This window comes from Passer domesticus, chromosome 4, assembly GCF_036417665.1.
Source record: "Passer domesticus isolate bPasDom1 chromosome 4, bPasDom1.hap1, whole genome shotgun sequence".
Taxonomy (NCBI): domain Eukaryota; kingdom Metazoa; phylum Chordata; class Aves; order Passeriformes; family Passeridae; genus Passer; species Passer domesticus.
Window position 1 is genome coordinate 78127141 of NC_087477.1, and position 225067 is coordinate 78352207.

Here is a 225067-nt window from a genome sequence, read left to right on the forward strand (position 1 = left end):
TTTTTATCAGACAAAAATTTAAAACAATGCTGTCTGCATGATCTGCACTTCATTTGGTAAAATCTGTCTCCTCAGAAAATGAGAACTTATTACTGAACCCTATTTGTGTGGACATAATTGGTAAAAAGTGAAACAAGGAGCAAACGAGAAAGAGCAGTTGACAAAAACTCTCAAAGGCACCAACAGGATGACAGGTGAAAATTATTTTTCCTGGAGCCAGAATATCACAAAACAACCTTAGTGTCCTAGAGGCATGAAGATTTTTCTGTCCTTGCCTTGTGACACTCTACTTGTGTTTTCTTCTCATTGTTTGATGGGTCACTCCTACATCCTTTTTGCAACATCAACCAGCAACTCCTAAAGTCATTAACAACTTTACATAATTGTGTCTACTTGAGCACTCCTTTCCTTTAGGAAGGATAACATAGTCAGGCTACAATTTGCTGTTAACCTTGGGTCATCCAGACAGAACATCAAAAGAAACGGTTTCAGCTCAAATACAGTCCAATTATCAGCTTAACCACAGATACTCAGAGTGTAACACCATCACTTCCTCTCAGCATCATTCACAGGAAGCTTTTTGGAGATTAGCAGTCCAAAATAATCAAAACAGTCCTGCTAAAATAATAATATAGGGAAAGAACTCCTACTGAGGTTCTAAATGACAGCTCAATGTTGAAAACAGGGATGTTCTCTTAATTTCACACCTTAGCATCCCCTTCTCTAGTCAAACTTTGGAGGCTTTTCTCTGAAACCTCTTTCAGGTGCTCTCAAGTGAGTAACAGAAAAAAACCCCATAAATAAAACATGAACACAACAAACATCAAGATGTGCTTCAACACTTAAGAGTGCTGCTGATGCTTTGTGACAGACAAAAGCAGCATCTGAATATGGATTTTTTCTGATTCACAAATGAACCACAGAAAGTCAGTGTCCCAGCCAAGCAGGAAGAAATGGGTAACTCAAAGTATTGCTGTTGTGAACAGCGTGCTATTAAAAATTTAAGTTCATTTCTTACAAGGGAGTTCATTTCTTACAAGGGAAGCTTTTAGACCTTCCCGTCCCTTTTCCTTTTGGAGCAAATCCCAGTTTTCCCTCCCATGCTACTGGTGTAAGAAACAGTGGCCTGCCTGCTGTGGATGTTCAGAGCCTGATGTCAGCCACCCCTCAGCATGTGCTGAAGCCCACAGGCACACACTGAATGAAAATCTCCTCTCTGCACATCTCCCCTCTCTCATCCTCCTCCCCAGGCCCACTTGAGGAAGAACTGCAGAGGAAGAGCCACAGCAGCCAGGAAGGGAGGAAGAAAGCACAGTGCACCAGGACAGACATCACCTGCTGTGAGCTCATCCTGCACAAGTGGAAGAGATTTCTGAGCCCCTGCAAGGAAGCCCAAACAAATTAGGTCTTTCCCCTTACATGGGAAGTTTGAGGGGAAAAAAAATCTTTCCTAAAAGAAATGGTCTGAAAAGGCAGGGCATAGCATTAATCTTTACTGGGCTAAGGAAAAAGCAGACTTAACATCTTAACATAGCCAAGATGTTTCATATGACATCTGAATTATGCAGCAGAATAGCACCCAAAAAATGCTGATTATGAAACAATGTCAACAGTACAGCAGCATTTTTACCACACTATCATCTAACACTCCAAGACATGATAGTGAAATCACACCTGAGCTTACAGAAGCTAGAGAGGAGATGCCAAAAGCCTCCCATAAAGAAAAAGCAAAAAATAAAATTGCAATAGAGCAAAAAACATTGCTGTAAACAATTTCAATGCTTAAGTTCTGAACCTGAGACTTCAGGACCTAACAGGCTGCAGAGAGTGCTGGTGGGATGGGAAAAGGAAGAGCCTCTCCCAAGGAGAACAGAGAGCTGGGCTTGTCCAGCTTTCCACAACAAGAACTGAGAGTTTGTCATTAGATACATCAAACATGTAAACACCAAAGCCAAAACCAAACCTTTCAAACAAAAGCATGATTTTAGCACACAGGAAAAGGTGGACTTAAACAAAGAGGGACCATGGGCAAAAGATTCCCAGGCATAAAAAGGAATAGTCTTGCCATAGGAGTAATGGAAAATAACCGACTACAAATATTTTAAGGAAGTCTTTAATAATTTATGAATGACATTATCAGTGAGAGCTGCTTGTGACAGGCAAGACTCCTCCATGATCCTGAAGTCCTGTGTCCAGTTGGTTTTGAAGCACTGGATGTGCCTGCTGGGGATGCTTTAACTTGTTCTGTTACAGCAAGTTTCATTCAGACTCACGTGGAATTTGAAAATTCCACCATGACAAGTTTGAATCATTGCCTGAGTCTTTTTCAGTTATTTAGCCTTTACTATACCTCAGGAACTACTGAAGTCTTCCAGGGCCTCTTATTCTAAACAAACAACCTGCCCACCAAATGCTCCAACTGTGCAGCAGTCTTGGCATGTTTCACAACTGATGTGTGCAAAGCAAACAAAATTGAACATTTTTAACCCATTCTCCTCAGTAAAAGGAAGTTTCTGCTACCACACTTTGTCATCCTACATCCTGCTCCTAACTGCCCGTCAACCATTTGGCCAATCTGCTGGAACTCTACGGAAGGAAGGATGCTAAACCTCAAAAAGTTGCAGGAAACCAGAGGAGGGATGAGCTCATTTCTCATCATCCCCACGGAAGCAGCCAGTGCGCCAAAACGCTTTTGTGCCCTAACTCTCCAGCTGCATTTTGACCTCTTAAAAGAAATTCCCCGAGTTGGCTCGCAGAGCGCCTGGGAGACAGCTCAAGGTTTCCTGCTGCATGATCCAAAAGGGAGATAGCAACCTCACTGCAGCAAAACAGATGGAATAACACGGTCTGCATGGAAAACACCCCTTCTAAACTGAGTCTGCATAGTCCCACTGTAAGCTGCAGTTTAAAAAGATGTAGCCACTCCAGAAGCATAAAAGAGCACTTATGTCAATGAGTTTTCTTTAGAGAAATGATGAATATACGTCTTTATCGCCCCTTTTCCCCCAGAATGACACAAAGCCAGTCATTTTCCACCGCAAAGCTGTTTGCATCCAGTAGTTTAAGGAACATTTCCTAATCATTTCCCTAACTAGAGAGAGCTGCAAAATAAACATCCCTCCTCCAGCACCCTTATAGTTTGATCTTACCTACTGAAACAGATAAAATAGATACAAAACAAATCTCAGCACAACGGGGGGGAAAAGGGAAACTCTTTTCAGCGAGTAGCGCCGAAGCAAACAGAAAGGTTTTGGCAGTAACAGCAGAAGCCGTGTCTGGTTTGCATTCACATCACTCCAAGCATGAAAAGACAGAATCCCTCACAAAACCCGCAGAGAAGCAGAAGCCTATAAATCTCGTTCCAGAAGAACAACTCCAGACAGCCGCAGCTAACACACCCTCTCCCCTCGGCAGACACGACCTCCGCCGCCCATCTCCTCCGCAGCCCGCACCTCCCCATCCCCGCCTGGAAGGGAAGGAGAGACCTGGAAGCTCCGGCGCTGGCGGTGGGGCACATCCTGCCGGCTGCTCCAGCCCGAGCCCGCAGGCCCCGCGCCGCCGCATGGGCCCGGGCGGGCGCTGTGGCCGCTGCGGAGCCCGCGGAGCCGCGGGCGGTGCGGGCGGTGCAGGCGGCCCCGGCGCTCTGAGGCGCGGCGCGGCCCCGCCGCAGGTAGCGGAGCCGGCGCGCGGCGGGGGCGGCACGTGGCGGCGCGCAGCCAATGGGGGGCCGAGCGCGGCGGCGCGCGGGGCGGGGGCGGCGCCGGCCGCGCTGAGGGGATGCGGGAGGGCCGCGGCCCCCGCCCCGCCCCGCGGCTGCGGGGACAGCCGTGCGGTCCGCCGCTGCGGTGGCGGTGTCACGGATAAGCGCTTTCTTCACCGTTTTTCCTCTCCCCCGCAATAAATCGTGGGCTTGGGGGTTTTCCCAGCCCACCAGAGGAGACCCGTGTCTGCCGTCCCCTCCTTGTGTCTACCGCCCCCTCCTTTTGTCCGCCGCCTCATCCCGCTGCCGGTGCCTTCACTCGCCCTCTGTGGAAAAACGAGGTCGAGCCCCTCAAGTCACAGCGTTTGAGCTGGTTTTAATTGTGTTTTGCACTCCCAGGAGCTTTGGAGCGTTGGGGCTTTCAGGCCTCCCCGCAGCTGTTTTAGGGAATCATCACTTTTTACACAGAATGTGTAAAAAACCCCAAAAAGTCTGGTTTAGTTGCAGACTTGTGTAAGCGGCCGCTTGACTTGCAAGGGAGGGGAAACGACCTTGCAAACCCATCTGACCATGGCCTCAGGAGTCACAAGTTGCACGCCAAATAAAGAACTGGAGCGGGGAATCGTGGGCACCGGATGAGGGAAAGCTGATGAAGCAGGAAAATGGATTGAGTCATTACAGTCTGTGTGATGCTAGGAATTTAATTTTTTTTTTTTTTTAATATCTGACTTATTGCTGTGGTATCTACAAATGGTTCCCTAACCTAGATGATTGATGCAAAACAATGATTCCAGGCACAGCAGCTGCTGATTATTAGTGCTGGTAGTACAGTGCATAACACACTGCAGAGGCCGTGTCAGGAGAGACAGGGGGAAAGCTTGCCCTTAAAGAAGGTGGCACAAAACTGTCTCTGAGGTGCCATTCTCAATTAAAAAGGAGTGATATGGTTCAGTGAGAAGAACTGCTGCACAAGGAGATCTGAGAACAAGCACCATTTTCTGACTGGTGTATAAATGTTGTCTCACTCTAAGGGATAGATGAGCGCATGTCCTGAAGCAGGATAGTTTAGATGCTTTCAAATTTTATACAAGATAAACACAGATATGTTTTCTATCCTTATAATGGTCATTTCTTCACAGTTCCTGTAAAACTGCACCTCTTGTTTTCTACAGTGGATTGAGATATTGCTTCTCTGTTTTGTCAGCTGTTTGAGTTGTAGTCATGGCAGATCCTTGATCATTTTTGGTATGATTCAAGAGAAAACATATACAAGTCAGAAACAAAATATTCCCTCCTCTGTTATTTCAGCTGTTGACACAATTGAGGATTAGCTCTTATCTTTAGTCCTCCTCCATAATTGCAAGCAACTGTTCATTAGTTGGGATGCTCAGGTGAAGCCAGATGTAAATAAAGACCCTGAGTGCACAGCCAGGCATGAACAAGGGTGTCACAGGGCCTGTCACATTGGGCTTTGGCCAGGAGACAATCAGGCTCTGCAAGCAGCTGCAGCAAAAATGCAGCAAAGATGCACTGTGTTCATATTTTGAAATCTGATGGGAAAGGTGAACGATCAGTTTTGATACATGCCGTATTTTTGAGGCAGGATGAAGCATGACGGTGGATGAGTGATGCTGTATTTTAAAGAAAGCTTAGAGGATTCTCCAATTAGCAGTTAATTCTGTCAATAAATGAGGTCTCCGTGGATTGAAGTCCCAGAAATAAATAGGAAAAATGCGGTACTAGGAGTTCATCACTGGTTCAGCTAACAAGGCAGGGAGATCAGAGCCTGAGAGGCAGAAAACACAATCATAAGTGCCTTCAATAATTTAAATTAAGTTGGATAAATGTCACAGGAGGGAGTAGGGCTGGAGCTAACATTTCAGGAAGTATCTGTGTCTGCTCATTGGGAAGTCAGAAGAGGAAGAGCAATCCCTGGTCTTAAAGAGTGCCACATTATTGACAAAGACCCACGCTGTAGCATCCTTGGTTTCGACACCCTTATAGCACCATGACAAAGAAAATCAGCAGTGTTCTGCTTTCTTTTCAAAAACAGAGCAGCAATATAGAACAAGACACACCTTTCATTAAAAGAAAGTACTTGTAACCTCTGATGGGTTAAGTACAAAATTATGAGAAGGATACAGAAGGAAGTTTCAGGATCAGCTTGCAAAAGTTATAAGAAATAATAACAAGTCTTTCTAGAAAAAATCAGGGAGCCTGCTGGAGTTTGGCAGCTCTGTAAGGCAAATACATTGTTTCATACACAGAAGAAACATCTGGAGAAGATACAGCCAGGAAAAAAAGGTGAATTTATTTTTGCACTTGTGAACAGGATAGAGGAGCATGGGTAAGCTCCAATAATGGGAAGCTTCTTTAAGGGGAATAATTAGGAAAACATGTCTTGGATTACAGTGCAAGTATAAAAGATGAAAGAACACATTAACAAGTGAGCAGCAGCCAACTGCTGAGACCAGATGGTGTTCAACCACGAGTTGTCAAGCAGCTCAAAGTGGTTCAGGTACTAACTGCTGTCTCTGACTTCTCTCTTAAAGTTACCTCGGTGTCAGAGGGGTCTGGAGAGTTGCTCATGTGACACCAGATTTTTTAAAGGATTTTGGAGAAGATTGTAGAAGCTGTAGATGTTGAAGCCCAATCTCCTTGACAGACAAATAAGTAGAAATTATGTCGAAGAACAGAAAAAACTTAGTGGCCACACAGAAAAGATGACACATTAGGGAAAGCCATTATGGCATTTTTAAAGCAAATTAGTGTCTCAGAAAAGCTTTATTTGAAGAAGTCAAGAAGCTCATGGACCATGAAGATTCAATTAACTGTCTATGATGGTTTCCAAAAGCAATCAGTAAGATTCCCTCGCAAGGAAAGTGAAAAACAAGGCTGCTAATGGGTATGAAACTTGGACAAATAACTGATGGAAATGGAGGCCGGTAGTGATTTACAAAATGTGTTGCTGATAATGAGCTATTCAGGGTAGGGCTAACTGAGAAAAACAGAATGACTTTATGCTACTGACAGAATTGGTGGCAAAATGGCAGATGAAATAAAATCTGATAAATATGAAAGGCTGACATATGAGAAAAAAAAAAATCCTGATTTTCACATATATACTGAGAAACTTTGAGTTGATTTTTACCAGTGAGAAAAAAGGCCTTGAGGTTGTGAAAGCTGGTTCTGTCAGAGCATCAACTCAGGGCTCAGCAGTGAACAAAATGGAAACTGAGAACTGTTAAGATTAGTGTTAAAATTTATTAAGAGAGAAATAAAGATAAAAAGTGCCATTGTATCAGTCCCTGTTTGCGCCTGCATCTTTAATTGCCTGTGCAGGTGTAGTTCAAAAACAGTATGGTGGAACAGGAATAGATTAAATAAAAATCAATACAATTATCAGAAATAGTAGGAGGGCTTTGAAAGGGATCATGATTGACTCAGCTGGGCTTCTTCAGTCTGCAGGAAAGGAGAGATAATATCAAAGTCTATGTAAAATCTTCAGAGATCCAAATAAGGACCAGGAATCCAGACTGCTCACTGGCTTATCAGACACGAGAACTGAGCTACAGCAAATGAAAGGAGAACTTGGAAGGTTCAAAACAAACAAGAAGAGATAGTGCTTCATTCAGTCCGTAGTTAAGCCAGAAGTCTTTGCTTTAGGATACAGTGGGCACCAAAAGTTTGCATGGGCTTAAAAAGCAACTGGAAAATCATCAAAGACTCTTGATCTAACTCAGCAAGTTCTTGACTTGCAAGTTGCTGGAGCTGGAAATACATTTTGGGGAAGTACAGAACGTGTTTTCCCAGCTCTTTCTGTCTTCCTACTCACATCTGTCTGAAACTGCTGGGCTGGCTAGAGCTTTCAGCCAACCCAATATCAGTTTTTATAGATTTAGGATTATTTTTACCTCCCAAGCCCAGGTCATCCAGCTGCCAACATCTCCCCAGACTATTTCTAGTCATTAAGTAACTGAATAAGGTTTTTGCACTGCCTTCTTGTTTTGCCTTTCCCTGTATTCACTGCTTCTAGCACTTTATTTAAGCCCACATGGATTTTTGGCACTGCCTACTATTTTGAGAAAAAAAAAATCTCATTAAAATCTTTAATGTGTTCTTCCCAGAAGCATTAAAAACAAATTATCACTTGTAGGTGTAGTGCCTCCTCATTTCTGGGATAATGCAAGTTGTCAGCACAATCCTAAATACAACCACATGGGAGGAGTGATGTTATAGGTAGTGTGGTGCTCTGGAGAAAAACAATACATGGTGGGGTGGAGAAGTCAGTGGTCCAAAGGGGTGGATGCAAAGCAGGTTGTTATTCTTCAACCATCTAAGTTGCCTTTGTGAACTAATGGGAAACAGAATAGAAATATTCATACTTCCTATTTCAACTGGTGCAGACAGTGGCTTAGGATATAAATATTAATATTTAATTTATAATTATCATAGACCAGGTATGATTCGTGTCCTTTTGAGTTTCTTTTTCCTAGCAGAAAATATTTTCATGCAGTTCAGTGTTTTAAGTCTATTAATAATTGTACAAAGCCTTAACAGCAAAGATTGTAATGTATATATTAATAATGCATTTACAGAGAAAAATATATGAATGCTTTTCTAAATGCTCAATTAAGCAATTACCTAATGCTACAAAGCATTAGTAACAGAGAGCAAGTAAAATTTTAAAATGTTTTATGATACTGTCTAAGAATTTTTCTAAGAAACCTAAGAGAGGAGCGCATGGAGTGAAGCAGGCTTTGAGGAGAGAAGCATCCAGCCCACCGTGACAAACACCTCTGGGAGGTTGTCACAGCTCCTCCTCTGTGGCTTGGCTGGCCAAGGAGTGAACCATGGCCACAAGACTATCTGTGGTCTGCCACTTCCAGAAATATTAAATATGATCATAGCCACCTGACCCAAAAAGATTTTTCTAGCTCCTTTCTTCTCCTTCTTTCTCCATTGCCCCAGCCCTTCCTGGAAATTTCCACATTAAAACAGAAAACTGAATCAATCTAAAACATCAAGGAAAAAGAACTGTAGATTTGTTTAGCAAGCTTTCTTTGGTATTTAAGAGAATTTTATATTTCTTTTTCTAGAACATTACTAATTCCTGTGCAGTTTCTGCAGCAGTTATCTTTAAAATGCAATAAAAATCACTAATATAGTTTGTCAGTTTGTTCCCAAATTTGGTTTAGGCAAATTAGTAGATTTCTTCAGAGTGAAGTGTAAGCACTTATCGCCTGCTGGTTTAAATTTCAGCACTGTGATTTTGATCATCCTGTTTGCTTAGTACATCCTCTGTAACCTTTGGTATATATGAAGCAGGGACCTAAAAAAAGAATTGTTGAATAGGAAGTATGTACACACCACAGACCACACTCTGTTTTTTGCCATTCTTTATCAGTTAAGCAAACTTTCAAGGCATGTTGGTTACCTTTTAGTAGATAAGCTGCTCTGCAGAGAAATGAGGCACATTAGAAGCATAAGGTAATTTGGGTTAGAATGGATTTCAGGAGGTCTCTTCTCCAATCTCCTTAAAGCAGGGCTGGCTCTGAGGTCAGACCAAGTTACTCAAGATCTTATCCAGCTGGGATTTGAAAATATCCAAGGATGGAGTTTGCACAACCTCCTGGGGCAAGCTGCCCCACTGCTTGACTGTTGTCACAGTAAAAAAGCTTTTCCTTATATCTGGTCACAGTCTCTTGTGTTTCAACTGATGCCAATTGTTTCTTCATCTTCCCACCATGGACCCCAAGAACAGCCTCCTTCTTTTCAATGACCTCCTCACAGGAGAGCTGCAATCAGATCTCCCAAGCAATCCCTTACTCTCACCTTCATCCTCTCCATTCCTGTGTACATTTAAATGTCATAGGTTAGTATCTTCAGCTAAGTCATGGCAAGCATGTGTTCATCCATGCCCATGCTCAGACACACAAAACACAGCCAGTCTGGGGTACCAACTTCACAGGGCAGGACCATTGTTTTCACTGATTCAGGCTGCTGTGAACTGAAAAGCACTGGTGTGAAAACCATCACTCTAATCTTGACAGCAGTTTTGCTTGCGGTGAACCAGATCTGCAGTGATTGGAGCAGTGAAGAGTCTAACGAGTCTGGGACTGAAGGAAACCTCCTGTCCCTTCCTCTTGGCAGCCTCCAAGAGCATTGCTGCTGACTGAGCTGTGTTCCAGATGAGCCAAAGGCAAAAGACACTTCCTTAGTGTGAGGAGCAGAATGGCAACTTGCTGTGAGTACAGCTGAGCTGCCTCAGACAGTGAATGGATAAAAGAGAGAACTGCACTGGGGCCACAGCTGCCCTGCACAAACACTGGCACGCTGAGGTGGACTTACAGCTGTTGTACAAGAGGAAAGTGCTGTATTAGCTCTGCTTCAGGGCTGGAAGGGTTTCTTTTCAGGCAGTGGTAAGATCTGGAAAACTGAGCAGATGTGCAAGCTGTTGATTGTGTTAATGTATGCTCTCTCAAAAGTGTTTTTACATAATATAAAGTCTCAGTTAACTCTGGGCATAACATATATCGTGGATAACTAGGCAGCAATGCTACAACTGCTGAACTGCAGGTACATCTGCAGGGCAGGTCCCAGGAGATGTCCTGAGATCGAAGTCTGTGTCTCTGCTTTGGGAAGAAGGGAACTTTTGCTTATGTGAGGCACTGAAGGGTGACCATTGACCTCCAACCAACCGAACACACTCAAACATGTCTGGTTTTGTTGACGTGTTGCATTTTCTCTGCTTTCTGTAAGCCCAAAGGAGTAATGAGGAGGAGGAAATAGCTGATTTAGCATTGCCTGACAAATGCAAGAGCAATTACCAGAACCCATCAAGGCTTTTCTCAACTGCAGAAAGCGTGAAGAGCGTATTTTGACAATGTGCCACAGGCAGACAGGGTCCTGCTTTGTGTTACGTTGAATAAATAGTGCCTGGCCGTGTCAAGAGTTTATGCAGGGTTTTCAGGATCTGCTGAGGATCTGTTATTGAAGAGTTTCTTTTATTTCTCTGAACTTTATAACAAATTAAATATAGCATGCTCTGCACAGCACACAGTTTTACTGTGCCATAATAGGAATCAGAGCAGGACAAAACAATTAAAAGACTTGAAAAAGAACAAGCAAAATGGAGACAGTGTAAAGAACAACTCAGAACAAACACTGTGGAGACGTGAGGCTGCTCTCTGGTGTCCAGAGGGGAAGGACACAAGCTGTGAGAGCACGGGGTTATTGGTGCAGCACTGGGCACTTCTCATATACCTGCCATAGAAATGCCATAAGTGATCCCTCTTCTTCAGAAACAAGGCTGTTATCTCAAAGACTTTCCCCAGCAAAAGTCTCCATTCCCCCACCTGTGCCAAGCCCAGCAAAGGCAGCATGGTCTGGGACCTACCTGTCTGCCATCATATGGTCAGATGTGTGGATCATGCATGATGAGACCATCTTCTGCTCCAGTCCAAACCATCTTTTTTGTCTTTCCCCCAATTCTTAGGCTCAGGTTTGCTTTTAAGCAGTATTTATAAAGACAGGCCACTCCAAGGCATTGTTAAATCAAATTATTTTGGCTCAGCAGGTCTGGGGAAAAGAATGTCCACTCACTTCTCTGTAAATCTGGGGAGATGTTACAACAAGGACCAGTGGGTGCCCATGTCTTGCCCTAAAAATAGAGGTAGCAGGCAAGGTGTGCATTTACAGCTGGGGGCTCAGCTGTGCTTCCAGGATCCCCCTTCAGAGGCTGGACTCACCCGCCATCCTCTCCACTGCAGCAAGACCACCAACACTTCCTGCATGTGGAAGATATCTTATCCTGAGAGCAGAAATGAAACTGCTCTTCCTAGAGATGTACAAATGTTCAATCATGCTCGCTCGCAAAAAACACTGCAGTTGTGCCAGAGTTGTGCCTGTGCCAGGACAAATCAGCACTGAAAGATGAGAGGAGCGTTGTCTGCCAGCTGGGCTGGTGAGCCAGTTCAAAACCAAGTGCCTTGAGCCAACACCTGCCAGTTTTACCCTTTCCACTGCTGCCAAATGACTTGCTTAAGATGTGGCATTTCAGATGGAGAGGCAGACTTCTGTGGTTTTGATGCTGTAATAGATTTATAAAGAATTCTTCCTGCAAAAAGCCTGTAACCTGAAAACCCAGTTGCAGGATTGCTTGAAGGCATCTTTGGACCTTCTCCTTGCTTTGGATTTTCCATCTGTTTGTTTTTACTTTGACTTAAATTTGCATTGTCTATTCTGTCTATTTTTGTTTCCCTTTTGTTTTTTTTTTTTTTTTTTAAGCATCTTTGGAATGTGTGTTGTTGTTCTTGAACACTCTCTGCTGCAAGGTTTTTGCTGAGAGATTGTGGCTAAAGGCTGTGAGGTCCTGGGTGTTTAGATGCTGCCTCAGTGAAGCAGCAATGCAAATACAGCTCTGTGGCCAGACCAAGAGAAAATATTGCAGGTTTAGTCTTTGCTTTCAAGGGTGAACTGAGTGAGAAACCATCAAAATAATTTGTGGGAAGCATGCTGTGTTTTAAAACACAAGCAGAAATTCATTTTGTTGTTTTCCATTGTTTGAGATCAGAAAAAAGTTGTCATTCACCTCTCTTTAATATTATTTTTAAGCCTTGCATAGTAGCACATGTGATCTCCATGAGCTGACAACTACAGGACACCAGTGCTACAGGAACATGGGGAATACTTAGGATGGACTGACGTACTCTGGAGCAGGTGAATGTGGCAGCAGTTCACACTGCCTTGCTTTGCTGAGAGCTCTCTTGTTGCAGATGCAGAAGGATGTCACAGAGTCTCTTGTAACGTACCCCGAGGGCTGCCCATCCCTGCCCTGCATCGCAGCACTAAGTGTGACAGAGGGACCAGGGCTTTTCCTGGCTTTTCCTTTCCCCCCAGCAGTGCTGCAGTATCATCCCCTCCACCAGCATTGCTGTTTCCCTGCTATATTCCTTTTTAGCCCATTATCCCTTCTATCCAAACAGCAATTCCCATCTCTCTGACAGTGCTTGCAGCGCTTCCTTCCGTAGCACTCTGAGTTGGGCCAAGAAATTTCCTTCTCTGGGATGCAACCTGAGGTCAACCCAAGCCCTTTTTATTTTGAGCTGAGACTTTAACTGGCCAGGAATCTGTTTGCTGAGAAGGGTAGCAGGAAGAGAAGTATTTCCAAAATGTATGGGAAATATTAATGCAAAATAGATACTGGTTGCTGAAAGCCTTTTTACAGACTTCTTTCATTCATCTGATTAGAGACCACTGAGCCCTTTGTTAGCCCTAAAGTTAGTTTTTATAAAGAATTCCTTTTGTAGGCCTAGGGTGGTGTTTAACACTTGGAGCAGAGCAGAGCTAAGGCATGGCAGCGTTGCTAGCGCAGCACAAGAGGCACCAGAGCAGCTCAGTGACACTGCGGCCGTGCCTCTCAAACTGCTCCCAGTTCACTTGTCAGGAGGTTTTCTGGCACAGCTGAAAGCAAGGCAACAGGCAGCAAGCTTTATCAGTAGGACTTTAGCGAAGTCAGCCTGGCCTTTGGTGTTATAATCCCTTGTAAAGATTATTACTGTTTTAATTAGGGGTATGAACTTTTCTGTTTGCATGAGGTTTTCTTTTGCAGAGGCATCTTACCAGGAAAGCCACAAATATTTTAGTATAAACATCCTGACATCGTTATAGTTTATTTCTCTCCCCAAATGGAAATGCACTAATGTCGCTATTAAAAACTTACTGTCCTGAAGTTTATTAGTTTAAAAGCATTAGAGAGAAAGAATGCATTAACAAGCACAAGGGTCAAGTGGCTTTAGGGGAAATCCAGAATTGCTTTTTATCCTAATTTTCTGTTCCCTAATGAACAGCAGGCACTGAAGACATTTACCACCACGGTGGCCATAGGGGCCAGGCTCAGTCTTTAAATGAAAGGATGTTTTCTATGAATTACTTTGAGTGAAATATTGGTGGGACACACTCCCAGAGCATTTGCTGTCCCTCGACAGGCTGCCCTCACTGTGGTTATGTTGACAAACATGTCTACCACAGCCAGTAATGAACAGACATTATAAAATCCATTGCAAATGTCTCCCTTGATTTTAGGAGATGTTTGATGCAACACATATGATCCTAATAATAGTGTGGGGTCTTATCACCCTGCTGCAGACCTTGCTACATGAAGGAGAATCAACCCCACCTTAAACATGCCTTTTTCTCTTGGCTGCTGCCAAAGGAAGCCCAGAACGCCTGGCTCAAATATCCACATCACTGTGAGAGGCCTGGAGGGTAGGTTGGATAAACCTCAAGAGAAAGCAGCATCAAATTTCAGATAAACAAGGTCAGGCAAGCAGATACACAGACCTTGTCTTAAGCCTTGAGCAAGGTTGAGCAGTATTAAAATACTAGAATGGAAAACTGGGGGGAAAAAAAAAAAAGCTCATTTAACTAGTCATTACAGGAACAGGGATCTGCAGAACTGGAGATGAAAAATGTGATGTTTCAGATGGCACATGCATGAGTCGGCAGTGAGTCACCTCATCACAGCTTTTCTTCAGCAGCAGCAGCAAGCAGAGATGTAAAAATTAATCTGAGTTCACAGGGAGTCACCAGTTTGCAAACCACACAGAAGAGCCATAGAATATGGCTATTTAAATCAGATTAGATTTATAAAGGTCACTGATAAAGTAGTTGTATTCTCTAGTAATTATATTCATATCTATATACTGCTGATGACTTACCCTGTGTTGGGGAAGTTGTTCCTTGCTTCTGGTGAAAGATATGAAGAGTGAGGTGGATAACTCTCTTGGAAAATGAGGTATTTGGCTTTCTTTCAATCAATATTGCTACTATTTAATTAGTGGTAAGAAGACAGAGCTCAGTTTACTTACCAGCAACAATTACTTATCCCTAATTAAAAAAAAGTGGAGTTTTAATACAGCAGAAAAATTATCTCTCTTACAAAAGATCTGGTGAAGATATCATCTAATTCAGTGTAAGCCCCCTTTGTGCTTCCTGTCTTTGCAAATAACACAGTTTCATATTGCTTGTGTCATCCCATGCTTCACTGGGGATGAAGCAGAGACAAAGAGAATTTCTATTGAAGTCCCAGAAGTCTCAAACCATGAAAACTTCTCAGCACCAGCTTCATAACCCCCCAAGAAGGGCTGGGTAAAGATGATGCTGTTGGTATAGGTCTTGTTTTAGCACTGAGAGCAGCAACTCCATTTTCTTTTAAACTTCTAATGACTACAGTTTGTTTTGCACTAAATCTGCCATTGGTTTTCATTAAACAAAGGTCATCTAAGGAAAAAAAAAAAACAAAAAACAAAGCTTAAAAAATTAATGACCCATTATCATCATTAACACACTACAAATGGTATTGCACATGTCCCTTTAAGTGACATTTCTCCAGCCATCCTGTAGCAAATTGAGACAAACCAGTGCCTTGCTCCTCTGGCTGTCTGCTTAAAATGACACCACCAAAAATTCCTACAACAACAAGACTTAGCTGGGAGACCAGTTTGTCATCTAATACCAACAATCATGTCATTGTTTTACACTTGCTTTTATGCTCTGCATACAGGTAGCCACATCCTTCTTTGTTCCCCATTTTGAGGGCAAGTTATGGCATCCCTAGGCATCAGTGGTGATCCTTGTGAAACACAGTTGTTCCCCAACAGTTATTGTGGCTTCTATGGTAATAAAAATAATTCAGAAATAAGCCTTATCTTTAAGGATAGAGTTTACTTTGTTCAGACCTGCCAGGCAGGGCACATGCAGTTCTCTGATGTTCAATTTTGACTCATCTACAGCTACTTTTTGTCTCTGTGGGCACTGGAAGAATGAATGAGGAGCTTTCAGTATACAACTGCAACAAAGAATCTCACCTTCCTGACATGATTTACTTTCTCCTCACAGCTTGGCAGCATCCCTTTGGTTTGAGTGCTGTGTGTCCTCTGCATTAATCTTGCTGCTTGCCAGCCTGCAGAGTGTACCCAGCTCTGCTCTGCTCAGACCACCCTGCACGCCTGGCCCTGCTTCCAGCAGCTTTCTGGACGTGCCTTCTGTTGGCCTTCAGCCTGCCTGGTGTGTCACACTGTACAGTGGATGCAGCACACAGGTGAAGCAGAAAGTGTTTATTTTCTCTTTCCAGCTTTGGCTGCCAGCCAGGTGTACTGAGCAACCAGACTTGCAGTGAACACCTTGCTCCTTAAATCCCCCTTTTCCCAGGCACCATTTCTGGGACTATCACAGCAGCAGTGACTCACTGCCACCTTCTTGTCCCTCAGTTCTCTTTGTTCATGGAAAAAAAATCTCTACTAGAACCTGTTTTCTCTGTAGCAGGCCCTTGTTCAGCTGACTGCACAGTGACCTGGCACTGCTTCTGATAACAGCACAAACTGACATATAACCTCATCTCCCTAACACTGCTGGGTCTGTAAAAGGCTCTGCTGACTCCTATCCTCTCTCAATGGTGTCTCCCAGGTGACCTTTTCCCAAGTGGTTTCACAAGGCTGAGGTTTCCTCTCTGCACTTGGAGATGCTCTGCCTGCCATACCACTGGTTCATCACCACAGGCATGGTCTGCAGCTTGTGCTGGCTGTGGTTTCTGCCCAGCTGCTTTCCTGCCCAGAGCAGCAGCAGACACTTGTCTGGCATCTGTATGGAGTGGCCCAGTGGCTGTTCCCATCTCCTGCTCATTGCCTGTTTCTCTTTCTCCTGGGGCTTTATCTCCACATGCTTGGCTTCTTCTTGCTTGCTTTTCTGCATCTCCCTCTAATTTGGGTTTATGTTTAGCTTCCTGATTTCTGGAAGAGAGAGTTGATACTTGGCTGGACAAAGGTCAGGAGGGAGCTGGAGGTGGTGCCTTTATGGACCAGTTGGAAAAGAATTCAGTTCATCAAAGGAACAAGGAGGTGATGAGTGATGGAGTTGCCACTTCCAGAGGATCAAGCAACACAACAAGGATTTCCCCATCCTTCAATCTAATCTTCTGCAAGTCACATGCATCTCTCAGCAAATGTACTTATTAAACCCTAATTAACGACGTCTTGGTGGTTTGGAAGGCACTCTCCCATCCAGCCCACTCACTGCCATGTAATGATAACTTTGACTTCACTGATTAACATCACCAACTACTAGTCAGGGATGGCAGCATTGCTTAAAATGATAAAAAAGTTGATAAACCTTCACTCCTTCTCTCGTTTCAGGGAGAAAAGCAAGCCCTTCATTAAAGTGCTAAGACCACTTTAGTGATAAAGAAAGAGCAGCAGAAGAAATGGGGTGAGCTGAATCTGGACTAACTGAGATGGGAAGCTCAGGTGATATTTGCAGCTATAGCCATGGGTGGTTTGCACCAGTGTGTTCCTCATTCCTCTGAGGTGTTCAATGTACCTGCACTACAAGGCTTCTTAACCTGTTCCAAATCTTTCTAAAATTGTTTTAGCTTCTGCCTGCAAATTACTGAATTCTAGTGTAATTGATTTAAGGAAGGGTTAAATTGGGTTAAGTACATCTCCATTATGTACTCTTACTACTTTAATTAGGTCCATTTAAAAATAATTTAGAAAAGTTGCACTGACTGGTTTAGTTAATGTAGATCAGAGTCCAGATAGGATGAAAGAGCAAAATAATTCATTTAGTCATCAATTCATCATTTTTTATGGCCAGATATCAGATGGTCTAAATTCATGGTTTTGTTAAGCCCAGCTGTGCTGGAGCATACATATGTGCTGGGAATTTAATGAGCTGAATTTGAAACCAGCTTTTTCCACCATGCTGCCTTAGACTCCAGCCTGGCTGGGTTTGGTCTCCTCCTTTCTGAGGAGAAGCTTGCTAGAGGTGTTGCCAACAGCCACAGAGTCAGCAGCCTTAGCACCAGCCTGTAACTCTGTAGCCCTCACCTGGCTCCACCAGGACACTTGCTGAAGCAAGAACCACCCTGCTTTGTACACTGCCAACACCCTGATGGCACAGTCACCTGGTGAGGGTCAGACCTGAAGCCTAAAGCAGCCTTATGGTCTTTGAGAAGGGGATGGAGAGGAAAGCACTTCCAGAATCACCTGCACTGCGCTGGATGCTGGTGGATCCAGAGGCAGGGAGGACCATCACATGGTGCTTACTCTAAATTCAGCTTTCCACTGCAAGGATAACCCAGCACCCCAACCATTAAACCTAAATAGGAAGGATAATAGTGAAGACTGAAGGAAAGGGAGAGACCATTTGTTCCACCACCTGCCTCAAGCCAGGACTAACTACGGCAATGGCATTTCTGAGTAGCTAAACCTGCCAGAAAGGAGATGAAGGTGATGGAAAAGAGAAGCTGTGAGGACCACTGGGCAGAAACTCTGGGGTTCTTATCTCCCAACCCAGCAGTCTGGACAAAGAAGTCAGTGAAATAGAAGGCTGCATTGAACCCTGGGGGAAGGCAAAATCAGAGGGGCAGGCTCAGAAAACCAGGAAAACCCCATGGCTGGCTACAAGGGTCTGTAGCATGGTCATGTTCCCCAGAAACAGCAAGGGAGACCAAGGCAGTGCATAACAGCACAGAGACATCCTTCTGAAAGCTCATCTTCCCCCAGAGCTGTAGCAGTTTGGGAGGCAAAACCACTGAGCAAAGATACAGTTCCTTGTGTTTCAACACTGTCAGTGTCAATGGCCAAAGACTGAGAAAATATAAAGAAAATATTGAAGCAACCTCATGACTTAAAAGATTTGGGGTTTTTGTGGTGGTGCAAAGCACAGGGACTGCATTTGGCTTGGTTAAGTTGTGGCAGGAGCTGCTCTCTGACACCATTGGTGTGCAGATGATGGTGTGCAGTGTTATAAAAGGAAACTCTTGTTGGTGTGTATTGGGTGAAATTATATTGCCCTGAACCAGCATCAAACAATTTTAAAGTGCCACCATAAAATCAGCCTGATGTCTCCTTGCCACAGCTTCAAACAGCCACACACAACCAGCTCAGGCACAGGGTTTCATCTGGCAACCCCAGAAAAATACCTACCCTGGGTCCATAACTTTCCAACAGCACCACTAAAAAACAGGGCAGGCAGAGGGTGATCCTTTCTCTGTTATTTCCCAGACCTTGGCCATAAGTGATGGAAGGATTTCCTGAAGCAGAGGCTGAGGTGACCAGGCCTGTGGGCCCCAGAGCTCCTGAGGGCCCTGCCCTCTATGAACTGGCCTAATCTCTTCTTAAACCCCTTCAGAATTTTCATCACTGACAGATCTTGTGGCAAGGATTTCCTTGGTTTAATGGTGGCTGGGTGTGAAATGGTTTCCTTTTATATGAGTAAAGCTGTTTCTTGCCAACATCCTCCAAAGGCAAAGCCTGCAGTGTCTGGGTGAGAGCCCTGGTGCTGCTGCTGGGATGGAGGATGTTCAAACAGCAAGGGTCGAGTTCCATGTGCTCAGCAGCTGTTAAAAAAATCTGTGTGGGTAAGGAATGGGAATTTGGGAAATCGTTCACCTGACACTTGGGCCAAAGTATGAATGAGCTGCAGGGGAAGTGAGAGGTTGTTGCCATGGTGCACCCATCTGCCTCGGGCTGGGCGTTTCATATCAAACCTGGAATTAGGGAGGAAAGCCAGAATATCCCAGGTCAAATTTTGCATGATTTTTCAGGTGTGTGTTTCTCCATTGAATGCAGATACACCAGAGAACGAGCCTTTCCTTATCGATAGTCAATAATTAAACATTACCCCAGAACTGGTGATTTTGAATTCTCAGCCAAATAAGTGTTTGGGAAAAATACTCCAGGTGATTTTTGTCTCTCCTCTCTGGGTGGTTGGATCAACTTGTTCTCCACACTCAGCCAAACTTTCCAGCTGCAATGTGTAACCTCATCATGAATCACATTTTCCATAGCTTTCCATCACTCAGATGTGTCTTTTCCAATGAAAAGCTCTGGTTTTCCATCCTTAGCAGAGCCAGAAAAGACACAGCATTAGATTATCCCAGGAAATTCCTCCTTTGCCCCATAGTCAAACTGGATTTAAAGGCATCCACATGTGCAGTGCCATGAGGAAATCAGTCTCAGGTGCTTCACAACTGCTCATTCCCAGACTTGCAAAGGCACCATGACTAAACTGTCCTGTTGCACACAGTGTCAAAGCAATTGAGCTGACAGGTGTTCAGGCAAATTTCAAGATTGTTTGCATAGAGTTATTGCTCTGCAAAGAAATCACTGTGATTAACTTCTTCATTTCTGGGAAGTCATTTATTTGTATTTGTATGCATGCTCAGAGCTGCACAGTTTGTTTAAAGCTGGATTGCTGGGTCCAACACTTCTATTCTGATTTCCTCAGGAATATTATTTGCATCTCAGTCTTTCATGAAAAGTTAAAGTGATGCATTAAAAAATATGTATATTGACATACATATATAAGCACACATACATACCATAGTTTGGAGATAATCTGTTGTGCTTTTGCTAACAAAAAGGGACCACATTGAGAATTTTTAAATAATTAATTTTAAAAAGAGGAAGGATCCATGAGAACACAGTGTCTCTTCTGAGAGCCATAACAAAGGGTTTGTGTCTCAACTTAGGAGCAGGATTTTTAAAAATAGCATGGTGCACTACAAATAGCCCATCATTGTCCTCACTGTATTCCTAAGCCTGAGTGCAAACTGCCTGATGTTTCAGAGCTGGGACCTGACAGAACCCAACCATAAAGTGTCCCTGGAGAAGTTCTCATCTGCCTCCTATCTCTCCCACCTGCTGCCTGGAGCAAAACATGGGAGCACAGCATGATGGAGCAAGTAAACAGGTTGGAATAGGAAGAGAAAGCAAAGTGCTTGCAAAGCTCTGTGCAATTAGGGACTGGTCCTGAGAAGTGAGAAGAGCTTCAAAATCTGCCTGCTCATTTGTAAATTGTTGTCAGCTTTGCATGCAATATTTAATTGAATATCAGCTACTGGCAGTGTCCCCATTGATAGGGTTAATGGTAATTGTTTTAAACTAAAAGAGGGTCAATTTGCATTAGGTATAAGGAAGAAGTTTTTTACAATGAAGGTGGTAAAACCCTGGCACAGGTTGCCAATAAAGGGGGTGGATGCCCTATCCTCAGAAACATGCAACATTCAGGTGGGACAGGGCTCTGAACAACCTGGCCTAGCTGAGAATGTCCCTGATTATTGTGGGGTTTGAACTAGGTAATCTTTAATGGGCTCTTCCAACCCAAATCTTCCCATGATTCTGGGATTCTTTTTCATGAGCTCTGCTGGCAAGGAGTAGTTTTTATTTAAAACTGTGGAGTCCCTCTCCAAGGCAGCCTGCCACACATGGGGACATCTCACAGCCACTGTGAGGGTGTGAGCAGCACTGGGGCACTGCTGTCCTGCACACACCTCCACAGAGGGGAAGAGAAGAAGCAGCTCTGCTCTGCTCTGCCCTTTGCTCTGCTCAGTTGGCACACACTGCTTGCAGAGCAAGGTGGTGGGTTTGGGCTGGCTCTGATCAACCCCCTGCTCACTGCAACTGGGATTAGCAGGGTGAAATCCTGCCTAAGGCACAACTGAAAGAATATTTTTGAACAATGTACAAATATACATATAAATAACTAATATATATATTTATATTATAAGCATAAAGATTAACACAGCTGCTTGTGTCAGGATCCACACCAGCAGTGAGGAAATGGGAGCAGAAAGCCCTTTCTGCACTTCTGCTGAGAAAGGTACTCTCCTGCCCTTCTGCTTTCCCTTCCTCCTCCCTGCTGAGCACCACCCATGCTGGGCTCTAACTCAGCATTGAAATGCCCTAACTGGCATTTAAGCTCTGGATTAAGTCAGTACCAAATCCTCATCCCATGTTTCCTTTTTTTTTGCCTCTGCAAGCCCTGTCCTGTCCCCTGTCCTGGCATGTTTTAGGCCTAGGAGGTGATTTCAAACAGCTCTGACAAAGGAGTGGAGGTTTGGGGGTTTAATTAATGAAAAGCAGCAAGGGCCAGATCAGCAGCAGGACAATCAGCTGCACATCATATCCTCAGCATGTGTTGACTCACAGCCCAGAAATGGGAGACAGGCACCATTGGAGGTGATGCCTGAGTCATGGCTAACCCGCTGAGAGGCGGTGGGAAGGATGGGGATGTAGCCAGAAATGTTTCAAGAGGGACACTAAAGAAGGTGCAGAGGCAGAGGACTGAAGGTCATTGGGAATTCAGGACATCTCAGCCTTTGCTGACCCCTCTCTGGTGCTGTGGAGAGCTGTGCTGGCTATCAGCCCTCTCTGATGTTACCAAGGTAAATTCCATGTATTGATTTATCCCAGACAGTAAAACTTCACCTCTGGGTCTCACGTTTTGTTCTAGAAAGTAATAATTAACTCTCTCATCTCACACTGGGTACAAAGGCCTGGCCACTTTTTGAGGGCTCCAGACTCACCCAGAAGTGCGGGGGAGTTTGGAGAGGGTGGACATTGACCTTCTTCACCACAATGAGCCAGCATTTGCTATTCACATCTTTAGCAGCAGATTTTCCAAGCAGGAAAAGGTAATCCTTACCTGGGAAAGGCACTGCCTGGCAGTTCCCACCAAGCCAGAAGAGTGGTGACAGGGTGGGGTGGCTTAGGAAGGCAATGGGTGACAAAACCTCTTTGTCAGAGCTGTCAGCAGGAGGTTGTTGGACACAAAAGTGGCTCAGAGCACAGTCTACCTCATACACCCATGGCTACAAACCCACTTGATGGTTTGAGCTTTTGTTTTTGAAAGCCTGTAGTATCTGGACTTCCATCTTTCCATTGAAAAGAGGATTTCTGATTTGCCTATCAGAAACTCAGATCATGAGTTCTTCTGTTCATTCACCTGTCCCTTTCAATCTACCAAGGTCTTAAGTACTAATTAAATGAGGTATTTTCTTCTTTTTATTGTTAATGATGTCAGATATTCATATTCTGAGCCTACTTGATACCATAATATTTATTAAAGGTAACATATTTGAGTTTACTTTGTTTTCTGCCTTTAATGATCAGGGTTCTTGTGGTGATGTCCTTAATGGTAACCATCACAGTACAAAACTTCTTTAAAAAAAAAACAATCCCAAATGTTTTCAAGGAATTAAAACTCTGAGAGAATTCCCCCAACACCACATGACATAAAAGACTGTTACCACCACAGGCGTCATCTAAGCTGAGAAAAAATAGAAAAGGTCAAGGGTTGCACTCAATGAACTTGGAGGTCTTGTCCAACCTAAATGATTCTATGAATCATTTTGAACATTTCCTTTAAAAGAATACCCATGAATCCCAGGAGGATAAAATATTTGCCTCACATGGCTTTGTTGGACTGTGTGGAATTAAACCCAGCCACCAACTTAGAGTCCCAGTCAGAGGGGTCCTGGGAAACACAGACCCCAGGGCTGTAATGTTGGGATTAGCTGCAATGGACAAATCCCAGCCTGGCTTTACACTCCATGGCCTGACCAGGTGCATGTGCCATCAGTCATTCACTCTCCATGCAGGTCTCCCATTTCATCCCCAAAATGAATGAGAGGACTCATTCTCATAAATAGCTTAGTGTGGAAACAGCTTGGTATGACAGATGTTGGCAGGAAACAGAAAAAAAGTAAAAACAAATTTCAGTTCCTTAAATTTGACACAAAGGAAGGGAGGGACAGGTTTCTGTGCTGATAAGAGAGGGGGAAGCTTTTGGGCAGCACAAGGGGAAGGCAGCAGTGACCTGTGCCCTCCCTGGCAGCAGCACAGGGCACCACGCTCCCCCTGCCCAGAGCAGCAGCCCCAGCAGCAGCTTGGACAGGCCAGCATGAATCACAGGAGTGGCAACCCTGTCATGGCCTTCTGGAAAGGATTATCACCACCAAGCAAGGGCGAGGCTTTTGGGAAACTGGGGTGCCAGGAACACAGCAGGGAAATGCAGTTGAGCTGGACATGGTTAAGTTTGACCTGGCTGGAGATTGAGCTGCAAGAGCTGTTTGTCCAAGCCAAAGCCACACCTATGAAACCTCTGCAAGTGGAAGGTAATGCTGAGAGAGAGACTCTAAAAGCACTGCCAGGGGAGGACTTGGCTTCCAGGGGCCAACAGAGAGACCTGAAGCCACTTGGTGACAGAGTTGGGTCAGTGAGAGCCCTGTGGTGAAGGTAGAAGGGTAGATCCTCTCTGTGCTCCCACCACATGCTTTGTGCCACCCAGTTGCTGCTGGCCTGTTCAGCTGAAGCACATCCATGGGCATGATCTGTCTCTGCTGGAGGAAGATGAGTTTGTCCTGATTTGGGTGTACCAGAGATAACTGAGCAGATCTGCAGCATGGTGGGTGGAGGTGTGGAAGCATCAGCACCTTAAAAGAGCTGTTTCAGCAGCTCTTTCCTCCTCAGAGCTCTGGACCAGCCCCAAAACATGAGGCAAAGCCAAAAGTTTCTTCCTGAGCTTTGGTGTGGAAACCCAGAGCACTGGGAAGGTTTCTCTCTCTGCTCTGGGATACCCTGACCCCCAAAGGAGCACTGACTTTCACCCTCATTCTTGGAGAAAGTTTCCTACACTTCAAGATAGACTGGAATCCACAAAAGTGTGAAATAGATTATAGAGAGTAGTGTGGCTGTATCACTTGGTGACAAATTTAGATTTTGGGATTTTTGCTATGTTGTGGATGGAAGCAAGATGGAGGCACAGGGTGTGATCCTAAATTTCTTCTTCCTTCTTCTTCATGGGTTTGGGTGGCATTTTGCAATTGGGTGGAAAAGTCTGCATTGCAGGCTCTTTGGGATCAGTTATTGGGTTAAAAGGGAAAATAATCTAGGTGTCAGTTCTTAATTGGACAGTTTAGCCTTAAAAGACCTTGTAACAAGAGATTGTTGGCCATTTTGTGCCTTGCTTATGAAAGGCTGCAGAACTGATAAGAAATAATAAACACCTGAGTCCGAATATTAACTACTGTCTCAATGCCTTCTGTCTCAGTGCCTTCAATCCAGACCCAGAGAAACTGATACTTCAGCTAGTATAAAATTACATAAATTTGTCCCCAGTGCTGGTGTTTATGCAAAGAGGGGATGAAACTGCTCCTGCCCATCTTGGTACCAGTCTGGGTCCAGCCTCAAACTCCTGCCTGAGCTTTTAAAAAGCAGTAATTCGGACTCTGCTGTCTTTCCACTCTTGTAAAATCCAGTTCTGTAGCTTAACCCAAAATTAAAGATCCATTAAGTTACAGCTGATTTCCATGGCAGGCTGAGGGCACTGCTCTGGTTTGTAGCCTTATTTACACTCAGGAGGCTACTGGGGCTAAAATGCTTCTCAAATTCTGCATCTTCCACAAGTAACCTTGGCTGCCAGGCAGAACAAATACAGTATAACAGAAAGCAGAAAAACCCTGTATCAAAATGTTGCACAGGGCATTGATTTCTTTTTTTTTTTTTTCAAGGGACAGCCCTGGGATTTTTCTGCAGAGCTGTTGTGCTGCCAGCATACAATTTGCTCTACTTGCCCTTTTGGTTTTAATGTCCCATTAATAATGCATCTCTGTATTTATTGCAGTTTGCATTACTGTTCCACTGTTATTTCTTGATCACTCATTATTCTGTCTGTAGTGCCAGGCAGGGCTCCAAAACCCAAACAACAGCAGGAGTGTTACTACAGACCAAGCCACGGGCCCCACCAGACCCAAAGCAGCTCCACGGAGGGGGATCATTTATCTTCCCAAAGCTGGCAGGGCACACTGCACTTAGGAAAATAGGAACAGCTCTACATCCTCTCCATCTCTGTGATCAGACCTAGAACTTTTCCAGGGCAGTTTGGATAGTCAGCTCTGTCGAGGGACCTCAGCCAGGAAACTGTAAAACATCATTAATGAGCAGCTTGCTTAACCCTGGCTGTGTGGCATCCAGTGTAACAGGAGCAGGAGCAGACTGGGGATGGCTCTGGCTGACAGCTCAGCTCAGCACTGCAGCCCTCTGTGGAGGATGCTCTAATGATGCCTCCCTGATCAATTTTGCATTCTGAAAAATGCTGCTCAGCTGCCCTTTGGCCTTGCAGCCAGCAGGGCTCTGTGGGTACCTTCATTTCCCACCCTACAGCCCTCTGAGCACCCCTGTGGAGCTCAGCATCCAGGACTGGGTATCACAGTACTGGTGTTCAATTCCCACTGGGAGCACCTTCAGGCCTCCTCAAACCTGTACTGCTCAGTAAATCAGAATTAATACAGAAAGGCAGTGCTGAAGGAGCTGGGGGGTTGCCTCACAGGGGAGTGACAGTGCTCACAGGGCTTCCTAACTCTATTCCTGAGGACTTACCACCTCTGTCTTTCTCGTCACAGGAAAATGCCTTAAATCCTGGAAAAGACCTAACTGCAATACTGTTTTGAGGATTTCTCTTTGCCCTTCTGCATGAGGCTGCACAAAGAGAAGGAGAAAGGTTTCTCTGGTCTTCCAAGAAAGCCCTAGCTTCCCCTCTCTTCCTCTGGGAATGGAGCTGACCTCCTTCTGCCCTTGTCCCTGTGAACAGCGTGTTCTTTCCAGCAGCAGCAAGGAGCTTTGGAGCAAGAAAATAGAAATTTTACTGTAGTGGTGGTTAGTGCACTCTGGAGGGGGGTTTGAAGCCCCCCAGGGCACTGCAGGGAGCCCAGAGCAGGGCTCCTGTGTCCTCAGTGACTGCCCGGGCTCACAGGCATGACAGGCACAGGTCATTGTCTCTTCCCTGGCTGCTCTGTCAAAGAACTCACCTTTGCTCTCTTTTAATTGTATTATCCACAAAACAAAGCAAAGCTCAGGGGTCTTTAGGTTGAAGCATCATCCATGCAAAGCAAAGCAGGGACTGATGAGGCACGAAGTTCCTGCTGTTCCCCTCTGGCTGAGGGAGTTGGTTGCCATGCAGGAAGCTGTGGGAGGCAGAGCTCATTCTCCCCCACCCCTTCACATCCACCCCAAAGATCAAGACTGCCACTTTCAGCTCCAAAACCTTCAAAACACTTTTTGGATCTCAGCCCTCAAAGGCAGTCCTCACAAGTTCTCCCATCTGACCTAATCCCAGAGAAAGATTTTTGTTCTGGCTTCATCCGCCTGCTGCCAGCCACGTCCTGGAGCACGGCCTGGTCACCACAGTCTGACCTTGTGGGAAGTGTCCCTGAGCTGCCACATGCTCTCCCACTTGCCAAATTCCTCAGCAGAGGAGGTTGCTTCCAGATTTCAGCACTTCCTGGCAAGCATCGAGTGGTTTGTCCAGGAAGGCTCCGGGTGATTAAAGATCTCTGGGAGCTGTGTTGTGGCCACTGCCTGGTTACTGACCTACACAAGCACAGCAACATGGGAACCAGTGACCTGGGAAAACAAACTTTTCTGCTCCCTGGCTTCTAATATTTAGCTTTGCTTTTTGAGATGAAAGAAGAACTAATTCCTATTTGTATCCATTCTCATTGCCCAATTTAGGAGTTTTTAATCATTTACTGAGAAAAACAAGCCTTCTATTATGATTAATTGGACTTGAAGATAGCTTGCATTCCAACTCCTGAGCAAATAGAAGCTGATTCACTGTTACCAAGACACTGAAAACATTTGTTATCTCTGTCTTGAAGGTAACAAATCTGCATCAGCAAGTGGGTGTGAACCACAGAATGGTTTGGGTTGGGAGGAACCCTAAAGCTCATGTCACTCCAGCCCTTTGCCATGGGCAGGGACACCTTCCCCTAAACCAGGTGGCTCAGAGCCCCATCCAGCCTGGCCTTGAGCATTTCCAGGGATGGGGCAGCCACAGCTTCTCTGGACCAGTGTCTGGTCCAGTGTCTCACTACCTTCATGGGGAATTTCTCCCTTACATTTGATGAAAATCTCTTTTAGTTTAAAACTGTGCCCTTATCCCATCTCTATTTGCTCAAACATCCCTCTCCCTTATTTATATCCTCTGTCAAGTACTGGAAAGCTGCTATAAGGTCTCCCAAAGCTACCTCCTCTACAGACTAACAGTCCCAGCTCTCTCAGCCTCTCTTCATAGGACACACATCTGTACAAGCAGGATAGAACCCACAGCTCATGCCTTGCTTGCCAAAGCACATGGGACCAGGTAAGGATCACTGCCTCCTCTTTCTGGCTGAGTAACTGCGAGTTCTCCTAATTATAGCTTTCAGAAATCCTCTTCCCCAGCTTCCATATCTCCATACACTCAGCAGCCCATCCCTGGAGTGCACATTCAGTCAAGCTCATACCCATTAGTTTTCAGACAGATTGACCACTATTATTAATGGACAAAAAGAAAGGGAGAAAATTTGCAAGTTGCTTTTTCTTCCCTCGTTCCTCCTGTATTTTCACAGCATTGGGAATCCTGGCACCCTGAAGTGCAGCAGACAGCCAAGAGAAGGGATGGTTCCCTTCTTCCAGCCTTTCAATCATGATCTCCTCCCCTCTACAAAAATCACATCTACTGCTCACTCTTTGGGGTCCTTTATGCCAAAAGTGACTCTCATTTGTCTGTTGCAAATAATCACAAAAAGCAGGAAGAGCCCCAGCCATTACTGCAGCCTTTTTCCACACTGTGTTTGGGGGTAGGCAGTTCACACTTCCTCAAAAAGCACTGTACAGTGAGAGCAATGAGTGCCAGGAGGAAAACAGACACTTTAAAATAAAGGATCTAGATGCAACAGATGTTCATGGGAAGTGAAAAGAAAGTAAAGTTTCCTAACCACACGAAGCAGAACTTTTTTATAGCTGTTTTCTGCACATAGATGAATTCTAAACAAACCCAAATTCCTTTCTCAGAAAGGGCAGTTGAGATGATCCCCAAGCCAATCTGCTCACACCAGGGATTAAGAGCAATTGCTACCTCAGCTGCTTCTCCTTCACAGTATAAAATAAGCCCATTTATATGCCAAAATATCTACCTTATCCAGCCTTGGAAATATGGTCTGTCATCTGAGGTCATGTTTCTCCCCTATCACTTTTGTCCATGAAGAAGGACAGCCACCCACTTCCTTTTTCTAGCTAACATGTTGTGTTTGAGACTTTCCTACAGTGCCAATTCTTTCAGTACAATCAAAATCAGGTTTTGGATCCTGGTCTATGCCAATATTTTAAAGGCAACTCAGCACTGAAAGGGAAAGTTGGATCATCCTGCCATAGCCTGAGCCCATTTTCCAAATGGATCTAGCTAAAGAATCATCAGTGTTACTGGGAGCAGCACTGAGTAACCACTTCACTTGAATGAATGATTTAGATCAAACTGTTTGGAGCACCAAGGGATGCCACATCTCCAGATAGGAAATGTGGCAAGGATGCTCTTCACTGCAGGACTGTGAACATGTTTTGTGGATCCCTCAACAAACAGTCAGTAGCAGTACAGATGTAACCTGGAAGTAAAGGCCTTTTTGTACAATGTTGTTCTTTCCCAGCTGTTTGCTGAACTGTACCCAACTCAGTCTCTCATGATTCTCTGCTGAATGATGTTTTTGACAAGTACAAAGCAGGTGCTAAGACTGGAGAAAGACACAAGGAAATCTTTCACAGGGATTTCCGAAGTGAAACCGGACACCTGCTGAGTTAACGCATTTGTTAAGCTCCAGTGGAATTGGCACGACATGTGACACAGCTCTGAGGGGCTGAGGCAGAACAGAGTCAGCCGAGAGACTCCACAGAGGCTCTTTCACAATCCCAAATCAACATGTCCCACTGTGATCTGATCCCCTTCAGTGCACCCCATGGGAGTGGCCTTCCTCTGCTCCGGCACTCCCACTGCTGCAGAGGTACCTGTGAGAATAATCAGGCACTGAGATCTGTTAGAAAACTTGTCTAGATGGCAGTGAGCAAACTCCAAAGAGCTTTAGCTACTTCTGTGCAGTGCATCCTAATTAAAATAGAATATATAAATGAGTCTGATTTCTGAGGAGTGGCAAACAGCTCTGGGTCACATGATTTTAACAGCCAGCAGAGTCAAAAGTGAACTCCCCTTGGTAACACAACCACGTAATACAGCATTCAGAATATTTCTTCACGATTTCTTTTATTAAATATCCTCTTTGATACAGACTATTTAAGCAAAAATAGTTTAAAATTTCTGTTTTGGTAATTCTTACAGGAGTCTTTCGCATAGTCACTCCTACAGCAGCTCATGTTGGCATTGAAGGAATAAATCTTTAGCAAAAAATCAAATCTCTCACTGTGTGAGATCTAGTCTACCCAAAGAAGTTAAAAGAGCATTGGAAAATGCCTATAGAAACTGTGAAAACTCTGAATTCCACTCTTCAGCTAAAAGAAATTTAAGAACTGTGTCATAGACACATTCTTCTTAATAAATGAAGCAGCAGAATAGGAAAATGCATCCTCTGAAGTTTATACAAGTTCATGTCAGTGCACCCAAGGGCAGCAAAAGGAGAGGAAATACCTCGAGCACAATGCAGTGTTGAGGTTCAGCACAGCAGTGCCCAGCTCCACCTGCCAGTCTGGAATGCTATTTCCAGTACTGGAAATCTGTCATGTTAATGACCACGTGGCAACTGGCACTACCCACCCTGATGGGATTCTGCCCCACAGAAGTCAGACAGCATAAACAGATTCTGCTTTCACTTCTGCCTGCCAGAACAGCTGCACAGCCTGATACCCAGACTAACTCCTGCGTTTTATTCTTTTCTATATAAACAACCTCATTTTTACATTGATGAACTGTAAATAACTGTTTCTTTGAATCAAAAGATAGCTCCTGTACTCATTAAATAGATAAGGCTCATTGGGTATTCCAGATAAGGAAACCTATTGGCACAGGAAAGGCATCTGGAGACACAGCACGTGCCCTCACTGCGTAGCTGTGGAGCACGTGCAGCCCTCATGATGAACATTTCAACCAGATCCTTGAGCTCCCAGCAGAACTCTATGTCAGGGGCTGCTTGAGGTCAAACAAGCCAGTCCCTCCTTTGACAACCTTTCCAACCACCAGGCAGGCTGAAGGGGATCGCAGCTCGTCGTGGGCACCTGCAACAGAATTCAAACAAATCCTGTCAGGAGGTTCCCAAAGGTTTCTCCAAGGTCAGTGCTGGAAAGAAACCATTCTGGTTCATGTGCAAGAAGCCATCTGGTTCAGCACCCCCAGGTTCAGAAAGGTTCTGCCACCTGCTGTTCACACTGAATTGGGATTTCTGGGAGTTTAGAGGCCAGAACTCTTTCTAACCCTCCTACAACAACTATTATCTCATCCCCATCTTTGGTCCAAGCAAATAATTAGGCCACACATTACTAAAATCTCCCAATTCCACATGGAAAGACAAAACAGTCTGGATTCTAAGAGAACACAGATTTGACCTTCCAGTGGACACATCCTGGTGACTAAATAGGTCACTAAAAAATACATGTGAGGCAAAACCAGAAAGATTCCTTTGTCATTGCTGCCTTTTTCCTTTGTTAGCATGAATCCCTTTGATGTGTATTTTAAATCCCTCTGGCTAGATATGAAGAGAACTTTTCACTGGAGAGACATTCCCTGAATTCCTCTGATTTTGTGGTTACTCACTGTAGCGAAATAGCATCACAGAAATTTGGAAGCACTCCAGATGTCATGTCTGGCTGGGATTGTTTTACTTCCACTGTTTTTATAAGCATTCAGGCTGTTTTTCATTCATCCTAACTACAGGAAGCTGAAATTTTATCATTAGAGCAGTAGGAAATCGGAAATAAAATTGTTAAACTTCTGCTAAGTCTGGTTATCTTTCTTCCACTGAGCAAAATGTACTCAACTTTGCATCATGCAGAGGGTGGGGGCAGGAGCATACACAGCACTGTGTATGCCATGTGCTCACTGCTCTGATCTCAGCCACAGCTGGATAATTAAATAGCTGCTCCTAAATGTGTGTCAGCTGAAGGAAAAAAAAAGCCCCTTTGTTAGATGGTTAAACAGGACAGTCGTGCTGCCCTGTTTGCTCATGTGATGTGAACAAAGAGTCATTCTCTGAGCAAACAGCCCAGGGGATCTCTCTGCTGATGCAGTCTGCTCCCTGCACAAGGAGCTCCAACAGCCCTGCTCACCTCAGCTGTGCACGTCCTCACAAACCTCCTCCTCCTCTCTTTCCTACTGCTCAGGGCTCCTTTCCTTCCCCTGCCTCCTGCTGCTCAGGGCACCAGCCCCAGGCCCCCTCACAGTGTCTCTTGAACTGCACAGTCAAGTTATCAGTTACACTAAAGCAAATGAGATCCAGGCTGCTGCAATCCCCATCATGACTGATTTCCAGCGTGGTGAAATCATTAACTCCCTCTGCTTGTAATCGGTGCAGTTGCTGCCAAGCCACCCTGCCCTTCTGTCAGCATGCACTGAATGTCTTCATTCATAGTGTTATCCATACATTACATTTCACTTGGCAAAAACCTCCTCTGATTTAATTTCTAAGTCACTATGTGATACAACAAAAATCCGGAGGGTGAAATTGAGTGAGAAACATCCTCTTCTCTTTAATTTCACCCTGGATTTACACTTTTCCTTTACAATTTTCAGATTAATTAAGTCAATTGTAACCAATGCTATTAATTAAAACCCAATTTTTCTTCCCAGAAAAAGTATAAAACAGCATTAGCAAAAAGGAATTCAGTGACAGAAGTATTTCTGATGTCAGTGCAAGGCAGTTTAAGACACGAGCTGAAGAGATCATGTTGAGAGCTCTCCCCATTTGTAACTGGAAGGGCACAGCACAACAGCATCTGACTGGCATTTGACAGAAACCAAGTCTGTTTGCAAAAGGGAGATGTAATTAGTATCCAAAGGCTGAGATCATAGAAGCTTTCAAATGACAGACTTAAAGCATGAGGTTTTTTGGTAGAAGGCCTTAAATGCAGATGGCTAGTGCTGCTCCAAATGTCCTAAATGATCCACACAGCCCTGTGACTCTACACCTTCCAGAGAGGCAAATGAGGGCAGGAGGACACCCTTGGGAATCTCAAATGGCACCAGAAATCTACCATTAGACAAATGAGTCTGACTCTTTGTCTGTGTTTGAGGGGAAAAAAAGCAAAGATAAAGTGCTAAATCAGAGTAACAGCCAGGTCTGTTCTCAAAATAAAATGCTGAATAGTAAAGCTGGAAAAGATATGGAAGTTATAACATGGGCACAAAAACAAAGCAGAGAAGACAATTTTAAGAGCAGAGACAGAAAAAGGCAGATTTAGTAGTCTGTTATAAAGCTTAGTTATAACATATCTTAAAAACTTTAAGGTTTGTTGTAAAAATGCCCATCTACTTCTTGAAGAAAGGAGTCACAGACCCCACAGATTACTTGTGGGAGCTGGCTCTATTTAAGCTGACAGAATTTTACTAAAAACATCTGGAACATTTTCTAAGGCAAGGGCTTATTTAAAATTTCTAGCTCTGGCATTTTTTCTAATGCAATTATGCATTATTCAAAATACTGGGAAGTTATGACAGAAACCAAGCATACGTGAAATGCTGCAGCAAGAGATCTCAAACTAAACCATTTACCCATTATTGTTGCATCCTTCAAGAATTTGTAGCTGGTTTCAAACGTCATCTGTTGCAGAGGGGAGGAGTTGGACTGAATTCCAATGCGATTCAGTGGTTTATAAAATCCTTCAAAACACATGTAATCTGCCACAAGTGAAAGGTGTCGAGGGTCTACCGCAATTCCTTAAAAGACAAGGAAGACCAATCATCAGAGCATTCAAGGGCTAAGTCTGTGGGGCTTTTTAAACAAATCAGGTCTAAAATAAACCCTTTGAATCCAAGCAGCTTGGAGAACATCTCTATTAACATTCTTCTGGCAGTGTGTCTCTGGTTTAACTGCTCCCCTCAAATATCCAAGAGAGGCAGACCTCACTCTAATACAAAACAGTATCTCTCCAAACTGAAATGAAAATGGGAAACTGCAATGTCAAGAATGCTGTGAGGCAGCAGAGTTTTTTCTACAGAAAATCAGCAAATGTCTGCACCATCCTTGTTTGAACAGGAGGGGATGACATCCATCCCTCTGGGAGGGACAGAGCTCCTGCCTCTCACCTGGTGGCCTGGATTAGCTGAATCAGAGTCAGAAAGGCTCTGATGTCCTCTGTACATGATATTAGACATTCACAGAAAACCCTGTTTAGGCTAAAAAAAAAGTGCACTTATTCCTAAATAACACTTGTGGACTCAGTGTAATGGGGGTCATTAACAGCTCTGTCAACATTTACTGAGCAGCTCTTGAACAACTTGAAGGTCAGACCATTCTGGGCTGCCAGCTGGCAAATCTGTTTGCTATAACTGCTTGCTAAAATTCCCACTGTATCAATCTTCCCTATTTTCAATAGTTTATTCCACAGCAGGACTCCACTCCAGTGAGTGCCTGTGAAGTCATGCAGCCTCCCCAGGCTGGGCTCTCTGAATCATCTGTCTGAGAGAAGAACATTCAGACAAGGCAGTGCAGCTGTTTTAGGAAAGATATAAAAACTCAGGAGCCTAGGTTCCCAGCATTAAAAAGGCAAAGTGAGGCAAGGCTGATCCTCTTCTCAGGGCCACTGCACAAGTCTAACACTTGGCTTCCTCACACATTAATAATTAATTGGTGTGAAACTTGCAGCTTGTAAATAATATACCAGAATGGAAGAACTCTGTGAAGGGGGAATAAATTCAACCTTACCTATTTCCTACTGATTAAAAGAAAACTAATAATTAACTAGCAAGGTCTTCACAGAAGACTCTAAAATAATTAAAAGAATGAAAACCTGCAACCTAAAAATAGGCACATAAATGAAAAGATCATGCAAACCATAACTGAAAGCATGTGGTTGCATTTTCCTATCTTAATGGTATTAAAGACTATAAAAATACAAATCCTACCATATACAGCAAATACATCTTTTATTTCCTTTATAATCACCCTCAGGGCTGATTCAATTCCATAATTCTTAGCCATGGCATGGATATCATTGCAATAAAGTCTGTTCAGGTCCAAAATCTGAAAGCAGAAAAAAACAGAGATACAAGTTAGGACAACAGTTTCCCTGCATTTCTAAATAACTTAAGCTAAGCTAAGACTGATTTTTCTCCTCCATTTTTCATGAGCTTAAGCAGCACCAACAGTTACAGAACAACTAGGCAGCAGCCTAGTTGTCAAACACAAAGAAAAATGATTCTGAGAATTTGTGTTAAGCAGCATTAAACAGATGAATAGGAGCACTGGAGTCAAAATTCACCACAGGAGAAAATGAACTGAAATCACAAAAAGCAAGCTAACAAAATAGACCAGAGAACAAATTAAAGCCTTTCAAACAACACAATGCAATGCCCAGTGTCTCAGACAGCCAGAACTTTTAGCAGAAGAGAAGATGCAGATTAAAACAATCCTGTATTTGGAGAGCTATGGGCTAGATGGGATAACAGAACTATTCATCTCCAAGCACTGCAATCCATTGAGATGGAAGAATCCCTCAAGTAACATTTAGAGAGACATGAGAGAGAAGAATGGTGTGAAATCATCTGTCATTAGGCCCTGGCTGCTGCACAAACACTGATTTGCAAGCTGCCCTTCAGAAAAGGCTCCACTGAATACATCTGGGGATAAAAAGGAGGAGGAAGACAGTCCAAGAGCTGAAAAGGCTACACATCACCCCTGAGAAACTGAAATGACATCCATCATCCACCATCTCCCCCAGAACACAAACCAGCATTGAAGTCTGGGATTAGAAACAGATTACACACATCAGAGTACTTGAAGAGCTCTGCCAGGTTTATCCCTTCTGTCTGGAGCACAGATTCCCTCTGTCCCTCCTTGCTGGTACTCTCGTTCAGCAGGCAGCGCGTGATGCCCTTCACCTCGTGGATCACCGTGCTGCGCGCCAGGGATGCCAGCAGGGAGGACAGGTCAAAGTACACCTTGGTCAGTGGCAGTGCCAAGGAAACCTGATGGGGAAAAAACCAACACTGTAAGGAGGCTTGGACACCAGGCTCAATAACCAGCATACTTCTCTTCGGGCAAAAAGCTGACAATTACCCTCGTTGTGTGTTAAGGGACATAAATGTCTGACTGGAATTAGAGGTGAATGACGGAAATGTGAACTTCCCATCCCAGGATTGTTCATCCACACTGCTTTTGAGGTCTCTGAACTTACAAGGACAGCTTTTTTTTCTTTTTTCTTTTCTTGGGTGGAAGAGGTATATGCTTGTTGATGTTTTTATTTTTTTTTATAAGATGTTTACATTTTTTTCAACATTTCAGCCATCACTTTTATTCATCAAGGGCTACACAGCAGACCATCACATACTAAAAGGTTAAAACACAGTAAACCTGTCCAAAAATTGTTTTTAGAAAAAGTTACATGAGGTGTTCTGAAAATGAAAAATTACTAAAAATGCTATCAAAATATACATTTGTAATGCCACTTTCTGTATTCAAATGGGATTGCTGAGACAGAACAGCAGCACTGCACTGAAAAAAACCATTAGTTATGGGAGCTACATGCAACCACGCAGAGATGCTCCACCTTACCTCACACCACAGCTCATTCTCAGTGTCAAAGGTGTAATCCTGGATGGATGGGTGGCTCTCCACAACAGCGCTCACTCGCACCTCTGCTGACTGAAGCAATCTATCTTTCCCTTTTTTAGTCTGAGACACAATGGAAAGATGCTGAGAATCTTCACCCTCTGCTCTGTTCTGATCCTCTTCAGCACCAGGAGTGCCTTCTTCTTTTTCAGATTCAGCCTCTTCATCTTCTGGATTCTCATTAACGTTTTCCTCCCCATTCTCTTCTTCGCTCTCATAATCAACCTGCAAAGAAATAACTTTGTCTTTATCTGAGCCAGATCCTGTACAGAGACACAGCACAGCAGGAACAGTTCAATTCTGGAATGTTCTCACTGCTGAGTTGCAAGGATCTTGCCCCTACAGCACAAACAAAATGCAATTTTGTTGTAAAGAAAAGAATACAACAGATTCAGTTCAGTCTTTATTTCTTTACAATCTTACCATTATTTCTCAGCACAGTCCAGGATGCTACAGGATGTTGAGACTGTAGCAGAATTTAGTTTGCTCTTCCTGGGACAGTCCAATTTCTTCCCATAATCCAACTCTGATATGGGATTCCCTCAAGATTTTCAGTTACCCCACCCTCTGAAATTACAGCACTCCATCTTTTAAGAGCTAATTATGAAGTACTGAACACAGAGAAACATGCAGGGAGACTGTTTTTTAAGAATCACAGTAAAGTTTTAAAAACAATTAATAGCATAAAATTAGCAAAATGTAAAGTTAAGATGAACTTCAGCACAGCCTGACTGCCAGACACATCCCCCCAAATACCTGAAGAACAAAGCTTCAGAAAAGAGCCAAATGAAATCTTTTCAGCCCAAAGCTGACACTTTCCTCTCTCCTTTCAAGTGGGGTTTTGTTTTTTTCAGCATTTTGTTTCAGTGGAAGTTTTCCTTCCCAAGTCAAACATAGAAGAAATCGGGAATTAAAGAGCAGAGCTGAGCACCTATAAAGTCATTACCTCTTCTTCCTGGTTCTTCCTCCGTTTTGTTTCTGTAGCATCACCATCCCCTTCATCAGCTTCTGCATCAACAATGTTCTCTTCTTCCTCTGCTACAGCTTCCAGAGTATTCAGTGTCTAAAATTCCAGGACAGACAGATCATCAGGCTGACTGCTAGTCAGTACCAACAGCATCAAAAGGCTTCAGCCAACATCTGGAATTTAACAATCTCATGTTCAGTGTTCTATCTTTACAGAAAAAGTAATTTCTGTATATCCACTACTATAAAGAAATGAACTCATACTCCTGACAACTTCAACATTTAACAAGATGAATGTCTACAAGATGGATAAGCTGTCACTCTGCTTTGACAGTCCTTGATGGGAGAGGAGTGAAGGAACATGCAAAAGCATTTCAATGAACAAAGGACCTTCCCCAAAGTTTTGACAACCACTGCTCCAACAGGACTGACCTGGGAGCAAGCAGAGCGATATGCTTTTGTCCCAAAGAAACTAAAATGAACAGGCATTTTCAGAGCAGTCTTAAGCAAATCAGGATTTAATACACAAAAGTTAATTTCCTTGTTAATTTTATGAGAATGCAAAGACAGTTTATGTACAAAGTGTTTAAGTAGTAATTTAGTATTCACACATTTTGTGTGCACTGAAACATGCTACACTTTTCCAATTCTGGTTCTCAACAACAGTGAAAGGAAGTGAGGTGTTTTTCAGGTGATTTTTTTGTACCTTGTCTTGGTCATCATCTAAATCCTTCCGAGTTGTCTTCCGAGCACTGACTTCATTAAAAGATGCCATCTTTGCAGTCTTCCTTTTAATTGCTTCCAGAAGAACTTTAAAGAACCTGACAGAAGAAGCAACTCAGAATGTCAAAGCTCAGCAGTGCCACAGAAAATGTGAAGTTGTCAAAACATTCATCTATTTTGGATAACAAGCCAGTCAATTCAGAACAGGACATTATTCCCTGCTGGATGCATAAGTACTTCTAGGATAATGCAAATAATTTTTCTCAGCCCTTTCTCATTCATTTCAGAATCAAAAGGTTGGTATGATCTCTGTTACTGTCACAGATGTAGCTGTGCATCCAAAGCATAAAGTTATACACTCACCTGGATATAAAATCTGCACATCAAACTGACCTTCAGAAGAAATGGTTCATTACTGGACTTGAATAATAAATTTGCCAATTTTATTCAAGATATAAAAGCAACTGTGTAAATATTTCTGCACATCAGCTGGAACTGTTGCTCTAAAAGCCACACTAGCTGTAATCAACCACATGCAAAGCCCATAAAAAGGCAAAAGAAGAACAAATATTAATTTCTCTGAAAACAAACTCACCTTGTTTCCATGAAGTGCAAGATCTGCCTGGGCTTTACACACTTCTCCTCCCGGTAACATTCGTGGGGCAAGAAATGGAATTTGATTTTGTAGAGGCGATGCTTGTTCAGCTTGTGCTTCACATGCAGGGATTCCTCAATGTCCACTTTCTCCAAGACCTACAGAACATTCCCAAGTAGGAATGTTACTCCTTTGATGAAGACATTTCATTTGATTCCTGCAGTTCCAGTGCTTTCCACAGGAAACAAAATTACACAAGGCTAACTGGCAAACTTTTATGGAGGCTTTTGTGCTGCTTTCAACTCACAAGGGATGAAAAAATAGAAGGGGGAGGGCATGTAGGAGAGCACAAGGGTGCACAGCCAGGAAGAGAGGGAACACAGAACACATCCTGGTGTAGTGAATCTCCACAGAGACACGTGTTCTGCTTCTATTGATCACAGCTATTTGTGTGAGATTAGGAAGGGGTGGGGCACAGACAGAAAGGTATCTGTCTGAGCTCTATGTCAATCACAGCCAGATTAGCTTGTCTGAAACACAAAACAGAATCCCTCCAATTCTACAGAGAGAGAAAAAGGTGCTTGAGAAAAAGGCAAAGACTATGGCATAGCAAACTACTGATGAGCTCAAAGAGGAGAATTTGTTTTGCTGACTCTCAAAGGATGCACTGAAAAGGAGGCTCACCTCAGCCAAGCACACTCTTGTGAGCAGTTTCTTCAGCTGTTTCACCTTTTTGAGAGCTTTCTTGGTATTGAGCACAGGAACACTCATCATCGGTGTTTTAATGTTTGAGCTGGCCACCATCAGTATTTCCCTCAACCTTTACACAAAGAAAAATCATTCCAATTAAGCCACAAAAGCACTATGCAAATCAAATAATTATCTGGGTTATTTCATTAGGCAGAATGCAGTAACTGGCAGCTCCACCAAAGCCATGTGCACCCAGAGCTGTGGCTACACAGCACTGCTCCTTTTCTCTGTTCTGACTCCCCATCAGGCACAGCACAACAGCAGCCCCACTGCCTCAACTGGATTATTTCCCAGTTATGAGGAGAGATGATAATAAATTGTTCCAAGAACAGAAGGATTAATGAGGTCATGCTTCCTTGTATGTTCTTCTGCTCCTGTGCTTCCCTGAAGCAACACAATCCCCTCCTACCTAAGGCATCCCACCCTCCCACATGAGGCCAGGTCAGGACCCACATTACTCCAAACAAACTGATGATTTGCTGTAGGGGCCTTCCCAGATATTTAGTATCTGGAAAACAAACCAAAATAACTGAAAAATTACAAAACATTAAAATATTCTGAACAGGAAAAATTTACAAATACACTGAGGGACTGTTCACCCTCAATATTCACACATATACCTGCTAGTGAACCTAGCACAATTCTATACATAAGTGCCTAAAATAAAGGGCCCATTGAGGACATGGCTTTCTCACCTTGGAATACCCAATGTGACATTCATTTCACCTCTGCCAGCAAAGTGAAAGGTGTTCAGAGTCATCTGTGTTGAAGGCTCCCCAATGCTCTGAGCAGCAAGAAGCCCCACAGCTTCTCCTGGGTCACAGAGAGAACGCTGCCACTTTAAATACAACAGATCCTTCAATCTGGAGACAGGAAATGAGAGGTTTAGCTCAACATACAAAATAAAAAACTCAGAAAAGAATGAATCATTGCTCAGTTCAATGAAGTTACATCTCTGAGACAATTTCTCCTGGTAGCTCACAGATAAATACGCTCCAGAAACTGTAAAATTGTCTATCTCCATCTGATCTGACAAACACAGCCCATTAGCACAGAACTTGGGCTTTGCCCAAACTGAATTTTAGTTCTGCTGCCAATTCCCAGAATGTCAAAAGACAGTCTATTTACTCCCACTTGCACTTCCTAACAGCCTTTCTAACTCCAAGGTGCATCAAGAGCATACTTTGTTTTTCAAGACCCCTAGAAAAGTATTATTTTATATGTATGGGGACAGCAATACATTGCTGCTGTTCCAGAGAGGCTTGAAAAATTCAGGTTTGGAAGGAACAGATAACCAGTGCCTCTCCATTGCACACCAAAATTGTTTGGCTTTCAAGAACCATTTTGAAACCCACTGCTTAGCTTCACGATGGCCACAACAGAAACAAGGCTTGGTGAAGACTTTTTTCAGTTTTAACAAACTTGCTCCAAAAGGTATTTTAGGTTTTGGCACAGTGCAAAGAAGACACTCAGAGGTTTTTACCTATCAGAAGAAAGTGCTGGGTGCATGTAACTCCGGCTGTTCTCAGATTCCCATTTATTGATATAGCCTTCAACTCCCTTTTCAAATGTTTCTGAAACAGATGCAAAATAAGTATCTGGACGCCAAACCCCAAGGCTTGGGTCAGGACACTTATTTGTCTTCTTTAGATACTTCCTTTGTTTCTTCTCATCAAGTTCATACCACATCTTCAACAACTGAAAATAAAAGGAGGTTTTTAGGCTGGGTGGTTTACCCACAGTAAGACCACAAGCAGTCAAGCAGCAGTGAAGGAAGAAAGGACAACCTGTGCAGAATGTAAGGGTGCACACACACAGCAAACAGCTCAGCTACAAATATGGTGTTCTCCTCTTCCTGATATTTAACACTTTTGAAGTCAAATTATTTCAAGATTCTTTAAATGCCTAAAAATACCCAACTTATGTAACTACTCCATAGTAACTACTCCAGAAAACAGTGAAATAAGGCCTCAAAGAATGATTTTAACTGGGAGTGAAATCAAAAACTAGGAGTTATTATCAAAAAGTGTCAAGAGCAACACAAATTCAGCACAGCTCAATAAATGAACCTCTGATTAGTAAAAACAGGTTTTGCAGACAAGCTCACAGAGTCATCTCTGAACACCTTCAACCTGGAGTTTCATGCTAACTGCCCAAGTTCCACCAGGATCAATTCCTGGTGACAGCAAGGCTGTGAAGCAGGGCCTGTCTGCATTTTGTGTCCATACATACCATCTTCAAGAGGCTTAAGAAAGAGTATTTTTTTGGAAAAAATAGGCAGGGCTGGCTCAGATCTCCGATCTTTGGTATTCAAACAGGCTCTCATCCAGCTAGCAGACAGGTGTCCAAGCAAGAATTTATTTTGTGTACATTAAAGAAACCAAATAACACACCCATAAACAGAAACAACCCCCCCAAACCATTCACAAACTTGATCTTACAACACATTGATCTCAGTTTTTAACCCCTTCCCTAGCATTAGGGCCCTCAGACTTTAATACATGTCAGCTTATCACCCACATAGTTGACATGATTCCTTTAAAAAGCAACTTGTTTAGTTAGACTGTGAAACACTTTGGGATTCACAGAGCAATTAAACAAAAGATACTGAATTCTGTAACTTCTTCTGAAGGGTTTAATCAGTTCAATTGCCTCTGTGTTACCTGTAAAGTAGCAGGATCTCTCCCATTCTTTACTTCACCTCCTGGAAGCTGTGCTTTCAAACTTGCCAATTTCTTTTGGGAAAACAACAGAAAGCCTCCTTCTCTTTGCACAGAGTTTTGGTGTCTGGCTCGCCACTTTTTGATGGCTTTGAACTGCTGGTTAGCTTGGTGAGACTCCATCCTTGCTAGAGCTTCATCCAGATGGTTTGTCTTCTGGATTACCTGTAAGAAAGTAATTTGTATGATTATTCTTCTCTCTATCCTCACTGTGCCAGAAAAGGCAAAGCAAACTGAGAAGGTCATCTACTGTCACTGCTGTAAAGCAATTTTCAAATTTGGTTTTCAACCCAACTGAGACAAAATCCTTACAACTTTATGTTATTATCACCACTCTGTAATCAGCAGTGGTGATACTGGTAAAAGTTAATCAAACTTGACAGACTGAAAAGTGAAGTCATCTTTGTTGAATTCAAGTGCAGAGTTAGAACTGACAGTGCTTGGTGCTCTGCTGAAATTGAGACTGCTTAAATCAAGCTGCAGACTTCAGATTGCTTCCATATTTTGAATACAATGGCAAATAAAATTGTACATTAGTCTGAAAGTAACTGAGACAAAGAAGTGCTGCCACTGGATCCCTGACAGATATGCCAGATGTTAACCATGTGTTTCAGTCTCCCCTTCACCCCTCATAAATATTTAAGGTTTAGGCATTCTACCTCATAGTTTTGTGCAATGAAAGGAAACTGCTCAGGTTGCAAGAACTGAGTTTTAGGGATATCAAGCCCATCTTCTCCATACAGAAACTGCACCACGCTGCCATCGCTGTCTCGTACAGTCAGGTCATACTGAACCACCAGCCCTTCCAAATGTTTTATGATACACCTATTCCAGAGGGAAAAAATAACAAAAGAGAAGAAAAATGCTGTTAAGAAGCTACAAAGCAATGAGAATGATACAACTCTAACACAAAAACCACCGTTTTCATCAACATCTTAAGTGCACTTAAAGGCTGATCAGGAATTCTGGAAGCCAAAATCCTACAGACACAACACTCATGTGAAATGCTTAATTAGTAAAGCTTTCAGCATGCTGCTCACGCCAGCTTCCTTGGACTCATCTGACTTGAAACAGTAAATTATTCTCCATTTCTGCTGTCCTGCTTTAGCAGTTTTCTGAAAGAAAGGGGCATCCCTCCTTTATAAGTTGTCACTACCCTCTGACACAATTCAAAAGTTCTAATTTTTTCTATATATATTGGAGGTGTTGCTTGACTAAAGACAAAAGCCACTCAATGTGGCCAAGAAAAACCAGAGCTGCCTGAACTTGTACACCTATCTGTATTTGTACCAGAAGAAAAGATTTCTGCAAAAGGAGAAGCTGTTGCTGCTATGTGCCAGAGGTAACTTTGAAATTATAATGTTCCAGTTGATCTAGATCTCTAGAAATTTTTACTTACAACAAACAGCATTCAGACTATTGTGTAAAAATCAAATACAGTGAAGTTAATCTAAGCAATACAGGCATTTAGAGTCTACAGAACTTTCTCAGAAAAAAGAGAAAAATCAATCAATCAATAAAAGGACTTTTCAAAGGCTCCAATTCTAAAGCAGGCCTCTTACCTTTGCAGGTACCCAGAACGGCTGGTTTTGACAGCTGTGTCCACAAGACCTTCCCTGCCAGCCATGCAGTGAAAGAAGAATTCCTAAACACAAGCACAACACCATCAGCATCCTGCTAATAAGTGCATCAACACTGGCAATTTATGTTCTTCCTCAAAAGCTTCATATGAAACTAGGGTGAAAAAAGTCTATTTATCTATAATTGCAGATACTCTTTATTAAAATACCAAGACTTAAATAAACTTCAGTATCAACACAAGCAGTCTTTAACTTACAGAGGGTCTGATTCCAGTGAGAAATCTGCCAGTCACAAACCCTCCTGAGCTAGGGGAGAAGTCATAAGGCTGGAAACATGGCAGTGATTTGCCAGATGCCATCAGTGGGGGTCTTCGGCCTTCCAGCTCAATCTGGCCCAGCAAACAAGAAATCTAAAAGTGGGCAGGAAAAAAGGGAACATCACTTTTCCATCCAACTTTTTGTTCACATTAGCTTAGTGATTTTTCTTGAAAAATACAGTAAAAAAAAGTCAAATGTTCAGTAAGTGCTCTGTAGCTCCATGTTGACTTGTTCATAAAATGTTCCAGCTACTGAGGGGCAGAAAAGGCATGGAGATCTCACCTGGTTTTAAGTTATTCCAGTACCCTGACTCATCCTCAACATTACCTCAATACCTCATTCTGTATACTTATTTTAACACAGAAATGTGAAACTAAAAATACTGTAGATATTTTTTAGGTCCCTACATTACCCTCACCACCTCTCAGCACTGTACTAAGGACAAAACCTCAGCCCAAAATGCTCTCCCTTTTGAGCTGTGGTCATTCTCTCCATTTTAGATGGCATTTTTATAGCGTCTCTTGCTTGATGTCTGTGTTGCAAATGGTAAAATGAAAATGTATCCTTGCACTTCTACCAAAACCAAAGATTATGTTGTTCCTATTCAGAAGTTGAAGAAGGAGAGGGTCAGTCTCCAACAGAGCCCAGGAGAAGTTATTTCTCCTACAGTAGGTTTGTTTGTATAAACTGCAGCATTCCTTCTCAAAAGCAGTTCTGCTATTTCAATAAACCCTCATGTACTGAGGAGTGATTCAAAAATAGGTTATAATAAACACTGACTCTCTTCCATCACCCACTGAGGTCTTTATTACATTCTTCTTGCATTTTTCCATGCCAAAGTCCAGACTGAAAACGTTGCTCTGGTATCAGATATCCCCACAAGAGCTTCCCAACAGTTTATATTCTAGGACACACCACATCAGCACACATAGCTGCTAAGCATTTTCTGGTGTCATTACCTGCATCGTGTTTACAGTGGATCCTTTGGCTCCTGACTGCACCATCAGCTGCAAATTGTTCTCTGGAAAGCTCCTGTGGAGACCAAGGGGCATGCAAACCTACAGAGTTGTGGGGGAGTCAAGGGAACAAAACCAAACGTTATTCCTAAAATAGTAAACCCAAGAAATTCCTGTGGAAGGCTTTAAGAAAGTGAAACAATGAATAACCACAAACATTCCTATTTATAATTTCAAAAGCATCTTGAATATTAAACCATCTTCTCACTCAGGGAGGACAAGGCTGAGGAGGAGAGGCAGCATGTGGAGCCCCAAGCTGGGGACAGATGGAAAGCTTCAACCTCCAGGAGAGTCAGGCACTGCTCATCCACATTAATTAACTTAATAAGAAAGTTAAATGAGATTAGCATGCATAGATGCCTCAATGCCAACCTTGTTGACTTCATTGTTGTAATTGTTTACTTCCTCCTTGAATTTCATATCAACCATGTTGAAATCCCTCTGGTCTTTGCAGAGATGGGCATCCTGCCACTTCCCTTGCACCTCCTCACATGATGCTGTTTCTGGCAAATTAAGAGCAGCTCTAACAGCCTGAAAGTAAAATATAGGAATTTTTAGGTGTTAAGCAGGCATGACTGAACAAGGCAGTATTTCAAAAATTTTGCATTATGGAAGAAAAGATAAATCTGCAAAACAGACTTACTTCAATACCACTCTGCCTTGACCTTTCAATGATTTTTTTTCTTTTGTGGTCTGCTTCACGTTTAACCAAAATATCTTCGATCCCTGTTAAAGAGGAGAGACAAAACACAGTGGTCTAAACTGAAACAAATCAGGGAAGGAACAACACTTGGTGTCAGGGATTTTAAGTGAAGAGCTGGGAAAGAAAGTCATGATGATGGTTAGACTCAAGGCCTGCAGTTTGACAAGAAGAGAAAAATCTGAGTAGTTCCTGGCTCTTTAGAGAGCCAGAGAAGTTGTAAGCAGTATTTAAAAAAAAAAATCAACTAAGCAGTAAGAGTGCAAAATCAACTCCCTAATTTAAGGAGTCTTAACTTCAACAGCCTCTAAAAAATCTAAAATTAATGCTTTATGGACCAGCCACATCAAACTGCTTTTTTCCTTCCATCCACATCAAACTTATTGTTGAACTATTAGTTGAACTTCTAATTGAACTTTTCACAATCTGGCATTTCTTAGCTTTTTAAAAAAAGATAAATTAAAAATACAGATCCTTGAGATGACAGGACCAGGGAACAGATTAAACACTGGAACCTGATTCCTGTGAGCTGTTTATAAGGATTCCTGCCACAAACACTAAAAAAAAGTCACAAAAATGGCTGTGTCAAAACACCAAATCCAAAACTCCTGCTCCAGTCTCACTTTTCTTCTGCTGTTTTAACTGCCCAGTGGTCCCAGGCTTGTTATCTTTTCCTATCTAGCTTTTGCACCCTGGATCTCAGGAGCTCTGTGAGTTAATCAGTCACCTTCCTCACCCCAAAAGATGCCCTCCCTTTTCCCTGGCTCAGAGCACTCTGTTGGTCCCTTACTACTGCTGACTGTTGACTGTGTCTCATAACTCTTATATAAGTTTGTAAACCTGTAATGAAAGCTTTTCAAACTCATTTACCAAAAGTTTTACAGCAAAATGTGATGTGCGTGGCTTGATCACCAAGCCCTTGAAGTTTTTTCATCTGGTTTAGTCAGCTCTTCTGCTTTCTATGCAATAACTACTTTTCAGAGAAGCAAAACATGAGGTTTTGATCTAAACAAAATTTCAACACAGGACATATTAACTGTGTACATTTTGGCTAGGCAGGACAGAAAAGAGAAATTGCTGGACATACTCAAGACTGTTTATGCTCTCTTTATGCTTAGAAGGCCAGATATGCAGCAATAAAAAAAGAAACAAGATTTAAAAAAAAAAGCCTGGCAGGCAGCTATCCCACCCAAGGACAGTCTTGCAGAATTTCATTCACAGAATTAGCATGTATTATGCCCAACCATGTCTGGTTTAGACCTCAGGAGGTGCTGCAGGTACTCACCCATGGTGAATCCCCTGTACAGCTGCAGGTAAGCAGTGAAGAGGCGCCCCAGACACGTCAGCACCTTCCCACTGGTTTCACCCCCATAGATCTCATAGCAGCAGTGGACCAGCCCATAGGCAGAGCTGCCAAAGTGAGCTTTGTCCAGCACTCCACACAGTAATTCCCCATCTTTGATAATAACCTGAAAAATAAAACACAGTTTTGAATCAGGAAAACAGAAATTTTAATCACACTACGACCTCTACAGGTTTTTCCATGTAATCTATGTGAAAATTGGTTTAGGTTTAAAAAGCTTCTGTTTTGGTGAATGGTTAAATGTGGTCAGATTATCTGTAGCAGAAATGAAATTTCTAACACCACCTGCATTTTTCCACCTATAAAGTGTGACAATGAAGACACATTATCTAACAAAACCAGGTGGAATCTACCTAAGTCAGGACCACAGAGAATTCTTCCTGATTCCCAGGCCTATCCTTCCATCACCCACTTCTGGCAGTAACTATTGCCAAATACCTGCTTCTAACTTTGTCATGTGCCTTGTTCCCTTCCCATTCCTTTCCTGTACACACAATTTTAATACAACACAGCCCAGCCCAACCCCCAGAGCTGTTGCATACCTGAGATTCACACATTGAATCAAGATTCAGACATCCTTTTGCAGGTCCCTTCACCCAGGCTCTCCCACCAATTTTTGCTTTCCCAGTCAAATTCAGTGGAGCATGGTTGTCTGGAATGATGTTTATTAACAATGTGGAAACAACCTATAAAGAAGCAGGATGAGGAGCAGGAATTATTTTGTTTGTATTATCGCTTCTCAACATTAAAAAATCTGGCGTGAATGAGAAAAGCAATGTCCTGCATGTATTCCTTCCACTGACAGCAAAGTTTGAAAGCTTGGAAGTCTCACAAGGCAGAAATATCCTTCTGCTACTCTACCCTCTGAAGGATCAGAGAGCTGAGACACATAATTATTAAGAAATATAAAACAGCAAAGATTTTTCCAATACTTGGATATATTAAAATTAAAAAAAAAAAAAAAAAAAAGAAAAGAGCTGTCTGTTGGGTTTTACAGCTCAGAAACACACACCAAAACCTACATGGTGTTAATGGGATCTGGCCTTTCAAACACCCTTAGCAACACTGATTTACTATTAGCATTCTGCTTACTTTAAAACCACCTGCATTCCTTAACCCAGTAAATGATAAACTACCTGCTTTCCTGTCCATAATCGCTGTGGCTTCATAATGGCTGGAGGAAAGGTTTTAATTCTTCCTTTTTTGTCTGTCAGCCCTCGGTACACGAGCTCCATGTACTGCTCTCTGGTGAAAAAGCAGCCCCGGAGTGTCATGCTGACTCCAGAAATCATGTGGTCCTGGATCAAGCCAGGAAGGGGCTTCCCATCCTAAAGAGAGAACAAGAAAAAGGTGGTGGGGGGGTTAATAAGATGTTGCCCTCTTCTTCTAAGTTCTTCTAAGCCTTCTCATGTTTACATTCTTGTAACGAACTTTCTCATACATGTTTCTGTAAATAATTATTGTTCACCATTATTTTCTGGAGGAGGAGAAATTTCATGGATTGTTGGTTTTTCCAGTGTCATTGGAGAGGTGGCACTGTCATCTTCCAATCCACTGTCACTTTTGAAAATCTAAAAATGTTGGAGTCAGAAATCAAACTTCCCTCCTTTTACCTTGGAGGTTCCAGTGTGCATGGTTTTATTTCGTGTCCTAGATTGACAATAAGTTGTGTGCTTCCAGCTCCCAAAGTTATTCCCCCTGGATAAAACACTTAAGTAATTTATAAAGAACTCATTACAGTATAGCTCTCTATTGAATCTCTTGTGATACTCAACGGAACAAGATTGTTTGGATGTGCTGGGCCTTCTTTAGAGGAACAGAACCACAAGCGGAGAAAGAACACAGAAATAAACAGCCTTAAAAAAATTATCCCATTTATCATGAGACAAAATAAACGAAAGTAACTTCTAGATGCATCTAGAAATAAACTTCTCTGGCAGTTCTACTTGCCTTTGGCACCAGGTACTGTTTATCAGTGATGGCTAAGGTGTAGGCCTCGGCCCTGCCCAGCTCGCTCTGTGGGAAATGGGCGTTCATCTCATCCCCGTCGAAGTCGGCGTTGTACGCCTTGCAGTTGGCGTAGTGCAGCCTCAGCACCTTCTCCCCGGGCAGGATGCGCGCGCGGTGAGCTTGGATGGAGGGTCTGTGCAGCGTGGGCTGGCGGTTCAGCAGCAGCACGTCCCCGTTCCTGATGTGCCTGCACACCTGCCACAGAGATTTGGGAGCTGCCACAGCTGCCTCTTTAAACACGCTGATCTTTAAACACACACAGATTCAAAATATCTTCCTTCTGGTATTCATGCGCTGTGTAAAACTCAGAGAGGATCAAGATGGTTTGACCTGAATGCCCTCTGCTCGCCACCAAACAACCATTCCCCATTAACCCCCCAAAGCACAGTGATCAAATCAATCAGCTCTTCATCCAAAACCCACTGGGCTGAACTGACACCTCCCACAATATACCCAGCCCTGGACACCCTAGACTAACGTAGTAATATAACCCAGTAGCTGAAGTAGAGACCAGGAGTCTCTTAATTTCAGCTCTGAGAACAACACAACACATCCTTACCTAAAACAGGATCTCTCAGAAGTCTCATTTTAATTTTTCTTTTACTAACATCCAAATATCCACTTAAGTAATTATCAACAAGAGTATGGTAAGTTGTTTGTACAATCTAAATACTGTTATGTTTAACTCTGCGACAGGTTCTGAAAGAACTGACATCACAGAAATACTCAGAATTAAATTTCAAATCTCTGCTAAGCCTTTATGAAAGACAAGGTAATACAACAATGTAAAAACACTATTAAATACCAAAACTTTTGCCCTAGTAGCTAAATAGTGCTTTTTCAACTCTGGCAAGGGACAGAGATACAGTTAAGAAGTTGCAAGGGTTGATTAAACTGTAGCACAGAGGAGAAACAACTGACATAGAATTAGGTTGGAAAAAGACCTCAAAGATCATGGGGCCCAACTAAGCCGGCACTGCCAAGGCCACCACTGAGACTGCTCTGCATCTTGCCATGATGAATGCCACACACTGTGTATTAGAAGAACGCAAAGGAAGGAAAAACGGGGTTTAGAATTTGAGAAACCACCATGTTTTTGTTCCTGCCCCCTGACCCAGAGACGGAGGAGGGCTGAGCCCATACTCACAATCTTCAGGCCTGTCTGGGGTGCCCCTGAGGAGGGGGTGAGGAGCTGCTTGGCGATGGCCTCGCGCTGGGTCGGGCTGGTGGCGCTCAGCACCGTGCGCGACCCGTCCTCGTTGATGACCATGGAGGCCCCGGGGTGCACCTTGGGGCCATTGATGACAGCCTGCCTCAGCTCTTTGACATTCCAGGGAGTGACTGGCTGGGGGTAAGTCAGTTTGGTGGCAAATACCTAGACAGGAAGGAACACAGGACAGAAATAATGTTGTTCAATTTTGGCTTGAAAATCCAAAACAGCATGAAAAACTAAGTAGTAAATGCAAGAATAAATTACTTTAAGCTCTTGAATGCATCTCCTCCTCAGTCTATTATAGTGCCAAATAAATAAATTTCTGCTTTAAAATCCTCTATCATAAGAATAGAAACAATATTCCTTTTACAATTTTCTACTGTGGCATGAAACTCAATTAGCAATTAAAAAAAGCAATCATGGATTTAGATTCTCTAAGTAAGCCAACAAATACAGAGAAAACGCACATAATCATCAGGTTCACTACTTTCTGCAAAGACGAGATAACGAAAAACTCAGTTTCAAGCTTGTTGTCATCTCTATGTAGCCAAAAATCCTTAAGAATAGATGAAGTTGGTGACATTATCAGAGCCTTCTCTTAAGACTGCAATACCTCAAAAATACCTTGTACAAAGACCATAGGAGAAACAGGATCTACTTTTGAAGTTTGCATCAATTCCTAATCCCACAAAGCAAGTACAGCTTTTATTTTTTTTAAACTCCTTTTTCTCAGATGTGGTATTCTTGTAACAGTAAAAATCTCCCGCTCTTCAGTGCTCCCTCCTTATTAACACTGGGCACGAAAGAGTTCAGATGAGTCAGAAACCCTCTAGATTTTAAACTGCTCCCAAACTGCCAGCAGTGCAGCTCAGCCCTGAGCTGCACCAGGAGGACACAGTCCTTCATTCATGCTCACCATGGGGATGCCAATCTCGTTGGTCCCAATGTACATGTCGGGGCAAATGACGGACCGAGCAGCGAAATCCACGCGCTTCCCCATCATGTGCTTGCGGAACAGCCCCTCCTTCTTCTCCAACAGCTTGGAAAACAGAAGGTGACAATTAAAACCTGCAAGTGCGTGTCACCCTGTTCTTCTAAGTTCTTCTAAGCCTTCTGATGTTTGCATTTTTGTCATGAAGTTTCTCACGCATTTTTCATGTAAATAATGATTGTTTTGCATTCCTTTCTGAAGGAGGAGAGAATTGGTTTGACCAGTGTGGTTGGAGAGGTGGCAATTTCATCCTCCAATCCATGGTCACTTTTGAAAATCTATAAATATTGGAGTTCAGAAATAAACTACCCTCTTTTTACCTTGGACATCTCAGCTTGTGTGTGTCACTCATTTCGTGTCCTATTGCGACAAGTGTGGAAAACCAGATGGATTCTTGCCATGATGAGTGGCATGAAAATGCCCATGTACTAACCACAAATAGTTCACTTTTTTCTTACTCCATCAGCTTCTCTTTTTTCATTAAGACTGCTGCTACCCACCTGACGAATACCAGGGTATTTTTCTGTTATCAGCTTGTCCATGTCACTGTCAAACACAATGTTGACATGGCTCTGGAGACGTATCCAGGCGTTGTACAGCTTATCTGCAATGCTCTGTCCTGGGATTGTGGTCAGCACAGAACGGTCCAGAGGTTCACTGTCCCCTCCTGTCTCCTGCAGAAACAGAAATTAGAAACTTGGACATAACAAAAAATACCTTCTACTTACTAGGCTGAAGTTATGGTGCTAATTACAGCATTAAATCTAGCAAAAGAAACATTCGCCATTATTTTGCACTGGTTGTCAGTCCATGTTAGGAATCACTGTAACTAGAAAATCCTATTCTTAGATAAAATCTCTTGGATTTACATTATTTTTATCACTTATATCACTTTGTTTTCAGTCTAAAAGCCACTAAACCAGTCACATCCAAAATTCACTGAGCTCCTGTCAAATATTTTAAGAACAGATCTCCATCTAGTGGCTACATTCTGAGTAACTAACAGTGTTTCCAAAATGTTTTACACTGCAGATGTAAATCAAGTTCCCCTGAAACTGAGCCCAGTGTCAGAGACCCCTCAACGATACAACTGATGAACAAATATGGAATGAGGCAAGCTGAATGCATTATTATTTACACAATACAACTATGTGAACTGTCAGAAGCAGACAAATATTGTTACTAACTATATTATTTGTGAAGTTTTGCATCCTTAGACATCAACTGTCAAAAAATAAACACAGTCACAACTGGCTCCACAAGGCTTAGAAGCTCAAGTGGCTTTTTTCCCCCTCTTTTCATGTGTTGAGATGCTGGCAAAGTTTAACTATGAACTGTTTGTGCTGTACATATTTAATTCTCTAGAAACAGAGCCCGTTATGCCTCACATACAAAAATCCATGGCTAAGAGAATCTGAGCAAAATGTTTTTTCCCTTTGCACCAGGTAGAAAACAGCAGAGGGAAAAAAAACCAAACAAGGTATGGTACATTTCCACCAGCAGATATTCCAACCTCAGGCAAAAACTGTTACAGGAACAGCTTAAACAGGAGCCTTCCTGAACTCAACCCCCCCATCCAAAAAAGCAAAGAATAAGACAACCAGTAACTCTTACTGTTTGAATTTCTTCTGTAAATTTTATTGGCTGACACTGTTCTTTGGCCATGAAAACCAAGAGCTTCCTTATCAACTGTGCATCCTTCATCACAGCCTGCAAGTTCACAGTCTGCCCGTTTGTGAACAGGCGATCTCCAAGGCGATTTACAGGACGATACCTACAGCAAATTAAAATTACTTCAGAGGATTAAAGCCACTCAAAAGCAGCATGATAAACCCCAAATAGTCTAAGCTAAATCTTTAGTGCGTGGAAAATAATCCAAGTTAACAGTGGGCATTTAAAAATTCATATATTCTACTGGGACAGTCATAAAAGATGAACAATCCTTAACAAGAAATTCTATCAGTACTATGCAGTTACAATATTTTATAATCATTTAAACTACTAATACTAAAATATACATTTTCCATAATTAGTATTTCAGTCTTCTAACTCACTTGAAGTTACAACAGAACTTAGCAATTACTAATGTGATTTTTATGATTTAAACAATCCACTGATACTTAAGCAGAGCAGTGTCTGTACTACAGGAGTTTGGATTTCCAACTCCTGCAAAGGGTGCACTAAATCCTGTGATTTCTACAAGATTTTGGTGGGATAAATTTTACCTTGAAGGTGGAACCACAAGCAGATCTAGAAAAAACATGTCTGGACTGAATCCTGAATTATCATGGGGATCCATCCCAGGGAAGAGATAACGCAGAAAAAAACCTAAAAAGAGACAAAAGAAATATAAACTCATTCTCATTGCTATTGTTTAGATATTCAAACCCCCAGATGCACTTGGTCAACCAAGTTAAAAGAATCTGCTAAGTTAGCACTATTGAGCTTGTTTAAAATAAAAACATTCAGACATGGTTTAGAAAGAATTGCCACTCTTTGTCACATAAGGGGTACTTTAGCAACAACTTTGAACAGAAATACAGATTACAGCAAATGGAGAAAGCAGAACTAGAGGAAGAAAGGTTCCAGTAACGGACTGTGAGTGATTCATAGATTTGTGGGGAGCCACAATTTGAGAATAAATGATCAAAGTGTTAACTGAATCCAGGTCTCTGCATTCACTGGCTGCCAGTCCTCCTGTCACAAAACTTATTTTGCAGCCAGAAGCCCTTAAGGCAAAAGGCAAAGATTTGACAAGGAGTTCATACTGGAAGATTTGTAGATTTGTCCACTAAATGGTACAGAAAATAAAGTCATGTTGTTCTTCACTACCATTACCTTCATTCTTCCACAGAGCCAGGATGTATTCCTTGGCAGTCATTGGTGTCAGGTATCCTCTCTTCCCTAACTGGCTTTCATCAATACCTGAAAAGTAAAAAACAAAATAATTTTTTTTTTAATCTCAAGACATTATTCTGAAAGCTTGGGGTTTTTTGCTTACAGTGGTGCTTCCAGCTCAGAGAAGGAATGGAAATACAAAATATACATTAAAAATATACTGGCTGACATCTACATCAAAATTATCATTTAAATGTTTGCTTTGGGAATATGAAATTAAGTAAAAAAGAAACCCTCTCTGTGACTAGTGAGTATAAGTAACAGAAATAAAACTCCACTCTAACATCTAAAGTTTATGCTTTTTTTGACTTAGAGTGAGCTGGAACCTTTCTTCAAATGATCTCGTCCCCTGACCAAAACACAAATCAAGTCTCAGCCTGCAGCTGGGGAAGCTCTCAGTGGGGTTCAGGCACTACCAGGGAGGTATCAAGGTTCCCATTGAATACTCAACTGAAGGAGACAATAGCACCATCCACATTATAGGTGAGTGTCTGGGCTACCTCTGCTTTGGAGAGGCAGGAAAACACATGGTTTTGCTACTAAAAAGCAAAAAGACCCATTATTTTCAAAACAAAGCAGAGATTGTAGCTCTCAATTTCCACAACTCGATGAAAAGCAGTTCTGCCATGACCTCAGACAATTTCCTATTCTTCTTCTGGCTTAGGTCCAGAAATGCAGATTACTGCACACTAAAAGTTCAATTCTCCATTCACCTAGAAAACCCTTCCATCCCTCAAACAGAAATGAACCAATGCCAAGGCTGAAGGTATTCCTTTTGGGACTTAACCATGCACAGGCATGTACAATCTACCCAACTGTGTGATCCATCCCAGTTCAGAACACACAATACTTCCCATTTGGCTTCTTCAGCCACAGCTCCAGAGATTTAATCTAGTATTTAAATCACAGAGTAACAAAAAAAATAAAATAAACTCTCTGTAGAAACCTTTCTTAAGGGCTAAATAACACACATAAATGTCTGCTTCAATTCCATCTCATTGTGTAAAGGATCAAGGATATGAGAAGGAAAAGGAGGTTCAAATTTATTCAAACAATAGGTTAATTAATCCTGGAAAGTGCCACCTACTTTCTTTGTCTTTTACTCTTCAAGAGGAAATTAATTCACAGGAGTTAGGATTATGTGATTTTCTTTCTAAAGTTGGTCATCTTCCTCCTAATTAACTTTACCAGTAGTTACTCTGTTTAATAAATCCAGCAGAAAATCAGCTACCTGCCAAAAATTAAGTGCCCCAAAACCACCCTAAAGCTGACAAAGATTATGCTGTTGTACTTCCTTTCCTGACAGAGACACTTGAAGCTGCAAAAGCACAAGAGGCTCTCAAACAGAAATCTAATGGAATTGGGTTCTCTCTGACTCCAGAGCTTGTTTAGTTATAATCAGTATTTTTTATAAATGAGTTCCAAGTGCACAGTCACTGCCAAGAATCTGTGCAGGGAAAAAGTGCAAACATATTTGAGTAGAACACAAGTATTTCACCTGCTGTTTCATCCAGAATGCCTTCCTCTCCTGACTTATGGTACACTGTAGAAGGATAGGTTACTGTCAGCTTGCTGTTGTGCTCCTTTCGCACCAGTGATCTCCTGGATCTTGAAGGGAAAAAAAAAACCCAAACAGGACAGGCAGATAAAGGGTAATACAAATACAGCATTTAACTAGAAACCAGCCTCCTCATGTAGTTAAACTTACTTGCAGTTTGGGCATTTCTTTGAAGCCATGTGTGCTTTCCAGAACTGTGATATCAGTTTATTTCTACACTCACAAACATTTTTGACCTGGTAAAGAGAAAAAAAAACCCTTAAAAATAATGAATAAAAATAAATTAAAACACGCTATATGAAGAATTCACTAAACATTACACAATTAACATTCCAACATGAATGAACATTGTTAGTATCAATGCACACACATCCATGCACTGATTAATGCATGCCTTGATCTGTAGTGTTCTTTCATCATCTTTGCTGAAGGTATACATCCCTCAGTGCTCTCCACATTCCTTTTCTAATTTATCCCATAAAGTCTTTAATTTTCAAGTCAGTACTGGAATTTAAAGCTTTTCTCTAAGAATGATTTAGGTAAGTATATAAATGACAAAAAGCACTTCTTTTGACAGCTCATGAATGTATGACTTACAAAGTGCCTAAGCTTAGTTTTTAAGCAAGTGATCAAGGAATTAAAACTGCCTTATAAACAAATCTGCTGAAGGATCTTAGATTATAAGTATCTTCTTCACCCACCTTTACTAACCAAGTACATTAAACTACATTTAAATGGGAATTAGAATTCAATTACACAAGTCTTCCTAAAAATGTCACTGCAATTAATTCTGCAAGTTTGCTGGATGCATGAGTTCTCAAAATGTGTTCTGCAGCATCAGACAGGCAGTATCAGTATCTGTTGGTGGTGTATTGACAGCAGTATCAGATTTTAATATGGTACTCACACCACCAAAACATTTCCCTACAGAGATATTTCCTTACTTTTCCAGAAATTCAACAGTTATGCTAATAGGAAATAAAATCCTTTTTCAGTTTAATTTCAGATATTTCCCTCAAAAAGCCCTTAAACACAACACAGTTCAGAACTGGACAAAATCCAGCACCTACAAAACAGGCTTTGCTCTGCACATCACTCTTTGAAGAGGACAAAGGATCTCAGGATCTCAGGAGAAGCCCTGCCTGTACTTACATTTGAGCACCGATCTGTTATCTGAGAGCTCTGCAGCATTTCCTGCACGTGGCGATCCAACTCCTCCTCAATTTCTGAGCCTGTTGCATCTGCACACTGCTCTACAAACTACAAGGAACAGAAGAAGAGCAATTGGCAGAGAGCTTTAGAGCCGTGAGACCACCAACTGCAAAAGGGACGGAGCAGCACACATGGAGCATCACACAGCACTTGCCCTGTTCAGAACGATTTCCAGGTCGTGGACAGCGTGGAGCAGCCCCTTCTGCAGCACCTTCAGCTGGCTCAGCAGCAGGTGAACCACAGCTCGAGGGCAGGTCAGCATGTGGCAATTCAAACAGGAGCCTCGGATCAGAAGGTAAAGTTTCTGGAAAGGGAGGGGGAAGGAAAGGTTATCCTGGCAGAGGTACTGGCTTGCACAGTAAGGAAGTAAATGCAACTGCTTGGACTTAAAGAGAGTGCTATTATAATGGGGAAGTTAGATTAATGGTTCATTTTAATCTTAAAGAATTTGCTTGAAAAAAAATTTAATTCAACCAAACTCATATGCAAAGCAAAGATAAACTCTCTGCAGGCTGTCTACTATCCATGCAGAGTGACCCCAGTGTAGGGAATAATGTGCAATGACTCCATGATTCCGAAGGCTGAACAATTGCTTTATTAAGCTATACTACATTACACTGATACTATACTAAAGAATATTAAAGAAAAAGCTGTGACTGAGACAGCCAGGACACAGCTTTTACCCAATTGGCCAAGGAATCAAAACAACCTTCACCAGTGTCCAATTAACAAATCACTTTGGGTAAACAATCTCTATAACACATTCCACAGGTGCAAAACAAGAGCAGTGAATAGAGAAGAACTGGTTTCTCTTCTGAGCTTTCTCACTGCCCTCCCCAGAAAAAATCCTGGGAGAGAGTTGTGCCTGCTGCTCTCTGTGAACAGAGCTGTGGCCAGACACATTAAACACTTGTGGTATGTACAGCAGCTCTGGGACCCAGGCTGCTCCTACACTGTGACTACAGCTCCTGACAGCTCACCCCACAGAGGACAATGTGGAACCCAAACCCCCTCACCAGTAAAATGAAACATCCTGGTCTCAGTCCTACCAGATCCTTCACACAATCACATTTTCCTCGAGGTCTGGGAAATTATCAGTGGGTTTTATTATTTACCACAGCTCTGTGTTATTATTTAACACAGTTGTCTCACTCCCCCTGTGGCCTGAAGGCTGGGAATTACTGCTGCAGGATTTTAATCCTTGGTCAATACAGTTATTTGAACTTAAAGCTGGAACAAGGCTAGAAGTGGGTACCTCATCTAACTTTGGTCACTTGAAAGTGAGGTTTTGACTCTCAATTAGTAGCCTGTGCAGAAGGCAGCTATTGTAAATGGTGAGATCAGCACCTCAAGAGGAAAATTCATCTCAGCTCAGGTTTGTTAAAAACTGGAAGAGTAGACAGCTGTTCACGTGCAGTAGGTGTTTAAAGGAAATGGTAATTTTTACTGTGCCATACATTGAATTAAAGCATGACATCCTGCAGTCAGTCACATACTTCAGGATGAATATCCCCCCTCACCTGCCTGTCAATATTGAGTAAAACAACAGCTACAACAAAACGCACATTTTTCACAAGGTCTATTTGTACTGAACTGCCATGACACAACAAAGCTTTCCTACTACACCTGCTGTTATTACACTTAAAAGAGAAAGCAGATCTTGGCACCTGTACTGTTTCCAAGGACTACATGAGAGCTCGGGCACCCCCAGCCCTTTCCCAGCAATAATTCAGCATACATACATCGAAGAACAGCGGGTTGTAGACAGGCAGAGGCAGCTCGATGTGCCCGAAGTGGCCGGGGCAGTTGCTGAAGTTCTGCATGCAGGTGGCACACACTTCCCTGGAGTCGGGGGGCCCCAGGGCCAGGTCGTAGAGCCCGTTCACAGCCGGATTGCCCACGTTGTCCAGGTACTGCGGGTTCGTGATGGGCTTCACGCTCAGCTTCCTGAGGGGGCGAGGAAAAACCAACCACAGTGAACAGGAATGTAATAAATACATACTTGAGTGGCATAGCCAGCATGGGCATTTAGGGCCTGTGTGATCTTCGCAATTGATGAAAATATCTTTCTGAGGGTGTTTTGCGAATGCAATGGGAATTTGTGTATCGTTGATTTCATGATACAATGAGCAAAATCATTCATATCGCGGCAAATATTTCTTTTACATGACTAGCCACTCTACTAAGAAATCACATAATTTTGTCAGTGTGTCCCCTCGAGCGGTGCCAGATTTTGTAAAAACTCGGCTGCCGCCATCCCAGCGGCTGGGCCACGGCCTAACTGGACTACAAGTCCCAGCATGCCGCGCGCCACAGCCCACCGCAGCTCCCTAACACCGTGCCGCGGGGCACGCTGGGACTCGTAGTGGCCAGCAGCACAGGCACAGCTCTGGACGGACACACATGGAGCCTCACCTGATCTCCTCGGCCGTGTACATCCCGAAGGACACCCCGACCAGCCGCCGCCACGGCACCACTTTGGGCGGCCTCATGGCGAACGAGCGACTCTTTCCCGGCCGACAGCGGCTCCCGCTCTCCCGCTGGAAGCGCCGCGCCACGGGCAGCACCACGCGGTCCGCGCTGCGAGGGGGGCGGGGCCGGGCGGTACCACCGCCGGCGTCCCCCCCGCTGGAGGAGTGGTGCCGTCCGCCTTCCCAGAGGCAGCGCGCGGGGCGCCATGGCGGCGCGGCGGGTCGGCGCTGGCTGCTGGCGGCGGGCGCTGTGGCTGGGCCGGCCGTGCCGCCTCCCGGGCGGGCCGGAGAGCTACCGGTGAGGGGCTGCCGGGAGGGAAGGGCCGGGCGGTGGCGGAGGCGGCAGCGGGGAGGAATCGGCGGACGGGCGGCGCTGGCTGTGCGGGGAGTGAGGCGGGAAGGGCTGCGCAGGCGCAGTGCGCGGTGGCGCGGCGTGGCGGGAGGGAGGGAGAGAGCGCCTCTTGTGCGGCTTTGATCTGCTTTTGAACGCCTTTGATCTGCTTTTGAACGCCTTTGATCTGCTTTTGAACGCCTTTGATCTGCTTTTGAACGCCTTTGATCTGCTTTTGAATGCCTTTCCCGGGGTCTTCCCTCATTTGGGGCGGCTCGGAGCCTCCTCGGGAGAGAGTTCGAGGGTTTAAGCGATTCCTAGAGCGGATGAGCACTTCACTACGGAGGCTGAGGAAGCTGAGCTGTTCGTTCTGGGGAAGGGAATTTTGCATACAGACGCCAAAACTGTGCCAATATCGATGGGGCCTGCCAAGAAGCCAGAGTGGGACTTTTCGCCAGGAATTACAGTGATAGGAGTAACAACGAATAATGAGTACAGATCGAGAAAGGAGAAGTTTAGATTAGATATTGGGAAGAAATTTTTTATTGTAGGAGTGGTGAGACGCAAGTTGCTCAGCGAAGCAACTTGTCTGCCCTTGAGCCCCTGTCTGGGGGGCTCTAGTGGAAGGTGTCCCTGCCCAGCAGGGGTGGAGCAGGATCCTAAAGGTCCCTTCCAGCACTTTAACATTCCATGAGTCTATGCAATGGTTTCGTTTAGGGGCTGTCTCAAATGAAAAGGTCCCAGTTCACTCACAATCGTTATTCATTTTTGGGATGGCAAAATCATACTTAGTCAGTTTGTGAGGCTTCCCCGGGAGCAGCTGGAATTGTGCAGTGCCTGGTAAAGCACAGAGCTGTGGCTGCACCTGAACAGCCTCTCCCTCAGGATCAGGGTCAGTGTGGAGGCACTGAAGGCCAGGGCTGCAGCAAAGCTTTACTCTTGGGTTGCTTCATGAGCAAAAGGAGTACAAGCATAACATTAACATAAACCTAGTTTGTGCTGAAAGCAGTAAAATGTGAACAGTGGTGAGCAGGACTTGAAGCAGTGAGCACAAAGCAGCTGCTTTGTGATACTCAGCAAAGTGAGTCCTGTGTCTGAGTGTGCTGCAGCTCTGGGAGATTCTGCAACTCACCAGGGCTCGTTCACCTGCATCATTACTCTGGGTTTTCTCCTACTGTGAACACTACTCGTGTCTAAAGTTGGTTTTTTGGGGTTTTTTTAAAGTGCTGTTTTCAGCATGATCCTGTCTCCAAAGCATGAAGAATCTTTCCTGATTTACATCTGTGATTTTCTTTCTAAGTTCTTTCTAAGTTTTCTTTCACTAGTTCATGAAAACGACTTTAAAAATGTTATACCCCAATATTAAGTAATCAGATTTTTTTGGTAGTAAAGTTTTTCACGTACAACCAGTTGCCTCTTGAAATGAGGGCCTTAAGAGAAGCATCCAATAGAAGTTTTGTGGTAATGATTTGGAGTTAATAACAGTGCAACATTACCAGTGCACTCCAGTTTCCTCTAGTGTTTTAGTTAATTCTAACCTGCAGTACAGAATTTCACTATTCTGCTTTTGCTGTATTGCTGTGACTGCCATGAATTCAAACCCTGGTTGTTTGTAGGAGCTCTTCGAGTAGTCCTGCTCTTGGGAAGGCTCTGGACAATTCACAAGGTAAGGTGTCTTCATTACTGGTTCCTTGCATGTGTTCTTTGATCTCTAAACAACTCAGTGTGTCAGGAGATTAAGATGGTGTAAACACCCTCTTTCCTCTCCTTGGATTTTCTCTCTCCCTGCCTTCATTGTGCATGAATTTCCTGGATTAACTTGATTCCTTACCTCATCTCCAACCATGCTCCAAGAGCATGAACTGAGCTGTGCAGCTCCATGAGCCTACGTTACACTGTGGTTTTAAAATCCTTGTTTTAGTACTTCCAGCTGGATCAGCTTAACTCATCAGTTCTTGTAGAATTTAGAATTTCTGGGATTGGAGAAGCTCTCTGAGTTAGTGGAGTGCAGCTCTTAACCCAGGACTGCCAAGGCACCTCCAAACCACATCCCTAAGTGCTACATCAACATGTCTTAAATCCCTCCCGGGATGGTGACTCCACCACTCCCCTGTTCCAGTGCTTCACAAGCCTTCAGTGAAGAACATTTTTCCTAATATCCAATCTAAACTTCACCTGATGCACCTTGAGGCCATTTGCACTTGTCCTATCACTTGGGAGAAGGATTGACCCCAACTTGCTACAACTTACAGCCTCAAAATTTTCTTTGGGCATCTCTTTGTTTCTAATGACCACTTTAATATTGTTAATTCTAATTTGCAGTGACTCAAGAAGAAATTGTGCTCCCCCGAAGGAAAACATGGTGAGTGTTTTTACTTTTGGAATCTTCACTTGGAAAAAAAAAATCAGTGTTAGACAGCTAAATGTAGTCTGTCCACCAAAACTGAAAAAGAAAGTTGAGGTTCCTGTATTCCTTGATGCAGTGTCCCTGCTGATTTGGAGCTCTGAGTATTCTTGATTCTTACTGTCTCTAGATTGTGTACACTGCATTCCTGACATTTCTTTTAAAAGCACTTACAACAACTGCATTTTAAGCATGGTTCCATTTATTTGTAAAAGATCACATTTGCTAAAGATCTGTAAAATCAAGTTCATTTGGCTGTTTGCATGTGAATGTGTTTCTTTCAGCAAAATAAAACTTGATTGAATAAACTTGACTGAATAAATCCTCCTTAGAAATCACACAACTGAACAAAACCTGTTTTGTTGGGAGCACTTAAGATGGACCTGCATGACTGTACAGCAAAAATTGAGTTCATGGTCAAATGGTGTCAGCATGTAAACCTAAAGTAAGGCCACTTTCACTGGCCTTTCCTTGTTTGGTGAAACAACCAAAGTCTAAGGTCCCACAGGCACAGGAGTCCTGAGATACCTGGTTTTGGTTTGGTTTATTTTTTCTTGCAAAGATATGTCTTGTAGAGTGACTTAAATGTATTTATCCCCTGGAGATGCTCTAGGAGAAGCATTCCAAAGAATTATTTTTGTGTCTCTTCCCTATGATCTTTCTTTGATAATGTATTATAAGGACAGGAGTAATAGCTGTAAACACAGATACTCTTAGGGTTTTCCTCAAAATATTTTTTTTCCTGGAACTGTTTAAGAACTGAGGCCATTTTTTGCATTTTCTCTTTCTTTGTGAGAAGTGATGTTTCCTTAGTGCAGCAAAAACATTATTTCCTAGAATTTAAAATCCTTGTGGTCTAGGATAATCCTGTGCTTGTTCTCCAAACAAAGTAATGGACAGCATTCAAAGTCTGCAGCTGAGAATTAATGCAACTCCTTTGTGCCTAGGGATAAGCTTGCTGTGCTCCAGACCTTGGCTTCTACTGTCAACAGGGTGAGTGGTTCTGTGGGCCATGGGATTGGGTCAGGGTGTCCATTCTGTGCAGTGCCCTTTCTGCTTTGGCCATAAATCAGAGATGAGACTCACATCAGGGTTTTCCCTTTGGCTCAGGGTGTTCTGCTGTGTCCTTAAAGCCTCATCCATGTGCTAAGAGAGAGCTGCAGTTACCAGAGAAAGCTGCAGTGCTTTGGTGAGGCTGTCACTAACTAGGGAGCAAGTTCCTTCACCACTTCAGCTTCCCAGTCCAGAATGTCCTTCCCAATCTCAGGCCAGAAAGGCTTTTAAAAGTGCAATGAGTGTCTGCTCTTGCTGGGCAAAACCTGGAAATGCTGTGATGCTGTTCTTAAATCCCATCTATCTTGAATTCTGGGAATTGAATCAAAACTTGCCAAGTCCCATCAGCTTCCCAAGACTATTACACTTGGGAGTCCTACTTGTTTTGCAGGGCACTTACTGCTTGTTATGTTGTAGAAAGGACCCTTTTTGTCATCATATTAGCCTGCAAGTGTGTGTGTTTAAAATGGAAATATTTTTTTAAGCTATTTTTAAACAGGCTAAGCCTATTTGAACAAGAGGAACTTCTGTAAAACGTGCATTGGTGATGGTTATGATGGAAGAATTCACTATGCCCTAAATTCCATGAGGCAGTGTGTTGTGCCTGTGCACATAACTATGAACTTCTCATTGCTGGGCTCTTCTTTCTACAGGATCCTACTGCTGCTCATTACATGTTCCAGGATGACCCTTTCCTGATGCCAAGAAATGCAGCTAATGCTGTAGGTATTTCCTTTCACATCCTTGATAGCTTCCCTCGTGCCTTTGTCTAGGCTGTGAATACTCCTACCTAATTAATTGAAGCCTGGTTTTGATTACAAAATAAAATCAAGTATCAGATTGCTTTCAGAATTTTCTCTTCTCTCTAAAATGCGATGATTTTGAGCTTGAGGTAGTAGTGCAGCATTTCAGTTGTCTGAACTTTGTCTCTTGACTGAGTAACAAGGAATTAGAATTCAATGACATTTAAATAATAGAGATTCTTATACTGGCATGAATCCCAGAATGTTTATCTGGAATGTTGTCCCTGTGATTCTAGTGAGTTAAAAATTACATGAGTTTAATTTGATCCCATCAGAATGTTCATTGTTAAATAAAATGTTTCTTCTAATTCTCAGTCTTGTAATTTGTGTATTTCTCCATCTTGTTCTATCTCATTTCTATGTAGCGCCTCTATTCATTGTCAAAGGAGTCTGGGAGAAATGCTGCAAAATACATCATAAAGAACTTTCCTCAGTATTTTGACAAGACTTTTGCAGAGCCCAACGTACCAGTAAGCTTCTTGTTCTTGATTTTCATTATATTTGTGCTTTGTCACTGAAATCTACTGTTGGACTGGTCCAAAACTAAGATAAAAGGATAACTTTTAAACTGTTTTGCAGACAGTATGAATGCAGTACTGTATTTCCACTTTGTTTTTTGTAGTGGACGTTTTTTCTTGGAAGTTGAGTGTCATATCAGGTTCTTGAGATAAAAGTAAGAAAAGCAGTGTTTTTTAGGTGTTGCTTCCTGGCACAAAGTGAGGGTGAGGATGTGTGTGGTCCTTCATCACCAAAAGGACTGCTGTTGTTAGGCTGCAAGCAGTGTATTGGGTGAAGAGTAAGGATATCTAGAGAAGGTTTGAACTTGTGACCAGATTCCTCTGTTTGCTTTTAGTGCCTGATGCCTGAGACTCTCACACCTCAGACTGAAGGAGTGAGCGAGGAAGCTCTGAGGGAGCGCATCCACCTCAGAATGGTGAAAGAGTCTGTGGACATGTTTGACCAGCTTCTGCAGGCAGGTATGTCTGCCTGCCAGGTTCTGTGGTGGAGCCCTGCTTAAATTGTGCCAAAAATACTTCAGTAGCTGCCACAGGCTGTGGAGACAATTTTGTGACTCTGTTGCTTCTTTCACAACTGACTCTGGTCTGGTGAAGTGGTTCTGTGGAATTCCTGGAGAATCTGAGCCACTGCTTGTCTGACATGTCACTTTGGTGAAAAGGAGAACAATTGGCTTCTTGAAGAGGAAGCAGACTAAATACTTTTGTTGATTTTGAATGTTTCATAGAAAGTGAAACATATGAAGTGTTCTTCACAGCAGGGTGTATCCTAGGAAGAGTTATGAAAACCACTAGAAATTTCACATGGCTGTGTTGGGCTTGAGGTGCTTCACAGTTCTGGCTGACAGCTGTCACTTCCTCCTACTTGATCAGGAAATCTCTACCCTTTCAGTGTCTTCAGTAGAAAAACATACTCTAATTCAGTGTTAAAATTGTCTCCTGGTGTCACAGAAGGGTTAGAGACTTGCTAGAAAATGTGTTGGAAGAGAGCAAAGTGGTGTTCACAGGTTTTCTGTATGGCTGTAGAGTGGTGAGCTCTTCACTTTCTCTGACTGTCTTAAATTCTCATTTTTTAAAGGTACCCCTGTGTCTCTGGAGACCACAAACAGCCTTTTGGATTTGTTATGCTTCTATGGAGATGGTGAGCCTACTCCTGAAAAAGAGCAGGAAGAAAAAGAGAGCTTGGAAGAACCAGGGGTATGGAAAACCTGTTGATCTCTATTTATTTATTTATTTCGTACATAGTGGGAGCCTATCAAGGTGACATCAAGATTTTTGTACTGTCTGCATGGGAGGTGGGGAGGTGCCATGAGGTGGATCAGATGCATACAGCATTCCCAGGAGATACTTCTGTTACAAAAATCCATGACTGACCTATTAGCCACAGTAGTTTGTGTAAAGGTGTTGATATGTTTAATAACATAAACATTATTCTCAATCTAGTTATTGGTTCCTGAATGTTATAAGTTATTCTTATATAACCCATTAAAAACCACCTTTGGTCCATGCTGCTGAACTTCAGTTTTGTTAGCAAGTCGTGTCATTTGATGTTAAGTCATAATTTACCTCTGAGAAACTTATTTTTGCTAAAATCTCCTCAGGTGGATGCTTCAGAACAGAAAACTCCAAAGAGACAATTTCAAAGAGGTTCACAGTCATCTGGCCCCAGATGGAGGTATAGAAAATGTTGCCTATATTCCCATATCCCATGGGTTGTGCACTTGTGTTGTTATGGAACAGACCTAAGTCTTTCAGCAGCCCATACTCACAGGTGTTACTTGTTAAATAAACCTGTGTTTGCTGATATTTTAAAGTGTTCATGGAAGTCTGGTAGGTGATTGTAGAATAGTTTCAAGTACCACAAGTGTGATATGTGAGTGTCAGTCTTTGGGGGTACAGTCCATATTTTGTTCTGCATGTTGAATCATTCCCCTAAGAGTATCTTATTTTGTTCTTTAACATTTATCTTGCTCATTGGTTCTAGGGAGAACAACCATGCTGAAAGGATATTTAAGATAATGCCAGAGAGGAATGCACACTCCTATTGCACAATGATCCGTGGGATGGTGAAGGTAAAGTTATTCTTCAGTGCTGGGGGATTTTTTCAGCTTTTGAGATCTCACATACTCAGAGATGGTTTCTTTTTGTTTTTGCAGCACGGGGCTTATTCTAAAGCTTATGACATGTACATAGACTTGCTGAATGAAAGGCACAAGGGTGAGTGTCTCCTGTTTGGATTTTTTTGTGCTCTCCTGTTGGGCACAGAGTGTTTGTTCATGGCAGTGATGATTGGCGCAGGGGTACGGACCTCAGCTGGATCATGGGAGCTGAATGCAAACTGGGAATTCCAGTGCAGCTGGCGTGTGGCTGGCTCACTGGAAACAGGTTTGCATGAGACATTGCCAGAAACTGAGCCATGCTAGAAAAAACTGCTTCCTGTAGGCTATAAATTGTCATTTAAAATGGATTCTCTTACATTTTCCAGCTGATGTGCACACCTTCAATGCACTGATCAGAGCAGTCCCATATCTAAAGGAGAAGTTCGTAGAAAGGTGGGAATTAGCCAAGGTAAGGAGGGTAGAGCAAAAGAGGTGGGGAAGTGGTAAGAGTGGGCTCTTTTACTAATAAGGCTCTGCCTTATTAGTAAATTTTTATAGTTGTTGGAAGACCAAAAGCAAGAACTTTGTCCCCAGATACTAATCTCTGCTGTAAAGGAAGTACAGTAGTTTAAACAGAAAAGGTAACTATGGAGGAGTAGCAAGTGTGAAACAAAAAAAAATCCAACCTTGCCTTTGCAGAGTGATTTGCCTTGTGAGAACATACCTGATCCAGGAACTGCCTGGACAGAAAGTAATTGGGGAAATTACTGCTGGGAGATAGATAAAGTAAATGTGAAGTTTTAGATAACCACTCTTTGAATTTTAATTCATGGTGTTGTGACAGAAATGTAATTTTGAGTTTTAATGATATGTCAGTAAGGAAAAATATTATGTAACTATAAAAGTTTTCCATTGTGTTCTAGAGACAGTTCTCCAATATTTATTCTTATGTAATGTAGCCTTGGGTTTTGTTCATTCAAAATTAGATAGTACTGATTAAACAATCAGTTATAGCAAAGGTGTTCACTTTAAGGTGGGGAGAAGGTTTAGGTTGAGGCAATGAAAGCTGAACTGTGATCCATAACGTGAGGTACTAAGAATTTGGGAATTTTGTTTTAAGGACTTCCTGACTCACATGGCTCAACAGAAAGTGCAACCAACTCTGCTGACTTTTAATTCTGTACTGAAGAGCCTGAGAAGGTGTGGTGGTGTGGGCAGAACTATGTCCTTATTTGTATTAAAGGAAATGGAAGCACTTGATATAGGTAAGAGAACCAGAGTATTTATTACATGCAGTGATGATGATATTCCAGTGCCCCCTCCAGAACAGAGCAGTCAGCATAGGAGTTCAGCACCACACAGAATGGTGCTGATTCCCTGACTCCAGGGGAGATGTACTTCACAAGCCACCTAAGCCAGTTCAGGTCTATAGATCTACATCTCTGCAGAAAAAAGCTTTTGAGTTAGATGATGATTTTTTTATTCCAAATAAATATTGCAGAAACAGAGAAAATCTGCAGAATTAATTTGGTGTCCCGTGGGCTGTACTTTGCCCCAGTAACATGCTTGTTGATAGGCTAAAGATTACATTCATGAGGAAAACTAGCTGTGCAGTATTTCTGATTTTAATTTAGAGCAGGGAGGCTTGGCTGCTCCCCCATAGAAACAGGATGCTCCAGCTGGTGCTCCAGTGTTGGATATCACCTCTCCTAGGTGGGTGTATGTGAGCTCTGATCCAGCACTGGGGTGGGCAGGGAGAGATATTAGAGTAAATTTATGCATGCTGCCTGACTGAAGCAGCAGCCTGTGAACTAGAGCAGTAGCACAGAGCTCAGCCAGGAGTGTTGCAGTAACTGCAGTGTTTTTGCTTTCCAGAGCCCAGCCTTGCATCCTACGATCATCTCCTCTCCGTGTACTACAGAGGCGGTACGTGCGCCCTGGGCTCATCTGTGATGGGTGAAGGCAGTTCACTCATGGAGTGAAAGACAACCTTTAATGGGTGTGATCCTAGTGTTCCCTGTGCTGCCTGATTCTGCTTGGGTGAAAAAAAAAAGGATAACCTCATACAGGGAGCAAATGCTACTCGGTCACTGTAGGCTGGGTCTCACCACAGTGTGTGTGATTTCATATTGTGCCACTCACAGGGAGTTTGTTTTCTTGCAACAGTTGTTCTGTGCATTAGAGTTGTCATGAAAAACAGCTGTGTTAGAACCAGGAACCAGGCAGGAACCCAGCTGTTTAAGGTCCCATGCCCACAGACTTTTGGCTGTAGGAACAGAATAGGCAAAGTAGCCATAAGTGCAGTCCTTGTGTTTTAAGAAACGTGAAGGAATTGCTCTGGAGTTTCTCTAGGTTTGGTTCTGGAATTTGGGGGTTAGTTTAGTTTTGGTTTTCCCCCTTTTAAATTTTATAAATATGAAGTATATTTATATAATATACTTCAAAACTATATTATAGAAAGTATAAATACTTTTTCTAGTGCGACCTTCTAACAGACAAACTTCCAGGCCTGTTTGATTTCTTGCTAGAAAGCACTTCTATCTTTCTGAATCTGCCCTCCTGATGTGGAAATCTGGCAATAGCAGGACAAATTTTAGAGCAAATTATATGGCAGCTGGTGTGGAGCATCACAGAAATTGCATTTGTTTAAAATTATGTTGCTTGTTCCCAATTTCATATTGTGTTTGCAGACTGATGCTCTTCACAAGGAAGTGCTTGGCACAACTGAGATGTGATACTTGTCTCTTTGTCCCACAGTTGATGCTCAGTCATCAGACATCATCTCTGAGGTGCTAAATGAGGTTGAAAAGCGAAGTTTCACTGCTCAGGACCCTGATGATGGTAAGGACTTCAAGGAGGATAAATGCATGCAGCTTGCTTCTCTCAGTCCCTGCTGATAATTCTGGAGACAAAGGGCAAATTCCAGTGTTGGGAATTGTGCTGTGCATTGCTGCACTGGCTTCTGTGTGCAAGTAGGTGTGTAGCATGTGTGAATGAGCATTTTAAGTCTATGTGATAAAAAATCCTAGGGTTATTTACAAGAGCAGTTTAAGGAAGAGCAGTTTGATGAAATGATGCACATCAGGTGAATGGCAGGTTTTTGTTGTAGGTGTGGTGTGAGTTTTCCTATTTTAGTTCTTCCTAATCCTGTTCAGAAAACTTCATGAAATAATGCTTCATGGGGAACTGGAGTGTGGGTCTGTAGGAGGGGAATATCCTGAACATCCCGTGGTGTTACTGGCTCTTTCTGCCATTTGAACGTTCACAGCTTTGCCCTGGGAGTTCAAAAGCCTTTCTGTAGGTTTGGAAGCAGATGCAGCTTCCATTGGAAGATGGGTTTGGCAAAGAGAGGTCTCCAGACAATGTGGTATTAATGGAGTGTTGAAAGGCACTCTTCATCAGCTTTCTTTTTTGTCTTTGGAAGGATTCTGGGAAATAGAATGTTGTACCCCTCCTTTCTTTGCTTCTGTCCTGCTAGATGTGTTAAACTGTTTCTTTCTGTGCTCTAAGTTGTTGCTAGAAGTGTATAAAAATCCCTACCCAACTCATGCCACACCAAAGACTGCAAAGAAAGGGAAGAGTTCAGCTATATTGTCAAACTGAGCTACAGATTTTGAGTTTCTAACTGCACATACCTCATCCATCCTCTGGGAGGGTGGGTTAATGAGCTGGTTTAGGTTTCCTTGGAAGCTTGAAGTTAACAGACTTTTGTTTGCTCCCTTTCAGCCAACTTTTTTAACACGGCCATGCAAGTGGTAAGTGCCTCTTCCTTGCCATCAGAATTCCTTTGAGCCCCTCCAGCTGTTGGAGAATTGCCTGTGAGTTTACATCCTGTCATACAAGGTGTAGCTTTCAGTACCTCCCATTTTCATCTGTGCTCATCACCTCCTCCTTTCTGCCACAATTCTGCAGTTCTTTGCTTGACTCCTCCCTGACTGGTAATTTGCATGGCTGTGATCTGTGCATGTACCTCTGTGACTCTTGTGAGTTACATTTGGTAACAGCTTTCAAATCTGACTGGTTTGTTGCAGTGCTGTGATCTTAAGGATATCAAGCTTGCCTATCAGTTAAATAAGGCCCTGGAGAAGGGAGACAACTGGAAATTCTTGGATGTGGATCGGTCAAATGGCTACTGGTGAGTGAAGTGGAGGTTTTCTTCAGCATTTTCTGTACTGCTGTCAGATTCAATACAAACTACGATTCAGACATTGAGCTCCAGCTGGTTATTGTGTGTCCAGTTTGGGAATTAGATCCTTCATCAGAGCAGTAATTGCTTAGGATTTATTTTCAGTTTGTGGCCTGTGAACTGAAATCCAGTGTCTTGGAGCATCAGTTTATCTCAACACCCATCCAACAACTAGAACAACCACTTGTGGGTTCTGCCATTCTGTTGTGTAGCCTGCATGGCAGCTTTGGAGGTAACAGCAAAACAGCATCATTTCTTTGTGTAGGGATGTTTTCCTAGTCAGTGCACTGGATCAAGGACTCAGGCTTGTCTTGTGAACTTGCACAAATAACAAGGTTAATTTAGTTCAGTTCTTATATCCAAAAGTTGCATTTGAGACAGATTCAGGTACCTTAAAACTGGCATCAGGCAGGAAGATTGCTTTTTTAATATATTTTAAAACAGAGTGATCTAATTAGTTCTGCCAATAATCTAGTGTCAGCATTAAGCTGTCGTAAGAAACACTTCTGCTCTTCTGATTGTATGAATTGTGGCAATCAGTGAAATGTCCTTGATCTGCAATACAAATTGAGCAGCACACCATCTGCTGGTACTTTCATAGTTTGCTTGATATAATCATCACTGAATTAGGATGTTTTTTTCTCTCTAGGTCAAAATTCTTTTCATTGTTGTGCATGATGGAACAAATTGAGGTGGTGTTAAAGTGGTACAAAGAAATGTCATCTTCGGTAAGTGTGTACCAGGGTAAGAGCTGCAGAGAAATGGAGCAGTGACAGGTGACTGAAATGATTCTCTTCCTTATCAGCTCTTCTATCCAAGTCCTAAAAATATACTGGACCTCCTTCAAGCACTGGATGCAGCCAACCAGTTGGAAGTGATCCCTTCAGTGTGGGAAGGTCAGTGATGGCTACATGGCTTCATGGGCACTTTGTCTGGCAAATGCCAGGAGCAGTGCAAAGCTGGAGCGAGTGCAAAGTTTGGAAACTTCCCGTTGCTTGGAGTAGCCATGATAAGGTGCAGTGCTTGCCTGATACTGAATCACCTGGACCCTCTGCAGATCCTTGATTAAGATTTAATCTAGCCCCCCCCCCCCAAAAAAAAAAGTCACTCCATAATCCTCAGCAGACAGTGGTGGAGTGTTCTGGCTGTGGGGGTTGTGGGCCTCACTGTCCTGCAGGAGTGCAGGTCCATGTTCCCCCTGAGGACTGGTAATTGATGTTACAGACAGGGCTCCGTGTGCTGTTCCCTCCCTGTTCTGTGACAGGGTCATCACCACCAGGCTGGTCAGTGCAGGGGACTTTGAGGGCCATTATCAAGGGAATAGTTGGGCTGTCACCCAGAAGTCTTGAGACCAGCAGGCAAGAAGAAATCAGATTGCTTTATGTATTTGGTGCACAGGATCTGATAATGAGGGGAAAGAAAGGGAACTAAATGTGACAGCTCAGTCACAGAGCATGGTTCTGCCTTGTCAAAATGTGCTGACCGTGTTGCCATGATTTGGGAACAGGGGCACTGGTCACACCTACCAACTACTGCCTCTCTCTAAACAGATGTGAAACAGCTGGGGTTTAGCAGGAGACAAGACCTGTTGGAAGAGTTCTTGTCTTTGATGAGCAGGGACCAGCACCCCAGTGAGGTAAGGAAGCTGCTAACACCCTGAACAGCTGAGCCCCCACACAGCCCTTGCTGGGAGATGGTGGAGGGAACTGGGGCAGTGGAAGGGCAGAGCTCAAGCTCAGTTACCATCTCCCATCAAAGGCAGGTTCAGCCATCCCTAGGAAAGCCAGGCTCCTGGAAAGCTCATGTGTAACAGTTACTTGGGAAGTCAAACACCATCCCTCCAAATGAATCCCCCATTCCTCCTTTCCCCAGCTTTATCTGCTGAGCATGACATCCTGTGGTCTGAAATATCCCGTGGGCATTTAGGGTCAGCTGTCTCAGAGGTGTCCCCTCCCAGTCCTTGTTGTGCCACACACCTTGTGCACTCCCAGCCCACTCCCTGGTGGGGGAGCCTTGATGCTCTTCAAGCACTGCCCAGCAATAACAAAAATATCCCTGTGTTATCAACGTACTTCCCATCTTAAATACAAAACACAGCCCCACAGTAAGAAAGAAGAAACTGAAGAAATTTCACTCTATCCCAGCCAAAATCAGCACAGAAGCTCAGTAGAGAGTAGTGGTGTCTCCCTAGACTGGGTAACTGCTGTATCCCTGGTCAGTCCTAGAGATCCAGTTCCAGTGCATCTGCCACTGCAGATTTCCAGATCCATGTGGGCCTATCCAGGCCTGCTGAACCACTTGGATTGTCTTCAACCTATAAAGAAACCTCACATTAACAGAGCAGGATCCCTTCTAACCAGGGTTTGGAGAAGTGATGCAGCCCAACCAGCCATGTCTCTGGGGAGGCACATGGCAGAATTGAGGGATTTTTGCTAAGGATTTCATTGCAGTAATTGCTTTCTCAAGCTGAAGGGTGTTGAAGGTGAATACTGTCCCTGCAAAGCCACCTTGGAGCTTGCCTACTGGGGACAGCCATCCTGACAGAAGTGACAGATTTGTCTCCCAGTGTAATGATTGTTAATTCACAAATTTAAATCACATCCAGAGCAAGCCTCTAGGAGCTGGAGGAGAAATTGCCCTGAAAAGCTTCTGTTCATTTCAGAGGTTTTGTTTACAATGTTTTCACAGATCCAGCTGGCATTTGCCAATTGTGCTGAAGAAATCAAAGCTGTCCATGAGGCTGCTGGGCCGGGGCAGGTCCCCCTGGAGTGGACAGGGAGTGCTCTGGGCCACGTCGTGGTGCTGTTTGCCAGGGCTGGCAGAGCCCAGGATGCCTGGTACGTGTGGGCTCTCTGCTCTGGGCTTGCTGGCACTGCAACTCAAGGCTTAACCACAAAAAGCAAAAGCTAATGACCTATGCCTTGGAATGCCAGTGCAGACAAAGGCAGGGGATAAAGCCTGCAGGGAATGTGATGGGTTTTTTCCCTTGTTATTGTTCCTTCTTGACACCAAGCTGTCTGTCTCAAAAATGGTTTAGACACTAATGTAGTATCTGGTGTAGAGCTTTGTGCAGCTGCTTATGGCAAGGTGTGGTCTGACTCTGAGCACTGCTGAGTGCCCACAACTCGCCATTTTTGATTTTTGGAACTCTTTGGAATTCAAACTGATGAAGAGATTAATTTTAGTTTAATTAAATTTTTAATTAGCAGCAGTCTTAATTAAAACTCTAAATAGGCTATTTTTTGTACTCTAATAGCTAGAATTACTGTCCTATGTGCTCTAAACTTGAAACACAAATTAAAACATTAGCTTCTGATTTAAGGTTTTGAGCTATTTTCTGTTAAATGCAGATATTCAGTGTACAGTGATTCATTTGAAACAAAGAAGTAGCAACAAAGGAGTCTGTTAAAATACTAAAAATATGTAGTATTTTAAAGGAAAATTGCCACCAGCCACACTTACTGTTTTCTGCAGTGTAAGATATTTTGTGTTAAACTATCAGTGAGGTTAGCTCATACAGATTGCATTTGCAAGGATACAGCACGAGGTCTATGGGGAAGATTGTTTCATGAATTTGAGCTTAGCTGTGTTCCAGTGGAGGCTCATCCATCAGGTTGAATATCTGTGTTCCTGTTATGTGCTGTTTTAAACTTATGATTTTGTTTTCTTTTGAACAGGAACATGATGGAGCATTTCCAGAAAATCAACAGGATTCCCACGTAAGTATTTTTAGTTGCTGAGTCTCCCCTTTGGCTGAGATCCCAATTAAGGGATGAAGGAATAGTTTGGGATAGAAGAGACTTTCAAAGGTCAGGTAGTCCAACCTCCAGTTGTAACTGGTAGTAGTGTTCCATTTATTTATTTCCAGAACATGAATGTGTGTCTGTCCCTGTGAGCATGGCTGTTTGTTTATCCAGTGGAAATATTCCAAGAGCTTTCTGTCTTGGAATACCTGTTTCAAGCATGTGCAAAGTGGGAGGGACTGAAGTGGTTGGTGTCTGAAGCTCTGGGCCATGGAGAGCAGTGCCACTGATGAACTCAGCTGTGCAAATCAGACTGAGCAGGACTCACAAATATCTGTGAGCAGGTTTCACGTGCTCAGAAATATCCCAGCATGCCCTTAACCAAGCCACACATGTTTCAGAGGTGCCTGGATTTCTGAAGACAAGTTTATTGAGTCAAATGCTAAATCTTAGGTGGTTCCCTGTTAGGCTACACCAGCTTGCTTGTCTCGGGATTCTGGAGGAGGAAATTGTTTGAAGTAGAACACAACTTGTAAGGAATAGTAATGGGTTTTGTTTGGATGTGTTTTTTTTTTAAATAAAGTTGGAGCTTGTCCCAGTGAGCACCGTGAGGGTGTGTGGTACCAAAGGCTGCACACCTAGTGGCACTCTGTGCCTGCTCTCTTCTGCTGGTACTGAAGTTCCCAAACTTATCACATGGCCTTCCCTCTGTACCAGAGGTGAAGTTCCTGGCAGGAGCAGAGAGGAACTGTTTGATCTGAAAATGTCACCTTCTCTCCCTCTCTAAATGGGCTATAAATTAATGGGCACCTCTCCTGTGACTCTAAGAACAGTCACCATTTGCCTTTGCAGTGAAAAGGTGATGGACGAGTTCTTGAACTGTGCTAAGCAAAACAATTGCCCAGATGAGGCAATTAAGATGGTAAAGCTGGCAGCATCCCTTGGGCTTCCTTTATCTCAAAGACTGAAAAGCAGAACAGAGGAGGAATTTCAACTCTCTGAAACACAGAAGTAAGTTGGAATGTTTCTTGTTACTGCTGAAGGGGTACAGTAGACAGGATCTTGGAGGGGCTACATCTTTGGAAAGGCTTCTCTGACAAGGGAGCAGACAACTGGCTTCAGAATGATCTGCTGGTGGGTTGACTCCAGGCCTGAAATGGCCCCTCAGTTTTTGGTTCCATGCTCCTAGGAGGAAAGGGAATTTTCCATGCTGGGGTTAGCCTTATCCACTGCTCAGTCCTGCTACTGCCTTCCTTTCCTGGAATCCTTTCCTAGCTGGGTCTGGCTCCTGAAGACACTGCTGCAGCCCAGTAACAGCAGGAGGTGGTGCAGGATGGCCCTGCATGTGGCTGCCAGGGTCTGAGGCTTGTGGCCACCTCTCACTGCACTGCTGTAGCCAAGCCCAGATGATCCTCACATGGTGATCAGGGCTTGAGGGGCCACAGTCTGGAGCCAGATATGCTCCAAGGGAATAAATACCAGCATTCCTGACAGCTTGGAGGGCAGCTGATGGAGTTGGCTTTCCCAAGAGGATGTGTTTCCAGCAAATGCTGGAAACATTTGTCCAGCATTGGACAAATGCTGGTTCCAGCAAATGCTGGTTGCATTTGTCCTTTGACAGTAGGCATTAGACAGCCCATAATATTCTCTGTATTTGCCTTGTGTTTCGGGATCTCTTTTCAAGCACAAGTCACAACAGGTGACTGATGGCTGATGTGTTTGACATCACAGGAAGGCACTGGAGAGTATCAAGTGGGATGGTGACAGCAGCGACAGTGACAGTAGTGACAGTGACCGTGAGTAGCTGTCCCTCTTCTCTTCCTCTTGGGAAAACTGGGAGCAACTGTTGCCATGATACCAGGAGGCTTTGGAAGGAGTGGAATTACTGAAGGAATGGCTTCTGGGAGGTGCTGCAGCACTGATGAATGCTCGGAGTGTTCTGATACAGGACCTGCTTGGCAAGACAGCGTCCTCAGGTGCCAGCTGGCAGCTGTTCAGTCCTCTTGGTGAGGTGGGACACAGCGTGAGCTACCCCAGCTCTCCTCCCCAGCACCCCTGCAAGAGCTGGCTCCTGATACACAGCATCATGAGGCTGGAGGGCTGCAGGGAGAGGGGTGCTGTGCACCCTGGGGGTTGCTCAGGCAGGCACAAGACTTCCACAGCTTCAGCAAGACTTCTTGTGGGCCTCCTGTCACTCGACCCTGCACCAGATGTCACTCCTTTCCATCTGACTTTGCTGAACTACTTAAATACTGAGTTTACTCTGTACATAAACACTGAAGTAATGCAATACTCAGCACCTGTGGTGTTATTCCTCATCCTTTTGGTGTTTTGGGACAGGTGTTGGAGTCTGGATGTTAAATTACACTTTGTACAGCTGGAAACTGTCTCTAATAAATGGCTGACAATAAAGCTGGCTGTATTCTGATAATCCTTGAGCAAAAACTGGTTGAACCAAAGTTTACCTTTCTGGTAGAAATACCTGATGTTCTAGAACTACAGCAGAGCAGTTCTGATAAGCAACCTACCAGGGCAGAAATCCAGAACAGGATGTGCTCTTACACCAATTTTGTACATATCCTGTACTCAAAGATATATTTTTTTTTTAATGCTGTACAAATTAATAAATCACATCAGTGAATTCTTGCTCCTTGAAAGAAGTAAATTAGGGTTTTAACTCTTCAGGTCATGGAGGAAGACTGAGCTTTGTACTGCCCAGCTGCAATTGATGTTTAAACAGGAGACTTAAACAGCACGAGCAAGTGGTTGAAGTCTTGTTTTATTCAGCTGACAAAGTGGCAAATGATTAATGGCAGGTTACAAACATTATTTTGGTTCGATCACAAGCCCACTTGGTAAGATGGGGAAACATTAATTCTTACACAAATTGTAGGGAAGCTTCCTGAAGTTGGTTGTCATGACAACTCAAAACCAACAAAAATACAACAGATGGTGAAATTAAATACAGTGCAAGGAAACAAGACGGTACCCGTGCTTTGATTTACCGCTTCCAGCCCCTGCCAACAGCTCTGTTTGAACCCTCGGGAGATCATGGGATTTCTCTCTGGCCCAGAACAGCTGAACTGCCTCCAAGCTCCAATCCTAGCTCACTGCACTTGAGTTGTTCCCAACCCCACAGCACTGGCGTACGCTGTCAAGATATCCACAATCTGTTTGGTTTCTAGGGTCATCCGTGCCTCCGTGAGCCAGTCGTGTGCCACCCTCCTGGACTCTCCTCGTAGCTGGTTGACAAATTTGGCCGCCAGCTCCAGGTCTCCGTGCTCGATGCAGTAGGAAGCGTAAGACAGTAACTTAAACGTGTCGAGGTCGTCGGGGCTGAGCTCAGCCGGTGGCTTCAGCTGCTGAGGGTGGAACACCAGCAGCGACTGCAGGTAGGACAGGAAGTATTGGTACAGGCTGTTCCTGGTCTCGTCGATCATGGCCACTCGTTTTGCCAGTTTTTGGACTGTGTAGAAGCGGGCTCTGAGGGCCTCCTCGCTGTACACGCCCCGCGTCAGGGACTCCTCTGGCAGGGCTGCTGTTAAGGCTTCTGTGAAGGCGTTGTCGGCGCAGCTGGCCTTGATGGCCTTCACCGCGCTGCCCAGGGGCTCCGTGGGACTGTCCCCCGTGCCCGACCTCATGCAGTATTTGAGCGCTTCCACGGAGAGCCACAGCTGATGGGCCTTCCTGGCCTCCTCTTCTGCTACTGCGTGACCTGCAGGGGAAGCCAAGAGGGGCTCTCAGTTGGGCACATGTGGCTTTGAGAACAAGCAGCAAGAGCCATCCCTCCCCACCCTCTGCTTTCCAAAGCAGCCAACCCATCAGCACGTGCTCTAAAGCAAGTCTGTCCCACAGCTTAGAGCCAGAACAAGACACCTCGGACTTGCTCAGCTGGGATTTGCTGGGTGCTCAGCAGCGTGAGCTATGTGCCTAAGCCTGGGCTGAGATGCCCAAGTTTGGGCAAGGGGCCTTTGGGGAACACAGTTTTAGTCCTTAAAGAAAGAGGAATTCAGTGCTCACTCTCGACTGCTTGCTCAATTCCCTTCAGCCTGGCATAGGCGGTGTTTATATCCAAGGTGAAGTTGTCAAGCTGTTCCTGAGTAAGGCGTCTGAACTGCATCTCCTGTTCACTGAGCTTCTCTGATAGGTTCTGAAACAGGGAAATACAAGTAACAGAAACAGCAGGTTAAATATTATTAACTTATTTTTAAGACATCTCTATAAATCTGTTGTCCTTGTTGGGGCCAACGCATACACTAAATACAATATACTAGTAAGAACCCTTATTGGGGTGAATTTAACAGTTACTGCACTTATGTCAAAAATTTATCACCTATAGCAAAAGCTATTCAGACAAGTCTGAATAAAACCTACACATTGAGTCACTCAGTATCACCTCAAGGTAAGCTTGCTTCCCTCCCCAGCCCCCATTTCAATCCCTTGGAACATGGTTCAGGACTCTTGTCATATGAAACCTGTGCTTTGCAAGGGTTTGAATATCTGACTCCTCTCCCTTACCTGCTCAAATTCCACCTTTAGATCCTGCTCCTGGATCTTCAGGACGTCTCGGAGGTGGTCGGTGTGGGCAGCAGCCTGGCGCCGGAGCTGGGTGCGCATTTCGGTCTCCATCACCTCCCGCACCTCCTCCACCTGCACACACACCAGGGGTGTAATGCACCAGCACTGCTCAGCTGGTGTCACACACTGCCACAGGATTGCACCAGTGAGTGCTGAGGGTACATGTCAGAGCAGTGGCACTGACAGAGCCTCGCTTTCAGCCTAAAGGCCTGCTGAGGTGCAGTGTTACAGCTGAGCCTTTTCCTAGGGATGTTAAGGAATAGATTCCTGGTTCACCATGTGAGTAACTGCTGGTTACTCACTAGGCACTTAGTACAGCTACCAAAACAGTATATAAAAAATACAGTAACATGTCAAATCAAGCACTCCAACGCTTTTGGAGGCTGGTTTATAAATGAGCTTCCAAACCCAATAGACTTTACCTTTTCCCTACATAGCCCTATAATGGCCACACAAGTTCAGATCAAATACTGAAATTCTTCTCAGTGAGGGTGGTGATGCACTGGCACAGACTGCCCAGAGAAGCTGTAGCTTCCCCAACCCCTTCCCAAGATCATGTTCTATGGGACTTGGAGCAACCTCGTCTAGTGGAAGCTGTCCCTGCCCATGGCAGGAGGTTGGAACAAGGTGATCTTGAATGTCCCTTCTAACCCAAATCATTCTAGGATTTCTTTTGATCCAGTAATTCCATCTCCAACAGGAGCCAAGTAACTTCACAAAGTCATTCCCGGATTTCTACTTCTAACTTTGCAGCAGTTTCCTTGCTCAACATCTCCTTTTCATGTTTAGCCTGGGGGTCACCCATGTGAAGTCTCCCACTGCCCAGAACATCCCAGCTGTCCCTCTGGCCTTTTCCATTAACTCTTCCACCTTCTTTCTGACCCAAAGATTTAACCAGGTGCTTTATCCACCTTACCTTCCTCTCCTGTTCTAATTCAATCTCATTTTTGTGACGCTCCAGCGCTTTGGCCACAGCTGCCTCAAATGCTTTTTTATCCTCAAGTTTCTGCTTCTCCAGGGCGGACTCGATGTGCTGCTGCTCGCGCACGCGCTGCTCCGCCAGCTCCCGGTTCAGCTGGTCGATGCGCCGGTGGGCGTGCGCGATCAGGGAGTTCAGGTCATCTGTGGACAGCTGCCCAGCTGAAGGGAACACGGGGCATCAGGGAGGGCATGGGAGCCACAGGGAAACTGCTGCATGCCCCCCCGCCTCCCACTCAAGTGCTCTGGGGCTCCAAGAGGTTACTGACCAGTGAGCTTGTTCTAGGGAAGGTCTCTGAGCACTTCGAGCCCTTGACCTGTGCTGATGCCCACCCGAGACCACTTTCTGAACTGTATTTTCATTCCAGAAGAGAAATTATCTTCATTTCTTCCAAATTATTCCCAGCTGTAATTTACACTTCCATATCCATTCACACTCAGAGACTGTCAACAGCTCTGTCATTTCTTGGTTTTTACACCACCACATATTTTCCCTGCTGCCAGCACACAGAGCAGCAGGGACTGTCACTGTGAGGGACAGACAGAATTACATTTTCTCTTCAACAATCCTCCAGATGAACTGCTCCTAATCAGATTTTTTACCCCAGATTGTACCTTTCAGGTTTGGCTACTCAAGAGGGCAGCACAGTTCACAACCACATTGTACCTGGGACAGGAGGACCCAAGCTAACCCTGCAGCATTTGGTGACCTAAGAAGGGCTTTATAAAATGCTGCAGCTCGTTTTGCACTGGCTGTAAGCTAAATCATCTGTATGGAAAGCTGGGACCACTCGGGGAAGCATTCCTGCAGGGTCTAAAGCAAGCAAGATTGCACAGTCCTTCATCACCTTGCTGCTGAGTGCTGGAGAAAGGACTGGCACAGGAGGGCTTGGAGCAGTGGTGCTCGTTGTCCAGTGGGAAAGCTGGCCAGCAGCACCAAGCTCAGCTGTTGGATGTAACAGTGTTACAAAAAGATCAGTGTGTGGTTTAAGCCAAGTATGCAACATGACTGGAAAGGGTCCCAGGGCATACCTCAGCCTGAAATGTTCCAGGAATGCCACATTTCACTCTTTGTTGATAACTGCCTGGAAATTAAAGCCATACCCCACACAAACATAAAAAGGACAAAGAGAAGAGATAACTTTCAAGGGACAGGAACAAGTGACAGTAACTCACCTAAGTCAGTTATCTCTGCAACAGAAAGAAGTTGGAAAAGTTAGTGCACATTCACTACAGCAAGGCAGTCATGCAGAAGTAAAACAGAAAACTAAGCTTATCTACAGTGACTTAAACATGAGACCAAGTCCTTAGAAATTCAGGAAGAACAGTATGTGGAGTATAAAAGTCTCTGTATTACAGGCAAGATGTAGCCCAAGACACCCCAACCACTAAAACCACCTTGGAAACCCACAGATGGAGACTTGAATTCAGCCAAAGCAAGGAACAGAAGTTTGAAGTGGGTAAGTGCAGCAGGACACTGGAAATTTTAGTCTGCCATTTTTAGGGTCTTACAAACAGAAGCAGTTGGTCAAGAAACAAATTCCCCAGTGGCAGTGAGAGTCAGGGACCCCAGCAAGTCTGTCCCACTCAGCAAGCCACACCAGTAAGAAATGAGGCACTTGGAAGCCACCAGGAGCTTCCCCTTCCTCCCACACAAGGGCAGTGATCACAAAACCCAGGATTTTATCCTGTGCAAGGAAAGGCAGCTCCATCCCCAGGGAGCCTAAATAAGTTTGTTTTCTTCAGAACTAGTAACACCCCAAAAGCAAACCCCACAAACAATTTGTTAATTTCAAATGTTTTCCCCACATATGCTGGGTAGGGGGTTGGCTGGTTTTTAAAAGAAAACTGACCATTGCAAAGGTCTGGTGCATTCATTTAGCCAAGAAAATTACTTTGTGGACTAAGGTCCACATTCCTAAAACATAAAGTAGCATTAAGAAAATCTGTTATAATTCTGCATTGTATACTGCAAGAAAAATATACCTCCAATACTGACACCATTTTTTTCAAATGACAATTACTACTTCTATAAAAAATATGTAACTTGGAAATAAAACCTTTACAGCTGCCTCTGGACACATCAGCTAGAAAAGTCTGAGACCACTTAGTACATTTATGTTAAACCCTGACTGGAAATATCTGGAAATCTGGGATTTTTAGGGAATTCATTTTTTTGAACTACCACAGACAGTACTTGTTCTGTGGACATACCACATGTAGGTTCTTGCAGGAGTTCATCACAGTTATGGTGAACACACACAATCCACCTCCTGCAGCTCTGCTTGTCTTTAAAATGAAAGCAGCCAAGGTGAGCAGGAGCACCTGTGGCAAGGAGTGTGCAGGGAGCACTACTGGGCTGGGCTGACTGTTCACTGCTTTTGTGCAGCACTGGCTGTTGCTACAGGTGTGTTACTGTGTCAGTTTAGTGCAGAAATAAAATGTACTGGGCCAGGCAGGGTATAAACAATGAAACCTCTCCCCTTCAGTGATGACGTAGAAAAATTCAGGAAGTTCTTTATCACCCTGTAACAATGGTGTTTTATAATACCTCTAATCACAGAGTCAACCAAGTATTTGATTACTGCTTAACATCAGATTGACATCTGGAATGACCTGGCTCCCTTCCTGAAATACCAGGGAGGGGAGAGATGTTCATACAACCAACATGACATTTATCACACAAGAGCTACGTTTTGTGATACTTCCCATACAGCACAGATAGAACTGATTCTCTTCATAACACCTGCTTTAGGTTAATTAATTTAGTTGTGAATCATTTTCATTCAGAGCAACCAAATACTGTGAAAATTTGAAAACTGGGATGGTGGACATTGAGTGGTCATGCTCTACGAACCACAGTGCAAGAAGCACAAGGCAGCCCCTCCCCAGTGGGAGACTTACTCATCCCCTTCCAGCCAGGCTTCACGTCGGGGGTGATGCTGTCCAGCTCCTTCTGGAACTCCTCTCTGGCTTTGGCCACCAGCTCGTGGTACTGAGCCACGATCTTGGCCTCAGACTGTGCTGCCTGAACCTGCAACAAACAAGGGTGAGATTAATTTGTTTTTCAAGGCAAAGGTTGAAATTGAAGGCACGTATCATTTAGAGCCAAGCCCTGAGATACTGGCACATATCAACCCCCAGCCCAAACAAGGCAAACTCACTTGGGAGAGCACAGAAACCCAGCCTGTGATATTAAACCTCTCTTACACAATAATTATGTGCTGTAACTTTAACTAATCCATTTTGCCTCACATGCCCACTGTAACAGCCAGTCTGTAGCCTGGACAGGACCAAGAGTACTTTGAATTCAGTTTATATCTCAAACATCTCCAGCTCCTGCTCTCTGCTCACAGCCATCACACAGGCCTAGTAAGCAATGCCTGTGATTGCTGCCATCCTCAGTGAGTTCTGATGTTCCCACTATCAGGCTATATTCACCCCAAACACACCTCATGAATTACCAGCTGTCCTGCAAAGGGAGATAAACTTCACCCTTACATTTCTTTCCCAGTCTTCTGAACTGCAAAGTGATTTACCACCAAGTCATTAGCACATGCTGAATTCCTCCCTAACCTGTGGTGAATTACGTTGGAATCAAGAATTACAAGTTGCCAACAGAAAGGACTGGCACCATCAAGCCATCTGGAGGCTCTTTCAAGACAGAGTTCAAGTTCTCATGAAGATCTTGCTGTGTCTGATTACTGACAGTACAACCAGCTCAAAACCCAAGTACAGCTACAAGAGGATGGATCTGCAATTCACAATGCAGTGGAAGGGGTCACAGCAACGAGCCTGTCTGAGCCCAAGAAGTGTTTGGACAACGCTCTCAGGCAGAGGGTGGGACTCTTGGGGTGTCCTGTGCAGAACCAGGAGCTGGACTCAATGATCCTGATGTGTTCCTTCCAACTCAGCATGTTCTGTGATTCCATGAAATATCTCACTCCCTGCAGAGGATTTGGGAATGGGTGGTCTGCACAAGCTGCCAAGGAGTCCCTGCTCTAGAGGCAATTATAAACAGTCTGAGGAAGCCTCACCTTTTTCACCACATTGTCCAAGTCCACAATCATGTGATGGAGATTTTCTTCTGCAGCAACAATGTGAGGTTTGGCTCCTGCCAGCTGAGACTTCTTGGCCTTCTCGATGACACCCTTGGTCTTCTCTAACTCCTCTCTGAAAAGAGAAGCAGCTGCTAAGTGTGACACACACAGGGCTTATCACCCCAAAGAGAATTTACTTTATTCTGTTGGTATTCACAGGAACAACTACTGGGTAACTCTACTGCTGCTTCCTATCTACCAACTCTAAGATGCTTTGACTAAGGATTACTTTTTTTCCCCACAGCCTGAAACCTAAAGATGTCAGTGTGGCTATTCCATGTAAAATGAGAATTATTTATACTGCAATTAGTATTTAGGATTTAGCTGGAGGGAAGATGGGAGTTCACTGAAAAGAGTTAGTATTAGTGAAACTAGAATTAGAGATTAAAATTAAGATTAGAATTATACAGCAGACATTTCCAGCACGTAACAGCAACAAGGAAACATTTTTAATATAGATGGCTTACGCTTGCAGAAGTGTTTTGGACATGGTGACTGGTGGAGATTAATGAGGATGGGAGAGAATTTAGAGGGCTCTGTAAAGATAATTATGTTTTTTTGTAATTAGGAAAGAAATGCTTTCCTCTAGCATAACTGGAAATCAAGGAAAAAGTGAATAAATGTTCCTTTTCCAAATCCATTCAAACCAATGGAGGTTTCCAATGACTTCATTAGAATAAGGAACAAGCTTTAAAATAAGTAAATTAAGAAAATAAATAAAAGCAAAGATATCCAGTAAAGCAATAGAGAATGAAAGCTGCTGCATGTGGGGTTTGCATTAGCTTTGTTTTAACAATGAAACCTCAGTTACACCTCCCACTAATTTTAGACAGCCCAGCAACATCAGATATAAGTGAAGTTTATAATGTGATAGCAACCATGCAGCTTCAAGGATGATGTTGCTCTCTCAGCCTTAGAAGCATCAAAGGGTTTCCAAATTTATTTCTAACCTCCCTACAAGGGCATCTTTTCATTACAACTAAAAGAAGCTGGTGATGTTACTGACTCCATACACAGAGTGCAGTCATGGAGTCATCCTCTAACAGTTTGGGATGGAGGGGACTTCAGAGATCATTTCATTTCACCCCCTGCCATGGACAGGGACACCTTGCACTGGAACAGGTCACTCAGAGCCCCATCCAGCCTGGCCTGGAACACCTCCAGGGATGGGGCAGCCACAGCTTCTCTGTGCAAACTGTGCCAGGGCCTCACCACCTTCACAGGGAAGAATTTCTTCCTAATATCAAATCTAAATCTGCCCTCTGTCAGTCGAAGCCATTCCCCCATGCTCTGCCTTTGTAAAATGTCCTTCCCCAGCTCTCTTGCAGCCCCTTCAGGTGCTGGGGTGCTTGAAGGTCTCCCCAGAGCCTTCTCTTCTCCAGGCTAAAGTCCTTATGTTTATTATTAACAAAATTATTTAACAATAATACTAAATAGACTGTGGATTTTTTTTTTTTCATTTTCTTTGAACTTACCAGCCCTCTATGTTAGTAATAAGGAGATAAGTTCTTAAAAAGAACAGGACTGTTTCAGACTCTCTGCTAGAGGGAGAACTTTGTGCACAGGCACCCAAGGTTTGCACATGTCAAATTAAAATGCTCCTGGCTAATGAATATTAAACCATCTTTTGATTTGGCACAAACACACCATTCAATATGAACACAGACAACTCCATCCTTTCTAGAAACTTATCTGCTGTTTGCCAGCCCTCACATGAGCAATCCAAGGCTTCAATCCAGCAACTCACTTGGCTTTCAGAAGGGCATCAGCAGCTTCATCCACGGCTCTCCTGCGGTCCTTCAGCGCCTCCTCCAGCGTGCGCCACTGCGAGGATTTCTTCCCCCCAGCGTCCTGGGAAGCACAGACTCCTCATCAGGGTCACCACCACCACTGAACAACAGCTGCCCCACACTGGAAGCCTGGTCACTGAGCATCTCCCTCAAACTGAGCACCAGTCTGGTGTTTTTCAACAGCACAGCTGGAAGCCTTACAAGTGACGTTTCTCTTCCAACACTTGGTTTTGTTTGATTTTTTTATGTTTTTTTTTCCTGAGCCAGAGACCTTCATTCACCCAGAATCACTGTAAGCTGCACAATGTATTGTGGGAAAATTTCCTCATGCATTACAGTACTGTAATACTCTAAAATTGCTTTTAAGCCTAATACTTAAAGTACCATTATACTTTAAAGCTGATTTTAAATTAAGTTTAGTAATTAAGCTTAAAAGCAATCTCTTAAGGCAGTTATTTTACTAACTATTAGATTAAGTCTTGAGTGCTTGGTTGGTTGGCCATGTCCCTGCTAACTGATTAACAACTGAATTTTATCTCTGCTCCAGAACTGAATGGGCAGTGACAGACCCACACAAACCCTGGCATGAGCACACCACAAGTTTTATCACTTGTACATCCCCTTCCTATTTCCTGACAAGAAACAAACAATCCAGAAAGAGGACATTGACAAAGGGAAAAAGCTCAGTGGAATTATTGGGGTGGACAGCATGATCTTAACTACGTAAAGTCTTGGGAATGAAAATAAAATGAATTAAAATACAATGTGAAAACTATTAATGTCTTGGATTTTCTCCTTGCAAAAAGAAAATAGAGGAGTTGGGAAAAAAACCCCCAAACAGCAAAATTCAAAATTAAAACCACTGTATTATTTGACTATAACACATTTCAAAAGTGGAAAAGTGAGTTAAAACTGTGATAAAGGCATTGCAAGAAAAGATTCCAAGCTTATTTTTAATTCAGATTGAAGTTTTGCCGAACCCAATGAAAAAGAAAAAACTGTCCCCACTTGTCCAGTTTACCTCAGAATCATCCATGGCATCCTTCAGTATTTGGGAATGAGCATTCACTGCCTGCACAGCTGACTCCTGAGCAGTGATGGCCTGAAGGGTTACACGAGCAGTTGTGTTTAGGGCTCCTTCTAGAGTTGCTGCAAGGGCTAGAAAAAAAAAGTTAAGTCAATTAAACAATAAAGAAAAGAATTTTATAATTAGTAAAATAACATGTTACAGCCTCTACGTCTCTTAAATTATTTTCTATGATCTAAAATGGCTGGTCAATTTGGGAATTAAACAGCAGCCTACAGAAGAAGATCACCAAAATGCTCTCCTCATTTAGAACAGAGGTACTGATGAGAGCAAAACACCACGCAGTGGAAGACCTCTCCCATGGGACTGCAGGGGGGTGCAGGTGTATCCCATGTTCACTGGTTCTAATGGTTCTGGAAACAAATATTCATATCTTCCTTGAACCCTGAAGTTTATTCCAACCTCAATTTTTCCATAATTCTTCAATTCTCATTTATTTATGAATGGGAGGAAGAAGTTTCACCACTACTCCCTCTGTCAACTCAACACAGGGACAACAGCCAAGAGCTGTAAGGAGCTAAGGACTATAAAGCCAGTGCAATTCCACAGTTCTGTCCCATGCAACACACAAGAACAGTGACAGTGTGGACTCACCTGATACCTTCTCTTGCTCCTCTTTGTCTTGCTGGGCAAGCCGAGCTGCAACTTCTTCTGGTGGCCGTTCTTTGATAGCATGGGAGCCTTCGTGTTGTTTACCTATTCAAAAGTAAAAAAAGAGTCAAACTGCTTAAGTGGAGAGTCCAAATTAGTGTACAGAGGGTACTTGTAGGGATGTAACTTAACCAAAACTGATTTTTGTAGTTGGTATCACTTCATAGATCTGACTTCTGCTCAAAGCCATGCTGGAACTACCTGAAGAATCTTTATATCCATAACTACAAACCCAGTCTCACAACTTAAAGACAAGAGCAAGACACCTCACATGCATTTGGAGATTCTCCATTGTCCAGTTACAAAATTACACAAGACTCAGAAGTCAAAGGCAAAGCAAGAAGTGAGAAACACTTACAGAGCCAAGGTTAAATTTGAAGTGAATGTCCATTCTTGCTTTTTCTTAGTTCTCCTCTGGCATGCTTACAGAGCCCAACCAAAACAATGAAGGTTGAGTGAGAAGGCTATGGTGGATCACAATTATACTCCATTCCCTTGCCTACAACCACTTAAAATGCCTTTGAGAGTGAGAATTGACCTAAGTAATGCTTTCAAGATCAACAGCAAGTTGCATCTGAACTGAGGAGACAGCCCAGAGCTTTCAGCCTCAAGGTGCAACAAAACCCATCAGGTCACCTCTGAATAATGCTGATGTTTCTCTGCAGCATGTATTTAATATTTAACCCTGGTATGCTTTCTATGAAATGTTCATAACTAGAAAAATTAACATAACCTAATCTCATCTGGAAGAGACCATCATCTCATCTCAAGGCTGGTGTCTCTTGTTGAGTTTAACAATAAACACAGTTTCCTCACTTGTCCCTGGGCAGAGATGCCCTACTGAACAGCAATCACAAAGCCACCAAGAGCAAACTGGAATGTGCAAGTTCAGTTCAGCACAAAGGCAGGTTTTGCTCTTGTGCTCACACCTATACCTGTCCCAGTCATCTGCAGCTCTCACTGCATCCAAAATCTATTAACAGATGATGGAAGTTTTCTGCACGAGGCACAGACACTCACACCTTTCAACAATGACAAATACCAACACAGAAGCAAGAATGCATGCACATGAAGCTAGAGGATTTGGGTTTTCTTCATTGTATTCACATGGGTTTTTTCACCTTCTTCAGTCTGTATCTCTGGAGCTGGCACCGACACGGCTACCCCTGTTGCAGAGATGATCTGTGCTGCAGCCTTGCCTGCTGTTAAACACATTTGCAGAACACACAAAGTTAGTACAGCTGGGGAGATGGGCTCCATCTGCCAGAGAAGGATGGCCAGAGCATCTTTGGCTGAGCTGGTGAGGAGGGGATCAAACCACAGCTGCTGGGAGAGGGGGCCCAGGAAAAGGGAACCTCATGTCATGGAGACATGGTGGGATGGCAACTGTGACTGGAGGCTTGGAATGGAAGGATGAAGGCTCTTCAGGAAGGCCTGGCAGGGGAGACAAGGAGTGCAATTACCCCCTTTGTCAATGACCAGCTGGAGTGAATGGAGCTCTGCCTGGGGTGCAAGAGGAGCCAACCAAGAGTTTATGGGTGAGGATTAAAGGGAGGGCAGGGATAGGTGACATTACATTGGGGGTCTGCTACAGGCTGCCTGAGCAGGGTGACAGAGTAGATGGGACCCTCCAGTGAGAGAGCAGCATTGCTGAATAAGGGAAGAGTAAGTGACCTCATCTCCCTGGATTTCACAAATTTCAAGTGGCATTTTCCACTGTCTTACATGACATCCTTATCTCTAAACTGGAGAGAACATGGATCTGATGGATGAGCCACTCTGCAGATAAGGCACTGGCTGGATGGTTGTACTCAGGGAGTTGTGGTCAATGGCTCAATGTCCAATGGACACCAGTGATAAGTGTGCTCCTCAAGGTCACTGTTGGGCCTCCAACACAAGGAGGACATGGACCTGCTGGAGCAAGTCCAGAGGGGGCCATGAAGATGCTCAGAGGGCTGGAGCCCCTCTGCTGTGGAGACAGGCTGGGAGAGCTGGGCGTGTTCAGCATGGAGAAGGCTGAACTGCAATTACCTTCCAGTTCCTACAAGAGAGCTGGAGATGGTCTTCTACAAGGGCATGGAGTGACAGGACAAGGGGGAAGGGTTTCACACTGACAGAGGGCAGGGTTAGATCAGATTTTAGGAAGAAATTCTTTATTGTGAGGGTGGTGAGGCACTGGACCAGGCTGCCCAGAGAAGCTGTGGCTGCCCCATCCCTGGAAGTGCTCATGGCCAGATTGGATGGGCCTTTTGGGTCTAGTGGAAGGTGTCCTTGCCCTTGGCAGAGGGTTGAAATTAGATTATTTTTAAGCTTGTTCCAAACCACTCCATGCTAAGTGCTATAACATAATAACAGGGCTATAAGACTTAATTTTTTCCTCTGTAAAAAAATATTAATTGGATATGGATGTTATTATTTCCAGAAGATGATTTCCTGGATAAACAGCAACAAGATATTAGTTACACATACACAGAGTCATTACAGATAAACGTAAAAAGACATCACAAGTGCTCCTCTTTAAATGAGCTCCATTTGATCTGGCTTTATAGTAGCCCAGTAATTATCCAAAATTAAGTATCTCGTGCTTGCAAGAGCTGCAGAGTCCAGCACATGAAGTTCTCTTCCTACTGAGGCTCACATCTAAACTATGCAGGTTAGTAATGATTTATCTCAGATTCTAAATATCCTCTAAATTAAATACATTTCTTTAAAAAAAGGGAAAAAAAAGCTAAACCCACTTTATGCAAATGTTATGACTTGGAAAGAAAAAAAAAAACATTAATTCTAAGAAATTACAATATTTACCTTAAACCATTCAAAGGACAATTTTAACCTACTCTACCATATATGATACAGGAGATCATTAGGTAATTTGCTTGTTTCTACATGACACTCTATAAATTTACCTCCTTTTTCCTCCGTAGGAGCAGCAGCTTCTGGTTTGCCTGTCTGGGATTTGGGAGCAGGCTGTTTAGACTCTTTCATTACTTCTGCTACAGATGAGATCTTCAGTGGACCTTGATGTATCTTGAAACATCAGAAATAAGAAATATCATCAGTTTTTCAAACAGCCTGGATTTCACCAAATCCAGTATAATGGAATATACAGTTTAACTTTCCATATCCAGGTGTCTGTACCATAAATCTGAGCTTCAAAGTGCAAATTAAAACAGCCATCTAATGCCTTGACTTAATTTTTAATTCAGAAGGAATTTTTACAATTTTCTCCCCTCCAAAAATGCAAGTAGAATTGTGGGGGTTTTCACTATAAACAAATATTTATTAAATTATGCATAAAAATCAAATAGTTTCATGCCCCAGATATTCCAAGCACCTCTGAGTGTACTGAATGCAGAAACCCTAAGCTTGGCTCCAATGATTTCCTGTTGAGAGCCTTCAGATGCTGGTGGTTGGGGCACATAAACACTCAAACACAGAGTATTGTGACATTTTATGATATTAATTCCTTAACACCCATTGTGGAAAGCCACAAGGTAAAAATAAAACTATCTGAGTTAGAGCCACAACTGGGGAGTTGGTAACTCTGCTGATCAATCTGGTTTGCAAAATTCCCTGGTGCCTGGGAGGCACCAAGAGCTTGGATGATCACACAAACCGTAGCTAAAATGAGAAGAGAGAAAATTTTATTGACTGATATTCCCCCACTCATTAAGAACAGCTTTCTTAAAATTCAATTTAAAATACCTTGAATTTTCTGAAGGCCAAATGGCTTCTGAAAGCTCAAAAAAACCATGGTCAGAGCAGATTTTCAGTATTCTTGACTACTGGGAAGTGTTTCCTTTCACATGGAGGAGCAGAGAAACTTCCAGGTTTCAATTTCCAGAGCTGTGCCAAAGGCAGTATCAGATTTTCCTTTCTCCAGGGTAGTGCCATTAAGATTTCAAAGCATGATGCTTACACCTGGCTCTGTACCATTCAAATCTTTACTTATTCAAGAATGTTCTCAGTCCTCTTTAAAATAAGTTCATTTAGAGTAAGTTTTGTAATTCTGCTACACCACTAACTAATTTAACATCAATTAAATTCCAGCCTGTCACCCACCTCTCTCTCTCCCTGTTTTGTTTCTGAGTATAAGCAGAGCAGCTATTCAGTTAGGATTCTATTAGATTGTTTTACTGTAAATAAAAACAAGTTTTACACCCCACCCACCACAATCATGGGATGGTAATGGGAAACCTACAAGCATCACTTTTGCAGCACCAGGTAGGAACTGAGTTCCTAATTCTTAAAGCTTAATTTAAGGAGTATTAATTCTTTAACTTTTTTAACTCTTAGCACAAAGCAAAATTAATCAGAATTTGAAGCTTAAGTGCAGACAGTCTCTTTAAAAAACAGGTAAGTGGATGTGTGGGGGTGGATGGGAAACACTTACTGGTTTCTTTGGCACTGGTGTGCTGGAAGGTGCAGGGCCAAGTGCCATCTCAAAGAGTTTGTCAGAGTAGGGAATGGTCTTCTCCACGCTCTCCCTGAACTGTCTGTCATAGCTGGCATACAGGACGGTCCCACCTATCCCTCCTCCCACAAACAGCAGACCTGCACCAATGATTTTGCCCACGGAAACGCTGAGGAGGAAAGAAGAGTGAAAGGGATGTAAATCATAGAAATAAATAATTAGATTACATTATATGGCAAACATCAAACAGTTTGTGAGTCTTCAGCTTACAGCTGGGGACCACTACTCTGTTCCAGAACCTGCTTTAAATCACCTTCAGCCTGGTACAACACTGGTTAGTGGCTAACCCCAAGGTAAGATACCAGCCCACAACTTCCACGATAAATATTGATCATCTTCATTTTCTTCATCTAAATCTGACTGACCCAAACCAGGACCACGCCCCATGACAACAGGATTTACTCCACACAGAAATCCCACTGCCAGGAGTCTGCTCTCATGTGAAACCAAGGAGCAGAGCCCCTGCTGGTCTGCCCAGAGCCCGCTACGTACCCGGACTCCCCGGAGTGGGTGGCATATCCGCGGTGCGGCCGCGATGGACGGAGGGAGGCTCTCACACACCGACTGTTCTGTGGGGAGGAGGCAGGGCACAGTGAGACAGGGACACATCTCCCTCCCAACAGCACCACTGGGCTCACTGGCTCCATTGCCACAGCCTCAGAGTGTCTGTAGGAAAGCTGTGAGCAGCACCACAACGTTGGACTCTTCTGTGAAACACGGAGGGCTCTCCCATGTGCTGTTGTATTTGTAGGGACCCTCGAGGCAGGGAGGAATGATGAATCTGACTCCATGTTCTCAGAAGGATAATTTATTACTTTACAATACTATGTTATATTAAAGAATACTATACTAAAGAATACAGAAAGAACACTTACTGAATGCTAAAAAGATAATAATGAAAACTTGTGACTCTTTCCAGAGTCCCCAAGCAGCTTGGCACTGGTTGGCCAAAAAGTGACAACAACTCACAGCAGAATCCAATGAAACAATCACCTGTGGGTAAATAATCTCCAAACACATTCCAAAGGAGCACAGCACAGGACCAGCAAATGAGATATGAATGATTTTTCTTTTTCTCTGAGGCTTCTCAGCTTCCCAGGAGAAAAATCCTGGGCAAAGGGATTTTTCACAGAATGTGAATGCCACAATGTGCAGCTTCCAGGTTCAGGGCTTTTTAAGAAGCCATTAAATTCTTTGAAAAATGAATTGAAAATTTGAAAAATGAGAAGGAATAAACCCCTACCCCAGCTTCTTTCTGCATTTATTTTGCTGATTTATGTGCTGGGCAGTACAAATGGTTAGTTTCAGATGCATTTCAATCTCACAGACTAGAACAACTCAGTGTGAGTGGGGCAGAACACAAAAACAGCTGTTTAAATGCTTAAAACTACTTTTAATTCTTAAGATATACAAGCAACTCTCCTTTAGCTTCCAAACCAAGACCACTACCTTAAAAGAATTAATAACATGCACACTTTCCAGACAGACATCAGATTATAATATAAATTAAATTAGTATATGAAGAGTGATATTTTATTATCTTCTACTTAATAAGATCCACATTACCAAGATTTTTATCTTCTCTGAAGGACTGGTTAAGCTAGTCTAAGCCCACAGAAGAAAACACACTGTTGGCCTCAGAGGTTTTTTCCCCACGTGGGAATTACTAACAGGGAAATACAGGACTCATGAGAAATCAAAGTACAAGGCACAAAAAGAACTTTTCCCACAGTTGAGGTATTTTGCTCAACAGGGAATTTTTTCTTTAAAAAAGAAAAACTGGGAGATGCTTCACTACAACACAATCCCAAAAGACAAATTTCTCTATTTCCTTTTGCACTTGGCAATAACATGCACAACTCTTGTGGTTTAGGTCCTATCCCTGTCCAACAGCACAGACAGGAAAAAGCAGGAACACTGCATTCTTATTCTTTCCACAAAGGCAGCCAAAACATTTTTATTTAGCAGCAGGAGCACATGTACAGCAAGAGGAAGCGTGCTCCTCCTGCCCCTGAGACCTCCAGGAGTCCTCACTGCGGGAGGTTTTCTGGATTGTGATGGACAGAAAGGGCAACAAAATAATAAATATCTTCTGTAACATTTTTGATTTTCTGACTTGACTGCTCCGGGAGTACTTCCTGAGGCTTCACTGCTCCTTTCAAGGGGAATTTCACTAATAAAAGCCTCACAATCATTTTTTTACTAACTTCTGAATGTATTCCTGACTCTCTCTATGTCCCTATTACACCATGAAGTACAGGAGGAGCAAATAATCCAGTATTATGCATACAGCTCAATCCAACAAAATGAGAAGGGAAAAAACCCCTGATTTTCTATTCATCAATTCAGACTGCATTTCCAGTCCCTTCCAACACTTTGGGACTATGCTATTTTGCTGGTGCTCCCCTGGAAATGAGCCATCACTTCTGAGCTCCTGGCCAGGCTTTGGGGAGGAGATGCCACCCTGCAGCTCTGTCACTGCCACAGCCTCGCTGGGGCTGCACCTGCCCCTGTTGGCCAAAACCCCTCCTGCTCACAGCTGGGGATGGCAAACATCTGGCTCCCCACCTTCAGCAAACATCAGCTCCTCCCTCGGGATCAGGCTGTGCCCAGGGAGCACCACAGCAGAGAACACCCGAATCTCTTAGCTCAGCAGTCATGTTTTATACACCAGGAGGGTTTTTTGGAGGAATGATTGATTTTAGTCCAGATGCCCTTTGGAGCAGATGATCTTCTGAGACCTCTTCCAAGCTGGACTGTTCTAGAATTAGCCAAATCCTCATTTCTATTTATTTTTCATCAAGATGAGAAGAACCAAAACACAAGCCCTCCATCCCTGGCACTGGGACTCTCACACATGCAGCAATGGGAGCAGTAATTAAACACAAAACAAGCCCTTATCAACTCCATTTTTCAAGTCACTGCAACAAATTTCCACAGATGGCCAGTGGAACAGCAAATGAAAATCTGTAGGTACCCATGTTTTATGAACAGAAGCCAAATTCTTCCTCCCTCGCATCCAGATACACTAATACCTCCAAATATCACTGATTTTTAAAAAATCATTTTTAAAATAAGTATTGCTCTCTTTTGGCCACCATAATATTGCTTTTATTTGCTGTACCACCATAATATGGAAACTAGAAGGTAGTTTCCCATCTCCCCTTTGCAAAATTTCCAGGCCTTTGTAAATTTTCAGACCCTTGTAATTTATTTGTAATAATGTCTCAAAGAACGTTGGAGAAATTCATCACATGTGCTTTGCAGTGCCCTTCAAAAGGCAGAAATAAACCACTTTTTGTCCTGCAGAAGACAGGAAATTCTTTGGATGAGGCAGCATGGACACAGCAAGGATGCCCACAGCAAGGGCACTGCAGGGCAGCTGTTTCTATTCCTCCTCCTCCAGCAGCTCTACATGATATTTGTTTCACTCAACTTTTTAAACACTTATTATTTTGCATTCATGACCTACTATTTAGTCACCACAATAATCACTTAGCAGGGCACATCACACCTTCACTCTGGTTAATGTTATGAGCCCAGTGATTCAGGGACATTTAAGGATATCCAAGTGAGCTCACTCTGGCACAGTGCTCAGGGCATGGCAGAACATCATTAAACAAATTAAATTTGCCTTGCAGGTTTATACTTTATGTGCAACTTCAAATAACCACGGCCAGGACACACCATCCTCTGCTCAGTCAGCTCCAGCTCAGCCTCTCACAGGCACCAGGAAATTCTGATCCAGAATTTCTGCAACATGGGATTTGTGCACTTAGACAGAAAGAGCAAACCAGAAACTTCACAGAAGTTTTTCTTCATTAAGACACAGATCAGGTACAACAAGGACATCTCACCACAGAGCTCTGATTTCCCATCATTCAAGACTTCTGCCAAATATCACTTATTTTTACTAAATGCTCTGCTCATTTTACAGAAAACTTCAAAAATACTTCAAGAGAAAAGCTTCTCTGCACGTGTAGCAAAAAACATTTCTCAAAGTGATGAAGATCCCCTTCTCTCAAAGCCACTTCAATTTACTTGTTACAAGTTTAGTGATGCCTCACACACAGAGCTCACAGTAGGAAAGAATGAATAAAGAGCTCACAATAAAAATGACAGTAGGAAAAAATTAATAACAGGAAAGAGGGAAGGAAAGAATGAATAAAGTTTTCCCACTCTCTGGTACAGATAAACTCCAGAGAGTGCTATGGCATCTCTGTGTTTGCAGAGTTCTTAGGGACAAATTCTGCCTGGTGGCTCCCCAGAGAAACTGTGGATGTCCTCTGTCCCTGGAAGTGTCCACGTCCAGGCTGGACAGGGCTTGGAGCATCCTGGGATAGTGGAGGGTGTCCCTGCCCAGGGCAGGGGTTTGGAATGAGAAAGTCCTAAAGTCCTTTCCCATCCAAAGCACTCTGTGACTCTTTCACCAAATATTTACAGCCCGATGACCAACTTCCAGCTGCACAGCACCACCCTGGCTGTTCTGGAGCTGTACAGTCATTCCAGACACATTCTATTAAAGCCAAGCACATGCAAATAGCCTCCAGTGATAAGTATCTGCCAAAGCCTGGTTTCTGTCTTCTCAACGTCCAGATGAAACTTTCCACAGCCAGGCGAACCCAGAGCCTTTTTTCAGTGGGCACCAGGTGCCCAAAGGACTCTCCAGCCCTGCAGAGCAGCAGAGGGAATGCAGCTGTGCAGTGGGAAAGGCTTCAGAGGGAAGAACCTACAGCTTCTCCTTTGCTAAATCGTGTGAGCAGAGGGTAATGAACACTGGGATGGAAACTGGATATAAAAGTGATCTGATCAGGTTATTTACAATTGGGGGCCTTGGTGAAGGAGTCACCCTCACCTATAAATCCCCGTGGCTTCCTAAAGTTGGCCTACTGCTTTAGAAAGGCTCCAGAGCACATCACCATCCTTATCTCCGCCGATAAGGAGAGGCAAAGGTCCAGGACACCAAGCACGAGTCCCGCGGGCACTTCTGCCCCCGGCAGCGCGTGTTGTGTCCCACCGTGGGGACAGAAGGACCCCCTCACACCTGAGGGCCGACACCACCCGCGTCCCCAGGCCACACACGGGGCCGGACCCAGCGGGCTCGGCAGGGGCTGGCGGAGGCCGCGCCGGGGAAGGCAAGGTCACGTCCTTCCCGCCGGGAGCGCGCCTGCCGCCCACCCACGCGCCATCCGCGCGGGGCCGGCGGCCCGTGCGCGTCCCCGCCGAGCCCCCGCTGCCCCCCGGGCCACGCCCGCGGCTCCCGGCGCTGTCCCGGCGTGTGGGCCGGGAGAAGCGGAGCGGAGCGGCGGGCCCAGCGCGGCCATGGCGGCCGAGACTACAGCTCCCGGCAAGCAACGCGGCACGCCGCCACCCCGCTAAGGACTAAGAGTCCCGGCGTGCCTTGCGGCAGCGCCTCATTCCGCCCCGCGCTGTGCTGCCGCGGTGCACGCTGGGACTGGTAGTACACCCCACCCACCAGCGCCCGCCCCCCGCCGCCGTTGGCGGCCGCGGCCGCCCATCAAAGGCTGCTCGGCCAATCGCGGCTCGCGCGTGCGGAGTCATTCAGCGCGCGCCGAGTCGCGGTCACAGGGACTCCCCCATCCCCGCAGGCCCGGCCCGGCCGCACCGGTCGCAGGGCTGGTCGCAGCGGGGGTGGGTGGCGGGGCTCCCCCGGGGAACGCTCACCTGCTTGGCCGCGGCGAGCCCCGCTCGGCGGCACGCCCGCAGCATGGCTCGGAGCGGCGGCCGGCGCGGCCCGCGGGAAGGCGCCTTGCGCGGGTCCTGCCGGCGCCGCCTCCGTCCCCCCCTTCAGCGGGCACTGCGCCTGCGCGGCCGCTCCCGCCCCGCCAGGGGGCGGCCGCGCGTGACGGGTCTCGCGTGGCCAATGGGAGGGCGGGCACGGGCCGCGCGACGCCGGCGGGGCGGGGTGGGGCCCGCGCGCGGGGGCGCGTGCGCCCGGCAGGGCTCGCGCGCTCCCGGGGCGGTCCGGGCGCGGGCGGGACAGAATAAAATAAAATAAAATTAAAAAAAAAAATAAAAATCACAGAATGGCTCAGGTCGGATGGGACCACAGCTGGTCGTGTGGTCCAACCTCCCTGCTTAAGCAGAGTCACCCCAGAGCACACGGCGCAGGAGTGCATCCAGACAGCTCCGGAATGTCTCCGGTGAGGGAGGCTCCGCCCGCTCTGGGCAATGCGCGCCGTGCCGGTCACCGCCCTGTGAGGGAGCTCTGCCGCACGTTCCGCTGACAATCCTGGGCATCAGCTCCTGCCCCTTCCCGCTTATCCCACTGCCGGCACCACCGAGCGGAGCCTGCTCCCTGCTCCGAGCGCTGGCAGTGCACAAATAAACTCGGACACTGACGGGCATGGCGAGGGCTCCTCTCGGGTCTCTTCCCGCGGCTGAGCAGCCCCAGCCCTCCCAGCCTTTCCGCCAGCCCCCCAGTCTGAGCGTAACACAGCACATTTTATAGCGTTTATCAACCATTTACAGCTGTAACCTTACACAGCTCGCTCAGAAACCTTCTCTCGCTCAGAGCACTCAGGAGCCATTTTTATCTCATCCTCCAACCAGTCCAGCCAGCCTTTTGAAGAGAAAAAAAAAAAAAAAAAACAACCAACAACAATACACCAGTAATGCGCACAATCAAAGAGTTAAATCCACCTGATGAGCTTTTTAGGAGACTTTACTAACAGGCTTCACATCCCCGGGGCGGAGGCTCGGTGTGTGGGGGCCCCTGAGGGTGACGGGGGCGCGGGGGGAAGGAGCGGGGCGGAGGGGGAGGAATGTGGGGCTGTGAGGGGCCCCGAGTCCGCTGTGGGATCCCGAATCCGCTATGGGATCCTGACTGCGCTGTGGGATCCCGAATCCGCTATGGGATCCTGACTGCGCTGTGGGATCCCGACTCCGCTATGGGATCCCGAATCCGCTGTGGGATCCTGACTGCGCTGTGGGATCCCGGCTCCGCTGCGGGCTCCCGGCTCCGTGGGCGGGACGCGGCGCGGCCCCGCCCGGCGCAGCGTGGCCATGGCTATGGCGGCGGCCCGCGGGGCCCTGGCGGGTCGGTACCGGGGTGGTTTCGGTGTCGGGGCTGGGGGTGTCGGGCTGGGATGTTTGTGCTGAGGCTCTCCCGTGTCCCCGCAGGGATCCTGCGGCGCTGGGCCCCCCGCGCGCTCCCGCTCGGCCGCCCCTCCGCCCGGTGCGTGCGGCACGGAGCGGCCCCGGCCCCGCTCTGGGCCCCGCGGCTGCTCGGCGAGAACCGGCCCCGGGCAGGGACCCCCTCGGTGCTCAGCAGGTGCGGCTACGCGGCTTCTCCCTCGTGCGAAAAACCCTTAAAAGGCATATATATGTGTATATATATTTATATATTTATATATTTATATATTTATATATATACATCCATGTGTATCTTATATGTATATTTATATGAAAATATATATATAAGATACACACGGATGAGTTTCTATATATGTTATATATATATATACTTAATATATATTTTTATTTGCATACCTTATATGTTTTAGATGTATTGTATTGTTTCATATCAATATAAATAATTTGAAAATCTATACATTTCAAATATATGTGTGTGTGTATATATATTTTAAAAAACCCCTATATTTTATATTAAAGTATGCTTATACATAAATACGTTTAGGAATGTATATTTTATTCCACTACATATGCATTACATAATATGCAATATACTGTGAGTTTATGATGTATGCTATAACATGTATAATTTATCATTGTGTGTGTTAGTATAGTCTATGTTATATTTAATAATATAATATGTAGTATTCTATTACATATACAATATGGGTAGTATATATGTTGAAATTCCTCCATATATATATATATATATATGAATGTTGTAGAATCATAGGTTGGAAAAGACCTCTTAAGATCACCAAGTCCAACCCTTACCCCAGCACTGCCAAGGCCAGCACTACATCATGTCCTCAAGTGCCACATCTGCACAGATTTTACATCCCTCCAGGGATGGAGACTTGTCCATTGCCCTGGGCAATCTCTGCCAGTGCTTGACAACCCCTTCTGTGAAGAAAGTTTTCCCTAGAGTCAATCTAAACCTCCCCTGGCAAAACTTTCTCTTGTCCTATTTGTTTCTTGGGAGAAGAGACTGACCCCATTCCCCATATATATAAATATAAAATATTTGCAGAAATGCATAGATAGATAGACAGACACATGTATAATTTGTAAACCTCAGTCTGACACTCCTGGGCACCTTTTCCCTCTGCAGTGGGTCTGTGTTAGCCCCAAAGCTTTCCACTTCAGTCACCATTAATGCTTGAAGCAGGAGGTAAATTAGGATACTCTTTGCAGCCATATTTTACAATTAGTCTTGTAATCACTACTGTTTCTCTTGCTGCTCACGGGTGTTGGACTAGATGATTTATGAAGTCCCTTCCAACTCAAACTAGTTTGTGACTAATATTGTAAAAGTAATTTCTGAATCCAAGTAACTGCTGAATATTGGCTTGAGTGTTTGACTGCTTTTAGTAGATTAAGAAAAGGTGCTCTATGTGGAATAATACGTTTGAGCTGAATTTTGACAAGAGTCCAGCCCTGCCATTGGTATTCTACACCCATTAGCTGCTGTGCTGTAATATTTAAGCAGTCCTTGTTACCCTTCAAACAAGCCCCAGCTCTTCTGATCTCTCTGTGTGTGACAAAGGCAGTGATTTCTTTTAGAAAAAGGTGTCTCATTCCTGTTCTGTTTCCCTCTTCACTTTGGGGTTGGTTTGGTTTTTTTTTAGTGTCACACCTCTGCTTCCAAGTTTACTCCAGCAGCCAGCAAGGAGCCTCACCTACTGCAGCCTGCGGAAAGGAAAGAGGAAAAGTGTGAAATCCGTGGTCAAAAGGTTCCTCCGGCTGCACAACGGCCTCTGGGTCAGGAGAAAGGTGAGGGGTTTTGGATAATGAGAGTCTGTTCTTTACAGTCAGGGTAAAGTGTAATTGTTTTCCTTCACTTGGAGGGCAGTGGCTGATGTGGAAGTTAAAAAAAGCTCTGTAGACTCCCATTTTCCTGAAAGTGGGGGATTTTTCCAGGTTTGCTGAGCAGTGTGGTGTGTTTGTCCATTTGCAGTGACCTGCTAAGAAGTGGGGTTGTTTTGGTGTGTGTTTTCTCCTGACAGGCTGGTTATAAGAAGAGGCTGTGGAAGAAGTCAGCTGCCCAGAAGAAGCGTTTGAGGGAGTTGGTGTTGTGCACGAGGACACAGTGTAAGCTCCTGGATAAAATGACCACTTCCTTCTGGAAAAGAAGGAACTGGTACGTTGATGACCCCTTCCAGAAGTACCACGACCGCACGAACCTCCGAGTGTAGAAATCTTGGGTTTGCCCATCTCTGGGAAAGGGGCAGTGGTCGTGTGGCACGGTCTGGGGTTTGGAACATACACCTGTACTTTTTCAAATGAACATGTGCATATCATCTGAGCAGAATTATGGGAATCAATGCCCACAATAAAGGAATATTCTAATTTATCTTCATCTGCTGTTTGTTTTACTTAGCAGACGCCAGGCTGGTCACCTACACATTCTGATGTTTGGTGGTTTCCTGTGATTGTCTGTCACGGAGGAATACACTAAACAGCACTAAAAGTGAATAATTCAACATACTTAATCTTATTTTTTTAAATAAATATGTTTAAATAACCCCAGAATCTATTCCTCTGTATCATACTAAGTGGTGGCTCACTGAATGGAGTCTTCTGGGGAAGAGGAAAAAGGAGAGCAGGGTCTATCTCAACATTGTTGCCTGTCTACAATAACACACTATTGCCTTGTGTCCATGCTAGAAAGTGTAGGGGGAAAAAAACCCAAACCAGAGTTTCATAGCTACATGCTGGTTTTATGACTGGTTTTAAAATGTTTTGGCCACCAGCTTTCATTACAATACTCACATTTTGTGTTCTCTGTTGGTTTTTGAATAGTAGAATCTATTCTTTGTGTCCTGCACAACATCCTCAAGCAGACAAGTCAGAGCAATTTCTTGTTTATTCATACTTCATACTGCACATTCCTGGTCACACAGAAATGGAACAAACCCAAGGGTTTATCATGGGGTCTGTTTGGAGTGACCAGCTCATCTACACCCTGTTTTTGCTAAGGGTTGGATCAGATGTTTTCTCTACAAAGCTGCTACTCCAGAAAGTGTATGAAAGCAGTACTTGAAAGCAGTCCCTGATCACCCATTTTTGAGCAGACAGTCCCTGGTTATCAGCCCCAGAGCTGCCTGTATAGCAGAGTGGTTTGCTGTACAAGGCTGTAGCATTGCAATGAATTCACTAGTTACTCAGAGTGTTCAGTAGCTGTATTTTGTTCTTTTTCCAGTTCATGATACAGAAAGTTCTGAAGGACATGCAGCACTTAGTGAATACATCTATATACAGTCAGCCAGAATTCAGATAAAAATAATACAGCGATCAAAGTGATTATTCTGGCCTGCCAGATACATTGAACAGACTAAAGATGTTTGGTTTTGTTTTTTGTTCTTTTTTTTAATAAAGAAAAGATTAAGACTTTATTCAAGATGTATATCAAGCAGTATAACAAAACCAGCAAAACATCAACCTTTGGAATACTGTTGTAATGGCCGTCCTTGTGAGGCATCAAGTTGTATCACATTGTATCACAGACCTTTTCTACCCATCACAGGAAAGAAATCACACCAAGTGCACAATTATGAGCCTTAAATAGTTTGTCTAAACGCAAATCCCGACGTGTTCTCTGCTAGTTCAAATGTGCTGGATGCAAAACAGGTACCTGAAACTAACAGCAAAAGGGAGACTGTGGGTGAGGAGCACAAGGGTTCACCACGACACGAGGACTCGCCAGCAGCCAGAGGCAGCAGGTTCTTCACAGGAGCAGCATCGTCTCCAAGCAGCTTTCTGTAAACTGCCTGATTCTCTTTCCTTCTGTGCTGGGTTTGCACTTCCACAAGGTTTTTAGGTTGATTCATTCCAGGGTGACAGGGACACACGTGAAGTCTTTTTTTGATGGGATCCTGATTCAGCAGTTGGTGACTGCTGGAGCTGCGCTGATGCTGACCCCTGCAGCAGGAGAGGAGGCACAGAGGGGAGCACTGGGTGCTCCAGCCTTATGTCTTCATAACTGCATGAGTTTATGGTAAAGTGTCATTCACAGGCCTGTTTATTACAGACCATCTCCAGCTGCAGTTTCCCTCCCCTCAGCCTCAATTTTGTGTTATTAAAATAATGCATATTTCACTGGAGCCTTGAGCTGGGTAAAAGCTGTTTCCTAGGGCTGGCCTGTCCTCTTCAGAGTTCCACTCTCCCAGCCCTCTCTGACACATCAGGAGGTGCCTGCCTGCCCTACAGGACTGATGGTAGGGGCCAGCAGCCTGAAAGGCCCCAAAACGGGGCTTTTTAAACTGAGCCAGATCTATTTTAAACCATCAGCTGTAAGATTGCTTGATTTTAGGAGTGGAGATGTGGAAGTGCTCGGCCAGTCTGCACATTCAGAGCTGGAACCAGAAGGGAGCTGAGAACTGTTCCTTTCCAATGCATGCCTAGAAAGCATCCATCCATCCATCCATCCATCCATCCATCCATCCATCCATCCATCCATCCATCCACCCATGCATCCATCCACCCATCCACCCACCTATCCATCCATCCATCCATCCATCCATCCATCCATCCATCCATCCATCCATCCATCCATCTCTCCTGTGCGGGTCCTGCACACTCCAGTTTGCCAGGAGGGGTCAGCTCAAGGCTCCAATGAAATATGCATTATTTTAATCACTAGAAAGCATCCATCCATCCATCCATCCATCCATCCATCCATCCATCATCCATCCATCCATCCATCCATCCATCCATCCATCCATCCATCATCCATCCATCATCCATCCATCCATCAATCCACCCACCCATCCATCCATCCACCCACCCATCCATCCATCCATCCATCCATCCATCCATCCATCATCCATCCATCCATCCATCCATCCATCCATCCATCCATCATCCATCCATCATCCATCCATCCATCAATCCACCCACCCATCCATCCATCCACCCACCCATCCATCCATCCATCCATCCATCCATCCATCCATCCATCTCTCCTGTGCGGGTCCTGCACACCCCGGTTTGCCAGGAGGGGTCAGCAGCAGCGCAGAAAGGCGAAATCACCGAACCGAGCTCGCTCCTCGGCAGAGGTTCCAGAGAAAAGCTGGAACAAAAGGCTTCACGGGTGGCGTTTATCCGGAATGAACAAGCAGCTGTGACACGGAACTGACGGGCTGGGGGCAGCCCCTGCTAACAACCTGTGCGAGGAAGGTGAGGAATCAAAGCGAGGGGCTGCTCTCGTCTGTACAGAGCACTGGAGCACAAGGAGCACGAGTGCACGAGGTCAGGCATTCACACGTCTGTCTATCTATATGCAAATATACAGCTCCGTTGATCATACATTTTTTCTTTTCCAGAGATATGAAAAGGTTTATTTTTCTCGTTTATACAGTGAATGTTTTGAGAGATATAAGGCAACTCCCTTGTCAACATTTCACCTCAGCACTTAAGAAATGCTAAACAGTCAAGTTTACAGTAAAACAGCAGATTAGACGCACATTAAATAGTTTTAGTGAGAATCAATGTTAATACAGCGTGTCTGAGATTAGGACTTGTCAGATGTTATGCAGCTCTATGTTGTTGGGGTTATTTGGCATAATTGAGTGCAAACTTGTCAGCTTCTTTTTTATCTTACAGCAGCCCATTGCATAGCAGGGAAACATGGCTTGCTTGCAACAGGATTTTATTTTGCTAACAGTGCAGGCATTTTTCCTATTTCTTTTTAATGTTAGCCAAAAGAAATCAAATAAACTCTAAAGCTGCTCAGAAGTAAAATATATAAGCTTAGCTTCTCAAAGCTTTTGCTGAGTATCTTCCAGGGACCGACTCTTCTGTAACTGCTCTTTAGACAGGTTTGTTTGGGTTTTTTTAAATTTACTTTCTGAAGAATTTTTCAAAATTTGCAAAATATGACTGAATCAGCACATAAAAATAAAATTCTCAGGTAATGAGGCCAAATACTGTGGCAGACACAGGAAACACCTGCTTGATTTTCTATTTCCTAGCCAGGTCAGATAAACGTTTCTGTGTGCGCGTAATTTATTTCTTTCTGCCCCACACATGTAGGAAAAGCTCAGGGATCCACCAGATGGGCAGCTGGGATATGGATGCACACCTGGCAGAGAAATGGTTTCAAAGGCCACTTCAGAGTTATCTCTGGGCCTGGCACACTCCAGCTGGCTTTTGGCACCCTGGGCTGCTGCACCTGAGCCAGATGAACAGTGACAGCATCGAGCCCCTGTGCTGATCCATTGGTGATGGCACATCCTACAAAATGCTAAATCCTCTTCTAGTCTATGTGACAGGTCTGAGAGCAAACACAAAGGGTCACGTAATTAACTTATGTGTGAATCTCACATGCTCAACACTTACAAGAGACACCAACTTGAAGCACAAATACACAAACCCTACCATGTCTTCCTCTTCTTTTATATTTCCCATTTATATATGGATACAAATAAACCACTCCATCTGGTTCTTGTGGTTCTAACCAAACTCCATGCTACAGGAGAAACTCCAGGCTTCAAAAAGCAGCTCAGACCCAGCACCCTCCTCTGCTCATGCAAGCAGAACAGCAGCTCCTCAGCAGCAGAGCAGAGTGCTGGGACTGGCACTGTTGCAGCAGGGGAGAAAGGTGTGTTTTCCCCTGGAAATGCATCACTAAAGCAATTCTAATTTCTGTTGCTGCAGCTTGCTCAAGCCTGGCTTGCTCACACTTTAAAACTCGCAGTAGAACATTGGCCACAAATGGTGGGATTTAGTTCTTCTACGCATCATTTTCCATAAAATACTCTCCTGGCTCAGGCTGATCAAAATTAGGACTCTCCCTTCATTACATCATTGAAACAAATTTTTTTTCTCTTGCACATCACTTCCTCATCCTCTGTAAGTGGTTCTGTCTCTGTTAGCACAATGGTTTTCTCAGAACATGTGATTTACTTGCAGAAAAACGCAGCTGCAGCTCAGCTTTTGCTAACAAATCTTGGACATTTTGTACAGAGTACTTTGACATTTGTTACATCATTCACAGTCTTGAGGAGGAAGGGAGGAAAGAGAAATCCATGGGTTCTGCAAATCCACTTCATCCATGATAAAGCCATAAATAAATACACTGTCAATGTAGCATCATGAGTAACTGATTATTGTTGTTTCCTCTGGGCATTCACAGAGCAAGAGCTATGCAGACACAAATGAAACTGTAAATGTACACTGTGGGTGGGTGCACACTCTGCAAACCAAACCAGGACCCCTCACCTGCAGGTGCCTGCCAGACTGTCCTACCCACGTCAGGGACAAACAGCAGCGTGCCACAGAAGGATGCGGAGAGAGGAGGAGAAAGGCCATGTCTACAGTGATCAAAGCACATCCATCCCACTGCTGCTTCCTACGTTATGAACGAGTAGCTCTTAAGGCAGAAGAGAGACATTCTGTGGATCTTGGTGCTATTGGCTCATTGCACTCACATTGTTTCAGTGGCAGAGGACGAGGTACTTTTCTTCCTGAAGCGAGGTCTAAGAGTCCTAGGCGGTGCCTGCAGAGAAACAAGACAAAACTTCAGAGGCATAGTAGGAAACAGCTTTTCTTTTTCCTTACAACTCACCCATCTTTGTGGGACCTCTGTGGCAAAGATCCTGTTCCATGCATGAAGTAATGCAGAAGTTTTGGCCCTGAAGATCAGTAGTGAATGGCCAGCTGAGGACTAATCTCTTTAAGAAACCAGTTGTACACCCAGGTTACATCAACACATTCCCCTCTGGTTCTTGGTTACACGTGTGGCTAAAGATTGCTAGTAACTCAGCAGTTGAAAGAGCCAGGTCAAACTGGTGCCATTTACAGCAGCTCATGGATCTAGAGATCAAACTGGTGGCAGGAGCCAGCTCTGGTGTCTCCCAGCCCATCCTGCCCTGTCCAACCCATCCACAGCTCCTCGGAAGGTACAGCTCATGGCATCACAAAGCTGAAGGATTTCCCAAGGTGAAACACACCTGGCCTGTAATTCTCATGAGGTAGAACTCCTTAAAATCACCCTCTTGCTTGGGAAAGAGGCCAGACAAAATCTGTTGAAATTATTTTAGAAACCAGCTATTGGAATTCTGCCTTGTAGTCAGCTGGTGCAGAGCTTTCACAAGGAGCCCTGACTGCCCAGGAGGAGGCAGACCAACTCCATGAATTTGGTTTCCTGTGGTTAACTCTGTTCTCCAGACTCAGACATTAGTTAGGCTGGCAAACAAATGAAAGAAAAAGCCCTAATCTGCAGGGCCTACTTGTCTCAGAAGAGTTCTGGTGTGGCATTGTGTTTCATAAGCTCCACAACAAGAAATGGCTCTCAGATGTTGTAACAGGACGTGGATTCTCAGTGTGGAGGCCTGTCACTGCATCGAGTAACACTGCAAGGTGTGGTAGGCTCTTCTACTCCATTTACATAAACATCCAAAGCCTTGTTTTCTTAATAGCATTAACCTTGTTTTCTTTATAGCATTAACCCATATTTACCTGTAAGGGCCTGACAGGACCAAAGCAAAGACTTTTCTGTTTTACAGGACTTTCAAACCCAAGACCATGCCATGTTTCTGCACTCCCATGATGCAGGAAAGTATAACTATTCATATAGACAAGGGCATGCAGCACGGTGAGGTTTTGTTTAGACTCCACCTAAATATCAATTTTTTATAGCTTGACCATAAACCAAAGTTCTTTTTCACAGAGATGGGATTAATCCAACACTTCACCCCATCTTCCAAGCCTGAAATCTTACCCCAGGTGCCTGCAATGAATCCCCAGCAGCACAACAGATCTGGATGGGATGGCTGTGCCCAGAAAGCACAGCTGGAGCAGAGGTGAGGAGCAAAGCTGCTATGCACAGCAGCAGTGGATCCCACACCACACCTGACTCCACAGCTGCTGGCTCGGAGGAGCACAGGGACACAGCCAGACAACTGGAGCAGCACCTCCTGCAGCCTGGGACAAGGCTGCTCTTGGGGAAACCAAGTGGCTCTCAAAGCAAAGCTGTCATTAACTGCACAGCCAAGGCTCTTAAACAGGGTAAGAACATCTCTGCCTCCTTTAGGAGGCCGTTGGACAGCTCTGGGAGTAGCTGCACCTTTCCATGGCTAGAACAGAGCAGCCCAGGCTTTGGTGAAAGCCCCCAGAGGTAGGAGAGCCCAGCAGAAGGGATTGCAGCTGCTGAGCAAAGCACACTGCTCTGCTCCCTCACACTGAGCCAAGGGAAGGGGGGAACCAGCTCAGCTTCCCACAGGTGGGGATCTCAGCTGCTGGCTGGGGCTCCATCCACCCTGCCCAGATCTTCAAGGAGTCTTTGCCTACAGCATCTCCCACAGAGGTTTTTATTTCCTCCATAATAAAATGTTGCTAAAATTTTGACAAATCAGGGTGAGATCTGCATTTCCTTTAGTTCTTTTGTTTCCATGAAGCAACTTAAAGTGTATTTAGTGACTTTACACCAAAGACAGCTGTTCAGTTGAAGATTCCAGCTGAAGAATCAAGGAATGTCAGAAGGAGGACTCTTGACAATATGGAAGTACCTCAAGGGGTTGATCCTTCTTTTTGGGCCTTTTGTTCACGGATGCACAATCATTCTCTTCATCATCTGAGAACACTGAGCCTTTTGTTTCACAGTTTGTCTCAGGTGGCTTCTCATACCTAATGTCCACACTTATTTCACCTATTTAACACAGCCATTTGCAGCCTAAATGTGAAGACATAGGACGAGGAAATCAGTGATGGTTTGATTCACACAAACGTCACTCACTGCAAAGCCATGCATCTTCCAGGGATTAATAGACAGAAGGGCCACACATCACACTCTAATAATAGCAGCTGTGGGGTTAGAAATCAGTAGGCTCTTGTTTACAAAGCCATTATAAAGTCTATCTTGATTATTTTACACAGAATTGAGACTAAATTCACAGCTTTTGATGTTTGAGAGGTTGACACTAGAAAGAGATTATTTTTTGTTTGTTTGTTCAGGCATAACTAAAATAACTGATTTCTTGAATTGCTGGTTCCATCCATAGCTCCTGCTCTAGAAGACTCCAAATGGATGTTAAAGTCCACTGGTAAGCACAGAGAGACCTGCCTGGGGTGCAGAAATAGGAAGCACAGCAGCACTTACAGACTTGAAACTGAGTGGTCAAGGTAAGCACTCAGTCTGAGATCCACTGAAGTTCTCAGAAAGCTTCACCAGGCATTGAATGGACCCTCGTCAAGTGGGAGTGTTGCTGGAAAACCAGTGCAGGCAAAAGTCTCTCTTCTGTCATTCTGGAGTAAACGTAGTGGAGCACTGGCTCTGCTGATGTTCCTGAAGGCAGTTTATGGCCTCATAACTTCAAACCACAAAGACTTGGTGGTTCTTACCCTTGGAATTTATGGCACAATCTTTGTGGGACTGGTTGTGTTACACAACACAATCCATTTGCTGCCTAAATACACACAGTAAATGAGACAGTATTTTTAATGACCAGCCCAAAGCAAGAGGTACAGAAGAGGAAACGCAACATGACCAAGTTTCCTGCTCTCCATGGTTTCTTACCAGCAGGGCTGGAGGTTTCTCTGTTTAACTGAGAAGGTTTATTGATTCCAAAACATGGTAGGAGGGGAACTATTTGCTGTTTGAGTTGCATTAATCAGAATTACTGGGTTTATACTTTGTTGCATGAACATACATAGAAATAATGCTCTGTGCTTCTTGTCTCAGCTTGACTGTAAGAGTCTGCTGGACCAAAGACTGAAACCAAAGAGGATTCTTAACATCTAATACTTACTAATCCCTTTTGATTCTTAAAGCCCAAAAGAAATGAATTCTTCGACAGCTCTTCCAGTAGGGTAACAGACAGAGGGGAAATGATTTGGCTACAGCAACACCACGAGTCACGAGCAGGTCACTGGGGCTCTCCCCAGTGCAGATTAAAGTCAGCAGCTAATCAGTCTCAGCCCACAGGATGCAGCTGCTGCTCGAGACAGCAGCCTGTGCACACCATCATCCTCTGCCCACTGACCCTGGGCTTCTACCCCTTTATCACCACTCACATGGGCAGGCTGGAAAACACCACTGCAGGCTTTCAGGAAGAGCTGGAAGTTGATTTTCCCCAGCTGTACTGAAGATGTTGATAGTCAAATTGCAGAGAGGCCAGGGATAATGCTGAAATGTTTTTGTTCTGTGTAGGACTGTAGTGTGAATACTGCACTGTGGGGAGAATTAAATGCTCTCTAGACCACATGGCAGAACAGTAAAGGAATGTTTTAGTTTACTATTTTATCCTACCCAGGAGCAGCCTAGCTTAGACCCTCTTGGATGTGGAAGCTGTTCTTTGCTGCCTGCCTAAGCCAAATCAAAATTCAGTCAAGTTTAGTACAAGTGGGTCAGAACTCATTTTAATGGCCTCACTGAGGTTTGCACAGTGGCCCAACAAGACACCTCCAGCCTTGAGCCAGTGAGAACAGACAGGGGCTTTCACCAGGAAAAAGAGCTTTGAATGGGACAGGATGGAGGGGTGCTGCAGACCCACAGTTGGGGTGCTCAGTGACCAGAGTGAGGAGACACTGGCTGCTGAGGCTGGGTGAACAGAATCATGACAATGTGCCATGCTCCCATTCCACGACCAGCCACTCCACTGGAAAAGGAGACAGAAGGAGCTGTCAGCCTGAGAATGCTGCTGTGAATCCCATGGCTTTGCAGCGTGCGTTGCTTTCTTCATTACTGTTCTCACTCTTAAATTAGATGCTGGGCAAAAAAGATGCCCAGTGAGCTCTGCCACCCACGTCACCTGCACAGCAGGCACAGTCTCCTGCAGGCTTTTCATTCTCCCATCAGTCCAGGCATCACATCCATGTCCTGAAGCTGCTTCCATGAAGATCAAGAGGAGAGCTCAGCCTCTGGTGCATACTGCTTTGATCCCTGCAGCTGAGGGGTCTATAAACTCCACTGGAAGTTGGGCTGATGCCCTTTTCTTCCCTGCTCCACGTCATTGTGAGTGGGACACTGAAAACCAGCCAAATGGGAACCAGTTTAGCTTCAGCCTCACTGAACTGGAAAAAGCAAGATGGGATCTCCTCGGCTTTTCCACTACTTTTCTGGCCATGGATGAGAAAAGATCTTTAATACGCATGGCACTTTCCTTCAGACCTGGAACGAGAAGGGAGGACTCCCTGCCCATCCTGCCTTGGGAAGGACATCTGTATTGTGAGCAAGCCAAGCTCATATTTATCTGCCAGCCTTTGGGGTGCCAGCCTTTGTCCCACATTTGTGGAAGCATTCTGCTGCTGTGGAATGGCAGAGAACTCATCTCCAAAGAGCAGCTGCTGTGTGAGCCCCAGCTCTGAAATTGTTGTTTTTTGTGAATATGGTGATGATATCATAAAGAACTGATTTTCTGACACCAAGAGAGTGAGTAAAAATGTAAAGCAGAGGGTTAATCAGAAGAATAAACACACATGTGAGAAACTGCTGAGAAAGGAGATGGATGTTTAAGGTGAATGGAAGGGTTCTGGGTTTGTTACCAGAGAAGGTAAAGATTGAGGAGCACAACATTGCCAGGGCTGGAGCGTGCATTTTGAGGGCAGCACTTGGCCTTGGGTGACCTCCTGTGTGTTTCTAAGAGCCATTTTTATGATCTGAGGCTGCAGGGCCTCAGGTCACTATCAGATGTCCCCAAAGTAGCAGAGTCAGCAGCGTGTGCTGCTCCAGGGAACAGCAAACAACCCCAGGGACTGTCACAGCCAGGAGGTGGCTGTGTAAAGACATGGATCATACACAGACCTTTGCCTTGACTCTGTTTGGGAGCCTCTCACTCCCCATCCCAGGGTGGGCTGTGTTTTAGGTGTCTCCACCTGTTACTTTTATGGCTCCACAGCTTTGTGTGAAGGGGCTGCATTGCTGCAGAAGTGGGAAATGGGCTGGTGTTCCAGGACTAAAGCTGCTGCTGCCTCTTGCAAACACCTTTTCAGCGCACAGACCAGATTACACTCCTCTCTCTACTAAAGCAAGACAGAATCTGAATGTAAACAGATTCCAAATCCAAGGAAATGGATTATTCCAGTTAATTCCCTTAATTCCAGTTCCTATCATTCCATCACAATTCCTCCCAAGGGAACTGATACAACCAACACATTGTGTGGGAAGCCCTGAAAATGGGCACATTTCAAGTTAAAGTAGACATTTGAGTACTCTGCAGAGGTGGGATCTGAGCTGTTAATGCACCTCAAGGAACAACCCAGCACAGACCAGGAAATGTAGGGCCAGATCATTGCAGTCTATGATTCAACAAGGCTAAGAAATTTCACATGCAAAACTCTTTCTACAGCAATATCTGGGATTCAGCAGTGTGTTGGTTCAGCAATCACTTTGGTTCAGACTCTGGTCCGTGCTGCCATGTAAATCTGTAGCAAATTTCTGTGGATTTTGATGAGTACAACAGAAATCAGGACCTGGCTCACTTTAAGTGCAAGTGAACAAATGACTTTGATCTAGATCCTCTGAAAAATCTGGACACTGAAGTACAGTGGGAATCAGGCAACTTTGACATTAGACCTTCCCATATTTTGCTAGGCACAATTCTTCCATCACTTGAATTCCTCAGGAGCAATGGGGAAAACCAGAGTCACAGACTACACAAACCAAGAGGGAGGTATTGTATCATTGTAATGGAAGGTAAAGTCACTCCAAAGTTAAGCCTTTCCAGGGTATCATTCATACAAAGAGGTTTGCACACCACTTAATAAGCACAGGAGAACAGATATTTATTATACGATGGCCATCAGCTTCTTTCCCCTGCAACAAAGATAAATTCACCATCATTTCCAAAAGACATTGACCCAAGTCCTGTACTTCCCCAACAGCTTTCATTGCCAAACCAAGGAGTTAGGAGCAGCCAACTACACCAGCACACACTGCCCAGGAGCCACCAAAGAGAGGCAGACATCCTTTCCAAAGCTGCAGTCAAATGCAACCAAAGCAAACAAGCCTAATTACATCAACAAAGTCATCCGTTAATGAAAACACATCCCACAAAGGAGTGAGTTGTTAAGTGCTAGTCTATTCCAAACACCTCAGAGGAAAATTCATGCAATCTGTAACACTTACATCAGAGTCCCATAATATTTACATAGAGAAAAAGAAAGAATAAACTGTTAGGAGAAAACATTTGGGTGCAGAGGGGGAAGGAGCATTGTTTCAGAACACAGAAATATTCGTCTTTGCTTTTATCATATCTGTCATTCAGCTGAAGTTTATTAAACAATAATTAATGTTTTCACTTTCTGCTGGTACAATGCAGATGTACTTAAAAACTACTGATTTTCTGTGATATTTTTTTCTTCCCTGAAGTAACCAAAATACATCTGAAATTATTTTTAAATCTCAAAAAGAAAATCACAAATTGCTATTCAGAAATACCAGTACAAAGTGATGCAAACCAGCCCTGTAAAAATTTGCTTCAGTATTTAGTAAAGGAAAATTTTAAGGAACAAAATGCCTAGAGCAACAGAAAATTGCTGTTTGTTCTTTAAGTTTAATAAGGTTAAAAAAAAAATCCTCTGAATAAGAGCTGGAAGCAAAACTGGCTAAGAACCAAAATAAAACCACCTACACCATTTAATTGAATTAGTTCAGAGATGTACAATCAGCCCCCTTGACATAAAGTCAATTAGTGTTTTTAAAGCACTTTCCACTGTAATAACTCATGTGCACTTCTGAGCATACCACAAAGAAGGGGTTGGATTTAGCTAATAGACCAATGAGGTGATTTATTTAAAGCACAATTAAGTGGATGTCCCATCCAGGTCCTTGGTGAGCTGCACTGCTGCTGGGTGTGATCTGTCACCTTGTGGAGCACAGCCCTGCAGTGCACACCCAAACCAGACCCGTTCATCACAAATGTCCCTGCACATTTCTCACACTGCCTGAGGCTTCTGATCAGCATTTTAATATTAAATGCCCCCTCAAATACTTGCAGTCTCAACAATTCTCCTGATATACAGCTGATTCTTCAATTCATGAGAGGTAGATTTATTCTCTGCAATAATTAAAATGGTTTCTCCCTCTCAACCATGCCCCAGGTCTTTGCAACAGCACCTAAGAGACATTAGTTGAGAGAACACCACCAAACATATTTTGTTACTTCTTAAATGCCAGTCCCAAGCAAGATTGTTTAATATTGAACAGCGTTTAAGCATTTGCCAGGCACTGCCAAAAGACAAACAGATATCCCTGGAGATTTTTACTGTGTCCTCTCTGAAAGGGAAAAAGAGCTCTTACATAATTGTACCATTGCTCTTGAATGCTGCAGCCTGACTTTCCACACAACACAAAGGAGATAAATCAGAAACTCGGGTTAAAACCTGGAAGGAGTTCCACCAGCAAAGGCCTGGCCAGGAACAAAAAAGCAAGAGGAGCTGGCATAGGAGCTGTCAAAAAGAAGTGCTGGAGTACATCTGTCAAACAGGCTTGTGTTTTAGTGAAGCTGCCCAGAGCAGAGGAGGATGAATGTCCTGAATGGCATCAATGCTCTGTCATGTGCAGGCTGTGAGGCCAGTGGGAGTGATCCAACGGGGCAGGAAAGAGCCAACAGCTTCAGCACAGAGAATTCCACCAGTGGAATTCCACCAGGACAGTCCTGCTCCAGAGGAGCCCATCAGCACCCAGCCCATCACCAGTGCTGACAGGGACAGCTCCAGCTCAGGGGGCTCAGCCTGGCCTTCAGACTGCAGAAATGCACACTCCATGGCACCTGCAGGCCTCATCCTCCTCACACCTTCTCTCAGGGTATCATCTAGAGAGCAGAATGCTTGGACTTCTGTTCCACCAGCTCTCCTAAGAGCTGAGGAGGTTTCTGTGAGTCAGAGAGTGAAATAATTGAGTTTTACCTGCAAGAGCATTAATGCAACTGCTTCTGCCAAAAAGAGTGCACTAAAGCAGCTTTTAATATCCCTGCTTGAGGAAAGACTTGACTATCTGCCCATTTAGATTATAAACTCTTTGGAAATGAGAACTGTTAATGATGGGACTCTGAAACTTGGCTACACTAAAGTTTGCACCAAGAGAAGATAAGTGCCAGTAGCTCAAGGCAACTTAGTCCTAGCTAAACAAAATTAGATTCTTTCTTCCCCCAGCTTTTTGTGGCCCAGAAAAATCTTCACATGACGTAGCCAGCTCTCCAAGCTACCAAAGATGCACTTACAAAGGAGCATTTTAATGGCAGGCCACTGTCTGAGAGTGCATTAATGCATCTATTGCCTTGGAGACAGAGAAAGGGCAGCCTGTGGAGACAGAATGAACCCTCTATGACATAGAGCCTTGGCACATCCCTATTGACATGGTCTAAGGGACTGGATTATGCTGGAAGGGGGCAGGAATAGTAAAACAAGCCAATGTGAAAGACAGGGGATGCAATTTCAACAAGATCTAAATTACTCTGGGTTTAATTCATAAACATATTGGACTGATTGCTGCTTTAGCATCATTAAAAGACTTGCTAAGATTACCTCATGACTGTTAAGCCCATAAGGATTCAGTGATTCTTTTAATAAATAACACTTTGAAGTCAAATCCATAAAACAGGTTTAGGCTAAAATTAAAAGAGTTCTAATAAAATGCCCTGTGAATACAAGGGGCATTTTATTAGAACTCTTCTAATTTTTATTTATTACAACAGATACCACCTTGCTTCCTTGTGCTGCACAATAGCACACTCACCCAGAAAAGGAAGGGCAACAAATCAAATATGAGGGTGGGTTTGCCACCCATGCAGGGTGCAGGGAGGCTGTGCCAGGCTGGAGCCATCAGGCTCCAGCACTGCACAGGGCTCTGGCACCAGGTGCAGGGCTGTGGGAAGGCACAGGTCACTGCAGCACGGTGGCAGCACTGTGATCCTTCAGCCTTTCTGCTGCTGTCTCCAGGTTGATTAGTGTGCAAAATACACAAAAACCACATGAGATGAGAAGAAAAGGAGTTACAAAGGTTTTTTTGCTTCCACCAACATGAGACACTGCCAGTCTGTATTTCTTTTTTCTCCCCAGACAAGCTGCTTGGCAGTCCCATCCTCTGGCATGCCCAAATTGGAGTTCTCCCACTCCTTTCATCTGTCACTGGGAAAAAATGCAGAAGTGACATGTCTGGGCTCGTAGCAACCGAGCTAACTGGCACAGCACTGAAAAGACCACCGGCAGCTAAACCATTCACTGCACTCGGCGTTTGTAAACACAATAAATGCTGGGGACACTGGGGACATTTTTCAAAAATGCTTCTGCCAGAGACTGAATCAGGGAGAGTCAGTTCAAGCCTGTTTTGTCTTACCAGGGTCTTCTGCTGGGATTTGCTACGTACCCTGTTCAGCCCAAACACAAATGTCCTCCATCAATGGAGGAACATGTGCCAGTCCTTAGGGAACACAGCAAAACAGGGCTGGGCTGATGAGGTTCTGCTCTTGCTGCATTTCCCAGTGGATTCACAGCAGCACTGAGGGCCACGGGGCAGAGGAGTTACACTGCACAGCAAGGACATGGCACATCCTCTAGAAGAGAAAGGAATGGAGCTCTTCTCCAGAGGAACAATCCCCATCCTTGGGTGACACAGGTCAGTATGGTGAGAAGCACTGAGATTCTTGCCATGAGCACACACACAGCTCCCAAACCCGCTCACAGCCTGGCTTCCCCTGCTTTGCCCCCCTGGTGTTAGGAAACCCAGTGAGCAAGAGCATCAGGAGCAAGCCGGGCTGGGGAAAGAGCCATGCCCAAAAGGGATGCATGGACAGCAGGACACAGGAAATCCAGCACTCACCTCTGAGGAGTCGGCATACCGAGCAACACGTGCACACTGAAAGAGGAGCTGAGCGTTAGGAACTCGTCGCTGAAGCCACTCACTCTTAGAAAACACTTGGCACCTTTTTGAAGTGCACTTCAAGGCCCTGGTGTGCACAGGGAGATGAGTGTCTCCACAGACCAACATGGAGCACAGACTTGGGAATGTGCCTCATGCCAGGCTGTGTCCATGTGGGTGTTAGATACAACTCCCTGGTGCTGTTCTCAGACCATGAACAGAAGTAACTCCTGACTGGAGGGACCTGGGATAAGCAATCTTGGAGCATGGATGCACTACCCAGTGCAAAAGGCTGTGTGATAACAAACACAGCAGGCAATACTGGGATTTGTAAGGCTGTGTGCCTGGATTATTTCAGTAGATTTAGAATTCTGGTAGAAGTCTGGCTGCTGCAAGCACTCACACAGCTTCTAAAGAAATCTATCCACACACCCCTGATCTTCCTAAACCAGGAGGGTCCTACAGGAATTAATATCCTGATGGAATTGCCAGGGGGATGGCATTGCACCCTTCGGTGAAAGCAGGTGATTCATATCTGTTCATGAACATGTGTGAAGTTTACAGCTTCATCTTGAGCACAGTTTGTGTTCCAGGAAACGGCCTAAATTTCCAGTTTGAGCCTTTCAATTTAATGCTCACAGTGGCATCACTGATTCCACATTAAAGAAAGTTTTTGAAGAAGAAAAGGTTTGAGCTCTGTGTGATTTTTTTTTTTTTAGTTATGATTATCCTGCACTGGGGACACTGGAAGTTCTTCTATAGTTTCACAGTCATTTTAAAGCAGCACTATTGAAAGCAGATGTCTCACTGTCCCTTGCACTCTGGCCTCCTTCTCCTTGTCCCTTGCTGATGTCTGTGCTGCTGCTCTCCACTGGCTTGAGGATCTGACCCAGGTCAAGAGCAACTTGGAAGCAAGAGAGAGCATTTAACTTGAACAATTCCGTGACAGAGGCCAGCACGTAAAAATAATATTTAAATGTATCCAAAGGAAAAGAGATGGGCCAGAGTCAAGCAGCTGGGTTGACTGAGTGGGAGTGCTGTCTCACATTGGCTGGATGCTGCTGTGAAACTATGGGCTTCCTCAAGAGATCTGCTGTGGGTTCAGCCTCTGATCTTACACAGAAGGAAGTTGATCACAGTTTTATGAGACTTTGTTCTCTGGGAGTTCATGCAACATATATCTGGGTTGTTCTCACACATCTTTCTGGTGGATTGGGAATGAATACCCAAACACATCCTGACTGCTGATGTTCCCCCACCTTTGTTCTGTACTGCAAAGCCTTTGGTCCTTCAGCACAAGACCAAAAAACCAGCTTTGATTCTGTCCTGCTCAGAGGAATGGAGAGTATCAGAAAGCACACTGTCCATTTCTGCTTCGAAATCATTCCAGATAAGAATGATCTTAGCCTGGGACACTGGGTTTGGGCAATACAGAGGGTGGCTGCATTGTTTGTGATCCTCTGCCCCAGGCAGCATCAGCTCTGGACACTGACTGTCCTGTGATGCAACACAAATTAAGGTAATGCTGTAAGGTTAAGAAGTGCAAAAGCTCCTGTTAATAAAGACAAGTTTATATGTGGATTGTTACTGGACATTTGCCAGAACAACAAGATTCCCTTGAAAAATATTTGGAAATATTGTTCTGGAATTTACCCTTTCCCATAACAATGCACAGCCACATGACATTTACAGTTCCCAAAGGAAAGGCAGTTCTGCCTGTGGAAAGGGCACAGGTTGGAGCAGGCATCGAAGTAAAATGTCACAGTCCATCATCTGGGTGCCAGGACAATAAACTGAGAAATGCTGAACCAAGAGTGAAGTGAACAATCAGATGAAGAGGTGGTGGCCTGCTACATGGAAGAAGGGGCTCACTGTGTGTCCTTGGTGCACATCAAAGGAAGGTGTGCCTGTCTCCCTGGAGCTGGTGCCTCGTGGGGTGTGCTGTTTGTGGGGTCAGCAGCCACCCACAAATCATGGCCAAAGCAGCTTCTGCCTCTTTATGTCATCTGGCTGTGGCTTTGGACTGGGTGTGAGGAGGAGGAGAAGGCTCTTTCTGTGTGGGAACACACCTGGAGCCCACTGTGTGCTGAGTGTCCCACTCCTGCAGAAGGAGCATCCTCACAGCACAACTGCACAATGCACAGGCACCACTGAAAGGCAGCACAGACAGCAAAAGGTAAAGCTGTCTCAAAGGCAGCTCTTGCTTATTGTATTTCTTGGCCTCATAAGACACTCTTCAGCAAGCTAAAAAAAAAACAAAACAAACCCTTTTGCTGTATCTGCTTGAAGCTGTTACAAAATGGCAAACTCTTCACACAGTACTTTGTGTCAAGAGGGGATTCAAAGAATCACAAACCCATCTAAGCAGCACCATTCACGTTACAAAAATAACAGCAGTGCAAACAAAACAGGCTGAGTGTTTGTGCAGCCTGGTCCTACAGCCAGCTTTTATCCTCAGCCACAGCCCACTGGTGTCAGGAGAGCCTTTTCTCATGCTTCAGTGGGCTCGGAAACGTGCCCAAGAGTTGTGAAACCAGAACCTGAACCACTTGCTGGTGCTCACAGGGGGCTGGGGAGTTTAACACCAAAAAAAAAAAAAAGAATTTTAGCATTCCCTTCTGTGCAGAAAAGACAACAGACCTCTCCCTATCCCCCTGTCTTTCCAAAACACTTTATTTCAGATATCACATCTGCTCTTAAACACAACAGTCACACAACAGGACTGGAACCAGCAACACCAGGATGGGACCCAGATAAACAACTCTGAGCTCAACCTAAAGAGCCTCTCTTCTCCCAGGTGGGGTCAGCTCTCAGCATCCTCCATGCCAGGTCCTGTGTGATGACAGGGTTTAGCTTTCATTGGCTAATTTAGTTAACATGCATTTTTATGCTCAGACATCATTGCTCCAGCTATACCTTAATTCTAACCATATGAGCTTCAGAGCTCTCATCGAAAGGGGATGGTGGTTTTGGTGTGTGTTTCTTTCCTGAGTGCTTAATCTAAATTTCTATAATAGCAAGGCTATTAGCCCTCAGAAACTGAGCTCTGCTGTGTTGTCAGTCAAAGAAAGCACACAGGTGAGAACATAGCTCTGTGTTTTTCACTGTGAGCATAACCTTTAACTCCTGCCCTCAGCTAATCCCCTTAATTAGTGTGGTCACAAAGAGATCAAGGAGCAGGCACAATTCTAGCTGGCAGCAGTCAAGGACAATCAACATAAGCCTCCTTTGAATTATATAAAACTTTGGGGTTTGTTTTGGGAATCATTATCCTCCTGTTTTAAGGTTTCTCTTAGAACAGGAATGGAGCATTTACAGAAGGAAAAGGTAAGATGTTTCCTTTTTTGTTGGCTCTTTTCTTAATGTTGCTAATATAATTTGTGGATTTGCAATGGGACTAGGATGGAAGGAAAAAAAGAGAGGGAAATACCTCTAAAAAGCAAAAAAAAAAAAAAAAGGCAAAAAAAATCTGCTTTAAGTGTTCTTTGAGGGACAAGCTGCTGCTATAAGAGGTGACAGAGCATCAGGAAAATAGAAGTACAATGCAGGTTCTGTAATTCACAAGAAAAATTCTCTATTTAAAATGTGAGTTCCCTCATGCCAAACACACAGTCTAGGTCATTTTTGATGACTCCATCTGATGTCACATTGACTATGTCCCAGTATTTCTAAAGCAGGTAAAAAACCAGAGGAATTCAATGTTTCTGTGAGGCAGTGGGACATCTGACAGGGACATTTATGCCATCTGAGGGCTTTGAGACAGGAGGAAGGGCTGTGTGTCTGCCCTTCTGTAGTGACTGCTCATGCACACTCTCACATGTGCATACATAACACACTGATGGGCAGAGGAAAATTCTATCTATCCCTTAATTATGTCCAGCTCTCCAACTAAACAAATATGAAAGGTGGGGTGATGGAACTGTCTGGGCTTAGTGTGCCCAGAGCAGTGTCACATCACCAGAACATGGCCCTCAGGATGTGGCACAGTTTGGATGGCACATCACAGTCTTACACAGACACAGGACAGCTGACTCTGATCAGTTCTCCCCTCCTGACATTCTGAGTACACACAAAATGGTGCCCACATGAAACAGCACAAAGACTGGAGAGAACAGAACTGTATTTTTCACTTCCTGTGATCAAAAGTGAGAGCAAAACTCGTGGCTGGAGTCTCCCACCACCTGCAAGAGGAGTCTGTTTGTATTCTTTGCAGGTGGAGAATTTTTTTTTAAAGCACCTCAATGAAATTACCAAGTGAGATGAGACAGACAGAGGTCCTGGAAGATTTTGCAAATTTGTGAAGTTTCCATTTTAAAAAAATTAAACCCAAAATCTCAAATTACTTGAATCCAAAATTTGTGATAAAGACTTAGTCTGAGTTCAAAGCATTTATGAACAATTTCAGAGATTCATTCTGAGAGGTCCTTGTACACTATGGACAGAAAACCAGACCAAAATAAAAAAACTCTTTTGTCTTGAGACAGGGGTTTGTGGCCAGGTGAGCTGACTTCACTGTCTCAAGAGCAAAACTACAAAGGCTTCTCTACTCAGTGTGGAACTAAGATAAGTAAATTATGGTTTACTTGTGTCATCATTTATTTTTGTCTAAATACGTGACTTTTTAAAGACTTTTATATTCTGTGTGTGAACACTTTATTTTCAGACCGATTAGGTCAAGAGAAGTGTACACAAGGCCTTATACAAAGATGAGAATAAAACCACTGTGCACCAACATTTCCGTTTACCCATAAAGAAAATGTATTCAGCAGATAATATTTTAAAAAACAAGGAGAAGTCTGATTCACAGAATTTGTAAAAAGCTTGAAGGATACTCTTTAGGAAGCATGAGACAGGACATTTCTAATACCCAGGCTTGAAACAGTGCAAGTGTTTGCACAGACCTCAACACACACCAGCTGGAACTGCTGAATTTCTGACTTGCCAGCATATGTTTCACAAGCTACCAAGTGCAACACGCCTGCAACCTTCCGTGGTTTCTCATCACAGCACTGGAGTTGAGTGATCTTTGGTGGTGTGTGGGAATCCCAGAAACCATCTGGAGCCACCTCCTTGGGATAACCCTCCATGTCTCAGCTTTTGAGATCTAATCTGCAAAGCTATCTCCAATTAAATGCTTTGGATTTGGACTCACAAAGGTTTCTTTAACCAAGCTTGACATAAAATTTTTAACTGAATCCTCAGGAATGGATCTTGTTTACAGCATGATATTTTTTCCCTTTGTTCTTTCACAATTAGAAAACAAACCATTGTCCTTAGGACACACCCTTTTTTCAGCATGGCTTGCCGCCCCCAGCCCAACTTTCCAGCTCAGGTTGCAAAGACTGAGTCTGGCTTCTCTGCACACTCAAGTCTCATCCTTGGTACCAGCCAGGAATAGTAACCATCAAATGATGATACTGTTTTTTTCTCCTAAGTGCCAAGAGACTCAACAGCATGTCTGAGTCCTGGAATTCTGGTATGTGCTGCCTGCAGTGTCCGTTTCTCTCTGCTCCTGCCAAGGGCATGACTTCACTGAACAGTGTCATATTCCAGACAGCACAACACTGAAAATAACACTGGCACTTACCTGAGCTGCCAGTGCCTTCTGATGCACTTCTGGATGGTTTTGGGTGGCTCTGTTTGCTACCTGTTCGTACAGTGACCGAGGGAGGAACGGTGCTGCTGCTGTCTCCGCGAATGCTCGACAGGTCCTGCATGCTGAAGCTCCGTAGTCTCTCAGACAGGGCTCCCTGTCCCTAGGTGAACAAGCAAGTCAGTAACACAAAGTTAGAGCCAACATTTTGAGACTCTTTGCTCTCTTGTTCATTGAAATCCATCAGGACAATAGGAAGAGAAAAAATGGTGTGGTCCAGTGACCTAGAGGTGAGAAAAATGTGTTGATAAAAGCATCATTGCCTCTCTTGGCTCTTCCTTTTGGAGTGGTTCTATGGCAAACATCTCTGTGAGCACAGAGCAGCCTTGGCCATGTGTAAAGGAGCAGGATGTTCCTTTTTCTTTCTAGTAGGTACTTTCCTTCACTAGGAACGAGTCAAACAGATGCTTGGCTTCAGAATCACAATTAAATGGCCGGTATCAAAATAACTTCCGTTTAAAGTTAGCCATCTATGATGATATTCACCCAGCCATTCTCAGCAATACATAACATTTCCAGAGCATACAAAATCTGAAATTTTAAGCTAATAAAAAGATATTGTTAAATTGCAAGAACTATAACAATTTTTTTTCATGCAGCTTAATGAAGAAATCAGCTAATTAATTATTTTTCTTTCTTTATATGCTAATTCTCAATCTGACAACAGAGATATTCCTCGGTGAAAGGAATGTAACTGTAAAGGATAGGTTGGTTAAGTGACACTTTCTATTAAAACTGCACCCCATCAAAAGGTTGACTGTAAGTATTTTGTAACCCTCATACTACACTACAGCCATAAAGTAGGAACACCAGAAAAATCAATACATACAGAATCATAGAGCTTTTGAGCTACATTAAATGACATTCAGAATATAAATTGCATAACTGATTACATAAATTGCATTTATGTTCTAACTTTTTATTGAGGGGGGAGGATCTGAAAGAGACTTCACAGCACATAGTCTTGAAAAAAATACTGAAGTAAACACATAGAGCCTGATTCTAACATTCTTTCTGCAAATGCAACTTAGGAAAAAAAATCAGTGGATGATTTGACTGAGATGAAATCAGAAAGAAGGCAAATAACAAACAGTAAATACTGTCCTGTTTAACAAAAAGATAAGGGAACCTGTAGCAATTCACCCACCACTTTCATCTGGACTTGTATTTGTTCAAGCAGCACAGCCTGACCACAGCCACAGGACCAGGGCTGGGCTGGACCAGAACACATCAGTGCTCCCTTCTGGGCTGCAGCTTTGAGTATCCTGGCCCAGGGTGCAGGAAAAGGCCAGTGGAGAGCTCACTCTGGTGCTGGCCTGGCAGAGAGGACGGACTCATCCTGAACATCTACAATCAAAGGCAAGACTGGACACATTCCTTGCTAAAGCTGTTGGGGAACACTGCCTGTCCCCTATGCACTGGCATTGATCCATTGGGAAGGAAAAGCAGTAATTTACCTACTGTTTTGTCAACACCACTTCAGAAATTCTGCATGCAGAGTAAAGGAAAATCAGTGCCTCTACCTCATACAAATTCCTCAGCACTTTACTTTTAGGGTGTGTAAGTAGAGAGGGCATCAGGTGCTGATACCTACAGTCATTGTGACAGTCTGCACTTCTTACATTCAAGAAAAGTGACAGACCAGTAATCTCCAACTTTTCAGCCTGAAGGTTTTTATACAAGAAAAATTAGTTCAAGCTTCCTTCTCAACTCCACATTTAGTTTTCCTGCAGACTGTTACAGAGAAGCAGCAGACTTACTTTGCTCTTTCCCACTATTCTACTTTTGAAAGCATTTCAAATTGATGGGGCTTCTTTGCTCAAATACCAAGACATATTATGTTGCTGATTTTATATGCATGGAAGTGGAATCCTTAGAACTTATATTTTGCTAAACTCTCACCTCTGCCCTCGCACTCTCCAGCCTGGCTCAATGTTGATGCCTGAATTTTGGCTACTCCTGCCAGTGGCTGAGCCACTCTTGAGGTATGTTCTCACTCCAAGAGGCATCTCCAGTTAATCCTCTTGGGCCAGTGCAAGCTACATTTACTCTGCAAATGTTCCTGGGCTGGTAACTGCAGTTGCCTTGCATGGCTGGTCAGCTGGGTGAGATCTCAGCTGCCCAGAGCTCAGTGCAGCTCTGGATGGGTTTTGGAACCTGCACTGAATTCCTGCACAGACACGCTGTTCTCAGTGGCTGGTTCAAAGCCAACACAAGATATCCTGCCCTGCAGCCTGATTACAACAGGCAGAACTCCAGTGAGAGCAATCTGACCATTAAATAACATTTTGCTGTTGCAGAATGACCGGGCCAGCAGAGCCAGAGGGTTAGAACTGATGAACTGTAATTTGAGTGCTGTATTCCTCCCTCACACCCAGCTCAAGTGTCAGCAGGGCTCAGGCTTTTCACCTCCCCCCAGCTGCTCTGCTCAGCCAGCTAACCCAAATTCCATTTCAGTCCAGCCAGCAATTTCTGTGTGTGGACATGAGTCAGGTTAGAGAGGAGATTCATGTGTCAGACCAACCTGGCAGGGAAGATGACACCAACACACAGAAAATGGAGAAGATGTGTGAATATTCTTGCACTGTACCTTGTGATATAGCAGCACAGAATGATCAAAGGCCCCAGGAGAGCTTTGAACCAGGGACCTGATATGTGCTTGTCATCTATGGCTCTGTTACATCAGCGTGTAATACAGAGCTTGAGCACAGACTGAATCAGCTGAACTAAACAACCTTGACTTTCACCAGGAAAAAAAGAGCTAAAATTGCCTTTTTTTAATTTTTGGTTTAATTTAACCTGAGTTTCTAATACCAAAAATAAAGATGGTTTATAATACAGGTAGTAGCAAAATATTACTTTTTATTGTTCCTACCATTCTATGAAATAATTTTTCCAAATATCAGAAATGGCAAGAACAGCAAAAGCCTGGGCTGAGTGAAGGCACTGAACACCTGTGAAAACCTGCAGAGTTCCATTTCCTTTCTTTGGCCTTTGTAGGGATAAACTTCATTTACTTGCTCCTAGAATACATTGTAATATTCACAGTTCTTGCCCAGTTACCATATTTTTACTTGACCCCAAATATAAATGTGACAGAAATTACCACAGAATGGAGATAATTTCAGAGTAAAATGGAAAATATTGTTTACCAACCTTTATTTCCCTGCTATATAAGCAGCTGGTATATAGGAAATCACAAATATTTGAAAAACCAGCATGATGAGGGTTTGCAGAGCTGTGTTTCAGAAATAAAGACTTTATCCAGATGAAATGTTTATTATTCCACAAAAAGACTTATACTTTATTAGCAAAAGAAAATAACAAGTTAATAGCTTTATTTCTCAACAGAATAAATTTAGCACAGCACGTGTTTTGGGCTGTGTTTTGTTAAAACAATCATGTGGAAGATGAAGAGCAGCTGTTTGGGGGAATTTTTGTTTACTGTTGTGGCCATGATCATGCAGATGCTCTTCCAACTGCTATGGACATGAGAGATATCCCAGGAATTTCAGCACAGAGAGAGGATCCAGCTCCTGAAGCTAAGCCTGTGCTGCAGGCCAGAGGGATGTTTGCAGCACATCCCCACAGATCTGGGCTAGTTTTATCCTAGAGAGTGTGACAGCACTAACACCATGGCAGCAGCTGCAGTAACACCATTTCACTGTGTCAGCAGAGAAACTGCTCAATGTTATCACAAAGCCTCCTGAAAACTGTGACTGGGAGGGCTGTGGGACTAAGGATGACCCCAGCTCTCTCTCCTCCTCACTGAACACCAACAATTGCCAGGATGGTTGTGCTGGCAGTGTGGGACCTGTGTTTTCAGGACTTCAGAGGACACAAGCATGAAATGGTGCTGGAAAACTGAGCCTTAACTTCCCTGGGCACAAGACTCCCTGCCTGGACTCAACTTCTCATCCAGCTTATCTTCAGACATGGACCACCCCTGTGGGCATGGCACTTCTGATTTTACAGACAGTGAGTTGGTGAGACAGTGAGGTTCTGGTGGGAACAGGTGTCTCTCTGTTCCCTGATCACTGCCGTGCATCTGTCCCCAAATTCATCTGATTGTGCCCACAGGTGAAGGTACAGCACAAATGAAAGTGGAGCTCTGCAGGCTTCCTTTCCCCACGATCTACCAACCTCACAAGTTCTCTTTTTTCAGAGAAGAGCCAGGGCTCAGTGCTACTGAATAAGATAAAACACTAAAAAGGACACAGTAGTATCACTGCCCAGTCACTGCTATCACTTGGTATCAACCTTGTTTAGATTCATGACTGCACCAACAGTTTGAGGGCATTGGCCACCAAGACAAGCTGCAGGAGCTCATTTGTGATTCTAAGTGAAATTAAAGCTCCTATTCACATGGCATAGTAATTAATCTCAAACTAATTTAAGTATATCTGCTTCATTTGGTCAAAATGACAGTAGTATAGAATTCCTTCCTCACTCACATCTAGCACACTCTCTCCTTTTTGCTTTAAAGACTATGACAAAACAGTATTAAAACCCTGAGCTTCCAGAGCTAGCAACCTGCACGCTGCCTTCCTCTTCTCCTCTTCATGCTGCAAACATCACCATCATCATTTCCAAAAACAAACATCAACCTCTCTGGGTCCAGAGCACAAACACTGATGCAACCAGTATTTGCCTGGAAGGATCAGAAATACTTTCAAAAAACTGACATCTGCATTGTGACAAGCACTGTAAAAGACATCAGAAATTTCTTTCTCCATCTTTTAATTTCTTTCACCACTTTATAATCAGTCTCTGCATTCCCATTTGAACTAAAACTTTTTAGAGGAAAATGCATTTAGGAGTCTGGGAAAATCTGGGTTTAAATTCAATGGAGTTATTAGCTATAAATACTTCACTAATGTATGTAGGTAGCTAAAGCTAAAGTACATCAAAATAAACACATATTTTAAAAATCTGCAATTTATATAACAGTCCCATTGAATATGATCTAAATATAAACAAATAACAGTGTCTAGACCTTATCATTCCTTCAGTCTGAAAATATTAAAGAATTCTGTAAACATTATTTAGGCTTCAAAACACCTCTAATACCTACAAATTCCATTTTGCAGCTGTGGAAACTATGACACAGCATGACAAATCAGGAACCCAAAACTGCCAAGTCACAAAAGAGAAGCTTTTAATACAATCAGTGTTAATGCAGGATGGCACCTCCTGGCCTTTTGTCTCTTAGGATCAGCAGTTAATGGACAAGCAAGGGAACACCAAGTCACACTCAGCACACTTCCAGCACAATCCTCAATCTGTTAATGGTCTCCTCTCTTTTTGCTGTGACTGTGGTTAGCAGTTCTCCCCCACAGATGCCTGCATGCATGTCAGCCTCCGTCCTACAAGGTGCAGAGCACATTCCCAGGATGCCAGCTGGGGCTGTGGTGTCAGCAGGACTGCCCCAACCACACCTGTCAGAGATCCTTCAAAAGCTCCACTGCAACCCCAGCCATCCCCACAGGGGTCACAGCACAGGGAGAGAGGCTCCCTTCATCCATTAGTGAGAACACGACAGCACACACAGCAGCTTGGCCAACGAAGCAGCAATCAGCCCAGTTAAATGAGAGTTCCATGTAAAAGCTCCCTGCCTGGAGCTGGAATCCCTTCCACTGCCAGAAGAGGACTTGGAAGGCAATTTGCTGATGAGATCAAGGACAGGCTTTTAAAGCTCAGCACGCAGGATCTACCCACTGGAAGCAGAGCAGACAGCATTTGGCCTCAGACCAGTCTCAGCTGAAAACAGTCCAAACTAGTCTAACAACTAGTCTAACAGGGAGCAGACATTAGTTAGGGGTTAGTAAAAGCACTCAGCAGATTACCTGCCCTTTTTTCTGGTCCCAATACAAGTGTAAATGGAGTAGCTGAGAGACCTAGCAAAGGGAAAAAAGAGAGCCATTGTGGCAACACACATAAAAGCTTTGAGAAATAAGATCTATTTGAAGCATAAGTAATCGAGGTGAGACATGAGCATGACACTGGGCACCATGTGCAGGGACTCACACATAAAAAGCAGGACACCCACCTGTGGGCTACACCTAGGTCCTCCCTTCCTCACCTTCCCCAGAGAGATGGTGAAACCACTCCTTAACCCCAGCTGACAAGGTGTTTTTAAAGAGTAAAGCAAATTATAAACACAATGGGCTGCTACTCCACTCCTTGCACTTGACTGATGCTTCCCACTGGAGAAATCCCCAGTGCCAGGCCTAATGACTAATTGAGGCACAGGATTATGTGAGGGACACGTGGCAGTCATTTTAGTCCTGGTGACTGACAGTTCTCCTGAGCAGTAGGGTGACAGTGGGGAATTGCTCACAGCAGTGAGCAGGAGTTTGCACACAGAAGCTTCCTCATGTCCTGAGCAGAACCATCAGCTTTATGGTCTCAGCACAGAAATGAGTGAAGGAGTAAATTGTTTCTGCCACCATATGAACACAAATATCCTACAAGCAATATCCTTATTTATGGCCAGGGCCTGCGTGCCATGCCTAGTCTGGAAGAGCTACCTGTTTGGAAATGTCAGACAGCAATAAAGACTCAAAGGGAAACCAGCTGACGTTAATGTTGATGGTGGAAATGTAATTTCATCCACCCTTTTTGTTTGTGCAGTTGATTTCCTCTCCAGGGAACTCTTTGTTATTGTTTCTCCCACACTAGTCTCTCTGTCTAAGTTTATTTTTTTGGTTCTGCTGTCCTGTGCTTTCAGTGAGTGTTTGCTTGTTGGAGACACCAACCAAACAGCCATGAACGAGGAACTGGAAAGAGTTACCTGGACTGTAACTCAAACAGCACTAGGATTCTACAGATTTGTGAAAAACAGATTCTTAAAGACTTCTGAATAAAAGATGCATCACACATGACAAGAATACTTCACAAAGCACTGTAATCAGTGGCATGCTACCATATATTTTAAGAAATTCATTTGTTATTCCTCTTTATTGGTGTAAAATAGCTCCAAGATCTTTGATTTTGGATCCCAAATGCAGATCCTTTAAAAGAAGCTGCTTTCAAAAGCAACAAGCTCAGCCCCTCTGAGATAAAGGCAAAGTGTCCCCAAAGGCTTCTCAAACTGTGAACTCTAAATCACTCCTGACCTCTGCAGCTCTAGGCCATGTTACTGATGAGGGCACATGATGTGGCCATCACAGATGTGGTGCTAAGCAGATTGCTCAGAACTGTGCTCCCATATGTGTGCTCAGCAAAGGAGCACTCTCCCCCTGAGCATTGGGATCTAATCATTACAAAGAGGCTTTATCAAGCATCTTAAGGGAAAGGATGCTCCCCACCCCTGCCTCCCTCTCCCAGTTCAAGTAGAAGTGCAGTTCTCCACTGTTATGTCCCAAAAGGCAGCATGTCTCTCTCACACATTTTTTTTCCCAGTTTCCACAGTAAATAGGTCTAAAATTGCACAGTAAATTAGGGATCTAAATATTGATTTTCAGGCAATTGCACTGGCTACACCAGCTGGATACTAGAAATCACTTAAAAGATGCTGTTTGTCTAAAGAGAATAAAGCCTAAATCATCACCAGCATTCCCCTCCAAGTGTCCTGGTTTAAAAACCAGCAAAGGCACTGAAAAACTTCCTGATAAATTTCTTAGGCTAAAGGTCCTTGAGGTAACGAAGCTATAACCCTCCAGGGGAAGGTGAGCCCAGGGGTGGAAATAGAAATGAATAGAATGGAAATGCCAGCCCAGACAGGTGGTTTGGGAACTGCTGAGGGTGCACTGCTGGGCATTAGCTGAGCAGGGGGGTGCACACCCTGACCCCTCCTGCCTGCTTGCTCCCCTGAGCGATACCGCATTCCCCACGCATGACAGGCTCCCGCACTGCTGCTCAGACTCATTAGGCACAAATGGGCTTTTCACTGGCACCAGTCATGTGTGCCTGCTCCCTCCACCTCTTTTATCTCCTCCTGCCAAGGCTCTGCACCCACTGCCAGCACCACGTTGTGCCCCAGTGCCCTGTGTAAAAGCGGGCACGCAACGGGGCACGGCGCCAGCTGCTCTGCCACCTCACCTCCAGAAGGGCAGGAGGAAGGCAGGTGCATTGTCAGAAACCTCTGGAGTACACTGATCTGTTGGCATGGGATGTTTTCTCCAAATCGCCTTTGAAAAGCAGTGTTGAGGCTGCAACTTGGGGATGGTTAAGTGGTTGGGAGCAGGATTTGTCTTCAGGTGGGGGAAGATGCGGGTCTGTGGCAATTTGGCAGAATTGGTTTGTTCAGGGTGGGGAATAAGGATACATCCAAACAGGACCTGGGAGACTCAGGAGCTTGAAAGAGAGAGTGAGAGAGCTGGGGGAGAGTGTAAAACTGGTGATGTGTGGGTTGTAGAAAGACAGGAGGCAATGCTAGGGCTGGGCAGGCTTCTGGGAAAGCAAGCAGGGATAGAGGATCTGGGGACATGGTAAAGCAGCAGGTGGTAGCAGGCTCAGGGTGACAGGTGGAGGATAAGTGTAGTGACAGCAAGGGAGTACAAACAAGTGTGCTGGAGAAGGCTGGTGCTGCTTCCAAGCCACTGGAGCTTCTCCTTGCTGCAGCCATTTGTGTCCCAGCTGCTTACACTGAAACCTGACTGGTGGCAGTGCAAAGCCCACTTATGCCCAGGATCCATCTGATGGTTGCACTGCCTGGCCAAGGCCTTGCAGCAGCCCTTGGCAGGGGTAGTAACAGCCCTGCTGCTGCTGCTCCCTTCTGCTGTGACCCAAATGCAAGTTTGTTTTCCCTCCACCAAGGTGAGCTGGAAAGATGGTGGTGGTCAGGGCTCTTCAGGAATGGAAATGGCTGAATTAGCTGGAACTAATTGAAAACACAGAAAAAGCAGCAGGATTTACTGCCTGGTCATTTAATCCTGCCACTTAGGACTGACCCACTTGAAGTCACCACATATGACAGAATCACCAAGTGGTGAGGACAGGATTAGAGCCCTAAATGAGATTGTGCTCCTTGGTGGGGGATGTGAGCTGCTAGGAGCAGGGAAAATATCTGTGTTGAGCACCTAGCAGGGATAATAAACCAAATATCCAACATTCTGTTTGCCTAGTGAGCATCAAAAATAGACTCTCCAGAGAGAGAGAAAACACCCAAGTGAGCCAGCTGGGCAGACCCAGGGTGCTTGGGACACTGACAGCTCCTCAGCCTGTAAAATGAACTGGCACAGGTTTGTGCCAGCATTAGCACAACTGTGGCTTCAAAACAAAACAGAAGAGGGGCAGGGAGCAGGAGGAGGGGGAAGGACAAGCCTGCAGTTGGCTAACTGAAACCACAGGGTATTTAAGATAAGAAAGGGAAAGGGACAGGGGATCAGAGGTAAGGAAGGTGTGGCTGTGCACAGCTTGCAGCATCTTAGCCTGCAGTAAATATGTAAACAGCAGCCTGTCACACACCAGTGGTAATCAGAGAGACAGATGCATTGTGTTGGACAAACAAAAAGATGATGGGTAAACAGGATGGATTAAAAAGTACAATGGACAAAAATAATGGATAAAAAAATGATGGATGAAAAGAATTAAAATATGAACCTCACCCAAAGATCTTATCATGAAAGACAAAAGACCATGATGGATCACAGCTCAGACAGAAAGGAGAGGACAGGGCTAGGCACAGCATGAGACAGGTTCTCCAGGTATAGGAGCCTTTAGATTTCAGCTAATTTACTGAAAACAGATCTGCACAGAGTCCCTTTCCAGCCCAGCAGCTCACTGTGTATTGCCACTACATGAAGATGATTTGCAAAGTCTAGAGGTCCATTTCTGCATACAAAAGCATCTTTTCCTCACCCAGTAATCCAAGTGAAGCAGTAAATAATCCTCACACTCACTTGCTGGTAAAAGCCATGTTTTCCATGGAAGCTGCAGGAGCTCAGTGCTACTGAATAAATCATCATCTCTATAGGTTCCAATTGTAACACAATTCTTTAAAGGCTGAAACCAAATGAACTCACTTTCCTACTACACTCAACACTTATCACAGACTAGCTGGATACCCTTAAATCTTGGCATTGGAAAAGCCATGAGAAGCCTTAGAAATAGTATTCTCCTTCCTCCTTCCCTGGAAACTTCCCCCTAAGGAGAGCACTGCAGTCTGGTCTGGCACCTGTCTGCTCAAAGGGTTTTCCAGATAATTAGCCATTTAAACTTCTCTCACACAGGATAATCTAGCTCAGTTATACCTGCTCAAGTGAGCAAGGAAGGGCGTTGACGTGCAGTTGACAGCAGCTGAACACCAGAAACAACTCCCACCCTGCCTGTTGTACCACTCCTCTCTGGGAAACAGCTCCATCCTCAGCAGCAGGGACAGCTACGTGGAGACACATCCACACCCACCCAACCACATCCTGGGTACCTGAGGAGCCCCAGCTCAGCACTCCTGCCTGCAGCTCACCAGGCTGCAGTTCACACCAGGCTGCTCTCCCTGCCAGAACAGCAGCACATTCCATCTCAGGAGGGCAAGGGACAGAATCTGCTTTAACCATCCCTGGATATTACACTGGGAACAGATTGGGGTGTACTTCCATGGACAGCACAGCTGATCTGTCTGCTTCCCAAGACCAGGAAGGGGTGATCTTGCTTTTCTTTCCTCTGGCCATGCTCCTCACAATGCAGTTCAATCCCTTTCCTTCTGCTGGCTCAACCACATGAGATAAGTTTGTGGGCTCTAAAGAACATACCCCTTTATTTTTCTTTCAGGATTAACTTTCTGATAGATTAGAGATAACCTGATGAGGTCTAAAATGCTGGTGCACCCTGGGAGCTGGAGCACTACCTCGTTTTGGAGGAGGAGAGCTGTCAGATTGGCTCACACTCTCTGTTGGATCTGCACCCTTAGGCACACAGAAACAAGCAACTTGCTGAAGGCCACAAGCCAAAGTAGTGAAGGAAGCCAGGGGTCCTATTTTTTCCTCATACATTCAGAGTAATTTAAATCCCAAGGCTGAAGGAAATATTTGAACATTCCTTGCTTTGTTGCAAAAATCAATCTATTCAATAACCTCTCAATCTTATTAACAAATCCTTTTCCCCTCCCCAAAGTAGTGTGCAAGAAAGACTCTTCTGGCCCATTTACAGGTTGCAAACTCTTAAGAGTTTTCTCTCAAGTTGTGTTGGCAGATGTGCAATATAATAATACCACATGAGTCACAGAGTTGTTTTCTTCCACCACTGAATGGGGAGTTTCATCAACTATGAAAAACAACAGCTTCCTTGTACCATGGAGACTCTTCCCTCTCTTCCCCATTGCCATTGGAGCCACATTTTAAGGCAGAGAGAGTCTTAAGAAAAACAGCAGAAAAGTGGAACAGTGGGAATGAAAACTGTGGTGCTGGCTGTTCATTCCAGTTGAACAGCTGATGCAGACACTGTTGCAGTCCTGACGGAGGAACAGGTTGGCACTGTGGGTTTGGGTTACTGTTGAGCTTCTCATATTCAGGAGCTACCTAGACAGGAGCCAGAATTCCTTTGGGATTCACACACAGTTTCTCACTGTGTCCTAAAAACAGCTCTAGCACAGACAGTCTGCAGCACCTTGTAGGAAGGGGCTCAGAGCAAAGGCAGTGCTGTAAAATTGGCACTCCTAGAGCCTATTTATGTCCCCAGTGTGACTTCTTCGGGCTTACATGGAAGCAGCAAAAGTGTTAAGTGTCCTGGAGGCATCACAAAAATGTTATTTCATTGGGAATACGATATACAGCACTGGCCTAGCTCCACATTTATCCCAGGTTTCAGTCCAAATTTGGTTTATCTCCCAGTCCCTGGGTTAGAAGAGTTTCCCTACTGAAGAACAACAGCTCAGGAGAAGACAGGCTGGACAATATAGTCTGCACAATGCTAGGCAGGGAAAAAGGAGACAGTTTTTGGGTTTAGCATATCCTTGTGATCCCATGAGCATGGCACACCCTTTGGGCTCCCCCCTTCTGTAATACCTTGCTTTCAACAGGCTTTATAAGCTTTATGGTATTTGGTCTCCCAAGGATACATTATGCATTTCTGCAGGAAGTAAGGCCAAGACATACTAAAGTGATGTGCCTTAAGTAATAGGAAAAGCATTTGGCAGATGAAAATAGCTTCCTTCAACTCCCATTCTCATGTTGTTCCTACTACCAGTACCCTCCTTGTCCATATGTTTCTATCCTTTTGCAACAGGCGTGGTAGCCAAGTCTCACTCCCAAAACACACTGTGCACATCAACTCTAAGCCCGTGGCCAGAGGGCAGGACACCAAAATGCAGTTATCAAGTCCTTGCAGCTTTTATGCAAGAAAAGGAACAACAGATAACAGCTATTTTCTGGGTTTGGCTCTAAGCCAGGAAGAGACTATAGGATACACCCCTTCAGAGGAGACCCCTCATCCAATATCTACTCATCCTGCAAAAGCAAATAGTGGCACTTCCCATTCACTCTGACGTAACATCCCAGCAGAGAATTATACAACAGTTATGTTATCTTGGTACGTGTATGCCTTACAGAAGAACTTTTAGCCTTCATGAACTTCATCTTCTTTCCTGTCACTACACAAAATTATAGGTCACTATACAAAATAATGAGAGAACCCTTATCCCCACCATCTCTCCCCCTCCACATTGTGGCTGCTGCTGGCAGAGGATGCAGAGAAGATGTTAATGAGTGTCCCTTACCTTTGAAGCTGCCATGACAGCTGCTGTGGCTGCAACGTTCAGCCCCCGCTTCCCAAAGTGCACAAGGGCATCGTAGCTCCGGTCCTTCGCCTGGATGAGGCAGTCATCGATCTCCTGTCAGAGCAGAACACAAAACAAACAATTAAAAAAGCACAAGAAGGACAAGTTCAGGCTTATGCTCCAAGCCTCGAACTCTTGGCAGAGTCAGGTCATACTTTATGGAGGTAGATGTGCTCCATTGTGGCTGGAAAGTTCACAGCCAACACTTGCAAAGAGGAAAAGTTTGCTGGGGGGTAGTAACTCCCATTGCAGGATTGGGGAACACTTTATTCTACAAATGGATGATTGGGACCCAAAGCTGGGGTCTGGAAACAAGAGAAATCTGCCTGAGCAACACGGACTGATAGCCATTTGCAAACCATGCACTCCAAAGACAAATGGGATTGCCTCACAGTTAAAAATATTCATATGATGACACTGGGCAGCTGAAGCTGCACTGCCCTGTGTCCAGGACAGGTGGCCTCAGAAATATGTGGGATATCTCTGCCATCACAGCTTCAGATGCCCATGGAATTGGTAGGCCCAGAGCTTCTGGACTTTGTTGCTGCTCAATATACAGTGAAAGAGTTAGGGAGGTTCCTGCCCTTATTGTCTCCCTCAGGACACTGGGGTCTGGATGATAATGATAGCAGAGACTTCAGTTCTCAGCTGGTGCATGTGCTGGGTTAGTAGGGCCTGGAGGCTGTGAGGAGCTGCTGGCTGCTCTCCCTGTTCCCCACAGGTAAGAGGTGGCAACTCAAAATGCATGAGCCCTACTTGGGAGAAGCACAAGCAAAGGCAAGCAGAGACAGGGGACTGACTCCCACTGTCCCTCTGGGACAGGACTGAGCTCCAGCTGTTCCTTCACTGTCTGTGGCTAAAGGGACAGCTTCCATTTCTAAGTTGCCAGTGCAGGAAACTCACTCAGCAGTTTTCATGTTGGTATGTGGCAATAGCTGTTCTTGGTCCATTTATTCTCATGAGCCAAATGGATCTGCCTGACAGTGTCCCATTCACAACCACAGGAATCTCCCAGGCAAGCAAATAATCCAAGTTGTAATGTCCCCCTCCCAAAATTAGCATCTTTAATTTGAGCAAGACATTTTTTAATCTAGGACCTCAACAGGCTACATGCCTTTTTTCACCACACTGCACAGCCAGACATGTGCTTGCTAAGCCCGTTTTAGACTGCCTGGGCTGTCTGTCTCATTGCTGCACAATGTTTTAGGCAGAACAAAGTTGAGGAGCCCTGGCTGCCAGACCAAGTTTCTCTGTTATATCCAGCCACAACAGAGCACTGCAGCTATAATCAGCCAGTACATGCAAAGCAGCTCAGGAGGTATTTTTATCCCACTCCCTCCCACCTTCTCAACTGCACCAAAATGAGTTAATAAGTGTGAGTGCACTGAACAGATGCCAGTATTTAAAAACACAACAACCACAAAGAACAAAAACACCAGCCAAAAAGAGGGGATCAAATGATAGAGGAAAAGAATGCATAACTCCCAATCCTTCCATGAAAATGAATGATACAGGGACTGGAATAAACACACCATAGTTCTGTTCCACTCAGAGTGGATTCAGGCACCTGTGATTACCTTTTCTTTTGAAGACAGGGTTGGATGAACAAATTTCCTGTACAGGAGGCTGGAGCCTTTTGTGTATGGAGACAGCAGCCAAGCTACAAAAGCTATTTTGAGTTCATAGTAGAATGGAAACCTAGAAGAAAAAGAGGGTTACTGTTTGCTTCCAGTTTAACCACTGCCTTTAATTAGAGATGCTCAGCACAGGTAGGGATTTGCCAGCCTGGCTTAAGGCAGTTTTTGCCTATCAAAAAAATCTAAGGATTAAAGTGTATTGACTCAATTTTGAGCATATCTCAATGATGTGGGTGAATCTTTACTTGGTTATCAGAACCTTTATTAAATGATCTGGGAGAGACTCTGACATGTGCTAAGAGGAGCTTTTTACATGCAAAGATCACAGGTGCTGCCTTCACAGTATCCCCAGTCATTGTAAGCAAAGACAAACCAGCAAACCAATATTTTATTGATATGTATTTATGCACTTTCCATCTCTCTGCCTCTCAGCTTTTAAGCTAACACTTACATGGCTGAAACTGAAACACAAGAACCTTTGTTGTCCAAGAAACATAAAGGTGCAGATCCACACTGACTTTCAGGTAGGGCTGCAAAACATGGAGGACATTAACAACAGGACATCCTTTAGCTGTACCAAGCAGCCAGGGACATCCTGAGATTAAATTATCCAGTCTTTTGAGCCCAGAGCTCAAGACTAGCCACTCAGAGCATTTTCATTTGGGCAGGTATATTGCTGCCAGCAGTGTGATGAACAATTTTTACTCTTTGCAAGTGAGAGCAGTGCAGAGAACTGTGATGGCTGTGGACCAGCCCAGCTGGACCCAGACAGGTTCCTGCTGTGCCACTGAGCCAGCTGGGCCAGCCAGAACCCGGGTCTGACACCATGGGCAATGCTGCAATGCTCCTCTGAGCATGGATGTGCCAGGCTGATCTCCCACCTCACTGAGCATCTCTACAGCACACTTGATTTCACAGGCTGGATGAGCCCTCTGCCATTCCTCTTGGCAGACCCACATAATTCATCCTCCAAAAAATCCCACAAAGCTCCAGATGAAGACAGGAGATGTAGATCTGCATGCAAATTAGATGGGCATTAATGTCTTTTATCTCCTTTTCAATAGATCTGACATGTTGCCAAGTTCTCCTGATTTCCTTCATCTGGAGCACTCACTCGAGGCATGCAGTGCTGTGCAGGAACAGGCTGTAAGGGCCATGCACTACAGTTCCATTTTCATCCTAAAGTCTACTGATCTCACTGGTTTCTGGTAGAAAGGCCTTACTATAAAGGGCAACCAAGTAATAAACAGTTTCCAACCTGAGCATCCAAAAAACACTGAAACTAATAAATGGGCATTTATGTGCTCTTGTCCTGACAGAGGCCACCAGGAATCCTTCCACTGGCACCATAGGGCCAAATCAGTCACTGTCCTCCACCAAACCAGAAACCCAGCCTAACCAGGGATGTGCCAGGCAAAAATCCCAGGAACAACCACCCACACAGCAACCTACAAAGACTCGTGCCGCAGGGCTGTTTGTACCTGATCCACAGTGTCTGTATTTACTGTAGGACACAGCCAGGCAAGTCTAAAACTCAGCCTGTAGCTAAATCAACTGTTATTTATGTGATGACCTCTGCAGCATCCAACTGGGCAGTCAGCTGTGCCTCTCTGACAGGCAGGGCCTGAGACTCCAGTAATGATTTCACACTAATGAGATACCACTGAGCCTTTCCACTTCTTTCTTTTTTTCTGTGACAGCACTGAGAAAGGAAGCATGTCTCCTGCAGACAAAAACCCTCTATGCACTTGAAACTGCTGAACCCCTGTACAGGAGTCAGTGGCACCTTTGTGTGCCATTTTTCCCCTTGTAAACATTTCCATTTTCTTTTCATCTCATGCCAAAGAGCCTCTCCCCTCTGGTGCTTACCAGCAAAGAAAGATATCCGTGAATGTCTCTGCTGTCGTGAAGAGCGCGAATATGATCCAGTACATCATCCATTTGACCTGGTAAACAAAAACAGTCTCAGACTATCTCTTACAGGCACAAGTGCACAGAATAACTCTCACAGGAAGAGAAGTTCTTACCCCCTCACCCTCCCCACTGTGTATTTAGCAATTACTGTGGACTTGAAGGTGCCAGTTTGCCCCACTTCAGCACGTAACACGTGTCAGATTTACACAGCCCTTGGGAAGGTGACTGTGGCCTTTAGGACTGGTCTCAGGAAAAGACTCTGTCTTTACAGAAACTCCACTGGCCAGTAGAGCATGACAGCCCTATCACAGGGCATTAAAAATCTCTTTTAGCTCATGTTAATAGCAAATGTTAATATAAGGTTGTTGGCCAAACTCCAGTTAAGACAAAATGTAATTACTTACATAACACCTACAGCCAGCAAAAGGTAAAGAGGTAAATGCCCATCCCATAATTCAGGTCTCAGGAGCACAATCAACTCACCACAACTTACTGCCTCAGTGGGCAGCCCTGGAGTGGCTGTGCCTACTCCCCTCATACCCAGTGCAGTGACAAGAGCAAGAGCAATAGTTTAAATCCCTTGCCTTGGGCTTAGGGGGGAGTGTTTTACCTCACTCTGGGAGTGAGAGCATGTGCTGTGCTGTCTCTGTTCAACTGGAGAAACTCCACTGTCAGGGATGATGGTTTCCTTTGGGGTGACAGCAAAAGAGTCTTTGGGGATGGTGACTCGGTCAGATAAACCGCAGCACCTCAAGTAATTCAGGAATTTGGAAATTTTTGTCACTGAACATTAAAAGCGCCTAAAAGCACAGCTCAACTGTTCTGAAGTATGTAGTATTGGTTCTTCTCAGGATGGCAAAAGATGGTGAGAGAAAGGTTGTTAATTTAACTGACAACAGCTGTTTAATTAGGTGTATTTGAAAATGGAGATCCCTAAGCAGCTTTGCTGGAATGTTAAAAAGCTTAAGGAAGTAAAACCCATGAAAATCCATGAAAATCCATGAATTAGAGAATTGACCCATGTTAGCTAAGGCTGGTACAATTGCAACAGGCTAAGGAAAGGCTGGAGGGAAGAGAGTACAGGAGGGATACCTACAGTAGGTGCTGCTCTGGGGAATGGAAGATAGAGGTGTCAATAAATCTGGATCTCACCAGCTTGGAAATGATATCTTCGTCTTCTCCCCCATACAGTGGGCACAGTACTGATAATCTCCATCTCCCTGTAGGTACTGGAATTATTCCCTGAGTACCTGTCACTCTGCTACATAACTGCTCTCCTGGGATTTATATTTATGTGCATATTTATATCTATATGTAGTGTAACAACAACAATGGCACTGCCAAATGCCTGAGAGCATCATCTTCCTAGTGCAGCTTCTGCCAGACTTCTTATGTAACTGTGACTCCTCAGAGCCTCAGTGCCAACATGGCTCTCTCAGTTAGACATTACTGCCAGCAAAACTCTTAAACACAAACCAAGACCTGGTGTGGATGGGCTTGGATCAGCCTAACACATTCACCAAAATTACTATTACCAAGCAGAATAAGATTCGAGTGATGTAAGTTTTGTTTAGTAAGTAAAGGTTTGTCCTGTGTCAGCGTAAATTATTAATTCATTTATTTATTTTTTTTTAATCAGGCTTCAATGAATACATTGTCACAACTGCTATATTAAACTTAAATCAATTGTAAGGGCAGACCAGGTCTTAGATCAGCTCTTCTCACATTTGCGTCACAACCACAAGTGCCTGATGTAAGTTCCTCTTTTACAATTAAATTTCCAACAGGAATTGGACCCTTCAACAAAATGCCTTCCAGTAAGAGACTATGGAAACATTAAGTATCAGTGGCAGACTCTGCTTGGAGATGCTCGTGCACATCTTCAGCATTTTCAGGAAAGAGGCCCTGAGAAGCACAGATGCGCAAGGGCTGCAGAGACATTTTACCTTAAGTATCTGCTGTGTTCTGTAACACTTATGATTCTCAAAACACCCAAAACCATTTTCTGAAGGAGGAAAATTATAAACAAAACTCTTAGCAGCCACAGTGAGTCCCAGACTGAGTTTGCACTAAAGATTTAATGGGATAGACATGTATGCTGTTATCCAGATGAGAAAATGGGCTTGTTATCCCTGGGGTCTTGAGAGGATTGGAGAGTCAGGATCTGGAGGCTGAGCTGGGTTCAGTGAAGTTAAAAGAGCCCAGGGCACTACAAATCCTACAGGACCCCAACAGCATCCAAGTGCTTTTGATTTTCCCTCATTTCACTTTCCCTGATGGCCCCATATGCCTTTAGAAACCAGGGCCCAGGGAAGATTTTTCAGCAAAAAGAAAAAAGAGAGCACACCCAGATGCCAGACCTGCCTGTAAATAGGTCACTCTGCAAGGAAGGATGTTTCTGTCTGAGGATTCAGTCATATGTACTTCTAGTTGCCTCCTCTTATCCTTGTTTTGAATAAGCAGTTAAAGCTTCAAGGCTTTTTGAAAAGGCTTTGATTTATGCTGCTCTTCAGAAACAAAGAAGAGCACACAAAGCTCTGGATGCCAAATGCCTTTTAAGTCAGCTGTATATCTCACCACCAGAGGAGCAGCACGCATTTGTCAAGGGGCACATCAGCTCTGCACTGGAGCCAGGAGCACAAACCCAAGTCTCATTTGTGCCCAGCAATCAACCATTCCACCTTCAGGCCAGTCTGCCCCTTGCGCTGCTTTATGAGCTTTCCCAGAATACAGACAACACTCTTCCAATGTGGTGAGGAGCAATCTTAGAAAACACCCCCCAGCACAGCCACAAACCTCATTACTCACATATTCTTTGATGTCCTTTGATTTCACGGCTTTGTAAGAATAATATGCCGGGTAAAGTGTGCCAAATATAAGCCTGGAAAAAACAAACAAACAATAAACGGATTAAATTGATTTCCTGTCACAGGGAAAGATTTTTTTTTTCCCTCTGTGTTTTAAATGTGGGTTTTGTACTGGTAAAAAGTGTTAGGATTTGATTTAAGCTTGAGTGCACTAAGTACAGCACAGGAGTGATTTTGCATCACTGAATTCAGAGCAGCTATTTCCAGTGACTTGAATGAAGAGCAGAGATTCAGGCTGTTTTTCCTTTTGCAATGGTTTCCAAAGCTGTACCTTATGAGTTACACACAAAACAAAGTAATCAAACCAAACAAAAAAGGCCACCACCACACATTCAAAAGGAAATTAAAAGTCTGATCTTGAAACATTCTACTGCAACACCAGGAATATGGGAGTATTGCTTTCAGAGAGAGAATTATTTGTCTAAAATCCCTCCCACCTCTATTCAGTACTCTGAAAAGCTATCAGATGATAAAGCAGGATCCAGGTTCTACTGGTGCAAGGGTTTAGGTGCCTTATCCTACATTAAACCTGGTCTAGGGAAGAACCTTGCACTGTTCAGTAAAGTCAATTTGGGCTCATGAAAGGAGGAGGAATCTGCCCACCAAAATATGCCAACATGATCAAGCCTAAAAGTCCCAGCTCTGCTGTTCTTTCAGGCAGCTTCCTTTCATTTTCAAGTCTGAAAGGGATGCTGTCAGCTTCAAGATTTCATGTAAGAAAGAAACAAGGATCTGAAAGTTAAAAATAGCACTACTGAGAAAAACACATGGAGAATTTTTTATACTAGGTTCTCTCTGCATCACTGCCTACATGCTTATTCACTTGGATTATTCTGGACGTAAGCATAGGCTTGTCAAAACCACTTTGCCCTGCCCAGGTTTCAGTCAGTTTTATTCAAAGCAGGAGGATGATGCTGCAAAGTCTAAATTTAATAGATTGCAGGGTAATGTTTATTGGCTTGCAACGACCCATCTTTCTGTGGAAGCTTTTGCTTTAAATTCACACAACTGTTTCCTCCGCTCCTGGGAATGGAAATGATCAATGTTTCAATCCCTAATTGTGGAGCCACATGGACCCACAGTCATCTTTTTCCACCCTGCCAGCAGTGACTGTGTGCCGAGGGACTCATAATTACAGTCAAGTCCATTACGTGTGTAAGACATTAAAAATTAACACTCTGGGATATGGTGCACCATCGTACTTCCCGGAGCTCAGGAAGGTATTTATGAAAGAATGGGGTGAGCCAGCACTCATCTTGATTTCCAAAGCAGTGACCAAAGGCAATTTGCCTGCTATTCATCATGCTCAATGTAGCATGGCTTAGCAGAACCTGAATCACAATGCAGACTTCAGAAAAGCAGCTACTGAGTGAGGAGATTCAACATTTTACAGAGGCTTCACACTGCTTTCAGAAAGCTTTGCTGGAAGCAGTCAGCTCCAAAATTGTTTCACTCAGAGGGGCTTGTGCTATCTGCAAGGATCAGATACAGACTCAGAAAGATCCTGGGAAACCAAAAGCATTTTTGTCCCTTGCAGTTTCCCCCCAAACAGCAACATGGGTTAAGGCAAGGATGAACACACACGGTGGCTTGATCCTGTTCTCACTGAGATATAATAACAAATATTCCAAGTGGCAGCAGGACCTAATCCAAAGAAGGAAGAGTTCACAAAAGAAAGAAAGCTACAATACTCAGAAAATAACAGCTGAGCACATGAAAAATATTTTTGGCTCTCCTTATAAAATGCACTGCAATGCTGTTCTTCCTTCTTGGCCTAGGCTGGCTGCTATCTCACACTTTTATTTCCTGCAAATAATCACTGAAAGATTGATATTCATTTCCTCAGTTTGTGCTGGTAACAGAAAGTCACTGGATCCTGAAGAAGCAAATGGTTTATAGGAATACCAGAAAATAATTCGTTGCAGACAATAAATACTTGGGGAAAAAATCCTGTGAGGGAAGAAAATTGCAATAATTTTGCAAGTGCAGAGCAAGGGACAGTTAATAAGGTGACGTGATCTCCCTAAACTGGAGATTCAGAGTTTCACTGATTTGCCTTGCAGTGTGTTGTGTGCATATATGGACATTTATTACTGCTGTGGTTTACCAGACTGAAAATTGATTTAAGGAATGTTGGAAGCCAGTCTTGTCACTGCTGTGGCTTACTAAGTGGCTTGGGGTCACAATCTCTGGGTACATGCTACAAATGGAAGATAAAAGACGTTTGGGCATTTCTGTAAAGTATATTCAGGGTTTTTAAGACAAATATTTGCATATAGGGATATTCCAAAAAGTCTCTTGAAGTTACTGTCTTCACTTGGCTTTGGATCAGGGTTGAGTGCAATTGATTTAATTCAAACACGCACATCAATCCTGCATCTCTTCCCTCAGTTCCTCTACCCTGCTGAAGACAATAATTCTCACTTCCCCCTCTTCCAAGCTTCCTGCGTAATTAAAGTTATTGTTGAGTCCTGCCTTCCTTCATCTCCATGCTCAGAATGTTGCCAAATCACTCCTTCTGCACGCTACACACAAACCTGAGGTTGACCCTTTGTCCCTTGAAAACCATAAAGTCTTTCTTTGTCCAAGTCTCCTTTCCACCTCCTTTCTGTGGTCTCTACCCCACATGGATGCACCTGTGTTTAAACCTCTCTCCTCTGTCCCAGTCACCCCCACTCCCAGCCTAACAAGCTGAAGTAACTTATCTTTGCTTTCCATGCCTGAAAAACGTTGTTCCTAACCCCTGTTGTTTTGCTCTTTTATCACATCCTACCTCAGTCCCTTCTCTCCTTTAATGACTGCAGTGCCACCACCCTCTTCCTCTGCTGTTCCCTGCTTGTGTTCTCCCACACCCTGGAGCTCCTGTGCTCCTTGCTCCCCCATAGCACATCAGTTCACTGCCTCCAAAACAAGCTGTTCCCTGGCAGTCATCCTGACAGCCTCCAGTCTGAGAGACAGCATCCCAATTCCAACCAAATCATCCCCCAGTTCTCCTCATCTCTATATTCTTCTTCTGCCACGCTTCTGATGTTCTCTGCAGCAGATCACAGGACCCTTCAGCTTTCTTCCCACATCCCCAAAACCACAGGACTGCCCCTCAGTTCCCTCCCACAGCTGCCAGCTGAGCTGGGACTCGGATGTGCTGTGAATCCTTCTGTGTTACAGGCACTGTCTGTCTGCCTGGTGCTGGCCAGCCAAATTAATGACCTACCTATGGAGTCAGCACTGCAGCTTTTACCTCCTGGCAGACACTGCTATAAAACAGTCTCCTATCCAGCAGCTAATTCTTAGGAATAATGTAGGAAATTTATATTTCAGACCTCTCTGACCCATCTATTTTGGCCACAACCACTTTGCAGATCCAAAAGTTTTGCAGCAGTGGAAAAACAGACAACTTAAGTCTCATTTCCTTAGGAAACCAGCATCAACCCACTCCCCACCCATTTCCATCTTTCAAAGCTTTTTTGAATGAGCTGTGTACCCAAGAAAGCCATGGCCCTTTTACCTTCTGTGCAGAAGCAGATATCCTGATCATCAAGCCTCCCAGACCTTGATGTAGAATAGCTGCTACATTTAAAGCTACAGAAATGTTCTGCAGTCTGGGCTAAAGCAAGCACACACCCTCAGGGTATAGAGAAAGGCAAGGAAGTGGTGACATCCATCAGTGAGTTAGGAAAAGCTGGATTGCAGCACTAAACAAATAACCACAACAGCCTGACAGTTCTGTGCTGGAGGTCTACACCAATTACAATCACCTTGAAAAAGGACAAAACAGCAGCTGTAAAGAAATCACTGAAGAGTCGAATAATTGTGCAACAGGAGGCAAAAATCTAAGTAAAAGGTTAGTCTGCCTAAAGAATAGGATAAGGATTAATGCTGAAAATCCTATAATCCTATTAGGCACCTCAGCAGCAGCAATCCCCAGCCTGGATCATTACATGTGCTTCCGGTCATTCTTTGTCAAAAGGGAGACATGAATGCAGGAGGGGAAAGAGAAAGACAGGGAAAGTGGAAGTGCACTGGGGAGGATCCATATGAGGGACTGTAAAGGCTGTAATTGTTCCTTTTGCAACAAAGACAATTAACTGAGGTTACTCACTCCTCTGATGCAGTGTAAGAGGATGCTCAACTCAATAAAGAGAACAAAGGAAAAGGAGGGGAGAAACCCCCTGTACCACCAGGAGATATTATGTGGAATGGATGGACTGCATTTATTAATATAATTACATTATGTAGGATTTGGGTTTCATTATTGAATTTTACCATTAAATGACACAGGGAAGGATGAAGCTTCCCATATTGTGGGGTTTCCTGATTGTCAGGGGAATAGTAAAGCAATTGAACTGTTGACTCCTCTTTAACAAACCCTGTCATATTCCAGGGGAGCAGATGCACCATCACTAAAGCTCTTTTGTCTCCACTTACCAGAACAGCCACAGTCAGACCTGGCTGTTATATCTTTCTGTTCCTTCTCTGGATCTGCTGGAGCAGTGGTCTGCCCATCACAGGGCACAGGCTATCCCAGATGTGACAGTATTCCTGATGGAATCTAGACTACAGTCTGGGGAACAGCATCAGAGCTGCCACCATGACCTGGGAGGATCCCATGGGATGTCTTGGGTTCTGATTTGGTGATGCTGCTTTTCTCATGGAAAAGCTATTTACCCACAAAATTAACTCTCACACTCCATAAAGTAGCCACTGAAATAAATGGAAAGGCTCTTAGTGATTCTCAGGAGTTCTTGCCAGGACTCAGGTTACCTCCAGAAATGCCTGCACATCCACTCCCTCGAGCACTTTTAACCACAGGGGTGTTTTCTGGGTAGTAACCTGCTGTTACAAATACACCAGCATGGGCTATCTACATCCCAAGCCATCCAAGTTTTGCTCCTCTAGTTACCATGCCACCAGCAGTGTTTGGGCTGCCCAAACACTTAGAACATTGTACCATCACAACACAAATAGAACAGCCCTTATTTTACTCATAAATAACAAATGTTCCCATTTCACGGGTACACAGCAGCCAAGACAGCAACTTCCATGCACAGGGATGGACACATTTAGGAACCATTGAGATTTTCCTATTTTCTCAACATGTTCACTGGCTAGTGTGTGCTTCTTACACAGAGAGCAGAAGCTGAGCTGTCACCATGCCAGCATTCTTCAGTGATACCACCAAGAAGGGTGCCAATAGGTTTGTGTTCTTTATTATCAGACCTAATTAATGTTTACACAGTGCCAGATTAAAAATAAACAGCATTGTCTTCACATTGATGTTTCCTGGTTGAAATCCAGCAGTCAGGGATGTGAAAATAAGCAGTGCACAAGGCAAAGAAAGGGTTAACTTGAGTCTGTGACAGGCCAAATGCCTGATATTCAAGAAGGGGCTGGGGTGGAGGAAGCACCAGCTGCAGAGGAGGTTCTGGGCTGTATTCCCTAGGAGGTGGCTCCTGCAAATTCTTTGCAGTCACTGTGCAGCAGAATGGTGGCTCCAGGGAAGTCAGGAACTCGCCTGCTCACCCTCAGGGTGACAGCTGACACTGTCCCCACCTTGGGCCCCAGGAGATGTGGATACCTGACCACGCTAGACTGACATCCTGATACACTCTGAGAACACTATGACAAAAATACCTCTCAAGGAAAGCGCTGGGTCCTGATACCCCTGAGACAGATGAGGCTCCATTTGCAACTTGAATCAAACATCCTTATGGGGCTGCTTCAGTGCAGGTAAAGCTCCACTTGCACAGCCACCCAGCACGTCCCTCTGCTTTGGGAAAGATTCCTCTGCACCTCCTTGGTGAGCTGCTTAGCTCCTGTGACCTGCTAAGAACATGTCCTCACGTCCATACTTCCAAAGCACCCACACCAAGAGAGCAGAAGGCACACCCAGGAGAGCTCTAACACAAAGATGCTCTGCTTTCCATCCAGATCCATCTCTGATTTCTCAGCCAAGTTACTACAGAAGCAACATGGAACTTCATCATGGTTAATGTAACCTAATGGCTGCTGAAACCCAGTTGCTCCTCCTGGCATAACTGCAGGGCACAGGAATGCCCAACTGGCCTTCCAGCACAAACAGCAAGTCAAGGACTGTCCTTGATGCTTCTAATTTAAACAGCCTTCATCTTCCCAAAGCAGCACATATTCCTCTCCAGTTGTCATGACCCTTTTTTATTTTCCTCAGCCAGGGCACTCCTCACACAGGAGCTGGCAGATGGCCAGGCACAAACAAGTGAAGAAACACACCAGTGGGGATGGGTGGAGAAACTGGCCTTGGCCAGTCTGGAGCTGTCACAAAACTACACTTGGCTGGTTTGAGAGGCTGCTCAGCAGAAGGAGACCTGGGGGTGCTGGTTGACAACCAGCTGGGAATGAGCCAGCAGTGTGCCCAGGTGGCCAAGAAGGCAAATGGAATTCTGGCCTGTATCAGCAATAGTGTGGCCAGCAATTCCAGGGAACTGATTGTCCCCCTGTGCTGGACATTGGTGAGGACACATCTCAAGTGCTGTGCTCAGTTTTGAGCCCATCCCTTCTAAAAGGACATTGAGGTGCTGGAGCATGTCCAGAGAAGTGCAACAAAGCTGGTGAAGGGCTTAGAAGACATGTCCTGTGAGGAGCAGCTCAGGGAACTCAGGATGTTTAGTCTGGAGAAAGAGGAGGCTCAAAGAGACCTTGCTGCTCTTTAGAACTGACAGGAAGTTGTAGTGAGGTGGAGTTGGTCTCCTCTGCTGTGTCTAAAGTGAAAGGCTGAGAGAAAATGGCCTTAAGTGGCACCAATGGAGGTTCAAATTAGATATCAGAAAATAAAATTACTTGAAGAGTGGTTAGGCATTGGAATAAGTTGCCAAAGAAGGTGGTGAGTCACCATCTCGGGAAGTATTCAAGAGGTGTCTAAATGTGGCACTTGGGAAGATGATTTAAGGGTGACTGGGGTTGGCAGTTGGACTGGATGATCTTGAAGGTCTCTTTCAACCTCAATGATTCTGTGAACTATTACGTTTGTTCACATTGAAACCCTACATTCAGACTGGTCTAAACAAGATAAACTTGTCCCCACTGTTCTCTTTTCCTGTAACAAGAAGATAGAAATGCTAAAATAACTCTATAACTGATGGAGACACCTTGTTAAATATTGGGATTGCTATGATAGTGCACATAATGCCTACTAAAGCCTGACATTCCCAGAAAAACTACCAGCAGTGAAGGGTCTTCACAGGGTTATGTTTACATGGGTACCCTTGAGTATCATATTTAAAGCCCATTCAAGATTAGGCAGGTACTTAACTCTTCCCAGGGTCACTGTTCCAGACTCTCTTCAAACTCAGGCAGAATTCTATCAATTTACACTCAAGCCAACACTTGAAAATTCTCTTTCCAGTCCTTCAGAACAGAGAATGCCTGTGTGGCTGCTATAAAAATACCCCACAGTTCTGCAGCTATTTTAGGAAGCAAATTCCTTGCAGGTGGAGGTTTACTAAGCTGGTCTGCTCTACTTCACGCTGCCATCAGCGATGCCAGAGCGCTGATGAGAGAGAGGAATTTGCTGTCACCCAGACAATGTTTGAAAAGGGGTCTGTGTGGAGAGAGTGTGGGGCTGCTGTGGGACCTGTGGGAAGCTGCAGTAAACAAGGACACTGTGGCTGGCAGAGCCCAAGAGGCTCCCAGCAGCTGCCTGGCAGAGATAGGGTTTCGGGGTTCCATTAGTGCTGCTGCTGCTGCTCCCCTCTTGGCAGGAGCAAACATCCCCCAGCCGCAGCTCGCTGGCACAGCCCACGGCTTCACCACTCTGCTGGGAAGAAGAAGCAATCAATCAAAGGGTGATACTAAGCAATAAAATCCTTTTAGAAAAGAAAACATTCCTGTTGTGTGACCGGGTCAGATCTTCACCCAGCTTTGCTGTTCCAAAAAGGCAGGGCTCAGGGTCTGTGTGCCCCCATGTTTTCCCTATCTGCTACTGACCGTATGGTTCCGGCCTTGAGAGCTTTGTTTTTCTCCAAGCCAAATAAATTTGGCAATTTGAAAACTAAATGGTATGTTTTAGATGGGAAGGGCTGCTTTTCCTGACTCTGGAGAGGGGGATGTTTATGTGGGAAAAGCTTTTTTAGAAGCACTGATATTATATTCCAGAGATGACAGATGGTCCAAGATCTGCATTGTGGGTTAGCCTACAGATTTATGGTAGGCTCATGATATGAAAAGGAACAGAAAAACTTATAACCTAACCAAACTAATTTCTCGGCTAAAAAAAGGTACAAACTGTGGATTGCTTATCAACAGAGAAGCTCCACATTATTTTCACAGAAAGCCACATCATGCTGAAAGCATTATTTTGGAACTATTTTGACTGATACTATGTGAATCACCTTTTAGTAAGTGTAACCACATACAGAAATCCTAATTGAAAGCATAATCCTACTACATTCTCTGTATCTGAAAACTCAGTTCAGGTTATGGAAGACTTCCACCATCAAACCATAAGTGCTACCACTGTCTGAGGAAGTGGTGAGAAACACAAAAGCTCCTGTTCATCTACCCCTCACTGAAAGACAGCTTTAGACTTCTTGTGGTGTACTCTTGGGACAGAAAACAGGAATAAAAAATTAAATTAAACCATAACACATCCAAATCAATTGCAACATAACCTCCTTAGAGTATTGTTACTTCAGCTTCCCAGGGACAGAACATTACTAGAAGTGCTTAACTAAATGCAAAGAATATTTCAGCTCAATGTAATTTCAAAATTAAACCAGAAAATCTCTTTGGCCCAAATACTCAGCTAAAGCAATGAAAAATACAGACTTTCCATGGATTACCAATGACTCAATCTGCTGTAACAGATCAAGCAGTCCCAAGGTTGCTGTGAGTACCTGTGGGCCTTGGAGCTCTCCAGAAGCTCCTGGAGGAGGACAGAAACCCAGGGCAGATCTCTCCACCAGCCAAGGAGAGCAGTTTGGTGCAGAAATGGGTGTCAGGCATAGTCATGGCAGCTTGGTGCCAAACAGCCTGAGGTGAAACCTTACTGCTGTTCCAACCCCCTGCCATGGGCAGGGCCACCTTCCACTAGTATGGTGGAAATGGTGGGTGCTGGTAAATTAACAGCAAGCAGCATAACTCCTTCCATCAGGAACTGACTTTCTTACATCTCCAAGGACCCCAGAACATTAACCAGAAAACACAGAATACCAAACATTTTGAGGGACCAGACTCACTGAAAACAAGTGGCACCCAACTCAGTCGTAACCTCCAGGTTGCAGAGGCAATATCTACCTCTCAGTTAAGTAAACAAACAAACAAATAACCCATACACATCTTTAAAACATTTATTCTCATTTTGATAACACATTTCAAAGGAGGATTTCAAAGTGCAGTACAAATATTATTGATGTGAATATCAAAGCTGGTGGCACTACTACTGATTTCTGATTATTTCTATTTAATTAGTGGTCTATGTCTATTTTAAATTATAAGAAAGTGAGACGTTGAAATCATACAGGAAGAACCACATTAGGACATGATATATCAGTGCCCAGTTTTCAACTCCAGTTTTAAAGCAAGAGTGTAAGAAAGCTAAGGCAAGATGATTCTACAGGTAATTTCAGAAGATTCAGCCCAGCTCCATGCTTAGGTTAGCATGGGTATCAGAATGCCACATGCTAAATATAACAGCTGCAAAATTGCTGTGAGTTCACAAGCCATGCAGACCAAGTTTCTCTTTCTGGCCCACATACACAGATTGGTATTTCTTCTGGGTGCTATAAACATTTTAGGGAGTGGCTGGGCACCTGCTTTCTTACTAGGACCTGCATAATTTTTATTTTAAAACACAGGAAAACAAGAAACTGTCATACGGCTTGAAAAAGAAAGACTTCTAGTCTTTTCTCACAGCTATTTGACATGGGTTTCTGGTGTGAATTTAATAGAGTTCTTTCCTCCAGGGTCTTTTGTAATTTCATTCATCCTCTTTAATCCCTCCTTTTTATACAGCTAATAACAGCATTGTAATGAAATGCATGGTGCAACTGAGATAAACATGAAGGCAGAGCTCTCCAGATGGAGCTGAACTGATACAGAGCAGCCTCCAGCTAACCCAGACATAAGGGAGAGGAAAGCAGAAGGAAACATGCCTCTGTTCTCAAGCCATGGACCACTAATGAATAATCAATCAGACCTGCTGGCTACACCTCTGAGTTCAGCTTCAACTACCAGGACAACTCTCTGCCTCTAATTAAAAGAAATTAGAAGAAAAATGACCATTTAGTGGCTAATCCTAAATCACGGTGTTAGGATAAGTGGTACAAAACAGCAGCTGGGGCAGCCTAAATAACACCCAGCACCTCTCAGGGCTGTCCCAGGGCAGCATCAGCCCCACGGGGGTGACACCCATCATGACACTTTAATGGGAGAGGCTCCCCAGAGCACTTCACAGACATGGAGTGATTAGTACAGGGGTATGAGATTGATTATGGGATGCATGGGCAGACACTGGACTTGGGCTCACACAAGGAATGAAAAACACACCAAAATGACAGCCCAGTGGCACCTCTTGTTTCACATCTTCTCCTTCACATACTCACCACAATGGTCACAATGTACCTCCTGAACCCCTGGAGCTCTCCTGGAGAACGTATGGGACAGCCAGCACCCAGCACTTTGGTTTCTGAGCTCCCATCAATAATGCTCACTGCAGAGCACTTCCTCCAGGGCTGAATCTGGAGGAACCAGACTCACCCAGGAACAAAGGAGCAGCACCAATCCCCTGACAGAGATAAATCATGAACCCCAGGTCCTGTCCAGTCAAATGTCCAGTATCTTCATCTCTGGACTTCTGTTCCTGCCTGCTTACCCTTGATTTGAAGAATTTTTTTTTAATATATAATCAGAATTTCCTTTGCTGCAACTTGTTTCCAGTGCCTCTCCCCCTTTTGCTGTGCCTCCACAAAAAGCCTTCTCTGCAACAATCCTCCTCATTTTTGAAGACAGCAATGACATCTCCCCTTCACTGTTTCTTATTAAGGCTGAACAAACATCCCCCTCATCTGCCCTGGTGCACCATACACTCCAATCCTCTTCCACTGGACTCATTGCTGCCAGGGCCCTCCTTCTACCAGGGAAACTCAAATGGGATATTCTACTCCAGCCAGAAACATCTCCCCACAGTCGTGAAACAGAGGGGAACAATCACTTTCCTCAACCTGCTGGACAATCCTCTTACTAACCCAGCCCTGTGTTGAGATCTGGAGGAGAACAGCACTACATCATTCCTATGGTCAGAGGCCCAGCAGGACCAGGGATCCACTCCCTGAATGATGAGCAGATTCTCCCCTGCTGACTGGAGAACCTTCTTCCTCAGCCCCAGCACTCCCTCTCCTTTGCAATCGGTGCTATTCCCAAGGAGCTGAGCTGGGAATACCTGCTGGATTGCCAAGGGAAGCATGTGAAGGATAGCACCACAGCATCTTAACTCTGGGGCTTCACACAGAATGGGTGCTGTTAGCAGAGCTTCAAAAGGAGGGGTAGGGAGATGAAATGAATATTTACACACACTGCTCTAATTCTCCTGCTTAGCCATTTCTGGTGAGCTAGAGGAACAGCTAGATTTCCCTTATCTCCACAGCCACATACTCACATACAAGGCTTTGTGTCATTAACTGTGCAGTTTGCTATAATGGTTTTATGGTAATGTTGTTGCATGATCTATTCTTACACAAAGCCACGAGTAGAGAGGTCATTATCAGCTTATTTACCCCTATGCCAAACACTATGGCCCACAGTACATATCTGGGGATAAAATGACACAACCTTTCTTCTGCTGGAGCTGGGAACCTCACAGGGAAAGTGAATTACCCATACATGGCTAATAGTCATGCTATGATAATTTTTAAAAAGATCAAGGGCTGCAAAGCCTTGATCAAGCTAAAATTGATTTAAAGGGCTTTCTTAATTGACAATGTCCTCCAGAGCCCTTAAATCCATCCTTTAGAAGTTGGAGAACTGTATTTTCAGGGTAAATGAAGAAAGATTAAATGAAACTGCTCCTAAGAAAAGTTATATTCAGCAATGTTGAAGTACCTATGATACTAACAGGACAAATACACACTCCAGGGCCCAGGAATCTTTAATTTTTCTGATCTAATAATTGTAAAAGGCTTTTCAGGGCTGTACTTGAGGGCACAGCACTACCCTAGGCACAGAAATACCAGCACCTCTGTAAGCCTTCACCATCTTCAATCAGTTCTCTCCAAGTCTTTGGGAAATAGCTGAGTTCTCAGATCCCCTTTGTACATTTTGTGCTTTGTACATCAGCCCAGTTGAGCATTCCCCTGGCTGGACATCCATCATGCAGTGCTGACACACAAAAGCTGCATCTGTTGTCCTTTAACTTGCTTGGGTTGGGCAGGATATTGTCACTGTTTCTGGCTCAGGGCTTACCAGCACACAGTGAGGGTGGGCTAAGATAGCCCAGGTGAAGATTCAGTGGCCCAGCCTCCAAAATTCATGCAAAATTCAGAAACACTTGCATATTGCCCAGGAGTACAGCTGAAGTTAAATACTTCTGACTTGCAATTCACTTGGCAGGTGCATGGGACAGATACAACTCATGCACTCTGTACAGAGCATTCTAGAATATCTTTGGTTTTGCTCAACAAAGAGTATATATGTACAAGTGTAATAATACTGGAACTCAGACACATTTCCTTAGCCACTCTGGGATGTTTTTAAAATGCAGGGCTTCTCTTCTGAACTTTGAAATCTCTCTACATCTATTTACTTTCCTACGTCATGAGTCACCTCATGAATATACTTCTGCTACAAAAAGTATAGCACAAGTGAATATATTTCTGCTACAAAATGACAATTTCTTCCCTATTCCTCCCAAATAATTTTATCTTTTTAAGTACCTCCAGGTTTTGTATTCCTTGACCAATATTAATTTTATTTTTAAATTTCTGATATTTTCCAATCTTACCATAGCTTCTCCCTGAAGCTTAACAGGTTAAACACTTTCCTGTTACACCAAAGATTAGATTTCAATCCCTCTAATATTCTAGTAAGTGAAGTTTGGGTCTTTAACTAAAGGTAAGAGAGAGAAAGGGGTTTCTTTTTACAGCACAGCTACTACTCACCTACATTACATTTTCTTAACAACCACTTATTACCTAAAGTGCAGGCAAGACTCAACAGCAAGGACAGGTATCTACTGGAGCATTTAATGGCATAGCAGCTCATATTGAGAGCTTTACAATAACATCTGACAATTTGAGATTTTGGACAAATAGATACCTAGGGTAAAACTTTCAGAGAAGGCTGAGATGACAGGTATCTACATGTTGCATTGACCATGATGGAAAATAAATGGCTTTCACCACTGGAAATCAGCAGCTTTATCACAGCCCAGGGAGTATGAGATCTAGAAAAAGAAATTGCAGTTTCCAGGCACTGCTTCTGTGCCACCCCCATCATTACACCGTGAGGCAATCTCACTGTGAGCACATCCTAGCAATTCCCACATTTGCTCATTTATTCTCGTCAGGTGATTTCTTGGAAGCAATTACAGGAGCATTTCCATTCAAAATAAAGTATCAGGCAATAGCTTCTCAGAAAGGAGCATGCACACAGCCTTGCAGGGTCAGAGTACAAACCAAAATATCTGATGCCCAAAGATATATGTAATATATGCACATATTCTAGAAGTCGGGATTTAAAACCCAGTTTCACAATTTGATGAAGACATCAGATTTTTTAATGCCTCAATACAGCAGCATTGCTATCCAGGTACTCAATCCTCCTTCTGACAGAAGATGTCACGTTCCCATTTGCATTCAATTTTGATCTCTCCCAGACTTTTCATATGTCTCTGAATTTCAGGCTTTAGCTGAGAGCCTTAGAGAGTAAAAGGGATAAGTCATGCTGCTCTCTTCTATTCTGCATTTCCCCAAACACAAATGTGCTCAGATCAAAGCCTGTGACACAGGCACAGCTCCATCCCTACACCATGAGGAATACTTTGTCTCAGGCTTGGTAAAGAGCCCGTGCTCTGCACAATTCTGAACAGAAGGGGCTTTGCCTCTCTTCTTTCTCTTGGCTTAGAGACTTCACCTCTTTTCCATTCTCACCTTCCCTCTCACACATATACCCTTCAGCTGGCAGCTATTCAAAATATAAAATAAAATATAAACTGAGGCTTAGGAGCTAGATGGAGATTCACAGAAATAACACGAGAGGAAAGCAAAGGGGAAGACAGCCAATTCTTCAGGGACCATTGTGGCAGAGAGAATAGGGACAGGCGGTCGGAAGATTTCGGGCTGTCACGGAAACCTGATAGGGCCTCCCTCACCTGACTCCCAGAGATAAGGATAGCCGCAGGACAAGAGGCCAAGAATGTTGTAATCCCCCCAAGAATGTTGTAACCCTACCTAACACGGCCTCCACCCAGTCCCCTTACTAACCATATAAGGTAAAAGTCAGACCCCAAAGGTAGGGGAAGGACCAAGGGTATATATACCGAGGAGAAAACCAATAAAGGGCCTTTTGGACCGTCTATCACATTGATGTCTGCGTGTCCTTAGCCCGAGCGGCCAAGAGCATTGGGCCGTCGTGCTGCGTTTCCTTAGAACCAGGGCGCTACAACAAGTGGTGCCGAAAGCCCGGGAACACAAAAGAAACAGAACCCGGGATCGGGAGTCTCCTGGACAAGGCCAGCGGCTGCGGGGGGTCCTGGACTCCACCACAGCGAGGAGGGACGCCTCCGGAAACCGCCACAGCCTCATACAAGCTGTGGCCTGAGTTTGAATTGGAACCGCCATAGCCTCATACAAGCTGTGGCCTGAGTTTTACGAGGACCGCCGCAACCTTGCAGAAGTTGTGACCAGAGTCTTGTAGGACCGCCAGTCTCGCGGAAGTCGTGGCCCGAGTCGCGTTGGGACCGCCTCAGCCTCATGGAAGCTGTAGCCCGAGTCGTGAGTTATTTTAATTTACAATGGGGTATTAGATGTGACTTCAAGCATTTTCAGCTTGCTATTAATAAGCTCCAAGAGCTAAGGACGATAACTCGTCCCATAGACATATTAAATTCAGAGGTGTGGGAGAGATGTACACTCGCTTTAGCCGAGGATTTAAAGGTTACAGGCAGTGGGAAATGTCTTAAGGCGTGGGCTAAAGCAGAGGAAGCTTTAAAAAAGGCCTCAGAACAGCAGGAGGCATGGGAAGCAGCGAAGACCATGCTGTTAGCAACCCCAAAAATCGGGAGCGTGGCTGCGACCCAAACAGCCCCGGGAAACAGCCCGGAGGGGGGGGGCAACACGCGGGAGGCGGGCGTTCCCCTCCCGAACCCGCGCGCGGACGCGAGCCCGGGTCGCGACCACCCGGCGCCCCGGGGGGACCCCCCGACCCCTCCGCAGTGCCCGCGGGACTCCCCGACCCCACAGCCCACCTTGCGGGACCCCTTGAACCCCCCGCGGAGCGCGCCCGGCCCCGGCCCGCCCGAGGAGCCCGCCGGGGTCGCGGAGCCGCTGCCCCCTCCCCTCCCCCCACCGCGAACCGCCGATTCGGGGACGCTGACACCGGAACAGGACTCGCGTTCGTTCTGGGAAGGTTTAATGGCGGACGCGCGCCGCGCGGAGAGTATCGCGGCCGCGGAGTCCGGCGGCGCCGTGCCGGCGGTGAACGGGGCACCCGGCGCCAGAGCCGCACCGCCGCCATACGGGTTTGAAAATGGCGCGGGCCACGCGGGAGAGGGGCGGGGCCAGCCGCCCAGCGGCGAGAACGGCACGGAGCCGAGAAGGAGCACTACCGCGCATGCGCGGGGCAGTGCGGGGGGGCGGACACCCGAACGGGAGCCGCGCCCAGCGGCGCCACCGTATAAGGGGGAGACCCCGCCCCGCAGGGGGCAGGAAACACACGGGGGGCGAGAGCGGCGCCCCCCCCGAGAGGCGGAGCGACACCGCCCACGAGGGGAGGAACGAGAGCGACACCGCTCGCGAGGGGAGGCGCGACTCCACCCCCGAGGGGAGGAGCGGGGGCGGAGCCGCGGGAAAACGCAGAGCAGACCGGAAGCGTACTGGCATTCAACTTCCGGCTCGGAGACCAGTGAGAGCTCCTCAGTCAGCTCAACCGAGCTTACCGAGTCAGACTGTGACTCGGAAGCCGAGAGGGCAGAATTAACGCGGTTTCAAGCGAAACCGAATAAAGCTTTCAATAAAACCGGGAAGCAAACACAACATAAGCTTACAGACTGGGGCAAAATAAAGATAGCATGTGCAGATTGGGTGGATATGACCAGCGTTCATGCTTACCCAGTCAGAGTTACAGGGGCCCAGGGAAATCAGCAGCGAACGTATACACCAGTAAATGTAAAAGAGGTTCAGACAATAGCAAAAGCAATTTCAGAAAAAGGGATCAACTCAGCAGTGGTTACTACTTTAATAGATGGGCTTTTTAGCAATGACGATTTACTTCCCTTCGACATTAGACAAATCGCTCGTATGATATTTGACGCGGCGGGTATGATTGTATTTAAACAAGAATGGACAGACAATTGCACAACAGCTTTAGCCCAGGCATCGGGCGAGGGGCAACAACTTCATGGCTCGAGTTTAGCCAGGTTGCTGGGGAGGCATGACGACGTAGCTACACCACAACAGCAAGCAGCACAGCTACGAGCTGAGGAGGTCAGAGCAACAACTAGGGCAGCCAGACAGGCTATAAAGGCAGCCTCGGGGGTGGTAACCAGACCAGCACCTTGGTCTACCATCCAACAGGGAGAGAGTGAAAGCTTCACACACTTCGTAGACCGGCTGAAAACAGCCCTGGATTCCTCCACAATACCCGTAGCAGCCATAGAATCAGTGGTGACCGACTGCCTTCGCCAGCAGTGTAACTCAGTCACCAAAGAGATCCTGCGTTCCCTGCCAGCCGGAACCAACCTAGCTGGAATGATAAAACACGTGGTAAGGGAGGAACAGCTGACACCTATTCAGGCAGCCGTCAATACCCTAACCAGTGTCATGGCTTGCTTTAAATGTGGCCAGGCAGGCCATGTTGCAGCAAGCTGTCCTCACCCGACACAACCTCCTCTAGCAGCACCATCGCTCCAGACACGTACAGGGGGGATTTGCTGGAGCTGTGGGAGGAAGGGTCACATGGCCAGGGATTGCAGGTCTAGGCCCCGGGGAAACCGGAGAGGGAGGAGCCACACGGGCCATATTCGGCCTCCTCCCGCAATGAATATGAGACGGCCCACCTATGCCAATCCCCGGTGGGGCAGGGGACCCTCGTACCCTATGCCGTCACAGGGAGCAGTCAGTACCACACCCCTGCCAGCAATACAATGGCAGAGCTGCCCAGCACCACCAGCGGTACTTTCGCATCCGCCACAGCCACAAACCACGCCGATGCCGCAGGGCCAGCAGGGAGTGCCCCAGAGCGGGGCCCCTGGGTGGCCTTGGCCATGAAAATAGGGAAGGAGCCTTCAAAGGTGTGGGCGGCATGTCGCCTTTATAACAGCCTAGACCCCCACGTCATAGGGCTTCAGTTTTGGGCGGACACGGGGTCAGACTGCACGGTTTTTCCCCTAGCAAGTTGGCCCAGACATTGGCAAATTAAAGAAGTCCCACCAGTGAACGGAGTGGGGGGACAATCCCGAGCGTGGAAGAGCACCCAGCTGGTAGCTATAACGCTTCACACAAAAGAGGGGCCAGAAAAAACAGTAGCAGTCTATCCATACATCCTGCAGAATTCTCCACCCCTGTTGGGAAGGGACGTCCTTGCTATGTTAGGAGTCAGGATCACAAATTTATAATGAGGGCCACTGCCATACACCCAGCGCTGCCAATCAAAATAACTTGGAAATCATCAAACCCCATATGGGTCGAGCAGTGGCCCCTATCTGAGCCTCGAGTGGCAGCCTTATTAGAATTGGTTGATCGTGAGTTACAAAAGGGTCACATAGAACCGACCACTAGCCCATGGAATACCCCTGTATTCGTGATCCCCAAAAGGTCAGGGGAAGGCTATCGCCTCATCCACGACCTAAGAGAAGTGAATAAGACAATTCAACCCAAGGGTCCAGTTCAGACCCTGATACCCGCAAACTCAGCCATACCCGAGGGACAGCCATGCGCAGTGCTGGACATCAAAGACTGTTTCTTTTCCATACCCTTGCACCCTGAGGACAAAGAGCGATTCGCCTTTTCCGTTGTGTTTCCGAACGGTAAACGGCCAAATCTGCGTTTCCAGTGGAGAGTGCTACCACAAGGTTTGGTGGACAGCCCGACTATATGCCAGATCTCCGTGGACAAAGCACTGATGCCAGTTCGACACTCCTATCCCACCGCAACCATCATCCAATACATGGACGACATCCTGATCGCAGCTCCATCAACGAGCCAGGTGGATCACCTGGTGTCCACAGTTACGGAAACCCTGCGAGCCAACGGTTTCGAGATTGCGACCGCAAAGATCAAGAAAGGACCCTGCGTGACATTCCTGGGAGTAGGGATCACAAGTTCCTACGTGACCCCTCCAAGGGTGAGAGTGAACCGAGACGTCAAGACGCTACACGACGTCCAGCGCCTAGTAGGATCACTGCAGTGGCTTCGCAACATCATCCTGGTTCCTCCGGAGGTCATGGACCCTTTGCACGACCTCCTGAAAGGGAAGCAGCCCTGGGAACCAAAGGAGCTGACACCGCAAGCAAAGAGCTCCCTCGACTTCATCGAACACCAGATGTCCACTGGCACACTTGCCAGGTGGAACCCAGCTATGCCCCTGGACTTGTACGTCCACTTCACGCCGAAAGGAGGAGTGGGAGCATTGGCCCAAGGACCTACCGAGAAGTCCCGACCGATCCAATGGGTGGTCCTCGGAAGACCAGCTCGAGCGTTCTCCCCAGGAACAGAATGCATCGCGAACCTCATCATAAAAGGCAGAAAACTCGCCCTGAAACACCTAGGAACAGAGCCAACAAGGATCCACCTTCCGCTTCGCAAGCAACCGGCAACAGAATCGACAACAATATCGGAGCACCTAGCCCTTGCACTCACCGGCTTCGGAGGAGAAATCTCCTACTCCGCCAAGCCGCCTTGGACTCAGCTGCTGACCATCGTCGACATAGACATGCCACCGAAGGTCAGAGACAGACCGCAGCCAGGACCGACAGTCTTCACGGACGCTTCCTCCACGACCTCAACCGCAACGGCAGTGTGGCAGGCAGGAGAGCAATGGCATTGCATCAAAGCGTGTGACCCAACACTGTCAGTGCAGCAACTGGAGGCAGCGGCAGTAGCCTTGGCGTGCGGACTCTTCCGAGAGGAACACCTCAACATCGTGACAGACTCCATATTCGTGGCAAAACTCTGCCTAGCCATGGCAGAACCGGGGGTGTCAACATCAGCAGCAGCCCAAATGCTGGAAGAAGCGCTCTCCTCACGACAGGGCACCATATCCGTCATACACATCAACAGCCACAACCCAGTCAAGGGTTACTTCCAGATCGGCAACGACAAAGCGGACGCCGCAGCAAAAGGAGTTTGGACATTGCAAGAAGCGCGTCAGCTGCACGAATCGCTTCACATCGGGGCAAAAGCACTGGCAAAGAGATGCGGAATCTCGACAGCAGACGCAAAACACGTAGTGGCGACCTGTCCTCATTGCCAGAAGTCACCACTGTGGACCAGCGGAGTCAATCCAAGAGGCCTCAAGCCCTCAGAAATCTGGCAATCAGACTTCACCGTGTGCCAACTGATGAAGCCAAGAGCGTGGCTAGCAGTGACAGTAGACACCTTCAGCGGAACGATAGTAGCCACACAGCACCTCAAAACGGACTCAAAAGCCACGATTCAGCACTGGCTGACAGCCATGGCATGGCTCGGTGTCCCCAAACAAATCAAAACAGATAGCGGGTCGAATTTCACTTCCAAACAGGCGCAAGAATTCGCCAAGAAATGGGGTATCACCCTGGTACAAGGTATCCCTTACAACAGTACCGGGCAGGCAATAGTAGAGCGGGCAAATCAGACCCTAAAAACCAGAATAGAGGTGTTGGCAAAAGCAGACGGCTTTGCCAACTCCATTCCCCCAGGAGAGCAGGCACGCATACTAGCAACAGCTTTGTTAGCGCTCAATCAATTTCCCAGGGGGGACGAGACAAACAGTCCTGTCCAAAAACATTGGACCACTCGAATGCAGGAGGAGGGTCCACGAGTAATAATAAGGAACGAGCTAGGCGAATGGGAACGGGGTTGGAGGTTAATGCTCACGGGACGAGGGTACGCAGCAGTCAAAAAAGACGGAGAAATCAGGTGGTGTCCACTTAAATCGATCAAACCAGATCTCCAAAAGGAGCAGGGTGACGCTAATGAGAATGGCGAGTCTCTGTTTACAGGACATGATCAAGAGACGTCCGCGAGACGTGCACACTCGCGTTCTGGAGGAGAGAGACAGACCACCGAGCCGCCAGACAGCACCCGAAGGACCGGCACGGGCGAGATCCAGTCATCAAGGGTATCTCTGGGTAATGTTGCTGCTGGGGCTAGTTGCCAGGGGGCAAGCCAGCTCACAGTACTATCCCCATCAGCCATTCAGGTGGGTCATACGGCACCTCACCAATGACAAGGTGCTCAGACACGTCATTACACCAGACGCCCCATCCTTCATACTTCGCATTACAGACCTGTTCCCGGGACGACCAAAGCCAGACCCTCATTCCCCATACGCCAAAAACACATACCTATCCTATTGGTGCCCAGCCTCAAACCCCGGAAAAAGTTACTGTAATCGCCCGGGGTGGGGATATTGCGGACACTACGGTTGTGAAACAATAGTCACAGACACCAGACCGACAGGGCCGGGGTGGGACCCACAGGAACCCGACAGATTCTTACAGTTCACTTGGGCGCCAAAAGGCTGCAAAACACCACTCTTCCATCACGAAAGCACCTATCGAAACAGCCACAAACTCCCAAAAATCCAGAAATGTATTAGGTACAACATGACAGTCTTGCAGCCCAGAGACCCCAGTTGGGCCTTCGGAAAAATGTGGACAGTAGTCCTTCACGGGACAAACGAGTGGGTAAACGTGCAGATTATCAGGCTCATACCGTCAGTACCCCGAGCGGTCGGACCAAACAAAGCAATCAAAAGCGTGCAGAAAGGGAAAAACACGACCTACCCCAAAACCTTACCTACAAGGGTCGCGAATACCCAGACAGGCCTAGCGAGAACCATTCAGACACATCGCTTAGCTAAGTCGGATTCAGACCCAATCCTTCGCATGTTAGAAGCTACCTTCCTATCCCTAAACGAATCCAACCCTAACCTAACCAATTCCTGTTGGCTATGTTACGATGTCAAACCACCCTTTTACGAAGGAGTCGCCTTAGATACCCCTTTCACATATTCCTCAGCAGACGCCCCTCACCAATGCAGATGGGACACTCCCCGCAAAGGAATCACCCTGAGTCAGGTCACGGGGAGGGGGAGATGCTTTGGAAATACAGCCCTAGCTAGGCGGGAAGGCAACGTGTGCACCAAAGTAGTCAAACCCGACAGGAGAAAAAAGTGGGTAGTCCCATCCGCATCGGGCATGTGGGTTTGCCAAAGATCCGGAGTGAGTCCCTGTGTGTTCCTAGACAAATTCAATAACTCAACAGACTTCTGTGTCCAAGTCTTGATCGTTCCCAGGATCCTGTATCACTCAGACGAGGAGGTGTACCAACTCCTCGGAGAACCCAGCCGACTCCACAAGAGAGAAATAATAACAGGCATAACAATCGCAATGTTGCTCGGCCTAGGAGCGGCAGGAACAGCAACGGGAGTCGCGGCCTTGGCGACCCATCACCAAGGTTTGTCCCAGCTGCAGAGGACCGTCGACGAGGATCTACAGAGAATAGAGAAATCCATATCCTTTCTAGAGAAATCAGTTTCCTCACTTTCAGAGGTGGTCCTGCAGAACAGGCGAGGACTGGACCTCCTACTCATGCAACAAGGAGGCCTGTGCGCCGCCTTGAAGGAGGAATGCTGTTTCTACGCAGACCACACAGGAGTCGTCAGAGACTCCATGGCGGAACTCCGAAACAGACTGGCTCAGAGACAGAGAGACAGAGACGACCAACAAAGCTGGTTCGAATCCTGGTTCAATCAATCACCATGGCTAACCACTCTAATTTCTTCCCTAATAGGTCCGTTAGCAATCCTGCTTCTAGCCGTCACGTTCGGACCGTGCCTACTGAACAAGCTAGTCTCATTCGTCCGGACCCGCTTGGAACGGACCAACATCCTGCTCTTAGGCAGACATCCGATGCTGTGAATTCAACAAGAAGTTCAACAGGGAACGCTGCCGGACGCAAGAACCCGAGAAAGAACTTGCCAGGCAGAAAAACTAACTCAGGAACCCCAAATCCCCTTTCCTTGTCAAGCAACAACCTTAGATACCTCATATCAGCATGTAGACAACTACCTCATCCATTTGTGGGAGAAGGGGGGGGAGATGTGGCAGAGAGAATAGGGACAGGCGGTCGGAAGATTTCGGGCTGTCACGGAAACCTGATAGGGCCTCCCTCACCTGACTCCCAGAGATAAGGATAGCCGCAGGACAAGAGGCCAAGAATGTTGTAATCCCCCCAAGAATGTTGTAACCCTACCTAACACGGCCTCCACCCAGTCCCCTTACTAACCATATAAGGTAAAAGTCAGACCCCAAAGGTAGGGGAAGGACCAAGGGTATATATACCGAGGAGAAAACCAATAAAGGGCCTTTTGGACCGTCTATCACATTGATGTCTGCGTGTCCTTAGCCCGAGCGGCCAAGAGCATTGGGCCGTCGTGCTGCGTTTCCTTAGAACCAGGTCGCCACAACAGACCATTTCAGAGATTTCTAAACAAGCAGCTGCTTGAGAAAGCAGCTTGTACTTTTTGTGGGAGCACCCACACTGCATGCTATCTTATGTATGCTCTTCCATCATTTCTAATTCATTAATACTGCTGGGTTAAATGCCATAGCCCAGGGTCTGTCCCCTTTCTTGGGCAAGGGGATTCACACAGGAGGATGACAATGTTGCAAGTGCCACTCTAAATAAAGCATTGCTATTTTGAAATGAAATGGTTAAACTGTTTCAAACGCATGTAGCTGTATAAAATGTGTCCAGAGAACTGGATTTACACAGGCTTCAGCCATTTATGGCCTGGCTGCTCGCAGTGAGGTTTCTTGGTTTCAAGAATATACATAAATTATAATAGTGTTTGAATAGGGACTTGATTTGTTACAGGCAAGTATCTGCAAACCTCAGCAGAATAATAATTGAAAAAGAATGCTGAGCTATTCCAGTATAGCTGTATAGCCCATTTGAGTGCAAAAATCTCAGGACACACTATATCAAAGAGATGAAAAATACCTCATCTAGAAGTAAATCCTTGAGGGTGGGGGGTATGATTTTACAGAATGGGTTTACACAAGATTAAATATGAATTACCACAAACTACATGGAAAGTAGACTGGTTAATTTTAAAGTACCGTGCAAAATCAGGCATAGTATTTATAAATTTAAAATACATGTCCTGCTTCATGGACAGCAGGCAAGAATTTTTCAGTGGCTGTCTGCAGTCTCTGAAGCAGCTCTGCTGATTTTGCAGTGGTCTAGGAACAATATGTAGAAACAGGCAGAGGCTGGGTGTCATCAATCACACATGTCACATCCCCTCAGGCCCTGGAAATGGCTGTCAGTGAGCTGCTGGCATGCCCAGCTCTGAAAAGTCTGCAAAGCAGCAGTGGTTGAAGGTAGGCAGGATCAGGGATGAGCTCAATCAGGCAGCAGCCATGGTTCGAGCACCCTGTGTGACAGCTTCACACAAGGCACAGGCATGAAGCACGAGAGATCACAGAGTTTCAACCTGTCTGATGTGATTAAAGTGCCTTTAAAAATACATCTGCTGGGGTGCAACAAGGCATTTGGATTCTTTAGATTGAGTCTAAAGGGAAGGTGGTCATGCTCTTCATCCTCAGTGGATATTAACACTTCTTAGAGAAAAGCTGGATAGTGAAGCTCATCAGAGCCCCAGAGGTGAGGTCAGAGGTGTCTTGATTACAGGCTTGGGGATGGCACATTAGATTGGCTTGGGTAGCTGAAGTGCAGGTAAAGCCATATTCTTATTTAGTGATGAAATTCCCAAAACTAAAATGAAAGGATCATAACAAAATCATGCTTTTAGGAGCCCTCTATCCTTCATCTGTCACCACTCAAAGGGCACTTTAACTCAAAGCTCATAAAGAACACAAGTCCTCCATTGAACTGGCCAACTTCTGTCCCATAATATTCAATTTTCTAGGATGCAGCTGGCACCCTCTACCAGGCCCTCACCATTCTGAAGTATAAACACAACCTTAGGTTTCCCTGACAAAAAGGAAGATTTTGGTATCTCCTTGGCCAGATTTACACCACTCACTGATCTCAGCAAAGTAGCACCAGTTGACACAACTTGAAGCTCTGATATTGCCCTAGGGATGAGAAAATTATTGAGGCTTGCATTGAAAGAGCATTTTTCAGCTATTTATTTAGTTTGTCTGCAGAAAATCCAGCCTTGATTCTTCAGGTTTACCACAAGTCAGGACTGGGATTTTTTTTGTGGCAGTTTTTGCTAAAATTTGGCAATGCACCCCTTAGCCTACCTATGAGGGCAAAATAGAGAAGCTGTAATTATTCCAGATACAAACTTTCCCCCCTCCCCACCCCCATCATGTACTGTGACTTCTTTCTTAGTTACATTCAGAAGCTTTCTACTGAATTTCGTCTTTTTTGTTTGGATGATCACACTTCATTTCACACAGATTTTGTAACTGATCACATGGCCGTGAGGCTTTTCTGAGCACATAAAATTATAGACTTATCTGATTGCTAGATTAGAGGAAAAGAGTTTGTGCAATTCCTGATGGATTGAAGAATCTCCAAATCTTCTAAGTGAATGTGTGGCTCCTCAATTATCTCTAAGTGTTCAGGTGCTAAGCCATCACCATGAATTCCCATCTTAGAGTCAGCTATAGCAGAACACACCATGCACAAGGATCTCACAATGCTGTCCAAATACTGATGAAATCAGCTTCACTGAGCACAGTGAGATGGGAGATCACAAGCAGACACCAGGACAGGCAGCAGAACATGAGGATTTTTGCACACCTGTTCAAAAGGACCACAGAAGTCTCCACTGCAGGCTCATGACAGTTACAGCTTTATAAATATCCAGATATGGATGTATCTCTGAGGTAGATTATATCCCGAGAAAGCATCATTAGACCTCAGGTTCTCCATAAATCATTAGAGTCAGCAGGGGATTGGTTTGACTGATTGCACTCTGACAGCTCTGAAAAGAGGTGAGCACAGTATAACAAACATGAGGAAATTCCTACAACATTTATGGAGGAAATAATTTACTCTTAGTTCAGTGTTTGTGGTTTTAAGGTATGTTTTAAAATAGCAGCTTCCTCTCTGCATTTGATCCTATGAGAAAGACCCTTTCTGTATATAGGACAGCAGAGTGTGTTGCCATGGAAACTATTATGATCTACTTAAATTCAACAAATCCAGCCTTATGGGGTATATTCCCCTGAGTATCTCAATTTAATTATTAATGTTCTTTCTAAACAGCAACATCTTTCTGTTTTGACCAAAATCCTCATAAGCAGAATGAAAACAATAAACCTGGAAAGCAGAGTCCTTTGTTCAGCTACAAAACAGGTACAATTAAGCCAGGGAAAATGCAAACAGCCTCCAGGCTGCCCTGACAATGTGCTTTAACTCAGACCTAGATTAATTGTTTGGAAGGGGGAAAGTCTCATTCTGTGCTTGTGTCCATCATGCCTCTGGCCTCTCTGCTGTGGTTTCCAGTAAAAAATACCAGCTAGGATAGTGGGCTTTTTTTGCAGAGGGACATGCTCAGTGGAATCTAAACACTACCATCAATTAATTTTCATATAACAATCTGTCTTGCAGTCATTCTCAAGTCAAACCACTCAATCTTTTTCCATGAAATATGTGACTGAACTCAAAGCCTTTTAGCCTCAGGGCAGCTCCAGCATCCACCTCTCTCTTTCACATGTCACCATGAATTCTGCAGGTAGATTTAGGAGCCAGATGATGTGATTGAACCTGACTTAACACCAGGGATAGTTTCTTGTGGGTCACATAATCTGAGTGGCTCATGGATCTAAGTTTAGCTATGCATGTTTAGACCATGTCCTCCCAAGTGCACAGCAGAAGAGGCAGCAGGACAAGCAGAATCCTTCCATGAGCAGAATGAGGCTCAAGAACTCAAACTGCTCATCCACGGAAGGCCCCAAGGCAGAGCAGCACCCAGAGCAGTCCTGTGGGAGCTGCCCAAGCTGGAACAACCACCTGCTCACAAGAGCTGTTTGATGGGACCTATAGCTGGAGAGAGCAGCTCTCCTCACGTGCTCACAGCAAGTGTCAGAGCATTTGTGCTGAAGACATCAACACAAAGGTGACCACAAAATATTGTGGTGAATGGAGAAGGTCATCTTCCTGTGATTGCTCTGCTCTTTACCATCACCAGGTGGTTCCCATCTGTCCTCCCTGCAAGGGTGTTCTTCCCAAAATGCCACACAACATTCCTGGTTTAACTTCTCCATGAGTGCTCCTCAGGGACTGACAGGGAGCTCTGCCACAGAAGAGGCTATTTTACAGTTGCCAAATCAGGAAAGAATAAATAATTTTCCCTCCTCCCACGGGGAATTTACAGCACAGCACTGAATCCAGGTTCTTGGTATTCTCATATAAAATCTGCAGCACAAGCCCTTTCCTTGGTTATTGGTTATAAGCCTCCCTCAAAACATGAGGCAAGAAATGTCTGTCAGTTTTTGGCTTTCCGGTGTAAACATTTATTTATAGGCTGGAAACAAGAAATAGAATAAATGAGCTGAATGAAAGGAAGCAGCAGCATGAACTCAACAGAAGTGTTTCTTCTGCAGGAGCTGCCACTGTTCATTAATGCTGATAGCATTGGACTGCCTGGTAAATTCACAGGCAGGTACACACATGGTCCTGGCATCCCTGGCATCTGTCCAAAAAGGCACAACATTCCAGACAAATAGGTTCTTCAATATTGGTTTTGTTCTCCTGTAAAATTTGCCATTTCTGGAAAGCAAAATATTACTATTGGCTCCAAGAGAGAGAAAGGAGAAAGAAAGACTGAAGCTTTACTGACCAATTGATGGATTCCTTCTTTGAAACTGGATGTTTATTTGTTAGCAATTAGTGCAGCAAGCAGCATCTGAAGAAACAAGCCTTTCCTAAGCATGACACCAGCTGTCCCCATCACTGCCAAGAGTAAATCTCCAACTTGACACCCAATCCTCTGCCTCCATAGAAATGTGTGTCCCTTCTGAAACATAATACTTGCTCTTCATTTCTACTTACTGTACAACCAGCTTCTCTCCTTTGATGCCATCCCTCCCCTGCTTCTGGCTCTGTGACCATTTTTACCAGCCTGCAGATCACTGCTTTGCCACCCAGAGCAAGTTAAAATCCCTTGCCCTCCCCTTGTCTCCTTTCTTGTCTGCAAGAAACAAACAGCAGGGTACTCTGCTAAGGAGTTGTGCCTGTTCAGAGGCTCACAGCAAAAGATGGAGTGGTTGTGTGTACAAATCCTGGGAAAGTACCACCCCTGTTTCTAGCTCTGGCATGGTGCTCCAGGTCTGGAGTGCCTTCCCAAGTCCTACCTGTGGAATGAGCAGGTGTGTCCTGTCATCTCACTCATTCTCTTCAAAAGCACACAAGTCATGGAAAGATAAAACACAGTCTTCATTTTGTCACTTCTTCTAGCTCTTTCTCAGCACTCTGCTCACCATCTGTTTTGCCTGTTTGAATTGTATCAGTTTAAATTCTGTCTTACTACAATACAAGTAAAATGCCAAATCAGACCATGAACACCTTACCAGCGAGAGTGTCAGAGAGAAATTACTGAGGAACACAGGACCAGTCTCAAGAATGATTCACCTAGGACGCAGAATTTAATGTATTCATACCTTATTTATTTTCCTATTACTACAGAATTTAGATGAACCAGCTAGAGACTAACTCCCACTGTCTAGGTGTTGTAAGACAAAAAATACTAAATGAACTTGGTGCCCAAAAGAGTTTGCAATCTAAGTAGCATACCAGTGATAACAAAAGTATGTGAGACCTTCCCTGCAAAAAGCAGCATGTGATTAACTTCAACCACAGAGGTGATCTAAGGGAGGTTTTGTCCCATCAGCCTGATTACAGGGATGCACCCCTTCATTAGGCCATTTCACCTCACAAGACCCACCTGAAATCTGAGTCAAGTGGACAAGCCAACAAAAGGGAATCTAGACTAAGATCCTTGCTGCCTAATGAAGACACAGAAGAAATATTGTCATACAAAGTTCTGCAGCAATCCAAACTGGCTAATACTTCTAGAGCTCTCAGGTCTTCATCCACCTTTAGCCTGAAAGTTCCCAAGGTATCAGCTCTGCCTGCTGAGACATGGAAGCAGGGAGACAAATGCAGTGCTCAGCATTCAGAAGCTCAGGAAGTAGGAGGTGTGACTGTGTGCTTCTTTGCTTCATCCAATTTGTACCAAGCATTTCCCCTTGACCCAACAGCTCTCCATGCAACACACAACCCCTGATGGAAGCTCCAGCCTCACTCTGTTAACTGCAGTAAGAGCACATAAAAGTGTTTCTCAGCCTTTCCTAATCACTGGACCATCCAAACCTTTGAAAGAAACACACAGATTATTTTATATCCCACTGTTCCTTAAGGATAGATGATAAATAATAAGTCACATGGAATTGGCAAAATGTTGAAATGTTAATATTTTTTTTAAAACTGTAATTCAATAGATATAATTACAAAACTTGTAACTAAAAAAAAGAATAAAAAGTGGCATCTTCTCTCTAAATCAGTTAGTACAAAACTGCCTGTATGAGGGTTTCTGGTTCAGAGCTGAAACACTGATGATATTTTGTGGACTGCAGCTCAAGTACCTTGGATCTAAATCTCCCTCCTGTGATTAGGAAACCAATTTTAGGCAGTGTAATGCCTGGCTTAGTAGCCTGTATTAAGCAGTCTGCCTCTGGCTTTCTGCTGACTGTTACCCTAAGGACAGCACTGAGGATCTGAAAGGGAACAGGTCACAATTCAAAACACTTTGGTTTTTGGTTGTTTGACTGCCTTAGTAGCATCTATTTAAGTCTGTACTTTTGCTCTATCCCTCTCACATCATCAAAAATCCATACAAAAGCCACACACACACATTTCCCAATTCCCTTTATCAGGTTCCCTTTTATTAATTTATTGAGCAAGGAGTCTGGAGGAAATGTTATCTGTTACTCTGTGGAATACTGGAGACATCACTTGATCTATGTGTCTTGGTGCCCTTACTTGTACAATGGCAGTAAAAATTCTCTAATGACACAACAATAAATGAATGCTTCAAAGTGCTTTAATACAGTGAATGGAAAGGGTCCCACAAAAGCAAATACTGTACAAAGGCAGCTGCAAAGGCCAAGCCCCTTGGCTATATCCCATGGCTGCCAGGCTGGTAAAATACCCTCCCAGGAAGATCTGTGATGTGCACACCAGAAAACCTTCCCCGTTGGGGCCAGGAGCATTTCCAGCACATCTGTGTTGGGCAGGAGAATCTGGGTCAGGGCTGGCAGAGCAGCAGCAGGCAGTGCTGTCCCCTGCAGCGTGAGCACACGGTCACATTTCCCACCAAGGGCACGGCAAATGTGGCACCTGCGCCGGCTGCTCCCCTGTCACTTACGGTCACCAACAGGTTCTGCCCCCTCAGCAGAGCCAAAGGCTGCAGCAGGGATGCACAGAAGTGGGCTGGCAGCCACAGAGACCATCTGCAAGCCTGCAGCCTCTGTTTTGGGGGCATTACACCACTTTTTGTATAGGTAAAGTTTATCAGTAAACTTCGAGTATGGCAGGGGGTCTGCCCTTCCCACCTCCCAGCTCCAGAGCAGAGAATACTCTGCTGCAAGCTCATCCCACAGCCTTGGCTGGGAGCTCAGGCTGCTCTTTGGGCCTTTGCTGTATTTTCAGATAATTTTACACTGCTGGTGTGAGGCCTGTAGAGAGCAATGAACACCTGAATTCCTCATGTCACCTGCCAGCACCAAGTAAATAAAGCAGGCTGTGAAGGACCTTAGTGGAGATAAGAATTGTTTTTTCTGAGCTTTCTCACGGCTTCTCAGGAAAATCCTGGAAGAGAATTAAGTCTCTCTCTGTTCAGAGAATGTGTATACTACAGTCCTTCACATGCATGATGTATGTTAACTAAAATGCAAAAGCAGATGTATTAATTACCAATACATGATATACATCAAGTGTTAGCATCAGCTGAAATGCTAATGCTGATGTATCAATAACCAACAGCTTGAAGCTGTGCTCTGCTTTTATGAGAGCAGTCCCTGCCTGCTTGAGTGGATCCTGTCTCTCATAAAGAAGACACAAGTTATCATTTTCTACCTCCAGATAATAGCCATGATATGACTTTTCAGGTTTTGTTTCATTCATAAATTTCTTCAGGCTTCCCATACATATGAAAAGTGGGAGGAGGAAGGATCTGCTCAGTTTCTCTAAAATGGAAATTCTTTACAGATACAAAGATGAAATCAATGTCTGACTCAGTAGCATTATGAATTGACACCAGATGAGGATGGGGTGGCCTATCTCACAGCCTTGCTAAAGCAATATCACAACAATCAAGAAAGAGAATTCTAACAAACTGTGATAGGGAAAGAAATCTCAGGCATCAGGTTAAAGAATTCTTTGATTCCCCTTTGATTTTGTTCAGAATCCAACTACTTCCAGGGACAGCTGGCACACAGGGATGGGAATTACCAATGTGATCTAAGGCTGCCATTCTCTTTCACATCAAAACATAAGAGATCAGAAAGGCCATTAATGATATTTTGATTTAAAAGAAAATAAATGCAGGCAAAAAAAGCATAATTAAGGCTGTGGACTTTCACCATGAATAACTTATTTAACCATTTTATATTAATTTGCAATGCACTTCTAAGCTTCTCACAGGAGAAATTCAAATGCCTAAGTCATCACATAGCATCATATCATCTACTGATAACCTGTCTAACCCAGCTTTGTTTCTACTGACACTTCCTTCCTCTGCCACATGTTCCACATTGAAAGTCTTTCAACGGGCAGTGTGATGTGTCTAACTTTCAGAATGGGAGCCAAAAAACCTTTATTTCTGTTCTGTGTGATCCCAAGCACATAAACCAAGTCCTGTGTTTCTGAGAAAGGACAGGATTCCCATGCCAATACAATAGGCTGCATTTATATACACCACTTTTAACTCAAAGGGCCTGTAGACAACAGCCAAAAGCTATCCAGGATTGCCAGTGCTGTGCACTGTAACTAAACTGGTCTGCAATAACAAAGACAGATCCCAAGTCCTTCTCCTAAAGAGGCCTCTACATTTTGAGGGAAATTTAATCTCTTTTGAAATGAATAGCAATAACTTGTATTGCTAACACTGACCAATGGTGCCTTCTGATCTGCCTCAGGGAAGACAAATTCACAATAGTTCATGGCACTTCACAGATGAGGAAACTGAGATACAGGTGCTCCAGAATGTCCTTTGAGATGTACTCAGAGGTGAAGAATAAAAAAAATCTGTAATTAACCCACAAATAATGATGTTATCCCATTCTAGTTACTGTGAGAGACATAGGAACAAGTCACTCCAATATGCAACAATTCCAATTCCAGTGACCACAGGCATCCCTTGGTGGAAAAGTCATCTGCAATCCACTGCCGCGAGAAAAGAAATACCCCAGTTTTGTTCTCACTGAGATGAGTGAAAAAACTGCCTGGGAATAGTACCACAGGAGAATGAGAATTGAGGTCTTAGAGGAAAAAGACATCCAGGGACACGATTATCTTTTTGTTTCACATTTGTACAGTACCTAGGGCAGATCCTGAACATAATATCCTTGACTTTAACACACAGCCATGGCAGAGATGCTGCTCTGAAGAGATAATTTCTCTTCTGAGGGTTCCCAGCACACAGCTCTGCAGGCAGAACAGAACCAGCCGGTGCTCTGGACACAAAGCCCAAACCCTAAAGGTGAAATGAGGTAAGAGAAGGTTTGCAGTGAGCTGCCTGGCTTCCTGCTGAAAAAGGTGAGAAGTGCTCACAGGTTCTTCTCCTTCAGCAATGTTTTAGAAATAGAAACTGCCAGGACAGAACCAGTTACAACCAAAGCAGAGACAGTGGAAGCAGCAAAGCACCAAAGAGCCAGAGCAAAGACTTGCTTTTGTTTAGAGCCCTTTCTGTTAGCTGAGTCATATCAGACACAGCCCCTGTGGAGATCAGCAGAAGTCATAGGAGCACAAATCAACATTCACAGTGTGACTAAACCACACCACAGCACTTTCTTCATAATCCTTATCAGTTAATAAGATTTAATGAAAAAACAACTACATAGGTACAAGCAGAGGGAAAAAGCCCAACCAGGTGGCCATTCTAGTTAAGCACAGCTATCTGTACTGATGGATCAACTAGTGATTGATAATGAGACGGGAAAACTGGATTAAATAGATTAAATCTTTGCCATGATCCTAATCTGAAAACCACCAAGGAGTCAGGGATCCAGCTCCCAGTAACTCTGAATGGTCTGTGCCGTGTTGCAGGTGGATCCTGGCTGTCTGGCCTGTGGTGGGATGCACATACCTCTAGGATGCAGAAGCAACTTGCTCATAACCTGACATTAAACCACCTGTCCATCTTTGTCTTCATCTAAATGTAGCAACAAGCTCTCTTGTGAACACCCTTTTCACCTGGCAGTAGGACTGATGAATGGAAATGTCTTTAGAAATAAAAAGAAAATGCTCTGAGAGTTGAAGAGATCGAACTGTAAGAGAACCTTTCCACAGACAGCTCTGCATGGTGTGCTGTGTCAGACTGGAGGGCTCCGACATGTCAGACACTTTGGGGTTTCTGGGATCTGATGGAATGTAAGATAATTTATACTCTCCTCTTTTTTTTTCTTTTTTTTTTTTTCTTTTTTTAATGCAATGCTACCTCTAGCAAATGGTGTTTTAAGCAATAATCTAAAGAGTCCAAGTTTCTCACTGGGATAACAAAACTGAACTTCCTGGTGCAAAATATTCTTAAAAGGATGGATGTACACTCAGCAGGGGAAAGAAAGTGGTGACCAAGCTTGGCTTGCCCTAGGTTTCCTTGCAAAATTCTTACTTATTACTATGACTACTAAATAATTAATATTTACACTGCATATTCATTATTTTCTACTGAAAATGCAGCACAACAAATAACTGGTACTGCCCTCTGCACAGCTGACTCCATGCTGTGACATGTTATTCAGATAACACTGAAGAGAACAGGAAGGTCTGTGTGCTCAGCTAATTACCTGACTGGACAACTGCTCCAGGTCCTGCCCTATCAGATTTTTACCCAGTCCATGTGTCTTAGATGAAATCATCTGTGTAGATGTGCATCTGCTGAGACAAGTAAGTTAAACTACCACCTCTGTGTAGGCATTCTTTGTTCTTGAGGATTAGCTGGGTTACACGTTAATGTGGGTTTTTTCAAAGTGGAAATTAGTCTAGTAGAGAAGAAAGAAAAGCTGCCTTAAACAGTGCATGCTACATCTCACATTGCTGGCAGAGATGTCTGCAGAGTTATACTGTTCAAATTAAATCTTTTAAATATTTAACACTCTTTCCCAGAATGAAGTGCAAGCCAAATAATGGCTAGCTGCAGTTAAATCCAGATGACCGACCTCCAGGGGCTAAATTCAACTCTAGAGCCCCCTAAAATCTTCATATCTGACACTTAATGTCTTACTGATACAGAGACATAACTAAGATGAAGGTGAGTTTTCCTTTTGCTATTTCATCTTGTAAGGCAAAAGAGACCTTGAAAATGCTTTTCTGGAAGCATGCTGATGGTGCAACATCGTGGCACGTTTCTTTCAGACAAAGAAAGTGACAGGCCCTCACAGACGCTCTAAAATAACTCAAGAGCACAACAGATGTCCTCCTGAATCTGCAGGAGAGGCATCTGTATGCATGTGGTGGAGAAAACTGGCAAATTATTGATCTGATGCCATCTATTAGCTTTCCCCAGTCACATTTCCAGAAGGAAGATCAGCCATCCTGCTGCCCCACCTTAAGACTGTAACCTCCCTCCTCCAGGAATTTTCCAAATCACATTAAAAAAAAATGCCTTTTTTCTCCCTAAACCTCTTCTCAGATGGGGCAGATAAATATACACCTCGAGCTTGCTCCGTTTCCCCCTGTTGCCTGGGAAGAATTTCCAGGGAATTTTTACATGTATTCCCACCTAGAGCAGTATCAGCCAGGGAAAAGCTGTAGGACAAGCGCAAAGAGACACACGCTTCTTCTCGCAGCCTGGCAGGTTAAAGGGAGAGCGAGACCGTCTTTTGGAAGGATGGCCGGCGAGTCGCAAAAAGGAATATTTGGTTTGGTTTTTTTTTGCAAAACGGACCGAAGAAAGCGGCGGCGGCGGCCGGGAGACCCCGCGGCCGCCTCTCCCACGCCCCCTCGCGAGCCCCCAGCCGCGCCGAGCCCGGTAACAAAGCACCAAATCCATGCCCATCTCCCCACCCGTGGATGCTCCGGACCCCGAGCCCGGAGCGATGCCACCCGCTCTCTTTCTCCCCCGTCACCTTGCGCTGTGCAGCGCTTCACCCTCCACCCTCTCCTCGGTGATTTTGTCATGCTGGAAAATCCCACCTGACCCACCTACCTCCCGCCTCACCCGCCGGGCGCCCCGGCCCCGACAACAACCCGCTAAAATTAGCCCAGCATCCCGAGCAGGGACGGGCGCCGCGCACACACCCGCGGGCACACGCGGCCGGCCCCAGCGGCAGCTACTCACACCACTAGCCTGGAGATGATCCATGAGACCATGGCGCTGCCGTGTGCCGCAGGGCCGGCTCTCCCGGCAGGGAGGGCTCGCCCGGTGTCCTCGCCCGCTGCCGGCCGCCGCCCGAGTGCGCGGGGCGGGCGGCTCGGCCATCCGGCCCCGCAGCGCAGCGCAGCCTCACTGGCGGCACCGCCCGCAGCCTCCGCGCAGCCCGGCCCGGCCGCCCACGCTGGGCAGGGCCCGCAGCCGCCCCCCGCGGGAGGAGGAGGAGGAGCCCCCCACGCTCCCCGCTCCCGCAGGACTCCCCGGAGGGAGACCCCGGCGTGTGCGTGCAGAAGGGGTCCCTGCCACAGACGCGGCACCCGGCAGGTGCAAGGGCGCTTCTGGACCACCGCAGCCGAGCAGGGACACGGAGGAAACCCAAGGGACTGTTCACATGAAAGGCTCGGAATCGAGGGGTGTCTTCGATCCATAGAAAAAGAAGGATTTCCCCGTTTTCCCCCACCCCCCAAAGCGTCCAGGCACAACGGACAAAGGTATCGGCCACAGGATCCAGGTAAATTCCTGTTAGAATTAAAAATTAAATATGCCCAATTCTAATAAAAATAAAAAGAATGTATTTCGCGACCGTACTCCAAAGGCATTGGCCACAGGATCCAGGTAAATTTCTGTTATAAGTAAAAATTAAATATGCCCAATTCTAATAAAAATAAAAAGAATGTATTTTGTGACCGTAATACAAAGGTATTGGCCACAGGATCCAGGTAAATTTCTGTTATAAGTAAAAATGAAATATGCCCAATTCTAATAAAAATAAAAATAATGTATTTCGCAACTGTAATACAAAGGTATTGGCCACAGGATCCAGGTAAATTCCCATCATTGTCTGTGATGACAAGCAGGAATCTCTCCTAATCATTTTTCATTAGCAGGTCTCACGGCTGTCAAGTCAAATTTCCATGAGGAACGGCTGCCCACACACAAAACAACATACGTTGGCTTGACCTGCAAGTTGTTCTCTTTAAGTTTCATTTGGGTTCTCTTCTTTTCTTTCACTGGCACGTGCCAAATGTGGTTAGATTGCCTGAAATCATCTCCACTGCTTTGGTTTTTCCCTTCTACTGGAAGCACACACGTGCCCATGGCAATTCATGATGAGGTTTTGTCTTGCAGTGATCCTGAGATCTCAAGCTTGCCACCAGAGCAGCCCCAGGCTTTACTTGGAGGATGGTCTGGGGAGCAGCTGGCCTGTTTCTGGCATTAGGTCCAGGGCTCCGGCCACCCTGTCCCTGGGTGCACTGCAGGATCCTCACCTCCATGCCACACTGCTCTTTCTGAAGTCTGGGCACCTGCAGCAAAGTGTCCCCATCATTCTGAGACAGCACAGCTGAAAGATGCTGAAAATCTCTCATGTATTGTGAGTAACCTGGGAAGAACTCTTGCAAGGAGCGACTGAACGTTTCAAACCAGAGGCAGCAGTTCTAGGAGCTGATCACAGACTTCTCCAGTCCCAGGTTACCACAGACATCCTCACAGCCCCATCCACAGTATCCAGCCCTTCTCATAGAATGGTTTGGTTGAAAGAGAACTTAAAGGTCATCTCATTCCAACTCCCTGCCATGGGCAAGAACACCTCCCACTAGATCAGGTACCCATCCAGCTTGACCTTACACCTCATTTTTTCTTCTGCTTAGATCAAAAGTCCTCCATAACAGGATCACCCTTTTTTTTAATATTGGCTTTCTGGATCTGGTCCCCAGAAAACCAATACGTCGAGGGACCGACAGACCAAAAACCCACTGCCTTCAGGTAAAGCTGCAGGCACAGAGAGACACGTAATTAAAGTCATTAAAGTTGAGCACCTCCAGAAATTAAATTTCGGGGGAGCTGCGCTGGCCGCAGTGGGTCCTTTCCTCCAGCAGAGGGAACTTCCACCCCGCGCTGCGCCCTGAGCCGGCACCTCCGCACCGCCACAGCCGCAATTCTGCTCCCAGCGCCGCAGTTCTGGGCTACACACGGCTGCGAGCCACACATGCAGGTGTGGGGCCACCACACGCTCTTTCCTCAGGGACTCTGAGGGTCGAGAGCGGCAGCGTCGCTCCAGCCAGCACTGACTGCTGTGCAGGCACCACAAAGGCAGGGCTGGGTGTGATGCTGCAGTAAGAAGTGTAAATTAGCCGTCCTCTCCTGGCGTGCTTGCTCTAAGGGAGAGCTGCCTTCTCTCCAAAAGAAGGTATTAGGTCATCCAGCACAAATTCTTAAAGCAGTGAATCATCCTGTGGCTGTCTTGCTTGTATATCGTAGCCAAATAAGTACTTGGAAGTCTGTTATCCGAGATTTTTCCTGTGTCAGGACTATTTAGTGTGAGCTTTTAGACTGCGCGTTGGCAGACAATCCACAACATTGTTACAATTAATGATGGGATATTATCAAGTACAAGGCACAGATCTCTCTGCAAGAATATTTGTGTTATCACCAAAGTACACAAAACTTGCCACTTAGTACTTGCTGCACATTTCAAGCATAGTACTTGCTGCATATTTCCTGGACCAACAAGAGAAGATATTGGATCATAAAGACAGATAATACAGAGGACAACACCTAAAGCTGCAGCAAAACATTTCAGTGCTCAAATCATAACTCAGCCTCATGTCCTCTTGAGTCCCTCCCATGCTGAGCTAAGAATCATCTCAGAGACCGACTCAATGAGGTGGGTGTTTGGGGATCTCTCCTCCCAACAAGCACATCCAGCACTTTTACACAGCACAATTTATGGTTATATTTCATGCATATTCATTATATTCCTTGGGATAGGAGTGCTTATACAAATTACTTCCCAGAAATCATTAACAGCATTTGCATATGTAACACACAAGTGCAGTGTACTCTGATGGTTGCACTGACGAAGGCTCCGAGTCTTCCTCACTCTGCCCTTTTCACCTTTCTTTCTGAAACATGCACAGTCCTTCGATGGCTGGCTCAGCATTTTCTGCTGACAATAGGTTTTGTTTCTCTTATCTTGGCAAGGTGCATTCTGCTTCTCTTATCTTGACAAGGCTAAGGTGCATCCTTGCTTCTTAGGCTTGTGATTAGGATTTGTTGACTCTTAATAGTTAACTCATGTAAGCATGAGTAATCAACTTCTTTCACTCTTGCCTCCTTCCAGCCTCTTCCAGCTCACCATGTTCACTGCAACTCCTGCCAGCTGCCATTGCTGCTGACCCCACTGCTCTTTTCTGGGCAGCAAACCTCAAAAACGTTACAGGAATTTTTTTTTTTTTTTTTTTTTTTTTTTTTTTTTTTTTTTTTTTTTTTTTTTTTGTGGCTGGCAGCATCTCTGACAGGGGTAAGGAGCTCATGGACCCTTCTTGTGCTGCTGCTCTGTACACAACTGGCACAATCACTACCTGATCTTAAGCCTCAAATGTACACAGACAGTTAACAAGGTAGTCTGGTGATGGCAAACTTAAGGAAATGCAGGGAGTTTACTGAAACAGCTGTTTGGTAAACAGAGGGGGAAGGAAAGACACTCAGCTCCACTGAGTCACCAGTGGAAGGGTGACAATTCCCCCTACCTACTCCTCATGGGCTGTGTCTTGGGACAAGTCACACAGCTCTGTGCCTATGAGCTCTGCATGTGACATCCCAAGCATCCTGGAAAGAGGCTTTGCTTGAAGAAAGTCTTCCCTTTGCTGTTAAACCACCTCATCCAGTCTATAAAAAACCAAACCAAACTGAACAAACAAAAAGACTCCCAAAAACCAGAAGAGTTAAAGCATAGGAACAGATATTATTTAATTTATATGCCAGCTCAGCAGAAATGCCATCCAATGCTCATGGAACATTTTGGAACTGCTTTAACAGTAGGTTTGGCAGTGAAAAATCCTACACAGATTGCACCATTAGATGGTCTGATTTCTGTTTCCAAATTATAAAACAAATCAGCTTTGTCACTGAAGGCAGAGCCACCACCCTTGCTGTAAATACTACGCAGTCTTCTCCTAGCAACTGCTGTTTCCGAGAAGTTCACAGCCATGGAAAAGTCAGACCCCCCAACAGCTCTACTATAATCAGACTCATTCCTCTCTGAGCCAGGGAAAGGGGATCTCTGCCTCACAGCTGAACAACAACTGCCAAGCCAGGGCTTCTTAGAACAAAAGCGTCACTGACACACATGCACAGGGCACTCTGTTACCAAATCCAGAAAAGGTCAGGAAGCAGCAAGTGCAGACAACTCTGATGTCCTCCAACAAATCAAACTTACACCAGAGGCATTTAAGAACAGCTGAAGTGCAGACAACCCAGCCAAGAAATGTACCCAGGAATAGAGAAAAATATCAGAGAAAACCTCTGATAGTTGGGTGCTGAAGTTCATGTGGCAAAACCAAAAAATGAATATAAAAAGAAATAAACTACACATAACCATAGTGCACACATATATCAGGCAGTGTTATTACAGCACCTAAAAAGTCTCAGGAGAAGAAAGATAGTTTGATCAGGAATAAATAGTCTGCATCCCATCAAGGAAAGCACACACACACACACACACACACATAGATAAATATATTCAGCCTCTTGAAAGATAAATGTTTGGTGTTCCACCCACTGGAATAGAATGGGTGATTTCTCACATTTATCTCCTGACTTCTACTTGGAAAGCAAAACAAAAGAATAGTCCATGGGATAACATGGACTATTAGAGCAAAAATCCAAGAAGAATGCAGCTCCTGAACACAGTGATGAAAAATGCCCCTTTCTGAAATGACAGCTTCACTAACAAATATGGAGTAGACAGGAAAAGGTTAATCCTACCCATGGGGGAGACTTGTTACAGCATGGGGAGACATTCAGCATTTCCTGGCTGCTATTTCCATCTTTATTATTGAATTAACTGCTTCAGAGTTATGGTCATTAGCAAGGAGAGATTAAGAAATGCCTATTTTGTCTCAAAAGTGATGTGGTCTGGCATTTGCGCTGGGAATTGCAATTTCTGAGAAACACTCTTGATTTCAGTGACTCACTACCAGAGCTTGGGGAAAACTTGGACACCAGCATGTCTGAATGTATCATTTGGCTTTAGGTCAACAAAATGGGAGGGCTTAGCCCAAATTATCTAAATAGAAAACTCTGCAGCACAGATCTCAGCCACTGATACTCAGTATCTCAGATATTAAGCTCTGAATACCTCAGGTTGTGCATCAAAAGTATATTTTGAGAAGTCTGCTCTTTGCCTTCCATATCCTCTTTTGTAACTTTGTCCTGCTACATGAAATTTACATGGTACAAGATGCTTCCTCTGCCTTGGAATAAATCCATGTGCTTTATATTAACTCATTAGTGGCTCTGAGGTATCTGCAGACCCTCCAGCTCCATGAGAAATTATCCCAGTTCAGCATGTTTTCCATTATACTGATCAGAATCCTACAATAATAGAATATCCTGAGATAAAAGGGACACATAAGGAACAAAGAAAATGCTTGATTTACAGCATTTTATAAATTGATGAAAGAGTATTTTAGACTGGGAATTACTTTTTCAATCTTAAAAGTCAATAAAGACATTAAAAAATTACCATTGTTGTTACAGGACTTCTGACATTCAGATTCCTTGCTCCTTGTTAGCTGCTATTTGTTACTATTTACTTCCTAAAAATCCTATGGACAGCGAACAACTGAAATGTAAAAAGAATGGAAACAGTTCAATAAACCTCCCCCCAACTACATATAAGCAAAAAACCCATCCCAAACAACAACAACACAAACCAACCCAAAAATCCTTCAATAGTGACTCTGAATAATAAGGCATACTGTCAAAACTTGAAACCAGTGTGAAGACCAAGCCTATCTTAGCTTTAAAACAGGATATTTAATGGCCATGGCAAGCTTTTGTTGATGTGCCTACTGAGTCAAAACTAGGGAAGGTTTCTCTTCAAATTTGCTCACGTGTCCCTGTGGGCCCTTGTTATCAGCTACCTCCAGGAAGGAGATACTGAGATGTACAGAGCTTTGGTTTCATCCAGAGGTTCAGTCCTTACATTCTTGCTCTGGAAGGATGGATTATTCTGAATTTTATTACCGTGCAGTGTTTAATGATGGTAACAACAGCGAATGTGCTGAAGGATGACTTGACCATATTCTTGACCTTAAAGGAGACACAGAGAGAAAGGAGGCAGGCAGTCAAGAGCCAGTGTGAACATGATGTTTGCTCAAGAGAGATATTGAGAGAAATACGGTCAGTGCACGGCCTTGAGGTTTCACTGAGGCGCCACGCCGTGCAAACAGGAATGCAAACGATAACAAGAGGCTGTAAATAACAAAAGGGGCCCCTCTGATGAGCAGAAGAGAAGTTGCCTTCAAGGAAACAGAGAAGGAATGTGCAGGAGGCTATCCATAGTCCTAATTATGTCAGGAGATTGCTGCACACTGGTCTTAGCAGTTTCCAGAGACTGTCTTCACAGACTGATGTAATAAAAGAACTGAAGGCAATAAGAGAGGAAAGCAAAGTGGGCTTCTTCACCACCCCTTGCTGAACTACCTTTAGCCAACTACTTTGGTATGACAAGCACTGCTCTGTTTAGCAGTATCCTGCACAGAGATGAAATCCCCCAAGTAATAACTAGGCTAATATGGCAGCGTTAAAACATGTTTCAGTAACTGTATAAATACTATTTAATGGTTTTACTAAAAGGCTGCTGTTGACCTTCTGGATCAGTTTAAATCCCAGCACAAAGCAGGATATGGTTTCAATTCTGTGTAGAGCCCTGAGGGAGGCAGATGGAAACGAGCTGCCCTGGCACAGCTGGCAAAGAAGCCTTCCCATAGGAGCTGCTCAAGGTACTTGCAGGTGAGCAGCAACCTCGCTGTGAGTGCACTCATTTCTCCAGGGGTTTTCTCAGACTTCTGCCAGGATTTTTCTCTTCCTCCCAGACACCTGCATCCCCCATGTGTGCCCTGTTCTGTTCCTCTCAAGGTGTAGAAACCACTCACTGCCTTATAACTGTTTTGTCCTCAGTTACAAATGCAAAGAGAAATGTTGCGTGTCAAAACACAGAGCATATTAAAGACACCAGCTCTCATACACTGTATATTCATGAACATGAAATTCCACCACACTAAGCTACTTTCAGTTTTATTCCATTTTGGAAAAAGTAAAAAGGATGACAGGGAAAAGAGGCCTCTTTTTATGGACAAGTTATATAACTAAATTTTTTCTCTGCAGCAGGATACACGAAAAACTTGCAGCATCATCCTGCTTCTCTCTCTCTCAATATGTGGCAGTAGAAAGAAGAATTAATTGTCTTCCCAGGGAACAAAAAAGGCTACGTTCCAAAACGGAAACAGAAAAAAAAACCCAGGATCCAAACCAAACAATTAGAAGTTAAAAAAAAAAAAAAAAGACAAAGGAAAACTTCATCCATTGTGATAAGAGTTTTCAAGTTACCTTCTACAGGCTATTTATAGAGGCCCCCCATCCCTATAAACTTTACTCCCTTCTAAAGCCTTACAATATCTCACTTTAATGCCACTGTTAATGAGACCAGATAATGATTCCTTGGCTTGCTACCTGCTTACAGCTCACAGAGGTCAAAGAGAGTGCTGTGGGCATTGCATTAGAGAGCTCCCAACACTTCATATGGCTACTGAAAGTATTCTAACCCATTTCTGAACCATCCATACCTGACTGAGAAAAACAATAGCAGTTTTTCCCCACAAATAGTGATCCAGTACATCTGCTTAGCACAAAATTTGAAAAGGCTACACCTGAAAATGGAAATTTAGACTCCTAGCAGTCTAGACTTCAATATCACACTGTACTCTAACAAAGAGAAAGAAGATAACAGAAAACTGCTTTAAAAAATCAGCATCTTCATAATAATTTTAAAATAGCATTTGTCCTCAACTCCCATTTTCCATATCAGTCTCCAGCCAGAAAACTGCAAGTTCCAACCTCTCAAGCTGCTAAACGAAGCATTTGCAAATACATGTTCTCCCTCCATACTCCAGTAAGACTCATAACTGCAGTGCACGCAGGTGATGCAGTGTTTGCTGTGCTCTCTTCTCCCTCAGACACCAGCCCAGCCATCCTCTGTTGAAAATACATTCCAGATCTCTAAGAGCCCAAAGGTTCTCCAAGTGCCACTGAAATGAAATGGACAAAATAGAGCCAGTGCCCAGCACTGCCAGCAGCAGTGAAGGTGTATCTCTGTCCCCAGGGAAGTGTGCCAGCACATCATGCAGTCCTCCAGAACTGCCCTGACACCAGCCAGGGAGCTGCTGATGAAGGTGTTGCTGTAGCAACACAGATTACTCTGAGGCAGCTACACAGGAATGTCCTCAGGAGCCCTGGGGATGATTTTCAACTCGTGCCAAGCTCCATGCTGCTGAGGCTACACCTGACTTTGTACAACTGAGTCACAAGTAGCCCAAGGAGGTCATTGTGGCCAACTTTCAGCCCAAAGCAGGGCCAACTTTCAGCCTGCATGACACCAGGGAGGACCTCATCTCCAATAATATTTTATAAAGTAGTCTAGACATAAATTTGTGACCTGTAGCAGTTACAGTGCAGTGAAAAATGAGACAGTTTTACCCTTACAACAACTCTGTAAAACTGGTGTGATGGGCAGAGATCTGGAGCTGTCTTAGCACTGAAGCTTCTCCCCTGGTGCCAGCAGCACAGCAGCTATCACAGCACTGTGCAACAGGTTGTGTTACAACCTCTTGGGTCAAGATGTTGTTCTTTTGGGTGGAAAACTGGTTCTGCAAAAGTCAAGTGCATTCCTTCTATTTGTTGTAGGCAAGAGAATTTCAGACTTTGGCTTTGGGTCATAGTAAACACACATGGGGGGCAGATGCAGCCACTACTTAAGAGTTAATCCCTGTAATAGCCTTTGTTAATCTAACTACAATGATCAAGTGGCATGGAACATATTCAACATGGACAGAGAGTGTATGTTAGATTAACAGGATTACCTGCTGATGAGGGTAATACTAGCCTGTATTTATTCAGCACTTCTCTGAAGAACAGAAGGTACCTTTCAAAGGTGGGTAAATATTTGTTCATCCCAGAGATGACCATGTAAGTGCAAAGAGGTTAAGTACTAACACTGGTTCCACACAGTGAACCAGTAGCACTATTCCCAACATGCTTTAACACAGCATTCCTTGAGCCTCAGGTTGGTAAACTGCCCATAAAGTCCTAACAATCACAGCACATCCTGTTCTCCCATGCCAACAGGCTGCCTACAAAGCAATATTTCTATGGCCAGTTAAAGCCTCATTTCCACTACTTATGTTTTGCTGACTTTGAAAGACTTTACATAAATACATTTGGGGAGCAAATAGCCTACAGTGCACTGTAGCATGTCTAACACACTGCCATGGAATAGTGAAATGTAAATATTCTGAACCATCTGTAAACTTTTATATGTATCTTTTATAGCTTGGGGTTGTTATTTTGCATTCTTTGTGTAAAAATAATATATATGTTTAAAAGAGTCTGATAAAATAATGAACTTGAAGAATAAAGATTTCATTTTTCTCTCTCTTTAAAAAAGATCCTTTAAACCCACAACCAATTCCTGTGATTCCTGTCTATAGACATTATTCTTCTAATGATCATGAGGTCACCTGTACCACAGGAAACCTGTGAGAGCTGAGCACACACTGTACTCCTCATTAGCTCCTTAGTGCCCCATACCAGCATGCATTGCAGTAGCTTCTGACAAAGGAAAAAGCCCAGAACTTCAATGCCTGCCCAATTTGGGCAACAATGTGTAAACCAGAGTAGCACAGACACCACCCCACTCCATGTTTGTAACTAGTTCAGCATTTACTCCAGCAGAAAGGGTAGAACACAAATCAATAATTAGAGACCTCTACAGCAAATGAGGAAGATCAGACATCTCTGAGGGATAATTTGTCCCACTTATTCTAGACATCTATTTTAGTATTAATCTCCTACTGGAGATGCTTCTTTTCACTCTCTGCAGAGTAGGCTTAGACAATGAGATGCCTGCTGGAGGATGAAGTTCATTAAATGCACATTTTCTGTGCTGGCAGACTGTGACCTACATGCTATACAAAGTGAGATACATCCAACCTCTGCTGCAACCAGAGGCACAATGCTAATCATCTCATGGAGTGAGTCAGGCAACCCAGCACCAGACATACAACTGTGCCTGCTAAAATTCAGTCCTCCAATGATCTGCTAAATGTTTTTTCCAATACAGCATTTATAAAATAATTTTCAGCCTTGCTAATTATTTCAATCACCTCAAATATTTCCCTACTTGCTTTTGAAACTAATCTGTCTCCAGTTACCCCAACCTGTAACCATACAGGTTTTAAGCTATTCCTCACTGTTTATGTGTCCAAGTTTGTCAAACAACAGAAACAGCCTGGAGTAACTTGGCTGTGTTTCTAATTCTCATTAGAAAATTGCAGCTGTAAATTTTATTATGTGATAAACTGTGTATAGGAAATAAGAGTAAAAAGCAGCAACGGAAATCTATGCCACAGCAGAAGCTCCTCTGCATAGGAAACTGGAAAATGTAATTTCCATTTTGGAAAAAGACCTGCAATTATGCTGTTTAGGGCAGTAGATATTGGGAAGCAGGAAAAGTTCAAATGTACCTTCTTATGCTTTTCAGAAGAGACAAGAAAGAGACAGGACAGATTGCAATCTTCCTCTTACAAGAAGACAGGGCTGCCATATGATCTCTTAAATCAGTGGATGAAATTCCTAGTTTCATTGGAGTTAGGAATCTGCTTTAGAACCACTGTTTTAATTTTAGCCACAAACCTCTACCATCAAAGCCCAGGGTTTGGAGGGCAGCCATTAGTCTCTGACAGCTGTGAAGAGAGACCAGGGAAAAGACACTCTAAAGTTTCACTGACATGTAGTTGACTTGGAGAACTTTACAGAGAGGAGTAGAAAATCACAAAGTGGTTTACAATGACAAATACAGTGAGTGAAAAAATTACCAGTCCACTGCAATCCCAGTGGCCCCAGAACTGCCCAGTGCTCCCTTCTCCTGGGCTGGGTGGAGATGCAGAGCCCTCTGCACAAGGCAGGAGAGCTGACACTGAGACAACAACAGGAACAATCTGTAACTTACAGCTGTAACTATTTATAAGCAATACTGTTACATTTGCTCTAAGCCAAAGAGAAATTACAATGCCTATTTCCAATTTCTGGACAGAGGGTACTGGGGGGTGGGAGCCAGTTTGGGGTGTCAGCTGCTCAGATTCTGCTTTGAATATTTTTTTACTCAAAATTTCAACTCTCACTTATTATTTCTTGCATTGCCCCTTTATCTAAAACAGATGACTCAATCCCAATTTAATATTAAATATCTTCTGGGAGAAATTCTTAGCAGCTGCTTCACAATCATGCTTTTTTTCCTCTCTGGCATTAAGGGAGCATAAACACTTATTAAAGTTTAACAGGGAAAGTAAATTTGAAGATTAAAATAATGTTTAATTAGTAGCTATAGAACTCATCATCTTTCAGGTGCACAACACAAAGCAATTCATAAGAATGATTATTGTTATCCCCACTTACAGAGAAATGAGGTGAATTAAATGATCTGCCTTATGACACACATAGTGCTAGATTCCAGATCTGGCTCCCAGCTCTGTGCTGTACCAACTAGGTCACATTTAGCAATATACAACTTCTAAATATTCCCAGTTGTATATACACCAATATCTGGTATCTTAATATTTCTTAATATTTCAAAAATTTTTTAGCTTCAGTGATACATTACTTTAGCTTTGTTAACATTATATCAGCACAATATACAGAATTTTTTAAAAATAGGGAATTATTTCTCAGTTGACCCTTCATGTGAAAAGTTACTGCATTTTTCCACTGGAATCAGTTACTGCAGTAGCAGGTAAAGCACACAATACATTTATTGCTCCAGTTCAAGGGCGAGTTGGTAAGTGACAGGACAGAAGAACTAGAGCCAAGAGAGCTGGAGTTCTCTGCAGGGGGTGGAAGGATTTGCAGTCCATCAATAAGATTCATGCACTTACAACCACCCACTGAGATCACTCTCCAGTGTGTCCTCCCTCCAGTCAAAAGGCTGAGCCTCTTTTTAAGTGGATACACATTCAAGAACAGTCAAAGTTCTTGTCCAAATTGCACATACTTGTAACTCGAGGATCACCACTTCTCAAATGTTCACTACTTTGTCAAAAACTGCATTAAATTACAGAGGCTGAAAGAGACCTTCCAAGATGTGGATTTGAATAATCAAAAGCAGCAGTGTGATTTAGTCCAAATGTTCTTAGAAAAGTACGTAGGAGGGTAGTTTAGTTTTAGTTTAAAACAAGAACAATTTCTACCCCCAGTCTAGGACTCACTGACCTGCACATGCCCAGCAGCCCAAGCTGCTGAAATCTGTCAGATCCATGAGAGAAAGGTGTAAATTTCCTCCCAAGGGAAGACACTCCATCACAAAACAGATCTGTTTAAAATAAAGAGCAGGATGGACTTGAAATAAACTAAAAGAATCTCTCTGGCACTGGCGGGAAAAGGTGTGAAGTCTAACTTTGCCAAAGCCAGGTTATGTTGTTTCAATGATGGAAGAACCTGGACATTATTAAGTAGCAAAATATGAGTAACAGGTTCTGTTTGCAGTTTTGGTGCGAGGCTTCAGGAGGTTAGGCTAATTAACAAACAACTCTCCTCAGATCATCAAACAATGTTGCTTAAAGTTCACTGTATCTCTTTACCCACCTTTCAATGTCTCCTTTTGTACATCACCAAGACATTCCTGCTGTGGTGGTGGTTTCTACAACGTGGTTCAAATATATCCATCAAGATAATATTGATTTGCATTCTTTTATTTAAGAATGATACCCCAAACCCTTTGAATTATTAACTGATAATGTATTATTACCTGAGGGGACAGAGCTTTTTTCTTCCACAACAGGCCTTCTTCCTCTGAAGCAGTCAAGGGAAAACAAAACCAGCATAGAATTACTCACCACACTTCATGTATAATGTTTGTTCATGGTTACTTTGTAAAGGTTATTGCTTTACTCTGTCTATAAATACTAATTTAACTTTAGAATTAACCTGCAAAATTTAATATCTAATTACAATCCCCAGATAATACTTAACACACAATTAAATAATTAAATGCTACATTAACAGTCAATTAAAATTTAATAATTGATCCTGATTTATCATCCTAAGAGTCCTCTCATGATTTCCTGTTTCTACAGTTGGGACAAAAAATTGAAGTCCTACTAACTCATCACCAGCAAAAGACAGTCCCCACTGCAGAATGGGTATAGGAGTGGAAAAGAGTAGGTCAGCATTTCCCTTCAGCAAGTCAACTTAATTAAATTAAAATGAAATTTTAATTTCATGAAATTAAAATGTACTTTGTATCAAAATATGTGCTTCCTTCAGCTGCAGACAGTGAGAAAATATTAACTAATGTATGACATGAATTATTTTATTTTAAGTTATGGTAAAGAGATAATGAGTGAAAAAATTATTTGGAACCAGTCCTGCCACTCTTGCAAAGCTGATGCAGGTGAGGTGTGCTGAGGTAAGGAGGCTGTACCTGAGTAAGGAGCTTTTACCTTCCCCTGCTATAACTAGAGCCAGGTTGGATACGAGTAGAGACTGCTCTACATTTGCTACTACAGGAGACATTTAACTGCATCAGTTTGGTGCTACTGAGTAAGAAGGTTTCTGGTTGTTTTTGTTCATTCTTTAGCACCACATCTCAAGACATACTGGAGAAACGAGTAAATGGGTTATCTCCCAAAGCTCTGTTTCCAGTTCACAGAATATTCTGGGTTGACCCACAAGGATCACCAAGTGCAGCTCTAAAGTGAATATCCCATACAGGGATCAACCCCACAGCCCCAGTGCTATTGGCACCATGCACAGCTGGTGGTTTCACAGCCTGACCACAAGCACTTCCAACTTGAATTACACATCCTTACACCTCCATCATTAATCACTAGAATATAAAGGACTCCATGTTCCTCTTCTGTGCTTGTACATTCCCCCAGGCAGAGGACCTTTGAGAATGGAGACCCCTGCATGTCACCACAGTAGAGATTTTTAAAACCAGCTCCATAATTTCCTGCACTGATCATTGCTTGTTGTAGCTGCACACACACTTGTAGGTTCAACCTGGAAATGCAGGAGAGCCCCGAAAAACAATCTGCTCCCTCATATGGAAAACATCTTTAGAGAACACAGTGCCAGGACAGTTAATGTTATCTAGAGCCCCTTCTCTGACTGAAATGCCCCTTTCTTGTAAAGTATCTGTGACATCAAATACTTCTAGGTAGTGGGAGGCCAATTTTCAAGCACAAATATTTGAATAGCACATCCAGATTTTATATGCAGAGAGGTAGGCGTAATGCCTGAATGTGCAATTGTTTAGGCAGAAAATTGGCTATTGAGTTTTATTGCTAAATTCCAATTGAAACTGAACTGTTAAATTCAAATCATTAAATTCAAACCTCAAAGACTCTTCTTTTTTTTTTTTTCTAGTGATACCCCACACAAGAGAAATTTTCTGCTACTTAATGGGGGCTGAAAGGAAGAATTTATTGAAGTGTGTTCTGAAGTTACTGTTTAAAGAGCTCCTGTTTGCAGAGATTACTTCTTTCTCACATAGGAGCTAAAGGCTTACCTATGACCAGTTCAACCCAGTAGGTAGGGCCAGCTGGAAAAAATTATGCTCAAGACTTCATGCAGACAGAAGAACAGGCTGAAACCGGCTGTCTTGAGGTTCAATCAGTTCTGCTTATTTACTACACTGCTTTGTTTTGCAGGTACTTCAACAGACATTGAGTTTTCCAGAGGCAAATAATGCAGAGTGAGACAATTGCACCTGTATCATCATCACAGGGTTAGCCTGAAACTTATAAATGAACATTTTGATGTTTCTCTTGACACACTGAAAGTGGGCAAATACACACAAAATATTTCCAACAGACATTAGTTTTTGTGGAGACTATTGTGAGTGGTGATAAGATAACCAGTTCAGAAAACCAATTACAAACATTACAATTACAGTACTTTTTCCTGTATTGTATGGTTGTCATACTGAGAGACAAGTTCTTAAATAATGCAGCAAATTTAGAGATGTTTAGAGTCATAATTTTAAATTTTATGTGTTTCACTTTTCGACCCAAGACTTTACTGGTTACCTTTAACTTATAACTTTTAAAGAAGCAAGATAATTTAAGAAAGATATTTGGCCCTTATTTAATTTCAAGAAATGAAGAATCCTAGGGAATGGAAGCAAATTGCTAATTACTTTCTCTGTTTCAAAAGCAAAAAGTCTTCAGTTGTGTGGATTCTACTTAGCCCCTAGGGTTTGAACACCTCTATTTTTTCTGGACTTTGTTTGTACCATGGATGATTGAGTTTTTCCAGGCTTCTGTCAACTTGTGCTCTGTCTGCTTCCCCATCTTCTCTTCTGTCTCTGCCAATTCATTTTATTTTATTTTATTTTATTTTATTTTATTTTATTTTATTTTATTTTATTTTATTCATTCAGAATGCTGCCCTTTGATCACATAATCTTTTAGCATCCTTTCCTATATAAGTTCATTTTCAAGGACATTAATGGACTATGTCATCCTGTTTTTCCAGCATTCCAGCCCACGACTTACCCAAAACATTAAATTTAAAACACCTTTGACCAACCTCCATGCCATTCTTTGCATGTGGGAGCTGCTTATTCACTAAACTTACATTGTTGTCGTTCCAATCTCTCCTTAAAGCCTTCCTTTATTCTGATGCTAATGGGAAAAAAAATACTATTAGGCAACTGGAGTGCTACCAACAGCTTGATCTATTACATTGACTAATATTGCTTCATTATAGCCTGACATCCCTCTTCCTGCATGTATTAATCATCTACTCTTTGAGGCAAAGTGTTCTCTCTGCAGAAAAATCTAAGGGCTTTAAATAATGAGGTTATGCAACACCTACATGGTGTGATGTGTCAATTTTACAGCTACTGCTACACGAGCCTAAAGTCTACAATGAAACAAATCATTTGGCAGTTTCACATCTATCTTGTTTTATATGATATCATAAATTCCATCTTGCAGGTCTGGTTTATATAGTAAACATTTAAATCTGAGAAGCAAACATACCTCTTTTTTCTTTCAGCGCTAGCTAATGAGTGGCTCTTCAGACTGCACACAGTTGCTGATCTATCATTTTTTTATTATTCTCTTTTATTTCTTTTGTTTCTCTCTGCTGAAAATTGTAGCAATTGCTAAATTCATCTCATTGATAGAAATCATTGGAGATTCCCTACAGTTGTAAAAGAAATTGGACTGTCTGATTTCCATGGAGTAGACAGCAATTTCCTCATCATGGCACATGAGGAAATTTTTGAGCTTTTTGATTTCATATATGAATGTGTTTGTTTAAATGTGGCAAGCAAATGATTGGTGAAAGCAAATTGGTGAGAAAGGCTTTAAAAATACATTTAACCCAAGTGTGGAAATGGATTATTGGAGAAAACGATGGATGAGACCACAACATGGCAGAATTACCGCAGCATTCTCTAACGGGGGTTTTTGAAGCTCAGACATCTCTGGTGATGGAAGGAACCCTGGAGAAAGCCAAAACTGAGCACCATGAGACTTCAGTAAACTGGATGAGTCAACAGCTTCTTTGCCTTGGGTACTTTCTGCACTTTGGGTCTTTTCCTCCCACATGCTCTGGTGGGCAAGTCTTACAGTAGAGGAGTACGTGTGTCCTTTGGGTCACTGCTGAACAGCACCACCCAGATCATGTCATATTCTCTGTTTTCCTTCTTGGTTCTCATTGGGAATGGCTTTAAACTGAAAGGCAATAGGTTTAGATTAGATATAAGGAAGAGATTCTTCCCTATGAGGACAGCAAGGCACTAGAACCCTTCCAACCCAAACCAATTATGATTCTGTCATCTTGCCTTGTTACTTGTAAGAACACACAGGTCTCATGTTAAAGGTGTGAGCTGGTGGAAGCCATTTGCTTTTGGATGCAACTACACAACCTCCATCAACCACAAATGGAACGCCTCCACAGCCTGCTGCCCTCCCCAGAAACCTCGGGCACATTGTTATTTTGTCATATTTCACAACGTTCCAGGTCCCTTGCCCCGCAGGGCCCGCCTGCCCCCATTTCCCTCAGCATGACAAGATGGCGGCCTGTGGGGCATCCGCAGGTGCTGATCCCGCCCCGCGCACATGCGCAGAGGCGCCCCACAGGTGCCACCGCCCCCTGTGCTATATCTGAGTACGCCGCGAGCCGCACGTATAAGGGACCGTATCACGCCCTCTGGCCTCGCTTCGATCCCTCCGCCGTCTCTAAAGGCGGTTCCAATAGCTGGAGGCTCGGCGCTCCCGGGGCAGGAACACGGGCCTAGAGAGGCGCCCCGGCCCTCCCGAGCGCGTTCGTGCCTCCCTTGGGGCTCGGCTGCGGGCGCTCCGCGGGCTGGCCCCGAGGGACTCCTTCCCTCGAAGCTCAAGCGGAAGGATATATCGTTTTTATTTTTTTAGCCGCCATCTGCTGAGCAACGGTTTCGGGGGTGTGGCCAGGCGCGCGGGCCCCGCCCCTCCGGGCCAATCGCGGCGGGAGGCTCTCTGCCGGCCCCGCCCCGCTGGCGCGGCGCAGCCAATAGGGGCGCGGGACGGGGGCGCGCGCACGGGTGAGGGGGCGTGTGCGCGGCGCGGCTCCGACAGTGTCGCTTGGCCGCGGCGGCGGTCGGCGCGGGGGGGCGGAGGGGAGCGGGAGCCGTGCCCGGTGTGACTGCGGGGTGCGCCGGCAGCGGGGCCGGGGGGGAGCAGGTGAGGGCGGCGGCAGGGCTGGAGGTCTGCCCGGGTGGGCAGGCCGGGGTGTTGGTGAGGCGGAAGGAGCTTGGCCTGGTCGCCTGCTCCCTCCCTTCGGCTGCCGCCCGGCGCTCTGACTCCTCGGAGGAGGAAACAAAGAGGCGGCGGGGGTGGGAATGGCCGGGAGCTGCGCTGCAGCTTTTCTGGAAATACCTTCTGGTGTTTCCTTCCACCCACCCTCGCTGAGTAGTGATTAACAGGACCGTGGGCGGGGGGCGACCTGTGGGTGTCCGGGGGTCCGGCTGGAGCCGCTTGGAGAAGCGGGGCGGGCGGCCGGGAGAGGAAGGAGGAAGCGCTCACCGCCCTGCCCTGTGTGTTTCTCGCCTCCTTCCGTCGCTTTCCTCGCTGAAGGCCTCCCGATGAGTTAAAATGGTGCTGAGGCTCGAGGGGAGCTGGTCGCTGCTCGTAGGGAAGCGGTTCCTCTGCCTGTCGGAAGAGGAGGACAGGACGTGGGACGCCAGCCTGATCTCGGAATGGCCCTGGAAGTCGGGCAGGATCCGGGCAGTGTCACACACGGACATATCCAAACAAGACCTGAAGGTAACCGGGAACTTTCCGAGGGAGCTGCTGAGCCGAGAGCGTGCCGGGGGAAGTTGGTGTGGCTGGTGTACACGTGTGTGCACATGCTGCTCCCGGGGGCAGAGCAGACGGCCTTTGGAAACCTGCCCCCCTGCCCAGCTCCCCCATGGGCTTGTGCTAATGGCGCAAATTATCTCTAACTAATTATAAATGTGCTTTCTTCCACTGGCATTTTGAAAAGCAGGTTTTTACCGCACCCACTGTGCCTGTGGTTTATTTCCTAAAGGTAATTTAAGGTCTTGCCACCTGTGAACAGGTTTTGCCCCACAGTTGAAACCGAAACCCTCCAATGCTGTTGGGATTGGTGACTTTCCTTTCCTGAAGTCACGAACAACTACTTGGGTTTTAAAGTCACACCAAATTCGTGCCTGGTGCTGGAGGTCTCTCGGACTCTTCTTGCATGGTGGCCTCTCTTATTAATGATTACCAAGTGGGTTTTTGAGCACACAGTTACTGCAAGCGTGGTGTAATTGGTTAGCTGTGTATCTTGTGTGGGAGTCAGGCGAAGTTTACGGTTCGGCTGTGAAGTTATTTAGGGACTTTATTTGGCAACTGTAGACATTAGAAGTACTCAGCCATGTCTGGACACTTACTAGGGAATGAACTGAGTGCTTGCTCCCCAAGGACAAAACTCCATTGTAGCAGCGGCGTCCTGTGCTTGTTTCTACGGAAGACTTCGATGGCTGTCCTGTGACAGCCAGAACAGCACCATCTTCCTCTTTTTTGATGGGAATTTAGCGACGTCTCTTGTCAAGCAAAACGAAACTTTGGATGTTTCTAACTGTTTCTTGAAAGCGTAAACTTTGTTATCAGCCTGTTGTTGTGGTTCTCGGCAGGGGTGGAGCTTTGTCCATTTTTGGGCGCGGGGCTGTGCCCTGTGCCGTGCTGGTCGTGAGGGGGAGGTTCTTGCTGCAGAAAACTCTTGGGGACTTTGTCCTCAGAGGAGAAGAAGCAGGTGCTGATGGGGTCTCTTTTGTGAGCTTTGTGGCTGGTTACGGTTCTGCCAGAAGCGATTGACTTGATGTGTTCTCCAGCTGAAATGTAAAGAAGTTGCAGAATGGGCAGTGGTGGTGTGGAGAGCTTTGTACCAAAACACATCCCATCTCCTTTCCTTTCAGAGTTCTGTACAAGCATCATAGACCCGAAAAAATAAAGGACTGATAGAGGGAATTAAGTATTAATCCTATAAAAGAGTAGAAGTATTTATTTCAATTTTTATTTTATATAGAAGGACTGTCAACTGCTGTTGAAATGACTTTCTCAACTGTGTTTTCGTGTGTGTGCAGTAGACAAAACAAGCCATTCTGGTTCTGGTTGTTATTTGCTTATCTCTTTCATTGTTTCTCTGCACCTCAAAATTACCAAGTTCATTTCTGCACCCATTAGTTCGATGACTCCTGGCTGTGGTAATGCTGTTTGTGTGCATGTTTTCACTTGCCTTTCCCCTGAGAGGGATGATAAAACTCCAGGAAATGTTCCTGAGGCTCACTCAATTGAGATTTCTGTGCTGTTTGTTAAATGCAGTTAGGCTGGATTGCTGTGCTCTTTGGGAAGAGAAAATGTTTTTTCCAAGAGTAGAGTCCTCTACCAAGATGTTCCAATTCCTGATTTCAGGCCAAGTTGTATTTTTGGTCTTTCCCAACAACTTGCTGATCTCCCATGTTGCCTTTGAAATTAGGGTAATGCTATCCCAAAGACATTGGTCAAGCCATCATATTTTTGCCATGAAATTGCTTTCCTCTTGAAAAACCTGCGTAGTTGTTTCTGAAATCCACAAGGATAAATAGCAGTTAAAAGCAGTCAAGAAGTGACCTTCACATTACATAATTTGATCACCTTTGCTGTCCTGCTGTCATTTATGCTTTCAATAAGCTGGCTGAAGTTATTCTTTGGAATTGGTATTTTTAAGTAATTCTAGAAAAAACTACAGCTTGTTTATTCCAGTGCTTTAGAGTTTGTGGAAAATCCATGTGCCACTACTGTGGCAGTCCTTTAGCTTTAGTGGACTTTTTTAGGGAGGGGTGTGTATGTTTTTCCCTGCTTGTAAACACCAGTGACACTATTAACATATTTAACTATCTTTAAGCAGCATAAAACTTTCTGAGATGGGAAGTTGTAAAGTTAAATGTCAATACTATTATTTTATGTGAGAAATGATGATAAACTAATTAACATTGACTGTCACTTATAAAATACTGGGTCAACCTTGGATGCTTTAGTGATTGCTTGATTATGTGACAGGCAATAATCATGCTGGAATTATAAGTACACTTAATGCTCTTTTTTTTGAGTAAATTGATGGGTTTATCTTTTCCATGTTGAACATGTCTGAATTTTGTAGGTAGTCACTCACTCACTTTGGTTCTTTTCTGTAGATTTGTGTAGAATTTGATGATGAATCATGGGAGAAGCGAAGGTGGATAGAAGTCTACAGCAGGATGATGATAGCATTCCTGGTGGAGCAAAAGCTGGTGCTGGCTGAAAGAAAAACCCAGTCCATGCCTCCTGTCCAGTGGCCTGCAATGGCAAGTACACTCCTGGCTTGAGTCACTTGGGTTCTGCAGTTCCATCTTCTGGGCCAGCGTTGTCACCACGGTGAATTCCTCCAGTGCAGCCTCAGCCTCACTCCTGGGTGTCTTGGGAAGGGAGAAAATCTCTGTGCAGCTTGAGCTGACAGAGCTCAGCAGCATTTGGAGTTGGTGGACACAAGGATGTGTTTTTATGACTTTGCTTCTCTCTCAAACCACTGTTCTGTACATTGTTAATTCTCCCTCTAGTCTTGTGTTTTGATTCTTCTTCCATGAAATTCTTCTTCAAAATAGAGAGAAAAAGTGTAAATGATAGGTTTCTAAGGATAGCCTGTGTTTTTATTTTAAGTTTTTGACTCTGCCTCAAGTTAATGCTGTGGTGATTCTTGATGCTGAGACAAAAATAATTCAGATTACTTTTAGGTGATGCCTGCTTGGTACGAGTGATTTGTGTGATTCAGATTTTTTGCATACAAAAAGCTGAGCTGTAATGTACAAGGAGAGAACTAAGCTTTCTGTACCTGCCATGCTTGGCTGAATAGGCAAATTAGCCAGGGGAGGTGATCAGGGAACATTTCTTAATGTATTCAGCCAGTGTAGTTGTGCTTGACTACTTTGGATATTGCTGCTCAAGAAAGTAGTGAGATAAGTGAAAATGCAAACATGTAGACTTGCTGAACATGAATTATGCTGAAGCTTTAGTCTGTGTTTTAATGCTATTAACTTTGCTAGGTGTAAAGTGTGCATTGTAATTCATATTGCTGCATTTTAGCTGGTCTTTCTTTCTTAAGCAAAGCCAATCTAAGCAGATACTTATTGGAAATAGAACCCAATAAAATGGGAGGGAAAATGGAAGTATAAAGCCTTAATTTTATTTCTTGGGCTGTGCATTAATATCAGCAGTTCCTCTGGTAGCTTTTGCTGACAGCTTGTTCTGAAAACCTTCATATTTAAACTTAGCTGTCCATTTCCAAGCATCTGAATAGTTCTTAGTGGTTACTTGTCTTCAGTTTTGGCATAAGGTTTTCCTCCTGAGGTGTTTGATGTGTCAGTTCATGCAGGGTACATGTTCCAAAGCTCATTTAGCAAAGGAAGATGTAGGATCAAATGTAGGCCAGTCCTGCACCTTGCCTTGGCAAAAAAAGACTTTTTCTCCCTTTATCATCCATCACACAGGGCAGGAGAGCAGAGGTCACAGAAGAGCTGTGTGGATTCATTTATTTGAAACTTGATCACAACTTACTTGTTCAAGTATATGGGAGAGTGTGTTTCTGACAAATGGAGTGACTTTGTAGAACTGTTGTAATGCCCAGTTACTCCTGTAGAGACTCTTGCCCTCATGTGGGGATCTTGTCCCTCTGCCAGTGCTGTCCTAACTGAAATGAAGACAAGAAGGAGTATCTGGTTGGGTTTTTTGAGGACTGATCAAAGAAAAAGCCTTCTCGTATCAGAATTATTTCCTTTTTTAAAATGGGGCACAGTTACACCTTTCAGGTAGGGAGGAGTTACTCTTGCCACTTCTGTTGTTCCAGGCTCCTGGTGCTTGTCCTCTCAGGTCTGGTACTTTCACTAGACAAAACTTAATTTTGAACACATTAGTAAGTGTTGAGAGGCTTTTAAAGGAAATTTTTGTTTATTGTCTGTTCTTAAAGCTTTTGGTACATCTGAACACAGCTTCATCATTGCACTGCAGTGTTACAACAACTATGAGGCTGTCCAAATCATCACGTGTGCCTAAATAAAGGTTTCAGTGTGTTATCAGGATTGCACAAGTTTTGAGAACTTGAATGTAAACTATGCTGCAGACATTGATTGATTTGCTAGCTATTTCCCCAGCCTGCCATAAAGAGGTTTATTAGTAATATATCTGCAATTAGAATTATTACATTAATAAATTTTTCATGTGGACATGAATGATTAATTGCTAATGATAGCCCCCTGCACTGAATTTCTAATTCATATTGTTATATGAAATTAATTTCAAGTGGAGTCCAGTAACTTTCATTAAGTGTGTGTTAGAAGTTTTATTGGAAACTAGCTTTGTTTTCAAGAGTTGCATGTAGATGTGGTAACTTAACAGAGAAATAGAAGCAAAATTAATTTTTTTAATGTGAATGATGAGATTTTCTTGCTCTGTTTCTGAGAACATGTTTATCACTTTTTTTAGATCTACAAGTCCTTAGTGGACAAAGCTGGAATGGGATCACTGGTTTCAGTGCGCTACCTGGGTGAAGAGAAATGTGTTTTCCTTTCTAAAGACCTCCTGACACCCATCCAGGTAACCTTGACTGGCTTTGTAAAGATGAAAGATCAATCTCTTACCTTGATATTTAGGATGTATCAGGGTAATGCAAACTTCAGATGGGTTAAAAACTTGTAGTAGGTGTTTATTTCTATAACTCATAAATATCAGTTCTGAATGTAACATGTCTGATTAAAAACCCTCTGGAGTTGATTCAGGACAGGGTCACTTAGGGGAGCTGGATGAGGGACTGTGCTAGGACAGTTATTCACCTCAGGTGACAGATTTTCTTCAAAATCATGTTGATTTTCACTGAAGGGAAACTGGAATAGTTTTTCTTCTTTTGAACATGAACTTTGTGCAAGGAGTTGCAGGAATGTCTGGCATAAATCTTGCTATTTAATAGTAGCACATCACTGCTAATCCTAAACAAATGAGGAATTGGGCAGAATGTAAATGAGATGGTGGAATTATTGAGCATCAGAGAAAAGGTTGTTAGTGAAAATTAGATACAGGTGGGTTGAAACTATTGTCCCTGAGCAGGTGTTTGGAAGAATAGTATCTGCTAAAGATAAAGGATTTAGCCTTTTTAGGGAATTATTCTCAAGACCTGTAAATAATCTGAAATAAGTAGTAATGGTTGTCCTGTGTTGAGACTGCAAGTAGTGCCATCATTAATGTTCTACTTAGACATGTTACCAGTCAGCAAATATGCAAGAGAGTCACTAAAAGCCAAATTTGGGGTGTAGATAGTTGTCTTGCTTATGTTGGCTCAACAGCAGGGTTGAGATCTTGTTATGCAGAAGCTTTATCTCAGCACTGCAGTGGAAAAGATTGCTTTACTGCCATCTTGAATAACAGTTTATTGACTTCTAGTTCTTCAGTCTTCTGCCTCTTAAAAATATCAGAGCAGTGCCTGGGACAAAAAGATAAAACCCAACCCCAAACCCCTTTCTTATTTGCACTCTTCGAGCCTTGGGTGGAAACTTGCTGTGACCTTTGCATTTCAGAATCAATTCTCATTCAAGAATTCCAGAGGAAGAAATAATACATGTACATTATGCTGAAGAATGATAAATAATTTAGATGTAGCTGACTGTTTTCATTCATATAAACATTTTATAATGATGTCTTGACACAGACTGGATCCTGGCATTATCATAAATAGAAACATAAAATATTTTCATTTGCATCTGCTCAGGACAAATATGCTGCTGCTTCTGAGGACTTAAAAATCCTAAGTTAAGACTGGACAGTTCAATTCAACTTACTGCTCATTAGCAATGTAGTACTACAGAGCTGGGTTATTTTCAGAACAGCATTAAAGTAGACCTGGAGAGCTCCCTTCAGTCTCTCTTGCAGATACTTGTTGTGAATTAGTGATACAAAATTACCTGCCTCCAGTCCAACATCCTAGAACTGATGGGGAACAGATTAAAGAGAACTGGATTTGTGGGAATTGCTGCCATTTTGTTTTTAAATATTGTGGGATTTTGTTAAAAGCATTATCCTGAATGCAAACTTCTGTTCTTTTTTTTCCTGAAATAGGATGTGGATGGTTCCAGGCTTTCTCTTAAAGATGATCAAAATGTAAATGAGGAAATTCAGGCTCTGGTTAAGAAACACCTTGATGAGACACGCTTGGTCCAAGGTACAAGCATACTGTGGAGCAGAAAACTGGCAATAAATGTCCAAGTCCAAAGGGAAATCCTTGTAGTGTTGGTTTAATTAATTGGTAATCTGTTCTAGGGGATAAAAGCTTTTTAAAAAAATGCTGATTTTACTCTCACAGCAGTGAGTGCAGAATGTGAAGGATTGTAGATGTTTAAGTTTCAAGTATTTCTTTTGAAAGAGTGAATATGTAATTTAGGCACATACAGATGACCTGGTACTTGTGAAATAGATCTAACTTGTAGCAATTCTCAAAAATTGAGTTGTTTGTTGTTTCAAGTAACTTGAGGTTTTTTTCCCAGTTTGTTGCTTGTTTATGAAAACTTCCAGGGTGTTGTATAGAGGCTTCCTTTTTTAGTCAAATTGAAACTCAAATTTAGTCAAATTTAAACTCAAATTCAAACCATTTCTTTTGTTTGCCTGCTTTAATTCTTAATTATTGGGTTCATACCAGCATATTTGTACTTATGTGCTTGCACATGCAGGGAGTGACCTTTTTGATAAGATAAATATTGCATCTTACAGTTTTCATTTCCCATACTGTAAGGACAGGAAGAATTCATTTTGATAACTGTGGTCATCTTCATGCCTTGTTTGTCTTAAACTCTATTTTTTCCCCCCAATTCTGTAGGTGGAAAAAATATCATTGGTTCAAAAATTAGGATTTATAGCCTGGACCCTTCTACTCAGTGGTTCACAGCAGTTGTTGTCAATGGTAATCCAGCTACAAGAACTCTAGAAGTCAACTGTCAGGAGGTAGGAACCAGCTGCAGTGGTTTACAGATGGATGTGGGGAATAAGTGCAAGCTTTTATTTATATCTCCAGCAACACCATTTTTATTTCTGTCATTACTGTAATCTTTAAACATGGGTGTCAGCGTAGTGCAGAACAAACCCAAAGTGTTTCTTTATGCTGCTGGTAGATTATTAAATAACAATTTCCTTCTGTGAAAAATGAGGGAGATCTGCAATTTTTATTCTAAGAGTGAAGCAAACATGATCTTGGTTTCTTTGTCTCTGTGCTGTGCAGACAGCACAAGTTCTCAAGCACCAGTTTGTATTTTTATGCAGAGACACTGTCACATGGTGTTGTTAAATTCAGCTTGGTATTCAAAGAACCTAGAAGTCAAATGTCTAAGCTTAGTCCATACCACCACATCTAAGATAAATTTATATTCAAATAGAGTTTCACCTTTCTAAATGGCTGCTTCTGTGTTTCCTGTCCTTTTCAAGATTCCAGCTTTAAAAACTCTTGATCCAGAATTAATTCATGTTGAAATCATATACGACAACAATGGAAAATGTGGTAAGACCTATTACTTTTTGTCCTTCAAACACTAAGTAGGTTATTTGTGATAGAGTAATCTTGCTCACCTTCTCTTCCAGATAAATCAAAAAGAATTGGGGGTGTGAAAAGGAAGTCATCTGACAGCAGTGGCAGTGTTGATGCTAAACACACAAAATCTTCTCCTGAGGTAATGTCTTGCTCTGTTATATATGGCTGTTACATAATGATTATGTCACTTCTCAAAACATCTTAAATGAGGATTAGAGTGGAAAGTAGAATGATAAATATAATCCCTTGGAGGGTGTGTTGAGTCCTTTCAAACTTGTCTGGGCATGAATTGAACATCTTGCCTTGTGATAATTGGAGCAAAAGCTACTAAGCCTTGAATGTTGGGATTTTTTTGTTCAGTTTTTGTTTGGGGCTTTTTTACTGTGCTTTTTGCCCCCTCCTTCTGCTTAAGAGTTGGTCTGCCTGGTTTTGTATTCTTGCAGTGGGAGAAAACACAAAGGAGTTTTAAGGTTTATAACCTTTGCTTTTCATGTTCTTTCTTTAACTGTTTTGTACTTGAACCCAAAACCTTCAGCTGCACTTGGATGCTTTGAGGATTCAAGGTGCATGAGCAGCAGTTGGAGGTTGTTCCAGTACAGAAAGGAGATGTGACTTTTCTGCTACTCTCATGTCTACTTTTATTTCTTTTGTAAGTGACCTGCCAGGTATCACTGAGAGATAAGTAAACTCTCAAGTGTCAAAAGACTATCTGGTAACTTCAGTGTAGAAATGCAAATGAAAAATCATGGCTTGGCTGAAGAAAATTTGCCCTGTAATTTTGCCCCAGTGTTTCAGACCAAAACATGGATTTTAGGCAGGAGTAGCCAGTCTTCAGGAGGATTTGGAATGTGAGGGAAAGGGTTGTGTTGCTTCTGTGCAGATCTGGCTAGTGGCTGGATATTAGCAATCTTTAACAACTCACAAAGAACCAGCCTGAGGTACCAAGCACAGGGTAAGATGCCTCAGTGAAGAGAGTGTCCTGTCCTGTATTTACTGCTGAGGAAGAGTGTGCAGCAGGGCAGCATGGAGGAGCAAAGGATTGCAGTCTTGTATTTCCACAGCTTGTGCTTGGGTACCTTTAGCAGCTTTTGGTGCTCAGTTTGCCTTTCTTCAGTTTTCTGCATAATTCAGCCATTAAACAGCCTGCTTGACACACACAAAGCTGGGCTGTATTTCACATTCCAAATGCCCTGCTGAAGAATTACCACAATCTGAATTCATAACTTACTCTACCATAGTTTTTCCTTAAATTAGTGAAGGTATTTACTTCTCATTTTCCAGCCTACCTTCCTTCAAAGGACTGGATAATTTTTCACTTTTGCACTCTCTGGGAAATGCCTTGCAACCATTTTTTCAAAGTGGTTACAGTGAGTGTGCTTTCTAGTAGGGAAACCAGGAACTATTTGTTACTCTGATTTTGGTGGATGTGAGTATGTGGGAGTCATTAGCTGAAGCTATATTTTTTGATAATAAATATGTGATAGTACTGATTTCTTGTGTGGAGTTAATTAGCTGCAGAATTTTTCTGAGAGCTTGACTTGGTACCTGACAACTGTATAATACCAAAGCAAAAAGGACATCTTTTGGAGCTGATGCTAATGAGCCTTTAGTGTAACTTCCCAGCAGTAAGTGGAGCATGTGGGAGTAAATATGGATGTTGGAGCTGGGGAAGGACCCCCACAGAAAAGCTACTGTTCTAAAGACACTTGCTAATTTGGTAGGCCTGTTGTATTCCTAAATGATTACAGATTTCTTAGGATGGTGATTTAATCAATGTAGGATTTCTGTACTCAACACTTTCTAGAACTCTGGTGCAAAGATTTTTTTGCTACAAGAAAGTTCACATCTAGATCTTTGGTAATGCTGTCAGTCTTCACAGATTTGATTTTCTCTGGGATTTTCAGCTGAGCTTAGAAATCTATTTCTGACTGCCAATTACTGCAGTTACTGTAGAAACATTGTTGCACTGGCAGTTACAAAGAGCAGAGCTTTTTGTCTTTTTTTCTACTTTCTTAATACGTTTCCCCCAAAAAGTTAGTTGTTAATTGGGGGAAGTTAATTAACATGAAGAGTCTTTCATGGAACCTATAAGGTTTAAAAGGACATTTTAAAGTCTTTCCACCTCATGAACTGAGTGACACTTTAATTGACTTTATTAGACATGGTAGGAAGAGTATTAATGTGTTTTTCCTTTCAGGCTGAACTCTGCAAAGCCATAATTTGTTATCCTGAATTTTCCTAACTGTTAAACTCTCCCTTGCAGGTTTCTCCCAGTCAGGGACACGTGCAGTCAGTACCAACTGTGCTGGGTGAAGCACTGCTGGGATGTACTCCTGCAAATAAAGACCAAAGGCACCCAGGCCTGCCCCTGCCAGCCAACTCACCACCCAACCTTGGTGCAGAAACTCCTCAGGGGTAAGGAAGCAGTTTTATGCTTATACAGATATTTTACCTCCAAAAAGAATTGATTCTTAGCACAATGAACTCTGAGGTCGTTTTAAAGAGCTGTAGTAACTACTGTTCTGCAATACCAGCATAGGAAAGAGTTGATTTGCTTGCCCTGGATATGTAATTTACTTCCTAATGCCATGTTCTTACTTAACTTTAAGGAAGCGGCCCTTCAATGTCCCAGGTCAGTGTCATTATTTCATTGTCCCCATCTGTAAAAGGATACACAGGTGTGATGCCTGCTTTGTCAAAGGCATTCCTTCCCTGCCCCCAAGAAAACCAGAACATGCTCAGGCAGGTGTCTTTTTTGCAAATTAACTACAGGTCCCCAGTTATATTTCTGTTGAACACCAGTGCCTTTGGACTTTTGTTACCCCCAGTTGTGTCACAAAATGGATGTAATGGTAGAAATAGTGTGACAGGAAAACACAAATTTGAAGTGCTAATAGGGGTTTTTCTGCTTGTTTTACCTCTCTCACAATCTGAATGTGGAAAATAGGATTTTTTAAAGGGTTTTTTTTGTGAGAGAGGTTTTACAGTCTCCAGCATACTGACTTGTGGTACCAGTCAGAAGTTCCTTGAGAATTGTGCCAGAGACATGCAAATTAAATGCATTTGGTTATTCAGCAGTTGCCTGGAGGAAATGAGAAAGCAACTATTTATTTGTGAGAGAAGGAAGTGTAGTAGCAGCAATACCCAAATTTTGTGTGTACCTACAAGGGTGTAGAGTTTTATTGTTCTGGCTCTTAAAAAAAAAGTCAAACCCAGATAAAACACCTGAAAAACACAAACCCATTTAGCCTCACACAGAATTTAAAATACTCACACATCAGAACTCAAAGCACACAAATAATTGAATTTCTTCTTTCGAGCTCTGTGTGGTTAGATTGAGCAGCTGATGCTCTGATTTGCTTGACATGTTTGTGGGTTTTTTCCTAATTATTGCATGTTGTATTTCAGCACATGCAGACGAAGCTTACCGGAAACTCATCCTTCCTGTCTTAATACTGGAGTTAAACCATTGACAGAAGAGCTGACAGCCTTTCCTAAAGTGGGCTTCATGTCTAAAGAACAAACACAAAATCCCAGTGAGCAAAATGGTAAATATACCTCTTTGAAAACCTCAAGATCTTCATCTTTGACTGATTCAGCTAATGAAAAGGGAACTAACCTGAAGAATACTAATGAACCTTTTATGAAGGCCGCAACAAACTTTCCCAAGGAATGCATTTCCATAAAACAGTTGCAGCATCCCAACCCTTCCATAGCAATACCCAGAGGCAGTGGCACTGTTGAACTGCAGCGAACTTTAGATTGCAGACCCTCAACCTCAGATGCTCATCTTCTGTCCTTCACTGAGTGTGGGGTTAAATCACAGAGCAGCTGCATCAGCCACAGCAGCCACAAAGGAAACAAGATTGATGAACTTGCAGACGTGGAGTTTTTTATTAGAAGAAATTCAAATGAGATTCTTTGTGACAAAAGTGAAAGTGAAAGCTTTTGGACTGGAAGTGCCAAGGTCCAGGATAATAGTAAGTGTTTCTAAAATTTCCTGTAATTTCAAAGTCCTTGTGTTTTCTAATTGCTTAGAAGTAGGTAATCTGTAACATTTACAAAATTAGTAATTTAAATTGTGTGAGGAATTTGAATCATTTGTATCTTCTTTTAAGACAGGAATGCAACAAGCTGGAGAAAGACCTTTTCCTGATAAAGGAAAAGGAGTAATCATTAATTTTTAGAAATAAGTTGTTACAAAATATATGCAAGAACAGACTGGCAAACGAGGTTGCAAAATCAAGGTTCTTTTGGAATACAGATGATGATGGCATAATGAGACTGCCTTTTAGCAATGGTCCTAAATTTTACAAACATGGTTAGGGGTGGAAGCTGTCCTCAGCAAAGCTCTTTCAAAGAGGGGTTTTCATTTAAAAACTGTCATAAGAGCAAAACAAACAAAAACCCACCCACTGCCACCAAAAATAAAAACCCACTCAGCCCCAAAACCACCTACCTTGTTCCTATTTTCTATTTGGTGAGCTCTTCAGGTTTTCACATGGGACAGGAGGGGAAAGGCTGTGGCTGTTTAAGGAGCTGGACTCCTGGTGTAATGTGTCCTGCTGTGCATCAGGTGATATTGCTGATTGTTCAGGATTCTGGGAATCCCCCTACATACCCACCTCTGTTCTTTTTTAATCTCTTGTTGCTCGGTCTTGGATTACTATGTGCTGTTCCATAATTAGCATGGATACACAGCCAGCCAAGCAGTCTCTGTTGTGTCCCCTGCAAGGCCTCACTGGCAGTGTGGGAGGAAGGGAAATGTTTGGCATCTGTTACAGTAAGATGCTGAAAGCTGTTGCATCATGAAGGGGGAAAACAGGACTGAGAAATGACCAGGTTGTACTCTGTCCCCATTTCTTGTGAAATATGGTTGCTGCATGCCCTAATCTGCTTGGGGCCCCAAGTCTGGCTGAAGAACTTCCTTTAAAAGCAGATGTTCTTTCAAAATGTGAAAAAGTGAAAGGAGCTCTTGGTTCCACAGGGTCTGTGTGACTTCACTGGAACTGCAGCTTGAGACAGTTCCTGCTGACTGCAGAAGAGGTTTCTGCCAACTGCAAATATTTTTAGCATAACTTAGTTTCAGTGTAATGTGAAACTTACAGGAAAAGTTGATGTGAATCTTTCACTAAAATACATTTGCTGGCACTTCTGTGAGAAGAACTTAGGCTTTCCTAATGCTGGCTGCTCTCCCCTGCAGTAATTGTTCGCAAGTCCATTTTGTCTGACGCTGCCAAGGTGAAGAAGCTGCAGCAGAGTGGGGAGGCCTTCGTGCAGGACGGCTCCTGCAATAACATCGCCCCTCACCTGCACAAGTGCCGCGAGTGCCGCCTGGACAGCTACCGCAAGAACAAGGAGCAGAGGGACTCCACCGTCTTCTGCCGCTTCTTCCACTTCAGGAGGTGAGAACAGTCCTCATCAACACCTTGTGAAAGGTGAAAAAAACCCAGTTGTATGGCCAGAATAGTCTCATGGAGGTCTCTGTTTCAAAGCTGTTTAATGCTGGTGTGTAGCTATAAGAGCAATATACCCAACTCATGAGTGGTTGCCAGTGGGTTTTTAGCCCTTAGAAATGATACAAGTGCTTCATTTGAGCAGAAAATATTTTGGCAAGACGTAGAGCTCTTTATTTTGCTGTTCTGGGCTGAGTGCCAGTAGGATAACGTGAGTTTAGTTTGAGTGCTGCAGCTCAGTAGAATTGGAGATACTAATGAGAGGGTAGATTCCATGCAGGTTTCCCAAAGTTTAGTGGTTGGACACCTGAAACGTTAGCCATGAACTCACAGCCGTGGAAGAGTTGCACTAAGTGGCTATGGGCTTTCAGCTGGGATCATTTAAGCTTTTCATGGAAGTGTTTAATCTGTGCACCCACTGGAACTCAGTTTTGTTGCTAACCATTTTTAAAAATACCGATGTGCTACTAATCTGTTATTTATCCTCAGATTAGAGATTTTACTATAGTTAATCTTCATATAATCTGATGTGTGAGACCAAAGTAACAACAGAGTATGCTAATTCATCCTCTCAGGGTAGCAATCCAGACTTGCCAGTGCAGTTCACATCACATGAATCTTTTGGTTTAGAACTTGAAACTGATGGAATTATCCCTTTTTATTGAATGTGGAGTTTGCCAGATTTGGAGATGGCATTTGTCTGATGACAGCACCTGCCAGCACATGTTCTCATGGCACACCTAACACTACAGTGGGCACACATTGTCATCAGAAGTCACCTTCCTTCTTCAGCATTTAGTAAAAATGTTCCTGAGCAGACCTCTTCATGTTTTCCATTTAAGACACTACTGACAGTGTAGATCTCATTCATTCCACCTACTCAGAATCACTCAAGACTATATCTTACTCAAATTTTGCTTGATGCTTTTTGACAGCTGCTCCCAAATGAATCATTACTGAAATATAATCTATATTTAAGGCATTCTAACTTCTCTTGAGAGTTGTATGTAGTCCTAGATAAAATTATTGCTATTGCCATCTCTAGATGTGGCCTTTAATGCCAGTGCATTATAAAAATTGTAAATCTGATTTGGTTTTGTGTGAATAAAGAAACACTTGTAAGGTAGATTTCCTAACTAAAAACCTGAATGTTTTCAGTCTTTTTTTTGTTAGCTCAAGCAGTGCATTGAACGTGCCTAATGCTAGTGACCAGAATGTGTACCCATGTCTGTTGTAACCTTTGAGTAAATTCATTGGCATACAGTACACACACTTGCCACTCAAGCATTGACTGATTGAAATGAATTTAAACCAGTACAGCATTTGAAGTGATGAGGGCTTTTTCTCATTTTCCCCCTTTTTCATCAGGCTGCAGTTTAACAAGCATGGGATACTGCGTGAGGAAGGTTTCTTAACTCCAAATAAGTACGACCCTGAGGCTATTAGCCTGTGGCTACCTTTATCCAAAAATGTTGTGGGTCTAGATCTGGACACAGCAAAGTACATCCTCGCCAACATTGGAGACCACTTCTGCCAGCTGGTGATATCTGAGAAGGAAGTCATGTCAACCATTGAACCACACAGTAAGATCAGCTTGTGTTGAAATAACTTGTGTTTTCACAGCTTTATGTGAAGCTTTAAGAGTCTGTGTGAAAATGAATTGCATATATTTGGAAATATCATCTAAGACTTGAGTGTCTCTCTTGCCTTTTCAGAGGGGGAATGGTTAAGAGCTACTGTGAACTAGTGTCAACAGCTCTGCTCCTCACAGGGAGGGGGAAAGGGAAGGGTGATTCCACCCTTCATTGTCAGAAGTTGTTTCTCAATTTATCAAATTACTTTTCCTGTTACAAAGTGAAAAAAGATATTAAGTAAACTACCAGGTAGCTGACATCAAAATCTATTCTTGGCATGAAAATGAAATAAAGATTTTACTTTGCACAGGGTTCTGTTAGATTGCTTAGTTCCTATTTTATTATAACTGCATCATGAACCTACTGCTGTCTGTCAGTAAAAGTTTTTTTCTCCCCCTGCAAGTTTCCAGTGGCACTTTTAGAAGTGATTGTGGGCAGCACTTTTAGAAGTGATTGTGGGCATAGACCAGAGGAGTGCTGGTGATGGGATAACTGATTGGGGAGGTTAAGTAGTGTAGACAGAGCAAACTTATCACCCTCAAACACAGGGGTTTGGCCACATCAAAATATTTCTGTAGCAAATGTGAGCAGACAAATGGGGAAGTCTGGGGACCTTGCATAATCACTTCTCAGAGCAGAATGACTCCTAAAACTGTGTTTGTTTTCTGGATTTTAAGTGCATGACTGGGGTACAGCAGTTTAGGAGATTGCCACTGTGTTTGTGAAGTGTTGACATTAAATAAAAATCCTCTCAGTTTGGCAGTCACTCCACTCTTCTGAAAGAAGAAAAAAAGCTGAACAAGCTTGAATGCCCTTCAAAAGCAGGGGGAAGACTTTAGACGTTCCAGAAATACTCACTGTGGGGTCTTACCTTGGGCTGCTTGGAATCAGCAAGCTTTTCTCTTCTCTTGACCTGCAACATGTTCAGGCCTATGGAACCAAGTTATCTGCAGCCAGAGTGAGATGTGTAGACTAAAATGCCGAAACACTTTTGGGAGAGCAAAGCTTTGGGTGAATTAATGAAACAAAGGGAAGGTGTGGTGTTTCTTAATAGCAGAAGATGCATCTGTTGGCATAGCTACCAGAAGCATCCTCTGCTTGAAAAACACAAGACATGTACGAGTTCTGGAATTGGTTTGAAAGGAGAAAAGTCTCATTAATTCATCTTTGATTTTATTGCCTTGACTGGTGAGAGTAAGGGAACTTGTTTTCATTAATATGGAGGTTATTTTGAATGCCCTTGGCAGGAAAGAAGTAATTTACAGTCTGAATATGTGGTGTTCTTTGAACAGTGCAGTGGGAGAGTGCTCAGTCAGCACAGGAAAGAGGGAGATTCTTCTGCCACCATGGCTTGAAGTTATGGTAAATTGAAGTGTATTATCCCTGTGAAGTAAAAGATTGACTAGTGTAGAAAGAACAGCTTGTTAGGTCACGTTGTTCCTGGGCTACCAAATGCCAAAAGGAAACAGGATTAAACTACAAGGAGAAACCAAAAAAATAGGAAGAGTACAAAGAGAGAAGATTCAGAAAAATAGGAAATGACATTCAAAAGATAAGAAAAAACCTTCATCCTGTTTGGGGGGAATTGGAGAGTTGACCTAGAAAATGATAAATATAGTGCATGTTTTTAAAAAGGCAGAGAAGAATGGAGCTGGTGATATTTAGACCTGTGTCTCTTGGAAGAATTCTGAAGCAAGTAGTCAAACAATTTTTACCTCCTACTTAAGAACAAATTGTGCTAAGCTATTCCAGTGTTGTTCCATACATAGTCAATGGGCACTATTCAGAACAAGAGCAGCAGATGTCTTGGATGCTGCTATGGTTTTCTTAGCATGCATTAGGACATGGTCTCTCATAACTTGCTTTTAAAATTAACATTGTGGGCAGGAAACTTTCAGAGAAGTTACAAGTGTGGAAGGTGGTAGGAGGAGGCAGGTGTGTGCTTTTTGTCTTGTCTAAATTTCTAGCTGGCAACATAAGGAAGTGGAGATCAGACTAAAATAATTCTTGCATAATCACAGATTCACAGAAAAATAGTACAGCCCTGGAAGGGCTTGTAATTTTTTGCAGGATACTGTCAATGTTTGGGATGTTTTGAGTGAACTGAAAAAATGGCTTGGGATGAGGAAAAGGGGAATATTCCTGTGGGTACACAGGAAACCTGAACAGAAACAGTCTGTGCTTCAGAGAAGAAAATTCACCATTCTGAGAAGGTCAGACAAACACATAAAACCTCCCAAAAGGAAAACAGCTACTTGCCCACCATGCTGCTGAATAGAGAACCAGGATAAGCTGGTTTTGGCAAGCTGCACATTAAATTTAGCTTGCCAGCAGTACCTGAATTTATTCCCTGGAGTAGCTGTGGGATTTCCACTTAGGAGACTGTTAGGAATGTGCTTGTTAACTTGGACAGGAATAAAAGCTGGGGTTGGTGCTGCACAGAAAGAAGCAAACTGGTCTCAGTTGCTTGGACTGTTGTGCAACAACAAAGGCATTTTTTGGAGTTCCAATGCAAGACCAAGTCTGAGTCATATCACTGCAGTTTAAGTTAACATGCCAATCCTGAGTTTGTTGGCACTAACCCTTTGGCTGTCCCGTTCCTGCCTGCAGGACAGGTGGCCTGGAAGCGCGCGGTTCGCGGCGTTCGCGAGATGTGCGACGTGTGTGACACCACCATCTTCAACCTGCACTGGGTCTGCTCCAAGTGTGGCTTTGGGGTGTGTGTGGATTGCTACAGGATGAGGAAAAAAAACTCACATGAAGGTGGGAGTGCTTATTACTACCTGAAACAAAGGGGGAGGGGGGGGAAAAAATCTGTGGTGCACTTGGAAGTCAATGACAACCTTAAATGAGCCAAAAAAAAGCTTTCCCACCCAAAAGGACTTACAACTACAACTTGTGTTGTAGGCCTGTGGTTGGATGTATCAATAATAGTAAAATATGTGGCTTTCTTGAGCAGTAATAAAAATCTGTAATGGTTTTTTTTTACAGATGATGAGTCAGATACTTTCTCCTGGTTTAAATGTGTGAAGGGGCAGGCACACGAACCAGAGAATCTAATGCCTACACAAATCATTCCTGGAAAAGGTATTGGAAATATTTGATTGACATAAAAATGTGCTGTAGGATTTTGCTGTCTTTTGTGTGTTGTTGATAGTGTACTGAGTGAGGTTTGATTTTAATAGTAAAGCTAGTAAAAGCTTAACATTTATTATCCAAAGACCAGAACAGCATGTGTGTTTAATACTTTATTGTCTTTGGCCTTTACAAAGAAGTAGCTGAACTTCTTGTTTAATGATGATCAGTATTCAAATATTAGTGTTTAGCTGCACAGCACACACAATTTCTTAAAAAGTCTTGGTGACTGTTGGATGTTGTGATTACATGTGAGCTCATTTGTGGTTCTCTCCCTTCAGCTCTCTATGATGTTGGTGACATCGTTCACTCTGTAAGAACAAAATGGGGCATAAAGGCAAATTGTCCTTGTGCAAATAAGCAGTTCAAAGCACTATCAAAGCCAGCTCTAAAGGAGGATTCCAAACAGGTATTGTTACTGCCTCTGTGTCTGTGCAGTTAAGTTTGTGTCAGTCTATTGCATGTTCCTGAAGCCACTGCTAATTTGACTTTGTAGGTTGCCAGCCCTGACCTCTGTGATAATCCCACCACATAGGGACAATTGGTATTCACTGTTCATCTTTCTGCTTCAGCTCTTCAAGTTTTTGGGGAAATCTCATTTGTGTTCCCTTGACACTGAGCCCTCACTAGTTGACCTATCCTTAAAAAAGGCTAAGTGAGGATTTTTAGAGCAAAAATGGGATTAGATTGAGAGATCCCTTAAGAGAAGAAGATGAGGAACAGATGAGTAGGAATGGTAGTGAAGTGTTGAATGAGTGGGAATGGTAGTGAAGGCTATTCCTTAGGTCCTAAAGATAAAATACATGCATCATCTAAAAGAGTGAGTAAGGTGGAAGAGCACCAGGATTCATAAAAGAACTAAACATGAAAAGTATTGAGATTTAGAGGAGTGTGGAGATTCACTGACTTCTCTGGCAATCTGGTAGGTTTGCTTCTTTGTATTATTAAAAAACCAAAAGGAAACTCTGCAATATACACATATTTATGGATGTAGTATATTTTTGCTTTTGAAAACAGAGCACAAATTAATAGCATTGTTTGGAAGTATCTCACAAGAAATGGGGTGAATGAAGTGATTTTAGTTTTGTTAGATGCTTCTTCATAGCCTTATTTTGAAAATAAATACCTTAAGTGTAAGAAGCAGGCTGGACTTTATTTCAGTGTAAGCAATGAACAGAAGAGACAAAAAAACATTTCAGTTGTTACAAGTGTGGAAGATAGATATGTGAATCAAGTTAGCATTCAACTGACTTGGCTTCAGTCTTCTGAATCAAGATTTCCTGTGATTCTGGACAAAGAGCTGCATTAAATTTATCTACACATGTTTATAGAATTAGTTACTGTACTGGTTCTGTGAGGATAAGCTCATTAAAGGTTGAAACATTTTGTATTATGTCATGTTTAGAATCCTTGCCAAGCATCAGCAGTTCAGTGAGAGATGAAACAGAGAATGTAATGATAGGCAGACAAAGGAGCAGAACCATTTCTTAGCTGAAAATTGTTTGAGCAGAGAGAGGAATCCCAGGGCAAAGCTGTGGTTCTGGTTAGTCTGTTCCCCAAATGACCAGATAAATCAGGAGATGGACAGTCCTTTGCTTGGATTGTGCTGGCCAGGCCAGTGCTGCACTCAGGCAGGTGCAGCTCACACCTGGCAAGTGAGTGCACATTTGCTGCCACCTTAAGAGAAAAATTCAGGAATGCTCCATATCTGTTTTAGTCCTCTGAACTGGAGCTGCAGCTTAGCCCTGCCTGAGCATCAGCTGTGGCTAGAAATGGGAGAACTGCTGTTAAAACTGCACTTGGTTCCCAAAGCAATCCCAGAAGATGCATGTGGGAAACTTGGCTCTCTGTGCTTGTCTTGAGGGGTGATGGGTTCTGGCTGCTCCTAAATTCGGGAGATCCCAAATCCTGCTGAGCTGCCCTCTCCTGATCCTGATCTGCAATGCTGACCTCTGGTGGAGATCACATGTTTTGAAGGGCCAAACCTTTTTACTGTTTAAAGGATGAGTTTGGACATGCTATTGCTGGTATTCCCTTTGTGTAGGGTGTGTTTGTGTCTAAACAAGTTATTGCTTTGCTTTTTCAGCACTTGGCATCTGGGGACAGGCCTGGCCTTCAACACAACAGTTTTGTCCTGAGCCCACAAGTCACTACACATGATCCTCCTCTGAAGTCAGCACTTGGAAGCAAACAAACTGCTTCTGTAAATACTTCTCCTTCATTAAATTGGTTTTCAAACCTGACCAGTGGAAACGTGAATAAAGAAAACAAAGGTATGTGCAGAAGCAGTGAAGAGTAACCCCTTTGTGGCTGTTTGTCAGAATGCAGGTCAGACCCAGCAGTATCTTGTGCTAAGAGTGATGTCATTGGCCTGCTGGGATGAATGTTCAGTGGCTTGGAGTAAAGCCTGGCAGAGTTAGCATATTCTGTTTCAAAAACTGGATTAAAAGCCCATTGATGCAAGTATTCTTGAAAATTCAGTTTGAGAATACTTTTTATTCTTACTGTTTGTGGGGTTTTCTTGGGGGTTTTGGTTTTTTGGGTTGTTTTTGGAATGTGAGATTTCAAAAACATTGGTTTATTGAAGAAAGTTAAGTGAAAGAAATACTTTATCTGCATGTATTGGCAGAGGATTTATATATATGTATATACATGTACATATGTATGCATGTAGGAGGATATTGTCTTGAAAAAAAAATCAAAGTATTTTCACAGTCTCAAAGTATTCTCATAGTTTTCCTTTCTTCATTTCAGAGAAACTTCTCCTACCAATTTCAAAGAATGAAAATAAACCTCTTCAGACACTCCCTAGCTTAGCCAAGCCAGCTGCAGCCCTGCAGACATTCAACAGTGCAATATTAACCCCTGTGAGCAACAACAACACGGGCTTCTTGCGGAACCTGTTGAACTCTTCTGCAGGAAAGGTACAGGAAAAATTCTGTCCTACAAGTTTGAGTTGATCCCAGGCTTAGAATCTATTTGAAACCTGTGAACAACTGCCACAGGCAGTTCACTTTCTTGTCACAGTAAATAAAATTCTGTCTTCATTTGGGAAAAAGAACTAATTCAGTTTCAGTGCTCAGTTAGGAGAAGCTTAGTGGTACTAAGTCTTGGTGAGGAACTGGGAACTAAGGGATAAAGCAGATTAACTTCCTTAGGGCAGAGTCTGGCAGCTGCATTGATTGGGATGTCTTTTAGGCTCAAAAAAGAAGCACCAGTGAACTTGCAGATGGAGGGAAGAAACTTGTGTGGTGTCTTCCTCTTACCTCATTTGCAGAGTGGTTCACTTCAGATGTTTCTGGGCTTTGTCTGATCTTACAGATGTGACTTCAGAGTGGTGGGGAAAAATACTGGCCTTTGAGAGTTCTTGGCTAAAACTGGATTTCTCCTCTTTGATGTAAAGCAAGTCCTTTTCTGGATTTCTGTGGTGTTGCTGAGATGAAAATCAGCAGAAATTGTTGTCAGAATTCTGTAGACAAAGTGTAAGAAATGACACTGCCATTTAATGAACAGTGCATTTCTAGACAGCAGAATTCTGCAGTTGTTGGTTTCTCTGCGTGATTGGATCTCAAGTAAAAAAATTTTAGGAGTGGCAAATACTTTCTTAAAAGCCTGCAGGACAAGGCAACAGAAAAGAGCACTAATTTTTTTGTTGTTGTTCTTCCATGTGTTTTATCAGACAGACAATGGACTGAAGAGTACACCCAAAATCCTTGATGACATTTTTGCTTCCCTGGTGCAAAACAGAGCCATTACAGACCTGCCTAAGAAACCTCAAGGGCTGACCATAAAGCCCACGATAATGGGCTTTGACACGCCCCACTACTGGCTGTGTGACAACCGCCTGCTGTGTCTGCAGGATCCCAACAACGAGAGCAACTGGAATGTCTTCAGGGAGTGCTGGAAGCAGGGACAGGTATGCTCATTTTCCTGCTCTTTCCATTTGCAATTCATGTGTTTTGTCCTTCAGTTGAAGCACAGCTGCAACTTCTGTAGAGATAAGCAACATTAAACCTTCATCAAATATGTGACATGGGCACTGTTACACTTCTTTATCTAAGGATCTCTTTTACTGTTTAAATCAGTTTCTAAGCACAGAGCTGAAATTATGGCTCTGTATAAAAAGCTGCCTCAGTTTGAAACAGAGAATGCTCAGATGTCTCAGTTTGAAACAGAGAGCGCTCAGATGAATGGTAAAGCAGAATTCTGGTAGGGCATATTGAGCATTTAGTTTGCAAAATGCCTGCATTCAAATGCTCAATGTATTTTATGTATTACTGTTGTAGCTAGAGTTTTTGGTGTTTAATAATTCTTCAGAATATGTTCTTTTGTGTTCTAGCCTGTAATGGTGTCAGGAGTGCATCACAAGTTAAATGCAGACCTCTGGAGACCCGAGTCCTTTAGGAAGGAATTTGGCCAACAGGAAGTAGATCTGGTTAACTGCAGGACCAATGAAATCATCACTGGAGCTACTGTAGGGGATTTCTGGGATGGTTTTGAAGATATTTCAAGTAAGCACTGTGACTCTTTGTTCCAGGAGGTAAAACACTCAGCAGGAATAATTCTGCCCTGGCACAGATTTGTGATCCACAAGCAGTGTACAGGATGTTCAAGGATTTCTCCTCAGCTTGAGCAGTTTGGTGCAGATGCATTGCAGACATTTATGCTCAAAGGACTGTGGACTGGCTAAAAACTCATTCCCATGAAGTACTTTTCTTCAGGATTGTGTTTGGCTGCCTTTAGTCTTGTGGGGAAACATTGAGGAAATTTATGGTCTTCCTAGCAAGTGGGTTCATCTGCCAGCATTTTTTTTTTCCAGTTGAGTGAAACAGAAGAGCACATGTAGGGGTGGTGCTCACAGGTTAAATGGGTTCTGCTGTTTTAACTTGAAGATACTACTTTGTTCTGAGGAACTGAAGTTACTTTGTGTAAAAATAGATTTAGGGGAGGCGACCTGGAGGTTTTCCAGGGGAATTAACAGTTGCCATTGCATTTGGGGTTCTACTTTGTGTCTGTTACACGTCCTTATCTAAGGATCTACTTTACTGTTTAAATCAGTTGTAAGATTAGGGAGTTTCCTACTTATGGCAAGAGTGGGAGGTGGAAGACTCACACCTTTCTTTTCTGTTACTTTGAAGAGGTTTGGCTTCATCAGCTACTTTTGGCCTCAAACCAGTTTATGATCTAAATTGTAGGCAGTGCTTGGGCAGGGAAGCAGTAAGGGCTGCTTGTCTGTCTGACATCTCCTGTTGTAACATGCTTGTCATAAGCGTGATACCCTACTCTGGTGTCAGAGGAATTGTATGTCTTTAGTTCTACATGAAAAGTTGTGGAGTGAACATGATTTTAGACTGGGATAAGGATTTCTTTATCTTAGTTCTTTGTACTCTGAGTTGTACAACTACTAAAAACTAAGACTTGTTAATATTTCAAATTAGGTCGCCTGAGAACAGAAGAGGGAGAGCCAATGGTACTGAAGCTTAAGGACTGGCCTCCAGGAGAGGACTTCAGAGATATGATGCCCTCTCGGTATGAATTTCCAGAGGAAATGTTCATTGTTTCTGTGGCACACCCCCAAAATAATGGACTGTAGGAATATTCTTGTGCTTTGATACCTGCCTCAGCTTTGAGCAGCAGTTCTGTTCACACATGTGAACAGTTCTGTTTCTCAGAGATGCCTGACATAAATGGAAATCCTGCACACGTTTAATGATAAATTTTTGTGGTTCATTGTGTTTGTTGCTAAGTAAAGTAAGCACCTAAAGCTGCTTCTAAAAGCCTGGATCACTTTGAAATGTGAAGTTCAGTTGAAGCTTACTTTTTGACCAAACATTTTTAAGTATTTGGACTTAAGCTATTTGATATTTCTTGAGATGATTACACAATGAAATAGCATTACACCAGAGCAGCTAAATTTATTTGCTGTATTTCTCTGCCTTGCTTGTTTGGTTCCTTTTCATGTTGTCCCACAAACCCCCCGAGGGAAAGAGTACACTTCCTCAACTGGAGATAGCTTTTGTTGCAGCCTGTTTCAGTCTGGTTTTGGTTTTATCACTTCCTAATGTTAAATTTTTCTGCATTACCTTAGGTTTGATGATTTGATGAAAAATATCCCATTGCCAGAATATACCAGGAGAGGTGGCAAACTCAACCTTGCCTCTCGACTTCCCAACTATTTTGTGCGACCAGATTTGGGCCCCAAGATGTACAATGCCTATGGTAAGGAATTTTTCACTCTAAAGGTCACACTGACCACATGTTCCTATTGAAATTTATTGTAGATTATCTGAATCCTTGCTGTTGTAGACAATTTTATTAATCCTGTGGATCAGAGAACCTGAGTTTAGCTCATCTGTAGGTATCAATGATGTCCAGAGCATGATATGATTTATTTTATTAAACATCTTTTTTCCAGGTGCTTTCAAGCCAATAGTAGTTATTCCCAGACTTCCAATGAACTTGCTCCACAGCCTCTTTCTGTAGCTGGCAACATGTATTTGTTGCTTTGCTGCTTCTGGCTGTATTGCTTTTGTTGTTCTCCTTTTTGAACTGCATCATTTGGCTTTTAATCTCTCCTTGAGCAGTTTTTTTCCATGTCTGGTTCATCTGCTGTTACTCAAAAGATATTTAAAATGGAGCAGCATCATGGCCAGTAGAGAGATGGTGGATAGTAAAGATAGTAAATCCTGTATCAGCTGCTGGTTAGAGTGAACAAGAGACTTCTCAAAATGCTTTATCCTAAACTGATGTAGAAACCCTTTTCTAGTAGGATTTAAACATGACTTTTATATATCCTACGGGCTAGACAGAGATACATTGATCTGTATCAGCCTGTCAGCAGATCTCTTGGGAAGCCACAAGATGGAGCAAGGTCCTGGATAGGAAGCACATTGCTGTTCTGGAAGCATTTGTTGGTAGAAGTAAAAGCATTCTAATCTTTTCAGAAAGTGCTTCTGACAGTGTTGTAGTATTTGTTTGTCTTACTAATGGATCTGCAACTCCTTTTCCCCCCCCCGATTCCTTCCCCAGGCTTAATAACACCAGAGGACAGAAAATATGGCACAACAAACCTCCACCTGGATGTGTCTGACGCAGCCAACGTCATGGTTTACGTGGGGATCCCCAAAGGCCAGGCTGATCAAGAAGAAGGTAGAGTCTTAGTGGTGTCTGGGGGGATATTTCTGTGGCCAGAGGGAAGATCCTGTAGTGTAACAGCACATGTTGCTTTCCACAGAAGTGCTGAAGACCATCCAGGATGGTGACTCTGATGAACTGACGATTAAGCGTTTCACGGAAAGCCGAGAGAAGCCCGGAGCTCTGTGGCACATTTATGCTGCCAAAGACACAGAGAAAATCCGGGAGTTCCTCAAGAAGGTGAGCTGTTCATCTCAAAAACTGATCTTCTGGCTGTGTAGGCTTGCAAGTCTCTATCTTTGGGGCTTTTCTCCTCCTTCATATCCCAGTTACTGTGGAAACAAATAACTGGAATTGTACCCAAAACAAAACTTCTCCTATGCCATGGGTTGTGTAGGACCTGAAAAGGGTGGAGAGTTGAAGTTACCTTGTATGTAGATATTCCTTCTGCCCACTCTTCTCATAGATGAGTAATGTTACATAGTGAACAAGGAAATAGCTGGTTTAGATTCAAGGAAAAGCAGTTTAATTTGATCCTTTTTCGAAGAATGTGAGATGTTTTTGAGAAATGTCAGAGCAGTACATGGTACATAGCACTCTTCCTTGTTCTCTCTCTTACTACCTTTTTTTTTTCTCTCTACCTTGATGAGGTCTGAATTAAGTGTGATATTTTGTGTCATGTTTTCATGGGAGTTAAGGGTTTAGTAGATATCCACATCCAGAAGGGCTCGATTCAGTGTTCAGATTTACCTCAGATGGTCCAGAGTTCTGTGGTCTTAATGGTGACACTTCTTTGGTGCTCTACAAGTGGAAAGAGCCAATATGCTGATATTTAAAGGATAAATTTAAAAGGATAAATTGGATGATCTGAACAACTGTTGGCCTGGTCAGGCTTGTGGCTTTCTTGGTGGAAGCAGGAAAAGGCTGCAACAGACTTATTTAATATTAACAAAGAACAAATCTTATGGTTGATCAAACATGATACTTGATAAGCATTAGCACTTTGGAGTCTTGACATCTGTGTCTCACACCTCAGTCCCTTGTATCACACTTGCTGGCAGGTGTGGGGCTTTCAGCAGCTTTTAGTGGGGTAGAATCAAGCAGTTTATCTCCTCCCAAATGAGTTTTTGGGCTACAGTCCTGGGTGTAAATGGCTGCTGCAGCAAGTTGGATTTATACAGCAACTTCTTGCAGAAATTCTCTCCCCACAATGCTCAAATTTCTGTCCTGAAGTGCTTGTTGTGCCTCCCAGTCTCGTTTCTCCTGAAAATCTGGTTTGCATCCCCTGGGTCAGTGAGCACACACTGACTGATTGTGGCCTCAAGGCAGACACCTGCTGAATTCCACACTTGGTAGTGTCTGCCAGTCACAGCCCATAGAGTCACAGAATCTCAAAATGGTTGAGGTTGGAAGGGAGCTTCAAGGCCATCTCATTCCAACCCCCTGCAATGGCAGGGACACCTTCCCCTGGGCCAGGTTATTGAGAGCTCTGTCCAACCTGGCCTGGAACACTTCCAAGGATGGGGCAGCCACAGCTTCTCTGGGCAACCTGTGCCAGTGCCACACTGCCCTCACAGGAAGGAATTTCTTCCTAATTGCTTCTTCTAATCTAAACCTATTGTCCTGCAGTTTAAAGCCATTTCCCCTTGTCCTGTCACTTCACACCCTTCTCCACAGTCCCTCTCCAGTGTTTGTGGTGTCAGAACACTGGTTCCATGTGTGACAGTGGTTCCCAGTGTGAGCACAAGCTGCTTCACTTGCCACTGTCAGTTGGATTACTTGCATTTTCCACGTCCACATTTGCAATGTGTCTTGCAAGCCAGTGGGACCTGAGCAATGCTGAGACCTTGACAGAGGTGTGAGTAAAGATCCAAACTTCCATTGTGTAACTCTCCTACCCGAACATATGGTGCAAGTCCCTCTGGCACACGTTTGTATGGAATACCACAGATACAACTTGACTGTCCAGTCAGACTGGTGTGTTAAAATGCCTGTTGTCTTGTGACTTTCCCAGGTTGCAGAAGAGCAAGGCCAAGAAAACCCTGTAGATCACGATCCCATTCATGATCAGAGTTGGTACCTGGACCGATCGCTGAGGAAACGCCTCCATCAGGAGTACGGAGTTCAAGGCTGGGCTATTGTACAGTTTCTAGGAGATGTAGTTTTCATCCCAGCAGGAGCTCCACACCAGGCAAGCACCAGGGACATGGGATGGCCTGACTGCTTGGGCAGCCCTCTGAGCATGTGGCTAATGCTTGTTTGTTCTCTCTAGGTTCATAATTTGTACAGTTGTATTAAAGTTGCAGAAGACTTTGTATCCCCAGAGCATGTCAAACACTGCTTCTGGCTCACTCAGGAATTTAGATATCTGTCACATACGCATACAAACCATGAAGATAAACTGCAGGTAACTTCCCAATGCTCAGTGCTCTTGATCCTTTATAAAAAACCCACTAAAACACAACAAATATTTTCCCAAGTTTGTGATTTGCATGAAGGTTGGTCAGATGAACGTGTCTGAACTGACCTGCACAGGGTGAGGGGAAATAAGTGGGAAAGCTTCCAAACTATCTGTGCTGTTTGCTTGTAAAACCAAGCACCTTTTCCTTTGCTCCTGCAGGTGAAGAATGTCATATACCACGCTGTTAAAGATGCAGTTGGGATACTGAGAGCTAACGAGTCCAGCCTTAGCAGACCGTGACGTAGAGCGCCTTAACCACACACTATGAAACAGAAGCGTTGGCAGCTGTTTTACCTACTCAGTCAGGACCTCTGTGGACTTTGAGATTATATGAATGTTACCTCATCTTCCTTTCAGCAGTACCAGAGGATCGTGGTACTATGTTCTGTGTATTCTTCCAATGTTTACAAACCTGATATGTATATGTAGTAATATGTATGGACTGTGGCATACTGTGAATGCTCAGTTGCAATAGAACTTTATACGGAGTTGCTCTCCAAACTGTACAAAATACCTCCTATAGAACTGTTGGGAACTATTCCACATTACTCGTTTGAAAAATATTATTCAAGGCATTGTAAAGCTTCAATTTTTAAAATGTATTTTGGGGTGGGAGGAAGTATGGAATCACTCAGTTTAATAACCAATTTACATAAAAAGTTAAGAATGCAGTTCTGGAATTTCACATTAACATAGAACTAGCATTTAAATTAGCTTTAAGCTATTGTATAGTAACATAGAGATGGGAGTTAACCATCTTTAGGTAAATGTATTTAAATTTCTAAATGTTAAAAAAAACTTTTAATCAAATGTCTTCTGTTCGAAACTGCTCTTTAATTTGAACTGATGTTTGATTCTCTTGTTTTTAACACTGAATGGTTACATAAAAATTCTTCTATTTCAGATACTGTTCCTTGCCTGTCTTCTTCAATTGACTGTTTAAAATAGAAGTAATTTGATGCAGTACTTAGAAATGCAAAAGAAAACTGTGTATCACAAATGGTTTATACTATTTTGAAGTCTTAGGTTATGGAATTTAGCAGCAGACCTGTTTATAGTTAATTTTGGTTAATCCAGGTATGACTTAGCTGACACTACTGCTCCAGTGCTGTGGTCTGTATCACATGAGCTTTGCAGCTTCAGTCTGAAGTGGTACACACAGAACTCAGGGTTATTTTGAGAAACACTGAAAACACTGTAAAACTTAAAACAGGAAGAGAGGTTTTGAATGGAAAAGTGAATCTCTCATTTGATACCCTGAGACAAAATTAACTTCAGTTCCTTCCTAGCACTGAAAGTTGCAGGATTGCCTCCAAGTCCACTTTCTAAGCTTATGCAACAAATTGAACTCTGCAAATGCTCCCTGTAGTGCCTGACCTGTTGTGATCAGCAGCAACTGTTGGGTCTGTGTTGGGCAGCAGGGCTCTTCTTCAGAGAAATTTCCTCTGATTGCTCCCTCAGGAGTGGGGACAGGCTGCAGTGATGTGCAGGGAGCAGGAGCCTCTTGTAAGAGTTAAGTGAAGTTGATTTACAGAAGGTTTGCTGACACCCCAGCCCTTCACTGCATTCAGTGAGAGCTTTCCTCCCCCTTCACTTGCTGACACCTCTTGACAGTAAATAACTTGTTTTGGTCACTAACTGCCTTGATTTGGCATTTAGTGCTAGAACTTGTCAAGTATGCTTAAAAACAACACTTACCTGAAGGTTCTCCCTTGAACTATCAAGTTGGAGATGACATGAAGCAGGTTAAGTGCTTTCCTTGGAAGCAGCTGCAGTATTTGTGGGCAGCTGGAGTACGGGTCCCTCCCAGGGAGCTGAGTCACTGATCTTACACACCCTGTGTCTGTGCACATAGATCTGAAAAGATTCATTGTTGAAACTGGATTTTGAGCTCCTACCACTGTGCTGTTGTTCAATCTTGTTTCATTGCAGCTCTCACCCACTTTGTTTCTGATGTGTCCTTTCTGGATTTTTAAGACCACAAGAAACAAACTGTTCCTCTTGCCCGTTTTGGTTCATTTGGAGTGGAGATGAACACTTGAATTGCAGAGCCCTGAAGCACTGGGGATACTTTGCCTCCCCCAGCACAAAGGTGAACAGTGCTTGCCTCTCCCCATGCTTTTATGGCTGAAAACGGGAGGTGTTGGACTCCATCCAGCTCTCTGTGTGCCTTGTGTGTTTTTCTACCCTTGCTGTTAGGGTACAATTATTTAGAGACTTGGCTTCCTTAAAATGAAGAGCTCTGGCCTTTGTTGGGGAGGTGCTGTGGCAGTGACAGGTTTTTTGGTTTCCAAACAGCCTTTTGTGAGCCATGTGTTTTTCTTTGGGAGGAGGCACAGCTCTCCTATGACCCTGAAATGTG

General features: G+C 44.0%; 7 protein-coding genes, 2 long non-coding RNA genes and 1 other non-coding gene across 19 annotated transcripts in view; 5 read left to right on the forward strand and 5 right to left on the reverse strand.

Annotated features, from left to right (window-relative positions):
* The window catches only part of ST3GAL5 (ST3 beta-galactoside alpha-2,3-sialyltransferase 5), a 22643-nt gene extending 18778 nt beyond the window's left edge, over window positions 1-3865 (reverse strand). The window contains exon 1 of one of the 4 annotated variants that reach the window (XM_064418979.1): window positions 3486-3865. In XM_064418979.1, the coding sequence (XP_064275049.1) occupies window positions 3486-3564 (79 nt within the window). In that variant the 5' untranslated portion in view covers window positions 3565-3865. The remainder of the gene's footprint in view (window positions 1-3485) is intronic. The other 3 variants (XM_064418972.1, XM_064418974.1, XM_064418975.1) reach the window with 3 other exon arrangements.
* Window positions 3866-29597: 25732 nt separating this feature from the next.
* Window positions 29598-59348, reverse strand: POLR1A (RNA polymerase I subunit A). Its single transcript, XM_064418980.1, has 34 exons — window positions 59154-59348; window positions 58481-58685; window positions 56893-57042; window positions 56679-56786; window positions 55677-55762; window positions 55467-55576; window positions 53909-53995; window positions 53296-53398; window positions 52685-52844; window positions 51571-51744; window positions 50996-51118; window positions 50014-50241; window positions 48807-49061; window positions 47993-48184; window positions 47399-47542; window positions 46779-46962; window positions 45437-45519; window positions 45166-45324; window positions 44737-44835; window positions 43717-43869; window positions 43442-43524; window positions 42539-42704; window positions 41823-42044; window positions 40643-40857; window positions 39855-40022; window positions 39094-39229; window positions 38410-38567; window positions 37798-37912; window positions 37072-37188; window positions 36069-36350; window positions 35282-35482; window positions 34421-34538; window positions 33068-33232; window positions 29598-30579 (listed from the first exon to the last, which is right to left on the reverse strand). Exons 1-34 carry the CDS (start codon window positions 59228-59230, stop codon window positions 30479-30481), a joined length of 5127 nt encoding a protein of 1708 aa, XP_064275050.1. The 5' UTR covers window positions 59231-59348; the 3' UTR covers window positions 29598-30478.
* An 8-nt stretch (window positions 59349-59356) lies between these two features.
* Window positions 59357-76755, forward strand: PTCD3 (pentatricopeptide repeat domain 3). The gene is made up of 24 exons (XM_064418985.1): window positions 59357-59507; window positions 61157-61206; window positions 61863-61902; window positions 62892-62937; window positions 63651-63719; window positions 64166-64270; window positions 64654-64777; window positions 65394-65512; window positions 65917-65990; window positions 66300-66387; window positions 66472-66532; window positions 66801-66883; window positions 67535-67679; window positions 68290-68340; window positions 69172-69255; window positions 70141-70169; window positions 70446-70549; window positions 71250-71328; window positions 71406-71496; window positions 72151-72236; window positions 73289-73437; window positions 74278-74319; window positions 75196-75354; window positions 76075-76755. The coding sequence occupies exons 1-24, from the start codon at window positions 59416-59418 to the stop codon at window positions 76145-76147; spliced, it is 2043 nt and encodes a 680-aa protein (XP_064275055.1). The 5' UTR covers window positions 59357-59415; the 3' UTR covers window positions 76148-76755.
* On the forward strand, window positions 66592-66733 carry LOC135300172 (small nucleolar RNA SNORD94). Its single transcript, XR_010362061.1, has one exon. It is a non-coding gene; the product is annotated as a small nucleolar RNA SNORD94 (small nucleolar RNA).
* Window positions 76756-77106: 351 nt separating the features above from the next.
* On the reverse strand, window positions 77107-97847 carry IMMT (inner membrane mitochondrial protein). Of its 4 annotated transcripts, XM_064418981.1 has the most exons (15): window positions 97687-97847; window positions 92494-92570; window positions 91921-92110; window positions 90434-90554; window positions 88649-88729; window positions 87471-87572; window positions 86811-86947; window positions 85747-85850; window positions 83937-84072; window positions 82804-82933; window positions 81076-81090; window positions 79838-80061; window positions 78862-78993; window positions 78364-78493; window positions 77107-78058 (listed from the first exon to the last, which is right to left on the reverse strand). In XM_064418981.1, the coding sequence occupies exons 1-15, from the start codon at window positions 97729-97731 to the stop codon at window positions 77451-77453; spliced, it is 2232 nt and encodes a 743-aa protein (XP_064275051.1). In that variant the 5' UTR covers window positions 97732-97847; the 3' UTR covers window positions 77107-77450. The 4 variants fall into 4 exon arrangements, with proteins under 4 accessions (XP_064275051.1, XP_064275053.1, XP_064275052.1 ...); XM_064418983.1 differs by lacking the exon at window positions 88649-88729; XM_064418982.1 differs by lacking the exon at window positions 81076-81090.
* Window positions 97848-98904: 1057 nt separating this feature from the next.
* MRPL35 (mitochondrial ribosomal protein L35) lies at window positions 98905-101509 on the forward strand. The gene is made up of 4 exons (XM_064418986.1): window positions 98905-99061; window positions 99145-99295; window positions 100785-100929; window positions 101163-101509. Exons 1-4 carry the CDS (start codon window positions 99028-99030, stop codon window positions 101349-101351), a joined length of 519 nt encoding a protein of 172 aa, XP_064275056.1. The 5' UTR covers window positions 98905-99027; the 3' UTR covers window positions 101352-101509.
* Window positions 101510-104996: 3487 nt separating this feature from the next.
* On the reverse strand, window positions 104997-192409 carry REEP1 (receptor accessory protein 1). Of its 3 annotated transcripts, none has more exons than XM_064418997.1 (9): window positions 192395-192409; window positions 189561-189604; window positions 189026-189125; window positions 141681-141753; window positions 138828-138904; window positions 136899-137019; window positions 135262-135375; window positions 122541-122709; window positions 104997-106654 (listed from the first exon to the last, which is right to left on the reverse strand). In XM_064418997.1, exons 3-9 carry the CDS (start codon window positions 189031-189033, stop codon window positions 106644-106646), a joined length of 573 nt encoding a protein of 190 aa, XP_064275067.1. In that variant the 5' UTR covers window positions 189034-189125; window positions 189561-189604; window positions 192395-192409; the 3' UTR covers window positions 104997-106643. The 3 variants fall into 3 exon arrangements, with proteins under 3 accessions (XP_064275067.1, XP_064275068.1, XP_064275066.1); XM_064418998.1 differs by lacking the exons at window positions 189026-189125; window positions 189561-189604; window positions 192395-192409 and adding exons at window positions 108666-108805; window positions 116915-116950; window positions 176666-176897; XM_064418996.1 differs by lacking the exons at window positions 189026-189125; window positions 189561-189604; window positions 192395-192409 and adding an exon at window positions 176666-176886.
* On the forward strand, window positions 114522-116361 carry LOC135299661 (uncharacterized). The gene is made up of 2 exons (XR_010361614.1): window positions 114522-114970; window positions 116155-116361. It is a non-coding gene; the product is annotated as an uncharacterized LOC135299661 (long non-coding RNA).
* A 439-nt stretch (window positions 192410-192848) lies between the features above and the next one.
* Window positions 192849-194343, reverse strand: LOC135299658 (uncharacterized). The gene is made up of 2 exons (XR_010361611.1): window positions 193611-194343; window positions 192849-193500 (listed from the first exon to the last, which is right to left on the reverse strand). It is a non-coding gene; the product is annotated as an uncharacterized LOC135299658 (long non-coding RNA).
* Window positions 194344-194367: 24 nt separating this feature from the next.
* On the forward strand, window positions 194368-223608 carry KDM3A (lysine demethylase 3A). 2 transcript variants are annotated; one of them, XM_064418987.1, is made up of 26 exons: window positions 194368-194487; window positions 194881-195069; window positions 197484-197633; window positions 199804-199914; window positions 201427-201529; window positions 202181-202305; window positions 202783-202855; window positions 202936-203024; window positions 205149-205300; window positions 206294-206865; window positions 208089-208290; window positions 209710-209924; window positions 212586-212738; window positions 212967-213062; window positions 213392-213519; window positions 215197-215383; window positions 215865-216034; window positions 216790-217026; window positions 217450-217621; window positions 218549-218639; window positions 219199-219329; window positions 220140-220259; window positions 220345-220484; window positions 222259-222435; window positions 222517-222651; window positions 222865-223608. In XM_064418987.1, the coding sequence occupies exons 2-26, from the start codon at window positions 194899-194901 to the stop codon at window positions 222943-222945; spliced, it is 3981 nt and encodes a 1326-aa protein (XP_064275057.1). In that variant the 5' UTR covers window positions 194368-194487; window positions 194881-194898; the 3' UTR covers window positions 222946-223608. The 2 variants fall into 2 exon arrangements, with proteins under 2 accessions (XP_064275057.1, XP_064275058.1); XM_064418988.1 differs by lacking the exon at window positions 194368-194487 and having other exon boundaries at window positions 194863-195069.
* The last annotated feature ends 1459 nt before the right edge of the window (window positions 223609-225067 follow it).

Bases quoted from the DNA above. Each gene is read 5' to 3' on its own strand.
- IMMT (XM_064418981.1), bottom strand. From the start codon at position 97,731: ATGCTGCGGGCGTGCCGCCGAGCGGGGCTCGCCGCGGCCAAGCAG. The intron at 90,555-91,920 runs GTAAGTGTTTCC...TGATGTTTCAAG, and splicing joins CACCAGTGCCAAAGAAACCA to ATACATCAAGGTCCACTGAA. The intron at 84,073-85,746 runs GTGAGTTGCTGG...TTCTCTTTTCAG, and splicing joins GATGCCCTTCTGAAAGCCAA to AGAGGAGTTAGAGAAGACCA.
- MRPL35 (XM_064418986.1), top strand. From the start codon at position 99,028: ATGGCTATGGCGGCGGCCCGCGGGGCCCTGGCGG. The intron at 99,062-99,144 runs GTCGGTACCGGG...GTGTCCCCGCAG, and splicing joins GGCCCGCGGGGCCCTGGCGG to GGATCCTGCGGCGCTGGGCC. The intron at 100,930-101,162 runs GTGAGGGGTTTT...TTCTCCTGACAG, and splicing joins GCCTCTGGGTCAGGAGAAAG to GCTGGTTATAAGAAGAGGCT.
- REEP1 (XM_064418998.1), bottom strand. From the start codon at position 176,697: ATGGTCTCATGGATCATCTCCAGGCTAGTGGT. The intron at 116,951-122,540 runs GTAAGTGCCAGT...CTCCTCTTTCAG, and splicing joins AGAAGGCACTGGCAGCTCAG to TGTGCACGTGTTGCTCGGTA. The intron at 106,655-108,665 runs GTACTTCCATAT...GTTTCTCTGCAG, and splicing joins AGAAGGATCAACCCCTTGAG to GCACCGCCTAGGACTCTTAG.
- PTCD3 (XM_064418985.1), top strand. From the start codon at position 59,416: ATGGCGGCGCGGCGGGTCGGCGCTGGCTGCTGGCGGCGGGCGCTGTGG. The intron at 67,680-68,289 runs GTAAGAGAACCA...TTTGCTTTCCAG, and splicing joins AATGGAAGCACTTGATATAG to AGCCCAGCCTTGCATCCTAC. The intron at 74,320-75,195 runs GTAAGTATTTTT...TTGCCTTTGCAG, and splicing joins AAAATCAACAGGATTCCCAC to TGAAAAGGTGATGGACGAGT.
- POLR1A (XM_064418980.1), bottom strand. From the start codon at position 59,230: ATGAGGCCGCCCAAAGTGGTGCCGTGGCGGCGGCTGGTCGGGGTGTCC. The intron at 53,996-55,466 runs GTGAAATACTTG...TTTACTTTTCAG, and splicing joins CATTCTGGATGAAACAGCAG to GTATTGATGAAAGCCAGTTA. The intron at 47,543-47,992 runs GTAGTTTATCAT...GCTTCTTTATAG, and splicing joins GATTATGGACAGGAAAGCAG to GTTGTTTCCACATTGTTAAT.
- KDM3A (XM_064418987.1), top strand. From the start codon at position 194,899: ATGGTGCTGAGGCTCGAGGGGAGCTGGTCGCTGCTCGTAGGGAAGCGG. The intron at 212,739-212,966 runs GTGGGAGTGCTT...TTTTTTTTACAG, and splicing joins GAAAAAAAACTCACATGAAG to ATGATGAGTCAGATACTTTC. The intron at 220,260-220,344 runs GTAGAGTCTTAG...TGCTTTCCACAG, and splicing joins CCAGGCTGATCAAGAAGAAG to AAGTGCTGAAGACCATCCAG.